This window comes from Scardinius erythrophthalmus (assembly GCF_964197995.2).
Source record: "Scardinius erythrophthalmus genome assembly, chromosome: 10".
NCBI lineage: Eukaryota > Metazoa > Chordata > Actinopteri > Cypriniformes > Leuciscidae > Scardinius > Scardinius erythrophthalmus.
Window position 1 is genome coordinate 8,941,268 of NC_138230.1, and position 288,358 is coordinate 9,229,625.

At 38.1% G+C, this 288,358-nt stretch overlaps 12 protein-coding genes across 20 annotated transcripts; 5 read left to right on the forward strand and 7 right to left on the reverse strand.

Annotated features, from left to right (window-relative positions):
* Nucleotides 1-4,149: 4,149 nt before the first annotated feature.
* recql4 (RecQ helicase-like 4) lies at nucleotides 4,150-24,946 on the reverse strand. Of its 5 annotated transcripts, none has more exons than XM_081376744.1 (31): nucleotides 24,835-24,946; nucleotides 24,053-24,149; nucleotides 20,079-20,146; nucleotides 19,931-19,993; nucleotides 19,698-19,828; nucleotides 19,309-19,360; nucleotides 18,798-19,168; nucleotides 18,504-18,617; nucleotides 18,259-18,292; nucleotides 18,063-18,163; nucleotides 17,805-17,951; nucleotides 15,960-16,999; nucleotides 15,784-15,883; nucleotides 15,006-15,162; nucleotides 14,800-14,916; nucleotides 14,362-14,514; nucleotides 14,170-14,262; nucleotides 12,883-13,019; nucleotides 12,193-12,276; nucleotides 11,787-11,975; nucleotides 11,530-11,712; nucleotides 9,350-9,548; nucleotides 8,987-9,264; nucleotides 7,541-7,678; nucleotides 7,201-7,462; nucleotides 6,812-6,941; nucleotides 6,580-6,740; nucleotides 5,632-5,818; nucleotides 5,018-5,183; nucleotides 4,807-4,915; nucleotides 4,150-4,423 (listed from the first exon to the last, which is right to left on the reverse strand). In XM_081376744.1, exons 8-31 carry the CDS (start codon nucleotides 18,585-18,587, stop codon nucleotides 4,302-4,304), a joined length of 4,371 nt encoding a protein of 1,456 aa, XP_081232870.1. In that variant the 5' UTR covers nucleotides 18,588-18,617; nucleotides 18,798-19,168; nucleotides 19,309-19,360; nucleotides 19,698-19,828; nucleotides 19,931-19,993; nucleotides 20,079-20,146; nucleotides 24,053-24,149; nucleotides 24,835-24,946; the 3' UTR covers nucleotides 4,150-4,301. The 5 variants fall into 5 exon arrangements, with proteins under 5 accessions (XP_081232870.1, XP_081232871.1, XP_081232873.1 ...); XM_081376745.1 differs by having other exon boundaries at nucleotides 19,666-19,828; XM_081376747.1 differs by lacking the exon at nucleotides 20,079-20,146.
* Nucleotides 24,947-26,377: 1,431 nt separating this feature from the next.
* Nucleotides 26,378-35,574, forward strand: cdcp1b (CUB domain containing protein 1b). The gene is made up of 10 exons (XM_081376151.1): nucleotides 26,378-26,625; nucleotides 26,780-26,862; nucleotides 29,938-30,150; nucleotides 30,240-30,596; nucleotides 30,681-31,052; nucleotides 31,183-31,380; nucleotides 32,156-32,530; nucleotides 32,681-33,037; nucleotides 34,402-34,489; nucleotides 34,574-35,574. Exons 2-10 carry the CDS (start codon nucleotides 26,796-26,798, stop codon nucleotides 35,127-35,129), a joined length of 2,583 nt encoding a protein of 860 aa, XP_081232277.1. The 5' UTR covers nucleotides 26,378-26,625; nucleotides 26,780-26,795; the 3' UTR covers nucleotides 35,130-35,574.
* Nucleotides 35,575-36,116: 542 nt separating this feature from the next.
* clec3bb (C-type lectin domain family 3, member Bb) lies at nucleotides 36,117-39,533 on the reverse strand. The gene is made up of 3 exons (XM_081376154.1): nucleotides 38,600-39,533; nucleotides 37,801-37,905; nucleotides 36,117-37,060 (listed from the first exon to the last, which is right to left on the reverse strand). The coding sequence occupies exons 1-3, from the start codon at nucleotides 38,688-38,690 to the stop codon at nucleotides 36,678-36,680; spliced, it is 579 nt and encodes a 192-aa protein (XP_081232280.1). The 5' UTR covers nucleotides 38,691-39,533; the 3' UTR covers nucleotides 36,117-36,677.
* A 141-nt stretch (nucleotides 39,534-39,674) lies between these two features.
* exosc7 (exosome component 7) lies at nucleotides 39,675-46,683 on the reverse strand. 2 transcript variants are annotated; one of them, XM_081376153.1, is made up of 9 exons: nucleotides 46,577-46,683; nucleotides 45,962-46,063; nucleotides 45,778-45,872; nucleotides 43,856-44,021; nucleotides 43,692-43,762; nucleotides 42,468-42,591; nucleotides 42,205-42,360; nucleotides 40,537-40,674; nucleotides 39,675-39,840 (listed from the first exon to the last, which is right to left on the reverse strand). In XM_081376153.1, the coding sequence occupies exons 1-8, from the start codon at nucleotides 46,631-46,633 to the stop codon at nucleotides 40,570-40,572; spliced, it is 876 nt and encodes a 291-aa protein (XP_081232279.1). In that variant the 5' UTR covers nucleotides 46,634-46,683; the 3' UTR covers nucleotides 39,675-39,840; nucleotides 40,537-40,569. The 2 variants fall into 2 exon arrangements, with proteins under 2 accessions (XP_081232279.1, XP_081232278.1); XM_081376152.1 differs by lacking the exon at nucleotides 39,675-39,840 and having other exon boundaries at nucleotides 40,521-40,674.
* A 65-nt stretch (nucleotides 46,684-46,748) lies between these two features.
* On the forward strand, nucleotides 46,749-53,867 carry hgh1 (HGH1 homolog). The gene is made up of 7 exons (XM_081376156.1): nucleotides 46,749-46,843; nucleotides 47,509-48,107; nucleotides 49,571-49,671; nucleotides 49,778-49,876; nucleotides 50,472-50,563; nucleotides 51,239-51,361; nucleotides 53,626-53,867. Exons 2-7 carry the CDS (start codon nucleotides 47,566-47,568, stop codon nucleotides 53,800-53,802), a joined length of 1,134 nt encoding a protein of 377 aa, XP_081232282.1. The 5' UTR covers nucleotides 46,749-46,843; nucleotides 47,509-47,565; the 3' UTR covers nucleotides 53,803-53,867.
* A 51,594-nt stretch (nucleotides 53,868-105,461) lies between these two features.
* bop1 (BOP1 ribosomal biogenesis factor) lies at nucleotides 105,462-181,572 on the reverse strand. The gene is made up of 16 exons (XM_081375666.1): nucleotides 181,085-181,572; nucleotides 180,299-180,562; nucleotides 168,947-169,099; nucleotides 127,964-128,118; nucleotides 127,766-127,883; nucleotides 125,279-125,380; nucleotides 124,607-124,819; nucleotides 122,908-123,069; nucleotides 121,686-121,766; nucleotides 121,159-121,228; nucleotides 113,873-114,005; nucleotides 112,954-113,134; nucleotides 112,170-112,461; nucleotides 110,088-110,172; nucleotides 109,811-109,918; nucleotides 105,462-106,251 (listed from the first exon to the last, which is right to left on the reverse strand). Exons 1-16 carry the CDS (start codon nucleotides 181,160-181,162, stop codon nucleotides 106,098-106,100), a joined length of 2,349 nt encoding a protein of 782 aa, XP_081231792.1. The 5' UTR covers nucleotides 181,163-181,572; the 3' UTR covers nucleotides 105,462-106,097.
* scxa (scleraxis bHLH transcription factor a) lies at nucleotides 145,560-151,599 on the forward strand. Its single transcript, XM_081375649.1, has 2 exons — nucleotides 145,560-146,480; nucleotides 150,914-151,599. Exons 1-2 carry the CDS (start codon nucleotides 145,911-145,913, stop codon nucleotides 150,950-150,952), a joined length of 609 nt encoding a protein of 202 aa, XP_081231775.1. The 5' UTR covers nucleotides 145,560-145,910; the 3' UTR covers nucleotides 150,953-151,599.
* On the forward strand, nucleotides 181,537-207,030 carry hsf1 (heat shock transcription factor 1). 2 transcript variants are annotated; one of them, XM_081375667.1, is made up of 14 exons: nucleotides 181,537-181,967; nucleotides 188,015-188,123; nucleotides 189,670-189,806; nucleotides 191,397-191,521; nucleotides 196,303-196,378; nucleotides 197,610-197,671; nucleotides 198,444-198,531; nucleotides 198,625-198,758; nucleotides 199,149-199,382; nucleotides 200,939-201,016; nucleotides 201,644-201,749; nucleotides 201,883-201,936; nucleotides 203,815-203,881; nucleotides 204,943-207,030. In XM_081375667.1, the coding sequence occupies exons 1-14, from the start codon at nucleotides 181,842-181,844 to the stop codon at nucleotides 205,137-205,139; spliced, it is 1,593 nt and encodes a 530-aa protein (XP_081231793.1). In that variant the 5' UTR covers nucleotides 181,537-181,841; the 3' UTR covers nucleotides 205,140-207,030. The 2 variants fall into 2 exon arrangements, with proteins under 2 accessions (XP_081231793.1, XP_081231794.1); XM_081375668.1 differs by lacking the exon at nucleotides 200,939-201,016.
* A 307-nt stretch (nucleotides 207,031-207,337) lies between these two features.
* Nucleotides 207,338-226,253, reverse strand: LOC308697310 (uncharacterized protein; the record flags this gene model as incomplete). Its single annotated transcript, XM_081376491.1, has 32 exons — nucleotides 207,338-207,829; nucleotides 210,248-210,292; nucleotides 210,504-210,539; nucleotides 211,690-211,743; nucleotides 212,040-212,084; nucleotides 212,745-212,777; nucleotides 212,863-212,907; nucleotides 212,979-213,029; nucleotides 213,131-213,175; nucleotides 214,049-214,102; nucleotides 214,185-214,220; nucleotides 215,798-215,839; nucleotides 216,017-216,058; nucleotides 216,422-216,481; nucleotides 216,829-216,876; nucleotides 217,034-217,081; nucleotides 217,558-217,617; nucleotides 217,957-218,115; nucleotides 218,378-218,419; nucleotides 218,542-218,586; nucleotides 218,677-218,724; nucleotides 218,820-218,843; nucleotides 218,942-218,980; nucleotides 219,087-219,119; nucleotides 220,772-220,918; nucleotides 222,118-222,168; nucleotides 222,256-222,306; nucleotides 223,583-223,657; nucleotides 224,879-224,896; nucleotides 225,317-225,385; nucleotides 225,480-225,547; nucleotides 226,243-226,253. The coding sequence occupies 32 exons, from the start codon at nucleotides 226,251-226,253 to the stop codon at nucleotides 207,795-207,797; spliced, it is 1,659 nt and encodes a 552-aa protein (XP_081232617.1). The 3' UTR covers nucleotides 207,338-207,794.
* Nucleotides 226,254-236,050: 9,797 nt separating this feature from the next.
* On the reverse strand, nucleotides 236,051-250,561 carry stm (starmaker; the record flags this gene model as incomplete). Its single annotated transcript, XM_081376495.1, has 22 exons — nucleotides 236,051-236,867; nucleotides 238,321-238,392; nucleotides 238,472-238,525; nucleotides 238,744-238,797; nucleotides 239,024-239,074; nucleotides 239,175-239,219; nucleotides 239,635-239,685; nucleotides 240,768-240,806; nucleotides 240,889-241,611; nucleotides 243,423-243,485; nucleotides 243,945-244,016; nucleotides 244,226-244,264; nucleotides 244,729-244,773; nucleotides 244,853-244,891; nucleotides 244,978-245,064; nucleotides 245,313-245,357; nucleotides 246,791-246,826; nucleotides 247,471-247,506; nucleotides 247,584-247,622; nucleotides 248,509-248,559; nucleotides 248,656-248,688; nucleotides 250,504-250,561. 21 exons carry the CDS (start codon nucleotides 250,559-250,561, stop codon nucleotides 238,352-238,354), a joined length of 1,701 nt encoding a protein of 566 aa, XP_081232621.1. The 3' UTR covers nucleotides 236,051-236,867; nucleotides 238,321-238,351.
* A 10,116-nt stretch (nucleotides 250,562-260,677) lies between these two features.
* Nucleotides 260,678-264,273, reverse strand: LOC308697313 (uncharacterized protein; the record flags this gene model as incomplete). The annotated part of the gene is made up of 10 exons (XM_081376496.1): nucleotides 260,678-261,473; nucleotides 261,597-261,629; nucleotides 262,314-262,343; nucleotides 262,443-262,478; nucleotides 262,563-262,595; nucleotides 263,523-263,558; nucleotides 263,639-263,671; nucleotides 263,775-263,807; nucleotides 264,118-264,176; nucleotides 264,257-264,273. The coding sequence occupies 10 exons, from the start codon at nucleotides 264,271-264,273 to the stop codon at nucleotides 261,313-261,315; spliced, it is 471 nt and encodes a 156-aa protein (XP_081232622.1). The 3' UTR covers nucleotides 260,678-261,312.
* Nucleotides 264,274-271,963: 7,690 nt separating this feature from the next.
* LOC308697467 (casein kinase II subunit alpha) lies at nucleotides 271,964-284,839 on the forward strand. Of its 3 annotated transcripts, XM_081376732.1 has the most exons (15): nucleotides 271,964-272,106; nucleotides 273,630-273,700; nucleotides 275,947-276,026; nucleotides 276,642-276,772; nucleotides 277,938-278,049; nucleotides 279,609-279,710; nucleotides 279,841-279,891; nucleotides 279,995-280,054; nucleotides 281,140-281,223; nucleotides 281,529-281,639; nucleotides 281,814-281,915; nucleotides 283,420-283,520; nucleotides 283,621-283,769; nucleotides 284,125-284,214; nucleotides 284,429-284,839. In XM_081376732.1, the coding sequence occupies exons 4-15, from the start codon at nucleotides 276,672-276,674 to the stop codon at nucleotides 284,545-284,547; spliced, it is 1,182 nt and encodes a 393-aa protein (XP_081232858.1). In that variant the 5' UTR covers nucleotides 271,964-272,106; nucleotides 273,630-273,700; nucleotides 275,947-276,026; nucleotides 276,642-276,671; the 3' UTR covers nucleotides 284,548-284,839. The 3 variants fall into 3 exon arrangements, with proteins under 3 accessions (XP_081232858.1, XP_081232857.1, XP_081232859.1); XM_081376731.1 differs by lacking the exon at nucleotides 275,947-276,026 and having other exon boundaries at nucleotides 271,967-272,106; XM_081376733.1 differs by lacking the exons at nucleotides 275,947-276,026; nucleotides 279,995-280,054 and having other exon boundaries at nucleotides 271,981-272,106.
* Nucleotides 284,840-288,358: the final 3,519 nt, after the last annotated feature.

A 288,358-nucleotide genomic window follows, 5' to 3' on the forward strand; every position in this document is an offset into this window, starting at 1 on the left:
TTGCCGTCGAGCCATGTAGGCCTAAGCACTAAGAGAACCATATGGCTTGAGCATCGAGCAGACTGTGGAATACCTATAACGTTAGGTTTACACCAGTGCATTTTCATTTTAAAACGCATAACCTGAACGCATAACACACACACACAAACTCACACACACACTAATCCGGAGTTTTCGACCCTCGAAGAGACTGACTCTTCAGTCAAGTCCGAAGCAAGGCCCATAGCAACGCGTTATGGCAACGAAACCTCAGACTGACAGAAACGTAAAAATAAACGTAAATTTAGGCAACTTTAATGTTGTACACATTGTCATGTTAATTGTAAATCAAATGGATTATAATTAATACCCCCCCTTCCCCCCCCCCCCCCACCTCGCGTAAATGTTTCAGTAAGACGCCAGAAAAGACGCACAAGTACAATACACTTGTAATGACTTGTAATACAATACAGAAATGAGCCTGTCACTTAATCAAACTGTATAAAGTGTGTTTGATGGTTGTGTAAATATGAGAAATACCGTGAACTTCTCCTCACCTCAGAAGACTCGACTCCGCTCTGACTCGACTGAAACTCAATGAAGAGGCGCGAACGAGCGGTGACGTCATCGGCCGCCAACTGTAGAGGATCGAAGACGCGCCAAAAAATCTATTCATAATGACAAAACATCTATAGACATCAACAATAACACAAAAATAAAAAATAACTGGTCTTTATTCCAACTGCTCTCTTTCTGCTGGTTGTGTAAAGTTGTGTTGAGATGTAGATAATTTCAGTTTATTTAGTAGTGTGTTGTTTAAAGTTCATAGTAATTGTTCTGACTTCATGAAGCCTTGATTTCAGTCACGTGTGAGTCATTCTAGAATTAGGGGTACATTTTATGTCTCTAGATAAACTGTTTAATAAAAACTTTATTTAATTAATTTTGAATAATAATAGACTTTACATGGCTTGGTTGAATTCTAATGTAGAATGTGTTATTACTTGATAACAGACCGCTGTGAAGGTATTAAAAGGTATTTAAATAAATGTGACCAAAACAGTTATAAAAATGCTGTCATTATAAAAGGTTCCTAGTGTCAATGTATTGCTTGTTTGTTTTGTTTTTTCTGTTTACATTTCATCGTGTGACACAGAATTCAGAGTGGCCAAAGGGTCAACAATTAAGCTTCCCCGTACTTTTTGTCAATCGTCCTTGACAGGGCGGCCAAAGCTTCTTTGCAGCTCAAGTCGGTGGCGGTGTGAACAGAGCCATCTCTCCCTATAAGCGAACTAAGCGGCTGCTTAGGGCCCCGCCGTCACTAGGGGGCCCCCTAACTACAGTACTGGTATGGTACTCGCCGGTGTTGTTGTCTTCCCCAGGGGGTCAATCCAGCGCTCGAATTCCGTACCACCCAGGGGGCAGGGTTTCATAAAATAATGAAGCTTCCCCGGGCGCCGCCATTGATTAGCGGACCCCCATCTGCTGTTAGCATTCCATTGATTCCCATTCATTTTGGCATCACTTTGACAGTGAATAACTTTACATCTGAGGTGTTTAAAGACTCCATTTGTCCATTATTTATTTCTAAAGAAACACGAAAATGTATAAAAGGCTCCATTACCTTGTATCTTACGTTATGGCCCCATAGAAGCAGTTTTTGTAAAAATAGGCTAACGATTGCGTCATAACCACGCGACTCTCTGTCGCACAGTAGAGAAATTACCGTATGGACAGGAGGAGAAGTTCGTAGGCAATCGGGGGGATGTGGAGGCAAAATGACAAAGTAATTAATCAGAATACTTAACAAAAGTTTCGCCTGCTCCTAGCTCATGGACAGCTCCTACTCACGCTCTCCGGCTCTGCAAGTTTCGGAAGGGAATGATTCAGATTTCTCTTGGCACAGCTACTAGAAGACAGACGGGTTGCTCAAGCTCAACTTGAGTCTGCGCAGTATGTTCGACCCCCGGGAAGTGAGTGCTTCTAATTGACTTCACTTGTCTCCGTTGAATCCAATGGGGTCGCTATGTGCAGTTTATATACTGTCTATGGTACCCCCCGGGAGCCGCCATGGGCTAACAAGCCATGACCTGCTGTTAGCATTCCATTGACTCCCATTCATTTTGGCGTCACTTTGACAGCAAATAACTTTACACCTGAGGCGTTTAAAGACTCCATTTGTCCGATAAAGTCAAGGGAGAAGCCCATAGAGAGTCATAAAGTTGCTCCTGCTCCTAGCTCATGGACAGCTCCTACTCACGCTCTCCGTCTCTGCAAGATTCGAAAGGGAATGATTCAGATTTTTCTTGGCACAGCTACTAGAAGACTTACAACTGTCAGACGGGCTGCCCACGTCACATCTACATCATCAAGCTCAGTTTGAGTCTGCGCAGTTCGCTCAGCCATCAGGAAGTGAGAGCTTCTAATTTGCTTCACTTTTCTCCGTTGAAACCTATGGGGTCGCTGTGTCCCGTTTATATACTGCCTTTGGTCTTCCCTGGACTTGGAAATTTGACCCCAAAAATGAAACGAGTCTATCAATCAGGTGCAGAAAAAAGTAACGAGAAAAAAAAGGGGGGAAAAAATCCCATTATAGTAGAGCTACTACTCTAACGAAATCCAAATTTTAAGCAGTTTTTACTGTAGAATTATTTTTGCATGAATTTTTGAACTTGGCACATTACACAAGGCACAAAGAGCCGCCTATTGCATTTTCTGCACAATTCGCGGTGTTATTTCATGGTAGCCTCGAAGGGTGCGTTAAAGTGGACATTATCCCATCATAGTAGAGGCACTACTCCAACGAAATCCACATTTTAAGCAGTTTTTACTGTAGAATTATTTTTGTATGAACTACATGTAACGTGTAACAATTTTTTTTACTGTAAAATGTAAAAAGTGTTACCTAGAGTTTTTATTAGATTTATGTATATATTTTATAACTAAACATTTTATATACACATTTGGCTAATGATTGTTCGCTGAAGTAGTGTTTTTGTAGTTGGAATATATAAAATATAAATAACTCAAACTAGAATCTTTTGTATAATTTTTAATCTCCTTGATACATCAATATAGAAGAATATGTTTAAATCACTTTAGAAGGAAGAAAATAAATTACTGGTCCAACATCTCCCTCTTTTTAAAGTGTGGAAAAGAGAAAAGAAGTTCAAAGATCGAGACTCCAGCAACACCTGTAGTATATATGCAACAACTTCATTGAAGATTTTTTAATACTAAAGGTTTTAAGCCGCCTACTGGACAAAAACAGTTAGTCCTGTTTTAAAATTTACAAAGCATTCAGACAGTAATAAAGTAGATGTAGAAATTTGTCAAATCTGTAATCTTTACTTTTACCGTTTCAGTGAGTGTACTTTAATAAGCAGTAAAATAATTGTGGGCAATCATGTTAAAAGAGGTACAGATGAAATGTGTAAGGGTTAGATTGTATACAGTTGCTGGTTTGCAGGGCCCCAAAATTATCCTGCTTAGGGCCCCCAGATTTACAGAGCCCTGGGTGTGAACGTACAGTTACACACACACACACTAATCCGTAGTTTTCGACCCTCGAAAATAGAAACTCTAGGCTCTCTATGGTTAGAATCCTGCGTCCATAGCAACGCTCTGTTTTTCATGGCAACGGTGTGTTATATAAATTGTCTCTGGTTATACTCAGCGGTCTGTTATCAAGAAATAACACACCGCATTCTACATTAGAATTCAACCAAGCCATGTACCGGTAATAAGCATTTTTTTTAAACCTGCTAATGCTATATAAAGTCAAGAACCTTTTGTGGAATAGAAAGGTTCTTCATGTAACCATCGATGCCAGTATATATACATTTTTCATTAAGTGTTGATTTGTTTTCTAAATGATTTACTGCTGCGAAAAAAAGCAGCAATTTAAAAATAATAATAGATTGCAGCGCACTTTTTATTATAACTCCGGAGTCTGTTTATATTCATATGTAATGAGTGTAATTAAAGGCTAACTGTAGGAGAGACCACAAAAAAACATGTAGATGTGTCTGTGATGAATGTAGATTATACAAGTGATTACAAATATTAATACCTGAGACCTGTTGGGGAATGTTTAGTATAAATGTGTCATGTGACTAGAATGAATCTGGACAGAAAACAGCACAATAACGCTGAGCAACTACAACAGATCTCACTCTGACTCACCAGAAAGTCTTTATTTTGTATAAAGTCATCAAACACAACATGTGAACATTTAAAAAATAATGACAAACAGCACAAATAAATAAATTCAGATTGTGGTTTGAGTTTGACACAGATGATCATGTGATCAGGGCGTCTTGTCACCTCGTTCTAATGATCTCCAGAGTGGCTAAACGAATGATCTCATTGAAATCAAACTGAATGTATTTCCTCCAGTATCTGCGGTCGAGTCCGTACACCTGCGCTGGATAACACGGACTTCCTGCAGGAGGAGACAATGAGACATGCTCAATTACTCTCAAATAAAACCATGATGACAGGTGTGCGATATTGACAACATATATCTGGATATAAAAAGTCTACACACCCGTTTGTTTTTGTGATGTAAAAAATTCAACAAAAATCATATCAGAACTTTTGCACCTTTAAATGTAAAAATTACAACCTATGTATGCAATGCCACTGAAAAACAAGAAAAAAAGACTTTTTCACATTTCATCGTTTAACGATTAATCATGCAGCTCTAGTTTTCTACATACTCCATTATGTTAGCTTTCACTTCGTTAAAACAACTATTACGATATTATCATTGACGATACACATCACACCCCCCCAGTTGAGAAAAATATCAGAAGAAAAACACACCGATGCCGTGGAAAACTCTGGCCACGGCTCGACCGGAGAACTTCTCGTCGCTGCGACCGGACAGGAAACCTCTGATGTCAGCACAGATCTGCCCTTCCCAGTCCCTCATCTGAGGACACAACACAGCCAACATCAGCATTCACACGTGAGCAATCAGAGATATGACACATCATAAACATCTGCTCGAGATGAAACCGTGAAAGAGTCACACCTTGCATTTGTTGAGCTCTTCCTCCTCATCCTCTTCCTCCTGATAGTGTTTGCTCAAGTCCAGGTTTCTCCTCTTGTCAAAGTAATCGCGCAGCAGCTCTTTGAGATCGTGACTCCTGCTCTCCTCCAGATCATCCATGCACTGACTGCAGTTACGGTACGCAACGCTACACACACACACACACACACACACACACACACACACACACACACACACACACACACACACACACACACACACACACACACACACACACACACACACACACACACACAGGAAGAGATATTAAAGATGATTCCATTCCCTCAAGTCAAATGTCAGTGCATGTAAAAGACCAATCACATTTCAGTATGCAAATCTTGCAATGACTTTTGAATGCTAAATATTCTATCAGTGAAAGTCAACAAGATTTTTAAAATACATTACCATTCAAAAGTTTGGGGTCGGTAAATGTTTTTGGAAGAAGGCTTTTCTGCTTTTCTTAAAAAATGTGGCACGTTAAAACTGCTATAATTCAGCTGGATAAATGATCACTTTTTCATTTGTCAGATGTTTTTATCCAAAGCGACTTGTGATGAGATGAGTGGTGTGGAGTGTGTGTGTGACGGTCTGACCTGCGGAAGGCTTTGAAGCAGGTTTTGAGCTGGTACAGCTGCGTCCTCTCCTGCGCCATCACTCTCCCGTGCAGAAACGCTCCGACCGCGTCCAGCTCGTCCGGCGTCAGGTCACCATACGAGCGGAAGTAGAAGGACAGCGCCGAGAACTCCACGTGGACACCGCTCCTGCCTGTGCCATACGAGCCTGAGGAGATCACAGCACACTGGACATCAGAACATACACAACATGACAGAACGGAACACAACATCAGAAAATAGAACAGAACAAAACATCAGAAAATAGAACAGAACAAAACAGAATAGAATGGAGTCAAATAGAATAAAACAGAACAGAAAGACAGAATCGTGCCTTTAGAGTGATTCAAAAATAGAATCACTCTAATAGAATAGCATAATAATAGAATAGAATAAAACAAAATAGAACAGAATAGAGCAAAATAAAATTGAACAGAAAAGGGTAACATAATAGAACAGAACAGAGTATAACAGAGTAAAATAATATGGAACAGAAAAGCAAGCACACAACAATAGAATAGTAGAATAGAATAAAACAATATAAAAGAATACAACAATAAAATAGAACACAAAGGAATACAACATAATAGAATAGAACAACATAGTAGTGCAGAATAATAGAACAGAACAGAATAATAAAAAAGTCATAACATAATAGAAAGTATATATAAATATATAAAATAGAACAGAAAAGCACACAACACATTAGAATAGAACCAAACCAAACAGAATACAACATAATAAAAGATAACAGAGGTTTGTTTCCAGCCCACATGTTTAAATATTTATTATTTGTTTATTAATCTTCTAATCAACTCTTTATTACTGCCATAAACTCTTTTTCATGACAATTAAGGGAAGGTAAATAGATTTTTATCATAGAGGTCATATAAAGTTATCTGTTTGTTCATGAGTGTGTTCCTCTCTCACCTGAGCCCCACTGCAGCTGTCTCAGACCTCTCTTCACCAGAGGAAGCTGCCAGCCCATAGTGTCCGCCAGCTCCACCACGTCAAACTCCAGAGCGTCACATGACTCCACACGCTCCCCCGCCATGCGTTTCCTCGCCAGCGTCACAGCGACCGGAGGACACCTGAGCACATGCAGAGTTACCACACACACCCCTGAAGAGCTCTTATACACCATGCTGTGAGTGTGACGTACAGTCTGGTGATCTTGCGCAGTTGTTGAGGACCGCCGTAACACTGCAGCTTGCAGACGGAGAGAGTCGGGTGGAGAAGCTCCACCCACTGCTGAGGATGAAGCTCCAGGTAACACAACAGAGTCTCCAGACCTGAACACACACGTACACACCAATGATGAGCCATACAGATCTTAACTGAAGACGACGCCATATTTCATTTGGAATAGTTAACACAAAAATCACAATTTATTCACTTATTTCAAATAAATGCTGTTCTTTTGAACTTTCCATTCATAAAAGCTACTAGTGTATTTTTATGCAATTTTTGGCAAGATCAGAATAAAATATATTGCATTAACTTGTGAGGTGGATACATATTTTAATCTCATGTTTTTGTAAGTCTTCTCACTCTCTTCCGTGATGTCGAGGGCCTCCACGGTCTCCTGCATGGGAATGGCTCTCTCGTGTGTGTGACACGGCCGCTGTAAACACTCGTCACTCAGTTTCAGCCCGCCGTCGCTCTCCTCGGCTGTCTGCGTTGGTCTGTCGTGCTCATGTGGAGTGTGTGTGTGTTGTTCTGTGGGAGTCACTGTCTCGCTCCTCTGCTGGTGTGATTCAGTGTCCGCACAATACTCCATCTCCAGCAACTCACTGTCAGATACTTCTGCAGCCTACAGGGAGGGACAGTCAGACCTCAACACAACTCACACACACATACACATATATATTTGTAATTACTCAAGCTTCACCTGTTCCAAATCTCGCTGCTTCTGCTGAATCTGTCGGCATTTGCACGGAGGAAAAACCTTCTGTACCAGTTTCTTCACGGTATAATAATCCACTGTGTCAGCGTAGATGTGCCTGCGCAGCTCGTGCAAATCTGCACCCTGAACACAAATAGAATAATAATAAAATAGAATGCAGTTATTGCAGTGTTGTTATTGTACACTAAAATTAAAAATGTAAACTATTATAAATTGATTTTGCTAACTGAAATAAAGCTGAAGTAAAATATAAACATCACATGATAAAATGTAAATTTAAAGGAACACGCCAACTTTTTGGGACTTTATCTTATTCACCGTATCCCCCAGAGTTTGATAAGTTCATACATACCCTTTTCATCTCCGTGTGTGCCGTAACTCTGTCTGATGCACTCACCGCTAGCCTAGCTTAGCACAAAGACTGGAGGTAAACGGCTCCAGCTAGCATACAGCTCCCAATAAGTGACAAAATAACGCCAACATTTAACTATTTACATGTTGTGATTTATACAGTCACAGCGTGTAATCACTCTGCAGAAGTAGCAGTTCTTCGCCTTCTGAGAATATAGTTCCCAGTATGTATAAGGTTAGAAGATGGCTGTGTCTCATGTGACCTTGTTATTTGTACACGTTGTGACTATACAAATCACAACGTAAATAGGAAAATGTTGGCATCATTTTGTCACTTATGTCACTTACAGTGAATAAGCTAAAGTCCCAAAAAGTCGGCGTGTTCCTTTAAAGGCAATTTGTTTTATAAACACTTTTTGTTATGCTGGTTGAAACTCTTCACATACTGATAGCATGTACAGTATCTTTTGTGGAAGTCTCAGGACCAAAAATGTTAGTCCAATCATTGCATTCGGTCCTGAGATGATCACGTCCTCACACTAGGATTTATGCGTTTCTATGTCAAAACTATCAACGCTGAAATGAATCTGCAGCAGTCAGGTGGTACAGGTCAGAGCTCTTTAAGTTGTTTATGTTCCTTAAACCTGAAATAAAATGGGTTTAAGGAACTAAAATGACTAATCCAGCACAGTCTAATTAAACATGCTTCAGGGATCAAGGATTTTGACACAGAGAACATGTTGGTGGATCTTCTCCTGATATCCTGAAATGGCCTGTTTGGCATCGGGTATAAATCATCTGTTCCCATTAATTTGAAAAATGATAGAAACTTCTTTTCCCAACATTAGGACTGATTTTATGGAGTTTGTTCATGGTGTGTAGATCCAACTCTGTTTGCTATTTGTTATTAATACAGAAATGTATTATAGGTTTTAGATCCAAAGCAGCTATTGTGCAATTTCTGAGGTCTGCTGATAATTCCTCTTTTACACCAGTGTCTTACTATATTAGCATGTAAGTAACATTAAAATCTTGCTACTACTCTGAAATCATGACTGAAAGTACCACACATGCACAGACCTCTGGGTCTAGAAACAGGTGGCAGTGCGCCGGGTGTCCGTCACGTCCCGCTCGGCCAATCTCCTGCACGTAGCTCTCGAAGCTCTTGGGCATGTTGTAGTGGACGATCCCACGCACGTCCGATTTGTCCAAGCCCATCCCGAAGGCCACGGTGGCCACCACCACACGCAGCTCCCCGCACATGAAGTTATTCTGCACTCGCCGCCTCTCCGACGCAGACATCCCAGCGTGGTACGCCTCCGCGATCCACTTCAGCGGCTTACGGATCTTCTTCCTGGCTGAGTTGAGAGGGAGAAATGGCATTAACACCTCAAAATAAAGCAAATAAGCTGGAGTGTTATGCAGGACAGTGATGTATCATACCCAGAGCTTTCTTCTTCTTCCCCACAGGGTTGTCGTCCTCATTGTTTGGCGCTGGTTTGGACGACTCTCTCAACATCACCCCCTGCAGGCAGGTGCGCAGCAGTGCAGCGATACGGGACGTCTCCTCTCGCCTGGTGCAGTACACGATCACCGACTCTAGAGCGCCAAAGCGTTCACCCTTCAGCAAACACACTAGAGCCTGTTGGAGAAAACATTGAGACATTTGTAAGAGCTCTGAATTTACTGCATGAAAAAATATTTTTTTTTAACAATGCATCATTCTGAAACATCTCAAACCAAGCTCAAAATATTATATCACGATGATCCATTTTTATAGAGATTTTTTGTTGAATTCAATTTTGTGGAATTCAAAGAATAAATATCAATTCAGGACCAGATCTGTTTTGGTGCAGATATAAAAATAAAATAAAAATCAGTGTTGTCATTGTTAACTAAACACTTGAAAACCATTTAAAATGTTTTTTAATAATTAAAATAAAGCTAAAAAAAAAAAGACTTTAATTAAAATTAATTACAAAATAAATTAAATTACAATTAAAATTGTTGCTTTGGAAACTAACTCAAATACAATATGTTTAAGTCAAAGTACTAAAATTCAAAACTAAAAATCAAACAAAAACAAACTGAACCTTAATTTTTATATATATGTATATGTATATGTATATATATATATATATATATATATATATATATATAATACATAAGCACAAAATAAAATGTACAACTTAATAAAACCAAAATAAAATTCTAAATATTACAGTTTTTCTGAATTGCTAATACACATTTCTTGAAACCTTCACCCATTTTCTCAAAACATTAAACACAAATCCAAATTTTCAAACTAAACTCACAAAACCATTGAATCTTCTGGCAAAGACAAACAATTGCTTCAAAACCATTTCACCTGTACTCAAAATCAAACAAGTATGCATTGCAAGTATAGTATTGTACAGAATATTGAATATTGGGCCTATTGGATGTCTGTCTATTCAGCACTTGCATAGTGTGAAAATACTGCAGACCAACTGCAAAAGCCAAAAAGGTCAAATAAAACTATAAATGAAAAGCATGTTATGGTACACTCACATACTGTATATTGTGCAACTGCAAAATCAAGGTCAATGAGAGATTGATACCATAATGTCTTCCTGCTGGCTCTGGCCTGAGGACTTTGTCCACATCACAGACAATGTTATCTCTTGCCAGACAAAGAAAAAAACCTTCAAGTCTGACACATTCAGCACTTTAACAACACTGTCCACACCTTGCTTGCTTGTCCTCTTCCTCCTCTTACACATACTATTTCTCCTCTCCCTCTCAGATTGTTTCCATATATTGTTCATATCATCAGGGCACCTGTGTCACCTGTACACTCTGAACTGGCTCATATTATACAGTTGGTTTGGTCACATCATTAGAAATAAGTGAGAACAATTTTGAGTCGTTGTGTGTAAACGATAACAACAGTGCTGTAGTTGTGTGTAACTTTTACCTCTTGTGTTTAGCGACACAAATGTATCACAGTGAGAAATGTGTTTTAATAAGTGAAAATGTGTTCAGAGTTTTGCTAAAAGAGTGCCTGAGATCTGCAAACAGTGTCTAACTGCCTGAACTTGTTTAAGGTTTTGTAGAAATAGTGATTTATTCGACAAATTGGTTTAGGCTATTGAGAATTTGGTTCAGAGAATGGAGTTTAGTGTTTTAGCGATTCAGAAAAACTGTAATAAGTACTATAACAGTATATAAATAATACTAAAATAACACTGATATTTTAGTATATATATTTATTAATGATTTATTATAGTTTATATATGTAAATAAAATAAAATTAAAACAATTATATATATATTTAGCATTTCTCTTCCATTTAGAATTTTCTGGACAAACTTTTTTTCCATCTGAACTATTAGTGTGAAAATTGTCATGACACCCTGTTTTTTAGATGTGATCCGTAATGCCTAATTGTCCTGTATCTTGTGAAGACAAAATGCCACTAAACAATACTCAAATATCTACAACTGTATGACCATGATAGGTGAAATATGCCACCAAAAGAACTGTAACCAGTCATCCACATAATCTATGATCCTAATAATGGCTGTTTTCAGCTAGTTGCATCTGACTTGCTCTGCGGTGCGGCTGCTAACATAAAAACGCACCTGATCTTTGTCTCTGTCCATGGACACGGACAGCTGGAGGTTGTGAGGGACAGCGGCAGAGCGCACAGCGATGCCGTCCTGGTCGCTGATGTCCAGGTGTCGGGCGATGTCCAGCGCCGTGGACAGAGTGGCCGTGGCGGTGAGACCCAACAGACAACGCACGCCCAACCGATCCCTGAGCACCTACGCAACACAAACTCACATTGATTTTGCACTGATGGAATGCAGAAAAACTCCAATGCATTTGAGAGACTCGCCTTGCACAGTCTCAGGTAACAGGGTCGGAAGTTGTGCGACCATTCAGACACGCAGTGAGCCTCGTCGATACAGGCGAAGGCCACCGGGGGAAGCTGGTCTGCGGGAGGGAGACACCCTGACCCTGAGTGACCTCCCCCAACCAGCGCTTCAGGAGACAACAGCAGGACATGCACCTCACCGGCCTTCACCTACACACACACAATAACACACATCAACGATGTGTCAAGAAAGATGCATCAAGACGTGAAAATCGAAATGTTTTGATGTGTGACGCTGTTGCTCGTCAGGTTAGGAGTTGTTATCGTTAACTAAACGAAAACTTAAAGTGGTTTATCGCTATATTGTTTATTACTGTATTAAAAGACATGCTACATATCATTTAAAGAGTACTTCATAGTCTTGTACCTTCTCAATGGCAGTCTCTCTCTGTTTCTTAGACATGTTGGAGTGGATGCAGGCGGCTTTCAGCTTCGACGGGAGTCCAGAAAGCTTCACAAACAATGTAAAAATGAAACAAAAACACTTTAAACAGCTGCTCTAACCTTCCACGAGATATTTTAATCTAAATGCTCTTAATGATTTTCATCATAATGCAAGACAGCATAATGTACTGGATGGAACTCTGGATACTTTTGTAAATGACTGGTCTCCACTTAAAGACTATTTTGGACGTGAATGGCAAGCAATAATATGTATTAATATGGATTGAAAACAAGAAGTATACATTTATTGGATTCCCCCCTTTTCACTCCTCGAAAATAAGTATTTAAATATGGTCTGCGCTCTGTATAAAACCTGTGTAGAGAATGTGTATATATGTGTGATACCTACCTGTGTATACATGAAGTATAAAATGGACACTGCTAACTAACTAAAAGTAGATAATGTAAAAGTTTTTTTTTTTTTTTTTTTTTTTTTTAAATGGTAAGAAGAAAAAAATGTGAAAATAAACAGTTTAAAAAAAAATAATAATAATAATTTTCATCAACACAATATATAATAATTAAATAATGATTAAAACAGCAATACTGTGCCTCATTTCATTTGCTTATTAAATTAATAAGAATTCAATTCCCACTGCAGAGTCAGATGTACCTGATCGTCCATCAGAGACACCAGAGGAGACACCACCAGCGTGATGCACTTTGACCTCTGGGCGTACAGGTACGCCGGAAGCTGGTAGCACAGAGACTTTCCCATTCCAGTGGACAGAACTACCAGTGTGGACAGACCTAGACCAAAACAAAACCGCCAATAGATCAAAACACCGGCTTTACACAGCGTTTGTGCACACTTCACTTCAGACTCAAATTCATTTAGTTTTTTTGGTTGTCTGAACAGCAAAAAAAAAAACCTCTTTTAACAGTTTTGAAAGTCTCGTCAACGGCAAAAATTTGCAGAAAATCCTTTCAAATGTGGTTTGAAATGAAAATCAGGTTTTTGGGAATCTTTCTCTGTCACATATACAATGCCAGGGAAGTTAACTCTCTGGAGATGAGGTTCATGTGTTCATGTCCTCATATAAGCCCTGTTCACACCTGGTATTAAGATGAGTTTTGGTCGATCGGATCACAAGTGGACGACACTAAAGACAGGTGTAAACGGGGTCTAAAACATTTTGAGCTTGTCCACTTTCGACCGCTTCCAGAGGAAGTTGAAAACACATTCAACTGGATTGCGTTCGTAGTGTAAACGCTCATGTGGTCGAACAGCCACAAAAGACCGTCTACTCTCCGCCAACTGAACTAATGCATGAACATTATGGGAACAGCTCAAGCCAGACCAGATTTAAACTTTGTCGGCTGGAGACCCCAGTTTGGTATAAAGATGAAAAACATACCAAGCACAATGTTCTCCCACCATTCCTGATTTTAACACACACTCATCACTGCGTTCGGCTGGTCTTGTGGCCGACTAAAGCTGCGTCTCTCCGCACGTTCACATGTAAATTACGTGAGCTTATTTTGTCCATTGGAGAAAAATAAAGCATTATGTTTTTCTGAAAAAACACAAACATTTACCCGCCCGTAGACCCTCCCCTCAAAGAAATCAGGACAGAAGTGGTTGAAAGTGGACAAAAGAAACGGATTAAAACACCAGGAATAAACGGGAATGTGTCTCCCTTGTCTACTTGTGATCCGATCGACCAAAACGGATCTTAATACCAGGTGTAAACAGTGTAACAGCAGACGCTGAAAACAACACGAGCTTCATGTGTGCTTGAAAATGTGTAGTAGACCAAACTGAGCTTCTCATTCACACAGAGACACATGGAAAATGCAGACTTGTGGGTTTTTTTTCCAACATGACACTCAGTCACAAGCCAAAAAAGGAAATAAAGAAATGCAGTAATGCCTCGAGCTTCTAATAACTTCCTCCCACCTGACAGGATTCTCATGATGGCCGTCTCCTGGCCAGGCCTGAAGGACTTGTAACCAAAGTCTCGGAGCGCTTCGTACACCTCTGGAGGGACATCTGTGGAAAACCACAGGAGAAGAAAGAGAATAAATAGGGACATTAGCACAGAATAAAGCTCTTACTGACCATTAAAGCTCTTAAAGTCCATTCAAGTACCTTGAACTTTCCCATCATCCTTTGGTGTGTAGAGCGGCTCCATAGGTGGAGGAGGGGCAGGCCGTTCATAATCGGGTCTCATGATGTTGAGCAGAATCTCCTCCCCTTGCTCCGCCTTCTCAGAAGAGTCCCCGCCCACAACAGGAGGAGCCACTGTGGCAAGAAAGCAAAACACTGGTTGCCATGATGTTGTTCTAAATGTTTTTGCACATTGCCATCCAGTTCCTTTGGTACTAGATATGTACTACTATGTGGAAAAATCATACAGTAAATTTCCCCAGACGAACAGTCAATGAGCACGAACAGTGCTGAGCTTCACTCTGAACTATTGCCTTAAGTCATATTGCAATATATCATGCTAGGGTGTTTTGTGACAGTTGACTGCAGAAAGTATGGCATCTGTCCCAGTATGTTGACATGTGACCCATGCAGACCCACCAATAGGCTCTGAGCGCAGAGTTCCTGTCGCCCGGGCAACTTCCTCCAGCGTGGGCAGCTCAAACTCCTCCTCCTCTACTGGGGTTTCCTGCTGTTCTGCAGAACTCACGACAGGAGCTGCAACACAAACCCAGGCACATGATATCATTAAAATAATCACATATTCACGAGAGCAGGGTCATGTGACCTGGGCAGCCTCGTCTCACCTCTTCCTTGACAGTCTCGTGCCCAGTGACCGGTCCCGCCACACTTGTAACAGCTGTCGCCCTGACGATTGAAGCCGCCGAACCGGCCCCTGCCCCTCCCCCTCCCGAACCCACCGCCGAACCGTTCGCCCTTCAGCTGGAACTTCTGCATGTACATCTGCAATCATAAAGCATACGTGAACTACACAATAAAAAACATTTTATAAACAGAGAGTTTCAGCATTTAATACAATTATAATATAATTTTTTAACCATTTAAATTATTTAAATAGTTTCCTTCGGATTTACTCAATTCATGTAGGTCATACTATTGGACGGAAAATCCGCATAAATACACAAAAATCATATCCCTGTTTGAGAGGTTCCAAACAACATTATATTAGCAAATTAACAAATTAAAAAAAATATGATTTAAAAAAAAGAAAGTAAGATAGAAAGAGTGATTTGCCAAAAAATTGGCTGAAACTTAAGACGCATCAAATCTGACATCAACAATGCCACTCGGCAAAAGTTAAGAGCTATGATGGAGGGAAAAGACTTCCCGCTTAAATCTATTTTATGACATCTTAAGATTATAATGTAATTCTGACCACTTTTATGGTGCTTTTTTGTTCTTTTAAAGAGCTATGGAAGATATATGTTGTGACTGTGCAAAAACGGCAGCTCAAATTTATTTAAAAAATAAATCTGTATTTGTGTTTCACTGTAGAGGGTAAATCATATAGGAATTTTTGGTTAAACTCTTCATTTAAAGAAGATCTTAGATGTTCGATCTGACCTGTTTCCTCATTGCGGCCCCTCTCAAAGCAAACCCTTTGACATGGGACTTTTTCTTCAGATTGATTTTCACAAAGTTCCCATCTGTGTTTTTGGTAGGCCTGGTTCAAGATATGAATAATAATGAATCATAAAACATAAACATGTGACAACTATTGGCAAGTTTATGGTACCCACTTGACCCTAACGGTGTTCCTCATCGTGTACGCCGCGGCTCTGGCCTCCTCCTCATCCACCTCTCCCAGCAGATTCTCCTGAGGAATCGCTCGCTTCTGGGTTTTCTTTTCCTCTGAGCTGGAAGCATCATCCTCCTCCTCATCGACTTTTCCCTTCCTCTTCCCTCCTTTTTTGGGCTGATCCTCCCCAGCTGCCTCTCCTTTCTTAGTTCTCCTTCTCTTTTTCACTCCGCCTTCCTGCTCCTCAGATTCATCCACATCATTGTCCCTCTGTCTTTTTCGACCTTTTGATTTTTTGCCACCTTCGGCCTGTGGTTTTTCCCCTGAGTCTTGATCTTTTTTGGCCCTGGATTTGCGTTTCTTAGTTTTTGCAGGAGATTTGGGTTCCTCTAAACACGTCTCACCATCTCCAGTGAGAGCTGCAGTGTCTTTTTGATATACCCGTTCACCATGAGGCCCCGGGGAGCCCAATTCTGCATCCAGCACCACATTGTCCCTTACTGAAGACACTACCGGACCTTTCTGTGCTTCGTCCTCTGACAAGGCAGATTTACTCTTCTCTAATGAAGTCTTTGGGGATGTTTGACCCTGAGTTGACACGGTTTCGCTTCTAACAGTGGGTGGTAAACAACTATAATCGTTTTTCGTTATCTCTGAATTCCCCGCAACAGGTTTCTGAGGTTCCTCCACCTCATCGAAGACCTGGCAGCGTGCAAGCCAGCCACTGTCCACAGAAGAAATCCTCTTGGTCATGGTTTGCCTCAGGAACTGGAGCCTTTCCACGCTCTTGTGTGCGGATCCCACAGCTGGAGACCAGGATTTGGAGGGGGTCAAGGAGGGGAAGGGATCCGATGGCTCGTCCTCAAACTCAGCGCTGGCCGTCTGTACAGGAGGAGCGCTGGGGTCTGGCTGTGTGTTGGCTGACTTCGGTGTGTGAGTCTCTACGTCTGTCGGTGCTGCGCTGGAGTTTGGAGGGTCCTGCAGTGGTTTGGTTGGCGTTCGGCGAGGGGTTGTAGCTTTTTTCAGAGAAAATGATCGTTCCTAGAATTTAGCATATGCAACAATAAAATAAGAGGACAGATATTCTGCAGTCTGTTTCTCCAAATTACATTTATTACGAATTGTTTCTGTCAGATTCATTATTTGTTCAAAACAGCCATTAATGTCATATAGATTAAGTTGAGAAATGCAAGAAGTACAATACAGTAAAGATGCCATTACAACATCCTAATCAGAGTAAATGTTTCTGAATATGTTTAACTATATAACAAAATGCTTTTTTATAAAATTATACACTTTTTAATTAAATTATAGAGCGGTTTACACTTATTAAGACTGATTATTTGTAATGGCATTTTTACTGTATTTTGTTCAGCATGAGTTAAACATTTTCAAATTAAATGTTTAGAAAAATACTAAAATTTCGCAATATACAAAATATTGTCAAAATCAGTCATAATCAGTGGACATGTTTACCCATATAATAGGCCGTATTAAAAATTAACTACTACTATATACTTTTTTTTTTTTTTTTTTTTTACGAAAACATCTAAAAACATTTAGTAAAAAAAATATTTTAACTTTTTAATTAGCTTTTTAATTATTACATACTTACAACTTTTTTTTAATTATATATTTTTTAAATTAAAGAGATCTGTTTCCACTGATTTATTTAAATTTTATTATTTGACTATTTATGACTTATTTTAATTTTTGAAAGTACATGATAACAACAGCTGTTTGGAACAAATACTGGTACTGCACATTTACAAAAGACTAAAAAAATATATAAAGATATAGTAAGTTTTTAAGTAGTATTACACAGCTCATGGTAAGTCATATGTACCTTTGTTAAAGCTCCAAGATTGTTCTTCAACTTCATGCCAAAGTACTGAGCTGAAGCTTTCAGCGTCTCTTTATCATCGGATGAGAGTTTCGGCACAGCAGCCGGCAGATTCTTCCGGTTGAGGTGAGATCCCCAGCATCCAGATCCCTTAAAACAGTGAACGCAAACATTTACTGGATCTACACATATGATCGGTTCTTATCTTCAGAAACTATAAAGACGGCTGATGATGAATGTTCAAATGAAGTAGATTCTCACAGTTGTGGATGAGTGACTCTCTGAGGGGTTTGCTGGATCTTCCACCTCTGAGCTCTTTCTTTCTTTTGCTTCTTTGAGAGAACGATATTCTTTATAAAGTTCTGCAAACACAAGAACACACAAATCAAAAATTAAAACAAACAAAACAAAGTATGAAAGCTCAACATGAACAAAAAAGACAACAAAATAATCTTACGTCTCGTCTCCTCTGGAGCTTTATCAATGTCATCCTTCAAAAGAAAAGATATGTTTGTACATTATGTCTGTCAGTCAATGACAGAATATACCCACAATAACTATGACATATATCAGTAAACAACACAAGAAAATACAAAACAACATAACATTAAAAAACATAAGACTGAGCACATAGCACAACAAAATAAAACACAAGACAAGGAAACCACTGATAGCATAACATACAATAACACTACCCGATACCTTATTGGGCTTTCTGTTGTTTGTTTGGAAGAAAGATTGTTCCCATTTCTTCAGGAGGATTTTTACATCATTGTATCGATCCATTTGGTCACTTTATCCGTGAAAACCAATAGCCTATAAATACAAACTCTAAAAGTAAGAAGAGTTTATAATTCCTTCATAGAACACATCAACATGTATTTCAGACTCGGCTATAAAAAGACTATGTCAGTTATAGAGACAATATGTATCTTATATAAAAGACAATATTTATCTTATTATATAAAAGAGAGCTTATGCTTGATTCTCACTCACTAAACTGCGACTTTCCACTGAACGCGCCAAACGTCAAATCAGTGTTGAAAAAAACAATAGAGGACTTCCGCCTCTTCCGGCAATGTCATAATAAAAGTCCTCAAAAAAGTGATACCATACCACAATAGGCAGTGCATAAATGTATTTTATTTAAAGACAATTACAAAATCAGATGTCCAGTTTTTCTTATATATATATGAATGTCAAAAAGAGACATATTTAATCTGAAAACACAGAATACTGAATAATTATAACTTTCTTCAGTCTGGATTAAATAGGTTATACAGTTATTAAATGTCACTTTTTCCTTCATAACAGGCCACATGGTAGCTTTTGCCCATGGACATCACTCGCACAATCTCATTTGAACCCTGTGGACATTAACAAACACAAATCAATATTTCAAATCATGATCACTGGTGTATGAGATCAAATATATTATGACCATAAAAATACTTCTACATAAAAATAAAAAGATATTTACAAAATAATAATAATCATAATAAAATACCTCAGGGGGAAGGATTAACTGTTTACATCCAGCACAGGTCTGGGCTAGAGACCTGTTCAAGAAAAATTATAAAATTATGTCAAAGTACACACACACACACACACACACACACACACACACACACACACACACACACACACACACACACACACACACACACACACACACAATACATAATACATAATACATGAATGAGTTAATGAAGAAATGTTCATATCTTATAATTGGGGCTCATTTGGTATGAATGGCTAAAATATTTAATAAATATATGGGAAATTTGATTTTGACATAATGATTTGGAGATCCTTCATTATTTGATAATTAGATTATATATTCATTGTCTGTGAAGTGTCTTACTGTAAGTGTCCATATGCCAGCATGTTCTTCACCTGTGGTAGTCTTTCACACAATATATCTTGTTTTGTGTGTCGACACTGAACGGCTGTCCTTCCAGCGTCTCTTTACAGATGACACAGCGGAAACAGTCGGGATGGAAAGACTTCCCCAAAGCCTGGAGAACCTAAAGGGGTCAGAGGTAATCTTAGTTCATTTTATTTAATGTTTCCACCTGCCACATGATCCATTAGATTCATTAAACACTCAAAATGGCTTTCAGACTGACCATATCTGTGATTAAATATCCACAGGATGTGCAAACCTCTGCAAAGTGCTTGACACTGGAATACTAGAAAGGAAAGAAGCATTAAAAGCACTCTTGCCCTCTAAATTGAGTGCAAGAAATAATTAATAAACAAGACCAGACCACAGACCAAATAATCCTCCTCACAGAACACTTGTCCTGAAAAGTCATAAAACTGCTTTCCTTTTAGTTTCTGGCCTAGAGAAAAGAAAACACACATGATCTTGAGTTTATTGCGTTCTCTCTTAAAAGCTTTGCACAGAGACCACATGGTGGTGGGAAAAAAAAATTAGAGGAAAGATAATGAGTCAATGCTTTTGCGTTATCTCGCAAATGTTTTGTGTTCCCCCGAGAATCTTTGCGTTCGCTCACAAAAATCTTGCGTTCCCCCAAGAAACTTTGCGTTCTCTCATAAAAGTATTGCGTTCCCCCAAGAAACTTTGCATATTCTGGTAAAAAAGTTTGTTTGCACGTAAAAGTATTGCATTCCCCCAAGAAACTTTGTGTTCTGAGAAAATTTACGCTCTATCGTATAAGTATTGCATTCACCTGAGAAACTTTACACTCTCTCATAAAAGTATTGCAGTCCCCAGAGAAATTTTACACTCTCTCGTAAAAGTATTGCGTTCCCCTGAGAAACTTTACACTCTCTCGTAAAAAGTATTGCGTTCCCCTAAGAAACTTTACGCTCTCTTGTAAAAAGTATTGCAGTCCCCCAAGTAACTTTACGCTCTCTCGTAAAAGTATTGCGTTCCCCGAGTAACTTTACGCTCTCTAGTAAAAGTATTGCGTTCCCCTGAGAAACTTTACGCTCTCTCATAAAAGTATTGCATTCACCTGAGAAACTTTACACTCTCTCGTAAAAAGTATTGCATTCACCTGAGAAACTTTACGCTCTATCGTAAAAGTATTGCGTTCACCTGAGAAACTTTACGCTCTATCGTATAAGTATTGCACTCCCTGAGAAACTTTACACTCTCTCATAAAAGTATTGCAGTCCCCAGAGAAATTTTACACTCTCTCGTAAAAGTATTGCGTTCCCCTGAGAAACTTTACACTCTCTCGTAAAAAGTATTGCGTTCCCCTAAGAAACTTTACGCTCTCTTGTAAAAAGTATTGCAGTCCCCCAAGTAACTTTACGCTCTCTCGTAAAAGTATTGCGTTCCCCGAGTAACTTTACGCTCTCTAGTAAAAGTATTGCGTTCCCCTGAGAAACTTTACGCTCTCTCATAAAAGTATTGCATTCACCTGAGAAACTTTACACTCTCTCGTAAAAAGTATTGCATTCACCTGAGAAACTTTACGCTCTATCGTAAAAGTATTGCGTTCACCTGAGAAACTTTACGCTCTATCGTATAAGTACTGCACTCCCTGAGAAACTTTACGCTCTCTCGTAAAAAGTATTGCGTTCACCTGAGAAACTTTACGCTCTCTCATAAAAGTATTGCATTCCCCTGAGAAATTTTACGCTCTCTCGTATAAGTATTGCGTTTACCTGAGAAACTTTACGCTCTCTCATAAAAAGGATTGCGTTCACCTGAGAAACTTTACGCTCGCTCATAAAAGTATTGCGTTTACCTGAGAAACTTTTCGCTCTCTCATAAAAGTATTGCATTTACCTGAGAAACTTTACGCTCTCTCGTATAAGTATTGCGTTCACCTGAGAAACTTTACGCTCTCTCGTATAAGTATTGCGCTCCCTGAGAAACTTTACTCTCTCTCGTATAAGTATTGTGCTCCCTGAGAAACTTTACGCTCTCTCGTAAAATGTATTGCAGTCCCCTGAGAAACTTTACGCTCTCTCGTATAAGTATTGCGCTCCCTGAGAAACTTTATGCTCTCGTAAAATGTATTGCAGTCCCCTGAGAAACTTTACGCTCTCTCGTAAAAAGTATTGCATTCCCCTGAGAAACTTTACGCTCTCTCGTATAAGTATTGCGCTCCCTGAGAAACTTTACTCTCTCTCGTATAAGTATTGTGCTCCCTGAGAAACTTTACGCTCTCTCGTAAAATGTATTGCAGTCCCCTGAGAAACTTTACGCTCTCTCGTATAAGTATTGCGCTCCCTGAGAAACTTTATGCTCTCGTAAAATGTATTGCAGTCCCCTGAGAAACTATACGCTCTCTCGTAAAAAGTATTGCAGTCCCCTGAGAAACTTTACGCTCTCTCGTAAAAAGTATTGCGTTCCCCTGAGAAACGTTACGCTCTCTCATAAAAAGTATTGCGTTCACCTGAGAAACTTTACGCTCTACCGTATAAGTATTGCGTTCACCTGAGAAACTTTACGCTCTCTCGTAAAAAGTATTGCGTTCACCTGAGAAACTTTACACTCTCTCATAAAAGTATTGCGTTTACCTGAGAAACTTTACGCCCTCTCGTAAAAGTATTGCGTTCCCCTAAGAAACTTTACGCTCTCACGTAAAAAGTATTGCAGTCCCCCGAGTAACTTTACGCTCTCTTGTAAAAGTATTGCGTTCCCCGAGTAACTTTACACTCTCTCGTAAAAAGTATTGCGTTCCCCAAGTAACTTTACGCTCTCTCGTAAAAAGTATTGCAGTCCCTCGAGTAACTTTACGCTCTCTCGTAAAAGTATTGCGTTCCCCGAGTAACTTTACGCTCTCTCGTAAAAGTATTGCGTTCCCCGAATAACTTTACGCTCTCTCGTAAAAAGTATTGCATTCACCTGAGAAACTTTACGCTCTCTCGTAAAAGTATTGCGCTCCCTGAGAAACTTTACGCTCTCTCATAAAAGTATTGTTGCGTTTGCCCGAGAAACTTTGCATTCTCACATAAAAGTATTGTGTTCCCCTGAAATACTTTGCCCTCTCTCTCGTAATGTTGTGCTCTCTCTAATTTCTGGCGCTGAAATTCTCATGCACAGCGCACTGATACATAATGCCGCTGCGCTTCAGGTGACCCAAGTTTGAGTCCCCGCTCATGGCCTTTTCCTGATCCCGTCCCCCCTCCTCTCTCTATCTCTCTATCTCTCTCTCTTTCTCTCCCACACTGTAAAAAGTGATCAATTGACTTAACAAAACTGCCTCAGGCTAGCTGGCGCTAATAGCCTAGTGGGTAGCACACTGACATTTAAAGACATTGCGCTTTGGGAGACCAGAGTCCCAGCTCGTGGCCTTTTCCAGATCCTGTTCCCCTTTCTCTCTCTCTCTCTCTCTCTCTCTCTCTCTCTCTCTCTCTCTCTCTTTCTTTCTCTCTCACACTTCGCTTTCAATCTAAGTACTGTCCTATCATGATAAAAGGCAAAAACACCAAATCATAAATCTTTAAACAGATGCTGGTTAAGCTCCAATCACACACGGTATAGAATCAGCATCTTTTAACGTCACCACATCAACATCTCTCATCATATGGGTGGGAGAACGGATTCCGACAGATGGATTGTTTGCCGTTGGATTCTGTTCCCCCTGTGTTTACACAACACTGTTCTAGTATTTACAAAACTGATTGTGGCTAGCAGGTGCTAATAGCCTAGTGGTTAGTACACTGACAAATAAAGGTGTTGCACTTTGGGAGACTTGAGTTCAAGTCCCAGCTTGTGTCCTTTTTTCTGATCCCATCACTCTCTCTTTATTTCTCTCTCCCACTTCGCTTCCAGTCTGTGTTCTGTCCTATCATGATAAAAGATTACAGTGATTACAGTGACTACATCAACATCTCTCATCATATGTGTGCGGGAACGGATTCTGACAGCTGGATTGTTTGCCGTCGGATTCTGTTCCCCCCGTGTTTCTTACACAAGGAGGTTCTAGTATTTACAAAACTGACTTGTAAAAGTATTGTTGTCCCCAGGGAAACTTTGCATTCTCTCGTACTGCATTCACCCATAAATGTTTTGCTCTCTCGTAAAAGTATTGCTTTCTCATGAGAAACATTTGCGTTTTCTCTTAAAAATATTTTCTTTCCTCAATTCTCTTTATTTATCATTACCATGTTCCTTTAGTGACTCTGTTTAGGGGCTCTGTGAACACTATATGACATTAAAAATGTATTTTGAATTTATATGTTTTTGTGTCTGTATACTCATGTCATCTTCCCTGTGTAATATTTCTATGCATCTGAACTGTCACATGAGCTGTGAGTCTCACCGCAGACACAGCAGGAGAAGCAGCTGTCGTGGTACACTTGTCCCATGGCTTGGCAGGCCTGACCAGCACCATAAATGCCTCCTGTGCACTTTGCACACTTACCTGCAGGCGGCAGACAACACACAGAAGATTCGGATTAATTGATGAATTGATGAATACAATTTTTGCATGTAAACATAGTTGAATCAGGGGAAATTCCTTACATGATAAAAAAAACCTCATGGTTCATGAATTTCAGTACCATAGTACCAAACCATACCACACAGTAGGCCTACACAAGTAAACTGATTGAAAAGGTTGAGCATAAAATTTATTTTAATGAGTAATTCTCTGATTCTATAGATTATATTTCTTTTAGTAAAGAAGAAGTGAAAAATATAAATATTTATTCAATACTTTAATGAAAGTCGCTTGATATTCATTTATTAATTGAGTGGTGATTAAGACACTTTTTGCCATTAAGATGACTTGGGGGGGGGGAAGTGTCCCAATCAACCTGAATTCATCCTATTTATTTGTATTCACTTACTTTCACTTAACAAACTTTTAATTGAGTAAGATTGTAGCATAGAATAGTTTTACACCTCTGAACTGAAATCAAACTATTGAACTAATCAAACTGCATCAAATTCTGAAAACATCATGACACATTTTGAAAGCTCAAACATCTCTTAAACTAACAATTCTTCAGCTTGATAAACTGCACTATAAACATTAGTCACCAGTTTACACCCATGCAAACATTTTCGAATCACTCCCCAGATTAGATTCATGACGTGGACCTTACCAAAGCATAAAGAGTTTGAGTCCATTTTCTGTGTGTGTGCCAGACAGAGACGGGGAAGGGAAAGCGTCACTGATGTCCTGCTCCTGCAGACAGACTCTGTCCCCGGCGGTAAGCGGAGAACATACTGTGAATTCTCCAATGTGTGCGGGTGTATTTATATGTGTTATAGTATGTGTGTGTGTGTGTGTGTGTATCAGGGACGAGACACTGTGAAGACCTTTGATGGACATATGATAGCCTATATATATATATATATATATCAATGACAGCTGTGTATCACAGTCATGGACCTGCTAAGATATTATATGGAACTGATGACATCAGTCTAGTTCAGATATGAGTAATTGCGAGAGTATATATATAAATATATATTGTCATTCTATCTATCTATCTATCTATCTATCTATCTATCTATCTATCTATCTATCTATCTATCTATCTATCTATCTATCTATCTATCTATCTATCTATCTATCTATCTATCTATCTATCTATCTGTTACTCTACTACATTATATACTATTATATATTAGTTTACATAAACTTACAGATTTATAGGAGATGAATTTCCCAATCAGACCAGTTTCTGCTGGTTATTGAATGCTAGTTGTTCTGTAGCACATGACATTATGCGAAAAGGTTTAAAATATTGTGAATGAATTTATGCCTTTCAGAAACATGTCTGGTTATTTTGCTTGAATAGATTTTAATGTGTGAGAAACTGTCATTTAAATGCTCCTTGCTGTAGGCTATGGCCTAGAAATCTGTAACCACAGGGTTCATTTATCAGACAATAGACCATTAATGGTCGATTTTCTTTTTGAATGCTTTTGATGAGCAATCTGCGATGACATACATGAAAATGCATTTTTCAAAAATGTATTTCCTGCTTTCACTTAGTTTTTAATGGTAGGCTATGCAGCCTAAATGGAGTGATCAGAAAGGGGAAAACAAACGACATGATGAAAGTGTTGCCTCTTGTGATACCTGTAGGGTGGGTTATGAAATCTACTTAGGCCTATCTATTCGTGTTTTTAGTGACTCTTTCCCTAGTGAAAGTGCTTGCTCCTCCAGGCATTTTACATTGACACGACTGGAATGCTGTCGTCTGCGGGCGTGTTTGGACGGTTAGGACTCATTACACGAAAGCACAATAGAAGTGAAAAGAATTTGCATAAATAAAAAGGCGATTTAATTTTCAAGAGGATATTTAGCCACATAAGTCATTTCAAAAATGAAAAAATAAAAATAATAATATTATAGCAATTTAATTACTGAATTATATTATCCGTATATAACGGTTACCTTGTATTACTTCAAAAAGAGAAACTTTACAAAGTTAACACCTTCGACTTAAGTAACAATCAAACGACTAGGCTAAAATACGCATCCTATCAAAGTGAAGTCCTGGCTCATGCATATTAATTATGTGCGATGACGTTATTTTTCGAAAACCTTCCAATGGAGGAAGACTTGGCTCATGGCTCATGAATATTAATCATTGTCCTCAGAAAATCGAGCTGAAGTGCTCGAGTAATCAGTCTCGACTGAGGAAAAGCAAAGAATGATGTTAGTCAATCTAATAAACTTGAAAAATCACAGACGTTGAAGCGAGTGGATTTTGTCCCCGAAGAAAATGAAAGGATTAATCTTATTTATTTGCCTTTAAAGTCAGATCTCCCGGATTTATCACTTAAAATCTTCGCTTCTTGTGAGTTAAACTGTTTTTTGAATAATGCAATCGCATTTCCCAGCTGTTGTATGATCGTGAACACAAGTTTGGACAGGTAAGGTGCGCGCGCACACGCCCTTCTGCGTGCACAACAGGTCTCAGAATCAGGAAGCGCCGGTGCGGTCAGACTAACTCAATCCACCATGCACGATCCAAGGATTTAAATCAAACGATTTTTAAAACACAAAAACATATTTTGGAAAGTTTAGGAACCTCTGAAGGGGAATGATGGGCTCGTGTGTGGTTCCTGTGCTCATTGGATTGATTTTACTGCAAATTCACAAAATCTCAGGTGAGTCTTCAGAGAAGCACCACCCCAAACACGTTTAAACATCCTCGTCACTGTCATGTTTCAGTTATTTATCCTTTACCAGGTTTTAATGTTTTATCTATTGAAATTCATAAAAATATTTGATATAAAGAGCTTATGTGTCAGATAGCCCTCATGATACGACAGTTAATGAACTTACAGTATTATGTGTGTATTGTTTAAAATAGTTAGCATGAGACAATTAATTTCATTAAATGTATGCTGGGTGTTTATTTATATAAAATCGTTATTGAAATATAAAATGAGAGAGTTTTTTCACAGTAGGACTGAATCTGGCCTCAATCATGGCCTATGAAAATGAACACATTTGCAATTATGAGTTATGACAGCTGCTGTGAAAAATAACTAGTTAATTATTGACCAACAATCTGTTACTGTACAAATGGAGGGCAGTTTGCTGTAACATGCTCTTGGGCAGGGAGGGAAAAACATAAGGCTTTCTCTGTTTTCTCCACGTGAAATGCATATCTGAAAATGTCAACTGTTGTTTGCTTTTCTATTGACATTTCAGCTTTTGAGACAGTAGACTTTCATTTTCACAGTGTTAAAAAGTGACCTTCAGAGTGTTGCTGATGTATTAATGGTTGGAGCTATGATTTTTAAAGATTAAAATGAGTAGAAAGTGTGATTTATTTATTTTTTTGTGACATTTACTTGTGCAGATATAGGTGTCAGTTCATGATTGAGTTGTTTTATAATGCCAAAGATGCATGCCTAAACCAGAAAATGTACAAACAAACTTGCGATTTGCTTTGCATATCTTCCCCTCACACCTTTACCAGTTATGCCACTAAACAAACAACCTGATTTAGTTGCTGATACATGTTAACCTGGTTCAGGTTAGAGAGGCTGGAGGAGTGTGTGTCCGCTGACTGTTGCTGTCACAATTATGAGTAAATATTTGCAGAGGTTGTCATTCTTATGGAGTAATATGAGACGCTGCTGTTGGGTTGCTTGTGTCTTGTTGAAAGTCAGTTAGTGTGCAATCAAAATCATGTCGAAACTTGTGATTGTCTTTCTATCAAGTGTGGTACAAGATATTGATGCATATGTAGGCCTACCAGCGTTTGAGCAAAGACTTCACTTCAAGAACCAACCTGTTTATTTTTAAGACTAATTTCTAATTATGAGGCATATGGATATATGCTGTCTGACATGCACCGAACCTTCTGCAACGTCACAATTTCCCAGTTATCATATGGGCAAGGTGCTCTTGTTTCCTTGATGTAATCAGGGAAGATCCCAGAATGCCTGACATGTGTAGTGTAATGTGCGGCTGTGTTCGCTCATGACCTCTTCCTGTTCAAGTCCTGAATCAGTCCTTTGTGTTTCTGTTTGCTTTTATGTGGGTTACAACTCTCTGCTTCATCCGAGCTGCTCTTTCTCATGGCTCCATATTGATTGTTTTGTAGGGTTAGTAACTTTTGTAGGGTTTTGTATCTCTCTTCCCAAGAGCAGTCTTTGATTTTAATTTGTATTGCATGATGCATCATTTTCCTAATAGACTGGGTCCATATAAAGGCTTGTTCACTCAAAGCAAAAATAATAAATGACACCAAATGTTAATAAAAAGTCATACATACAAAAAACAGCCAGAAGTCGTTTCAAATCAATAGCAAAATAGAAAAGTTTTGAAAAAAACATTCTTAATGTGAATAGGTCTCATTTTATAAATAATTGATGATATATTATTACATGTTATTTTTGTTTAATATGATTATGATATATTTTATTTTTTGAATTTAATTGTATTTTAATTAAATTTAAATAAAATAATCTCAATGTATCCATCCATTCTCCATGTATATTTATTTATATATTAAATATATTTTTTCTAATGGGAAAAATTAGTCCTTATAGACCTGTTCACACAAAGCAAAAATAATATTAAACCAACTGCCAATGAATCTAGCAAATGGACAAAGTTTTTTTTTATATATATATTAGGGGTGTAACGGTACACAGAAGTCACGGTTCGGTACGTACATCAGTTTTGGGTTCACAGTGTGATACGAGTATGATACATTCACATACAATGTCTACATATATGTGTGTAAAGGTTTTAATTACTCACAGTTCGGTCTCTATCAGGGTTTTAGGGTCACGGTTTCGGTATGGTTTGGTATGTGCTATGTTCAGGAAAAAAAGAGCTACTGTCAAATAAAGAAAATAAGAAAAAAATAGTCAAACTGCAACCAACTGCACAAATAAATACAAAAGAGCAAAGATACAAATAAAATAAACAGCGCTTTTCAGGTTATTTAGATATCAAACAGTAGTTTTCAGGTACACTGTAAAAAATTTCTAAGCCTCCCAAATCAAAAATTTCAAGTGACCGATAACATTTAAATTTTTCAATTGGCCCAAGTGAAATTCTGTAAATTATAAAATTAAATTTACCGATTTTCACTTGGGCCAATTGAAATTTACAGAATTTCACTTGGGCCAATTTAAAAATTTAGATGTTATCGGTCACTTGAAATTTTTGATTTGGGAGGGTTAGAAATTTTTTACAGTGTACAGAAATTGTAATCAAATGTAAAACAACATGATTGCATATAATCTTCACTGTATAAATGGAATAAAAATGAATCATTATTAAAGTTACAAAAGTTATTCAGTGAAGAGCAGTGAGTGATTTTCTCTTTGTCTTTTGTTGTTTGATTAACACTGAAAACACAGACAGCAGGAATATTAGGCTGATGTCACTTTAAGACATAATGCACAGATCCAGTTCACTCATACTGTACACATACGTTCTTCTTTCTCAACTGTTTGCATTCACTTAAGACATAACTGACTATTACTAGGGATGCTCTCCAAGACGGGCATGTTGACATAATTTTTCTGTGAATTTGTCCGTTCAAACGCAAAGCTTAAAGCGATATATATTTTTTTTTTTTTTTGAGAACTTGTATACTGAGAACCATTACACCCCATATTTATATATATATATATATATATATATATATATATATATATATATATATATATATATATTATTTATTTATTTATTTATTTATTTATTTTTTTCAGAATGTCATAAAATTGAGGTGACCCCTGACCCTGGCACCACAGTACACTTCATTAAGAAGGCTCAGGATCTGGACTGTGATGTGTGTAAGGATGAAGGTCCGTCTCAGACCTGCAACTCCAAACTGGACCTCACTGAAGCTCGGCCCACCATCGTGACTTTCAACTGCTCTCAGCCGGGTGACGTCTTTACTGTGGAGATCAACCAAAAAATCGGCGAGTAGCAAAATGTAGAATCTGAACTATCCATTTGATAAAAATCACCTTGTAAAACACTAAATCTTTACTTTTTATTCCAATCACAGATTGTTCGCCGACAGCCTGCAGCATCATTGCAGCGCATCCGGATTCGACACGATTCCTGGAGTTCAGCAGAACCTTCAACTGGGATCTGAAGGTTCAATCAAGCCAGATGTTTCAACTGGACTTTCCAGCTCCAGGAATGAGACAGATCAAGCCTTCAGAATCCTGTCCAGACAAACACACCTACACCATCATTACATACCAGCGGTCAGGTCCGATCTCCATCGGCACGTTTTGTCGGAACGGTACCATTAGTCGTATCCAGGCCTTGTTTAAAGGACGTGTGTCTCTGGAGGTTCCCAAAGGTACAGACCTGAACCCATCTGACTTCAAAGTGTCCATAGGATCGGATACAAAAGGTTAGAAGAAGTGATGTGGAACAAGAACGTTTCTTGAGTGTTTTGTTTTTGATTGGAAATGATTTTATTTCTTGTTCTTTGCAGCAACAACATTGGTTGTGATGGTGGACGTCAAGCTGCCCAGAGGACTGTCATCTACTGATTTCTTCACACCAAATTATGGCACAGGCTACAGTGAAGAAAAAATTAAATGGAACTTTGCTGTTGAGCCCATGCAAAATTTTACAATTCGCTTTCAAAATTACACTCCACCAGAGTGCACAAATAAGAAGGTCTTGGTTGATTATACACTGGCGGACAAGACTTCATTCACAAAGGAACCAAAGGACATTCAGCCGATCAATAAACAGGGAGATTTCAGCCTGACTCTTACCAATTGTGAACCAAAAAAAGATTCACTTGTACCTGGACTTTCTTTGAACATAAACGTGGAAGTGTTCAGGGGTGGGACACCATGTAAGGAGAAGCATGTAGATTTGGTTTTGTGTCTGAAATAATATTGCTATTTAGGGTATCTGGTCTTGATTAAGTCATGCTTTAAAGTTGCAGATAAATAGCACGCTGTCTGTCTTACTATTCTGTTCAGATCTTTGCACTGCGGATCTCCGGAAAGAGGAGGGATTGAGCCTGCAAATAGAAAATAAAAACCCAGAGTCGTACTGTGAAATGAGCTTGAACTCTGTGGCGCATGAGAAAATAGTGGTTCCTGCGGGCACCAAAGCTGACCTGTCCTTCCTCGACTGCCCCGTGCAGGACCTGCAGCTGACCGCCACCCAAACCTACGGTAATGGGGGCGCATAAATGCTGCACACATGCGCAGTGGACTGTCACATGAACACAATTTAGACATGGAAAAAATGCTTTGTTTGGTCTGGCTTTGACTCTTCAGGTGTAGTCTCAAATTGATGGATGGATGGATGGATAGACAAACAGATAGATAGATAGATAGAGATAGATATAGATAGATATAGATAGATAGATAGATAGATAGATAGATACAGATGGATGAATGGATGGATAGATACATGGATGGATAGATACATGGATGGATAGATTGATAGATAGATAGATAGATAGAGACAGATAGATAGAGACAGATAGATAGAGACAGATAGATAGAGACAGATAGATAGAGACAGATAGATAGAGACAGATAGATAGAGACAGATAGATAGAGACAGATAGATAGATAGATACAGATAGATAGATACAGATAGATAGATACAGATAGAGATAGATAGATAGATAGATAGATAGATAGATACAGATAGATAGATAGATACAGATAGATAGATAGATACAGATAGATAGATAGACAAACAGACCGATAGACAGACAGATAGACAGACAGATAGATAGATAGATAGATAGATAGATAGATAGATAGATAGATAGATAGATAGATAGATAGATAGATAGATAGATAGATAGATAGATAGATAGACAGACAGACAAACAGACCGATAGATGACAGTCATGAAATCATAATCTTGACAGAATCATTTTCAGATTCATTCACCACATTATCTTGATTGTCTCTTTCCTCCATGCAATTCTAGATTGTCCGAGTGCATCTCCTCTTGACACCAGACACCTGTCCCTCTCTATTCCCACGCTGGACCCCAGTCTGCATGTTCCCCTCCACCAGTTCACCTGGCTGCTCCGTGTGCTCGATCAAAGCACCGTGGATCTCACGGCCCCTAACAAAAACCTGCATCAGTTTGTCCCAGACAAGGAGTGTAAGGAGAGGGTCTCTCTGCTGGTCTCCGAGACTGACGGCTCCAACATCGGCCAGTTCTGCTCTATGGCTGAAGGCGCAATCCAAAAAATCCAAGTCAAAGGGAACGTTTCCATTACCGTAACTCCTAACACGGTAAAAGACCTGAGCCAGGAGAAAGAACTTTTAAGAGTCACTATGAGTCCAGAGATCACTGGTAAGTAAAAAGTTTGGAATAATTACTACCTTTAATGTTTTTCAAAGAATGCTGCATTTATTTGACCAAAAACACTGTAAAACTATAATACTGTTTTTCTATTGTAATAGAGTTGAGTCCCATAGCATTGTCTTCCTGCTTTCTTCACAGAGAATGTAATCTACACTGTATCTCCACTGGTTTCGGGATCCATGTACCTTGCGACGCCCAACTGGCCCAATGGCATGAATCCTTCCTCGTCCGTCACGTGGATCGTCGGCGTTCCTCAAGAGTACAGGGCCGAACTGCAGTTCTCCAACGTCAGCAAGCCCGTATGCGACTCGGGCCACACGGAGATCGCGATCAGACCGCAGGACTCACGAGGCCAACCGCAGTCCTGGAGAGAAGATCAGAGTTTCGCCAACACCATCATCCAACAGCAGAGCTTCTACCTGAACTTGTCCAACTGCGAGCCCAAGAGCGGAAGCTTCGCTGTGCTCTCTAAGGTCACTCTGTACAAGGAAACCAGTGAGCAAAACGCTTTCATTTCAGAGTTTAGGGCGTTGCACACTGAGTCCGAAATTTTCAGTAGCACCTCAATGCAGTCCACAAGATCCAGGGGGCGGGGTTGGATCCACATCTAAGGGGTGGAGATTGGTAGGTTTAGGGGTGGAGATGGGTAGGTTTAGGGGTGGGTTTAGGGATCAGGGGGTGGAGATGGGTAGGTTTAGGTATATGTCAGGTGGGAGGAGTTGGATCTGGATCCAACTCCTCCCCCTGCATTTCATGTTCTGCAGTGAGGACCATCTCGAAATTTTTGCATGCGTTTTTTCGTATTCGTCATTCGATGGCTCTGAATTGACCCTTCGCTAAGCCACGCCCGAAAACCACAACAGGCGTGGGAGGTCTGGCAACCTTTCAAGCGAGGGAAACATGCCGAATCGTTGTGCGTATGGATTGTGCAAATCTGATACCCGGTATCCTAAAAGTTTGGACGTGGGTGGAAATTTTTCCCTTCCCGAAACCTAAAACCCAAGGGGAGAAATGCCGGGCGTGGATCAAGCAGTGTGGGACGCCCCATTCACAACACATACATCCTGTAGTTGACAGGATTAACAAAAACACCTACGTTTGCTCCAAGACGTGTGAGCAGTGGCCTGGCGGGAGAATGTTATCATTGCAAAGTGGTCAGGCTAATGTCTTGTGTTTATTCCACTAGATTTATGGACAAGCTGTTTGATTTATAATTATTAGATTATTTTCAAATGCCACTTACCCTGCTGTGCATGAACAAAGCTGTTCCTCAATTTGTGTGTTTCCCATTTGAATGGTCAGCGTATGAGGCGACTGCTGGGACCTATAGTCTTTATCTTCAGTTTTGATGAAACTATTCTCTAATCGGTTGCATATTATGTCGTGGATATATCCCTTGAATGCATACTGCAGTCCCTTTTTTCTTGCTCTCTCAGATATTTCACCTGTTTGGCAAAAATTATCTCCTTAGGAATGTCTGACACATGTGCATACATAGGCCTACTGTAATAGACGTGCCAGGCGGGAAAGCTTGTCAGGCGTAGCAACAGTAACTAAGGAGGGCGGGGCTTAGCGAAGGGTCAATTGTCAAAACACCTCTCAAAATTAAGAATTTTTTTTTTATGACAGACGAAAGTTTCAGAGGCAGTGTGTAAACGTGATTGAAACGTGAGGTCGTATTTATTTTTTAAAGTGCAAAAATTTTGGACAAGAATTTCAGATTCTTTTGACATTTATTGTCTTCATTTGAATGAATTTGTGCATTGATCACACTATACTTGTTGTTGTTGTTGTTGTTGTTAGAAGTATTGCAATGGAAGATAATCAGATAATCATTCCTTTTTTTCATCCCCAAACAGAGAACTTCCTGAGCATTATCTTGGCTGTAGTCGGCGCTCTGCTTTTGCTGCTAATCATCGCACTTATAGTTGTGTGCGTCATTCGAAAGTGAGTCTGAATTTTCTTCTGTATTCTCTTATGAATTTGAAAATACAATGAAATACATTTTTAAACAATTTTCTTCTCTTTTAGAAGGAAAAACAAACCTAAGACCAATAGGTCCTCCATCTTTTTGCCCAGAGGGAAACCTTTCCTTCCGGGTAACGCCACCTTCCCAAAATCCAGAGCAGACAATGAGTCCCACGTCTACGCCTCTATTGATGACCCAACAATGTACGGAAATTATGCGGACAAGAACCAGCCAGCAGAGATCGACAACGGAGTCTGGAGCAACGGACATCAGGTGGACGCGTACCGTCCGTTCACGGGACCCTCGGACTCAATCCCGTCGGCCAAGGATTCGTCCGTTGAATATTCGATAGAAGGAAGAGGAGGAGATAGAGATGCATATCAGCCTTTCCTAAACCCGCCCAACACCTTTAATCTCCCGAGGCCTCGTTCGCCACTGGTATCACAGGGTAGCATAAGATTCGAAGATCGTAGGATGATAGATAACGAGCTGCACACATTCAAGAGTTTCGGGGATATAAATCCCATTCGCCTGTCTTCCGACGAATCCAGGCTACGACCACAAATGGAGTCGGACACTGATTCCAATGCTGAGCCGGAATACGAGGAGGCAATTTGAGGATAAAGCCGGACGCGGAGTGGATTCATATGATGATTCGACTGCTTGGGTTTTAACAAACCTCTAAAATTTTATTGGGGGAGCAGAAAAGCTATTAGCTACAAGCCTAGAAAAATGCGCACAAAAGACAATGTTGTTGTGTAAAATTGATGCTAAAAGGCTACGCTCTCTTTTGCCACCCTAGTGGCCACAGGTGTATTTTGCATGTATAGTTTATTAAAAGTTTGGTTTTAAAGATTTTTTTTATGGCCTTTTAGCCTGAATGTACAGAATTAAGCCGTCTGAGAGTTGAATCCCTTCATGGAAGTGTGCCATGACTTTCTCTATTGGATAATTGTTTTGTTTTAACTGTGATTGTCTCCAGGCTACAGGTTTCATACATGTTTCTGTTTTTCAATCTGTATATTTTCGTTGTTCATTTCTAAAATAAATTCTCAGATATTTTAATAGATGTTCTTCCCTGTTTAGAATGTATATAAAGAATGAAAATAGCACACAGACCAGATAAAGACAGTTTTCATATTTCCCACAATGGATTTGGGGAAAAATCAGCAAAACTAGATGTTAAAAGGTGTCATGCATTTTACATGGTAAAATTATGGAAACACCATTTTAAAAATTCTGTCTGATATTGATAAACTAATAATTATTGCCATGCCTGGCAACTGATAAATGGCTGATATTAAAGTATACTGTTTTTTTTAATAAATTAAAAAGAATACAAGTAAATGTAGGCATCAGTTAGAAAAAATGTATTTTCATTTAATTAAAGCTTACATTTACCATTGTTTATGCCTTTGAATGAGTGTTAGATGATGCAAGGCAATCTAAATGTAAAAATTGGCATAAATGAGCATGCAAAATAAAATATTTAATATTGACTGATAAAATACAAAAAAAAAAAAAAAATCTGTAATATCAGCCAGTAACCAATATTGTGCATCCTAAGGTTAAATGTGATACATGGATCTGACAATCAACACTAAATTGTAGGTGAATGCATAAAAAAATCAGCCAAAATATTTAATAAATTACGGGCATATACATTTTTCTGCAGAACTTTACATGGGCCTGTTTTACACCAAATGTGTGAAATATTATACACACACATATTGGATAAACATTTTATTGAGATACAAGGATATGTTCAGGTTATATCAGGCTAGACATTAGTTTGTTAGACAATAAACAAGTAACAAAGCTAGCTATCTGAAATAATCATCGTTCTGCTGGATTTCATCAGGTGGCTGGACTTCTTACTAAAAGACCATCTGATTTTGGATTCAATGATGTTTGTTTAGTTAGTGTGTGTTTTTGGCTGGATCTTAACGGAGACTGTCCAAAAATGTGCTTTATTACAGTGTTGTGTTCTTGATCTTTGATTATAGTTCAGCTTTTGTATCTGAACATTTTTATGGAGTAGCTAAAATGACAATCTTTGGTCTCCTCAAGATAAAAAATATACAATTACGGAGCAAACACAATGCAAGCAGGATTGTGCAATGGAAAGGACAGCTAAGGTCAAGGGGATCGCCACGCTGGATGATCTCAGACGATGTTGAACTCGCAGACGGAGGCCCGCTCCTCACGACACCGCTCGTCGAGCCACTTCTCGCCGGAGAGAACGGCGCAGTTCTCCGCGATGCCGCCGTCAGGCTGCGGGAGCTTCCAGTTCTGGTAGCGGATGTCTGAGCCGGTCTGGTCCATCCACACGCCCTCGATTTGCATGTCGTTTACACCTAGCCAGATTTCAGCGTCTGGTCCGAGGCTCTGGCGCACATAATCTCGGAGAAGCGTGTTTTCGTCGGAGGAGAGCGGAGTGCTGAGGATTCCTCCCTTGGCGATGCAGTCTTCGTTGGCCGTGTGGTAGCGCTTCTTCACGGTGTCCACCAGAAAACACTTGCCGGGGATCTTTATGCCTCTCAGACAGACTAGAATAAAGAAACAGTATTTGCAATCTTTAAATGGCTCATAATGTAAAAAAAAAAAAAAGTGTGTTGTCCTTTTTAAAATAAAAAAGTGAAAGTTAAAAGCCAGGACATTCTGAGCTCATTAATTACATACATGATTTAGATTTTAACACCTGCAACTTGCCCCTCCCTTCCTCCCTTCCAGACACGCCCACACGCACAGGGTCAGCCAATCACAACAGAGGTCATTTACATATATCTTCAGGTGCAGAATAAAACAGGCAGTTTAATAGCAAGGGTGAGTGGAAAACGATCATCTAAGATTAAATTATGACTGACTTTGGTGCTGGAAACCTTTATTTACATAAAGTGATACAAAAGTGCGGAATATGGCTTTAAACAAACTTGTTGCTTTGGCTTGGAATGGCAACTAATAAGAGTGATTTTTGGCTTTTGTTTTTAAATTATTAGCCATATAATCTAATAAAATATGACATATTTGTCTGAACATTTCCTCATAGATCAAAGACTGAATTACATCTGTCTCTATGTTCTCCATGGAAAACACAAGCTGTAAGAATCATCAAAAGCCACATGTGGATCTGGAGGCCATGTGTCTTATGCAAGTGGACAAACTAATCCAAACAATATGCCAGTCTATGGTACAATGTGTTCATTTTTAGTTTTTTACAGTTAAACAGAGAGTCGGGCTGTCTGGATGCTTCAGTAACGCAGATAGAGTCGAGGTGTGTAGCTCTCACCCGTCTGCAGAGCCTGCTGCTCCTTCACCAGATTCAGTTCCTCCACGATGTCTTTGATCTGCTGCTGAAGGTCCTCCAGAGCAACGCTGGCTCGAGCATCCGAGTCTGACAGGGACAGAACAATCAACAACCACCCAAAATCACATGAAAAAAATAATAAATGATACTCAGTTAAATTGAAAATTAAGCCCTTTTTAGTGTTAGAGTTAAGAGAATCATTGAAGATAATGGGAATTACAAAAAAAGAATTGTAAATAAAAAACAGCAAAATGCATGGATGAATTACAATAATTAATTTGTTTCCTTAATGCAATATATATCCTTTTTGATTATTGTATTTTATTGTATGTGATAAATTAATTGTACAGAGAGCACATACATGGGAATTACAAAAATAAAAGTTAAATGCATGGATGCATTTTAAATTAATTTGTTTCTTAATCCTATAGCATTTTAATAAAAAAAATTTATTTTTAATTTATTCATATTTTTATATATTTAATATTTTTATTACATTAGTTTATTAATAACATACAATTAGTTTTAAAATTAGTTGTTTTTTTGTAACTAATTTTGAAACTTTACAATTGTATTCGACTTAATTCAAATTAGAAAAATATTTAATTTAAAGATCAGTAATATCCAAATGTATTAAACATATCAGTACTTATTTTCTTCATACAGCAACTTGCGTTTCAAGTGATGCTCTCTGAACCTTCTCAACTGCTTTCAGCTTGAATAACCAAAGAATAAATGATCTAACTGAAGACAAGAATGAGCAGAAATCCTCGTGTCTTACCTTTCTTAGCGCTGGGTTTCTTTCTGGAAGTGTTCTGCTGCTGTGAGGTGTGTGTGAGGAGCAGCAGGACTGCGAACAGAAGAAGTCTCATGGTGAAGTCTGGAGAGCGAGGACAGATCTCTGCTTCTCAGTCCAGCTCACGCAGGAAAACTGCAGTAATGGAAGCAGCAGTCGCTCTTCATCCTGAGAGGAGCGGAGGAGTGACGTCCTCACACACCCACCTCACCACACACACACACACACACACACACACACACACACACACATTCTTGTACATCTATCTTTATGAGGACATTCATTGACACAATGCAATCTCTAGCCACTTACCCTAATCTTACCCTTCACAACTAAGTGCCTAACCCGACCCCTGACCCTAAACAGACCCTTAACCTCATTATAACCTTATCCCTAAAACCAAGTCTTGACCCTCAAACAGGCCTTTAAAGGGGTCTCAGAAAGTGAGGACCGGCCAAAATGTCCTCACTTTACTCTCTCCAATGGTCGAAAACTCAAACTGGTCCTCACAAAGATAGTTGTACAAGCACACACAAACACACACAGATAAATTCACATACATTCACACACACCTCCTGACAAACAAACACACACCCACAGCAAACACCCACCTCACAGCATAATTATTTTTATACTCTACAAAACTGTATATTCTCTCTCCCTACCCATCACACCCATCACAGAAAACATTCAAAAAACATCACTTAGTGATTTATAAGCTGTTTTCCTCTTGCGGACCAAAGAATGTCCCAACAAGGACAAGGATTTCGGATAATGCCATCTTTGTGGGGACATAATGGTGTGTGCTTATATATGTGTGTTTTAAATATATATTTCAAATTAATTAACAATAATAAATAATAGAAACTGCCTTGCCCGGTTTCTCTCCCCAAAATGTTTTCCTCTCATTTAAAACCTCCTGATTTATATAGCAGATTATAAAACTGGATCCCTATTGTAGCTTGCACAGAAGAGCCGGCTCTCAGAGCACACTCAGAGTCCAGGAGCATTCAAGGTCTCATCAGGACACATTTCCCATCATGCATTCTTCTGGTGTATGAGGTTGTTATCTGTGCAGTGATTCCCGCTGTTTGTTTTGCATTCAGGCCAGAGGAAGAAGCAAAGTGATTATGGGATGGACTAGATCCAGGCTCACAGCAGCTGTGCTCAGATCTTCCTCCGACGACACGTGGCAGAAGAGACACCAGCTCCAGCTCCACACAAGTCTGTGAAGTCACCATGAAATCAAAATGGACACTTCTTATTTTTCATGGAATATTGCAGTATTTATTATGATTTATCAGTGCACATCATTATTTTTTAAATTAATGTGCCTCTTGATCTTGAATCAGAATCACTTCCCCTCCCTCTCGCATCTCTTCTCTTCTCTGATGATGTGGGCGGAGCAACCTGTCACTCACATGAGATCCACCAATAGCAAACCACCACCATCCAATCAATTTCTCACGGACAAAATGAAGCCCCGCCCTACATTTGTTCTTGTTCGAGAAGCCATTTCATTTGGATATACATCACAATAGGGAAGAAAAGACTATCACAACTTCCGTTTTCATGCAAATTATTTTTTCCTAACATCTGCAATTAAAACAAAAATATCCTTCCGTTCTGGGACATAAAAATCGCCAGCTCACAACAACTTCAAGGATTCTTTTCTACTCATCTACTAAATTCAGGTATTAAAAAGCCTCAAATGCTGAAATTGCACTCAAACCAATCAGATTTATATAAGGGAAATGAAGAAACATTTAGTCATCTGTTAAAAGCACCATTCAAACCAGCCAGCTGGAAAAATGAACGAATCAAAAACAAAAACAGCAACGTTATATAACCTTGCATTAGAGGATTCTGTGTTAGCTGAAGTTATTAAGCAAGACATGAACAAACGTCATAGGAAACTTAACTCATTTATTTGAAAAACTAACAAACAAAAACAGCTATCCAAGGAATCCCACTTTCTGTCGTTTCTTGCCAAGGCTTTCTTCTTTCTGCAGCAGCTCCATGAGCGGCGCGTGAAGAGTCTTTCCCACTCGCTTCCCGGCCTGCGACACAGCACAGCATTACAGTGAACAGAAATGCTTTCATTAACGAGTTTATGCAAGTCAGAGACATGTGTAATAAAAGCTCTAGCTGTTAAAGCACGAGACAGGCTCAGACTGTCCGTTCACTGAACGTCTGATGATATTGCACATATAAACAACAAGAGCTGGAGGAAATTCTCTAATATACACACTCCAGTGCACAGGTGCCAAAGTGACCCAATAAAGTCTACTGTATCATATATGACCCTGGTCATTTGTTTTAAAATGTAGATTTATTCACAAAGCTGAATACATAAGCTTTCCATTGATGTATGGTTTGTTAGGATAGGACAATATTTGGCTGTGATACAACTATTTTGAAACCTGGAATCGGAAGGTACAAAAAAACCCCGAAACATTGAGAAAATCTCCTTTAAAGTGCATTTATGTTGGCGATTGTGCTGTATTCACTCACAAAAATAAATGTTTTATATATTTGCTGCAGGAAATTTACAAAATATCTTCATGGAACATGATCTTTACTTAATATCCTAATGTTTTTGGCATAAAAGAAAATCTATCATTTTGACCCATACAATGTATTGTTGGCTATTGCCACAAATATACCTGTGCGACTCGTGACTGGTTTTGAGATCCAGGGTCACATATATGATAAGCAAATAAATTCAAGCCCTCTTAATGATCAGCATGATAAAAACTTTGCTTAGAAACCTGTAGTAGATTCATCTGATTAATAGTTTATCATTTTTTATCCTTTTACTAACAGTCTAAAAAGGTTCCCCCTCAGCTCGTGGTTCACGTGTCTTTTCGCTGTGAAATCTTTACTGATGTTTATAAAGTAAACATAAGAATAACTTTATATTGATAGTAAAATGTTGACTTGCTTATCCACACAGCATTTTGTTTGGGGGGGAAATATATCAAATATGATCCATCAGGCTTTTGATTAACACTTATCTCTCTCAATTATCATTGTATTGAATTGCATTATGTGTTGCCACCCAAAATAAAAACTACAGAGCTCTGATTATAAACTAAGCTTTTAAATATCATCTTACTACAATAGATTATTGAAAAATATGAAGGGACAACTGATATTTATTTAGATTTTATGATAGCAGTCCCTATTATAAAGATCTCATTGATTTAATTTATAAGCATCAGAATTAAATCTTACTTTTTGCCCATTTAAACATCAGCAAATGCAATTGCATATTTTTTTACTTTTCCCCCCTCCATATTCTTACTATATCATACTAAATGAGCCATAAAAGTCTGATCAATGATACTTTTATTGATACATATGCAAACTTTTTTGTATGCTTTTGTTGTATATTTTGTCTAAAGGTTCAATAAACTGTTAAAAAAAGTAATATTTCTGACTATTATGCCATATGTCAGGCTTTGCAGGGTTAGGGTTTTGAACAAACTCTTCTTTCTAAATAGGAGTAAAAGTGATTCCTTAGCAAACACCACTGATTAATAAGATCAAGGAAGTTTAAAACTGCTGTGGGAAGAAACTAAGCTGACCTCTGTCATCTCAAAGATGCTCTCCGGGTCCAGACTTCCTCTTCCCAGCTTCCTGACGCATGTGACCATTCCTTTGTGTGTGACTGAGATCAGGAGACTGGCCACCGAACAGGCCTTCTCCTGCAGTGTGGCGTCCACCACGTGTCTGTGACCGATCTGAAGGGCACAAACACATACGATTTAAAAAAGTTATACATAAACATAACTGTATATGACACGAGGAGAGTGGTGCATTGTGGGTAACGGCCCAGGCTCTGCTGTACCTTGCACAGGGTTACGATACACGGCACATTCTCCACATTGATCCTCACGCAATCGTACGGGTCGTCTGACAGCTCGATCTCCTTCCCGCCCTCCTCATCCTCAGATATGTGCACTCTGGGAATTCTGTTTGGGAGAAGGGATGTGCTTACGTTTCACATCACTTCACTGAATCACCATTTTTAATGTTTATGATTAATGGATAACATTTTTTAATAAAATAATTTGGTCACACTTTATTTTAAGGTGTCATTGTTACACTGTAATTGTATATTTAAGTACTAAGTAATATTAATTAACTACATGTACTTAATATAGGGTTAGGGTAGGATTAGGGTTTGATTGAGGGCTATTTGCATGTAATTATGCATAATTTATTACTATAGAAAGTACATGTAACGAATGTAATAAGGACACTAAAATAAAGTGTTACCAATAATTTTATAGTGGATTTACAGTTGAATGCATTAATCCTTGGAATTTATATGATTTAATGGTTCAACTTTTTAGTGCAAATATTTTTATAACAAAAAAAAGTCCTGAAATATACTAAATATGGCTTATGGGAGAACTGCTTAAACTGCTTAAATATTGTAGAATATAATTATAAATATACATATTCACTAAAGAAAGGTTTACTATAAACCATTATTATTTTTGTCAAATTAAATAGAGTTAAAATAAAATAAAATGTAAATATTAGATGAAAAACTTGATTTGGCAAGTACTAAAATTGCTAAAACTGAAATAATAATTATGCTAAATAGAAATTTTAAAAATGACAAAAACAACAAAGTTATTAAAACAAACTAAAATTAAAATAAAATATCATAATAAGTATAACAACAACAACTAAATCTGACTTCAAAAATGACTTTACAGGCCTGGAAACAGTTTTGCTATTGGCAACTAAAACAATTGTTAAATTAAATAAAGCTGAAATAAATATAAAATAAACTATAATTTATTTAAAAAAAAAATTATGTATATAATAAACTATAAATATTAGATGGAAAATGTTAAAATTAGACATTTTGCCTTGGCAAACAACTGAAATAAGTTGAAGTATTAAAATTACTATAACAAATAAAAAATTTAAATGACAGCTGAAAATATAGAAATAAGTAAGAAAATATTCTAATAGTATATAGATAATACTAAACTAGCACACTGCCAGTTGTAACATTTCCTGATGAAACCTTACAGTTCTGATGGGAGCGACTCACCGTGTGTTAAACAGAGCAGCTTTGATTGCGATGGAAATGGCGTCGAACAGGTTTCCGTCACACTGCAGCAGCTGTCGAGGCAATCATGCGTTTATATGAAGAATAAACCAGCAGAATATTGATGTCTCATGATCTCTCCGGATGCTGTGACTCGGTTCACTCACCAGCACGTCCACGTACAGCACCCAGCAGTTCTCCCCCGGGCAGATGCAGAGCGAGCGCAGGTCCACGCTGTGCCTGTTGTTGAACACTTTATAGAGGACGTTACTGAGCTCCACCCCCAGCTCCTCCCCCCCACGCCCCTCAAACTCCGGAGTGGCGTTTGCTGAGCTGCAAAAGAAACGTCCAGCAGTTTATACACGTCAGGAAGGAGAGAAAACGGCTGAGACTGTGTCTAATTAGCATGCAGATCATGGGCGTTTATTCACTGCTAATCTGCATATTTATACACTGAAGTACTGCACTACACATACTGTATGTACTAAACTGTCTAATAAACTGCATAGTGTACTGTCTTATTAATTGTGCTGTATCTGGAATTTATCTGTTTTAATAGTTACATTTTTTAATATAAATAAATATTAGGGGTGTAACGATACCCTAATTTCACGATTCGATACATATCACGATACTGAACTCACGATACGATATTATTGCGATACTCCAAGACATATAATAAAAGGTTAAGAAAAAAATGTACTGTTGATTAAATGCTAAATTTGATATAACATTGTGGGTGTAAATGAATAGGCTTGGACAATGGTGACACCAGAATAAATATATTCATGATTCTGAACCTGAAAATACAGAATTATTTTAGACGAATATGCTTGCACTCTGTCACTGACTAGATATATTTAAAATAATGTAGGCCACTTTTTACTGGTAACATAAGACTTATAACATCAGCATTATCAGGACCTACTAATATTCCCCCATTATTATACATTATATTCAACATAATATATTGTAGTTTAATGTAGTACTGACTCTGAAAACTAAAAAAAAATTCTCACAGGGTAATTTTTATTTTGGGTGAACTATCCACGATACATATTGTTGCATTTTTGTATTGCGATATATTGTGACACGATATATTGTTACACCCCTAATAAATATATTTAAAACAAAAAATTTACTGAATATGGCTTATGGGAGAACTATGGAAGCTTGTTTCCGCCACAGAATAAAAAACTAAATTAAAAAAAAATTATCTTACAGTTTTCTTCTCAGAATTGTGTGACAAACTCGTCATTGTGTAAAAAAAAAAAAAAAAAAAAATCAGAACTGTGAGATAAAAAGTTTATTATCTTTTAAGCAATTATCTTTCAAATTGTTTTATTCCATGGCGGAAAAAAGCTTCCATAGAGAACTGCTTAAACAGACCTAACTTAGTTTTTAAATATTGTAGAGTAGAACTAAAAAATTATATATATTCACTATAGAAATTTACATGACTTTTCCAGACCTGGAACCAGTGTTGTTAATGTTGACTAATAAAAAATATATATATATATATATTTAAAAAAAAGTATTAAATACTGTAAAATTAAATAAAATCCCAAATATTGGATGAAATTTTTATTTTTATTTTATTAATTTTTTTTATAAATGTTGCCTTCGGCTACATAAAATAACTTTACGATGAAGTACTAAAATTACTAAATCTAAAACTGAAATAATAAATCAAACCCAAATAGAAGTATAAAAAACAAAACTAATACAACAAATGACAAAAGCACATAACAAAACTACTAAAACGTAAAACTAAAATTAAAATGAAAACAATAAAAATGTATATTTGTAAATATACATTTTATATTAAGTTTTAAATAATTTATTTTTATAATATTACTTATATGAATAACTCAAATTATTAATAAGTACTACAATAGCATAAAAAAAATAAAAAAATAAAGCTCCCACTATTCATGTAAACCTACACACGTACACATGCATTATGTACTTCATGTTCTGTTGTTCTTAATGATTTGTAATGATTATTATTAAAAGCCACTGCACAGTCTTGGTGGAGCTGGTAGTGATGTACAGTGTTTGCTTGATGTGTTCATCTTTAAACACTCACCAGTCCACAAAGAACTCCAGATAACCTTCATCTGGTACCATGGGTCTGGGTTTCCCAATCTCTGCCTTTACTCCTACGAGAACATCAGTGTGACCCTGTCAAACACACACAACATCACACAACATCACACAAACACAGGTAGTGCACTATATGTTATTACAACAAACTGTTTAATTCAGCTTACGAGACTGATTTTAGCAGAACCATCAGTGTTTGACACCACATCCGTCTCGATCTCCATGTGTCTGTAGTCTTCGCATCTCCGTCCGTCCAGTCTCAGGTCATCCTGTCAACAACAGTCACAGTTTAACCCTCATGTTCTAGCAATCAAGACCAGGCTGATGCTTCATGATGTTCCCAAATCTCATTAGAACTGATTTTAACTTCATTTCAGGTGGATAACATACTTCAAACATTTCCCATGACAAATGTAAGTCTTTAGGGGTTTCAGATGTAGTAGTGGTACACTCCTGTCAGCTCTTCATTCACATTTCCTTTATTGTACTGTATACATTTACATGTAAGAGCTATCAATGGGGGTTGTTTAGGCCAGTGACACATTTAAAGAAGACAAATATAAATTAAACTTAAAGGCTAGAGTCAAAGTTTATATTATTGTCGTGTTTTTATCTGTTATTGACATATATAGGACTACAAATAGTCAATCTCAACACAGCATGAGGTTAAAACCCAAAACAGACCTCATCAGAATACACGTTAAGAGGCTTTTTTCAGATGTCCTATTAATTGAAAGTTAAATAAATGCAAATTATATTTTCATTCGTAAGATTTCACTTACTCTAACTCCATGCATAAGATAAACCTTCTCCGCTTCGCTCAGTTGAACTGCTGCCATGTTTCAAACACACGCAGTGTATTGTGCGTCATCACAAAGCGCGAGGAGCGGGCAGCGAAGGCGGAGCCTGGCGTTAACCAACCAATCATATGCCAGTGCGGGGAAAAAAAAGTGCGTAATGTGTAATCTGATTGGATCAGGAATATGTCAATTCCTTCAGCAGGAACTCAGTCCATTCAACGCACATGTTTTCTGTATTTCGCCAATGTGGTATGTATATTATATTTAAACAAATACAAAAAATGTTAACAAAATTTATTAATTGTATATCACATATTTTCTGCGCTCTATATAGTTGTAGGTGTATGATAGGTCAGATTTTTGGTTGTGCTTGTTCAGTACAGTAAACATGGCGATCGGTTTATTATGATTATTATTTTGCACTTCTTTGATGCTACACTATCATAATAAACTTTGACTACTTATAAAAACCTGTGTACTCTGTGGTACCATGGTACAGTGATGGCAATGCAATGGCTTTTAAATGTACATACTAAGACTGGAATTTTCAGTCTTTTTATGCCAATTGTAATCTAGTTTTCTTTTTATTTTATACTTTTTTAAATTTAATCTATTTTTTAGCTGTCTGATATTATTTATTATTATTATTGTTATTATTAAGGTAGTTCTTAAACTATCAGTGTTTTCTTTTGCAGGTTGAATAAAACTTATTATTGTTGAATAATACTGTGAAACCAATAGAAATAGTTCTTGCTTATTGAAATAAAGGTGAAATAAATATTTGGTGAAATTTTAGAAAAATGTAACTTTTACATTTTATCTTTTAAATTATTGATTTTATTCTTTTTATTCTGTGATTTTAACTGTCCGATATTATTATTATTATTATTAAACTGTCTGTGTTTTCTTTTGAGGTTTGACTAAAAGGAAAAAATCAGGATTAAACTCTTGAGTCTGTCCCAAGAGCCACGATGCTTAGTGATGTCGAAGCTACAGAACTGCTGTCATTTCTCACTCTGGAGACCAGAGCTGATGTCAAAGGTCAGGCCTCGGAATACGTCCTGGGCCTCACAGGGAACCGGGACGGGTGCCGGTACCTGCAGTCCAAACCAGACTTCCTCCAAGCCCTGGTGACTCTAACCAGCGACCCCTCCATCGCCATCGTCAAGGACTGTTTTCACGCCCTGATTAACCTCTCAGCGGACGAGACTCTTCACCAGCCTTTGGTCACAGAGACGGGCTTACTGGCCAAACTGCTGCCGAAACTACTGGACCCGGAGTACGTGTTTGCGGATCGGATCTGCACCATCCTCAGTAACCTGAGCCGACACGAGCGGACGTGCAGAGACGTGTTCAGAGCTCTGCAGGAGCAGGACATCGGACTGGACAGACTGGTGGAAGTCTTCTGCAACCAGGGCTTCAATAAGAAAGCTTCGCTCCACTACCTGGGACCCCTGCTGTCTAACCTCACGCAGCTGCCCGAGGCACGGCTCTTCATTCTGGACAGGGACAGGTACACCATCATTACATGTCAGATTCCCAAAACCATGGTATTATTGTAGTATGTGTCAAACAAAACATGATATTACAATAGTACATGTCAAAAACATGATGTTATCATGGTAGGAGGAAAAATACATGATATTACCATAGTGCATGTTAAAAAACATGGTAGGAGTAAAAAAAACTGATATTACCATGGTACGTTAATAAACTTGGTATTATCATGGTAGGAGTAAAAATATACATTATAATTACCATAGTACATGTCCAAAAACATAGTATTATCATGGTAGGAGTAAAAATGCATGATATTACCATAGTACATGTTTAAAAACATGGTATTACCATAGTAGGAGTAAAAAAAATGATATTACTTTCCATTGTACGTTCATAAACATGGTATTATCATGGTAGGAGTAAAACAATAGCCTATATATGATATTATCATAGTACATGTTAAAAAACATGTTAGAGTAAAAAACTGATATTACCATTTTCAGATTTTAAAATTTTTACCATTTTTAAAATTTCAGAAACATGGTATTACCATGATAGGAGTTAAAAAATATATGATATTACCATAGTACATGTTCCAAAACATGGTCTTATCATGATACGGCTTAAAAATGCATTATATTATCATAGTACATGTGCAAAAATATTGCATTATCATGATATAGGGGAAAAACTATGATATTACAAATAGTTATTACAAATACCATGTCAAAAACATGGTATTATTATAGTACAGGTTAAAAAACATATGACCATGGAACATATCCAAAAACATGGTGTTATCATGCTAGGAGTAAAAATACATGATATTACCATGGTACGTAAAAAAACTTGGTATTATCATGGTAGGAGTAAAAATATATATTCTATTAGCATGGTACACTCAAAAACATGGTGTTATCATGGTAGGAGTAAAAAAAAAACCATAATATTAATATAATACATGTCAAAAAAATAATATTACCATGGTAGGAGTAAAAAATATATGATATTACCATTCCAAAACATGGTCTTATCATGATATGGCTTAAAAATATATTATATTATCATAGTACATGCCCAAAAATATTGCATTATCATGGTACAGGGGAAAAACTATGATATTACAAATATAATAACATGGTATTATTATAGTACAGGTTAAAAAAAAAACATTACCATGGAACATATCCAAAAACATGGTATTAATAGTAAAAATAATATATGAAATAACATAGAATTATCATTGAATGGGTTAAAAAAACATATTACCGTAGTACTTGTTCGAAAATTTTTATTATCGTGGTACAGGGGAAAAACTGATATTACCATAGTTCATGTAAAAAAAGAAATCATGATATTATCAGGGTACATGCAACAAAAACATGATCATGGCAGATCTCCAAAGCATGGTAAAACAGTGGTAGTAGACAGACAGTATGACGGCGGTGATATATTGTCTGTGGTGTGTTTGTACAGGTGTGTGATTCAGAGGCTTCTGCCGTACACACAGTACGAGGGATCGAGCACCAGACGAGGAGGAGTGGTGGGAACGCTCCGAAACTGCTGCTTTGACCACGGTACAGAGCTCCATCATCTGTGCGAACTCTAGAGAGCATGTGATTTTTTTGATATCATTGAAAGTCAATGCAAAAATCTGTGCATTTATTAATTTTTGTCCTACAGCCCATCATGAGTGGCTGCTTAGTGATGCGGTGGATATTTTACCGTATCTTTTATTACCATTGGCTGGACCAGAGGAGCTCTCCGAGGAGGAGAATGAAGGTGATGCTCTTTAAATCAGATCCAAGTGCTTCATATCATATGTGTTAGAAATGTAGAAACTCTCCTTTGATTGCTGTTGCAGCACTCTCACTTGTCCAGTAGATGGCGTTGTTTACTCATATTGATGTTTATTATATTTCCAACAACATGTGCGAGGAAAATGGAATGAACAGAGTGGAAATACTGCCATTACAGCAGGAAGTTGTGAATTTGCTAAGTTAGAATCTTAGTTCAAAGTTTGCGGTTTCATAAAAGCTGTTTGAAATGTTTATATGTACCATATTCTCCTCTTTAATGCACCATGCTTTCTGACCAAAATAGCGAATAAGCAGATTGCAAAAAGGAGAGGATCCTTCCTAGTTAATAGGTGACCTTATATGACCTTTCTGAAGCGCTTTCATGGTCTGTATCACTATTAGCCCAAAATACTAATTTAATTTGCAGTATGTTCGAGTGGCAAGCATCTCTTTTCTTATCGCTTATACTTACTATTTTCATTTCAGACAGTGTCTTTAAGGTGAAGTGTGTCATTATTTTAACAGTAAAACAATTACACACCCGATTTATTCATATAACTCAGTGTCTGTGTTTACAGGTTTGCCGGTGGACTTGCAGTATCTGCCGGAGGATAAAAAGAGAGAAGAGGATCCTGATATCCGCAAAATGCTCTTAGAAACCCTCATTCTCGTATGAACCACATCTCATATCTTTCACCTGTCAAATCTATCATTTACCTGTGTTTCAATTATTGACATACACTACCGTTCAAATGTTCGGGGTCGGTAAGATTTCTTAATGTTTTTGAAAGTCTCTTCTGCTCACCAAAGCTGCATTTTTGATCAAAAACACAGTAATATTCTGAAATATTAGTAAAATTTTAAATACCTGTTTTCTATTTGAATATATAGTCAAATGTAATTTATTCCTGTGATCAAAGCTGAATTTTCAGCATCATTACTCCAGTCTTCAGTGTCACATGATCCTTCAGAAATTATTCTGATAGGATGATTTGATGCTCAAGAAATATTTATGATTATTATCAGTGTTGAAAACAGTTGTGCCGCTTCATATTTTTGTGGAAATCATGATACATTTTTATTCAGGATTATTTGATGAATTGAAAGTTTAAAAGAACAGCATTTATTTTAATTTGTTTAAAAAATTGTAACATTATAAGAGTCATTACTGCCACTTTTAATCAATATAATGCATCATTGCTGAACTAAAGTATAAATTTATTTTTAAAAAACCCATACTGACCACAATCTTTTAAACAGTAGTGTATAATCACTATATTTTTCCTCTTGTACGTTGGTTAGTCTGTTCTGTAGTTCACTTTCTGAATGATCTGTTTGTGTTCAGCTTACAGCGACTAGATTGGGCCGACAGATCATGAAGGACAAGAACGTTTATCCCATCATGAGGGAGTTTGACAAATGGGAGAAAGATCCACATGTTATTTCAGCCTGTGAGAAACTCGTCCAGGTATTGTAAAGATTACTCTGAAAATATTTAGGCAGCATTGCATGTATCCTTTATGGAAAAACATTGCTTTTTTCACTAAGCAATCAGCTCAAGATTGCACCAAGTAGATATGTTTTTGGCTTTTAGTATGAAAATAGCCGCTTTCCGACCAAATGGAATTATAGCAACTCCATTTGTAGGAACTAATTTGGGTCCTACTTCAGAGTAGGGTCTAAACCAGCACTATAGGAACTACCCGTGACGTTAGTGTACGCTGATTAGCCGAACGCACGCGGAACACCAGCACCCGCCATTTTTAAAACAGCTAGAACGTAAACACACAGATTATAGCCTATATATTTACTCCATAAACTAACTATACAAACATGGAAAACAGTGATAGATGGGTCTCTAAACCTTAAATGCTGAAGAGAAAATCCAACGCAACTTTGAGGGGACCAAGCCAAACATGATTATGTATATCTGCCCAGCTAGCAACACTGGACATCAGCCACACGGCATAGGCTAATAACCTTTTTTTCATATACTGTCTACTTTCTATAACAGTTCTATATAATAACATATTAAACAGTACTGTTAGACAGATCGCTAACTAATAAACACAGAGAATGCGAGCATTGTTTGCTCTGGCGTTCTCAGTGCCGCCAAAATAAAGGTCCGTCGCGCCGTCAAAATAAAAGTCACCATGCTTGCGTCACTCCCTTACCCCTCCTACCAGTTCCTATGGCCACTTGGCCAGTGCGAACGCAAACAGCAAAACCGAGTTTGGGGGAGAGTAGTTCTTAGAACTGTTTAGAAGTGGACAGTTCCTAGAACTAAGTTCCTAGAACTACTTGGTCGGAAAGCGGCTTATGTTAGCCTTCAGTTATCGATAATCTAGTGTGCTCCAAAACAATGACAAAATTCACATTTAGAAGACATAAGCATTCAAAACTTAGTCAAAACAGTCTCTCATTTCCGCCAATATGGATCAATGGTTTTGTTGACATCACTCTGGACTTCAGCTCCTCATCAGATTTTCTGTCCAATCAAATGCTCTCTAGAATCTGAAGCTCCGCCCCCTACATTATAATGCTCAATTGCACATAGTGCACTATCTAGGGGATAGGGAACGACTCAGACAGTGTAAATAATCTTTCCATTGAGGCGAATGTGAATTAAGTCTGGTTTCACGTTAGTGTTACGCGAACCGCCGCAGCTCCGGTCAAGAGACACGAAACATAGATCATGTGATCGAGTCGCCGCAGATCCAGAATGCTGTATTTTAAAGTGATATGGAGGAGATTAGAAGAAGAAACGGTTAGAGATCAGGAGGAAACTGCGGCTTTACTGAACTCAACAGCTCTAGCCGAGCTGTGATAGAAACTAAACGCTATTGGCTATTTTATAAAAGGGGAGGAGCTGTTCGATATGCCCCGCCCTATCTTCCTGTTTCAGTGGGAATTATGTGACCACATTGAATAATGCTGCATGTTTCAAGGCCTTTAAAATCCATCCAAAATTTGAAAATGGGCCTTTAAAATACATTTTTACATTCTTCACACGGTGACTGCGGGGGCAGGATAGTCCGGGTTAGGGGGCGACGCCTCCTCACGCCCCCCTGCTGTTGCATCTCTATTGCATCACTTTTGCAAGGTCGTTGCATGCAACATTTTCTGTGGATGTGGATTGTTGTGCTTTGGAAGACCCCAGACAGTATGCAGATCAATTCCAGTCCTCCAAAACCAGGATTTATGAGTTTGGTCGAAAAAAGCAGGAGACACTAATTTGGTGGAAAAAGCCTGTTCCTTGCACCGTGGCAGGCTTATATTTGGGTACGGCCCCATGGAAAAGATGTCACAGGGTCTCCTATTAAAGCATGATATTCTCCATAACGTCTGGGAGATCCCTTTTGAACTCGGGGCCAGAAGCAGTGGTTCGGCCATTTGCCTCAACCCAACCATTTTAATTAGCGTCAATAAAACAGCTAATATGCCAAGCACAGAACGAGGCTAATATTTATCCAGGATTAATGGGTGCTTTTTCATAATGCAGCAGTTTCTAACTAACACGACTTTAACAGCTATCATGTTACTGAAGTTTTTCCATGTTGTCGGGTTCCCGAAATTGGTGCTTGGGAATGACAGTAAAACTCAAGTGCTGTCTGGCATCTCATTAGCTCTTGTCCTGCGTCGTTACCACTTTTCTCTTGATATGCGACTCTGACGGAACGTATTCGGTTCCATTAGGGTTTCATGTGCAATTTTTGTGCGTCTTTGATTAAGGTTTTGATTGGAGACGAGCCGGAGGAGGGAATGGAGAATCTGATGGAGGTGGAGATTCCCAAAGACGTGGAGGAAAAACTGATAGAAATGGACGCCAAAGAGCAGGAACAAATGGAAAAGGACGAGCAGGAACAAATGGAAAAGGACAAACAGGAATCCGAGAAAAACCTAAAATAATCTCCAGAAGGCCTGGAGGGATAAATGGACATCAAACACAATAAACAAATGTTTACTTCTTGAAATGGACTCTATCAAGTTGAATGTTTAACATCAATGAATAAAAGGCTCTGTATAACAATGAACACCTGAGTATCATGACGGACAGAACATGTTGTAATGTCTTTGGTTTGATTATAAATGCACAAACCTGGTTTTGGGATAGCATAGTTGGTTTCTATCTGTTCTAAGCTGGTTTATGTAATTGACTAGCTGGTGGTGAAGATACCAGGTGATACCATCCTAAAGGTCTAGTTCTGGATGTTCAACCACCAGCTAGAAAACATGCAGCCACTACGTTCCAAAACAAAGATCCCAACTGATACCAATCCGGTTTTAGCTAGATTTTCCAGCAGCTTTAAAGACATTGAATGTGCATCAGCTGGATCTTGATGATAATAAAAAAAGACTCATCGCAGTCAGGTGTTCTGACTTGAAAATTTTTCCACATTTTTAGCCGTCTTTGAAATTGCTGTAGGGTGATTTATATTATAAAACTATATTCAAATTAAAACGTATATAGACTTAAAAACTTGCATTGACTATAACTTCAGTAGTTTGTGGAGTTAAACTAGTACAGTATTTTGAAGCTGGTAATCTGTCATCTACACACGTTCATGTAAAAGACTGAAATCTGGGGCTGTTTAGACATGACTATGATGACAGCAAATTGTAGTTTGCTGCTACCGTGTGGATATATAAACATACAGTTTAAAAAAAACTTAAATGTCTTCTTCTAAATTGAGGAAATTCGTTGTATGTGAAATTATCCTAGTGTCAGCTTTTAGTTGCTCACTGGCGGCATCAATTCTGTAGAACTGCTTTGAAACGAGATGTTATGTTTTATACAACTAAAATAGACTTGGCTTGAAGAAAAGTGACAACATGGTAAAACTAGTGAATACAATTAATAGTTGCAATTCTGGTGCGTCAGTAAAGCATTACAGCTGTGCTAAAATGCGGTACGACGCTACATAAAAATGGCGATTGCTTTAGTAAGACTTGAGAAATTATAAAATGCTGGGCAGTCTGGCTGAGAAACGACCACTCCCTGAGAAGATAAAGGACCTTTCTGGAAATTAACATTTGAACTCACTCTTGTGAAGTTAGCACCACCATTCGAGATGCAAGTCTCACCTCAGAATACATCTCTTCCCCTCTTCCCCCACCCCCTTTCTCTCATGCTGAGATCACCTGAAATTCACCCAAAAATCTATATGATTTAAACGTGAATTATTATCATACAGTTTTATACATGTTTGGTATCATTTGAAATGTCTCAGTGCGACTGATACAAAGGTCTCATTCCCAAAGAAGTAAACCAAAACGTAATAAGGTTTTTAAGAGTTTAGAGATAACTCGCACACAGAGGAGGGTGTGTCTTCCAGCAAATGGCCTCCTGCTCCCAAAGGTGTAAACTCAATGCAAATTCCCATTGTTAGCAAATGTTTCCATGTAAATCAACCCCTGTCCCCAGTAACTCTGGGACGGTGATCAATGCAAAAAGAAGTTTCTGAAAAGAAGTTTCTGCCTTGGTCTGTATTTAGGTATTTAGGGAGATGCTGAAGAGGCTCGGGGCGATTCTGTAACTCAGATTAGCCTGTGATGCAGAGAGCGGCCGAGACTTTCAGCATCATGTACTTTATAATGTCAGGTTTGCATATTTTCTCTTTATTCCAGAGCATTTGATGTTTTGTGTTTATTATCTTTGAACTGATTATGACATTTGCATGATACATTTACCTGACATAATAAATTGTTACATTTGATTTTATTCTGACTGACTCTGCAATTGTTTTCCCAAGTAGATTAAACGGATTTGTATGTTCCCGCAAGTTTTGCGTCAGATTAGTGATGACTAATATTTGCCATCAATTCAAGTGTACTTGGTTTGCAAAGACAAGACGTGAATTTCCATTTAGAACAGCAAAATCCTGCTAGACGAATCTAAATTTGGGTGTGTCTTACCTCTGTTTTAATTTAATGTTACTTTAGATAAGTGTACGTGGGAAATCACGGCATGGCCAATCCAAAGCTATTATGAGAGAAGTAATGTTGGTCAACTTATATCTGTAATAGTGGCCATACCTCAACTGAAGTAAACGTTTAAATTAAATTCAAGTGAATGCAATTCCATGGGGGCTATACCAAAGTATCTTTGATTGTGTAAGTGTGAATGCGACCGATCTCAGGTATATAGCCAGTTACCTCTGTTCAGTGACCAAAACTGATGAGCTTGTGTACGTGAGACCCGCGTTAAAAACAGAAAACATGAGGACCTCTGAGCGCCATAGTTTCCTAATCTGAACGGGATAAAATAAACCTAAAGAATAGTCAAGCATTAGCTCACTCTTAATGATGCACAGATATCATTAAAACCTTTTTTCATTCATGGAGTCAGATGAAATAACGAGGTAATGCATATGAGAAAATGTATTTCATTTAATCTTGTTGTGTTGCGTAAAAGGAAAGACAGTAAAGCGCAAAGACCTTCACCTGTATTATTGGAAAACCGCCATTGGACCGATAAACGGGCTTACACTTTGCTTTTGTTTAAAAAAGGTAGGCTACTGCTAGATCTTCTTATGATGACTTCAGCTTCTGAGAACTGCGGAAATGTGTAAATAAGGGTCATTAAGTGCATTTGCTAAACTAAATATCATTTGTAATTAAATGTTTAGATGAAAATCCATTTTAGCTGAAAAAAAACAACAAAACATTATTGAATTTAATTGAAAAGATAAATAGATTAAGAATATGACTGAAAGGAGTCTACATCATTGATGGCATGTTATTGAAAGTCATTTATAAACCCACAGGTGCCCGAGGCAATATTAATCCTTCTGACAGCCTGGTGAGTTTTAAAGTGGAGATTCAGGTTTGATGAGGCCCTCTGCTGAGCAGGTTGGTGGTTGTGAGGCGAGATGTTGAACAGGTGGTAAGAGAATTAACCAGGAAGCCCAGAGAAACCAGATGGATGTACGCCACTGAAAACAGTCTCCTGCGATTCTACAGCAGGCCAGCGCAAACCAGGAAGAATAACACATTACTCCAAATCAGACAAAACATCACTAGTGCTTAAATAAATGTCCACTGGGGTTATCATCCATATTTTGAGGTGTCTCTTTCCATCCTTTACAGAAGAGGTCAAATTTTATATCTTCAATACACAGGAATATGAAAAACAAAGTCTAACCAGGTTTAACTAAACCAACTAAAAGCCTTGAGGTTGTTATCATGGCCCACGAATGGTATAAAAAGGAGACGATGATGTGTATTAGCCTACAGTAAACCATTTACTTTTAAAACAGTTCACTAAGCTTTGATAAGTGCAGCTTAAAGGATTATTATGACCGCCGCTAGCGTAGCTAGCGAAAGCGGTCATATAGGGATTGTCAAAGTTTTTTTTTTTTTTTTTCCCGTCACCTTACTGAATTTTTCGTCAACGATACCAGGGACACCGAAACACCGGGGAACATGAAATTTGGTGGGCATGTAGCCCCACTAGACTTCTAAGGAAAAATTTCGTTTGGTCCCCGGGGGCCACTCCCCCCCCGCGCTGGGCCCCCCCAAACCCAAAAAATGCAGTTTTTCCTAAATAACTACCTGAACCGTGGCACCGAGGATGAAGAAATTTTTATGGTATGTTGGTCTACTAGACTTTTACAGAAAAATTTCGTTTGGTCCCCGGGGGCCACTTCCCCCCCCCGCGCTGGGGCCCCCGTAAATTTTTCGTCAACGATACCAGGGACACCGAAGCACCGGGGAACATGAAATTTGGTGGGCATGTAGCCCCACTAGACTTCTAAGGAAAAATTTCGTTTGGTCCCCGGGGGCCACTCCCCCCCCGCGCTGGGCCCCCCCAAACCCAAAAAATGCAGTTTTTCCTAAATAACTACCTGAACCGTGGCACCGAGGATGAAGAAATTTTTATGGTATGTTGGTCTACTAGACTTTTACAGAAAAATTTCGTTTGGTCCCCGGGGGCCACTCCCCCCCCCCGCTCTGGGCCCCCCCAAACCCCAAAAAATGCAGTTTTTCCTAAATAACTACCTGAACCGTGGCACCGAGGATGAAGAAATTTTTATGGTATGTTGGTCTACTAGACTTTTACGGAAAAATTTCATTTGGTCCCCAGGGGCCACTTCCCCCCCCGCGCTGGGGCCCCCGTAAATTTTTCGTCAACGATACCAGGGACACCGAAGCACCGGGGAACATGAAATTTGGTGGGCATGTAGCCCCACTAGACTTCTAAGGAAAAATTTCGTTTGGTCCCCGGGGGCCACTCCCCCCCCCCCCGCGCTGGGCCCCCCCAAACCCAAAACAATGCAGTTTTTCCTAAATAACTACCTGAACCGTGGCACCGAGGATGAAGAAATTTTTATGGTATGTTGGTCTACTAGACTTTTACAGAAAAATTTCGTTTGGTCCCCGGGGGCCACTTCCCCCCCCGCGCTGGGGCCCCCGTAAATTTTTCGTCAACGATACCAGGGACACCGAAGCACCGGGGAACATGAAATTTGGTGGGCATGTAGCCCCACTAGACTTCTAAGGAAAAATTTCGTTTGGTCCCCGGGGGCCACTCCCCCCCCCCCGCGCTGGGCCCCCCCAAACCCAAAAAAATGCAGTTTTTCCTAAATAACTACCTGAACCGTGGCACCGAGGATGAAGAAATTTTTATGGTATGTTGGTCTACTAGACTTTTACAGAAAAATTTCGTTTGGTCCCCGGGGGCCACTCCCCCCCCCCCCCCCCCCGCGCTGGGGCCCCCGTAAATTTTTCGTCAACGATACCAGGGACACCGAAGCACCGGGGAACATGAAATTTGGTGGGCATGTAGCCCCACTAGACTTCTAAGGAAAAATTTAGTTTGGTCCCCGGGGGCCACTCCCCCCCCCGCGCTGGGCCCCCCCAAACCCCAAAAAATGCAGTTTTTCCTAAATAACTACCTGAACCGTGGCACCGAGGATGAAGAAATTTTTATGGTATGTTGGTCTACTAGACTTTTACGGAAAAATTTCATTTGGTCCCCGGGGGCCACTTCCCCCCCCGCGCTGGGGCCCCCGTAAATTTTTCGTCAACGATACCAGGGACACCGAAGCACCGGGGAACATGAAATTTGGTGGGCATGTAGCCCCACTAGACTTCTAAGGAAAAATTTCGTTTGGTCCCCGGGGGCCACTCCCCCCCCGCGCTGGGCCCCCCCAAACCCAAAAAAATGCAGTTTTTCCTAAATAACTACCTGAACCGTGGCACCGAGGATGAAGACATTTTTATGGTATGTTGCTCTTAAGGGCCCACATCAACCTAGCCCATAATCACTCATTTGTGATTTGCGCCCCTCCCATAAAAAATGAAAATGCAATATTATTCTGCTTTAATCGCCCCTATCTTCAGTGGAGATGTTCAGAACTGCACCATATTTCATGTGTATGATTAACTTGACATCCTCTGGGGGTATCCTCTGCTAAGTTTTGTAGAATTTCATCCATGGGGGGGTATAAAATAAATTCATTTATGTGCACATTTAGTGACTGTACACTCATCGGCCTGTAGATGGTGCTGTTGAGCGAAGGGTTGCTGGTTTAGGATGATACTGTCACACACACACATGCAGGAATACAAAGAAACGCAAGCATGCACACACACTGACATCCACACGCACAGACACACACCCATACACACACATACAAATCCACATGCACAGACACACACACACAAACACACACGTGCACACATGTACGCACACATACATACACGCACAGACACACACACACACACACACACACAGACACACACATACACAAACACACACACACATACACACACACACACACACACACACACACACACACACACACACACACACACACACACACACACACACAGACAGACATGCACATACTATTACTTTTTTTAGGTATATACATAAACACGCAATACAGCCAAATTACTCCACGTCATTTATTTTTGTGGAAAGCCAGTGCAGGCCTGAGCGGCGGTCATATTTTGTACCGCGATGCGGTACATCTAGTTTTTCAACATTTTATACTCTTTAGTCTTTTTCCCGAATGTTTCTGCATTTGAATTGATCTGGAATGGTGTTACGTTTTCTGTTCTGAGACTACAAGCATTGTTACACTGTAAAAAAAGGGGCTTTTTTGATTTTACACAATGTTTTTTACTTAATGTTTACTAAATTAATTCATTCTTATCTTCATTCGAAACATATATATTTTAGTTGCACTTAGCCAATGTTTTTTATTTATTTCAGTTCAAATACATTGAGTAGATTCATAAGTCTGTGATTTTGAGTAAATGGGAAAGACCTGTTTACATTCAGTTATGTTGTACAATTATAAGACTGTCTGCAACCAGCACAGCACACGCAGAAAGAAACTTGTTACTGCACTGATATTGGCAACGCTTTATCTCATTGGATGGAGCATCTTTACATGCAGTTATCCACAACTTAACCATAAGCTCTACTCTTCAGCACAATGGCAGCCATAAAAACTTCAACATAACTGAAACTCATTAAACATTAACAGGTCTTTCCCTTCACTCAAAAACACATAAATGTACTAATTTACACTTAATTCCAACATTTACTCTCCTGATCCTATGGCAAGCCATTTTAGCTTAAATTGTACCCAGCGTTACTCGTCGTAATTGCATTTTTACTAGTAAGAATTCAATTAGAGAGCTCTACAATTCAATTCTTACTAGTAGCAATTACAATTAGAGCTGTCTAATTCAATTATTACTAGTAGCAATTACAATTAGAGAGCTCTCTAATTCAATTATTACTAGTAAAGATTACAATTAGAGAGCTCTACAAATTAATTTTTACTAGTCATATGTCTCCATTGACTTCCATTAATTTTTAATTACGGAGCTCTACAATTGAATTATTACTAGTAAGAAAACTAATTAAAGATATGTATAATTGCAGAGCTCTGTAATTGAATTAAAGAGCTCTGCAATTGCATTCTTACTAGTAATAACTGAATTAGACAGCTCTAATTGTAATTGCTACTAGTAAGAATTGAATTGTAGAGCTCTCTAATTGAATTCTTACTAGTAAAAATGCAATTACGACGAGTAACGCTGGGTACAATTTAAGCTAAAACGGCTTGCCATACATATCTTTAATTTGTTTTTTTACTAGTAAAAATTCAATTAGAGAGCTCTGTAATTGTAATTCTTACTAGAAATAATTGAATTAGAGAGCTCTCTAATTGTAATTTTTACTAGTAATAATTCAATTGTAGAGCTCTCTAATTGTAATTCTTACTAGTAACAATTCAATTGTAGAGCTCTGTAATTAAAAATGAATGGAAGTCAATGGAGATATATGACTAGTAAAAATTCATTTGTAGAGCTCTCTAATTGGAATTGTTACTAGTAAGAATTGAATTAGAGAGCTCTGTAATTGTTATTCTTACTAGTAATAATTGAATTAGAGAGCTCTGTAATTGTAATTCTTACTAGTAACAACTGAATTAGAGAGCTCTCCAATTGTAATTGCTACTAGTAAGACTTGAATTGTAGAGCTCTCTAACTGAATTCTTACTAGTAAAAATGCAATTACGACGAGTAACGCTGGGTACAATTTAAGCTAAAACGGCTTGCCATAAGACTCTGGATTAGCCTGATGTCGTCATACTCAGATTCTAGTCAGAATAATAGTCGATTCTAGTCAGATTCTAGTCGAACTTCCTGACCTAAAAATGTTGTGGGCGGGGCTAAATTCGGCTGGCATCCAGGCTAACTCTGGATGAGTAAAGTCAGTCAATTTTAGTCCAATACAATAACATTAACTAGCATTTTTGGGTGCAGGAGAATCCTCTCCGGGTCAAAAAGACGCAAACACAACATGAGGGTTAAAATGAATTGGACTTTCCAATGCTATACATAGGCTACTCTTTTATTTTAAAAAACATTGATTTATCATGTTATAATCACGTCATTTACAGACAAATCTATAGCTTACAGTAATTTTGAAGCCAGTCTTTGCTATAATAGTCACTGGAAACAATATCCCCGGGTCTTTCAGTAGGCCTGCAGCTGCGTGAAGCCGGTTCACCTGAGAAGCAAACTTTGTTATCGAAAAAAAAAAGGGATTTCCAAATTCGCCGCGTCTTCCATACGTGGTGACGGGTGATATATTTGCGAATTCTCTCTCGCCTTCTCATGAGTTTTAACCTAAAACTGACACGTTTCATATCATAAACCCCGTTGTCTATAAATCAGGGTAACACCAGTGTTTTTGGAGGGGGAAATAAAGCTCCTGTATCCCAGCAGAATAAAGGCCGATGCCAAATGGCTCCACTTCACGACGACCTCTGGCAACTGCACCGGTTCACCGACTCGATCCTCCTCTCGCGTTTATTCCCCTCCACAGTTCAGCTTTACTGCCTAATTGGGTTCCTTATACTGACCACAGTGAGAATATCTTTGTGTTTAAACAGCTGTAAACCACAATCGAGCATCTCAGGAGCGCAGTGAACACTTTCAGGGAAATAAGGGGTGTACTCCGTCCCTGATCATCTCATCAAAACGACCCAGTTTGTAAATCACCAAATTTGATCGTGAAATGTTTAGTGCAGTGGTATAAACCACACTCTTTCCTGAACGGTCAAGTTCTCCTTTTGTTTGGCCTGCATATTTCTGTCAATGACCGAACGATAATATTTTCATTGCAACCTTGAATACCGCAGTTAAAAGTGCAAAATGTCACGTGCTTGCCTGTTAAACGAAGATGTCGGGATCAGTAAAAGCCTGCGTCAACAGCTTTTGTGGCATGATGTTGATCTCTACATACACTATTCAAAGGTTTGGCTTTAGTATTCAGTTAGATAAAAAAAAAAAAAAATAATAATAATTATTCAGCAAGCATGCATTAATTTGATTACACATTACAACAGATTTCTATAATGCTGTTCTTTTGAACTTTCTATTCATAAAATAATCTGTTTTCAACACTGATAATAATCATAAATGTTTCTTGAGCAGCAAATCATAGAATGATTTCTGAAGGATCATGTGACACTGAAGACTGGAGTAATGATGTTGAAAATTCAGCTTCGATCACAGGAATAAATTCTATTTTAACATATATATTTAAATATAAAACAGTTATGCTTATTTTAATAAGTAATTAAAATGTTACTGTATTTTGTATCAAATAAGTGCATATATATGTGTGTGTGTGTGTGTGTGTGTGTGTGTGTGTGTGTGTGTGTGTGTGTGTTTTATTATTATTTTATATAGGCTATTATTACATTTTCACAATATATAATATATTTAGTTATACATACATACATACATACATACATATATATATATATATAAAAACAACATATATTAGCCTATATATTGTGCATATATAATAATAATAGGACAATACATAATAAAACACTCAAAAATATACATTCATACATATAACAGATCATAATTAGAGATACCTACATTAGCCTAGACTGTGACAATAATTCTAAAAAAAATATTTTACTATAAAATATGTAAAATAATTGCATTTTATTGTTCACCAACAAACGCCATAAATTTGACCGTTTTCAATCTGTAACATAGACTAAAGTTATTACTTCAGGTTGACATTTGCCATTAACGTGGGAGAAGGAATCAGAAGCACATGTGCATTAGTGCGCGTCACAGTTTAGCGCTTTGTCAACTGAGCGTTTCTGCCCATTTTTCCCACGAGCTGCCTTTTAAAGACCTGTGATGTTGCGCTACCTGGACTGGGCCGCCCGATTCGGGGGTCACGGAGCTCCACCGGCAGATGAAGACTGATGGAGGCGCGTCAACAGCGCTGGGAGTGTCAGCATGGGGGCAAACACGACAGATATTCAAATGATTGAGCCCAGTGGTGACACGTGACACGCTCTCGCGCTTCCGCTGTTAAACGGAACCTGATCCTTCCGCGGGATCCCGGATCCCGGATCCCTTCCAGTCTCGGAACAAAACACAGGCTAATGCAATCAGTCAAAACCGGGACCGGCCAAGGTCGTCTGAGCCTGTGTCTGAGAAGCAGAAACTAAAGCCGGTCACATTGCGTCTGACCTCGGACAACTTTCAACGTTTTTTGCACAGAGCAGGCCTACATTTAAGGTAGCCTACTGCACTTTAATATTAAAGAATCAATGATATTGACAAAAAAACAAGTGAAAAACATATTTAAATATATAGTAGGCTAACACTTTATTTTAAGGTGACATACATGTGACTAGGCCTAGGCCTACATGTTGGCCTAATTACTATTGTAATAACAGTAAATTATGCATAATTACAACTAACCCTAAACCAAACCGCAACTCTATAGTAGCCTAAGTACATGTAGTTAATTAATATTACTCAGTACTTATTTGAGTATGTAAGTACGTCAACTTAAAATAAAGTGAAACCAAATATAGCCTAAATATCTGAACAGTAGCCTATCCTAAATTTTTAAAAGCTTTTTTGGTTCACTTAAATTACATTTTTATATATTAACTTATTATTAAGTTAGCATTAACATATTATAAAAAAAAAAAATTCATTGTATTTTTTTTTTTTTACAGCACAAACAAATGAGAATATTGGCTATTAAAAGGGAAAAAAAGTTGCATTACAAAACACCAAATAACGAGAAACATATAAATAATGTCACAATGCAAAATATGCTTAATTTTCTTTATTTATTTTGGGTGAAATGTGACCTGGTGAATTGTTTTTGTGACGTTCACTGTTTTTTCCTGTGCCTGAGTTTGAGTCTCATCCCCTTGAACATCGACTCTGTGATGCTGACACAGATTTTAAGATGCTTCAAAACGGGAGCGAATCTGTGAACATCTTCTGCCTGAGCGTGAGCTGATGTACACTGACAGATTTAGATTCACATTTGTATCCAAAAGCACTCAAAGGGAACGATCCGGAGCTCACGCACAAGCATCTGCCTCCCATTTAGCACGCTGCCTTGAACCGGACCACCTTAAGTGTGATACTGGATTTTAAGAGCTCTCCGGAGGCCTCGACTCGTTTCAGCAAAGCCTCATGGCTCTCTTAAGGTGGCCAGATTGATTGCATTCAATATGAATTGTATTTGGTTCAGACATACATCAGGTTTTACATTTCCACAAAGGTTTACGACCGCAGTAAATTGATATAATTGTTAAGATTTTGCTTGCTCATTTTTTTTTTGTGTGTGTGTGTGTGTGTGTGTGTGTGTGTGTGTGTGTGTGTGTGTGTGTGTGTGTGTGTGTGTGTGTGTGTGTGTGTGTGTGTGTGTGTGTGTGTGTGTGTGTGTGTGTGTGTGTGTGAAATTGATTGTTTTCAGCTTTTGAGCTGTGGGAGCCGGAGTGTGAGAGAGTGAGGTTTGGCTGTTCCTTCAGCTGGATGTACTTTGGACTAGAAGACGAGAAACACACTATTAATTGTGACTTGCTTTATTTATTGTGTATTGTAAATTAGGCTAAATGTCTTTTTTGTTTCTTTAAAGGTTAAATACAACATGTGAGCAATGCTGTTGATTACCACAGAAAATAGTTTTGAATAATCCCTCAGGAAACAGAATCTACAGAAATGCTATTACAATGGAAGTCTATGAGGCAGAAATGGTTTTTGTGCATATGGTGCTTTTTAAAAGAAAATCTTTCTACTTTAAAATTTCTTGTTTAATTCAATGCATCTTTGTAATTATTTGTGAAATTTATTAGCAAATCTTTTTCAGTGTTTAAGGTTTAAAAACCCAAATGTGAAGCTTGTTAAATAACTTTCTTGAATTAATCAGCAACACTTTACAATAAGGTTGTATGTGTTAACATTTGCTAACTCAATAGCTAACATGAACTAACAATAATAGTTTTACATTATTTATTGATCTTGGTTACTGTTGGTTTCAGTGTGTACTAATAATAATGGTTACATCATGAACTAACGATGAACAATAGAATATTTAAATGAACATTAACAATGATTTTTTTTAAAGCATCTTGGTTAATCCATGTATTCCTAATGCAACTTAACTGAAGTTCACATATCAAACCTTCTTGTGAAGTGTTATCAAGTATAATATTAAGTAAAAAAGTTTATTATTCTGTAAAATTGTCTAGATAATAATAGATAATAACTATTGATAATAACTTGCACAAATAAAGTAGCTAAAGTTGAATTCTTAAAGTTTATTATTGAGGTAGATAGAATAAGTTGACATGAAACAGAATTAGCGATAGTCTTCCCTATTGTGACGTATATTATCTTGAGTGAAACTGCTTCTCGGACAAGAACAAATTATTGTTTTTGTCCATGTGGAACTGATTGGATGGTTGGGGTTTGCTATTGGTGGATCTCATGTGAGTGACAGGTTGCCCCGCCCTCACTCCAGTAAACACATCATCAGTTATTTTGATTAAAGATTACGTGGAACATGAATAAAAAAAAAAAATTGCACAAATAAATGATTTATAATAAATATTGCAATATTCCATAAATAAATTAGCAATTTTTATTTCATTATGACTTTAAACATGTCAATTTACTTTAAGTTTGCACGACAACAATGTACTAAAAACAGAAAAGTTTTTCCTTTTTTACGTTTTTGAAAAGTTCCGCGTACCGACGACAACGTTGTAGAAACGATTCACGAAAACTACTGAAAATGCTGTATTATTCATGCCAGGCCAGTAGTTGGCAATGTCACTTTTAAAAAGAAACTCTACATGTCTACAGACTGAACGTGTAATATGACGTCACTGGTTTCACATATTTGCATTTTTGTAGTTAACACGGTATCGTTTTAAAAGACGTGCACTTTGAAACTTTTCCCAAATTTTTTTTAGTTGTTTAGAATATGTTTCAGGCCTTAAATTTCCATTGCAAGTGCACTAACCCTTTTTTAAATTTGTTGTTTCATACGGACATTATTCTAAACATTATTGCGAGTGAACTTTTCACCAGTGCCACTGTAATGAAGAGCGCATGTATTTTGTTTGTTTTATAAGAAATGGACGCTGGAATTCTGGAATCACCTTTTCCTCGGAAAACGCTGGATGATGACCTAATGATGGGATAAACTGAAGGAATTGAGAAGCCTGCAGAAGAATTCTTGAGATGGTGGAGTTGGGACTAATTTTGAGTGAGTTTTGGGAAAATTGGCTCATCCGCAGAGAGGGCGGCCTGTCATTATGCAGTTACATCCACTCATCTGAAGGGATAAACCCTAATCTAAAGATCCTGTGAGGTCACAGAAGGACTTCACAGATGTTCAATCCACCAAAGAAACTCTAAGTCATGATCTAATTGGGTCATTATTTCCTCATTGTCCAATAGGAAGTTTGATGATGGCATTAGAACACACACATTGGCAGTGTACACACGTTTGGTTATTTACATGAGTGACAACTGCATACCTAAACCCAATTAACTTCAGTAATAATAGTAAAATAAAAAATAAACCTAACACCAAATAGATTAAACATTTATTGGATTAAATCAAAACAAGGGAACAAATTATTATATCATGCACATGATTTATCAGCCAATCAGAATCCATCCTGCTTTTAAGAGCTGGAACATTTAAAGCAGCAGGCGACAAAACTGCAGCAAATGCTTAAAATAAACAGAATTATATCGTTCGCTGGTGTGGATGCCAATACAGCTATCGTTAATTATCTTTATAGTTATCGTTCTTGGTGTGAACAGGCCTTTAGTAAAACTGTCATGGTTGGTTTTGGGTTTTGTAAATGTTTTGTTTTCAGGTTTTTTTATTTTGAAATGTAGTTTTCTGGTTTGTCATGTGATTCCCTTGCCCTCATGTGATCCTGTCAGGTGCCTCCTTGTTTCATGTGTCCTGTGTTCTTATTGGTTCATTGTTTGATTGTTCACAGGTCTTCCTTGTTTAGTGATTAGTCCTTGTATGTATGTGTATATATCCCTCATGTTTCCATTGTCTCCTGTCTAGTGTTGTTCCCTGTACCGCTGTTTGGCGAGTTTTATGTCAAGTAATGTTCAAGTTTAGTTTTCGCATTCATGTGCTCATGTTTATGTTATACTATTTTGTATCACATTTATAAAACTGCATTTGGGTTCGCCACGCTTGCCTCAGTGGACTACATTACAAAAACGATGGAATTAATTATTATTTTGCGCGCATGATTTACGTAAAATAAGGATACGAATTAGTAAAACGCGGCCACGATACATATATTTTTGTTCACATGTCATGTGCAGGACTCTGTATTATGAACACATTCATAAAATCAAAAGTTGTATCCGTTAATACTTTTTTGTTTTCAATGGGCATGAGCTAACATGAACTAACAATGAAAAGTTGTATTTTTATTAAAAGATGAATAAATGGCCTACTGGAACAAAATAATGTATTGCTCATTGTTAGTTAATGAAATAACTAATGTTAACTTATTGTAAAGTGTCACCATTTAATGCAAGACAAATTTGACTGTTTACCACAACATTTGTATTCTTTACTCGGAATTTAGGTGATTTATTTCTCGCCAAAACTTTTTATTGTTTTTTTTAAGATGTAAATATACAAACACATTCAGGAGAACATAAAAGAGGTAAAACAAAAGACAAAGGATACAGAGAAAATACCCTACATTTTCATAGGGAAACAATACTAACAAGAGATAGATAATCAGAAAAAAATAAAATAATATATGACAGAAAGCTGGTTAAACCTGATCACCAGAGCCATTACAAAAGAATCGTTCATATATAGTTTCAGGAATCTACCACATTTTTTATTGCTAGTTAAACTATAAGATTTAAGCAGTGAGTCTACTTCAACCAAAAAATGTGAGAGAGTAAGAAGTGAGCCCATACATTTCTGTTTATGAATTAAATATTTGCCAAACAAAATAAAAAAGTTAAAAATATATTCTTTAGAAGTGTTTATACCAAATATACCAAAATTTCTGAACCAATTTACAAGAATAAAATAAGTGTATCAATGTTTCTTCGTCCCCACAAAACGAACAAGTACTAGAAATATCAATATATTTGTATATCTTATATCTGAATATATCAATATATGTAGCATTTTAAAGTGGACTTCTTTGTTCTTGTTGGGAATAAAATATTTATGGTGTAACAACCACGCTCTTCTCCAGCCCAATGGGATCTGCCTCTAGGGCAAATTAGGTCTCTTTTTTGAAAAACCTGGCGGATATGTTTATTATTGCATTTCTTATCATAAATGCTGATGCCATCCAATAACAATGCCGACTCCTTCGATCTTTTTAGTTGTATAATATGTGGCTCTTAACCAGTTGCACTAGACCTGTAGGAATAGCCTTAAGCACAGTTTTGTATTCTTTAAAATGAATAGGGAAGTCATGGATAGTAATGAAGCGGTCATAAGACAAGATGTTACCAGAATTGTCAAATAAAGAAAGGATATAAATTAAATCTCTATTAAACCAATTGGGATAAAAGAGAGATTTGTTTCTAACAGTTATATTCGTATTATTCCACAAAAGGGTTTTATGTGGTGAGAAATTGTGGATGTAACACAATTTCCATGCAAGAAGAACCGGGAGTTTATTATACAGGGTGGGCCATTTATATGGATACACCGTAATAACATGGGAATGGTTGGTGATATTAAAGTCCTGTTTGTGGCACATTAGTATATGTGAGGGGGCAAACTCCTCAAGATGGGTGGTGACCATGACATATACTAATGTGCCACAAACAGGACTTTAATATCACCAACCATTCCCATGTTATTACGGTGTATCCATTTAAATGGCCCACCCTGTAGATATAATTACATTTTAAGATAAAAGGGAGGCCTCCAATTTTATTAAAGATGTAATTAGGAATGAAAAACCATACAGAATTTGAATTCATTATAGACATCTTCTAATCCAAATGATTTTAAACACATTAATAATGTTGTGAAAATGTAGCACTTCTAGTCAGGGCCGGTTCTAGACATTTGGAGGCCCTAGGCAAAATTCATGTTGGAGGCCCCCCACCCCCAATAAAAAACACTTGAAACAAATATGATTCCTAACTTTTTTATTTATACAACATTTCATTTTAAATTTAGTATATTTTTACTTACACAGTACATAAGTTTGGACAAATTACTATTTTTAATGTTTTTGAAAGAAGTCTCTTATGCTCATCAAGCCTGGATTTTATTTTATCAAAAATACAGAAAAATAATATAGTGAAATATTATTACAATTTAAAATAATGGTTTTCTATTTTACTATACTTTAAAATATATTTCTGTGATGCAAAGCTGAATTTAGTGTCACGTGATCCTCCAGAAAACTTTATAATATTCTGATTTATTATCAAATGTTAGAAATGGTGCTTAATATTTATTTTATAACATGTGATACTTTTTTTCAGGATTTTTTGATTATTAAAAAGTTGTTTTAAAAAAGTCTTCACTATCACTTTTATATATTTAACACATCCTCGCTGAATATTCCTGTTTTTTTTTTCTGTATTTTTGATCAAATAAATGCAGGCTTGTAGAGCATAATAAGAAACTTCTTTCAAAAACAATAAAAATAGTAATGGGTCCAGACTTTTTACTGGTAGCCTACTACATCAAACTTTATCTAAGGTAATCTCTTTTTTGTTTAATGAAGATGTTATTGTTCTTGTTGTTATTTTGCTGGTGTATTCAGTTTATTCACAGTTCCAGAATACCACTTCAGTAGATGAACATAAACGTGCTTTTATAATTGTTTTCATAGCTGCGTTATGGGCAGATATTGCATTGCTACCTTAAATATGCTATACACAAATCAAGTGGAAGAGAAAGATACGATCGCTACTGAGCAGGGAAAAAAATCTAAACTAATATTCGTATAGGCTATGATGTCAGGGTATTATCTAATCATCAGCAGAATATAGAAGATAGACCCATAGATATGAGATCCTTTATTTGAAACATTTAAAAATGTTGCAGTGTGTTGGTTTTTTAACTTTGAATACAAACGTCTTATCTTTTACTTTTGTAGCTTTTTTACTAGTCAGCTCCCAACGCGATGTTATTCATTGTACGCGCAAATTCAAAGCGTCGCGTCTGGGCACGTTAATGACGCTCGCGCTCTTTTAAACTCGTAGACTAACAAAGCGGTGAATGATTTTTCCAGAAATGACGCTGATCTACAGTAGCCCACACGTTTATATTTAAAATACATTGCAATCACTCCAAAATCGATGACCTGCATTACGAGCTGTGCTTCTTTGCGTGCCTATGTAGACTTTTGTACAGTCATGGGCTGGCGTTAATGTGACGTAATGTAACAGTCTATGGTTAAGATAAACATCGTCACTATTTTTAGTTAATTAATAAATTTTGAAATAAATTGTAGATAGGACATTTGTACATTTTTTTTTTTTTTTGTCCCTCTGTCTGGGCCCCATCCCGCCAATCGGGCCCTAGGCACGTGCCTAGTTTGCCTTTGCGTTAATCCGGCTCTGCTTCTAGTCCCCCATCACTTCTACAATTGGAAATCACCACTTTTTTAAGTTTATGAGACCTGTTTTTCCATATAAAGTCAAGGAAAATTTTACTGACACCTTTAGCAGTACAGTCATTCACGTATAGAGAAAGTGATGGATACACGAAGCAAGAGTTCTCGCCAAAACTGTGCGGTGAGCACTTATGACATCATCAAGCCCCACCCCTTTACTCACTTTTATCATAAACGGACCCTTTTTTCCCCGTCAGCCCTGTAATTACAGGCCATCTGAAAAGAAATCCGGCTAATGTACAGCAGACAGCCAGTCCTGCCAACCGTCCTCTCCTCAGACTAGCTCTGCAGCTCTCAGGGGGTCTGACCGTCCCCTGCTTAGAAGCTCAAAGCACCCATTAACTTATTTTCTTACCGGCCAGAGAACCGCGGTCCAACAAACACCACATTTTCAACGGTCCTCCTCAGGCCCCGCAGACTGTAATCTGTGATTGACACAGCCGTCCCTCGGCCTGGAAGACAGACAGGCGCTTCACAACTGGCTTTGCTTCAGCTGGACATCACAAGGTGAACAAAAATATCCTAAAATCAAATATTGACATGGACTACTATTAGTATAAGTGCTATAATATACAAAATTATTAACATGACCTGGACTGAAGAGGCCATTTGACCAGTTTGGTTTATAAATTTTGAAGTGTTCTTGAATTTCAATAGTTGCATGCTTTCGGCAGCCAATAATTATCTAGACAAAACACAATGTGGTCGATGCAAACCATTTCAACTCTCCTCTCATTGCTGCGCTTAATGTAGTTTGGGTCATATTTTCACAAACTTTGTGTAGTTTCATTTATGCATTTGTCAGACATTTATCCGAAATCAATGGGATTCAACTGTTAACTCTGGCATTGCTTGCACAAATATAGAGGAGAGTTGGATGAATAACCCATGATGTCAACAAGATATGAGAAGTGTTTTCTCCTTCCTTAAAAACTTGTTTAACACAAATTTTCATATTACGAGTTCCTCTTACGTAATTCTACATTACTAGGTTATTTGTATTTTATTATTTGAATTTAGCACCGTTTTCCTGCTGTTCGTGACTCAATTTTAGGCTGCAATCCATCGGTTGAGTGCAGCAGGGAAACAAACAAATAGAGCAGGGATGCTATAAAAATGCTTCCGAACCCCTTCACATGGTACATTAAGAATCACAACCTTGCAGGACAAGGGATTTCCACTTAACCCTGTGGGAAGAGGCCAGTTACCCACAATGCATTGTTATATAAAAATACCTTGCTTCATCATCTTGATCAACAAGCCCGGAAAATAAAAAGCTAACACTTTCCTAATGCTTCCCATCTGAATGTGAGTGATGTACTGTGCAACGGAGAAATGCATGGATTTGCACTGGAGCAAACCACTTAGGCTAGCTTAAGGATCACGTTGCTCCGTCCCCCTCGTCTCGGCAACAAACACCCCCAGCTTCCTGCAGGGAATGCACTTTCTGAACACTGTCCAGGTAAGGATTTAGGGGCTCAGATTTATGACCCAGACGGGACCCCACAGCTGGGGTGGGGATTAGCTCCGGGCCGGAGCAGGAAGGTTTTTGGGGGAATAAATCAGGGGGTCTTGGATCAGCTGAAGAAGAATATTGGAGAAGAACGGAGGGATGGGAGAAAGATGATAATCACGGAGAGAAGAACAAGTGAGGAAGGAGCCAGTAATATTTTCATTAGCTTTTAGTTTGAATGATCTTTTTAAATTGTGTTATAAAATAAACTAAACATTTGATGAAGAAAATTTGTGATATTCATTATATTCAGGATGTTGCATAAAAAAAAATCTGCTGGAAATGGCAAGATATGCATACATTTAAAAAATGTGCATAAGACTAAGATGTGCTAAGACTTGAGTGGTTAAATTGAGGAGTTTAGTCAAAATTTTCTGATGAGAGACTATCGTTTTATTGTGAACAGATTTAATTTAGGCTTTTATTCACAAATAAACATTGATCAGTGAACATAAACAGAAGCTCAACTTAACCTGCGTAACATGAGAATGAACCTCATTGGTTCCTGCTGAAACTCAAACGTGCTGCGTAACACGAGAATGAACCTCACTGGTTCTTGCAGAAGCTCAAACGTGCTGCGTAACACGAGACTGAACCTCATTGGTTCTTGCAGAAGCTCAAACGTGCTGCGTAACACGAGACTGAACCTCATTGGTTCTTGCAGAAGCTCAAACGTGCTAGGTAACACGAGAATGAACCTCATTGGTTCTTGCAGAAGCTCAAACGTGCTGCGTAACACGAGACTGAACCTCATTGGTTCTTGCAGAAGCTCAAACGTGCTGCGTAACACGAGACTGAACCTCATTGGTTCTTGCAGAAGCTCAAACGTGCTGCGTAACACGAGACTGAACCTCATTGGTTCTTGCAGAAGCTCAAACGTGCTGCGTAACACGAGACATAACCTCATTGGTTCTTGCAGAAGCTCAAACGTGCTGCGTTACACGAGAATGAACCTCATTGGTTCTTGCAGAAGCTCAAATGTACTGCGTAACACGAGAATGAACCTCATTGGTTCTTGCAGAAGCTCAAACGTGCTGCGTAACACGAGAATGAACCTCATTGGTTCTTGCTGAAGCTCAAATGTGCTGCGTAATATGAGAATGAACCTCATTGGTTCTTGCTGAAGCTCAAACGTGCTGCGTAACACGAGAATGAACCTCATTGGTTCTTGCTGAAGCTCAAATGTGCTGCGTAACACGAGACTGAACCTCATTGGTTCTTGCAGAAGCTCAAACGTGCTGCGTAACACGAGACTGAACCTCATTGGTTCTTGCTGAAGCTCAAACGTGCTGCGTTACACGAGAATGAACCTCATTGGTTCTTGCAGAAGCTCAAACGTGCTGCGTAACACGAGACTGAACCTCATTGGTTCTTGCTGAAGCTCAAACGTGCTGCGTAACACGAGAATGAACCTCATTGGTTCTTGCAGAAGCTCAAACGTGCTGCGTAACACGAGAATGAACCTCATTGGCTCTTGCTGAAGCTCAAACGTGCTGCGTAACACAAGACTGAACCTCATTGGTTCTTGCTGAAGCTCAAACGTGCTGCGTAACAATAGACTGAACCTCATTGTTTCTTGCAGAAGCTCAAACGTGCTGCGTAACACGAGACTGAACCTCATTGGTTCTTGCAGAAGCTCAAACGTGCTGCGTAACACGAGACTGAACCTCATTGTTTCTTGCTGAAGCTCAAACGTGCTGCGTAACAATAGACTGAACCTCATTGGTTCTTGATGAAGCTCAAACGTGTTGCGTAACAATAGACTGAACCTCATTGGTTCTTGCAGAAGCTCAAACGTGCTGCGTAACACGAGAATGAACCTCATTGGTTCTTGCAGAAGCTCAAACGTGCTGCGTAACACGAGAATGAACCTCATTGGCTCTTGCTGAAGCTCAAACGTGCTGCGTAACACGAGACTGAACCTCATTGGTTCTTGCTGAAGCTCAAACGTGCTGCGTAACAATAGACTGAACCTCATTGGTTCTTGCAGAAGCTCAAACGTGCTGCGTAACACGAGACTGAACCTCATTGGTTCTTGCAGAAGCTCAAACGTGCTGCGTAACACGAGACTGAACCTCATTGGTTCTTGCTGAAGCTCAAACGTGCTGCGTAACAATAGACTGAACCTCATTGGTTCTTGATGAAGCTCAAACCTGCTGCGTAACAATAGACTGAACCTCATTGGTTCTTGATGAAGCTCAAACGTGTTGCGTAACAATAGACTGAACCTCATTGGTTCTTGATGAAGCTCAAACGTGTTGCGTAACAATAGACTGAACCTCATTGGCTCTTGCTGAAGCTCAAACGTGCTGCGTAACACGAGACTGAACCTCATTGGTTCTTGCTGAAGCTCAAACGTGCTGCGTAACAATAGACTGAACCTCATTGGTTCTTGCAGAAGCTCAAACGTGCTGCGTAACAATAGACTGAACCTCATTGGTTCTTGCAGAAGCTCAAACGTGCTGCGTAACACGAGAATGAACCTCATTGGTTCTTGCAGAAGCTCAAATGTGCTGCGTAACACGAGAATGAACCTCATTGGCTCTTGCTGAAGCTCAAATGTGCTGCGTAACACGAGACTGAACCTCATTGGTTCTTGCAGAAGCTCAAACGTGCTGCGTAACACGAGAATGAACCTCATTGGTTCTTGCAGAAGCTCAAATGTGCTGCGTAACACGAAAATGAACCTCATTGGTTCTTGCAGAAGCTCAAACGTGCTGCGTAACACGAGAATGAACCTCATTGGTTCTTGCAGAAGCTCAAACGTGCTGCGTAACACGAGAATGAACCTCATTGGCTCTTGCTGAAGCTCAAACGTGCTGCGTAACACGAGACTGAACCTCATTGGTTCTTGCAGAAGCTCAAACGTGCTGCGTAACACGAGACTGAACCTCATTGGTTCTTGATGAAGCTCAAACGTGTTGCGTAACACGAGACTGAACCTCATTGGCTCTTGCAGAAGCTCAAACGTGCTGAGTAACACGAGAATGAACCTCATTGGCTCTTGCTGAAGCTCGAATGTGCTGCGTAACACGAGAATGAACCTCATTGGCTCTTGCTGAAGCTCAAACGTGCTGCGTAACACGAGACTGAACCTCATTGGTTCTTGCAGAAGCTCAAACGTGCTGCGTAACACGAGACTGAACCTCATTGGTTCTTGATGAAGCTCAAACGTGTTGCGTAACACGAGACTGAACCTCATTGGCTCTTGCAGAAGCTCAAACGTGCTGCGTAACACGAGAATGAACCTCATTGGTTCTTGCAGAAGCTCAAACGTGCTGCGTAAAACGAGACTGAACCTCATTGGTTCTTGCAGAAGCTCAAACGTGCTGCGTAACACGAGAATGAACCTCATTGGCTCTTGCTGAAGCTCAAACGTGCTGCGTAAAACGAGACTGAACCTCATTGGTTCTTGCAGAAGCTCAAACGTGCTGCGTAACACGAGAATGAACCTCATTGGCTCTTGCAGAAGCTCAAACGTGCTGCGTAACACGAGACTGAACCTCATTGGTTCTTGCTGAAGCTCAAACGTGCTGCGTAACACGAGAATGAACCTCATTGGTTCTTGCAGAAGCTCAAACGTGCTGCGTAACACGAGAATGAACCTCATTGGCTCTTGCTGAAGCTCAAACGTGCTGCGTAACACGAGACTGAACCTCATTGGTTCTTGCTGAAGCTCAAACGTGCTGCGTAACAATAGACTGAACCTCATTGGTTCTTGCAGAAGCTCAAACGTGCTGCGTAACACGAGAATGAACCTCATTGGTTCTTGCAGAAGCTCAAATGTGCTGCGTAACACGAGAATGAACCTCATTGGCTCTTGCTGAAGCTCAAACGTGCTGCGTAACACGAGACTGAACCTCATTGGTTCTTGCAGAAGCTCAAACGTGCTGCGTAACACGAGAATGAACCTCATTGGTTCTTGCAGAAGCTCAAACGTGCTGCGTAACACGAGAATGAACCTCATTGGCTCTTGCTGAAGCTCAAATGTGCTGCGTAACACGAGAATGAACCTCATTGGCTCTTGCTGAAGCTCAAACGTGCTGCGTAACACGAGACTGAACCTCATTGGTTCTTGCAGAAGCTCAAACGTGCTGCGTAACACGAGACTGAACCTCATTGGTTCTTGCAGAAGCTCAAACGTGCTGCGTAACACGAGACTGAACCACATTGGTTCTTGATGAAGCTCAAACGTGTTGCGTAACACGAGAATGAACCTCATTGGCTCTTGCAGAAGCTCAAACGTGCTGCGTAACACGAGAATGAACCTCATTGGTTCTTGCAGAAGCTCAAACGTGCTGCGTAAAACGAGACTGAACCTCATTGGTTCTTGCAGAAGCTCAAACGTGCTGCGTAACACGAGAATGAACCTCACTGGTTCTTGCTGAAGCTCAAACGTGCTGCGTAACACGAGACTGAACCTCATTGGTTCTTGCAGAAGCTCAAACGTGCTGCGTAACACGAGACTGAACCTCATTGGTTCTTGATGAAGCTCAAACGTGTTGCGTAACACGAGACTGAACCTCATTGGCTCTTGCAGAAGCTCAAACGTGCTGCGTAACACGAGAATAAACCTCATTGGTTCTTGCAGAAGCTCAAACGTGCTGCGTAACACGAGAATGAACCTCATTGGTTCTTGCAGAAGCTCAAACGTGCTGCGTAACACGAGACTGAACCTCATTGGTTCTTGCAGAAGCTCAAACGTGCTGCGTAACACGAAAATGAACCTCATTGGTTCTTGCAGAAGCTCAAACGTGCTGCGTAACACGAGAATGAACCTCATTGGTTCTTGCAGAAGCTCAAACGTGCTGCGTAACACGAGAATGAACCTCATTGGCTCTTGCTGAAGCTCAAACGTGCTGCGTAACACGAGACTGAACCTCATTGGTTCTTGCAGAAGCTCAAACGTGCTGCGTAACACGAGACTGAACCTCATTGGTTCTTGATGAAGCTCAAACGTGTTGCGTAACACGAGACTGAACCTCATTGGCTCTTGCAGAAGCTCAAACGTGCTGCGTAACACGAGAATGAACCTCATTGGTTCTTGCAGAAGCTCAAACGTGCTGCGTAAAACGAGACTGAACCTCATTGGTTCTTGCAGAAGCTCAAACGTGCTGCGTAACACGAGAATGAACCTCATTGGCTCTTGCTGAAGCTCAAACGTGCTGCGTAAAACGAGACTGAACCTCATTGGTTCTTGCAGAAGCTCAAACGTGCTGCGTAACACGAGAATGAACCTCATTGGTTCTTGCAGAAGCTCAAACGTGCTGCGTAACACGAGAATGAACCTCATTGGCTCTTGCTGAAGCTCAAATGTGCTGCGTAACACGAGAATGAACCTCATTGGCTCTTGCTGAAGCTCAAACGTGCTGCGTAACACGAGACTGAACCTCATTGGTTCTTGCAGAAGCTCAAACGTGCTGCGTAACACGAGACTGAACCTCATTGGTTCTTGCAGAAGCTCAAACGTGCTGCGTAACACGAGACTGAACCACATTGGTTCTTGATGAAGCTCAAACGTGTTGCGTAACACGAGAATGAACCTCATTGGCTCTTGCAGAAGCTCAAACGTGCTGCGTAACACGAGAATGAACCTCATTGGTTCTTGCAGAAGCTCAAACGTGCTGCGTAAAACGAGACTGAACCTCATTGGTTCTTGCAGAAGCTCAAACGTGCTGCGTAACACGAGAATGAACCTCACTGGTTCTTGCTGAAGCTCAAACGTGCTGCGTAACACGAGACTGAACCTCATTGGTTCTTGCAGAAGCTCAAACGTGCTGCGTAACACGAGACTGAACCTCATTGGTTCTTGATGAAGCTCAAACGTGTTGCGTAACACGAGACTGAACCTCATTGGCTCTTGCAGAAGCTCAAACGTGCTGCGTAACACGAGAATAAACCTCATTGGTTCTTGCAGAAGCTCAAACGTGCTGCGTAACACGAGAATGAACCTCATTGGTTCTTGCAGAAGCTCAAACGTGCTGCGTAACACGAGACTGAACCTCATTGGTTCTTGCAGAAGCTCAAACGTGCTGCGTAACACGAAAATGAACCTCATTGGTTCTTGCAGAAGCTCAAACGTGCTGCGTAACACGAGAATGAACCTCATTGGTTCTTGCAGAAGCTCAAACGTGCTGCGTAACACGAGAATGAACCTCATTGGCTCTTGCTGAAGCTCAAACGTGCTGCGTAACACGAGACTGAACCTCATTGGTTCTTGCAGAAGCTCAAACGTGCTGCGTAACACGAGACTGAACCTCATTGGTTCTTGATGAAGCTCAAACGTGTTGCGTAACACGAGACTGAACCTCATTGGCTCTTGCAGAAGCTCAAACGTGCTGCGTAACACGAGAATGAACCTCATTGGTTCTTGCAGAAGCTCAAACGTGCTGCGTAAAACGAGACTGAACCTCATTGGCTCTTGCAGAAGCTCAAACGTGCTGCGTAACACGAGAATGAACCTCATTGGTTCTTGCAGAAGCTCAAACGTGCTGCGTAACACGAGAATGAACCTCATTGGTTCTTGCAGAAGCTCAAACGTGCTGCGTAACACGAGACTGAACCTCATTGGTTCTTGCAGAAGCTCAAACGTGCTGCGTAACACGAAAATGAACCTCATTGGTTCTTGCAGAAGCTCAAACGTGCTGCGTAACACGAGAATGAACCTCATTGGTTCTTGCAGAAGCTCAAACGTGCTGCGTAACACGAGAATGAACCTCATTGGCTCTTGCTGAAGCTCAAACGTGCTGCGTAACACGAGACTGAACCTCATTGGTTCTTGCAGAAGCTCAAACGTGCTGCGTAACACGAGACTGAACCTCATTGGTTCTTGATGAAGCTCAAACGTGTTGCGTAACACGAGACTGAACCTCATTGGCTCTTGCAGAAGCTCAAACGTGCTGCGTAACACGAGAATGAACCTCATTGGTTCTTGCAGAAGCTCAAACGTGCTGCGTAAAACGAGACTGAACCTCATTGGTTCTTGCAGAAGCTCAAACGTGCTGCGTAACACGAGAATGAACCTCATTGGCTCTTGCTGAAGCTCAAACGTGCTGCGTAAAACGAGACTGAACCTCATTGGTTCTTGCAGAAGCTCAAACGTGCTGCGTAACACGAGACTGAACCTCATTGGTTCTTGATGAAGCTCAAACGTGTTGCGTAACACGAGACTGAACCTCATTGGCTCTTGCAGAAGCTCAAACGTGCTGCGTAACACGAGAATGAACCTCATTGGTTCTTGCAGAAGCTCAAACGTGCTGCGTAACACGAGAATGAACCTCATTGGTTCTTGCAGAAGCTCAAACGTGCTGCGTAACACGAGACTGAACCTCATTGGTTCTTGCAGAAGCTCAAACGTGCTGCGTAACACGAAAATGAACCTCATTGGTTCTTGCAGAAGCTCAAACGTGCTGCGTAACACGAGAATGAACCTCATTGGTTCTTGCAGAAGCTCAAACGTGCTGCGTAACACGAGAATGAACCTCATTGGTTCTTGCAGAAGCTCAAACGTGCTGCGTAACACGAGACTGAACCTCATTGGTTCTTGCAGAAGCTCAAACGTGCTGCGTAACACGAGACTGAACCTCATTGGTTCTTGCAGAAGCTCAAACGTGCTGCGTAACACGAGAATGAACCTCATTGGTTCTTGCTGAAGCTCAAACGTGCTGAGTAACACGAGAATGAACCTCATTGGTTCTTGCAGAAGCTCAAACGTGCTGCGTAACACGAGAATGAACCTCATTGGCTCTTGCTGAAGCTCAAACGTGCTGCGTAAAACGAGACTGAACCTCATTGGTTCTTGCAGAAGCTCAAACGTGCTGCGTAACACGAGACTGAACCTCATTGGTTCTTGATGAAGCTCAAACGTGTTGCGTAACACGAGACTGAACCTCATTGGCTCTTGCAGAAGCTCAAACGTGCTGCGTAACACGAGACTGAACCTCATTGGTTCTTGATGAAGCTCAAACGTGTTGCGTAACACGAGACTGAACCTCATTGGCTCTTGCAGAAGCTCAAACGTGCTGCGTAACACGAGAATGAACCTCATTGGTTCTTGCAGAAGCTCAAACGTGCTGCGTAAAACGAGACTGAACCTCATTGGTTCTTGCAGAAGCTCAAACGTGCTGCGTAACACGAGAATGAACCTCATTGGCTCTTGCTGAAGCTCAAACGTGCTGCGTAAAACGAGACTGAACCTCATTGGTTCTTGCAGAAGCTCAAACGTGCTGCGTAACACGAGACTGAACCTCATTGGTTCTTGATGAAGCTCAAACGTGTTGCGTAACACGAGACTGAACCTCATTGGCTCTTGCAGAAGCTCAAACGTGCTGCGTAACACGAGAATGAACCTCATTGGTTCTTGCAGAAGCTCAAACGTGCTGCGTAACACGAGAATGAACCTCATTGGTTCTTGCAGAAGCTCAAACGTGCTGCGTAACACGAGACTGAACCTCATTGGTTCTTGCAGAAGCTCAAACGTGCTGCGTAACACGAAAATGAACCTCATTGGTTCTTGCAGAAGCTCAAACGTGCTGCGTAACACGAGAATGAACCTCATTGGTTCTTGCAGAAGCTCAAACGTGCTGCGTAACACGAGAATGAACCTCATTGGTTCTTGCAGAAGCTCAAACGTGCTGCGTAACACGAGACTGAACCTCATTGGTTCTTGCAGAAGCTCAAACGTGCTGCGTAACACGAGACTGAACCTCATTGGTTCTTGCAGAAGCTCAAACGTGCTGCGTAACACGAGAATGAACCTCATTGGTTCTTGCTGAAGCTCAAACGTGCTGAGTAACACGAGAATGAACCTCATTGGTTCTTGCAGAAGCTCAAACGTGCTGCGTAACACGAGAATGAACCTCATTGGCTCTTGCTGAAGCTCAAACGTGCTGCGTAAAACGAGACTGAACCTCATTGGTTCTTGCAGAAGCTCAAACGTGCTGCGTAACACGAGACTGAACCTCATTGGTTCTTGATGAAGCTCAAACGTGTTGCGTAACACGAGACTGAACCTCATTGGCTCTTGCAGAAGCTCAAACGTGCTGCGTAACACGAGAATGAACCTCATTGGTTCTTGCAGAAGCTCAAACGTGCTGCGTAACACGAAAATGAACCTCATTGGTTCTTGCAGAAGCTCAAACGTGCTGCGTAACACGAGACTGAACCTCATTGGTTCTTGCAGAAGCTCAAACGTGCTGCGTAACACGAGACTGAACCTCATTGGCTCTTGCAGAAGCTCAAACGTGCTGCGTAACACGAGAATGAACCTCATTGGTTCTTGCAGAAGCTCAAACGTGCTGCGTAACACGAGAATGAACCTCATTGGTTCTTGCAGAAGCTCAAACGTGCTGCGTAACACGAGACTGAACCTCATTGGTTCTTGCAGAAGCTCAAACGTGCTGCGTAACACGAAAATGAACCTCATTGGTTCTTGCAGAAGCTCAAACGTGCTGCGTAACACGAGAATGAACCTCATTGGTTCTTGCAGAAGCTCAAACGTGCTGCGTAACACGAGAATGAACCTCATTGGCTCTTGCTGAAGCTCAAACGTGCTGCGTAACACGAGACTGAACCTCATTGGTTCTTGCAGAAGCTCAAACGTGCTGCGTAACACGAGACTGAACCTCATTGGTTCTTGATGAAGCTCAAACGTGTTGCGTAACACGAGACTGAACCTCATTGGCTCTTGCAGAAGCTCAAACGTGCTGCGTAACACGAGAATGAACCTCATTGGTTCTTGCAGAAGCTCAAACGTGCTGCGTAAAACGAGACTGAACCTCATTGGTTCTTGCAGAAGCTCAAACGTGCTGCGTAACACGAGAATGAACCTCATTGGCTCTTGCTGAAGCTCAAACGTGCTGCGTAAAACGAGACTGAACCTCATTGGTTCTTGCAGAAGCTCAAACGTGCTGCGTAACACGAGACTGAACCTCATTGGTTCTTGATGAAGCTCAAACGTGTTGCGTAACACGAGACTGAACCTCATTGGCTCTTGCAGAAGCTCAAACGTGCTGCGTAACACGAGAATGAACCTCATTGGTTCTTGCAGAAGCTCAAACGTGCTGCGTAACACGAGAATGAACCTCATTGGTTCTTGCAGAAGCTCAAACGTGCTGCGTAACACGAGACTGAACCTCATTGGTTCTTGCAGAAGCTCAAACGTGCTGCGTAACACGAGAATGAACCTCATTGGTTCTTGCAGAAGCTCAAACGTGCTGCGTAACACGAGAATGAACCTCATTGGTTCTTGCAGAAGCTCAAACGTGCTGCGTAACACGAGACTGAACCTCATTGGTTCTTGCAGAAGCTCAAACGTGCTGCGTAACACGAGACTGAACCTCATTGGTTCTTGCAGAAGCTCAAACGTGCTGCGTAACACGAGAATGAACCTCATTGGTTCTTGCTGAAGCTCAAACGTGCTGAGTAACACGAGAATGAACCTCATTGGTTCTTGCAGAAGCTCAAACGTGCTGCGTAACACGAGAATGAACCTCATTGGCTCTTGCTGAAGCTCAAACGTGCTGCGTAAAACGAGACTGAACCTCATTGGTTCTTGCAGAAGCTCAAACGTGCTGCGTAACACGAGACTGAACCTCATTGGTTCTTGATGAAGCTCAAACGTGTTGCGTAACACGAGACTGAACCTCATTGGCTCTTGCAGAAGCTCAAACGTGCTGCGTAACACGAGAATGAACCTCATTGGTTCTTGCAGAAGCTCAAACGTGCTGCGTAACACGAAAATGAACCTCATTGGTTCTTGCAGAAGCTCAAACGTGCTGCGTAACACGAGAATGAACCTCATTGGTTCTTGCAGAAGCTCAAACGTGCTGCGTAACACGAGACTGAACCTCATTGGTTCTTGCAGAAGCTCAAACGTGCTGCGTAACACGAGACTGAACCTCATTGGTTCTTGCAGAAGCTCAAACGTGCTGCGTAACACGAGACTGAACCTCATTGGTTCTTGCTGAAGCTCAAACGTGCTGCGTAACACGAGACTGAACCTCATTGGTTCTTGCAGAAGCTCAAACGTGCTGCGTAACACGAGAATGAACCTCATTGGTTCTTGCTGAAGCTCAAACGTGCTGCGTAACACGAGAATGAACCTCATTGGTTCTTGCAGAAGCTCAAACGTGCTGCGTAACACGAGACTGAACCTCATTGGTTCTTGCAGAAGCTCAAACGTGCTGCGTAACACGAGACTGAACCTCATTGGTTCTTGCAGAAGCTCAAACGTGCTGCGTAACACGAGACTGAACCTCATTGGTTCTTGCAGAAGCTCAAACGTGCTGCGTAACACGAGACTGAACCTCATTGGTTCTTGCAGAAGCTCAAACGTGCTGCGTAACACGAGAATGAACCTCATTGGTTCTTGCTGAAGCTCAAACGTGCTGCGTAACACGAGAATGAACCTCATTGGTTCTTGCAGAAGCTCAAACGTGCTGCGTAACACGAGACTGAACCTCATTGGTTCTTGCAGAAGCTCAAACGTGCTGCGTAACACGAAAATGAACCTCATTGGTTCTTGCAGAAGCTCAAACGTGCTGCGTAACACGAGAATGAACCTCATTGGTTCTTGCAGAAGCTCAAACGTGCTGCGTAACACGAGAATGAACCTCATTGGCTCTTGCTGAAGCTCAAACGTGCTGCGTAACACGAGACTGAACCTCATTGGTTCTTGCAGAAGCTCAAACGTGCTGCGTAACACGAGACTGAACCTCATTGGTTCTTGATGAAGCTCAAACGTGTTGCGTAACACGAGACTGAACCTCATTGGCTCTTGCAGAAGCTCAAACGTGCTGCGTAACACGAGAATGAACCTCATTGGTTCTTGCAGAAGCTCAAACGTGCTGCGTAAAACGAGACTGAACCTCATTGGTTCTTGCAGAAGCTCAAACGTGCTGCGTAACACGAGAATGAACCTCATTGGCTCTTGCTGAAGCTCAAACGTGCTGCGTAAAACGAGACTGAACCTCATTGGTTCTTGCAGAAGCTCAAACGTGCTGCGTAACACGAGACTGAACCTCATTGGTTCTTGATGAAGCTCAAACGTGTTGCGTAACACGAGACTGAACCTCATTGGCTCTTGCAGAAGCTCAAACGTGCTGCGTAACACGAGAATGAACCTCATTGGTTCTTGCAGAAGCTCAAACGTGCTGCGTAACACGAGAATGAACCTCATTGGTTCTTGCAGAAGCTCAAACGTGCTGCGTAACACGAGACTGAACCTCATTGGTTCTTGCAGAAGCTCAAACGTGCTGCGTAACACGAGAATGAACCTCATTGGTTCTTGCAGAAGCTCAAACGTGCTGCGTAACACGAGAATGAACCTCATTGGTTCTTGCAGAAGCTCAAACGTGCTGCGTAACACGAGACTGAACCTCATTGGTTCTTGCAGAAGCTCAAACGTGCTGCGTAACACGAGACTGAACCTCATTGGTTCTTGCAGAAGCTCAAACGTGCTGCGTAACACGAGAATGAACCTCATTGGTTCTTGCTGAAGCTCAAACGTGCTGAGTAACACGAGAATGAACCTCATTGGTTCTTGCAGAAGCTCAAACGTGCTGCGTAACACGAGAATGAACCTCATTGGCTCTTGCTGAAGCTCAAACGTGCTGCGTAAAACGAGACTGAACCTCATTGGTTCTTGCAGAAGCTCAAACGTGCTGCGTAACACGAGACTGAACCTCATTGGTTCTTGATGAAGCTCAAACGTGTTGCGTAACACGAGACTGAACCTCATTGGCTCTTGCAGAAGCTCAAACGTGCTGCGTAACACGAGAATGAACCTCATTGGTTCTTGCAGAAGCTCAAACGTGCTGCGTAACACGAAAATGAACCTCATTGGTTCTTGCAGAAGCTCAAACGTGCTGCGTAACACGAGAATGAACCTCATTGGTTCTTGCAGAAGCTCAAACGTGCTGCGTAACACGAGACTGAACCTCATTGGTTCTTGCAGAAGCTCAAACGTGCTGCGTAACACGAGACTGAACCTCATTGGTTCTTGCAGAAGCTCAAACGTGCTGCGTAACACGAGACTGAACCTCATTGGTTCTTGCTGAAGCTCAAACGTGCTGCGTAACACGAGACTGAACCTCATTGGTTCTTGCAGAAGCTCAAACGTGCTGCGTAACACGAGAATGAACCTCATTGGTTCTTGCTGAAGCTCAAACGTGCTGCGTAACACGAGAATGAACCTCATTGGTTCTTGCAGAAGCTCAAACGTGCTGCGTAACACGAGACTGAACCTCATTGGTTCTTGCAGAAGCTCAAACGTGCTGCGTAACACGAGACTGAACCTCATTGGTTCTTGCAGAAGCTCAAACGTGCTGCGTAACACGAGACTGAACCTCATTGGTTCTTGCAGAAGCTCAAACGTGCTGCGTAACACGAGACTGAACCTCATTGGTTCTTGCAGAAGCTCAAACGTGCTGCGTAACACGAGAATGAACCTCATTGGTTCTTGCTGAAGCTCAAACGTGCTGCGTAACACGAGAATGAACCTCATTGGTTCTTGCAGAAGCTCAAACGTGCTGCGTAACACGAGACTGAACCTCATTGGTTCTTGCAGAAGCTCAAACGTGCTGCGTAACACGAGACTGAACCTCATTGGTTCTTGCAGAAGCTCAAACGTGCTGCGTAACACGAGACTGAACCTCATTGGTTCTTGCAGAAGCTCAAACGTGCTGCGTAACACGAGACTGAACCTCATTGGTTCTTGCAGAAGCTCAAACGTGCTGCGTAACACGAGAATGAACCTCATTGGTTCTTGCTGAAGCTCAAACGTGCTGTGTAACACGAGACTGAACCTCATTGGTTCTTGCAGAAGCTCAAACGTGCTGCGTAACACGAGAATGAACCTTATTGGTTCTCGCAGAAGCTCAAATGTGCTGCGTAACACGAGAATGAACCTCATTGGTTCTTGCAGAAGCTCAAACGTGCTGCGTAACACGAGACTGAACCTCATTGGTTCTTGCAGAAGCTCAAACGTGCTGCGTAACATGAGAATGAACCTTATTGGTTCTCGCAGAAGCTCAAACGTGCTGCGTAACACGAGACTGAACCTCATTGGTTCTCGCAGAAGCTCAAATGTGCTGCGTAACACGAGAATGAACCTTATTGGTTCTCGCAGAAGCTCAAACGTGCTGCGTAACACGAGAATGAACCTCATTGGTTCTTGCTGAAGCTCAAACGTGCTGCGTAACACGAGAATGAACCTCATTGGTTCTTGCTGAAGCTCAAACGTGCTGCGTAACACGAGAATGAACCTCATTGGTTCTTGCTGAAGCTCAAACGTGCTGCGTTACACGAGAATGAACCTCATTGGTTCTTGATGAAGCTCAAACGTGCTGCGTAACACGAGAATGAACCTCATTGGTTCTTGCAGAAGCTCAAACGTGCTGCGTAACACGAGAATGAACCTCATTGGTTCTTGCTGAAGCTCAAACGTGCTGCGTAACACGAGAATGAACCTCATTGGTTCTTGCTGAAGCTCAAACGTGCTGCGTTACACGAGAATGAACCTCATTGGTTCTTGATGAAGCTCAAACGTGCTGCGTAACACGAGAATGAACCTCATTGGTTCTTGCAGAAGCTCAAACGTGCTGTGTAACACGAGAATGAACCTCATTGGTTCTTGCTGAAGCTCAAACTTGCTGAACATTTTGAAGTACCAAAGTAGGAGCTGCATATAAAGGGACCATACTGTCAATAGAGTGACAGAAAGCTCTCAGATTTCATTTAAATATCAGGTTTGGAACAACTTGAGAGTGAGTAAATGATGACAGAATTTACATCTTTTTGGGTGAATTAAGCATTTGAAGATTTATAGCAAAATATTCCATTTGATTCCATTTGATTATTGTCTATCACTGGTTGATTGTCTAAGATATCAATCACTCTCCTTATACAGTTGAGCTTAGTCTAGAGCCAAGGCTTACAGACCAAGACACACACACACACACACACACACACACACAGAGCTTGTGACAGACAGACACGCTCGATTTCATAAGAGTCCCTGCAGGCGGGCGGGCCGTCATAAGTGAAGCAGCAGGCTGACTGACGGAGTAGAAAACAGGGTAACAGGAGCCGGGCCAGCGCTGGTCATCCGTCTGCTGCTTAACTCGCTCCCCACATCCTGTTTTCAGAGAGATGCCTATGTCAATTTACAGAAGAATTGGTGCCGAAACAGGCCGCGCGAGCCAGGACGTGGGCACTGAGGCATTTTTATCGCCCACTGGCTTCTACTTCAACATATCCCCTGACAAACCCACACAGAAGAGTGTTTAAGGTACGATCAAAAAAAAAAAAAAAAAAAAAAGAGTTATTAATCTGTACAACATCCTTAAACCTCCACATGAAAACTCCCAGGAGTGCTGTTTGAGAGAGAACTCTGTGCCAGGGAATCATGGGATACGTGTAATCTCAGCCAGAGCCACAAACGCTATTGTAAATTGTGTTAAACTACTGTATGACTGTATTTAAAACAGCACACAAACCCACGGGGCCGAATGTGACTAAACGCTAATGATGTTCAATTACCGTGGATGGCCTCTCCATCATAATCTGTGTGGAGAATTTCACAAACCTCAAATTACAAGGAAAATTACCCAAGTGCACTCAAACACTACAGGTTATAAAAACAACAGACACCGCATAATATTGTACTCGCATAAAGGGTCTGTTCACCCAAAAATGAAAATTCGGCCATAATTTACTTGTGTTGTTCCAAACCTTTCTTTTGTGGAACACAAACTAGAATGTTTATTAGTTATTCAATGAAAGTCAATGCTGTTTTGGAGCTCAAATGTGCCGCACAAAAGGAAAAATGTTTATGAATGTCATGTAAATATATGTTTACATGCACACATTTTCGTCAGTCCGAATGAATCCAATCCGATTTCAGATTCTGACAGTTTTGTTTATATTACTAAACTTTGTATTCCGATTCACATATTCTTTTACATGTGCATTAAATGTATTCCAAAGTCATAAACGTAAAAAATGTTTTAATCAACATACCAAGAAGACTTAAAATGTATGTAAACATGCATGTTGCTCATGTTGGCAAATTATTTTTGAATCTTATTGAGAAGTAGTCAGATTCAAGCGTTTACATGCTTAGTTTTTTTCCTATGGATCAGATTATTGCAGGTCTACACCAACCCTTTCAATCTCATCGGATTTATGAAGGCTTTTCGCTCTAAGAGCCATCAATCTGATTGCTAACGAATTATTTGGTTGTAAAACTAGCTTGTGACTTTTCCCCGATACAATGGCAGTGGCTAGTGACTCACTTTCAAGCTTCCAAAATCATGCAAAATATCATCCATGTGACAGTCATCAGTTATGGTGAGAGACAAACTGAAATTTAAGCAGGAATAGGGAAACTTCCATTGTTTAACTGGAAGTTCGGTGCTTGTACTACATTATTTCCTTGACACGAAGCCTCTCTTATGCGCAAAGGAGATCTTGACAGATGCATAGATCCCCCCCCCCCCCCCCCCACAACAAATAACACCTTCAGAAGACTTGTTGTATGGATGGACTACTTTGTATACTTATTGCATCCTTTTTGACCTTGAAAGTGAGTCAGTATTCTCTGTTATCCACTTCTGGGAGGATCATATTTTTACAAAACATTTACATTCTGTGGAAGAAATAAAGTCATGGTTTGAAACAACATGAGGATGAGTAAAGGATTTTTGGGTGAACTGTCACTTTAAGACCATACTTAGTATTAGAACAAAGTTGGTCAGTAAATGTCACAGGTTTTAAAACCACTAACATTTGTTTAGAAAGCTAAAGTCTTTTTTACAGTGATTATTTGGTTAGAAAATGCTCTTAAAAGCCCAAAACTGTACCATCAGCTGAAAAACATCAGCAAGGTCCCTTCAGAATCACAGAAAAACAAACGGACTCGTGCCAGAGTAGGTGAGAAAGTCTCAAGGCACTTCTATTCAAACACACACACACACACACACACACACTCACGGGTCCGTGCGTGTCCAGATAATAAGAGACTGCCGCCGACGGGCCTCTCTTTTCAAAGCTTCCCCTTCCATATCAAATGTGCTGCTTAAAGTAACCAGAGAACAGCCTTTTACTTTTCTCTAAATTAGCTCAGGCAACTCAATTTCGGTGCGGTTTCTCTTCCACCACTGTCTGCACGGCTCGAGTGCCATGATGTCATCGCGGGGTTGTAAGCACATGTGTGGGGAAAATGAAAAAGGTTCCTCTATTTAGCAGTAATTTGTAACAGATCTGAATGAAGGCGGCTGCCAGCAGTTCACAGGGCTGTTTTCCCTCCAATTAAACGCCCGTAAACTCCCAGCGTTCGGCTTTCCGCAGGTGCGGCAAATTGGGGTCAAGGAGGATCAGATCTGGCTGCCCTCTTGGTACTCTTTAGAGGTCTTTAACGTCAGAGACGTGGCCCGGCGGTTAGTGCTCATTGGGTCTGGGCGCTTATTTGGGAAAGTCCGTCTAGAGATAATTCAGGATCTCTTTCTCCCATCATTTCCTTTGCTCTCCCAATTTTTGGAGGTTTGACCATTACCTTTTTTTAAAGTTTTGACTCAAATGAATCAGTTCTATCAACCTGTCCATCCATCCATCCATCCATCCATCCATCCATCCATCCATCCATCCATCCATCCATCCATCCATCTATCTATCTATCTATCTATCTATCTATCTATCTATCTATCTATCTATCTATCTATCTATCTATCTATCTATCTATCTATCTATCTATCTATCTATCTATCTATCTATCTATCTATCTATCTATTTATCCATCCATCCTTCTATTTGTCAGTAAAATATAAGTAATTTTTTATATTCGTTTGACTTTGAAATTGACAAGTTAATTTTATTATTACAATATTCTCTATTACATGATGCACCAAAGATGTTTACATATAAATGAGATGCTATGAATTAGGTAGGGAATTTATATATATTTTTTACAGTTTTTACACAAATGATTATGTATTATATCAGGATGTAAACATATTTCACAAAACAGTTGATGCTATTCATGTGCTTAATGGCTTTCTCTGCAAAAATAAGTGCTGAAAACTCATTTTGATTAAATGACTAATAAATACAGGCACTTATTCAGACACTTAGAGTACATAAAATAGTCTAAATATGTCTAAATGTCTTTTAAAAAACATGTTTGCATCATTACAAATGGCATGTTACCGAAGAAAGTTTTAACGAAGAAAAGCCAGATTTTTGCATCCTTTTATTTGAGTCCCAGGAGGAAAAATAAAAGTTGCAAATAGTCTCTTAACAGAATGTGGACACTTCCTTTTGGTTGGGGTAAAAAAAAAAAAAAAAAAAAAAAGAACAGGAATGTGTTTTCTTTTTTTGCAGCATCTGCCAAAGTCTTCAAACTGAAGAAGGGCTTCATTGTCAGCATGGACAGACTGAAGATCTGTGAGACAACGGTCTGGCCCTGGATGGGATCTGGAGTTACTGTGCTGTAAATGAGCTCGGAGCATCCCAGAATCCCCTCCTCCTTCCTAAAGACGACACACTGAAGAACAATCAATGGCTGCATCCTTCCACAGGCTCAGTCCAAGGACACATGCATCACAGCGGCACAGCGAACGCTGGCCCAACTTGAAGGCCATCGAACGAGTGGATCCTTCACAGCGTAGCCAATCCCAAGATTTATTGTGTACCGGAGACAATTATTGACAACAGACAATTACACTTTGAAATATATTGGGTTTCAACTTCCTCAAATGTCTAATGATACAAATAAAACCCAACCCTTTAAAGCAGTTCAAATGTTGATTTTATAGTTTATACTCTTTATGATGTACATAAATGGACCAAAGTGAAGATATTTAGACAGTTTGTGAACCCTGTTTTGTTTTCAGACAGTTTAATATAACTTTCAAAAAAGTCCAGTACAAACATTAGGAAATAAATAAAATAATAGAAATAGATAAATGAATAAAATAGCCTAATAATAAAATATAAAGTAAAAAAAAAAAAAAAAAAAAAAAAAAATATATATATATATATATGAATAAAGACATTATTAATAAATTAATTAATAATAAAACAAAATAAAAATAAAATCATTTTCTGCATATTTTTCATATAGATTATCCGGTTTCAATCAGAAAGGTCACGTTACAGAAGTATCTATTTGGGTTGTTAAAACCATTTGAACTTTTAAGGGTCTTTGATTAAAGAAGCGTTTAGTCTATTTCCAGCGTAAATCGAGCCATATATGGAAAGAAGCATCTGTGAAAGCCCGACAACATAAAGAATTCAGTCTGAGTGCTGGTGTGCGGTTAGGAAGAGATTTACACTGGTTTATTTATACATTAACACCGAGCTTTGACTGCGTTGATTTCTCGGATAAACCAGGTTGTATTTCTGCGTCAGGACCAGACTCCTCGGAAAACCACTTGGCTTGGAGTCGCAGGCTTCATCTCCTCGCTGTGGTCATGATGAGGCAGAGGAATTCCAAAAAAAGAATGACAAAGTCTCTCAAATGAGATGCTAGGAAAATATTAATGTGCCCTCACTGTGTCAATAATGTGTTTGGCTGCTACCGTTTGGAATGACTCAACGACTGAGATGCAAAAAGAACCGTCCATCCATCTTTGGCTTTGCATGCTAAATGTTCAGGCTCGGATTTCTCGGTCGGTCACGTAAAAGCTTCATCTCTCCTCCCGAAACTCCTGCAACAAAATAGCCTGTCATATTCACGAGCGAAGCCTTACTGACGGGCCAAATGCACTCGCGTGGGTAAGAGTTTGACCCAGACACGACTGAAGCTCACCTGGTAAAGCATTTTATCACTGTTACTGACAATAAAAGCCAGAAGAAATGATATTTTTCAACTGCTGGTGCGCAGTTTGCAGATAAGTATTACATTCAAGAGCAGAAACTAGAAACTGCGTTCAAAACCCATTTTACTTCATAATGCGCTGCATTTCTGGGTGTAACAGGATATTAGATGGGACTTGATTTCATCCATCAGGATTTCATTGCATGCATGGTAAAAAGTGGCAGAAAGTTGAAAAATATCATTATTACAGTATAAAATGATAAATGGACTTATTGTCTCCTAATGAAAGAATCGATTCTGAACTTCTGAAACGAGTCGTCGGTAATTCCAGTCTCACTTCCTGTTACATGTGTAACAATGTAACACATTTGCATAATGCCAGCCTATGATCTTCATTGGCTGACGGCAATCGACGTCTACTTTGACCCTCAATCACTGCAGTTGTAGCTGAGACTGGAAGAGTTTGGTTCATGTTGTCCACATGTTGAGAAGACACTGTTTTCTGTGCTGTGAATCCACTTTCTGCACATCAGAATGAGACTCGTGCTGGAAATGATACGGAAAAACCGTTACTGTTTGTATCACTGTGTTATCAAGTGCTGAGGAAGATCCGGAGCTGAGATTCAGATATGCCAATGGGTGTTTTGTTTATGGTCGACCAATCACAACAGACTGGGCCGTCTGACCAATCAGAGCAGAGTAGCTCGCAGGAAGGAGGGGTTTAGAGTGACCGAATGTTCGAATTAACCGTTTTCAGACTCTTCGAGAAAAGAGGTGATGTGCAATCTATATTATGAGAAAATTAAACTTTTTTAACCTTTGATGCCTTTAAACCTATTGTAGGAGTCTCCAAAACAAAATATAGAACCTTTAAAATAGCATAATAGGGGCAATTTAACACACTTTTGGAGTAACATTCACTGATGAATCGTTCACAATGAGTGTTCAATTTTGATTTCATGTTGACTTAAAGGCTTTGGGATCCAGCATTGGTATCATTTACATGCAGAACTTCACTAACATTGAATGTGAATAATTAGGTTACGAAGCCAGAGGATCAGATGTTTGACATGAGTCACAATGTTCAGCCAGTTTAATAAAACTGACAGACTAGTCTGCTGGTACACTCAATCCTTCTAGTATCCGTCTCCGTCCAGGCTACAACTCCATGTAACAAACCTCACTCGCTCTGGGAGATATTCCCTTCTCGTATAATTGGAGTGGGTTAGTCTTTAGGTTCGATATCACTGCATTCCCAGCTGACAAAATTCGCTGTTAGAGTTAGTGCAATGTGTCCAAATACATGTTGTGTTGTTCTTTTGGAGTATCATCAGCAACCCACAGAAATTAGACCTTTCTCAAAACTTCTCTTGAGCGATTGAGCCCGCAATATTCTTGTACTCTTATTTTCCAGCCCAATCAAAACCATAATCTTCTAAATGAATCAACTTCTCAATATGAAATGATTTATGAGCATTTAAACACTCTGTTTAGGGGTGTTTTGAACAGGACCCCGCAATAACCTCTTTTCCTCAGACATGGTGTTGGTTCTGCTACTCAATCCGGTCATAAACCAGAAAATGTTTTCTGGTAGCCAAGTAAAGTTTTCAGCAACACCTCCTCTTCCAAGACTAAACAAAATTATATTGTTTGCATTACAATCAATGAAACCGTCTACAATGGAAACACGCCGTGCGGTAATGCAACATGTTTAGTTGATGGACATCCTGTTCCCATGCATTTGACTTTTTCACTGTCCATCCGATGAAAAATTATTTTGTTTACAAATATCATGTGCAAATTGATTGCGGTGAATTCTTTTTTCATCATATATTTGAATAACTTGAACCGTTGCATCAAAAGAGGCTCGTGAATCAAACTACTTTGGATGTTAAAATGTCCTCAAAACTCAAACAAAGACGGTGATGTGAGGTGCATGATTATATGAGCACAGGGTATGTCATCATTTGGCTCTGAAATGCAGGACGTGTAATGAGAACCAGCACCATTTCTGTGAAAAGTAAGAGTAAATACACCTGATTCATTTAAATATCTAATTAGGTTAGATTTGGTAAACATCCTCCTAACCTATTAGTAATAATTTTCTGGCCCAACACTTGATTGTAAGATTTGAAACATGCATTTACAGTAAAGCTGCTATGAAATGATGTGTACGTGACAAATAAACATGAATTGAATTAATAATCTTCAGCATCAGTTTCGATATGGCTGAACTCATGGAAACATGGGCTGTGTTTAACTACACTTTCAGACACACTCGCAAGCCATTTTGAAGTGCGTTCAACTTCAAGTGGACGAGGGAGGTTTATTCGGACAGACCCTCAACCCCTCGATTTTAACAGAGGGAGCGAGTCTTCTCAGCATGGACACTTCAGGCAGATCCATAGACCACAATGCAACACAACTGTGACGTCACAACAGCACCATAGCAGATTTCAAGAGATCAAGAGCTTAGGCCGTTCCATTACAAGGGTTATGTTAGTAGTGGGCACTAACGTGAGCAATGAATGAGTGAATGAGATGGAGGGAGGCATGAAAAAGACACTGGCTGTGTCTGAAATCGCCTCCTCTCTTAAACAGGGCACTATTAAAGGGGACAGCCATTTGTAGTGATGTTCAAAACCGTAATGGATGTTATCAAGTGCACTCCTTCAATCCCATAATGAGTGTACAACCAACGCATTCTCATCCTTGGGCGTCATAATACTGACGCTTTTGACATTTCGTCTACATCGAACGCACATGGCACCCTTTAGCGTCATTTCGTCTACATCGAACGCACATGGCACCCTTTAGCGTCAATATGAGACGCACAGAGCTTTGTTCGGTTATGGGTAGGTTTAGGTCTGGTGTAGGGTTAGGGTTAGACCGCTAGGAGGCGCCTTCTGGCCCATTTCTATCTGCGTCTCATATTGACGCTAAAGGGTGCCATGTGCGTTCGATGTAGACGAAATGTCAAGAGCGTCAATATATGACGCCCTAGGATGAGAACGGGCTGCAACGCATTCTCATCCTTGGGCGTCATAATACTGACGCTTTTGACATTTCGTCTACATCGAACGCACATGGCACCCTTTAGCGTCAATATGAGACGCACAGAGCTTTGTTCGGTTATGGGTAGGTTTAGGTCTGGTGTAGGGTTAGGGTTAGACCGCTAGGAGGCGCCTTCTGGCCCATTTCTATCTGCGTCTCATATTGACGCTAAAGGGTGCCATGTGCGTTCGATGTAGACGAAATGTCAAGAGCGTCAATATATGACGCCCTAGGATGAGAACGGGCTGCAACGCATTCTCATCCTTGGGCGTCATAATACTGACGCTTTTGACATTTCGTCTACATCGAACGCACATGGCACCCTTTAGCGTCAATATGAGACGCACAGAGCTTTGTTCGGTTATGGGTAGGTTTAGGTCTGGTGTAGGGTTAGGGTTAGACCGCTAGGAGGCGCCTTCTGGCCCATTTCTATCTGCGTCTCATATTGACGCTAAAGGGTGCCATGTGCGTTCGATGTAGACGAAATGTCAAGAGCGTCAATATATGACGCCCTAGGATGAGAACGGGCTGCAACGCATTCTCATCCTTGGGCGTCATAATACTGACGCTTTTGACATTTCGTCTACATCGAACGCACATGGCACCCTTTAGCGTCAATATGAGACGCACAGAGCTTTGTTCGGTTATGGGTAGGTTTAGGTCTGGTGTAGGGTTAGGGTTAGACCGCTAGGAGGCGCCTTCTGGCCCATTTCTATCTGCGTCTCATATTGACGCTAAAGGGTGCCATGTGCGTTCGATGTAGACGAAATGTCAAGAGCGTCAATATATGACGCCCTAGGATGAGAACGGGCTGGTACAACAGATCTATGCTCAATGGCTAGAGAATGCCCATAATGCACTGCGAAAGTCGCTCCTCAGATTAATTCCCACGTCTCACCAGAAGATGGCGCTCGCAGCTGAATCATCCATCCATCCATTTTCCAAACCGCTGGTCCAATGTGGCTACAGCGTAATATCATACAGGTATAAATTCCTTTTTAATTGATTATTAAATTGTTTAATTAAGGTTTATACATATTTTCCATGACAGAGTTATACATCTTTTCATCTTGAGCTGCCAGTTTGCTAAGGTCATTGTTGACCCTTGCCAGGAAGCAGCTCTGCCAAATATAAATGTATAGTTCATGTTAAAATTAAAATTCATAATTTATTCACACTCATGTTGTTCGTTCCTTTCTTCTGTGTAACAAAAAGAAATGTTTAGCAGAGAGTTCCAGCTGTTCATAGGGAAAGTGAATGGGAAAAACACCATAGTATATATGCATTTTTTTCTATTATAATCTGAGGGAAGTAATCTCAGGAGTAAATTAGCATTATTTCATTAAGTGAAAATCTTCAGGCAGGGGTTAACTTGTGGGTTCCTCGAGTTAAAACCCATCGGTATATCTGGAAAACTGGCACAGCTGCTGTTCAGGTGGGCTGATGTGGATTCGGGTCAGAGCGCTCTTGACGTGGGGCATTCCGAAGAAAAATCCGCTGACAACATCGTTCCTCGCCAGCTCCAAATCCTACGGCTCTCAGCGGCTATCCCAAATTAACTTAGTGAATCAAAGCCTGCGGGAGCTGCAGAACTCCGGCAGGGACTCTAATTTTTTCCACTTATGCTGGAATGTGGCCTTCCAAGTGCCCAAGTCTCTCAACACCAACTATTTGCTGTTTGTTTTGACTGTTTTCCCTGCGGGGAGGGTGAGCAGAGGAGGAAAACGGTTTAGGGAAAAGCAATGGAAACACTCACCGACTGCCAAGACTGCATCCATTTTCTCCTGAAACTATTCAAAATGATGCAATGGGACTGTTATTGGGTTTCACCGACAGGAAAACCACAGGTACACACACACACACGCACAGGCTTGTGGGCGAGACGCACCATGATAGACATCCAGAGCCTCAAAAAGCTTTTTTTTTTTTTTTTTTTTTTACCAGACAGTTTCAATGCCACCGTCTGAAGTCATACTCCAATTATGGAGCGCTGGGATGCAAAATATACGGAACACTTCATGAAACCTCTGTGCATAACCTGAATTTAACAAAACCCCATTCACTGTCCACTGTCTAGCAGAGCTTGTAAAAGATCAGGGTTTTTTCTCACTGTGGGACAGACGTTCTCTGATGTCTCGTCAATGTTGAGTGTCTGACAAGTCCACTAAGAGGTCCCGACCGGAGGAAGTCATTATGAGGTCACCCCCGGTCCTCCTGAGCACTTATGATGTCATCTCACAGACTGGAGGTTTTTCCCGGGAATGCGTCTCGTGCCATTTTGGGATCTGGAACGAGTATCGCGCGTCTGTCACGTTTCTTTACACCTCAGAATTCTCTTGCCTCATGCAGGTCTGTCAATCAGACGCCTTATGGCCTCACTGGCTGTACTTGTTATGCGAATTTGGAGAAAATCCCTTTGCATTGATTAAAAGTAATTTTATGTTTCCTCCTCGTACATAACGTTATAAAAGACCCAGAGGAAAAAGAGCACGGGGATTGACGGCTGCGATCAATTGCGCAGTTTCCACGACTCCTACTGACGGTTTTAATTGATAAATGTGGTTTGGTCGACAGAGAACATTTCAGCAGTGGAAACATATAATGGAGAAGTGTGTTTTATGAGCCCTGGCGTCCACCGCCGCCTCATCAAACGGCTTCCACCTTATTAAACGGACATTTGACCCAAAATATGGAAATTCTGTCATCATTCACTAACCCTCATGTTGTCCCAAACCTGTATGACTTCTGTGGAATGCAAAAGAAGATATTTTAAAGAATGTTACAACGGTTTTTACCCATACAATGAGTGTCAGTGGGGTCCAAAACAACACATTTACTTTCATTATATGAACAAAAAGACATTTTTTTTTGGTGAACTAACATTTAACATTTTAGTCAGAGACATTAGAAATGATTGATTTGTGGCAGTTTCTTTTTCTGTAGGAAAGCTGCAGTTATCATTTGTCTGTCCAAATATAGGTCTACATGAAGTGATGTGTAAGTGAATATTTGAAGGATTATGTTGCGCCTCTTTGGAGTAACAAGTGTATTAACATGCTGAACAAAGCTAAAATCTCTCTGTAAGTCCATACAAATCTGGTAAAATTCCAGTCAGACTGAAGGCCTATTCACACCAAGAACAATAACTATAACCATAAATCATTCTAGCTAGCTGCAATATCACACCCCAAATATAATGAGGAACAATATTGTTGGAATTATTTTCAGTGTCTTTTTTTTACCTTCCTACTTTTAAGTGCACGCTGCATTTATGTTCAACTTAAAGTCAGCATGAAACAGAAGTTGCAATAATCTTTTCTTCCACATTGTGATGTATATCTGAGTGAAACGCTTCTGGAACAAGAACAAATGTAGGGCGGGGCTTGATTTTGTCTGTGTGGAATTGATTGGATGGTTGTGGTTTGCTATTGGTGGATCTCTTGTGAGAGACAGGTTGCCCCACCCTCACGCCAGTAATCTTTTAATTAAAGATTATGAGGGTACATAAAAAAAAATTAAAAAGATGTGCACGGATAAATCATTTATAATAAATACAGCAATATTCCATTAAAAATAAGAATTGTCAATTTTGATTTGATAGTGTCATGTTAACTTATCCAGTCCGCAGATTGGTGCCAGGGTCCACATTAGGGGTCAATGTCCGGCTGGTTAGCGCTCAGTTAACCCCTTCTGGTAGAGCACTACACCATCTGAGGTCAAAGAGCATCTTTCTCCACTGCTGGTCATGAAGTATCTATGTAGTCTTACGAAAGACATCCTCGCTTCCAAAACTATCAGCCAGTTTTCCACAGTTGCTTTACAAAAACTCATCCATGCTTCCTGTTTAGCAACATTAAAATATATATATGGGCAATTCTTAGACTACGGGCACTTTCATGTCCTTTGATCATATTTTATAAAAAACATTTAATTTTGAAAAATTAACACTTTCATAGTTAAATTTACAATGAAAGTACTTTAGGAACTTTTTACCGGTAGTCTATGATGATTTTTTCACCTTTTTAAACATCATTATACATGCAAATATTGCTGTTTTGTGCTTGTCCCACACCCAGACTTTTGATCTTCAATAATGAAAAAGAAGTGTAAAAAAGTTATTTATCTTTTTTTTATTATTATGACTGAATAAAGTTTCAGTAAAAGAATCAAAACATAATTGAGGTATTTAAGGTCAGACAACTATTAATGTGATTTTATATACAAAATGTAGTTGTCCCACAGTATTGCCGTCATTTCCACCACAACGCTGTAATGTCCCTTTAAAAAGTTTTTTTGAAAGATTGTTTGGGTAGTTTCAATGGAGATGAACAATGACATCACAGCACATGTCTGACATGGAGGAGATTTTAAATTTCTTCAGCAACTTGGATAAGAAAACTCAAGGTAAATGTTGCTTAAAATGAAAATATTTTTATTGTATGTCATTTCCAAACATGGCGTAACAATAAATGAGTTTGTAAATAAATTGATTTTTTAACACAAATAGATGTATTTTGCATGCATGCAATGCTAACTACCAATTCATAGCTAATATGTAATACTAGCTTGGATTTTTTTACAAAATACTGTAGGATTATCATTTCCACCACGGTCATTTCCACCACATTTCCACCACATTATTCTTGGGTGGAAATGACAAAGGTGTGGTGGAAATGACATTTATGCTTACAAGGTGGAATTCTTAGATTGAGTGGCTACATATGAATATTTTATTTATTGAAATGTACAACACTAATGTATTTATTCAAATATATATTTGTTTAAATGCCTTTTCATCTATTTTTAAGATGCTGCGGAGGTCAACTGGATAAAGGTCTCACTATTTGTGGTTAAAGTTGTTTACAGTAAGACTGTAACTGTTCATCTGGTTATGGAACCAAACAGACTAATGACTAATGATTTGTTAAATGGGTTTCAACTAAATGTTTTCTGTTTTTCTACATGGACGTCCATTCATTGTCATTTCCACAACACCCAGTCATTTCCACCACCTCATAACATTTTTAAAAATATGTACAAAATTCTAATCACTCATTAAAAAATTCTGCATATTTTATGGGATTAGGTTCCACTTAATGTAATAACACAAGTAGTTATTTTTCTGAAATGTATCTAACCAATGCAATATTATATTTCAGGTTGTGGTGGATGTAAGCTTTGTGTTTGGGCCTCATGACAATTTATTTATTTAATCCACAAATCTATGGTAATTGCAATATAGGTATAAATTGGTCAAACTATGTGTGGAAGTGGTTTTACACTGTTGAGAAATTATGTATATCATAAGAATTTTAAATAATAATCAAATATTTGCATGTGATGGAAATGACATTTGTTCAGTGCGGATCGGAAAATATGTCAAAAAACACCAATTTGTCTTATAATGTAAGTGCGTTCTCTTATGGATCATTAAACTAGACTAGTTATATTTAACTGTTAGACTGTGACAATTTTGATTTGAACACTTTTTTTTACATCAAGTTCACAAGGCCAAAAGTGCCCGTAGTTGAAGAACCACCCATATATTGCCAAGATAGGCATATTTTTCGTGTATCAGGCTTCAGTCTCTTTCCATGAGCACAAGAGTCACGCTCCGCTGAATTACTGCTACCGCATTCATGTTTTTCTAGAGTTGAGGGAAAACCACTGGAGCGCTGACAATGACTATTTCTACAGTTATTTTTAGATATCTGACTTCCCAAAACAGAATGTGCCTGGCGTAGTGGATGCTAATCACATAAATAATATAAAACTTTCCAGGCAAACGCACACGCTGCCCCCTACGGAAGAGGATTAGGGCCAGGCAATAATAAAAAAAATAAAACCATCTCGAGATTAAAGTCATTATAATGCGAGATTAAACTCGTTAAATTTCGAGAAAAAAAGTCGAAATACAATCTTGAGAATAAACTCATTAAATATTGAGAATAAAGTCGTTGTGTTTCGAGAAAAAACTCGTTAAATTTCGAGAAAAAAGTCGAAATACAATCTTGAGAATAAACTCATTAAATTTCGAGAATAAAGTCGTTGTGTTTCGAGAAAAAACTCGTTAAATTTCGAGAAAAAAGTCGAAGTAATTGTGAGAATAAACTCGTTAAATGTCGAGAATAAAGTCGTTGTGTTTCGAGAAAAAAAGTCGAAATGAAATGTAACGTTAGAGAATAACGCATTTGATCAGTGTTCATTGCATAACCTGATAGAGGACATGGCAGAGTTAGATCACTTAGACAATCTATATTTTTGACTTTCTTTCAGTAACAAAGAATAGAACATTAGGTCTAGGTCGGCTAGGTGTTTTTAGAAGAAAAAATCAGTCCAATTTGCGCGATGTACTCGCTTTTGTCCAACATGAAATTCATGGAGGTTTCATGGTTTCCCAGGATACCATAAGACGCATTATTAAACTTGTTGATCCTCAAGGTGTGGAATTTCGACGAAGGAGACGCTTGAGAAGACGCCACTTTCGCTGGCCCAAATACATTCTGGCATATGGACAGCCATGATAAATTAAAACCGTACGGCATTGCCATTAATGGCTGTATAGATGGTTACAGTCGTTACATTCTGTGGATGGAGGCGTACACAACCAACAACGATTAATAATGTGTCTTATGGTATCCTGGGAAACCACGAAACCTCGATGAGGTTGATATCGAGGCTATGCAATGAACACTGATCGAATGCGTTATTCTGTACATTTCATTTCGACTTTTTTTCTCGAAACACAACGACTTTATTCTCGAAATTTAATGAGTTTATTCTCAAGATTGTATTTCGACTTTTTTTCTCGAAATTTAACGAGTTTTTTCTCGCAACACAACGACTTTATTCTCGATATTTAATGAGTTTATTCTCGAGATTGTTTTTCGACTTTTTTTCTCGAAATTTAACGAGTTTTTTCTCGCAACACAACGACTTTATTCTCGATATTTAATGAGTTTATTCTCAAGATTGTATTTCGACTTTTTTTCTCGAAATTTAACGAGTTTAATCTCGCATTATAATGACTTTAATCTCGAGATGGTTTTATTTTTTTATTATTGCCTGGCCCTAATCCTCTTCCGTAGCCCCCACTGGCCTGACATGGTGAAAACGTCAACTCTGATTGAACTGATCCACGGATAAACTCAGCACTGACTGGTCATCCAGTTGGCAATCTGTCATTCACCGCCAAACTAAAGCAGCGCAGAAGAAAAGAACAAGCGCTTTTCTGAATAGCTGTGGTATGACAAAATACCACGGTGGTTCATGAACGATTCGGTCATTGCATGAAGAATGAAAGGCTCGGGAAGTAAAATAATCATTCATACCATTACCATCTATGGCTGCATTATGATTTCCCAGTTTACAGGAAGAACAAACGTTCTTCCAGTAACGTCGTCAGAACATTCGTTCAATGTTATCTGGTCTTTAATTACGTTCTTAAAACACAAGCACGAAAACATTATTTATACATCTTATATGGAATGTTTTTTTCTGAAATGTTTAAATTGGACATTTTATAAATGTTACTACTGGTTTCCGAATGTTCAGAGAACATTCAAAAGTACCATTCCCATAACGTTTGAAAAATTATAAAATGTAAAGTTTCCTTAAAGCTGCAGTTCGCAGTTTTTCCTCTTTGTCGCCATCTCTGTTCAAAATCTGCAATTGTAGTTATTCGCGGAATTATCAACTTTACGTGGGGTGTGCCTCGGCACGGCACAGCGCGGATGAATCCAATGTTTTGAGGAGAATGTGCGGCTGTCAGTCGCCGCCGGTGTGGATACTGTCATTCGCAATCACAGATTATACTTTTTGGAAGTATGACCAACATAAGAATTTTCACTGGAAAATGTCTTCTGAACAAGTAACATCCACTTTTGTTCTGACCAACTAAGGGGAAAAAATCATTGCAGTAAATCACGCTGATTAAATCTAACAATCGCTTATCATATCACTCAAACCGTGCAAATTATACTTTGTTCTCAAGTTGTTAATGTTAACAACATCAACATTGTGTGACTACATTTAATGCCCTTCCGATATTATCCTTGTTTTCACAGTCACAGTCTCTTTTTTTCTGTAGCCACTCCGAAGTCTTTTGCATTTTACAGCGGGTGAATCTCCACTTGTCACTGGTGATTGTCGTTTGAACCTTTCTGGATCGGCCATCAAACTGATAAGTTTAATAATATCAAGTGCTGTGAGAAAAGGCCATAAATCTCCTCCTCCACCATCCTCACACTCATAGTCTACTAGCCGAGACTCTTCTTCATGTGGACAGATGTGACGTAATGACGCAAAGACATGCTCGAATTTCCCGCGGAAATCCACCAGTACCACTGGAATTAAAAAACATCATTACAAGCTTACGGTTTTGAGTCGAGCTACGGCAAGCAGAGAGTTATTAACACTGGCTGGTTATGTACTCGCTAAAATTTATTTTGGATAATTTGTAACCCAAAAAAGTTACGAACTGCAGCTTTAAAGTTCACATAATCAAGAAACAATTTGAAAACATTTAAAAAACTGAACGTTTCGAATGATCAGAGAACAGAAAATGTCCAGTAAAACGTTCTCAGAACATATTTTCATTAGCTGGGATCCTAATTTGGAATATGATCAAAGATAGTGTATGTGAGCGAGTACAGCGACTATATTAAAATATACCATTTTAAACTAAAGATTTGTTCATTTTGCTGAACGAGATCAAACGGTGTGAGATGTGGTAAAGCAATCCCACACTGTGGTAGATGTAAGTGTATCAGACAGACTATTATTAGCATTAATATAAAAGTCAGCCAAACTGTGAATGTGGCTCATTCAGTCAGTATTTTGAGTCATAAAAATTCATTTCATAATCATTTATTCTGAAAAAGAAAGGATTTTGGATCTGGATATTACCTCACTAGTGAGAAATTCATGTAGCTTTTAAGTTGTGAAAGTATTTTACTGATAGAATTGTCAGAGCAGCGCTGACAACACCTTTCAACACACTTACCGGTAGTGTGTGTGTGTGTGTGCATTTGAGAGGGAAAGAGAGAGTATATGCTGTCCATACATATTAAAATGTAACTTTGGTCAATGTCGTTGTGGGTTTTGGTTCTTTTGCTGTTGTAGTCTGAAATAATTGAAATCATTTGGTGAAGTGACAGAGCTGTAATGCGGTCAAGATCTCTCTGAGACTACTTTAGCCGCACATTTCCCTGAAAATAATTGCACACCTTAGAACGTGTCAACAAATCAGATTCAAGCATTCAACAGCCCCATAGTACAAGATTTATTATTACACGAGAATAATGGAGCCATGCCAACATAAATACTACATAAAACATTAAAAGAAGTATTCATGCTTGCGGAGCAATTTTGTGTTGTAGTCTGAGATCACATTATCTAATCTACACTGGAAAGTCTACAAACACGTCATTCCCTGGAGATCCTGGCAAATTAACAAAGGACTGCGACCTCCACACGGAGAGACTCGCGGCCTTGAGACTGACGAGAAGGACCCGCAGGTGGACGGCCTCCACGAAATATGATCTATAACACACACTGGCGTCTGATCAGCAGCGTCTGGGTCTCTCGGCGGAGGAAACGAAACCTATTCCCAGAGTCTCGCTGCATATAATTCAGGAGTCCTGAAAATCACCCTCGCTGACCTGTGGCGAAACACCAGAGGAAAAGAAGAGAAAACAAACTCCAAACACTCTTCAAGAAACACCATGTTTAATTAAAAGGTAACTGGTCTCTGAAATACAACTGGTAAAGGTTTCAAAAGTCAACAGGTTAAGGTAAAAAAATAATCAAGACGTTAACAGCGGTGGGTGGCGACGGCAGCAAAAAATCTGGATGAAACGCTTCGTAAAGGGGTTTAAAAAAACATCAGGAGGTGTAAGTGAAGGACAGACGTCTGCAGCTTCGTTTCATGTCTTGTTTCCTTTGGCACGGCCTCACGTCGGACATTTGTTTCATTTCAAATTCAGCTTCCTTGTCCAAGGATTAGCGGTCGGGCTTGATTTGCTGTGGGGCACAGACGGGCCGATGCGGAAACGGGCCTTTCCGAGCGATCACGGTTTTGGGTTTGAAACCAAACCTGTCTCTCTTTTTACAGCGTCAGTTACTCTGAACTCCAGTCCGGTGGGAATCTGCGAGCGGCTGGATGTATTTTCTTCTAACGTAAAAAAAGGCAAAACATAGCTCAAACACATATTATAATGACATGTTCAATATCAGATCAGGCACATGATTCCTGCCAGCAACATGTCGGCGTCCTCAGAGAGTTGGAACTGCTGTGTAATTTCTGGGTTTGAAAACTGGAGGGTTGTGGCTGCTTTTGTCTCGTTCTCTAGGTGAAGAGACGGACCGTTCCGTCGGCCCCCGAGGAAAACACCCAGGGTTGGGTCGGGTGGAAGGTCACATCGAGGACCCCGAGGTCATGAGTGATGGTGTGACCCTTCAGAACCTTCACGGGAACAATCAGAGGATTCTGCAGCAAGTCACTGTAGGATAAACACACACACACACACACACACACATTAGAAGGGTTCGAATAATCATTTTCATGATGTTTGGCTCCAATAACGGTTCTTGAATTTCTGAACTCTTTTCTGCCAATGGACATTTCTTCAACTATGAGAACTTTTATTAACCAGGGGTTGATTTTTATTAAAGCTAACAGATTTTTATTATATGAAGGTCATATTAAAACCATCTTTGAAACATTCTTTTTTATATTTGAAACATTTATTTTAGCTACTTTTTAAGTGTCTTATGTAATTAAATTATATTACAACTTTTTAAATGTCCAAAGTACATATTGAATTGTTTTTATTTGTTGAAAATATTTATTAAATTACATTTCAACACCAAAATGTCTAATTATGAAATGCCTTGTCTACAGATTTTATATGAAACAATTAAATTACATTTATTAAAAAACAGAGCAATTCCAAGAGGGTCCTCACACCATCGGTGCTCGGGCCATAATTAATCCCTACATTTTAAACTGTGATACTGAAATGATTTGTTTTTCACTCTTCACTCTGTTTAAATTATTTATCAAAAAGGTTTACATAAATTTATTTCCAACCATTCATCATTTGCATCACAAATTTGACTATTAGAACAAAATTCACCAATTTTAGCCCTTATGCTTGTTTCTCAGAGACATATTTCAAAAGGAAATGCGCAAAAACAAAATGAATAAAACTGCGCTAATCAAGCCATTTAATTTTAACATACACACTTAAAGGGTTAGTTCACCCAAAAATGAAAATTCTGTCAGTAATCACTCTCCCTCATGTTGTTCCAACCCCATAAGACTTTCGTTCATCTTCAGAACACAAATTAAGATATTTTTGATTCTGTCTCACTCCTCCATAGGCTTCTCTGTTATTGAAACTTGCCATCCCAGAAAGTTAGTAAAGACAATGTTTAAAATAGTCCAAGTGACTACAGTGGCTCAACCATGAGTTTATCAAGCGACGAGAAAACTTTAGTGTAACAGCGCAGCGCTTCTGGGTTGTACGTCAGAGCGTAGGCTCACTATTGGCCGACGCTGGTCATGTGTGTGATGCGTGTGATGCTGGCCAATAGTGAGCCTACGTTCTGACGTACAACCTACACGCGCTGCGCTGTTACACTACGTGAACTCGTGAATAAAGTCGTTATTTTTGTTTGTTTTTTTGCGCACAAAAAGTATTCTTGTCGCTTGATAAACTTAAGGTTGAGCCACTGTAGTCACTTGGACTATTTTAAACATTGTCTTTACTAACTTTTCTGGGCCGGCAAGTTTCAATAACATAGAAGCCTATGGAGGAGTGAGACAGCTCTCAGATTTCATCAGAAATATCTTAATTTGTGTTCTGAAGATGAACGGAGGTCTTACGGGGTTGGAACAACATGAGGGTGAGTAATTACTGAGAGAATTTTCATTTTTGGGTGAACTATCCCTTTAACTCTTAAATATTAAAGCTAAAATAAAAAGTAGAATAGAATATGATCTACCTTAATAAAATAGTCATTTTTAGACTAGTCAACTACCTTAATAAAAAAGTCTATTTTTAGACTCGTCAACCATCCTGTCCCATCCCAACAGAAATAGTTTTTTTTCCCTCTACCAAAATGTGGTGAGAACGGTTGGCCGGTCTGAGGGCCATAAAGGCCATAAAACAGTGGATTCTGGAAATATGGTTTGCTGTAGATGCATCAACAGTTTGACTGGGGAAAGTAAGAAGTGGAAAAATAACATGACATCCTGTGTTTGAGTTTAAAGAGATCTATTAAGGCCAGCTGATGAAGGGTTTTCATGCAGATCTGGCTTGCCCTCCACCGTACACGGACCATTAGCTCCTCTCAAAGAGCGTTCCTGACCGTACTTCGGGAATGATAGTCTAGCCCAGCAGAAACACTGGACACAAGCCCGACAGACAGACAGACAGAGAGAGAAGAACAGAAACAAGAGAGAACTACACAGAGTTAAGAGAGATCACCACACTAGTCACAGTGTTTATGCAGCACGTGCTCTATACTAACGTCTCTCTATGCATGAAATAGCTGGGAGACACTTAAGGCGCTTTGACACCTGGCTTGTTTGGAGCATTTGTTTTCGAAACCTGGTGTGTTTTATAGCTTATTTCGGTTCATTTAGGGATATAGGAAAACTGTAATCACACTCGGATCCACATCTAAACAATCCGAGATCACCCGAATGATGAGGTCTCGGCTCGACTGAAAATGAACTCGAACTCTGAACAGAAAGCAACGAACATAATTCATAATGGGAAATGTGTCATGTAAAAAGCAGCAGTATTATAAATAAATACATAATTGATCAGTTGTGTGTGTGTGTGTGTCATCTTGATGGATGACGCAGAGGAAACTGACCAATAAGAGGAGTTTTACGCACATGTGACCTGCATACACACATTCTGGTACGCTTCGAAATGTTGCCTTGTGAAAGCGAACCATGAAGAAAATGCAACATTTTAACGAAATGATCTACAGGTCTGAAAACGCCCTAAATGTGCAGTATAGAAACAGAGCTCAGAATACAGTTTCCCACAATGCATTGCCCTTTCCAATTCCAGTGTGAAGAATTTTACAATTTTCTTTCCTCATTATTTGATTGGACTGTGTAAAAGATAAAACATTTTATACATAAAATTAGATAAAAAGTCAAATAATTTATTTTCATCTGCATAACACTGTGAATTAAACATGAATATAATGAATCTGTTTCACACAGAATTTAAATATTAATATGAACTTATTAGATCATGACTAGATGCCACTCACTGAATTAAGCACGAGATCTAGTTTGAAACAATAAATCGTTTTTAATATTTATAATTACATACTACACAATTTAAATACATTTGGTTATATTATATTTATTAATATTTATATTTTTAACTAACATTATTACATTATTAAAATGTATCATTGAATACTGCATAAAATTGTAATGTATATTTAATTATTAATATTTATATATTTCAAAAGGTGAGCAGTGCACAAACATTACGTTTTTAGTATTTATCACTGCATACCGCATACAATTGTATAATGTATTTAAAGTAGTTAGCAGTACACAATACACAGTATGCACTACACATATAGCTTATGTTATGTTCAGAACAGAATACTAGCTTATTAGCCTATGATTTAATTTTTTTTTTAATTGAAACAGTATGCATTATTACACAATGAACCTTTCAAACAATATTATGCTTCATTGTCATATGACCTAATTTCAAAGTTTTGGCAGTCCACTAAAACAATTAGCCACAAAAGCACATCTGATCTTAATTTCAGTTAATTTGTCACACTGATAAATGGAAACTCGAGTGCATTGCATTGTGGGATACAGCATTCCTGGAAATGCACTCTTTTGAATACTGCACATATTCAAGTACAAGATGCAGCAACAGTACGAATAGTTTGGTAGTATTATTTAAACACCGCCATAGAAGGAAGAGAGATTAGAATATTAAAAAAGAAAGTCAAACATTAGGAAAAAGTCAAACAAAAGCCAGAGAGGAAGAGGATCAGACTCACTTGTAGACCATCCCGTGACAGACGATCACGCTGCCGTCATCAGAGCCCGACGCGAACAGTGGGTAGTGGTTGTGGTAGGCCACGCTCCTCAGAGCCTTCTTGTGATGCCTGTGCGGACAGAGACACAAGACAGACCCGTCAGCGTCCCGACAGCGGAGGAACGTTACACAGAACCCAGGAGACATTCATTCATCTGACAGCGCCAGCATTAGCAACAATTTCCCTCGAGTCTGACCCAGACTGCCCAAATTATAAAAACCTGCTCGTGCTGACTCACCGGAGAACTTTGTACGGTTTCGTGGACAAGTCCAGATCGAACCAGGCCAGACGACAGTCGTAGCTACCGCAGATCACGTTGTCACCTATGGAAAATGGGTGAGAGAGGAGAAACCAATCACATCTGTCTTGCAGAAAGTGGTCACTGATGTCACATCACTTTGGGGACATTTAGATTCAGATTAAGCCAGAACTACTTTCCTCTGGTCAACTCCAAACACTCACTTTTATATAATATACTCGAACTGGCTGAAGAATGTGCCAGTTTTCATTCTGAAAGGTTACCGTAAAACGTTAACGTTCATAATCGTTCACCCAGAAATGAATTTCTTCTCGTTTATTCACAGACATCTCATTCCAGACCCATATATCTTGCTTTCTTCACACAAAGTATTTTTAAAAATCTCCAAGCTGCTATTTTCCTTTCATTCAAAGCCTATGCTGGATCTCTAAAGCTCCCAAAAAGACAAAAGAGCCCCATTAAAAGAATCCATATGACCGGAGTCATCTGAAGTCTTCAGGAACAGAGCGACATCAGCATTCACTCTTCTTTCCCTCTGCTGTAGCTCTCAAATCTTTATGCATTATATTCTTTTATTTCAGTTAGTTGCTAAGGCAAAATTTCTAATTTTATTTTATTTCCACTTTATTTCAATTAACTTAGGGCTTTAGTTTTAACTAACAACCCTTATTGATGCAAAAAAACAAAAAAACAAAAACAAAAGGGAAATACAAGTGGTAGTTTCTGGAGAAGTCAATGTGGCTCTTTTATTAATTGGAAGATCATGTTCTTGACAAACCTCATGTTTGCAAGCGATTAGTAGCTGACTGTTTCTATCTGTAACATTTAACATGACTTTCTGATGTGCATCAAAGAATTTGTAAATGTGCTACCATCTTAGTTTATCTCTCTTACTTCAAGCTTGCATTTTGTGCATTTGATATTAAGTTTCCATCGAACCGTTTTCATGCAAATTTTGAATCTAAAAATGCTGGATGGAAGCAAGATGCAAATAAAATGTCCAAAATGCAATATCTGATCTAACATGTAGGAACTATACAGAACTTGAATAAAGTTATTAAACACTTCACAGTCTTCACTATATAAATTATAAATTTGATATAGATTAATCCTTATTAAAGCTACAAATGTTATTCAGTCAAGAGCAGCGAGTGATTTTCTCGCTGGTCTTTAGTTCTTTGATTTATATTAAATGACAGACATAACGACAGCAGCTTCATTAGGCTGCTATCACTAAGATCTGACGCACATCCTATTTTCTTACAACTCTTGATGGTTAAGATTTTATTCAACTCATTTAAGACAGAGCTTACGAGGATCGACAAAGCTGGCTTTTTGACATAGTTTTGTGTGTTTTTGTCCGTTCAAGCGCGAAAGAAAACTCGATGCACTGAAGCGGCTTTCCGTGCGCATGAGTCCGGTGTGTGTGTGTCACACAGACAGGAGATTCACTGACAGCACGCCAGCACAGATTCAAGTTCTTTTTTTTGCCTCTTATTGTGATTGAATGGCTTGAATGGTTTAATAGCACTTGAACAAATGATAGCGTTATCATATACTGTAGCGCAGCCAAAGGATGACAGAAAAAAACCTTGTTAAATATTTACACGTTAAAATGAAAAAAATAACTGCATGCATTAATGCATTTTGAACCATATATACAAACCAACCCTAAATAGCTGCTTTCCAAACAGCCTGGATCATTTTATAATATCAAAAATGTAATCTTTAATATAAAATGTAAGAATGTGCATAGGTAAATTTCTTTGCAACAGGAAGTGCATCAAATTCTTCATTGCACTGACTCCCATTAAAACGACTGGATTTTACTCACAAAATTTAGCCAAGCCATGATAAATATAAACCGCACCCATACCTTGCCCTTTTCATTTGACAACCCCTGTTTTCTTTAATCACATAGAAAACAGAAGCTCTCAGATCATCCAAAACTACTACTATGTTTTACAGAAGAAAGAAAGTCATAAGGTTTATGAATGAAATGAGGGCGAGTAAATGACGGTGAATGTGAATTAACCCTCTGAGAAAAGTCTAGTTACGCACCTGCCGGGTGGACGGACATGCTTGAGATCCATTTGCAGTTGGCCATCAGCTTCTTGGTGAGCTCCTGCTTGATGAGGTTGTAGACTCGCACGTATCGCTGCGTGGCCACGAAGAAGTAGGGCCTGACGGGGTGGAAGGACACGCACTGCACCAGACCCTTGCTCTTGCGGAAGGGGTTCTGCGTCCGCCGCTTGCTCACCTGGTGGATGACCACCTGCAGGTTGCTGCTGTTGTCGGGCATGACACACGCCAGGTAGTCGCCTTTCCCGTGCCACGTCACCTGCCTCACGGCCTTCACAGAGAGACGAGAGAGAAACCGGCAGAGGTCAAAGTCATTCTGTGGTAAATCCGCAGACGATTAATCCAATTATAACCTCAAAGACACGCTGGGACTAAATTTACTGCCGTTATTAACACCGGCTCGGCCTCTGCCAGTCTGCCAACGCATGTCGCTGCTTTGCTTTTTCCAGTAGTTTTAATTGGACACTAGAGGAGTCTTAAATTTCTTTCCATTTCAGGAAAAAGACGACCACAGGCTTGTGGCTTCTGCCAATAGTTAAAAGCCTCTGGCTGCCGCTCACGTGAGGGACGGACGGACGCTCTCACAGGGGATACACGAAAGAAAGACATTTTCACTTCTATTGTTAACTGGAAAATACTGAACTGAACAGAGGAGAAATTTGCCTGGCTATCGCTATGGTTATCGTGATGATGTCATTCCTATGAATATAAGAATGAATGGTAACGCTTTACCATAAGGTCTCTCTGTGTGCGTTTTGATTACCTTGGGGTGTTTGAGGACGAGGCGGTGACCCTGCTCATGACCTTCGCCCTCTGAGACGGCCCACTGCACAGGCTGGTCCTTGGCTTCCTCTGGCTCCTCATAGGAAGAGATCAGCTGATCCGTGGCGGCGCACAGCAGCCGGTCGCCCAGGCCAGGGTTCAGGAGGAGGATCGTGTCATCACTGCACACAAACATCAAGTTAAATCTGATCTGTCTCTCATCTACCTACCTACCTACCTACCTACCTACCTACCTACCTACCTACCTACCTACCTACCTACCTACCTACCTACCTACCTACCTACCTACCTACCTACCTACCTATCTATCTATCCATCTATCTATCTGTCTTTCTATCCATCTATCTATCCATCTAGCCATCTAGCTATCTACTCTCTCAATCAATCAGTCCATCTATCTTTTATTTCTAATCTATCCATCTATTTGTCTGTTCATCCATCCATCCATCCATCCATCTGACAGACCGAACCATTTATCTAACTTACCTAGCTATTTATCTAACATCTATTAAACTAACTAATCAACCCACCAAAATAATAATGTTTATCTATGCATTGCATCTAACACTATTTATCTAACTTGCCTTCCTATTAACCAACCAACGAATGATTAATATGAATCGCTGGCTAAATAATAACAAATACTAATTTATATATACTAATACTAATAATGATCCTCCCTAGGAACATTCAGTTCCTGTAAATGTGTTACTCAAATTCTGAAATGAACACTACTCATAATTGGCCTTTCCTGATGCTGACCAAATTAACTGCAGCTCTAAACCCATCCAGACTAATGCTGCAAAACTTCTGCTGTAAAATAAGAAACAGCACATAATGAAGGTTACAAATACAGATGAACAACTTTCAGATGCAGAGAAAGAGGAGGCGTGTCTTACTAGCTGACAGCGACCAGACAGACGGCGGGATTGGGATTCCAGGCCACGCCCTTCACGGCTCCGCCCACATCCAGAGTCTTCAGGCAGCGCGCCGTACTGACCTCCCAGAAACGCACCGTACAGTCATCAGAGCCTGAGGTCAAGGGGGCAAACAAACACGCTGATTCATACATACACAAATTTGTTTGCAATCTACTGATCTATTCAGGGTTCTATGTTTCGGAGTGAAATGTATTAAGTGTAAATGTGTGGACACAGACGTTCGGGACGCTGACAGCTCTAAGACCCAGTGGTCTCAAGCAAAACAAAAGCGCTCTGTCAGCTCGATGGCACTTTGCTCTCATCGGCACACATGGAGGATAACTCATCCTCGCTCTAACGCAACCACTAAGACAAATACAGCAGCGCTTTGGCATGTGTGAACAATAATAATACAAGATTACTGAAGGTGACAGAGACAGAGAAGTCGGGTTTTTAAAATATATGTGCGCTACTGCTGTTAAGACGGTCATTATTCAAAAAAAGAGCCATTTATGTCCATTGTATACATAAAGTGCGAGTAAAATGACTAATAATGAAGAGCTGATTGTATGTGTTAACATGTCTTTTCCGGTTGCACTTTATTTTACAGTACGTACACTTGCATGTACTAGCCAAGAAATTATTGGTAATATAAGGTAACTACAAGGGTTAAGGTTTGGTTCAGGGTTAGTACCTAGTTACCCAGTTTTTGTAATTACTATAATAAGTATAAAGTATGTACATGGGGAACAGGGCTGTAAAATAAAGCACTACCCCATTTTCAAAACAAATATAAAAATTCAATTAAATTGAAAAGTTCAATTTAATTTAATCAATGTTAAATTGCTTTCCCAAGAAGCATCATGTCGTTTTATAAACTGAAAAACGTTACCATCCTTAAAGTAATGAAGGCATACAATTATAACACTAAATAAAATATATTTATTTTATAGATGGCATAATGCAATTTATGAACACTTGACACATTATTTATCCTTAAATTCACTTAAAAATCATCTTATCTAACGGCAAACGGCTCGGTTTCATTTTACAGATGGGAAACCCCATCCTCGTATCAGCCACACATCGAAATCTGCCGTAAAATCTCATTTTAACTTTTATACCTGCATGCTTCATAAACGCAGGAAAAACAACACGGGGGAAACGGGCCAGGCCCGGAGGAGGGTGGAGTGTAATAACTCCAAAAGCCATAATCACTTTTTAAGTATTGAGCTGTATGGCGACAGATATAGCAGGAGGGACGGGCTCTGTGGCGGACACCCGCTGGCGGTCAGAGAGGCCTGTCTGAAGCACACACACGCCGATGTGTGTGTGTGTGTGATGCAGGGGACACCCAGACTTTCCTGTAGACGCTCAAGTATGGACTCTGACCATAAATAAGATGGAAATGAGGGTAATATTTGCCTTTATGGAGGGGAAAAGCAGCATGAATGTTAAAAGTCCATTTTATAGGACAGTAATGGCGCTTTGAGACTGTAATGTGTCCCAAAGGATGACAGAAATGAGACGTTAAAGTCAACAAGAAACAGCATTTGCAACCCATTTTACTTCATTAATGTGGCATTTCGGAGAGTAATAAAATATTCAAATAAGGAAAAAATAAGTCTATTATAGGACAGGGCTTGAATTTATCAGTATTTGCTCATCAAAAGTGGGAATGGAGCCCGACCTGAATGAAAGCTTGCCAAAACTGTTCACAACTGATTAAAATCGTAACACGAATTTAGGCAAAACAGCACAATTTAGATTTCATTGTACGGCTATTTTGTGTCTATAAATGGCTGAAAAGATACAAACTTAAATGGTCATGTCGTGAACACTTTTTGATCTTTAACAGAATCCACTTCCCATAGTTTGTATCCGGAAACACCCCGGTATGACTAGGGTTTCTCACACAGCGTTGTGTGTGTTGTGTAGCGTGTTTTTGGGAGCGTATGGATGTTCCTGTGTCCGCCAACCGCTCTGATCTCTTTTAGCCGCTCCGTTAATTTGTAGTTGTGTTTCTGGACAGAGCCCAAGAGATTCATTTTTATTTTAAACTCCAGCTTTATGAAATGCACCCAATGTTCATGCTGACATTCAATCGCCACATTTCTTCATCAATCTGTGTTTTTTCTCACAGTTACATCTCACTTAGATCTGGGTGTTCATTACAGAGAAGTGTAAGATTTGTCTTCTTAATTTTTTTTTTTAACTTATATTCAGCAAGGTGACATTCAAAAGTGACATTAAAGACATTTATAATTTGCGAATAAAGCAGCGTTTCCATCCCATGTGTTCAAGAGAACAAAAATGTAACTTCCTGGGAAATTGGCGCAAAATATCTGTAATAAAAATAGAAATTGCTGCGATCGGGGGAAGAAACAGAGGCTCTTTTTCCCTCCATCATAAGTGACTTGCGTCTCAGAGCATGCAGACGAAACGCAATGAACGCTGTCATGTTCTCTTGCGTTCGGGAACACAATCACGTGAGACGCTTCTGGGAGGTCATTACACAAAATCATTCTGATGACAGGCTTTGGCTCAGGCATTTGAGATGCTGTGATGTGCGATGTGATTGGTCCGCTGGTTAGTCCAGTTATCCAATCACATCTACTTTGAGTACATGAGCTTTTTTGTTGCACATTGAGGGATTTATTCAGTAAATGTGTTTTTCATTGTAGTTCATGCGCATGTCTTTTTATCTGACACAAAAATGTATTCAGCTCAATTAAGTGAATACTTTTTTTTAGGGGTATAGAATTTATGTGCATCATGGCATTTACATCCAGTGTTTTTTTTTAATGCGATATCCCAAAATGTGCATAAAAATAGCTATAGAATTAAATAAACATAGCTATTGATAGTAACACCAAATATTTCTTGAGCAGCAAATCATCATATTAAATGATTTCTGAAGGATCATGTGACACTGAAGACTGGAGTAATGATGCTGAAAATTCAGGTTTGATCACATGAATAAGTTACATTTGAAATTATATTTAAATAGATTTTTTTTTTTTTTTTAATGGTGAGAATTAGAGACTTTCCCCCCAATTTTTCAACAGTATATAATATATAGCATCTAGCCACAAGTAGTTTTGATTTTACAATGGTTTTAAATAAAAAATCTAGTGTATTCATTAAGCACACACTCTCACACTCACAACTTCTAAACATCTGAGACCCCTTAAATATGGTACAATCACTGCCATGTACACCCTCTGATGACCTCTAGTGTTTTTCTTGCTTCATTAATTAAATCAATCAGTTCAAAACACTCCTATCCCAAATAAAAGAGTTTCCAGAAAAGGAGGTCCGCATCAATTAAAGCAGAGCATGCGGATCACAGCGAGTTCATGGTGTCCTGAGTGACAGTCAAGCTTCAGTTTATGTCACCGCTCGTCTTGGTTTTGCCACATCATTAGTGAGGAATGCCCGTTTGAGGCTCTCTCAGGCCAGGATCTGAGCTCCGTAAACGTAAATATGCACACAGTCGTGTAACCTCAGGCCGTCCTCACCGCATTCTCTCATGCCGTACACTGCAGTCTGACTATGGCGCAAAAACTGTAACTGTAGGTTTCACGTGCTGTAATTGCAGCGTTTTCCTTTTGCAAGACTGTAAACAAAATTCTTGTAAGATTCTCATCATTGATGCATTTCTGAAGTCTTTAGAAAAAAATGACAAAAATCTTCACATCTTCTAAATTTGGTCTCTTCAATGTGGGAATTTCCACTTGTTATATCGTCATTCGGGTGAAAATTGTACGTCTGAACACTTACACGCCAAAGTTATAAGCAAGTTTAATACTTCGATTTCCATGCAAAAGTTTGAGGTCAGTAAGATACTTTTATTCCACAAGGAAATATTAAATGCAAGACTTTTATATTGTTACAAATTAATTATATTTCAAATAAATGCTGTTCTTTTGAACTTTCAATTCATCAAAGAATTCTGCATTTTCAACATTGATAATAATCAGAAATGTTTCTTGAGCATCAAATCATCATATTAGAGTGATTTCTGAAGGATCATGTGACACTGAAGACTGGAGTAATGATGATGAAAATTCAGCTTTGATCACAGGAATAAATTACATTTTACAATATATTCACACAGAAAACATTTTTTTTTTTTATTGTAATAATGTGTTAGCCTGGAAATCCAGACCTGAATCTGAAAGATTAATGGTCTGGCATCGACTAATGAAAATCGGCCAGCTCGAGGGGCGGCACCAAGCATGCCTTTGAAAATCTCACTGCACGCAATTGGCTAACACTACGACCAATCACAGCAATACACGGGGTGACGTATTCAGAGCCCCATACGCTTAGCTACCAGTGGAGCTAACTGGTAGATTAGACTCTCACCGTATTCGGTCGGCAAAACAGCAAAAACGCCCTTCTTGCAAAGGAACGATTCGAGTGCTGTCTTCTGTTCCTGTTTTAGATAAAAAGCCAAGTCTAACTCGTTCATTGTAGCCGCCAAAGCCGTTTTAAACAACTGGTGTTCATCCATAGCCATCTTGCAATGTTTACTAATGACTTCGACGTCACAGCGCTGTCGTCATGTTTAGCTCACCTCTGGCCCGCCTATATCAGATAACCCGATGTGATTGGTGCAGGGCCATATTTAATGAGCATCATTACTCGACACCAGAGTAACTCGCTGAGCAAATTCAACTTGTGCTCTCACGAGAACTCTGGATTACCAGAGTAATAATGTGTCACAATATTGATATTTTTATTGTATTTTTGATCAAATAAATGCAACTTTTGAGAGCAGAAGATGACTAAAAAAACCTGAATGTTAGTGTATGGTAATACATTTGATCAAATCACTAACCCTAAAGAATCAACTTCCACTACTAGGATTAGTGATGCTTGACCTAGTAAACACCACTGACAAGAACAAAAACAAATCTGTAGAGAAAATTGCTGGCGTTTCCTGAAATTTGCTGGCATTTGCAACAAATTAGTCCTGTTTTTACAACCACTGGCTGTACAATCTTTTCACAATAAGACTTTCCGACTTGCAAAACCCAAATCAGCAAATGCAAAATTGGAAAACCCCAATGCAGAGAGCGAACAAAGACCAGGGACAAAAGACTCACTAGTGCTTTGTCATCAGCGCCCAACCCATTGATATGGAAGAAATTATCTCTATTAAACACACACACACACACACACACACACACACACACACACACACACACACACACACACACACACCAAACAAACCAAAGGAAAGTTGGGCCGGCCCAGGGCGAGAAGGGTTGCGATGCTTGGGAGGTTGTCAACTGCCATTTTTTACTGTGGGAAAGGGCATTTTATTACTGCTTTAATATATTTTATAGCTAGACAAAAGAGCAACCCCTCACTGTAGTGGTTTTGCATATGCGCTTTATGAAGTTCTTTGTTATGGACGGCTGAGCAGATATTGCCACTAAACTGCAACCAGCCCCCATCTACACTCTTTCCCCTGCTTATCTGCCTTATTTGAACACCAGCTGCAATGCATTCTGGGAACCCATTGCCATTCTGCGTCTGAAAGGTCGGTATTGTTACCTGGATCACCTCATTCAAATCAGATGGGCAAATTCAACCACATTTTCATACTGTACGAATATCATTTGGTTTCTGTGGATTTGGCCACACCGCTGCCATTGGTCACCCTGAGTGAAATTGACTGCTTGTGTTATTAAAATGATGCTTTCTGCTCGCTTCGTTCGAGTAATTTATATCCCCCTCGAGTTAATAGCAGTCAGATGGCGTCCCTACTGAGGGAATACTCGGGATTATAGCGTGCATTTATGTATCTAAAGGACCTCAAACCTAAAATACGGATAATGATCAACAGACTGCACTCGAGAGAGAGGCCTTTCCTCCATTATGAATGAAATATTTTTATAACGACACAAATTATTCTCACAGAACTGGAATCACATTCGCATTTTCTCCTTATACTGGGGGAAAATCGAGATTTAGAAAGTGTTTGTCCAGCATTCAAAATGACAAATAACTCAAAACGGACACAACAACAAATCATGAAGCAGCTAACAATAAAGCAGGGCTGCCAAAAGCCATAAAAGCACAACTGAAATCCATCTAGAGTAGGGAAAAAGAGCGCCGTCACGTGTGGATCGTGATTGATTTATCCGCGTCGCGGAGCGCCAGTGAATGTGGACATTTGAGGCGCGTCTGTGCTCATCCTGGCTCTGCCCGGAACCGCAGGCCCGTCCGAGTCTCTCTCATCTCCGAACGGGTCGCTCGCCTCCCTGCGCCAGAGCTCTGACATCATGGCGGGTGAGTGAGGAATGGTTTCAGCAGCTTGTTAGCTACCGCTGAGGTAAGAGCGCTCAGACAGACTTCACCTCAGACGGTCCAATCACACCTCAGATACTGAGCAGGGGACGCATTTAACATGACAAACATATTCCTGAATCTATGCTAAATGATTTTACAATCACACACACACACACACACACACACACACACACACACACACACACACACACACACACACACACACACACACACACACACACACACACACACACACACACACACACACACACACACACACACACACACACACACACACACACACACACACACACACACACACACACACACACAATCTAGTCTGGCCTTGAGAGCCATATTGCTTAAAAACATAATATACATTTTTTTTATAGAAACATATCTAAAACTATGTAATAAAAACATGAAATATATATATTAATATAATTTTTATTTATATATATATATATATATATATATATATATATATATATATGATAAAAATAAATAAATAATTTGAAAATAAATAAATATATATCATTTTTTAATATATATTTACGATAAATAAACATACATATATAGAATTATAATAATATAAATTTCATACTAAATTGTAATTATAGAATAGAATTATATATAAGTTTAATTTAAAACATTCATAGAAAACGTCAGTGTGTGTGCGTGTGTGTGTGTGTGTGTGCACGTATATTATATATTATATATATATATATATATACACATACATATACATATATATGACAGGGAGATCAATGGGAGAAGAGATGGATATGAGACTGAAGGTTGCAAGCCAAACTGCAACCCTGCATAGACCATTCTAGCACCATGGTGCAATGAGTCAGGGTACATGCAGAAACCACCGAGCCACGGCTGCAACAACGTCCTTCGATAATCACAGTTTCAGCTGCAATATCTGCATAACATCAGGAAGAGACGAGACTCACCGGATACAAGCCACTGTCCGCTGGGAGAAACGCTGATGCTTCGGACCAGACTAGTGTGTCCGCGGTACACCTGTCAGACAAAAACACACACACACACACACACACGTCAGAGAAGAAAAGCAGACAGAGCAAGATCATTCCAGGACACGTTCAGGACTCTATTATTTCACATTAGTCCCATTACCAGCAAACATATTTGGGTGATTTATGACCTTTTTTTTGTTCTTCTCTAATCCAGTCCAAAAGAATGACAAACCCTGTTTCATGTCTGCAGTTTTACAGCCACGGCTGTCTGAAAACGCTAAGGTTTCAACAACAAAAATATTCGTCTTCTGATCTTTTTCACCCACGCGGTCCAGTAAGTAATACGGTTTCCTGTTTAAATAAAATCAAAGCTCACTGTCCTGCCATTATAAAGTCTAGTCCAGAAATATCACAAGTTTCTGATCTACAAGCTGTTCCTCGGGCTGTCATCATCACAATCAGGCTGTAAAAACTGATCCCAGGCCAGCTCAACACTGACGTACCAGAGACTGTGTGGTTGGGAAGGGCTGCAGGTCTTTGGGTTTGGGAAGTTTGGGAATCAGGTCTTCTGGGTTCACATTCACCTGGACAAAGAAAAAATAAAGAAAATACTGGTCAATATTGTCGTTAAAACACAAATTTGAAGACAAGAAAAACAACAATACATTTAATGCTTGAAATTCAAGAAATAATGAAGGGAAGAGCTCAGTTTTATCAGGTCAATGTAATTGGATTGTGAAATGTTAAGCTGTTATATTATAGGTCAACATTTTTAAAACTTCTATATGCAATAAAAAAAACCTAATTTTGGAAAAGAAGAAATGTATTACTTTTTGATGAAAAGTTAACTTTAAAAAAAAGTTTGAAAAAGTCAACTTTAAAGTGTAATTAATTTACATTTATGCATTTAGCAGACGATAATGAGTAAAGAAGTGCATTTCTGACCACACAAAAAACAACTTTGTAACAAATTATGAAATTGGACAAATTTAAAATAAAATATTTTATTATAATTTCTTTAATTTTTAAAAATATATAAATTAATATTGATCATGCCATAAAACTTCTTTATATTATTTATAAAAAATTATTTTATATTATTAAATTATTTAACTTTATATGAAGAGTTCAGATGCAAAAGCCTCTAAGTGCCATCTGAAATTTTCTTCTTGAATGATCATTTTTATCAAGCTTGTATGTTTATGTTCAGTTATTGCACTTTAATGGCAATGAAAATGACCTATTAATTGTCATTAAAGTGAAATTACTGAACCTAAATATATGAGCTCAATAAAAATGTTATAGATATATAACATATATAAAATTTACATCGCTGATTAAATGTTTGGGGTCCATAAGATATTTTTGTTTTTGAAAGTGCATTTATTTGATTGAAACACAGTAAAACTGTAATATTGTGAGATATTATTACTATTAAAATTAACTTTTCTATGTGAATATAAATTTAATTTATTACTGTGATGGCAAGCTGAATAAAAAAAATAAATAAAAAATACTGATACCAAACTTTAACAGTAAGGCATGCAATTAATATATTTTTTGATTTATAAAAAATTCATGTTTGAATAATTTTTTGTTGTTGTTGGTGATTTCATCATTCATAACTCCGTTTGGTGACATCAATGGTACAGAAACGGCACAGTTGAATTTTAAATCTGGACTGCAGAGTGTATTTGTACGGGACAGGGTGTAGAGGCGTCTCACCCTCATCTTACGCTGACGGGGACACAGGTACAGGTCGAGGCAGCGCTCGAAACGCTCGTGGATGAAGCGTGAGTATGCGGGAACGGCCCGCAAGCAAGCGAACTTCTGCGGCAGGAAACTCAACTTCCTGTCCTCTGGGTCCTGCTGCTCCCATGCCAGTCTCTGAACAACACACACACACACACACACACACACACACACACACACACACACACACACACACACACACACACACACACACACACACACACACACACACACACACACAGAACAAACGTTAGGGCAACTCTGAAAAAAGCCGGACTAAAGAACAGGTGCAGTCAAAATTGGGGTCAAAATTTGGTTGTATATAAAGATTAACTAGCAGAGGGGATGCACGTGTTCCCTGGAGTTAAATATAGCATGTAAAACATACGCAAATGACTTATAGGCAAATTGTAGAGGCCTAATGGAGATGGAGTTGGAGCCACAGGTGTGAAATGATCTTGGCATTTATCCAGAGACATTTTAAAGGAAGAGTTCGATCGGTCTATTTACTCACACTCATGTTGTGCCAAGCCTGTGTGCGGTCGGCAAAAGACTGATCCTGCTGCTCTGTTCCAGCTCATAGTGACCAAAGCTCAACTTTAAACTAGTGCATATGACTTATTGCAAATCTCCTGAAGTCATGTGATAAGTTTGTGTGAAGAAAAGATCGACTTTCAAGTCGGTATTCACTGATTATCTTCTTTTATGCGTTTAATAAGAGACGTTTTTCCCCTAGTGCATAATTTACATTTATATTTGTATATGCATTATTAATGAATGTATTTCTATTTTGCATAAAGACTCCGAAAGGCAGTGCGAGTTAATGCACATAAAACATATGGAATGCAAGAGTGAAAGACACTGCAAATGTAATATTTTAATTAATTAATTAATTAATATTAATGATAATTATAAAATTATACAAATAAATTTGATGTAGTTTTTAAACATTTTTTTATCTATAAATATATTGCAATTAAATATTTTTTTCTTGGGCATTAAATTAGAAAGGCAAAGCTGCATAAATGTAATAATATTAACAGGTAATAATGTAATACATTTTAATATTAATTGTAATTATAAAATCATACATTTTTAAATATATGTTTTATCAATAATATATTTTAATTAAATACTTTTAAATTTAAATGTATTAATCAAACTTAAAACTGGGCATTAAACATGAGGAAAAACAGAAAGGAAGCATACATTTAATAATATTTTAATAGATTAAAACATTTTAATTGAAAATATAAATATTTATATTATTATTATTATTATTTATACAATATAAATATTAATAAATGTATTTTTATTTATTTTGTTTAAAAATATATACATTTTCATCTATACATATATTTTAATTAAATATTGTATGGTAAATTTTGGTTCTAAATTGACCATATTTAAATGAAATCCTACATGTAATGCAAGTAAAATAACATTATATAATATTATACAATAACATGACTAAGAAAGGAATATAAAATATTATATTATTAATGCAATTGAAAAGATAATAGATTTATCAATTATAAAAATGCTCAGTTATTTTCTAAAAATGTTGCACCAGTTTGATGTTATCGGACGACTTTTATGGTCCGTTTTTTAAGTAGTTGCTGTATGAAAAAGCACCGTGAACAACAGATGTGCCATATTTAGGTGAGCGCACCTCTTCCTCCGACATAAGGTATTCTGGAGGAGGATTGTATGACTCCTCGTGTCCAGGAAGTTTCATCTTGGGCGCTGGGACGTGCATTTTGTGGCGTCCCAGGATGCTGTTGGGGTCCTCCTTGGCCCACAGGTCGTAGTACTGCGGGGTGGTTTCCTTGGGTCTGCGTGGCTTGATCCAACCCATCTTTATGGCATGGACCAACTTACTGACCTAATAGAGAGAGAGAGAGAGAGTGAGAGATGGATGCAGTGACGGTACAGTAGAGAGAAAAACACACGCACAGTAACACATCATTGTCGTGATTGAGAGCACATGTGTACGATCATTACTCAAAACACTCGTTGCACACGTCGCCAGTTTTTACTGGTTTACTGCAGGAAACGCATTACATATAGTGACCGGAATCAGCCGGAATATCTAAAGAGGGAATCTCATTTTTACCGAAACGTTTGCAGGTTTGATTTCCAATTTCAGATCCCCATTATGCCGTCGTTTCAGACCTCTTTCCACTTTAAAAACTATGTGGGAATCATTATTGGTAACGCAGCACAGCTGGGAGCAGTTAGCAGACGAAACATGACTATTCTCATGCCGTTTCCTTTTCACAGTAAATATACGCTTTCACCATAAACGTAAAACGTAAGGTGTGACAGGGACAGCCAATCTTACCTTCTCTTTCTCGATAAGCGATGGAATAAAGCTTCGTTTGTCCTGAGGCCTGTTGGTGACGGGGTGAATCATCACTTCGTTGGAGAAGAAGTCGACCGCAGGCTAGAAAAACAAACAAAACATTAAGAATCAGAAAGAGGAGAACTCAAAGTAAAGGCAAAGTAAAAAAAAAAACATCAATATTATCCCATGGGTGTTTAAAGGTACGGTAACCAATGTTTTACACTTAAAAAAAGGAAATTAAAAGTCAAAGCTCAGACGGAGAACAAGAATCCGTCCTGTGCAAACTTCACCTTAACACAGTAAAGCACAGCATGCTAAAGACCCCTCGGTTTTAAAAGACCCCAAGAGAATATGAATTTTCTTTGGTCTTTTAGATTTTTTGACATTTATATTAATACGGAGTACAGTGATCACAAACTAGAAAGTGACATTAAAACGCGAGCTCCCTGATGCGTGCAAATTTGGCTACATTCAATAGCCTGTCTCCCGATATCAAACCTATCTTAGGCTGTGCTGTGTAGGGTAACCACCTCTTAGCTCTGGTCTCTGAGACACTGAATATTTGAGAGTACTTTGATTATGGTAGCACTTATTGTTTGCACTTAAAAAACTTATTTATACTTTTTATTTCTATGTTCAATTTGTGGAAACGAGTTCAATTAGGAAGTCAGACACAGTCTCAATCAGAAGTTCTGGAAACTCATTACTCATGTACAGTAAGGTCTGAAGAGACTCATGTGAAATCATTCAGGAGAGAAGACGGTTTGTTTTCTCCTTCAGTTGAGTTTGTGGCCAAACATTTTACAGTGCTTGTATATTGCCGTCTTTCAATGTATATGATCATGCATACTCAGGACACTAGAACTGAAATGACATTCATTACAATATGATTAGTTAAAACATTTCAAAATGCACCTGCAGACTATTTTTTCAGTCATGAATTTTGTCATTGAGTGTTGTGAATTCTTTACATTGTATGTCTTTAAGTATTATCTACTGCTGTATTATATATCTTTTAAGGGTGTATTATGTAGAATACTTAATACATATGGAAAGTATGTAGTACACAATTTTATTGGATGCGGTTTTGGCATGTGACACGTTCTCCGTTACGCATACAGAGCTGTCAGAATATGACGTATTTTTTCCTGAGTGCAGGACAAAAGTTATTGACGAAGTGAGTTTATTTCCTGACTTTATATTTGTAATACTGGATGTTTATCCTGCTGAGATTATCTCTAACATTAAGCCTGTAAGTCGCAGCTGTTTCGTAATCTTTATGTATATTAGTTTGTAGTGAAACGCACGTGAAAGTGCCGCTAGCATCGTGGCTTATCTTGCTAATATTGGCCATACCTCGTTTAACTAATGGTTATGCATCTGTATAAGATATTCTATATTTATTATACTTTAATACCATAATGAGGATGCTGTATAATGTACCGTAAGTTGTTTATATGCTCTTTTATATTCTGTTTACTTGTTTCCTATTCTACTAAACACTCTTTGAGAGAGTTGAAATTGTTTAATTGGTAATGTACTGTTTATCACAACAGTATGTGAGCATGTATGTTTAACATTTAGTTAGTTATTTCTGTTTGTTTGATTATTGCAGAAACTACCTCCAATGCATAATTTTGTGAAACCCTGCACATAAATAAAAGGTGGAAGAGATATTATGATTCCTACTCCCTGATCAAAAGTAATGAAGTGGTTAAGACCATTAAAGAACCAGTGGGACAATCCCCAACATTGAGGATTTCTTAAAAATTCAGTGCAAAAATCTTGTCTCATCTAGTTCTCGTGAACCCAATCTCATGTCTTGTGAGCTAAGTGTCTCGTCATATCCCTAAAATAAATAAATAAATAGTTGTAATATACATAGACGCATACATACACGTAGAGTGTATATATACACACACACACCCCGAACACAACCAAACAATTTGTATTCAGTTTAATTTGGCAATGTGAAACTGAGAACATCTGGCCTATCAACCAGACACAACAAGTCCCAGTCAGATGACAGGTGGCTTTTTCACGCTCACAGTCTTTAAAGCCTGTCTGAGGTCGACTAACTGATCACAGACAGACCCAAATCTGGAGTGACTCACTTCCTGTTTGTGCCAGAAGAGACGGCGATGCACAGTTAGCACTGATGCTTGTAAAGTGAAGCCGCTAAACGACGGCCTTGACACCATCCAGACTCATTCCCTCCTGCGCTGTTTTTCTTATCACGGCTAATTGTGCTTGTGTAAATGTTTCGCTACTTCATTTGTCGGTGGTGAGCGCAGACTGTGGCTTCATAATTGAGTAATTTGACGAGGTTCATTTTTTCCCCCATCGTGCGCTGGGGTTATTATCTAGAAGCCGTTTTAAGAGGTTTACACAGACCAGACTGCAGATGTTAAGGTGACAAATTCTGTTACTGTCGCATCTGCGTTGAATTCAACAACAACAGAGTGGAAAACCAGACCGAAATACCTCGTATTCGTTGAAGTTGACGTCACCGAACTTGCCCTCCTGCAGACGGTGCACGAGGTCCACCTGCTCATCCGACAGACGGATATCAGCGCCGGTCATCTTGTCTTGGACGGTACGCCTAGTAATGACAGGAGAATGAGTGAATAACCAATTATAGAGGTTGAATGACTTCAAATGAATGTTCCAGACGCTCCTCACCAGTAATCAGGATTCTCCATCTTGTCGAGAAACTCATCCAGTTCATCTTTGTTCCTGATTGGCTTAAAGATCTTCTTGCCGTCCAGGTCATATCCGATGTGGGGATAGTCCTTATACCACTCCATAGGGATGTTGCCGACTGTGTTACGGATGTCCTGTGAATAGACAGAGAAAGTGGTAAAAATCAATCGGGAAACTCATTGAGTCTAGAACACCAGGGGACATTTTACGTTGCTCTAACACCTGCAGAAAAAGATTTGTTACTATTAAAGCAAGTAAAAATGGTAAACAGCTTGGTACAGCTATTTCCTGTAAAGCTCCCGTCTACATCAATAGAGAAAGACTAATATCTCCAAAAGTGTTTGACAATCACATATCAATATTACTACATTGAAAATCTTGGATTGTTCAAATCACCATCATAAGATAGAATTATATAAAGATTATATTAATATGATAGGGGAAAAAAACTGTTTATAATCATAATATTAAACATTAAACATATCAAATATAATAATAAAAACATAAAATCATAGAATTATTTTAATATAATAGGAAAAAAAAAACTGAAGAAAAGATTAAAATAACCCAACAACAAATATTTGATTTGTGATCTAGAAATATTACAGAATCAAACGCAAATATAAAATATTATTATATTAAATACTATATAATATTACACACACAAGCAAGTAAATATAATAAGACAATATATAAAATTATATTAAACATAATACAATATAGAATTGTATTTTCTTTCTTTCTTTTTCTCTTTCTTTCTTTCTTTCTCTTTCTTTCTTTCTTCTCTTTCTTTCTTTCTTTCTTTCTTTCTTTCTTTCTTTCTTTCTTTCTTTCTTTCTTTCTTTCTTTCTTTCTTTCTTTCTTTCTTTCTTTCTTTCTTTCTTTCTTTCTTTCTTTCTTTCTTTCTTTCCATTCATCAATCCATCTTAAATATAATGATTGAATTAATAATATTAACCCTCTGGAGTCTGAGCGGTTTTCTGGGCCCTTGAGATGTTCTGACATGCTCTTACATTTGTGCTTTTTTCAGTTGCTTATAAACATATTAATGGCAAAGGTGTAAATTCACTCTATAAAGCACAAACAGGGCTACCATAATATGTGAGCCACGTGTATGTACATGTTTTAATTTTTGAGAGAATAATGTTTATGCGTGGATATTGAAAAAACTAAAAACTAAAATTTCTGAAATAAGGCCACAAAACACATAGTAAATATGTGTCAATAAGACTTTTGACCAATGGATGTCGTCGCCTATAGTTTTTTCTTCAAAATTATGTGAAAATAGTCTTGCTTTATCATTCAAATAAAACCATACATTGATTTAAATTGATGTAAAACAGGTTTTGCTTGGAAAGCCAATATGCGAGGGGGCGTGAACGAGGAGTGGTTTTCACCTGAATTACCACCCACTCTGCATAATGATGAGCCATTCACACAGGTGTGAAACTGGCTGAGCCACAATGCTTGGACAAAAGATATTTAGAAGAAGACTTATATTGACCATTTAAGATTTTCCTTACATCTATCTTGTACATATGTTGTGCTATTTTATTAAAAAGGTTACAATTACAACAATAATTACAATTTCAACAATATTTCAAGTGTACTCTTTCTTTGTAAAAAAAGAGAAAGATTATAGGCCTACATTTTATCTATGTATTCATTACTTTGAATATAGCCAACATTGGAACAGCTAACATCTTAGTTGATGACTTTATTTTTGACAAAAATATTAGGCTATTTTATATATAGAAATTGCTAAACAAAAGCTTATTTGACGAGGCAGTATATTCTACAGTAAAAACTGTACCCAAATCTACTAAACAAAATGTTGTCTTTCATATTTCGCCTGACTGTAAAGTTGTTTTCATGAAATATTAGGGCATATAAATGTTAATTTGCAGTTTACATTGCTTATACAAATAGCCAACATTTTATTTCAACATATTTCAGTCGATTTTTACTCATCTCAGTATAGCAATACAGTTTGCTAAAACATCATCATTCGTTGACGATAGGCTTATTTACTTTAAATCCAGGAAAGTTGTTAATGAAAAAATTATTAAAATTAAGATACAATTGATACAAAACGAAATTCGTTTTAAAGAAAGGATTTGTACTTTCTGTTTTGAGGTCTCTGTGAAAGTTTGAAAGTCTTTTAGTGTTTTTTTTTTTAGAGCTCGTGTCCATAATGGAGAAAAAACAGAGCGCATGCCGTTCATTCGTCAATAAACAGAAACCCGAGAAGGAAAAACTTACTAGTATTCCTCAGCTCGTATTCCTCGTATTCCTCATTATTCCTCACAGCGCTGCAAGACGGTGTAAGCAAGTAATGTTCTGAATAAACTTGTGTTTTGGTTTTCTCGAGCTGATGGGGGCGTTCACAGGATTGCGCGGATTACCTCAGCCATTTGCGTTTGAATAGCGCACGCTCTCCGTGGGCGGAGTCACATTACATTTGAATTAGCTCTAATTAGGTCGACTGGAATCGCTCTCTTTTAATACAGATTTCACAAGATGAGAATATTTGTTTTTTATATAAATTACTTCATTTAAAAGAAGAGATTTCAAGCTTCATAAAGACATATATCACTTGTATGTGTGAGAAGTATTCACTGAGTTATGGTTCATTTTCGGACGCGTTTCAGAATGGACTACACGGACAGAGAGAAGGCAGAACTCGCTTCGTGTTAATTTTTCTTTATTTGTCGAAAAGCACAACACTATGTTTTTATTGTGAGTATACACAAAAATAATACACATTTAACAGAATCGATTGATGTATGGAACTCCTATGGAAAATCAAAGTCAACAGAGTATTCATGAGTTTCTTTTACACTGATAAAAAAAAAGCGAGCTGGTATCGCCGGCGATACCGTCGACCTCAGGGGGTTAAAGAAAAATGGGAAAAAACTGAAAACAACATAACAAAATAACATTTTATAATTAAAATACAATAGCAAATATAATACAACAAAATGTAAAAGTTGATACAACCAAAATCCAAACTCAGAACAAACTCATCATATAATTGAGAAAAGCAGTTAAGTCTAATGCAGATGAATAAAAAACAAGCGGGTAAAAGTAGAATTTTTAATAACTTTACAATAAAGAACTGCAATATTAATATATTGGGATCCAGATATCAATATAACATTGTACCATCAGTTGCTTCCCACCTCTAGTAGACTTGTTTTGCTAGTCTCGTCTCACACTAACCAGTTCTGCTATTCTCTGTACCAGCTTTACTCGCAGTCACAGGGTTAAACCAAGCGTCAGTCCTGCAGGTGCAGAACATTTCAACTCTCTGTACTCAAGCTCACTAACCCGCCCCACTTTACAGTACGCCACAAGAACGTTACACAACTAGGACTGCTAGCTAATAAACCAAACAGAGCTTTGGTCTGAAAATAGAGATTTCTTTGTCTGGGAAGGACGCACACACAAACACACACTGGTAACGGCAGACAGCTGAAAGTTCTCAGAGGTTGCGAGCGCCACTTTAAAGCGAGGCCTACACCTGTGAGTGATTTCAATAAAAACACCCCTACCATATCCAATTAGGTCCGAGTGGGCAGAACTGTCACGCTTTCACACACACAGCCGACAGCAGCTGCGCAGGCCACGCCCACTCATCTTCAAAGGCTCGCGTCTGATTGGCTGACATTCTGATCGTAATTTAATCTAAATGTCTACGAGACACATTCACTGTAATCTCAGTGTCTGGCCGGGTGAAGTGCTTGTGTTGTCTGGCACGATTGGCATCCTTGCCAGTTTGAAGGAATCAGTGCCAAGACGAAAAAAAAAAAAAAGAACGACAGAAGCAAAGACTTGCTAATCTGATACTTCCTCTGCGGAGGCGTTACAGATCGTCATTGGATCTTCACACAGTTTCAAAGATGAAAAAATGAGGGACCCTTAAAGTGCTTCTAGCACTGAGACTAGCATTTTAGTCATTTAAACAGGGTAAAATCAACCAAAACCAGCCAACTTTCAAAACAGTGCTTCACATTTGTTTGAGCTTCCTATCTTGGCAGTTTGTACCCAAATGTTGTAAGTTAAAGGAATGGTTCAGAGTAAAATCAACCAAGGGTCCTTTGCACCATAACCTTGAGCCAAACTAAGCTTTTTTTTCTCCCTTGGTTGAACATAATTAAAATTAGAGCTTATTTAGAGATATCAGCTGGATGGCTTAGTTCAGACGCTAATGGATCCTAGGATGTATCTTGTAAATTACCCCACTACTAATGCCCAGAATGGTGCCAAACTTTTACAGTAGTACAGAACTTTTACAGTAGAACATAGGTTCTGTACTCATAAAACGAGGCTTTGGAAAGTTTGTAAGTACATCAGGAGTTTATTTAAATAACAATTGCCTGATGGCTTATGCTACCGCTAACCCGCACGTCGAGGTCACTTCCAAGATTTGGGAAAAGCACGTAAAAGTCCTGACAGAAAGCGATGCATAAGGATGTAGTGTTTGGCTCGAGGTCATGGTACAAAGGACCCCTAGGTTGATTCTACTCTGAACCATCCCTTTAAGTGCAGGACTACAAGCTTGTCAGCGCAATAAAAGTGGGCAAAAAATATCAGAGAACAATATAGTACAACTACGTAATATGCTTACACAATCTTTAACATTTGAAATAATATTTAAAAAAGGGTGAAGATCGTCACTTTTGGACACTACTGTATTTAATATAACAGAAAAAAAATCCAGCAGTGAATAATGTAGGGTTGAACCTGAATGTATTAACTGCACTTTGATTGCAACAAATTAGACCTGAATATAATTATTAGTTATATTTATATTCGAGACATAGATATGATAAGAAAAAAAATAGATAGAAAAAATATGAAAAGCAGTTTATTTAAACCTCATTCACATGGACACCTGTTCCCAGATAACATCACTGCTCATTTGCATTGAACTTCTCAAGAGCTCGGCTTTATGCAAACGAGCAGTGACGTGATCAGGATTTCCAACAGTCGTTGTCACTCACAATGTCGGAAATCACATTTTCTTTGCAGCAAAATGGTGGGTTGAGTTATGAATCGGGCACAATAAGCTCAATAAAATTCTTTTGGGATTTCATGACTAGGCTACAGATTGCAATAGATTTCAGAATAAAAAGGTCAACGGGGTCAATCTGGGCTCTCTAAGTGGGACGGTCCAAGAGAACTGGACACGAGAAACATCAGACGCACAGCTCACCTGCTTTCAATTGAGCGACTGAACGCTGCCTTTATTAAGTGTCAGTCAGTCCACAGCCTGAAAATCTGCCCCTTTTACCACACGCTCTTATCAACTTCCTGTTCAGACTGCGGTGGGGACGGCGAGGGGAGATCGACTGCTGATTGTGTGTGTGTGTGTGTGTGTTTCGAGGGAAGACGGTCAGAAACCTCACTGCTGGCAGCCTACACCTCTACGCCTGATATTTCCACACCACATCATTAAACTCCCAGAGACAAGTGGAAAAAATTCCCTCTTCGTAAACCACCTGAGAAATCAGACTGTCAATCCTGAAATATATGCGCAGAGCTTTAGAGGACAGTCTTCGTGACATTTATCAGCGTTGAAAAAAAGTCACTGGCTGAATCTCAATTCACATACTTCACCTACGCACTGAAAGTACATACTTCACTGCTGATGGGAAGTACATACTTTAGAGTATGCTGTGCAACAGAAGGGCAGTCCTGGGATTTAATTCAACATCATAAAATTGTGTCTTTATTCCATCAACTCCATATTCATAACTATGTGCTTCTGCATGCAGTGTTACCATCTAATCATTAGCATCTGACTTATTTCATTACCTCAAACTCTAATACTCCGCTTTTAGGGTTCATACACTTCAGGAGCATTTATGTACTGAAGTGGTTGTGAGAAATAATATACACTGCTCAATGATTGGATCATTATTTCAGTGATTATTATGTTTCTAGAATGTTATATGTTTGGCAACAGTTCTTCTAACCCTAATTGATGGAGTGTGTAGCTATCTTTTCTTAAATAACCATGTAGGAAAGGAAGAGACATCATGGCCATATTCAGGATAACAATGTCATGATTCATCAGTCTCAGATTGTGAAAGAATGGTTGTGAGGAGCTTGAAGAATCATTTCCAGATCTTAAATTCATTGCAAGTCTTTGGGATGTGCTGGAGGAGACTTTACAGAGTGCTGGACTCTTGCATTGTCAATACAAGATCTTGACCAAACATTGATGCACCTCTTCTTGATGGAAATAACACCACAACATTTACTTCCATCAAGAGGTGCATACATTTTTGGTCAAGATCTTGTATTAACAATGCAAGAGTCCAGCACTCTGCAAAGTCTCCTCCAGCACACCTTATATATATCCCATATAAAATACTATCAATATACATAAAAGCAGGCCAACAAAAAGGAGAGCCTTAAAGGTGCTCTGAGCGATGTTGGGTGACGTCACTTCTTGTTGATGTTCGAAGCATTGTCAAACTAAACGGAGGCTAGCTCGACCATCCCTCCTCCTCATCCCGTCCCCTTCCCCTCCCTTCAGTGCTTCCTTCTTTTCCCTCTTCTTTGCTATTTGTTCATCGGAACGTCGTCTCTTTGGTCGTGTGTCGGCCTTATCAAAATTCAAGAGAATATAATTCTAACGTTAGTCGTTGTCTAGGACATCTCTCCTCTAGCTAACATCCCTCTTCATGCTTCTCTCTCCTCCACTCCCCACACCCCCCTTCATGTGCACGCGCACTAACCCCCCAAACCATTCTTGTCGGTTATTGGCTGGAACACTGTTTATGTTTCGTGGTCCAGGCTGGGCCAGTTTGTTTTTGTTGTCGTTTGTGGAGCCTGGGCTGTCTACAGAGACCGCATTTGTTTACAGTGTGTTCAGGGGACAGGCAGCTAGCAGATAGTGAGGAGATGTTTGCTGGATGTGACAAAAAATGTTTAAAAAAAAAAAAAAAAAAAAAAAAAAAGGAAGTGCAGATTGGGATGAGGTAATGTTTTCTGCTTTACGATGTCTCTGCTAGGATGCCTCACCCATGAAACGGATTCTTTACAGGGCGACATCAAACAGAGCAGGTCCGCCTCTCACAGAGGTGCCCCTTGATTTCACACGTTTCACAGGCCACAGAGTGAACATGACCCCCCAGATTTTCACGAGGGACACTCGTAAAGGGGCCTGAGAGACCCTGGAGAGCCGGAGAATTAGGCCACACTGAGAGCCACAAACCTCACTGAGAAGCAGAGCTCACTAAACCGCCTGCAATGAGGGACATGCACCAGTGTGTTGTGTAGCGCTGATGCAAACCTGAATGCTGTGTGTTGTGTAGTTCGATTTAATAAAACTGCTCTGCTACTAAAGCATTACTGCCGGCAACAGATCATGGGTTTGATGATTAAAACTTATTTTACATTTCTCTATTATACTAATGTATAAAATACCAACTATAAGAGGCAAAACATTGGTTTAACATGTTGTTTTCCCTCTCAAAGACACACTAACACAATTATGAATACAAAAATGAAAACAGATGAGACTTCAGAGCTTTGGGTTGATAAGATCAGACTAATATATATATATATATATTGAAAAAATTGAAAAGAAATTGCACATGAAACAATCATATGACTTCAGAAGACCAGTGTTATGAACTAACAATGAACAATACTTCTATGGCATTTATTAATCAGTGTAAATCTCAGCATGTACTAATACATTATAAAATCAAGTTGTGTGTGTTAACATTAGTTAATGCACTGTAAACATTAACATTTTTATTACTAATAACTACCATTAACAAAGGTAAAAATTGTTTGTTCATTGTTAGTTAATGTTAACAAATGTGACATCGTAAAGTTACCTTTTTTTATATATTTTGAGTTAGATTTTATTATTTTGTGTTTTAATTTGAATGGTTTAGTAATTTCGTTGCGTTTGTCATTTTTGTATACAAAATGTCTACATAGTTTTTATTCATTTTTATTTCAGTTTTAGTTATTTTAGTACTGGAACATCAAGGAATATTACAGATTTAATTTTAGTTAGCGATTATATCCCTGAGGAAGACTTGAAACATTGCAGAAGAGTCGTTTGTACTACGTTTATGGTGCTTTTCTTGTTCTTTTTGAAGCAGCTGCACATTCATTTCCATGAACATTTCCTTTAAGGCAGCTCAGCAACAGTGAGTTTGGTGTCAGTCAGCGTGCAGACGCAGGTTGCTGAGAGCTCCAGCGGTGAATGATTGAACGCGTCTGATCATTAAACGGACGACTCAAGCAGGTGGCCTGCTTTTGGAGAGGACGCGGCTCTCTGTGGGGTTCCTCGGGTTCACAGGCCAAAGAGGCATCGGCCCGTCAAGACGTGTGGTGGCAGTTGCATGACAGGTTAATCCATCAAAACAGGTCAGGAGTCCTCAAATACCCCAATAATAACAGGGAAAAAGAGGCAGTTCTCTCCGTGATATCCGTAATCCGCTCGGCCAGAGCTGTGGGTAAAAATAAAGTTGGTGGTGCTCTCAGAGGAGCTGAAGGAAAATCCGCAGGTCTGTCTTTCAGGAGTATCACTCACATTTTCCGCTCCTCGACACAGTTGACCTTTGCCTCACGGTGGCGGAATTCCTTGGCTGCGGGAACATCCTTGGAAATGCAGCATGGAATTTGCGAAAGTTGTGACTTCATCTTTCATAATGAGGTCAAATCAAGAGATCGAAATAATATGGCAAAACAAACAGTATTCAAAATAATTCCGCAAGAACGGTTTGTTTGAATAAAGGAGAATGTGTATTTTAACTAGTGTGTAGTTTACCTCATGCAGAGGTAAACCAGAACAGATACGCTGTGTTGGAACCTAATGAAAAGTGATGGTGTATTTTCCAAGACTTACAAAACAGATCCTTGTGGTCTAAGAGGTGTGATAGTGCATAAATGTGCAGTGAAATGAATGGAAATGAGGCTGAGGCTGAACAGTTCCTGATACTTTTGCTGATAGGAATTGAAAAAAGACAGGATATGATGGGGAAAAGAAGGGAAGGAGATCGGGAAGTGGCACAAAAGACACAGCTGAACAACACAGCTAGTCCAAGGCTCCATTGAGACTGATAGAATCTGAATCAACACAGGGTTATCAGGACTGAAGTCCTCCAAACACTAGGGTGATGCTAGGGTGTTATGGTTAGAGATGTGAATAACTAAAATACTTTCAAAATCAACCAGCCATAACATATTGGCCAAAAACATCTGAAAATCAGGCTTTTGGAACATCCTTGAATCTCAATGTCTTCTTAATTTTACCGCTGTATTCCCGAGAGGTTTGGTCTGTCTGACAGGTCATTACGTCATGAGGGAACCCACCACTTCTTCAGCTCGAATGAAAAAAGAAAAAGAAAAAAGATGACTCATAGTCACTTTTCTCGACCTGAAGCCGTCTAGACAGAAGGAAAGAGCAGACGGCTCAATGCTACCAAATGCATCAAAGTGTTCAATGCCCATTTCCAGCAGACGGCTCCAAGCCGCAGAGAATTGCCTCCTGACACAAAACAGAAAAGATCTCTAACGGGAGCAAAACACACTGGAATAATGACACGGGACACGGCGTCTTTCCGCGGAATGGAAATTATACGCTTGCTGAGAATGCTACGTCACCTTTCGCCGCGCTGCCAAAGTGAGCCAGACCTACGCTCGGATTGGTGTTTGAAGTCGGACAGAATGGGCTCATGGGACAAAGTTGCATCCTCCCAGTGTCAGTAAGAGTGATTCAGGTCAGGCTTGCGTGTGTGAGTCAGGATGAGCCGTAATCCATCGTGGCAGAAGACCGAGCTGCTTGATGAAGGTGCAGAATCGCAGCTACAGCAACTCATTCATTTTTCTTCTGCTCTACTCTTCTTTCCGCATTTCTCCTTCGCTCAAAGCCAGAGCGCAAACCATCCCACCAGCGTGCTGTCATTTGGGAGCACTGAATGGAAGTTGTTTTTGGAGCGGGAACCGCATGCCTGGAAGTGAAGCATTCCCGCTCGGCTGCCTGACCGAATCCTGGAAGTGCGAGGGAAAATATATATACGTATTCTCGAAAAGAGTTAAAAAAAAAAAAAAAAAAAAAAAAGAAGGAGTCTGCTTTCATTTGCAATACTATGTCACACTATGTGCCCAAAAACATCTGCAGCTCATCTTTTACGCAACTGTTTGGGGCCAGTCTGGCTGGCAGAAAATCACGAGTTATCGCCCATGTTTTAGTCCCAGGTTATATTTAATAATTGAATAAATAAAAGAATAAGAACATAAATACATAGAAAAGAATACATTAACTTAAATAAAATAATAAATAGGAGAAAATAAAAGTAAATGAATGATTTAAATGATTTCTTTTGACAAAATAGATAATTGAATGAATTTAAAAAAAATGAGTAAATTAATCAAAAACTTCAATAAAAGCATAAAGTTAATGAATGATTAAAAAAGTAAAACAAAAGAATAGGTAAATAAAATAAATCAACAGATAAATGAAAAGTAAATGAATGAATAAAACAATAAATATTAATGATAAATAAAGTATTAAGAAATAATGAATGAATAATTAAATGACTGAATAAAAGAACTATAAAATAATTATATAAATGGACAATAAATAAAATAAATGAATAAAAAAAATACACATAAAAAAAACATTAATATTAAATATAATAAAAACCTCAATAGATAAGAGTAAACAACTGATGAAATGCTTAAATAAAATAAATAAATGGATTAAAAAAAGTAAAATGAATATAATCAATGCAGTATAAAAAAATAAAAATACATATAAATAAAATAAGTAAACAAAAACTGAATGAGTGAGTCAATAAATGAGCAAGCAGATTTCACTCTGCGCACACAAGTGTCCTCCACAGCAGGTTTTGTAATAACGGATACGCCGCGGTCAGACTCCGCTGGATGATCGTCTGTAGCAGCACAGACAGATCGAGACGAGCACATCTGCTTTATTTCTCAAAACACTTCTTCGCTTTCATGGATCTCATCTACGGAGAGTCAAAATGTCACGTCGACATCCAAAGATGTTCCTGTCGACGGATGCCAAACAAACAGCGCAGCGAAGACTCTGAAATGACTGATACGGTGGCAGCCAGGTTTTCTCATGACGGCTAGTGAAAGTAATCATCCAGAGTGAATCAACACGTTAAAAGGGACGGTTATTAAAAACATCTATATATTAGATCCAGACCCTGATAATGCCTTAAACAGCTGAAGGAGGCTTACGGATGTGGCGTATTGACTGCAGGGTTTGCGGTCGGAGTCCCTGGTCCCTGTACAAGCAGAGAGGGTCTATTAGGAAAGTGTGTTTGATACTTCAGACGTTTATGGATGTGTCTGGTTGACCAGGCCGATCTTGGGTGATACAGCACCTGTACGTCTAGCACCAAAACCACGTTTGTCAGATGAATGGCAGTGAAAGTCCAGAGGGACGACGAGACCCTTGTTTTAACTAAGAGACTGACTGACCACCAACACTGACAGACACAATCTTGAAAAACAAGAAGATTCGGAAAAACCTCATACGAAAAAGCATGGCTTTCTATGAGATTATTCTCAAACGTTACGATTTCATTGCTGAAAGCAGAAATCGCAGATTTGTTTTTATTTTAACGTGGCACGAAAACATTGCATGATCAATGCTGATGACAACAGATGAACTTTGTCATTTCTGCACCATTAGTGGTACCAAACTGCAACAATAATGAGCGTTTTAAACCATTTTCTGCTATTGGGAGACAGAAAACAAGTAGTCCTGTTCCAAAGTCATGCAACAACGACAGATAGCAGCATTAACAGGTTGTAATACCTTTAATGCAAAGCTTTCCTGTAGATCAAACAGTAGAGCATGACCATTATAATGGTCATTGGTTTGATTCCCAAGGAAATGCATGATTTAAAAAAAAGCAAAGAAAAAAAAAGCATTGCTTGAATGCAATGTAAGTCGCTTTGGATCAAACATCTGCCAAATGCATACATTTAAATGTAAATGCATACTTAACTGAAGCTGTGATTGGTCCATAATCAAAATTGGTTGGTAGAAAATTGGCTTTTTTGATTTCCTTCACATAATTGCAACACACTTAGAGATATAAAGATGTAAAGGGTTCGGTGAGCATGAGGGAGACTCAGATTTGAATCGTGGCCAAACACTATTCAGCTCAGGGGAATCCAATAAACAGAAATGCTGTAAAAAGAGCATTTTACTTCTTATATGCACAGATCTGACTCTCCTTTGCAAATCAGCAGAGCCTCTGTGGTGAAACACCTGTAAATCTCTGCTGTTTTCTTTGCTCTCGCCTCTAAAAACTGGTGCATTTATAACATCGATCAATCTGTAAAAATTCTCCAGGGAGCTTTTAGAAAATCTAGCTTGAAATTGAAAAAGTGGCCATTTCAAATTCAATGATGCGTTTAGGTGCATTAAGTAACTTGATTTATGAATTCATGCTGGCACTGAATATTTTCCAGTAGCAGCGTTGATTTGATGGAGGGCGTTAAACGCCGGGTGACGCTCACTCTCGATGGGCAGGCACGGCATCGGGAAGGAGAACTGCTTAAGACCGGGATTTATGGAAGCGGTTCCACGGCTTACCCGCTCGGCACGGGCCACTGAGCGACAAGCCATTTGCAGACGGAGCAGCCTGCGTCTCCTCCCCACAAATGCAGGTTTGCATTTCCCTCTAATGGGATCATTTATAATCCCAGTAAACTCAAACTCCGCAGTGGAACGCTGCCACCTCCACACTTTCCATGAGGTCCATCCAAACAGGGCCATGCGTCTGCAGCAGGAATGCGTGCAGACGTGTTAGCGCACCGCATCCCTGTGCACGCGAATGTGGGTGAGTGGCAGCTGCGCGCAGGCCATTAGGATGCCGCTAACATCCACCGCTAACAGCTCGCTGGAAAAATCAAAATTGGAAAATGATCATGGAATAATACCCAAACCCAAGCATCCTGCATAAGGGAATATGAGAAAGTGAGCGAGGCCCAAAAGAGCTCTCCAAAACACAGCACTTTTCACATTTGCTGCTCACTTCATTTTGAGTTGTAAAAAAAGCATATTAAATCGTCAATAAAAGCAAGCACCCTCGAAAATAAAAACAGAAAAAGATGTGGAACTACTGATGAAGTACAAACACTCATACAAACATTTAAAAATTCATTAGTGCACTGTACCGAGTAAGATTTTGGGGCTGCTTTTGGACTGCATTCTGCTACACAACGCCACTTTCAACCATCCAATCAGCTCCTTTGTCACTCAGAAATGGGTCATAACACAGAATTAATATGGGCTACGTAGCCAATTCAGATTGATTTTACTCTTGACACTAGACTTAGACTACTAAAAGGCCCCAATATGTGAGCACAAAGCAGAACTGAACAACAAATCTGGTCAAAAGCAAAGAACAGCAGGTCTTGACAAACATAGCTTAGTCCAGAAACGTGTCGGTGGACGTGTATAAAATGCACGTGTATGGACTGCTCTCAATTAGATCTTCCGGCCTTCATATTACAATGGAAGAAACAAACTCAAGAGTCTCTGTAGTTTCGGCCTGTTTATAAGCTTTACGCACAGTAAATGTACCCGAGAGAAAACACGTCATAAAAAAGAACAGGCGCTTTAACAACGGAAAAGTCACAATAAGAGCAATTTCGACATTAGTACAAAGGCCTCGTCTGTCTAATTGCTTTTATTTTTTTCCCTTCATATAACCCCACCTTCTCTTTTGAATAAATTAACTGAAGTCCTCACCGCGGTGACCTCAGCAGTTTCGTGAGCCAGATCACGTCTGGCTTAGATTAAGCGGTGTGTGCTGCTCTGAAAGCGATACAGCGGCTCTTTTCCAGGACGTGAACCCGTCCAGACAAATCCACACACAAGCTTACGGATCCGAGCAGCCCATCGCAGTTTGGTGCACCTTGGGTGTTTAACCAAACACCAAAAACTCTGCGGCCTGAGAGGAGCAGAGCCCAGAAAGCGTTTTTCTCCAGACGGGGGGGCTGGATTAGATGTCGCAGAGCACCAGAGGAGGTCAGTGGGAGCTAATGGCAGTCAGATGCGATGCCGTTCCTCGCCTTAAAGCAGGCCGGGCCCCGCGTGACGGCGAGATAACGAGCGTTGTCATTCGTTACCCCAGAGGTCGATCTTTATGAGGTAGCGAGACATTCCATCTCTTCTGTGGTCTCGCTCGACCCTAATGAAAGTCGTCACGTTATGACCCGGTTCCTGTAATGACTCGTCCCGGGATATACGGACTGCCGCGGTGAGGTTTTCTTTTAATGACTGAAAGGTCGCAGCTGGAGTCTGGAAAGAAATATCGCCGTGTCATTGCGGTCGTGACTGTGACACTAAAAGATATTAATATTTCATGCAATGAGCATCTTTCTCTATTGCGAATAACGATAAATGCACTTTTTTCCTGCTAAATATAGGCTTAAAAACCTTTGCATCAGGTGCAGAGCAAAAACATGCCAAACAAAAGATTGGCAGGATCGCAATATGGTTATATTGGCACCACTTTAAGCAATGCAAGCACTTGAAGACTACAGCTAATCATTTAGATGGATGATTTCAATGCTAAAACAATTTATAGAGTCAACTCACGATTCATAAACATTCACAAAAGCCTCCATGTACTACATCACTTCATTTTTATATTGCTGTATCACGCTATATTTCTAATACGTCACTCACTTCACACTTTGACTCCTAAACAAATTTCTGCAAATGGGTTTGAACAAAATGGTTAGTTCGCACAAGAAGCAAGCACATGCACAATATTGGAGACTTCAAAGTGGAGACTCTTTCATAGTGAGGGGCTTGCTCGCCTCTTAACGAAGACACAATCTTTGCAGACGTGCAACTGATACTTTTCAGTCTGGGGAGAGAATACGTCTGACTAGTGACTGGTAAAGCCATTCTACTTCAAAATTGGTTTCAAGGAGGGAAAAAACATCTTTAAGGTTTTATTCTAATTACCCTGAAAAAAAGAAGAGGAAAAGTCTATTCGGAACAGGATAATCGTACATGTTTCGACATGCGGAAAACATTATTTCAATACAATTGTGTTAAAAACTAAACTAGTGATTTACTGCTGCTAGTTAAACCAGGTCAAAAATCCCCTTTTACAAGAATAAAATTAAAGAGTGCTCTCCCACTCAAAGGAATATAAATCTCTTCACTCACAGCAGCCATTAACAAAACCGTTTTCATTAATGAAAACATGAAACACAAAGGCTCCATGCCCCAACAGACTGGGAACGTTTTCCATCTTAAATTTAAAGAGAAAGCAAGTTTCAGGTGTTAAGTGTTACGTTCCTGTTCTTCATGACGATGGGTTTCAAATGGCTGTTTCGGGGAATAAATGAATGAATAAATTCTCCTTAAAAAGGAAAAGAGTGTATAGTCTAATTTGAAATGTAGGTATCAACGCTATTAATAATAAATAACCGATTAAAATGTTCCAAAAATGAGACTTAAAAGTACAGAAACGAAGGTTTGTGAGGATCCGCCTCTCTTGCGGGTTTGACCACGAGCAAACGCCGGAAATCAGATATCCTGTCTGGCCTTTAACTCGCATCGCTTATTAATGAGGCTGCGGTTCAAAGAGACTAAACACGAGACGGCATTAATATGGATTTACCACGTCCTCAAAACGTCTTTTTCATCATCTCCATCTCAAGCCATCATTTGCAGAGAAATGGTACGAAAGCCACATCATTACGGGGCCAGACTAGTCTTGAGCTAATGTCAAAAATATGAAATCTAGAGTAAATGAAGGGGGGGAGGGAATGACAAGCCACCATTCATATCTTAATATTTTCCAGAGGGTAAATAGGAGTTGAAATTATAATGACATCAAGGAGTGCCCTTAAAATCCATAAAATGGTTACGTTGTACAGAAATGCATTTCTTTTTTTTTATTCTTTTTTTTTACCTTGTGCCTCTATTCACCTTTACAACAAAAAGAAAACATTTGGATGAGAAAAGACCTGTGAACTTGTCTAACCCATGTGCTTTATTTTCTGTTCTGGGAGAACAAGCACGGTGTTCCTGTGTGATTGTCCTTCAATGAAACCTATAAGGATAGTAAAGTCAATATTTGAACATTTAAACAATGTTTTGGGAACAATATTTTTAATGACTACCAGCTATAAAGTAACAAAACCGTGACAGAACTTATAACAGGTTCAGACAACTTTTCCAAGCTTCCGTAGTAAAACCATGCAAGGTCATATAAATTTCCTCAACATTACCCCCTCAAAAAGATCCAGTATATCCTTCCCTCAAAAAACAACATGACTAAAATCCATTTCTCAGAGGGCTTATCTTCATTTCATCATAAACTGATTGCTGGTAAGGACTGAGAGAGGAACAGGTGCTACAATCTGAGTAATAGCCCCGCTGGATGATGTTATGCTGCTATTTCCCTCCCGTGACTAAACAAGTCCAGCCAGACAAAACCGCAATGTGTTTAAGTACGAGACGACCAACTCATCTTCATGGACAACAGAGTCCATCAAGCTACTGGAGTCACTGACTCAGAGCAGATGAAAAAAACCAAGGGAGTGCACACTCACTGCAAAGGACCGGCCCTGAGAAGGTCCTACTCCTACACACTGGTCCCTGAAAACCAACCACTGATATAAGTTGATGGCTAGAGAGTTCAAGGGGAGGAGGCAGAATGGGTAGAAGAATAACCCACACTTTATAGATCTCCAGCGGAAAGCCCTGGAGTGTTAGAGTCCCTCTAGGACGCAGCATAACTGTAAATGAAGTGGAAGAAAGCAGTGAGGGAAAAATAAAGATAGAAGGTGTCAAAGGAAAGCTAGCAAGCAAATAAGAAGGAAAGAAAGAAAAAAAAGGAATGAAGGAAGAAAAGGAAAGCTTGCAAGCAAATAAGGCGGCAAGAAAGAAAAAAGCAATGAAGGAAGAAAAGAAAAAGTAGTAGTAAAAAAATCAAGTAGGAAATATTTAAAATCAGTAATGGAAACAAATAAAAACAAAAAACAAATTAAACTGGATCTCACAGAAAGAAGCAAGGAATGAAGGAAGGAAGCAAGAAAGGAAATGAATGGAACGCAAGCAAGAATGATTAAAAAATCAATTAAGGAAGGAAAGAATAAGCAAGCAAATCGGATTGATTAAAGAAAGAGAAAGAAAGAAATCAAGCAAACGAGCAATCTTCAAGCAAGTAAGCAAGCAGAAGAAAAATAAAAGACAAAAAGTTAGAAAGGAAGTGAGCAAACGAGAATGAAAGCAAGGAAGAACGATTTCAAACCACTAAAGCAGGCTAGAAAAAAAGAAAGGCTATTATTAACTGGGAGTTAAAAAAAACTGATGTTGATAGCTGTATAGAACCACTTTGCTCCCTGCCTGAGCCGCCAGCTGGGATATTTGCATAAGCAGTAAAAGAGAAGGATGGACAGAGTGAGTGAGGGAGGGAGGGAGAGAGAGAGAGAGAGAGAGAGAGAAAGAGAGTGTGTGAGGGAGGAATCATACCAGACACTCCCACAACCTATAAAGCACAACCATACTGAAACACTCAGTGAAACCACACGTGGGTCTCTGTTCAGGGGGGAGAGCCAGCGCTGCACAGGGACAGAGAGCCGGAGAAGGAGAGAGCATGTGTGTTTGAGGAAGCAAAACGGTGATTTCAGCTCAAGTAGAGAAGCGCTTATGGGATGTGAGTGACTGTAAAGAAAAACTAAATTTAAAGGGTCTGTAGTGGCAGAGCAATGTAATACCAGAGCGCAACTGTGCCAGAGGACTATCCGGAGAGCAAACAAGTGCAGGATTGGTTCCGAAGCTAAAAACCCCATGCATTACGAACTCTAGAGTCTTACAAGAAGCAGTCGAGATTAGTGTGGAGAGGTTTGGAAATTTCAGCACCTGCTGACAATGTCTTTCACGATGGTGCGACAGGCTCCCAGCCGATACCTGTACTCGGAGATCTCAATGATGTCGGAGGACGATGAAAACGGAAGCGAGAGCTCAGGCTCAGACGACCGCTCGTTTCGCTTGGACGCCTCGGGGTACGACGTTAAAGTTGGAAGAAAGAGAAAACCTGGAGTAAGTGGAGGCGGACGGATGATTGGGCCACCGGCCATTTCCGCCAGCTTTATAGGTCCGTTGCCCGAGGGCCGTCAACGCAACGCAGCCAACGCACGGGAGCGGGACCGCACCAATAGCGTCAATACGGCCTTCACCGCATTGAGGACTCTCATCCCCACAGAGCCCGCCGACCGGAAGCTGTCAAAGATCGAGACCTTACGGTTGGCATCCAGTTACATATCTCACCTGGGAAACGTTCTCCTGGTGGGTGAAGCATGCGGAGACGGCCAGCCGTGCCACAGCGGAGGGCCCTCGACCTCAAACTACTACCACCACCACGGCTCACCCAGCCGGGACTCGGAGAACTCCCAGCCCAAACAGATCTGCACGTTTTGCCTCAGCAACCAGAGGAAAATGGTGAGTAAGACGCATGCAGGTGTTCTCCGTTAAGGTTGTGCAATGATCTGGACATGTTCAAGTCCACAAACAAGCTGAAGAAATACTGACAGAGGTGTGAAATACAGCTGAACCTCAGGGAGGGATAAGAACGGGTCTGATTTATTCTTTGCTCTATAAGGTCACTGAGGGCAATGACTTGAGGCAAGGTTAGTCAGGATACAGTTGAGATACAGTAAACACTATCAAAATAAATCCTTAATGTCCAAAGTTAGAGAATAAAGGCTGTTTAACTAACAAGAGTGAAAGTAAATAATCTTTTGAAAGCCCAATAAAAATGTTTTTTACAATAACTTTCAAACAAGTGGATGTAAGCTTGTGTTTCTTTTCTGCAAAGTACTTCTGTAAATCTAGCTAACCAAAACAAAGCAGTTAAAACACACGTAAACCATACTCCTTACTTCTAAAACTGGCACTGCAAAAACTTAAGACTACAGAAAGCTGATAAGGTATAATTTGGTACATGTTTTCCGAAGCATGAGCAACTAGTGGTTTTAAAAAGTCAGTCATGAATGTTCCTACAACAGCCAACTAACTCTTTTAGCGAATCTGCGTCGTAATTCCAGCCTCCCCAAGATAACGTTTGACACTGAAAACCATCCTCAGCACTCTGAAGCTGAGTTATGACTTCATCCACATGTCCTTTTCCATCAAGAGCGATATCTCTGTTACAGAGTGCGCTGCTACCATGACCTCATAGACAGATGCAGTGAAAGATCGGATTAAATGTACCCCAATGGAAAATATCCAATCAACAAAGAGACTGTCAGGTAATATACAAACACATCATCCATCTCTTCCCGCAGAGAGCGTGACTGCACTGACCTTGGCCCGTTGAGCCAACACCGCAGCACATTAAAAATAAAACTGTAAATCACACTCTGGCTGTGAGGAATACAATGACACCAAACCAAAAACAGGGGGAAAACTGTAATTTAAACTTGCATGGCGAAGAACTGTCAGAGGTTGAAATATAACACACGCTCAAGACAATTACACTCCGCCATGACACAAGAGCATTTTTGGTCAGGGTATCTCACCACCGCAACGTGTGTTTAATCCTCAAAAACCTGAAGTGCTTCCAGAAGCCAGTGAGTTAAATTTTCTTTTTCTGGATCTTTTAAAAGTAAAGTCTGTAGCGAAGGAAATAAACAATAAAAGAATAGCAACAATAGCAGGAATCTATTCCGCAGTGGAGACTCGGCACCGCACGGGTGAATTACAACGAAGCTAGTTTGGGCCATTCATGACAAATGAGCAAATGGGAGGCATAAATATGCAAATGTAAATGGTGCGTGATCTATATATCAAGCCATGAGAATCTAGGGAACATCTGCAGCAGGGTATTTTCCCCCAAGTAGCCGTGCACCAACCTCAGAGTTTCACTCAAACATCCTGTGTTGTTCTTAGTCTCTTCCTTGTTGCCCAATTAATATCTCTGTCAAGCACGATACGCAACCTTGCTTTCAACATCGTAAATCTTTCGGAGAAGGATTATCACAGATTTAACACACAGTGGTCTTTGCACATAGGCCTGCAGTTGAGAGAGCCAATTCCAATTTCTCAAATGCAACATCAATTTGAGCTTACGGTCATTAAAATATGAAGATTTAGATGGATTTATCTTGTGACAAGAAAACCACTAAGTACAAAAAAGTGAAGAAGAAAGTGCCTGTAAATCCCTAAAAACTGATTAGCAGTTCTGATAGACCAATTTATATTTCACCAGAATTAATTTAATCGGCTGCTATTTAATCATTTTCTGCAACAAAATATCTCAGTTGCACTAAAGTATCAACTCAAACAAGCTTGCGTGTCCAATTCAAGTAGTCAGTGGCTAAATATTGGCTATATATTGGACATCGGCCACTGTTGCTCTCTAGAAAACAGTTAACCACAAATTAGCATCAAGTATCCAAATCTAATCCTTAAATGTTTGATATTGTACAAACCACACCGTATATAAAGAGACTGACACAAATGCACACAACATAGCCGTTCCTTTTACTTGCTAAACTGTTTATGGTTAAACTGTTGTTGAAAATCATATAGAAACCACACGGTTATGAACAACAACAGACCAAAGGCCAACACTCCCATTTCAGGCAGTAACCTTAATCCGTACAAAACGAAATGATAGATCTTTATAAGTCCAAACGAGAAGTACGCCCATGTCTTCGGGATTCCAGTGGCAGGCAGATATTTGAAACAGACCGGGCCTTGCCTTTGTAGTGCACTTTCAGAAGTGGGTCTGTGTGCTCCAAAACCACACTCGTCTCTTTTACCCCTACTTAGTGCTCATTACGCCGTGAAAGTATAACTCAGCCAAAACGCACAGCTTTATTGTTTCTAAAGAAAGAGAAAGACGAAATAAAGAACACACACACACACCAGGGGAAAGACGTAAAGGTATAACTGAATTCAAATGTTCGGGTTTTCGCCAAAGTTAAGCGTCTGTAAGCTGACACAGAACAGACAGCTGCGTCGAGATTCTCCAGCGAACGGGCGAAACAGACTTTTAAATCAAACACAGACAGTCGCGCGGCAGAAAACTGCTACTTCTGTCTGCTAAGACGCTCAAGACTCAAACAGATTTGTGTCTATATAAAAATGATAGATTTTACTCTAAACATTTTCCAGATTTTGATTCATCTGTCATTTTTATCTGCATTTATTTTCATTTTGGACTGCATCTCAATATTTGCACATGCACACTGCCTCACGCACTAACTAGCATTTTCTACATCTCTACATGCACAGGGCTGTACCACAAATATGACAGATTGAGAAATGGACCATTTTTGCATTGTTTTGACATCTTCTAGCCCATTAGGCTAATCCACACTAGTGTGATTACATAACAAGATTGTACTACTACTCAGAAAATTGGGGCAGATGGGACGTCTTCCTCACAGTCATGGCGTCTGCTGAGATGGTAACCAAATAAGAAGTAACATGGGTAATATTTTCTGGATAATTATCAAGACTTCTCTCATTGCCAGCATATGGAAGAGTTTAGAGTCTCTAACGGGAGCCCGAACATTTGACACAATATGAAATTATTAGAAGTATTAGCAGCACACACTAAAGAGCCAACATTTTTTCCTCCGTAAAATGCCATTTTATTCGAATGAATCCTGAACGATTTGGCCAAAAGCGGGATCTTATAAAACCGCCAAATGTGAATACTTCAATACCTTCTGGAAAGTGAAGCCACATGAATTAAAGTTGGGCTGGAATTGGGTCATCCTTTACCACAGGTGGGGCGGTACGCTTCATAACCATAAACGAAGGGAAACTAGTGTTTTCGTTTGTGGGCAGCAGCAAAAAGGTCTGTGCAAATACTCCGGAACACTATAAAAACAATCAAAAGCGTGTAAATGGCGCATTCAAAGGGTGCAAAACTCATATATTGGGATTAACTCAAACAGAAGACTGGTTTTAATAATCTACCAGGTCCTGTCACCCACGAGAGGCTAGAGTTACACGACTAAACACATGCATGCACACACACCGTCTCATTGTGATCTTTAGCAAGCTGTCAACGTTACCCGTCAACCTAAGGTGAAGCCAAATATTTGTGTTAAGAGCCCCGTAGATGCTTGAAAAAAAAAAAAAAAAAAGAAGAGGTGAACACCAATTTATTGATATAAAGATATTTGAGAATTTGCCGTGATTTGTTTCCTGCCTCAAAGTACTTGGAAATAATGTGTTTATAAAGGACTTCAGACCAAGGGGAGCGAGCGATCAATCTGGGCATTTGGACATAAGCTCCAGCAATAATAATTTCTTTACGGCGTGTTAGACAGGATATGAAAAGCAAATGTAGGCAAAATCCTATTAGTTTGGCCGTAAGTGATCCCTGGAGTCAGAACGCTGGTGACTTTAAAGTGGCACTGAACTTAAAGGAGGGGATGGGAAAAAAAAAATAGGAGCGAAAAAAAAAAAAAGAAAGTAAAGAAAAGAAAGGAAAACGTTGAGGGTCAGGGTTATTTTCAAATGGGATTCTGTCTGACTTCATCAGTTAAGGTTGAGTGTTTTGACTAGAAACTCCGCCTACATCAGATGGGGGCCGCAGGAACGATGGCATTCCATCTGCTCCTGTTCTAAGCAAAGCAAACTGGGAAATGTGAGCCAGGTGTGTGTGCGCGTGCTACCGCAAACGGAAAGGTGATAGGAGAAAAACAGCAGGCCCATTAATGCCAAACCAACGGCCTGCAGGGAGAACGATGACATGAACCCTCAAGAGTCAACAACTCTGAAAAAATGAAAATAAAAATGAAGTATTTGCAAATTTTTAGATAAATGATTGACCTAAATGAAATTAATAAATGACAAAAAAAGTAGTTGCACCTGACATTTCGTAACTAATGGATTGTTTTCTTTCATTGCAGAGCAAAGACAGAGAGAGGAAATCAGCCCTGAGGAGTTAAGCCACGACGTGAATGGATTTACAAAACATTAGCATCACCAGTGTACATAAACTGTTGACTGCAAATGCAATGTTATGGTGTGTATATATGCAAATATCAATTCATATTTAATTATTTGTAAATCGCCTTTGGACTGGAGCATTTTTATTGGAGAAAAAAAAAAAAAAAACATGACTGGAAAAAGACCAGACTGCAGCAACTTGATTACGCAAGAGCTGAACATCCCACTACGGACTTCATCCACTTCCACCTTTTCCATGCTTTTACACACCAAGCTACACCAAATGTTTATCTTTGACCACAGGGAGTTGAGGTAAAGCTACTCGCCAAAGACTATCCAAAGAAAAGGACGGCATTCACAAGGTTGCAAACGATCACAGAGAAGACACCGCGCACAGAGCCCAACTTTGCAAAGCAAAACAATGACAGAACACCCTGCTATATTAAGGATTCTCAGATTGTGCTCATATCGAGGGCATGAATGGATGCAAACTGATATGTGACACGATATTTCTGACAAAAACACGAAAGACACTTAGCCTGGCTATGAAAACACAAAATAAAGTCAATAAATGCAGTATATACTGTATGTCTAATATGGGAAATTACATATATTCTTCATTGTTTAAATTAAAAATTACTGAATGAACAAACGGAGTGAAAACCACCTGCATTTCTTTCTAGCACGATTCAACATGTCACGAAGATGTTTGAATATCTTTGCCATCAAGCGGTTCTGTAATTAATTAAGACCAACACCTCAATGCAGCTATAAAAACAGAGTCCCTCCAGATAAAGATCAACACTTTCATTTTATCATCTCTGTAGATCATCTCTCATCACGCATCCTCAGTCTAAATATTTAATTTCACATTCTCTTTCTGGTTTTAATCTGAACGTCGTAGTTTATTCTTCCTAAGGTTGAGAAATACAAACACATATAGAGTCACTCATATTGTCTTATATTTCATTAACTCAAAGACACGATACTTCAGATTTTTACGGTATTTACAGTTGTTTATGATCTATAGCAGTGGGTCTCAGCCTTTCTGACTCCAGGACTCTCTAATGTCCACAACAATATTCAAAGGCCATGTGATATTTCCAGGTTTTCATGATCTAAGGATAAATATCTGTACAAATATCTTTTACTCAATTTCTCTCAGATAAAATTAGAACTAGAAAAGCACTATATTCATTTTATTATTATTATTATCATCAGTTCTTAATTCTTAAGAAGAATTTACATGACTTTTCCAGGTCTTGAAATCACACTTTAAAATGACATATCTTGATTTTTTGTGTGGTTTTGGCCTATTTTAAATGCTTGTTTTGTCCCAATAGCCCCTTATACATGCATGCATACATACACATGTACATATGCATATCTGTATATATATATTTAACAATCAACATTTAATTGGTTGAGAATTCCTAGTTTATAGTCACTGTTGGTCTTTAAGAACTAAGAAGAAGCACAATATAAACCTTATAGGATCATGAATATTTATCACAGAAGGCAGAAATTGGTAAACAGGAATTAGACAAAGTAGGATCAGTGTTCGTTTAGTTCACTGCGTGGTCCTAAAGTAGGCGTTTTACCTGGATAACTTATTTCTTTGGATTGCCGCCAAATGATGCCCCCAAAAAACAAAATTCTAAATCAATACCTTCCAAAAAATGGCAAGTCATTATAACGGTCGCTACGCCGCTGTTCCTGGTGGTGTTGGTTGGATCTTGTGTGTCAGAGGACAGAAGGAAGTTTGAGGTGAAACAGACGACCGAACCGAGGTGGACGGCACAGAAAGCGAGGCCTGTCAGACGGACAGCTGTTGCGTGTGGTGGCGCAGATGGGATTCGCAGGTAAAGCTTTTGGCAGCGGTCCTGGCAGCGTCCACCCCTGACAGCGCCAAAAAAGGGTGAGAGGAAGTTCGGACAAATTTTGTCTTGGTCTTGAGAGTTTTGACTCGCATATCACCTTCTACACCTTCCAAAACCTGCTCGGCAAACTAATATCATATCATCTCTCATCTCAGGTAACTAAAACGACTTTCTGCTTTGTTAAACTAATCTAAAAAAAAGCTATTTTAATCTTTTGTCATTGCATTAATATAATAATAATAGCATTCCTGTGATTGTTTTTGTAGTTAATGCCTAAAACATTCAGCTTCTTCTTAAGGGGAAAAAAAATAATATGTTAATACACAAAAGAGCAGCTCATGGGTGATATTTCATACTGAGCTTCAATGATATTTCAATTCGACCATTGCAAAAACAGCTAATTATTTAACTTTTGTTAAACGCCCCATCTGGATTTCATTTCTAAATAAATCTGCCGTTAAGAAGTTTCTCCACGATTGGCGCAAGAACCGCAAAACTTTGCGATGAGACGCACAAGCTCTGGAGTGTCATTTATTGAAGAGCTGAGAGGAGACTGTTTTTCAACTACATTATCGATTGTTTTCAGTTTAAAAGTAAATCAAACTAGTTTGTTGTCAATGAAGCGGAATGTGATCTTTTCTGATGAGGCTGTGGAGGTACGCAAGACGAAAAGAAAAGCATTGGGCGGCATCCCGCTGAGTCTTACCCCTCTGTTCACCCCGGTCTGTCATTCTGTCATCCCCTCATATCTCACCAGCCAGCGCACACAGAACAGCTCCATATCCACACACATGAACCCGGTTACCTGTGTGTCTGACGCAGGCCTCGCATCCAGCGACTACAGACATCAGCACTCAGACAGAAGAAGAACGACGACAAAGGAAGTATTCAGCATCGACAACGCATTAAAATACACTTGTCTGATTGTAAAAATGAAAAAAACGTTCTAGTCGCTCATGGAAATTCAATTGCAGTAGAGCTCAAAACGTCACAGACTACAAACAGAGGACCGACTAAAGAATAAAATCAACTATGGCCAGCTATATGGAAAAGATATTAAACTTTAACAATAAAATGAGTAACCTGAAATGTGTAAAAAAGTATTTAGATTATAGATTTCTAGTCGCAGTGGTCAACCGACATGCCCAATGCTGATACACATTAAATAATATCATATATTACATAAATCTTTTATTTAATCCCATGAAAATGCAGATCCTGTTGTAAATAATAATGAAAATCGCTTTTTAAAGCTGTTCCATTAGCCCTTAGCATATTTTGACTCATATCAAATCATATTATATTATGTCATTAAATGTATATCCCAAAATAAATACATTTTATATTTAATATACATGTAATTTGATATATATATACAAAAATACAAAAAAATATATATATATAATGGCAGCAAATGTGAATTACATAGAACTGTGAACAAGAAATAAATGCTTATTTTACATCATTTACTCAATTCACAGAAAACCAAAACTGTTTATTCATTGGCGAGACTGTCTGTATATTTTGGAACGGACACAGTGGGAACTATGAACCGTGTTTTCCAACGGACACCATTATACACCAGTACAAATAATCATAAAATGATCAGTTATCGGCCGATTAATCTGCTTTACTCATCAGTCACTGCTTAGAAGTGTCTGAATTATGTTGTTGCACAGCCAGTATCCAAAAAACATTGTCTGAAGGGATGTTTCCTATAACCAAACAATGAAAGCATCATTTTGCACATTTTCTTTACATCATTTTTATCATTCAATCATGCTGATATTTAGCTATTGCAAGTTCAATACGATGAAATGGACCACTTTTGTTAAGTGAGTATAATATAATATATGTTGAACTCTTCTGTTCGGCATTGAAGTTTTTTTTAGTTTGGTTGCTTAGGGTGTGTTCACACTTGTAGTTTGGTTCTCTTGGTCAAAAAAAAGAATAATACATTTAGTCCTGGTTCACTTAGCATCGACACTGTCATTTTTAACACCGAACCTAAAGAGAAGAAAAAAAGAAGAAAAAAGCCTTTTTCCCCCCCGTAAATTATATAAAAATTGGATTTAGATTTATCGGCCAATATATCGGTTATCAGCTTTCAAATATAAAGAGTTATTGGTTATCGATATATTTTGCAATGGAACTTACTGAACATCCAAAACTGGACTAAATATACTCGTTAAGGTGCTTAGCCTACGTATGATGGTATTTTGACCAGTTGAGAAGTCGTGAAGAGCTTATAAAATGTGTAAAGTAATCAAAACGGCGGCAGGAACTCCTCACATAAGAAGATCTGCTGTGAGGAGACGCGTTTCCAACGCCTGTACCGAACTGTAATGGTAATGTAGCTCTCATGACGAGAAGAACCAGGTGTGCTTGAGCATTAGGTCGCATTTTGTGATATCACATCCTGTTTTTGGCTTGTTTAGATGTCTTTGGTCTGTGTTGCATTCAGATTTCATTCAAACCGCACCCGAGATTGTTTGGAAATCGCTGTTATTGTGTCGCTCCTTTGAACAAGTGTAAACGCTGCCATCCGAACCCTGATGCACACCAAAAAAGTGGACTTTTTTTAATGCACATCAGGGTTCGGATGGCAGCGTTCACACTTGTTCAAATGAGCGACACACTAACAGAGCAATCGCACCAGAGTTTTAGTCAAACCAAAACTGCAAAGTGTGAACACACCCTAGTATTCATTAATATCAATTTGACTGCACTGACACTATTGAATGAGAACAAAACTTGGGCTGGATTGTTTTCAGCAGAGCTGCTTTATAACTGAATCGATTTTGTTTCATAACTGATGAACTTTGCTAGAATGACACTGTTACTGAACTGAATCAACACCGAACAAAATTTAGCTGAATAATGACACTATTGTCTTCTGTAGAGCTGCTTTAGTTTTATAGAATTTAATTTGTTTAATAATTGTCAACATTAACTCTTATAGAAATGAAATGAATCAACACTGAACTAAGGGAGCGTTTACACGACACCATTTTCAACTAAAAACTTTCATTCATGAAAGTTCATTACACAGAAGTGCTGTTTTGGGGGCCTGAAAACGGAAACATTTGAAAACGATACCATTAATCATCTGTGTAAACTACAAAAACCTGAATTTGAGGAAACAGTGACGTCATGCACATGAGTATTACACGTTCAGTCTACAGACATGTAGTGTTTCTTTACAAAGTGACATCGCCATCTACTGGCCTGGCAGCAGAATACAGCGTTTTTAATCGTTTCCGCAGGTCGTCTGTGCAGAGCTTTTCAAAAGCACAAAGGAAAAACTTTTCTGTTTAAACGTACCCTAAATTGAGCTGAATAATAACACTTGTCTTCAGAAGAACTGCTTTATAGCCGAAACTGTGTTTCGTAAATGATGAATTCTGCAACATTAACAGTGTATTTTTTCTGTCTATTACAGTGGAGTTGCTTTGAAACAATCAGTACTATATAAAAAAAAGCACTACATGAATAAATGTGACTTAACTTGACATGAGCATATTTAAACTCTACACTATTAATCTATGCATTTAGCAGATGCTTTTATCCAAAGCGACTTACAAAACAGAAAAAAAAGATAGAGTTTCACTAATGTCAAGGCACAAATTGGAAGCAACAGCAAATGAAACCTGAAAACACATTGTCCCCCTCATTACCGTCCTAAACAGTTTAAAAACAGAGCAGGCCGATGACCAGAGCAGACGCAGTTCTTTCCATGAAAGGCTGGACGTGGGGGTAATAATCCAGCCTCCCCCGGGTCCCGCGAGACCGTCTGGAGGATGGTTAACAGATGACAGCTGCACGGTTCTCGTCTGTTCAGCATCAGAGCGCTTCACCCGGCGAGGACGGTGCCATGCTGTCGGCCGGAAGAACGGATCCCCTTCACCTGACAGTTCTGCAGAGCACACTTTTAATATCCCAACTCCTAATACAGCACCAAAGGCCATAAAAACAAATCCCGTCATTATTTCTAATATAGCGAAACCGCAAAGGAGGTCGTCAAAAGGTCAAGCGCTCATTACTTACGACAAAAAAAAACAAAAAAAAAAAAACATCCTGCACCACACCGCCCCAATAAATAAATAATCTGCAGATCTTCGCACACAGGGCTTTAACCTTGGAGGACGCATGTGGAAAGTTTGCGTTCTGGCAACGTAGGTTTCAAATGGGTTTCCCACCTGGAGCATCCGGTACATCATTCAGAAAGTCATTATTTATTGAAAATTAAATATCTAATGAGGCCCTGAAGCTTTTCCTGCACGACGACTCTGGTCGTATAACAGAAGAGAAAGCCATCGAATCAAAGCCACAAGAGCAAAGGCGCTTGACTTTTCCTTTATATCATTAACCGAAACATCCCACGGAGTGTTTTTTCCTTCCACTGTCCTACAAGTTATGATGAGCAGTTATGGCTGCAAAAGCATATTTTGGTTTTAAAATTTGAGGACAAGCCTGGAGAAAGTCTGACTGAAGACACCTACGTCAGAAACGGAGGAGAGACGCTGAGCGCCGAGGTGGTAACGGGCCATATCTCTTTTTTCCTTTAGTTATTTTTCCACCTTCGTTGTACAAAAACATGCATCAAATACCTTTAACACAATGTGGAAAAAATGCCTCTAAAATAAGAGATACAAGCTCTGTTCCAAAACCTAGTGTGTTGCCTACATAGGGAGCATGTTAAGGCATCATTTACTGTAAAGGAATCGTTCACCCAAATATAAACATCCAGTCATCAGCCACTCATCCTAATATCATTTCGAACATGTAGGACTTTTCTCTTCTTCTGCGTGATTGTGATATATCAATATGACTATAAAATAATGATAAAAAAATCATTATAATTATTATTAAAAATAATGATGATTACTACTACTACTTCTACTACTACTACTACATAACAAAATATTAAAATAGAAAAAAACAAGCATTTTATAATAATATGTATTATTATTATTATCATCAAACTTTTATTTTACAGTACAACTGTAAAATTACTTAATATTTATGGATTCTTAATTTCTTCATTTTCAACCATCAAGCTTTTATTTTGACAGAAAACTCACAAAAAAAGGAAGTATGCTTGAGTAAATGATGAGAGAATCAAAGAAATACATCAAAAAGAAAATGAGAAATGTTGCATTGCAACTTTTGCAACTTGCCTTGTTCTTTTGATATTTTATTTATTTCAAAAAGTGAAAATGTTTTATATTTTATATACCCCGCCATATATGCCAATATTATTTTTTTTCTTTTTAAGAGTGATTAGTGTACCGCACCATACGTTTGTTTCTTGTTTGTTTTTGTGAATCACAAGGTTACTGCCTACGTAGAGCGATCCAAATCAATCTCTTGCGATGTTTCGTTTAGGATGCTGTCAGTACAATGTAGGCAGCCAACTAGGTTTTGAACAGTTATAGTCGTGGGATTTTCAAATGAAGTCTAGCTCGTCTCCTTCCTGTATCTGAGGTAAACATTCAAGTGCATGCGTTCTCCATATCTCCATTCACGTCCTCACAGAGACCGAGGCAGCCCCCGCTGGCAGTTGGTTTCAATCAGGTCTTCTGGCAGGATGCATGCTGGGCCAACTGGGAGTTGTGCTGAAGACCGGATGAAAAGGAAGTCCTAAAAACTGTGGAACGACAGGTGGCTACTTTGGCTGCTCTCGAAGAAGAAGAAGGGAAAAAAAAAAGGCCAGCTTTCCAACGCCTACCCCCCACCTCCACACACCTGCAAGAGACCGCAGCCTGGGGTCCCGTTTGCTCCGTCTGACCGGCACGCGATTTATCCGAGCGCCTCCTCCCCGTCTGACCCTCCACCCCCGGCCCTCTGGATCAACATTCCCCTCTGACTAAGAAAAACACATCCCCGCTTCTCCTTAAATAGACTATTAAAAAGAAATTTCCTGCTGACAGCGGCGTGTCAGGCCAAGATTCCACATAATTTACCGGCGATCTGTCAATTTTATCAGCCTATTGATTTCAGCGGAGCGCGCTGGGCTGAAAGAAGACCTTTGTGTCCTTGGACAAGAACACTTTGGAAATCACTTCATCCTCAGAAGACAACTGAGACGTTTCAATCCATCCCAGAGTTTTTGGACAACAGCCCGGAGGAGTGCTGCGCGTTTGCTGATCGATATCATTTTCATCTATTCTCTGACAACTTACAACACTATGGCCAGAAACATACTCTACACTAATGGTGCATTGAAAAAACAAAACAAAAAAAACCTGACCTGGCATTCTCACATCACTGTGGCAGCAACAATTTCAGTAATAAAGAGGGTGATGGTTGCCTTCAGGTAGCTAGTTACTAACATTAAAACAATATTATGGGTTCAGTGCAAATTAAGCTCATTTGAGAACAGTGCCAGCCCACTTTTTCTTTCAGTCCATGAGTATTTTACACATTCATTTTTTTCTCAATGGGATTTAAAAAAAAAGGTCTGTGTTAAAGCAACACTAAATAACTCGGTCCCCCTACAGGTTATAAGCGGAATTGTCCATTACCGCTGTCGTAAATAATTTTGCCGCCCGCTTTGGAATGAACGATGTCCACAGACAAGGTAGAGTATGTTGCATGATTTTATGAAAGTATGATGTATTGCGACATCAGAAACGAAGAAAATCAAAATAATGACTATCGTAACGCTTGCCGTGAAGCAAGTCAAATTTGTAGTTTTGAAAAAGTCAAAAAGTATTTGAAAATCAAAAAGACAAAGTTCAAGACTGAGCATGTACTTAAAACTCTTTACACATAGGGGTGTAATGGTACATGTATTCATACTGAAAATTTGTATTTGGTATGGAACGCATGTGTACCGTACGAATAGTAGTGTTTTAACCACTACAAGTGTGGAAATTCTCTCTGTGCGGAACATAATTTTAAACTCCGAGTTTCCACCCAAGGACAGCACAATATCCTTTATATCGATATACTTTGGTGTTGCGAACACATCTGGGAAATAACGAAGCACAGAGAGTAAGTGCACGATCCAAGTTGTCTTAAGACGTGCTTTACATTTAGCGCTTCAAATTAAATCAAAAACCTTGCCCTACTGTCAGAGGTGCGCGTTATTTAATGTGTTTGAGACACGTTACAAATTCACGCAAGTATTTCCATTTCTCATAAATGATTATCCTATCCTAACAGCAAGCGAGTCTACTTTTAACTTCTCCGAGTTCAGCGAACACGTGCACGTCATATAGTCAGAGCAGATTCAAATTGGAGTGCAATAATTATAACCTTATTCTAAAATATTTTGATAACACTTCACTCATTTTTCATGCAAACTCACTTTAAAGGAGAACTCGGCAACTCTAGCGAACTCTAGTCACTTCTTCGCTGATTTTTCCTTTTGTTGTCTCATGTTTTCCCCACGAGCTCCCCCTACAGCTGTGGGGGGGCGTATATTTCACAACACGGTCGTAAAAAACTCACTTGCGGCGGCCTCCTCCCCATCTCTACCGCTGCTCATGTGCGTTTGTTTTGATCGGACCAAGCCAACTGTATCGTCTACCGAGGTGGGTAATCTGGTAATACATCATACATGCGCGTGTGTTTATGTCGAATTGCCGTAGCAATTCGTGTTTCGCGCTCGTTCTCGTTTCTCACGAGACTTCCAATTTCTATCTTGCCGGGATGGTAGTCCCCAAGTTGCAAGGTTGGTTTTCCACCTGGGAACGCTGGGAGGAGCGGGGAAAGTCACCAATATCACCAGAACAGGTTGTTTAACCATCCAAATGAATTCTAGACAGTTTTATTAAGTTAAAAAAGTTACCAAGTTCTCCTTTAATCTCCTACTAGACTCGCATCTTTTCCCTATCAATTCCAGTCCTATTTCTACTGTACATAGTGACAAAAAGCCCCAAAATAATTAATAAATATGTACAAATATGAATTAATCAATAATAAAATAGAGAAATATGATAAAACCTAAGTTATTGCGCAATCCTCTGCTCTAGGTAGTGGCTTTGAGCCGCTTCTCCCCTCTCAAACACACACAGGAATACATTCGTTCAGTTTACGGCTCCAAATAGCTTACACGTTTGCTTGACTCCTGCCAGAGGGAGGAATTATTGGCCTGACTCTGATCTGGAAGGTACGGCGTGGGTGTGAGGACTGTGTGGGGACCAATGGCTCCCGATGGGATACAGCCCTTAAATCCCCTCTTTACCTTGCTGTATTGCATGTGCAACAGAACACCACCCACATTCACTCGAGTCTAATTTGATAAATCTAAAGAGCGGCTCGATCCAATGGATCCGGGAGAACAAAACCGCTCTTTGTATTTTAATAGTGCAGACGTTTTTGTAAAAATCCATGCCCGTGTCTGCTGAAGCACAAAACATATTAATCATTCTCTTCCCTGAAACGCTGAACCCAATGGCGTGCTGGGGGGAAAGACAAAGAGAAGCATAGAAACTACATGAACAACAGACGCCGGCGCTGCTTTTAACAAGATTTGAGAGCAGAATAGGAGCAGGGTGCAAGACAACACCTCGGGCCAACAAGGCACGGACACTGGAAAAGTTCAAAGGTCTATGGGACGAGCTAATGCACTGTACTTCCAACACTATAGACGTTGACTTCCATTAAGGACGTTTTGGTGAAAATGGTACTCAGAAATTAGGCATGCACAATTAAAAAAAAAAAAAAGAAGTAAATTAAATTAATTGACAAAAATTTTGACTGATGTAAAATATAATTTAAAAAAAATTCCAGGTTTGCTGTGCTTATTTGTAGGTCCGCACAATCATATATCGATATGGCAATAAAATAATAATAATTACTGCAATAATAATGGATATCAATTTCTATTTAATAATAATAATAATTATTATTATTATTATTATTAAATAAAAATGTATAAATCCAGGCAAAATAATAAATAACTATTGTAATATTTCACTGTAAAAGAGTATTTTAGAAAAAATATTTTTATTTCACATTGCAACTGTAAATTATAATACTATTATTTATCTTATATCTTACTTTTCAAAAGCTAACCTAACCCTAACCATCAGATTTTTATTTTTATTTGGCAGTCTTTAAAGGTTTTCTTTTACATTACAAGTATAGGAAGACGCTTGGCACGTGATGTGGAAACGAGCCGCTCTAGTATTCTGCAAACATTAGCGAAACTCAATGCCGCACTTCACCCTGAAACACGCAGTGCATACATTCATTTAATTAAACTGAAGACTTTACGATTCGATAACACTTAGCAATATCACGATCCGTTTTATTTTGGTTAATCATGCAGCCCTACTGGAAATACTACTTGTTGTATAAGTCTCGGAAATCGTTTTAAGTAACCTTTTTGCTTTGTGGGTTCATTTTGAAAGCTGTTATGGTAGAAAGCAAGCAAGGAAAGTGAATGATGGGAAAGTGCACCAAGCAGGGTTCTCATTTCACTTGGCGTATGGCAAGCAGACCAAGACATAGCAGCAGTAAGAGATGCCGAATGCTCTGCAGAATGCTGAGGGTCAAAGGTTGTGCTGAGTTCAGGCTTCAAATGGTGTTGGTCTGCCAAGGATGAATGGATACAAACCCTGGTTCCTTTTTCATAAATTGATGTGAATTTGCTGCTGGAACGGAGAGCCAGGACGACCCCCCCCCCCTCCCCCTCCACCTCCACCTCCACGTCCGCTTGGAATGGCGAACTTTGTGAAAGAAACATCGTACAAGAGAAGCACGTTGACGGCTTTGATTACTTTTAGGCATTCAGGACAGCAACCTGTGGACAGCGCCAATCTCCAAATGTACATTCAAGCTGAGGATACAGTATTCGGTGATGAGGGGAAAGCGGTAATGATGGCCTCAGATGAAAATCTCTTCCTCCACCGAGTGTCTTGAAACATTTCAGTGTCCATCAAATTGGGATTGGTTGGTTAATTGCCATTTTAACGCCACGCCAGCTTCCTTGGCTATTTTCATCATGGCCAGTTGAAATACTTTAAAAGAGCAACTACATATGGTTTTTGAAGTTTTCTTTGGATACTATAAAATAGATTCAGGGTTAATTTCTTCAAAAGTTTCAATTTCTAAAATAATATAAAAGAGAACTTAAACCCATCAGAGTGGGAACCTCCAATGGAAAGAGAAAAGGGAACGAAAGTAACATCGGGAAAGGTAAACCGTTTCCCCCCAACTGAGCAGCATTGGGTCGTAATCATGCTGTGCTGCAACTTATAGATCCAGCGATACATGGAAAGGCTGTCAATCCTTGTAAGGATGGGGTTGGGAAATGGGGTTTCTTCCCTAAATTACCCTCTAAGAGCCCAGAACTGCTAAAATTCAAGCTTTTTTTCCCTGCCATCAGATTGACCGCAATCATTTGAGATCCCATCTGGAACTCATCAGGCAAGCGTTTGGAAATGGGCCCAATCATGAAATTAAACTTCGGGATTACCAAAATTTAGAGAGCAAAGCAAATAAAATTCACCTCGAGATATGTGCTCCGTGTCTCAGTTTTCCGAGGAGTGGGTGGCACAGATCCCCGGAGGGGGAGGCTGGGTTCCCTCTTAACTCTCGAGCAATCTGGACACCTGACCACTCGGCATTACAGGTTGTGTTTGTTTTACTTTGTACGGGAAAGCAAACAGGGCTCTTTTCTTCAGACAGCGTGGGCCGAAAACTTTCTCAAATCTCCGGGTGGAAATGACAAAGCCAGTCCTTACCTTCCTGAGTGAGATTTGACCACCTGAAGAAACTCTTTACACCGCAAAACCTCCTGAACATGTAATTACTCTGACATCATTTGGGACTGGAGGAAATCGCTAACTAGATCCATCAAATGCTCACCCATGTCCTTCAGCTACAGCAAGAGTCTCGCATTATAAATCCAACCACATATGCAAATATATCCGGCCCTAAATAAAACCTCCCAATTAAAACAAAACAGTTGCCACGCAACCACTGAGGTCAGAAAAAGTTTTTAAACGTGCCTGATTCTACATAGTTGCAGAGGATGTAAAGTTTCCTGCGCTCATGACAGCTCCTCAGTGGGTCACTGGACCGGAATCTGGAATCAGTCAGTCGATGTGATTAGCAGACGTGACCTCGATCCGCTACCTGTCACTAGAGCTTTACGTTAGAGCCCGGAGAGAGGGCCATTCTGAAAAACCTCAAAAGAGAATCACTCATCCATGGCTTACCGCACACTGGAAATAAGATTTCAGCCGTGTGCCTGCCGGGCAGACAGCGGAAACAGCGCCCTCTATGGGACGTGTGCGCACAGTGCAAACTGACTTTCTGAAAGGCAAATTTAGCACTATGATTATTAAAAATATTTAAAGCAAATATTAATATACTAATATTAAAAGCAGGGTTGTATGACATTCAGTTGAATTGAGAATGACTTTTACATTTTACACTTAAAAAATGTACAAAGTGGATGCAGAATTGCATTTTCAATTTGAATGTAACGTACAATTAAAATTCTTTTCACAAACAGGCAGACAGATAGATGGATGTAATTTTATATGGAGATGGATGGATGGATGGAGCCACTGCAAAAATTGATATTTAGATATATAGATATTTAAAACTCAACTTCATGTGGGATGCATCAACACAGACACCTATTGTTGTTCACCACTTTTAGATGTAGTTCAAGTAGTTCATCTCTTTCAAATCACTCCTGCTAAAATATTAAAGCTAGAACAACATCTAGATAAACACATTAGTCAACCTATTAGTCAGACTCACAGGCTCAACAAATTAAAACAGATTTTATTAAACTGTTTGAGTGTTCATTTTAAAGTTTCAAACCTAATGCTGAACCCAAAACAGTCATGTGTCGATTCCAAACTAACGAACCAATCCGGTTCATCCATGATCAGAAAAATTAAAAGAACATCAGGTTGAATGACGTCACTATACACGTCAATCTGGATTTAAATCACAAATCTCGCATCAAATTACTCACTTTACCGCCAGTTGCAAACTTAAAACACACACATCTTTCTAGGCTACTGTGCAGGTCTCAGTCTTTGAGAGCGGTAGCTGTTGGCCGGCAGGAAGCTGAAGCTGCGGCCGGGAGCCAGAGCCCCTTTTCCCCTTAATTCCACAATGTGTCTTCATTCATCTCAAAGAGCACATGGAAAAGCCATTGCGGGGGAAAAGCCCCTTCCTGCCGGATCGGTCTCGGACAGACGCTGCACTCTCGTGTATTCCCTCTCCACTCGGCTAACAGGAAATAGCCCTTTATTACAAAGGGGGGACATGAGGATGAAAAACAGGGGATTTAGAAGTCTGGAGTTTTATTTGTAGACAACTTGTGTTGAGAGCAGCGAAGGGACGGAGAGGCAACCCAATCTGCCGTCCCCAGACAAGGGGGGGCTAATTTAGCGTACGCCAAATGGCCGCGGGACCACCGCCGATATGTGAGGCGCACGCAGAGATGCATGACAACACCGCTGAGATCAGGCCCACAAACTCCTTCAAAGAGGGATGCCTGAGGGGTAAAAGACAAGACTGACAAGCTAATGAGATTCACACCTTCTCATCTCCATGTGAGACTACCGAACTGAGCACAAAATGAGAAAATGAGTACAAATTATAATAGAGAAGCCACCGTGTTTAAGATAACAAGAAACTGTGCTAGCACTGAAATCATATCTGATGCAGAGCAGTGCAGTGGGAAATAATGTCTACTTTATCTAGTGGGATAAGAGAAAGGTCCGGGATTATAGAACATAGTTTTTGGACAACTAGTTGACTATTTCTATTGATCATGGATGTTGACTAGTATGCTCATCTCGATTTAGTTTTGATGTTTTTGGCTGCAGTGATTTAAAGACGATGAAGTTCTAGAACTACATTTAAAAGTTAACTTTACAGAGAGGATTTCTCCATACGGACAGTGTTTTAGTGTGCTAATAGTCCAATGGCATCTGGTACGACGCATCAAAATTAAAAATGATTGGCACATCATGATGTGACAAGGTTTTTTTGTATAGCAATTTTCACACTGATTATAATTTCAAAGCAGCTTTAAGATGACATTCAGCACGACAGGAGCTCTGCTTCCATGCAAATTTGTGAATTTAACTTAAGCAGAAAATTGGAATATCGCATAAAACGTTTGAGAATAAAGCACAGTTTCCATCCCATGTGCTCAAGAGAACAAAATCGTAATATCCTGTGAAACAGGCGCAAAATATCAAGTTTGGTGCAACTAGAGGAGCCACTGTGGCTCTTTTTTCCCACATCCTGATGTTTGAGAATGCAATTTATGCGGTTAGTGCTTCCATCAAGGTATATGAACATAGGCTTATCTTTGGACCTTGTTCCTCAAAATTATTTGGACCAAAAATCCTTGTTACATTGGATTTTATTATAATCCTCAATTGAGGAAACGTTTTTTGTGCATCTTGGCATTTCTATCCAGCTTGTTTTTTTGTTTTTTTTTGCGATATCCCAAAATAAAATAAAGTGGAAACATAGCTAGTGATAAATTTACTGATGAAAATTTGATGAACATGCAAAAAATACAATTTTAATTGTCATTAAAAAACATACTGTTGAAGAAATTATGAGAATTTAATATTTATTAATGCCTTTGAATTTTAAGAACTTTTAAATATCTGGTAATAATTTGGTATGTTACGGTTTGACCGCTTTTGTAAATTTACAGATTATTGCAAAATAAGTTATTTTTGTTGACTAAAACTATAAACCAACCAAAGGGTAGAAATGGACTAAAATAAATATTGCATGACAAAACATTAACTTCATTCAAAAGACACTTTTGTCAAAATATGAAAACATATGAAAGCATAAAGCTTTTTAGTTCTTTACAATAACTGATAAATGCTCCACGATAAGACAAAAAGACATGTACGAAGAAAGTAAATAAGCTCAACTTTGATTTAAGGTTGTCATTAAAAGAAGTAGAGAAAGCCTCCAAAGACAGCGGAAATGTAAAAAATTTAAGTACTTTTACAAACTAGATAATGACAGCACTCATCGTTTCTGATGCGTTCTGAACGACTACGAAGGGGGGCATTAAAAAGTCAAATCGGGTATCTACCCAAGAACAATAACACTTCTGCAAAACATTCCTGGTCGGAAGCAGATTGCCAAGAACAGTTTTGGATGGCTGCTGTGTTTAGGTTGTATGGCCTGGCAAATTATCCAGACCGCATCGTGCCAAGGTTCAACGGTTTTCAATGATGCATGTAAATTAAAGAGCTGAAAAGGAATTCTTTAATGGTCCTAGATGTAAATATGAGACGTTACAGAGCTCCTTACTGCAGAGATGCTTCACAGTCTCCCTTAGAAAAAGCCAACAGAGACATTACAGAAATGCGGTAACGTCTTACAGGCGTAAGGGAACGTATCAAATACTGCGGTTCAGACACTTCCAGCCCAAGGAACAGGACAAAAATCTTTTTCCTTTACATGAAATATTACACAACTAACCATATTCCCCTCCACGGAACAATGAAGTAATCATTCCTGTGCAAACGTTGCACAAAGAGCCGCCGCTAGATTTAAATTGAGAATGAGATTTTTCTTCCTGAAATCATAAAGATATCCTACTTGTCATTCAGTATCATGTCATCAAGCAATAGATTTCCATTATTGCTGCTTTAACTTTAGATTAAAGTTTACACTATAACTTTGCCATCAGCTGGCATTAACCAGACAATAATATCTGAATAAAACTAAATCTAATGTGATAACACAAGAAAGGCAAAACTGGACATTTTCCCGCCATTTCGGTTCCTGCGAAGATGATGGTATTTCACACAGTGTGCTCACAAAGACTCCAAAATCCCCTTAAGTAGTCAAATTATACATTTGTTATGCATCCAAATAAAAGTCAAAAGAGTTGAAAGTCAAATGGCCATCTGGAAACAAATGATAGGAGGACAGCATGCAAAGGACACATCGCAACAGATGCAGGTGCACCAACAACACCTGGACACAATGGTGATATCCAGACTCGCTGAACTGGAAAATGCAATTTATTAATGGAAATAAGAGTTGAGCGCAAACACTCTTCCATGGATTTTCCGTCACCTGAAAGGGATTGTGGTCCAACAGTCTGAGAGCACTAGTGAAAATGCTTCAGTTTTGCATTCTTTTCTATTTGAATACAACATCTTTGTTGATTGCAATTGATGTTATAAGTCGCAAAACAATTTGAGTGAAAAGTTGCATTGAAACATCTAAAAACCCGATTGATCATGTACGATGTGAGAGGATGCGAAAAGCATCTTGTGCTTCAATAGTGCAGAATCTTAAAAATTTCTCCTTTAAAATAGGAATGTACAGTTATGAAAATTTTGCCCGATACCAATAATTCTTTACATTTGATAACCGATATATTGGCCGATAAATCTAAATCCAAATTTGTATATAATTTGAGAACCTGATTCCAAAAATAAAAGTCTCAAAGCCATGTCCCAAACACTCAATTATAATGACGTTCTCATTATAATATTATGTAGTCTATATGACAGACTTGCGCTGCACATATTGCACATGTTGCCTTTAAATGTATTTTCCTTTTAAAAAATGTGATTACAATCATATTTCAAGCAATTCAAAAACAAGTGTCTCGGCTGAAGGATATAATACCTTATTTATCGGCTTTAATATATCAGTCAAATGTTCTTATTGTGAAAATAACGAAAACATTTAAAAATAAACATATATCGGCCGATACCGATATGGTGGCCGATATATTGTGCATCCCTACTTTAAAATATATTAAAATATTTTTTTAAAATAATCGAAAACTGTTTATTTCCATGCCAAGAAGAATAACAAAAAAAGTTTCAATACACCCACTTTTCAACAAATGGATATAAGATCTCTTGCAAACAGTGTAAAAACATTCAGAATATTGGTTTCATTTTAAATTTTAATGGCTGTAATGGCCAATATCACAGTACCAAAGTTTTAACTTTGTTATTTTAGTATAAAATGCATTTACCACGGTACATTTTTATAGGGCAGTGTTTTCTTTAGATCACAAAAAGCTATTGAAAAACAACTATAATCAAACCAAATCAGAAAGAGTTTTTTTTTTGGATGATTGTTCTTGTCCTGGGCTGCAGATGACGGACAGATTCTTACCTCCTCATCGGACGTGTCGTGCTCGTACTCGTCCACCTGTGAGGAAACCTTGAGGCCGCTGTCTCTGTCAGACACAACACGCTCTTCTCCACTCTCCTTCCCAGCGGCTTTCTTCTTCTTCTTCTTCTTTTCCTTTGAATTTTGGCCAGAACTCTGTAGAAAAAATTAAACCACGTTGTTACCGAAACCTTAGCTTATGTACTCAAATACGAACAATTGTTTTCTATAAACAGGACTATAAATAAAATACTTAATTTATACATGTTTCCTATCAAATTGACTTTAAACACTAAGTATATAAAAGAAAATCCCATATTTTGTCCACCCCACTCACGTTTTTTTCTTCCCCATACTAACTAAATTCACATTTGTAATGTGAAAAATGTGAAAACTATTTTACTGACAATTTTAATCTGACAAAATCTAATGATCAAGATGAAAATCATTACTTTAATCAATAACTGTTAACTGTATCGTACTGGTATTAATTTATTTATACACTAAATGGTAGTATTTGTTGTACTCTCTTTACTTTAGGCAGATTTTACATTTAAAAAATGGTATTACACTAATTTACATGTAAAAATTACTGATCCAGAAAAATTTGCATTAAAAACAAGCAAAAATGTAATCATTAAAAACAAAAAACAAACAGAAAAAAAGTATTAGGTCTGTAACTAGTAGCAGTGCAAAGAAACATTATTTTATAGTGTTCCTGTAACACATCTTACATGTACTTTCTATGGTATTTACATTAACATTTATGCATTTAGCAGACACTTTTATCAAAAGCGACTTAAATTGCAAGGTACACATTTACATTGTTATCAGTTCTTGCTTTCCCTGGGAATTGAACCCATGACCTTGGCGTTGCAAGCGCCAACACTCTGCTGTTTGAGCTAACCCTAAACCAAACCCTAGCAACTAACCCTAAACCAAACCCTAACCTAAATTATATAGAAAGTGCATGTTTTTATTATGTGCATAATTACGCTGTACTCGTTTAACTAACTAATGTAACTAACTAATGTAACATACTGTAACAAGCACTAGTTATTGGCAAAGCAATGGTATGCAACTAGTATGTGCAGTGCATTGTGCTTAATCATTAAAAACAAATGCAAACATTGTGCAAAAAAAAAAACGTTTTTAAAACACTCATTTCATGCTGTTGTAGAAAAACACACTTCAGTACAGCATTTCCCAAACAGACCCTGTTTTTTACGGCAGCATGACAGTCTACATGCTTCAGATATGTGGTTTATTTCAGTTCGCGCACAAACTTCCTGTGGGTGATTTACACGTGTGCCGTTGAAAAGCAGTCACCAGAACCTCACATCCTGGCCGAGACGCCGGGACATCGGGATGAAAGCTCCCAGTACCGCATGTTATTTACCACAGCCCATCAGTCACGAGAAGGCCAAACGGACTGCACATCTCCTAACAGGGTCGAGGGGAAGAGCAGCTTTGAGCCGCCGCGTCTCCCTCGAGCCCGAGATGGGGCAGGTGAGCAACCTGTGCTGATTTACGGCTCCTTAACGTCCCGCTATCTCTTGGACTGCAGAGCTAAGTGAAACACTTCCTCCCTGAAGCCCAGTTAAATCCACATCAAGACGCTCGAGCCCTGCGTTCCTGAATGCCTCGTGCAGCCCGGGGGACGGCCCATTTTTCCGCTAGCCCTGAAGATCTAAAAACAAGCTGAAACAGAGTTTAGGAGAGGAAGAGATGGGGGAATGACACCGGTTGTTCTGAGTCATTAAACCACAGGCCAAATCAGGACGTGACCTGTTAGGATAAGCAGCCATATCGAAAATTCTCAGTGAATTTGCTGCCAATTCAAAATTGTGAATATCATGAGGACTTCTGTTTCATTGTGCCAGTTGATTCTTCCTTGCATTGAGTATAAAAGCATTAAAACAGATGTTTTCTCTGATTTTAACAACTTTAGTTTGTTCACGAATCAATTCAAACCACAAACTAATTTATCGATTCACTTGCGCCCCCTGAAAGTGATCATGGAAGTAATTTTGCAATATATTTGAGTGTTTTAGTAAGAATACTGTATATGCACGTAAAAATTAGCCGTTTATGACCATGCTTTGTTATATAGATGTATATAAATGAAAATGATTCAATCTTATTCTTCCCTGTGTTCATGTAATGAAAAACACTCTCAAAACATACACTCAAAAGTTTATGTATTCTTTTTTCATATGCAATTCAAAAGTTTGGGGTCAGTAATATATATATATATAGATAGAACTTTTATTTATCAAAGATGCATTAAATTACACATGCACCGATATACATTTTTTGTCCGATACCGATAACCAATAATTCTTTATATTTGAAAGCCAATAACCGATATATTGGCCATTTGGCTGATAAATCTAAATCTAATTGTGTAGAATTTTTGAGAACCTGATTACAAAAAAAAAGTCTCATCTTTATGTTCTCATTATAGTTGTATGTAGCCTACAGATTTTGGGCTGCACATGTTGCACTGAACCGTATTTTCCTTTTTGAAGTGATTTCAATCATATTTCAAGCAAATTCAAAACCATCATGGCGAACAATGCACATGTGAAGTGTCTCGGCTGAAGGACATAATTCATTATTTATGGGTATGGTGGCTGATATATCATATCTCTACATTAAATTGATGAAATTTTGCAGTAAAGACATATATAATGATTTCCATTTCAAATAAATGCTGTTCTTCTGAACTTTCTATTCATCAAAGAATCCTGAATAAAAATGTATCACGGTTTCCACAAAAATATGAAGCAGCAGCTCAACTGTTTTCATCATTGATTAATAATCAGAAATGTTTCTTGAGCATCAAATCATCATATTAGAATGATTTCTGAAGGATCATGTGACACTGAAGACTGGTTTAATGATGCTGAAAATTCAGCTTTTCATCACAGGAATTAAACGACATTTTACAATATATTCACATAGAAAACAGTTGTTTTAAATTGTAATCCTATTTCACAATTTTACTGTATTTTTGATCAAATAAATGCAACCTTGGTGAGCAGAAGAGACTTCTTTCTTACAACGTTAGTGTTTACGTACATATATATTTTTACTGGGTAATATAACATTTGTGCATATAAATTAAACTATCAAATAGTCTTGCATGTGCACATTTAGTTATTAATTTAGTAAAATACTCTGGAAAACATGCTTTAACAAGATTTTACTTTTCAAAATTCTGAATCTAATTAGCAATAGTTGAAATAAGTAAAATAAATAAGTAAAACACACAATTAAAAAAAGGTCTTCTTTTCAGGCCCTTTCAAAACAATCACAGGAAGAGATAAAGCTGAAAATGATAAAAATATAACATTATTTAGCTATACATCACCAAACATGCACAGGGATCCTTCACACGTGAAATGAACACACTAGTTTCTTACTGCAAGAGTCCGGTAATAAAAGAAGGATGTGGGGGCAGAGAAATCAGCTTTTGACAGATGATTTGACCAGATGATGTTCGAGTAGAGCTCACGGTGTCGATTCAGATTAAAAACAAGCTCTTCAGGACGTCTGGCGGCCCGTGGCCTAACGCCAGAGCAACCGCAAAACCCATGTGGGCTGAAGATGTTGCAGACCAAAAGCATGACGACGAGCGCTCGAGACTCCAAAGTTACAAAAAACCGAACACACTCTCACACAAACTATATTACATTATATATTAAAAGAAATTAATACTTATTCATTATATTTCATCTTATATATACTTTTAGTTGCTTTTATTCAGCTAGGAAGGACACATTAAATTGATCAAAAGTGACAGTAAATTTCTATATAGTTTTGTTCTATTCAGTACAAAAGATTTCTATATAAAAAATCCTGGGGAAAAAAGTATCAGGGTTTCAACAAAAAATATGAACTGTTATTAACATTGAGAATCATAAATATTTCTCAAGTCATCATATTAGACTGATTTCTGAAGGATCATGTGACATTGAAGACGATCAGTAATAATGCTGAAAATTGATCACAGGAATAAATTTCATTTTAATATATATTCAGATAGAAAACTATTATTTAAAATTGTAATGTCACAATATTTCTGGTTTACTGTATTTTTGATAAAAAAATAAAGTCATATTATGATATTTATGCTATACATATATAATAGTTTACAACGGTTGTGTTAAAGCAATATATTAACCAACATAAATATATATATTTTACTGGATTCTCCAATATTTGTGCATTATTACAATTATTAAAATATATTGCTTAAGCAATGTATTGTAATATTATTCCAATGAATGCATGAATCAGACAAAGAAACGAACACTGACAGGCTTTTGGACCGCATCTCGCATCCGTTTCAAACCTGCGCGCACACATTCAGTGTGTGTAACGCCGCACACCAACGTTTGCACAATAACGTGTTTTTAATGTGTGTTGGCGGACAGTCCCGGGTTCCGCTCCGAAGGCCTCGAGTCGCTCATTATTTCGTTTGCTTCCTCTGAACTGTGGTTGAGTTATAGAGTGAGTGAGTTACGGATGGAACAATCCGACGCCACTCATCAACATTCACGCTGATACTTAATTAAGACCGTGGCTACTCAATTAAAGTGTCCCGTCTGGCCCGTCACGTGTGTCAGCGATGGAAGCGGACCAGCCGTGTCTGCAACGCGTGCTGTGTGTGGGCGTGCGTTAGAGAAAGAGCGAGTTTGATGGTAAGATGAGCCCCTCTGGTCTTTCCCTCCCCCGTCCCGATGCGAGCGTGAATCAGACACACGGCTGCAGCAAATCTCGCAGGAATCATAACGTCTCCGGCAGCCGCGTTAACTTCTGCCTGGTGTGCATCAGTCAGAGTCTTGATCCATCTCTCAGAAGACCCTCAACAAAAGAGCGGAGGGAAAAAAACACAAGCCGGGGGAGCGGATTAAAAAGTTGAGACAGGAACAATACATCCCACGGCCTCCGCTGCAACGCCAGACAGAGATTTCAAAGCTGCGAATTTGATCGTGTCCCGCGGTAATGTCAGACACATCCGCTGATGTGCAACACTTTGGCCCTGAAGCTCACACTGCTGATCCTGACGAATGAGAGCAGGAAGAAATGCTGCTCACATGTGAAGAGGACTAATGTACACCAGTGATGGACCATCAGACCAGCAGCATCATCAGCAAGGGCTGTTAAGCATGAACACTTGGCCACCTTTACAGATGCATTAGCTCTTTCTGGGCCTGCACTAACAGTCTTGCCAATGGACACTGAATAATGTTTGTAAATCATTTTAGAAAGTTAGTTTTGGCACAAGACGTATAAGAGCTGTTGGCTCGCGTGGGCTTAGGTTCAGGTCTCACTTTCCCATCAACATTGATTGCTCTATAAAAATATTGATTATTCTATAAAAATAAAGGGGAAAAGCCCAATAAATAAATAATAAATAAAATTTTACATATACTTGATATACACACATGTTCTAATATGCTGATTTGGTTCTCAAGAAACATTTATTTTATTATTAATGTTAAGCACAGTTGTGCTGCTTTAATACTTTTGAGGAAAGTGTTTTTTCCAGGATTCTTTGATTAATAGAAAGTCAAAAGAACAGAATTTATTATAAATATAACTTTTTAAAAAAATATTTAATATCTATATAGAGTGTAAAAACACTGATATTGATATCTGATACAAGTTCTGCATTGGTCAGTATGTGATATAGCAGAGCCGATGGCTGATAAATTGCGGATACACATAATACTATGGTAAACGAGATACTGGAAAAAAAACCCACTGAATTTAAAACAACAACAGTAACATATTAACAACAACGAATACCACTTAACATTTACTCAATATAACCTATTCATAAAAAACTGTAAATGTAACACTATTTTACAGTGTCCTTGTTATATCATACAGCAAATTATGCATAATTACATACAATTAAACCTCAACCAAATCCTACCCTTAACCCTATAGTAAGTACATGTTGTTAATTATTATTACTCAATACTTAAATGTATAATTACATTGTAACAATGACACCTTAAAATAAAGTGTAACCAAAACTATGTGTTCTTCTAATACAATGGCTGAAGGAGTGAAGGCAAATTTAAAACGCTCTCTCTTGTGACTGCTGTAATCAATCTCCCAAACTAAAATGTAAGAATAGACAAGGTTGCTGGTAGATTTGTAACTGACATTTCTTTTTTAACTTTGTAGATTCTGAGCTTTGCAACCGTAACAAAACATGATCTAGAACACATGTCCTTTAACTGACGATGCACACCAGCAATGCTTTAACGTTTTGAGACGCAGATTTCACAAAAACGTGTTATTTATAAAGCATAACATGAAACTCGTGTTCTCTAGGGGAGTGATGTCATCGTGATTGACAGCTGTTGAGTTCGGAGTTCACCAGCGGACTGAGGCAGCATTTTCACTGCTACAGATAAATATTGACTTTGTTCTGTGCCAGACACCTGCCATTTACCAAGATGACATGTTTCTCTGTCCATGACTCCAGATCAATGCACACAGAATGACAGTTTGACAATCTTCTTCCTTCTCTCAGACGTCCACTGATGCAGAAGCACAGGTTTGTGAAGAGCTGGCATTCACACTATCAGTGATGCAGCATTAGGGGGCGCTAGAGAGTGAGGATCAGAGGTAGAACTGAAAGATATACAGCAGCCCAAAAATATTTGGACTATTAAAAATGTTTCAATGTCATTGCATTAGAAAATAAAGCATCAAATCAAGTGTCAGTATCTGAGCTCAAAAGCAGCAAGATATTTTCTCAAAGCTGACTTCGCTTTTCTTATCTCAGGTCCGACATCTACAGAGTTGCACAATACATTTTTCTTAATTTTCACAACACTATGTTTTATCAAATCCCCAAAAAAGTTATTTTATAAAATAATTTACGTTTTTAGAAATGTCTTCTGTGAGCACTTGACTGAATCCTGTTTATTTTGAAATAGATAAATAAAATATCTAATTAACTAAATAAATTAATCTCTATATGTTTAAACCATTTTTTTATTATCCTTCATTGTCTAACTTGTAGTCCAGTAAATGGACAATTTTTTTTTAAAATAACCCAAATAGCTAAAAAAATAATAAATCATTTTGTATTTTAATTTGTTCCCTCAGTCTTGGAAAACCAGGATAGTGGATTTGAAGTGTATGAATTAATTTTAAAGGTGATTTCATGACCTGGAAAAGTCTTGGAAAATGTTATAATGGATATGATATTTTTTATATATATATTTTATAAGACAGAAATGGCTATTTGTGCATAAAAAAGTACCCTTTAAATCACAGAAAACTGGAAATGATATGTAACCCTGAAATACATTCAGTATTTTAATGTAAATGAATTCAACAGCTGCTTTTCAGAAGCAAAAAATAACAGCTAGAAATATCTTGGTTTACATTGAGGGCTTTGAATATTGTATTGGACAAAGAAGGCCTCGACGAAAAAAAAAATCTAGACAATGTTTGAAAAGTTGTATTTTTAGCACTTCTCATATTCTTGCCTCCTTATAATTAATTGCATTTTAAATATTTAGATAAAAGCATCTGCTAAATGAACAAATGCAAATATTAGCGTGTTTTTAAGCAAGCTGCTTTGATATCGCGTTACACAATGCAATGACATGCAGACATTTGTCTGACTGAAGTGTCCAAATATTCTTTGGAGTCGCTGCACTATATTCCAAAACACTGTCTGGAAATGTGACACTCCATATGACAGAAAGTCAGCTGAATGCAATACATTTGGCAATAACAAATACAGTTCTAATGGAAATCCCATCTGTATAAGAGCTGCAAACGCAGTAAAGCACAGAAAACTAGAGGTTCCTAGACTTTCATGCCACACCATGTCTGATCGCAACTTACGCCTACAGTCACCATAATATTCCTCTGATTTCTGCACTGAACTCTTTAATGTTTTTGGGATCCACATGTAAATGTGACAGACTCTGGATCCCTGTCTGCGTTTCGAGAAGTCCACTGATAAACTAACATGATAAATATGAAAGTATTTAAAGCAATAGTTCTCCCAAAAATGAAAATGATCTGGTAGCACTTTATTTTACAGTCATGTTCCCCATGTACATACTGTGTACTTTATAGTGATTACAATAACTGGGTAATATCTAGGTACTAACCCTGAACCTACACCTAAACCTATGTCGTTACTTTATATTACCCAGTACTTTCTTATGCAAGTAAACTGCAAGTACACAAGTGCAAGTACTGTAAAATAAAGTGCAACCAATAATTTTCATTTTGTGGGGAACTATTCCTTTAAAACAGGTAACAAGTATATATATATATATATATATGGACTGAAATCAAATAAAACCAAAGGCCTACATCAGTCATACATCGCTCTTACGACCACACGTCTCGTGACAAGTTTGACAGCATGGAAATGAGAATGCGATGTTGTAACATAACCGTCGCATTGAAAAACTTTTGCTGAGAGCTCAGTTAGAATATTTTAAACTTACATGTGAAAAGGACGCAAAAGGCGAGCCCGAGGATATCACACAGGCAATCTGCAAACTGCAGAAGAAGGTGATGGTGCCGGTGAGTGAGGACCCGTTCACACCGGCTATTAAGATGTGTTTTGGTCGATCGGATCACAAGTGGACGATGCTAAATACAGGTGTAAACGGGGTCTAAAACGCTTTGAGCTTGTCCACTTTCGACCACTTCCAGAGGTCGTCGAAAACACATTCGACCGGATTGCTTTCGTAGTGTAAACGATCATGTGATCGAATGTGTTCAAACAGCCACAAAAGACAGTCTACTCTCCGTCTACTGAACATTATGGGAAGAGCGCTAGCCAGACGGGATTTAAACTTTGTCGGCTGGAGACCCAAGTTTGGTTTGAAGATGAAAAATGTACCAAGCACAATGTTCTCCCACCATTCCTGATTTCTAACACACACTCACTGCATTCGGCTGGTCTTCAGCTGTCAGAGCAGAAACGAAAGCTGATGCTCTCCGTATGTTTTTCCGTCATCTCTGGTTGCGTTCATATGTAAATTGCGCGAGTTTATTTTGTCCATTGTATTGAAAGATCTGAAGAAACCCATATATTTACCCGCCTATAGACCCTCCCCTCAAAGAAATCAGGACAGAAGTGGTTGAAAGTGGACAAAAGAGACGGATTAAACACCAGGAGTAAACGGGAAAGTGTCTCCCTCGTCTACTTGTGATCCGATCGACCAAAACGCATCTCAGTTCCAGGTGTAAACAGGGCTTGAGTCTCAAAACACAAATCTTTACAGACATTGTCTGCTGGCATAAGGTATTTATTCATCGCACTTTAACAAGTAATCTGAACGGCCCAGTTCATGTGCAATATTTAGTGTTAAATGTTATGTTGGTGTTTGAAATTGAGCTGCTTTGTTTATCATTGTTGTCTGATTGTGCGGACCTACTATAGGCTGCTATTAGCTATATATTTTTACTATAAAATAACGAATATTAACAATGTTATTGTGTTGTTGTACGTATTATTATTAGGCCTATCGTCAATATTTTATGTTAATGTAATATGCAAAGAAAATGAAATGTGGAAGAACAACGAACAACTCAATCAACTGTTCAAGAAATGATGCTCTTTTGTGAATATAGGTTTATTACATCGCAATTCAATATTGACGTGGGCTGTAGTTTTGTAGTATGTTTATAAAACGTTTACAATGAGGAGTATCCTAATCCTTATATTATGAGTGTGTTGGTGATGTGCCGAATATATGCTGTGATGTTAAAGGGGTCATATAATGCCATTTTTGTACAAGCTAATATGATTCTTTAGGGTCTAAATTAAAAGTTTGTAATATACTTTAATTAAAAATTCTCATTAGTATTGTAAGAAAACACTAATTTTACCTGGTCAAAAACAGCTCTGTTTTCAGCACGCCGTTTCAGTGCATGTGTCTTTAAATGATAATGAGCTTTGCTGACCCCGCCCCTCTGTTCTGTGCGGACACCGTTTCCAACACAATAACCACGCTTTGATCATTATAAACGTGGGATTATGAATTATATTGAGATCGTCGTACATAGAAAACATGATGTAATGTACCCTGAGTGTAAACCTTAGATGCATTCATTGTGAAGTGTGCAACGAGGTTTGCAAATTTCGCAAAGATTAATGTAAATACTAATATAAAGGTTAATAAAACATTACACTCACATCTTCTGGAGGTTCAGCAGGAACACGTTGGTACCGATCCGTTTTTTCTCGTTTGTAAAGCTGTCTGGTGTGAAATGATTCACGCAAACAGGAAAGTGCAGACGATCGTGGGGAATCCCCGTGAGGGAATCCCTGCGTCAATCCATTGGACATATCGCTTCAAAAACAAAACTCAGCCACTGCATCTTCAACCGCTCGGATTTAGGAACATCCAAATGACTGCTGTGTTCCTTATTACATGAACTGAACACCACAATCGCTTAGACGCCATTCTGCTCCAGCATATCAACAATGGCGGACTACTATGACGACAGCTGTCACAGCTCGCTCAGGGCAGGTCTTGTGTTGAAACACGGCTGTCAATCACAATAACGGGAGGGGCGTACGATCTTATGACGTCACAATATCGAACGGCTTGATTTCAGAGAGGGTCAAACATATAAGGAGATTAAAACAAAACCACTGGATGGATTTTTATCATGATAGGATGGTTGTGTACAGGCACTGCCAACACACACTTCAGTACTATCAACTTGTAAAAGTGCATGTACCATTATATGACCCCTTTAACGTGAAACTTGGGTGGGAAATTTGATAATAATAATAACAATAACTTAATAAATTATGGGAAAACGAAACAAATATTGTCTTGATATCTCTTGACTGTCGTTGATCCACGATATTATTGTCTATCGGCACAATATTGTGCATGAAGACGATCATAGACAAAGGAAAACGCATAATATCTTGCTTTTATGCACCTATAACATTGTGTATAACTCTCCTGATGGCATCAATGTGCAGATTTGGGCTAAAGAATAATTATAAGCAACAAGTTTATGGTCTACATACAAGTCTGATATTGTGTGTGATTATATGCACAAGCCTAAAAATGAATCACAAAACAAGTATTGTGATTTTTATGGACCAGTAAGAAGTCTTTCAATTAACCCTTGATTCAAAACACGGTTTTATAGCATCACACAGAACACATCAAAGTTCTGTACACTATCATTAATGATATATATATATTTTTTTTTTGAGTTTAGGGTGGATTTCAGCTCTTAAAAGGCAACAGAGATGCAACTTTAAATTGCAGGGCACCAGAAAACACACATTTTCTATGTCAACATGCTGCTTCATATTACCTGAGGTTTGGTCACATCTTTGGCAGACAGCCGATCGTCTCCATCACCGCTGGCGGCTTTATCTTCCCCGACATCAGAGCTCTTTTCTTCATCACCGTCCTCCTCTTCCTCATCATCGTCCTCCTCATCTTCATCATCACTGTCACTGCCTGATTCTTCAAGCCCGGAGAAGACGCTCTCTTCACTGTCTGACAGATCAGCCTGATCTTCATCACCATCATCTAGATGAACATCTTTCCCGCCATCCTTATCAAAGATGGGCAGCTGAGAAAAAAAACATATAAAAGTTTCAGTGTAAGTATGAAAGCATCAGCAGACCATCACAAATGCAAACTCATTACTGCATAACCCTATACAAATATACCTAATTTTACTTTTGTAATGAAAATCATACATGGATCAAAAGGTTTTCAATGACATGAGAAGTATATATTCAGTCATGTGCATCCAAACTTATAATAATATACTACTGTTATATCATATAACATAAAAACATTACACCGTAGGTAGAAAGTATAAGCAGTAAACAGAGTAGACAAATAAACAGGGTAGACAAACTACAAGAGAAAGCGTTAAACGTACTCCGTGAAGTGTCTATATGTAGGCCCAGTCATTATTTAATGTAACGTTATTATTATTGCAAATTGTATTATTATTCTCTATCTATTTCAGTCAGAACGCTGCAATTTAACCTCGCGCTACATAAACACGCGTGTTATCCTATAACGCGTTATAAACAACTACTGTCTGACTGCTTTAAAACAACACTATAGCATCAAATCATACCTGGTCGTCTTCATTCTCCTCTATATTTCTTTTTTTATTCTTTAATTTAGTCATGGTGCCGCTGTGAGTTGGACGCATGCTGAAACTGCGACCATGTGGGTTTGAATCAGTGACGTCAAAGGTCAAACCATGACGCGTTTGTTTTATTTCTCATTCGTTTTATATAAAACGTTTTAAAATATCATTAGTTTTGTATTTCCTTCCAACTGGTCGTTTTTTAAAAATAGAATCCTTTCGATTTGATTGCGTTTAATTAAAACCGTGTCTGAGGCAAAAGGTTAAAGTTCACCATTGAACACGTGCACATTTAAAACCTTTAATTTGCCAAATTAATTATTTTTAGCGCATTAAAACAAATAGAAAGAGAAGTATATTTGTTTTTCTTTATGCGTTCAGTATTTATTTATTTTCTAAATTAGTGCGATATTTTAAACAGGCGTCGCAATTGCGTCATTACAGCGCGACGCTTATCAGCGCCCCTTGTTTTCTACGCAGTTTCGTCGCGATGTGTATTTAATGGAAATTTCCACTCCTTCTGAACCATCAAAAACACCTATTCAGATTAAATTATGTTAAATATCGCTCTTTAAACGGGATCCGGACACTCTGAGGGGGAAAGATAATCAAATTCGTGTGTTTAAAGAGCGCAGTCTGTGTTCGTTCAGTAACACTTTTAGTTTGTAACTCTGCTCTTCTTCATCAGTGACTCAGTACAGAGATTTAATCGTCGTCCGAAATCATCACTAAACTGTCTCTGATGGAGTATCACAGTGTGGGCCCTGGAGGGGTGATAGTCTCGGGCAACAACGTACCTGCGTTTCTGACCAAACTGTGGACGCTGGTGGAGGATCCGGACACAGACCCGTTAATCTGCTGGAGTCCTGTGAGTTCTGGTTTTGGGTTTTAGGTGGTTTAGGGAACGTTTACAGCTCTGGATTATAGTTAGATTCTTATGAAATGAACAAATTTAGGCCTAAACCAATACGTCTTTAAATAACCTCTGATATGGAGGCGCTGGATCCTGAATTTACTGTTGTTTTGACTTCTGTTTACAAGTGGCCCTGATAATATTTGGGCTAAATGGGCTTGAGACAGTTTACAGATCCGTCTTTTAGTTTAGATTCAATCGTCATGAGCCAGTTTAGACTCTTAAAAGGTATAAAGCATTGATTTAATTGTATTTGTACCTTGTCTAAATCTGGAGTATTATAAGTGGATTTGCCTGGTGCTTTTGTTTTTTTTAGGCTGACTGTCAGGACAGACTACAGATCTTTAGGTCACCGTTTTAATCTCCGAATCTTTTGACATTTTGTAGCTCTGTCATTGATTTGTTTGTTTACTAAACTCTTAGGTCCCGTTTCACAGACATGGCTTACAGTAAGCCAGGATTAGGCCTCAGTTTGTTTAGTAGCTTTTATAAACGTAAATAATATTACTGGTGTGAATCTTGAGACAAAACAATGGCACTGACATATTTTAAAGATATGTAAGTGCAAGTTGCTTTTCAGTTAAAACATGTGTTTTAGTCTGGGAGTAAGCTTAAAGGGATAGTTCACCCAAAAATGAAAATTCTGCCATTAATTACTCACCCTCATATCATTCTTAACCCATAAGACTTTTGTTCATCTTCGGAACATAAATGAAGATCTTTTTGATGAAATCTGAGAGATTCTATTCCTCCATTGACAGCCGCGCAACTACCACTTTGACGTTTCAAAAAGTTCATAAAGGGATCTTAAAACTAATCCATATGATTTGAGCGGTTTAGTCCAAATTTTCTCGCAGAAGCTCAAACGTGCTGCGTAACACGAGAATGAACCTCATTGGTTCTTGCTGAGGCTCAAACGTGCTGCGTAACACGAGACTGAACCTCATTGGTTCTTGATGAAGCTCAAATGTGCTGCGTAACACGAGACTGAACCTCATTGGTTCTTGCAGAAGCTCAAACGTGCTGCGTAACACGAGAATGAACCTCATTGGTTCTTGCAGAAGCTCAAACGTGCTGCGTAACACGAGAATGAACCTCATTGGTTCTTGCTGAAGCTCAAACGTGCTGCGTAACACGAGAATGAACCTCATTGGCTCTTACAGAAGCTCAAACGTGCTGCGTAACACGAGACTGAACCTCATTGGTTCTTGCAGAAGCTCAAACGTGCTGCGTAACACGAGAATGAACCTCATTGGCTCTTACAGAAGCTCAAACGTGCTGCGTAACACGAGAATGAACCTCATTGGTTCTTGCTGAGGCTCAAACGTGCTGCGTAACACGAGACTGAACCTCATTGGTTCTTGATGAAGCTCAAATGTGCTGCGTAACACGAGACTGAACCTCATTGGTTCTTGCAGAAGCTCAAACGTGCTGCGTAACACGAGAATGAACCTCATTGGTTCTTGCAGAAGCTCAAACGTGCTGCGTAACACGAGAATGAACCTCATTGGTTCTTGCTGAAGCTCAAACGTGCTGCGTAACACGAGAATGAACCTCATTGGTTCTTGCTGAAGCTCAAACGTGCTGCGTAACACGAGAATGAACCTCATTGGCTCTTACAGAAGCTCAAACGTGCTGCGTAACACGAGACTGAACCTCATTGGTTCTTGCAGAAGCTCAAACGTGCTGCGTAACACGAGAATGAACCTCATTGGTTCTTGCTGAAGCTCAAACGTGCTGCGTAACACGAGAATGAACCTCATTGGTTCTTGCTGAAGCTCAAACGTGCTGCGTAACACGAGAATGAACCTCATTGGTTCTTGCAGAAGCTCAAACGTGCTGCGTAACACGAGAATGAACCTCATTGGTTCTTGCTGAAGCTCAAACGTGCTGCGTAACACGAGAATGAACCTCATTGGTTCTTGCAGAAGCTCAAACGTGCTGCGTAACACGAGAATGAACCTCATTGGCTCTTACAGAAGCTCAAACGTGCTGCGTAACACGAGAATGAACCTCATTGGCTCTTACAGAAGCTCAAACGTGCTGCGTAACACGAGACTGAACCTCATTGGTTCTTGCTGAAGCTCAAACGTGCTGCGTAACACGAGAATGAACCTCATTGGCTCTTACAGAAGCTCAAACGTGCTGCGTAACACGAGAATGAACCTCATTGGCTCTTACAGAAGCTCAAACTTGCTGCGTAACACGAGAATGAACCTCATTGGCTCTTACAGAAGCTCAAACGTGCTGCGTAACACGAGAATGAACCTCATTGGCTCTTACGGAAGCTCAAACGTGCTGCGTAACACGAGAATGAACCTCATTGGCTCTTACAGAAGCTCAAACGTGCTGCGTAACACGAGAATGAACCTCATTGGTTCTTGCTGAAGCTCAAACGTGCTGCGTAACACGAGAATGAACCTCATTGGCTCTTACAGAAGCTCAAACTTGCTGCGTAACACGAGAATGAACCTCATTGGTTCTTGCTGAAGCTCAAACGTGCTGCGTAACACGAGAATGAACCTCATTGGCTCTTACAGAAGCTCAAACGTGCTGCGTAACACGAGAATGAACCTCATTGGTTCTTGCTGAAGCTCAAACGTGCTGCGTAACACGAGAATGAACCTCATTGGCTCTTACAGAAGCTCAAACGTGCTGCGTAACACGAGAATGAACCTCATTGGCTCTTACAGAAGCTCAAACGTGCTGCGTAACACGAGAATGAACCTCATTGGTTCTTGCTGAAGCTCAAACGTGCTGCGTAACACGAGAATGAACCTCATTGGCTCTTACAGAAGCTCAAACTTGCTGCGTAACACGAGAATGAACCTCATTGGTTCTTGCTGAAGCTCAAACGTGATGCGTAACACTAGAATGAACCTCATTGGTTCTTGCTGAATCTCAAACGTGCTGCGTAACACGAGAATGAACCTCATTGGCTCTTACAGAAGCTCAAACGTGCTGCGTAACACGAGAATGAACCTCATTGGCTCTTACAGAAGCTCAAACGTGCTGCGTAACACGAGAATGAACCTCATTGGTTCTTGCTGAATCTCAAACGTGCTGCGTAACTCGAGAATGAACCTCATTGGCTCTTACAGAAGCTCAAACGTGCTGTGTAACACGAGACTGAACCTCATTGGTTCTTGCTGAATCTCAAACTTGCTGCGTAACTCGAGAATGAACCTCATTGGCTCTTACAGAAGCTCAAACGTGCTGCGTAACACGAGACTGAACCTCATTGGTTCTTGCAGAAGCTCAAACGTGCTGCGTAACACGAGAATGAACCTCATTGGTTCTTACAGAAGCTCAAACTTGCTGCGTAACACGAGAATGAACCTCATTGGTTCTTACAGAAGCTCAAACTTGCTGCGTAACTCGAGAATGAACCTCATTGGTTCTTACAGAAGCTCAAACTTGCTGCGTAACACGAGAATGAACCTCATTGGTTCTTGCTGAATCTCAAACGTGCTGCGTAACACGAGACTGAACCTCATTGGTTCTTACAGAAGCTCAAACGTGCTGTGTAACACGAGACTGAACCTCATTGGTTCTTACAGAAGCTCAAACGTGCTGCGTAACACGAGAATGAACCTCATTGGTTCTTGCTGAATCTCAAACGTGCTGCGTAACACGAGAATGAACCTCATTGGTTCTTACAGAAGCTCAAACGTGCTGTGTAACACGAGAATGAACCTCATTGGTTCTTGCTGAATCTCAAACGTGCTGCGTAACACGAGAATGAACCTCATTGGTTCTTACAGAAGCTCAAACGTGCTGTGTAACACGAGACTGAACCTCATTGGTTCTTACAGAAGCTCAAACGTGCTGTGTAACACGAGAATGAACCTCATTGGTTCTTGCTGAATCTCAAACGTGCTGCGTAACACGAGAATGAACCTCATTGGTTCTTGCTGAATCTCAAACGTGCTGCGTAACACGAGAATGAACCTCATTGGTTCTTACAGAAGCTCAAACGTGCTGCGTAACACGAGAATGAACCTCATTGGTTCTTACAGAAGCTCAAACTTGCTGCGTAACACGAGAATGAACCTCATTGGTTCTTGCTGAATCTCAAACGTGCTGCGTAACACGAGAATGAACCTCATTGGCTCTTACAGAAGCTCAAACGTGCTGCGTAACACGAGAATGAACCTCATTGGTTCTTGCTGAAGCTCAAACGTGCTGTGTAACACGAGAATGAACCTCATTGGTTCTTACAGAAGCTCAAACGTGCTGCGTAACACGAGAATGAACCTCATTGGTTCTTGCTGAAGCTCAAACGTGCTGCGTAACACGAGAATGAACCTCATTGGTTCTCCCATGTCAAGCGAACAAGCTTTTGTTTACCACAACTGATGTGTGAGTTGATGAATGTTTATAAGTGAATTGAAGCCTAAATTAAACCTGTTGATCATATAAAGTGATCGAGTCTCTACAGAAAATTCAGACTAAACAGCTCAATTCATATGGATTAGTTTTAAAGTGCCCCAATTATGTTATTTTAAAGTTTCCTTATGTTGTTTTGGAGTCTCCTACAACAGGTTTACATGCATCAAAGGTCAATTTCTCATAATATACATTTGCACATCACCACATTTACTACTCTGCTCTGATTGGCCAGATAGCTCAGTCTGTTGTGATTGGTTTACTGCGTACAGTGCGCGTGTCTTAAACAAAAATGTCCATTGCCATAACAACGTCAGCTGTCCTGAGGCTTCCTACACGTAAACTAAAGACAGTAACGAACAATGACGTCGGTTTTACCAAATCAATCTGAGTGCGAGTCCGATGATGAAACATTGGAAGAATTCATTCAACCCGATCCTCCATCGCAAGGACGACTCGAGCAGGACTCAGTGTTTCTCAGTGATGCACTTCTCAGTTTGAGGTACATTATGAGATGTTGTAACTGTAATTCCTCACCATCAGCATTAACAAATGCATGTCCATCAACAAACCGATTATTTCACTAATAGGCCTAATTATTTATTTACTGAGTAGTTTTCTAATTTATTGCGGTGAACACGTGGAAACTGTATCAATAACAGTGGATACATTAGCCGAGCTCTAGCGTGAATGACTGATGTAACATAAACGTTGGTAAAACAAATCTTGCTCCATGCTTAATCTTTCCTCAAAGTAGTGAGAATGACAGACAATCTGCGTTAATAGACACAGTTATAGGTAATAGTGGCCCACAACTGATTAGCAGAAGTATTTCAGTAATATAGTGATAACGTGAGTTAGCCAGTTAGCAGGAGACCTACACAATATAAGCTCAAAACTAAGTATTTTGAACACCATCTTTCAAGAACAAGTGGTTTGCGAATCCTTCATTGAACTCTGAGATTTGAGAAGCAGTCGTCAGTGAAATAAAGGGAACAGCAAAAGTTTAGGATTATATACTGCTGTGATATCATGGTAAAGATGAATTTTATCCGCTAATTCTTCACATGCTCGTCCTTGGTCCAGTGTCCACAGGAATCAGCGGCAGGTTTGAGGGCGTTCAAGTTTTCCCTGGTGTCTGCGTGCGCAATATGCTAATGTTTCATGAACGAAACGGCTTATGACTAATTTGAAAAATGATTAATTTTTTTGACTCCGAGTCGACTCCTACTTTTGAAAGACAATAACTTTATATACGGTGGTGAACTTTCAGATGTAAAAGTTTGCAGGATGTTTTCATTTACTTAGAGCTGTTACACACTACATGAAAGGTCATTTTCAAAAATCCATAATAGGGACTCTTTAAGATCTCTTTATGAACTTTTTGAAGCATCAAAGTGGTAGTTGCGTAGCTGTCAATGGAGGGACAGAAATCTCTGATTTCATCAAAACGATCTTCATTTGTGTCCCGAAGATGAACGAAAGTCTTACGGGTTTGGAACAACATGAGGATGCGTAAAAGTCAGAATTTACATTTTTGGGTGAACTATCCCTTTAAACCTTGTCTGTGAAACCGGGAGCCACTGGTTTAATCATTTCTGATGTGTTTTCAGAACGGCACCAGCTTTCATGTGTTCGACCAAGGAAGGTTTTCCAAAGAGGTTTTGCCGAAATACTTTAAGCACAACAACATGGCCAGTTTTGTTCGCCAGCTCAATATGTGTGAGTATACGAGCAGCCCGACAACAGAATCGGTCTGTTTAATCTTTTGTACATTTTGACAACATAATAGACCTAATCGACCGACCCAGATGATGTCATTATGCTCTGCACCTTAGACAATATGTATGATGTTTCATACATAATAATTAGTTTTACATCCTGAATGTTTAGAATAAATGTTTTTGTTGATATTAACACTCTAAACCAGGGTTTCTCAAACTCGGTCCTGGAGGGCCACTGTCCTGCACAGTTTAGCTCCAACCCTGATCAAACACACCTGAGCAAGATAATCAATGTCTTCAGGATCACTAGAAACGTACAGCTAGGTGTGTTTGATCAGGGTTGGAGCTAAACTGTGCAGGACAGTGGCCCTCCAGGACCGATTTTGAGAAACCCTGCTCTAAACCTTTGCGTGAAGTCAACATGAGAGGTTTTGATTTGTTATATGTTCAAAGTCAATATATTCTGTCAAGTCAATTAATTTGTACTGTCATTTTTAGCTGTTTAGAATCATTGTATTATTGGTAATAATAATACATTTTATTCATAGAGCACTTTTCACATTTGAACTGTTTTATGTTTTCTAGATGTCTCATTAATTTGTAAGCAGAAAACATTTAAATAGGACCTATTATGCCCCTTTTTACAAGACATAATATAAGTCTCAGGTGTCCCCAGAATGTGTCTGCGAAGTTTCAGCTCACAATAACCCACAGATCGTTATAAGATGTTGTAAGTCCCCATTTTTTGATTGAAGTGAAAACATACTGTTTTCGTGCATGTAGCTTTAAATGCAAATGAGCTGCTTCTCCCCTCCCCACTTTCCAGAAAAGGGTGGAGCCTGTACATCTCGTGCCTCTGTCCGGATACTCTGCCAAAAACTAACAAAACATTGGTTATCATCTCAGTCGTGTGACATTGCAGTTCTTTGTCATCATGAAAGTATATTATTTGCATTTTAAAGCCATATCAGTTTAAACTTCTGATAAATGGTTTTCTGAGCGCACACATCTGAAGCGCACGCACAGAAAGCTGCCTGTCAGACAGCGTGTTGCGTGAGTATTAAACAAAGTTCTCCTTTAAGTCTTATTGCACTTAAACTGTCAAATAAATACACACAAGTTTGTGCTGTTAATATGAACCAAACGATAAAAAAAAAAATCACTCACTTCTCTTGATTGAATAACTTTAGTAGCTTTAATAAGAATACATTTCTTACTTGAATGCTGCTGTTAAATGCTCTGGCAAGGAGATAAACATGGCGGACTGTGGACAGCTCACTGAGGGGAGGAGCTAAGCTAATAGGGCAGATTCTGTGGGCGGGGCCTAAGCATATGTCACATTGGAGCATATTTCTGAACGGCTCATTTTGAGACACTATTTCAGATTTATGTGGAAAATAACAAACGGAGTGGATGGGTTTTTACCACAATAGGGTTGTTGTGTACACACACTGCAGACACACACACGTTCAGAAATGCCTAATAGGTCCCTTTCAACATGACAGAATTTGTGCTTATAACACACTTGAATGTCTTTCTTGTAGATGGTTTTCGGAAAGTTGTCCACATCGAACAGGGAGGGCTGGTAAAACCAGAGAAAGACGACACTGAATTCCAGCATCCGTATTTCATCCGCGGACAGGAGAATCTGCTGGAGAATATCAAGAGGAAGGTAACAACGGTAAGTAGAAACTTCTCTTCTTTATTTGGGGAAATCTGCTCTTGCTGAAACATCTGAACCTCTTCGACATGAGAATATTTGAGCAGCATGTTTGTGAGGTCTTGGTGACCTTGAGTTTCGAATGGTCTCCAGGTTTTTATAATTAGTTGTTATTTCTGAGTTTTTTTTTTTAAATCCTAAGCAGCTTACACTCAGACTGAAGTTCATTTAGGACACAGTTCTGTTGTCAGACCAGTAATGCGGTATTAATTGGTCTGGGTTCTTGGGGGATTCCCTGCTGCTCGTGTTTCACTTATAAATGAATATTTACCAGAATTATATTCTCCCACAGGGAAAACCTTAATAAAGTTGGATTACAAATGAACTTTTCTTACTGAGCAGAGGCTTTTCCAACGTCACGTGTAGTTTGTAATGTAGATGTGCTGCTGGCAGAGAAGGCTTTCTTCTGCTGTTTTCTTTTTCTTTTTTTCTTTCATGTACACTTGCTTGATTTGACTGATATTTTTGCCCTTTTCTGGTTTTTAATAAAGGTTTTTCAAACTAGGGTCCAGAATTATTTTCAAAATATTTAAAATGTTGTTTTTTTACACATCAAATTTAACGTTAAACATCTTTAAACATATTTTATGGATTTTTTTTTCATATGAACTAAATTTGATCCTATTCTTCTTATTCTTATTTATAAACACTGGTCAGAAATGTTAATTGTATTCGTTGACAACCCGTTTGTAACAGTCAGAAATAAAACACACATCTTCATATAGTTGGCTATATAATATCCCATAATATAACATAATAACTTTGTATCATCACATCGTGTATTAAACTATGTAGCTGCCTTTGCACTCGCATTGTTTTTTTCTGGATCCTTGCCATTTAAAATAGTGAAAAATATGTAAATAATAAGCTATAGTTTAAATAGGCACTGTACTAACAATATGTCCTATTTACTGTAGATACTGTATATATACTATTACTGAAGGAATATATATAGAACAAGTTATTACATCAAGTTTAGATGTGTTAAATGAAACAAGCACATTTCATGAAATCAGATATTTTTTTAGCAAATTTTTGAGAAAATGGAAAGCAGGAATTACCAAACCATTTAAAAAAACACTTCAGTTCTGTCTGGAAATCTGCGGTTTGGGTTTTTCCAGTTCTCGATTTGCCGAGTCTGGTGATGGGTAACCAAATTAAGCGAAAGTGTTTTTGCTCGCGATGGTTTCCATGTGCTCCGGGTTTCCTCGGTGTCCCTGTTTCCTGTTGGCTTGGTGACAGATTGTGATAATCAGCAGGTCTGAGAGGAAGCCAGCTGGAGACGTGTGGATTAGAGGCCTGAGGTTCTGGGGCACTTAATCTGGCGTCACTCTGATGCTCAATCGCCGCCACTTTCCAGCCCTCCCGATTTATAGTCTTTCCTCTCCCGCTCTGTCCAAATGTCCAGCTCAGGGGCGGAAATCAAACCGTTAGCACATGCTTTCCACTACGTGAGGGTTCAGAAACGGGTCATGACAGACTCCTCTCACCCCTCCAATCACAAGCTATGCATATCTCCATCTTTGACGTTTTCATTGTGTCCATCTGCAGGTGTCGAATATTAAACACGAGGACATCAAGTACAACTCTGACGACGTGTCTAAAATGATCACAGATGTCCAGCTCATGAAGGGCAAGCAGGAGTCGATGGACTCCAAAATCAGCACCCTCAAACAGTAAGTCACGCAGCACGTAACGCTACCGGTCAAAAGTTTGGAAAAATTACTTTGTTTTTTTTTATGTGTGTAATGTTACTGTTTGAGCATAAACATCTGCGAAGTTACAACGCTCAAAGTTCAAAGCAAAGGGAGATATGTTCTTTTAAAGAAATCGTTTTTAAGAACTACAACAAACGGCTGGTAGGGACTACACAACAGTCCTCCCGGGTTAGTGACATCACCAACCCTAAAATTTACATAAACCCCGCCTCCGGGAACGCGATTTATAGATTATCAAGACAGAATATGCTAATCAATGACTAGAAGATAACTACACATACGCTACATAAATTCATCAACTAACCATTCAGAAATGTCCTGTTGCTTCTACATGTTGTCACTTCTTGAGTCTCTCCATTTTGTCTGACTTCGGTTTGAACATAAAAGTTCAAAGTTTTGAAATTTTCAGTGCATGTCTGTGTGAGGTAAAAGGACACAAGCTGTAGTAGCTCCGCCCCCTGTGCCGGGAGCACCAGCTCATTTGCATTTAAAGGGACACACAAAAAGTTGTGTTTTTGCTCACCCTCAAAAAGTGACAATTTTAACATGCTATATAAAAATATCTGTGGGGTATTTTGAGCTAAAACTTCACACACACACTCTGGGGACATCAGAGATTTTTTGCATCTTGTGAAAAGGGCATTATACCATCCCTTTAAAAATTATTAATGTATTCAGCAAGGACACATTCAATTGATCAAAAGTGACAGTAAAGACATTCATAATGTTACAAAAGATTCTCTTACAAATAAATGCTGTTCTTTTTTAACTTTCTATTCATCAATGAATCCTGAAAAAATTAATTCTTGAATCAGCATATTAGAATTATTCCTGAAGGATCATGTGACACTGAAGACTGGATTAATGATGATCACAGAAATAAATTACAGTTTACAATATTCAAATAGAAAACAATTCCTGTTTTTATTGTATTTTTCATCAAATAAATGAAGCCTTGATGAGCCAAAGAGACTTTCTTTCAAAAACAAAAAAATCCAAATTATTCCAAACTTTTAACAGGTAGAGTAGGTTTGGCAAAACGTATGATTTCCACTTCCTCTTTCTCTTCTGGTTTAGTTTAGTATCTAAACTGACTTCAAAGGGATAGTTCACCCAAAAATGAACATTGTCGTCATTTTTCTTCTGCTGAACACAAAAGATGATGTCAGAAATGTCATAAACCAGACAGTTGATAGTAGCCATTGGCTTCCATAGTATTTTTTTTTTCCATACTATGGAAGTCAATGGGGTCCATCATCTGTTTGCTTACCCATAGTCTTCAAAATATCATCTTTTGTGTTCAGCAGAAGAAAGAAACTCATACAGGTATATCTACTGAACTATCCCTTTAATGAAGTGCATGTTTGACTGATGTAGCAGTTGGCTTGTTGACAGCCAAGCGGTTAGTGCTCATCCAGTGTTACGCTTGGTTGACATCAATAGCTGTTCAAAGTGTACCGCTTAGGACGTGAATGAGGGTTAATCTCCGCCGGGTTTGTGGCCACTCATTAATGGTTCACCTTTTTCAACCCTGTTAGTCATGGCTCGAAAACGGCCAGTGTGACGTGGCTCGGCAGCTGCTCTGAGCTTTTCCAAAGGCATTTTGTCCCTTTCACTCTCACAGCTGGACGGGTCTCTAGGGTTTCAGTCATGTGTTTGTGCGGTCAGCTGGTACATGCAGGCTAAATATTACTGATGATGTCAGCATGAAAGCGGCACCCCTGCAATAATGAGTCCTCTGAATTGGTTACAAATTTCTGAAATCCGACAATTCATCTTAAAAAAATTAAATAAATTAACATCAGTCTATCTCAAGTTCCAGGACCTTATTGAGTATGTTTAAAAAAAAAAAAATGTTAATTGACTGTACGGCTAATTGATTGCTGTGTTAACATGTAAAATTAAAGGAATTTAATGTTAAAAATATTTAAATTACTTTATTATATTTATTTAAAATAATATTTTTTGTATTGTATTTGTGTAATCTAAAGGCCAGTTTATTCATAAATAGAGCTGCATGATTGAGAATCATGATTTTTTTAATATTTTTTTTTTATTAGTTTGATTAAAAGAGAGATCACAATTCTGAATAAACAAAATAACAATTTATTAGAGGTTCTGGAAAAATGTTGTGCAGTCTATTTTAAAATATTTAATCAATTTGAAGGAATTACTTTTTAAAAAGAAATTGATTGAGTGATTCAGTGACTCACTTATAAAGACTTCACTTGTTTCATTACTTGATGAATCAGCATTTTTAAACAACTAAGTTGAACAAATGATTCAATGACTTGTTGCCAGAAAGAGATTCTGAATAAACAAAATAATATGACATTTATTAGAGGCTCTGGAAAAATGTGAATTGGTGCAGTCTATTTTAAATATTTAATCAGTTTGAAGGAATTACTTTTTTTTTAAAAAAAATGAATGAGTGATTCAGTGACTCACTTATAAAGACTTGATGAATCAGCATTTTTAAACCAAATAAGTTGAACAAATGATTCAATGACTTGTTGCCACCTACTGGTGTAATGATGTAACTGATACAATCTTGATTTGAAGCGTCAAGTTTCAAAAGGTGTTTTACTCTATTTTGATACCGTAGACATCAGTGTTTATATCCAAACTAAACTTTTAGCACAGTACTTGTGTGACAATCTGAATATTTGTAAAACAGAAATAATGAGACTGGTTTGTGAAGCTGTTTCATATCTATATATGATAATGTTCTGCTGTGATTTTGTCAATGTTTTAATAGACACTGTCATTTAGGAATAAGATCACGTGGATGTTTGAATCAAGATTGCGATCTTTTAGTGATTAATCGTGCAGCTCTATTCATAAATCAAGTTATTATTGAAGTTCAGTGTGAAATATCATCAAACAATGAAATATAGCATTCATAATGCGTTTATTGCAAAATTCAATTATTTCAGAATTTTAAGATGTACAATTACTCACGTTTAACTTTAAAAATATATGTTTATATTGTTGTATTCTTTTCTGAAAGTCTGTTTTGGCATGCAGGATGTTTTGAAGGAAATTGCCTCCAGTTTGTGTCTCTTTCTGAGTAAATGGAGAGAGGTCTAAATCCTCCTGCTTACAGGAATCCACACCTGCCCCTGTAAACCCCCGTCCCATCTGCTGAGGGGTGAGCGGGGGGGCAGGCCACATGATCGGAGGAGGGACTCTTAAAGAGCTGTTTTACAGACGCAGCTGAGTCCTCTCGTAATCTCCATATAAGAGACCCGTCCGCAGGGAGTCCTGGCCCTCTGATGTCCCAGAGATGAGTCACATCATCTGTGCCTCATTTTCCTGATATTTTACACTGAAAAAATTGGATTTACTTTGAAACCATTTTCACTCAGAAATTGCTCCCAAATGCTTTCACAAATAATTTGAAAAACTGCAAGCAACACATTGAATTAAATGTGAAATTTTGAAGTAGAAAGACTGAAATAGTATTTTCTAATTAAAAAAATGATTTACAACTTACACTCAAACACTGTTTGTAGCATTTACATAATATATCTACTTTTTATATTTCTTAAATGGATAGTTTACTTCGTGAAATCTAAGCATTGTTCAATTAGTTTATAATGCATTTTATAGTTTCATTATATCATGTGGTGTAAAATCATATGTATAAATATTTCTATTTAGCTTTTATCATGTGTATATTTCTATTATTATTATTATTATTTTTTTTTTGTAGTTTAAATATAGTTTAGTTATTGATTTACATTTTAAATTTTTCACTTTTTTTTTTTTTTTGCTATGATTATAGCTGTGTTATCTGATATTATGCTAAATTATAAACCATCAAACAAACATATATACAGTTAAAGTTTCCTATATGTGACCCTGGGTGACCCACATAGGTCCATTTTTTGAAATTGAGATGTATACATCATCTGAAAGCTGAATAAATAAGCGTTCCATTGATGTATGGTTTGTTATGATAGGACAATAATTTGGCCGAGATACAGCTATTTGTAAATCTGGAATCTGAGGGGGCAAAAAAATCAAAACATTGAGAAAATCTCCTTTAAAGTTGTTCATTTATGTTCACGATTGTGCTGCATTCACTCACAAAAAGAAATTTACTAAATATTTTCATGGAACATAATCTTTACTTAATATCCTAATGATTTTTGGCAGAAAAGAAAAATGGATAATTTTGACCCATACAATGTATTGTTGGCTATTGCCACAAATATACCCGTGCGACTTATGACTGGTTTTGTGATCCAGGGTCACATATTTTGCACTTCCTAAGCAGATGAACGCAGCTGTGCTGATGGAAGGCCTGTACATAGACCATAGGTTTTTATTTTTAGCTTTTGTGTCTTTAAAAAAAAAGTTTGTTCATGATTTCAAATGTCCCCTTTATTCATAGGAGTTCTCTGGCTTTGTTGTGTTATTTTTCTATTTACACCAGTGTGATGTACAGTATTAGCCTGTGCGTTTGTTCCTCTGCTGGTCTGTGTTCAGGCCGTGTGTCTGTGGCCATATTGGGCTCGTGAGCGCACTTAAAATGGCATTTTATCAGTGTCAGGGCCAGGGGAGCCGAGTTTAAGAGAAGCAGGCTTTACTCAATCACCTTAAAAAAAACACCAGTCAGTGACATTTACAAAGATTAGTGATCTCGTTCGTCGTGAATGAAACATCAGAACATGAATGAAAATTTCACGTTAACTGTAAAACTTGATTAAATCTGGTCTGTCTCTGTCCTGCAGTGAGAACGAGGCGCTCTGGAGGGAAGTTGCCACTCTGAGACAGAAACACTCTCAACAGCAGAAAGTCGTCAATAAGGTAAACTCAGATGAACTTTTTCCTGCTTTCAGAGAGGCGCATACTTTTGTTCCTCAAAGTATTTGAACCTTCTGCTTTTGCAGTTCATTCCAGCCTTACAGGCAACCCTTAAACATTAAACATGAAATGACATAAGCGTCCCATTTTACCTCCATAATATGATAAATTTAGATGTGAAATGGTCATTTTGCAAACACTTTTCAAATTGTTTGGTAGTCTATTTGTGTCTTATAGTCTTTTATTTTCAATATGGAAATATTTAAAGGGTAACTCTTGCCAAAATGCAACCTAGGGTATTTTTGTTAATTTACTCGAGGCAAACTTTTGTTTAAAAGCATAATTAGAATGGAAACGCCACTTTTAAGTTTGACCGTATTTTCGTTTTAGGTTAAATGCCTTGTGAATGGGAGTGCTTGGGGCACGACTATGATAGCATCAAAAATCACTATTTTTTAAAACACTAAGAAGGCTCGACACAACATGAAACTGTGCTCTCAGTGTCACCAGGGGCTCTACACATGAACTCCAGCATTGAGAACATTGTTTGTGTACACAGTTTACTAAAAAGAAAGATTTTGAACAACTCACTGTAACTGTGTCCGCCGGCATTTTGTCAGTCAAAAATAGTCGATCTCCGTAACCGGGAGGAGAGTAAAGATAGAAAGCTCCTAAAGCTTAGTTCAATATAAATTCAAGGATAATTTGTTGTTTTGTCGTTAGTGAAAATCAATATTGACCTTGTATTTGAAAAAGGATCCTCATATAAGAAGCAATACTAAAATTCAGAGTCAGTTCATTCACATTCGGAAATCAACTTTTTTTGACTGTCAAAATGCCGGCGGACACAGTTGCAGTGAGTTGTTCAAAATCTTTCTTTTTAGTAAACTCTGTGTACACAAACAATGTTCTCAATGCTGGAGTTCATGTGTAGAGCCCCTGGTGATACTTCCAGCACAGTTTCATGTTGTGTCGAGCCTTCTTAGTGTTTTAAAAATAGCGATTTTGATGCCATCATAAAAGTGCCCCATGCACTCCCATTCACAAGGTATTTTAACCTAAAACGAAAATACGGTCAAACTTAAAAGTGGCGTTTCCATTCTAATTATGCTTTTAAACGAAAGTTTGCCTCGGGTAGATTAACAAAAAGACCCTAGGTTGCATTTTGGCGAGCGTTACCCTTTAATGTCAGTTAAATACATGTCAAGCTGTATTTCTTTCTTTGTGTCTACAGCTCATTCAGTTCCTGATCACACTTGCGCGGTCAAACAGAGTCCTGGGAGTGAAACGAAAGATGCAAGTCCACCTCAATTTAAAACACTCAGACTGATCCACATTTATATCTGTCACTGTCTTCCTATTTAAAGAGGACCTATTATGCTTTTTTTACATTTTCAACCTCTTTTAGTGTGTAATGTTGCTGTTTGAGCTTGAAAAAGGTCTGCAATGTTCCAAAGCAAAAAGTCACTTCAAAGGTAATTATTATGTATATCAGTGTGACAATGTTTCTGAACTCCCTGAAACGCCTCCGTTGGCGTCTTGAGTTTACTTCTGGGAACGAACACGTCACAAAATTCCTCATTTAAATAATTCCCATCCAAGGCATGTGCTGGAAAGCGGACGAGGCCTGGTTGAGTTAGTTCTTAACTTGAAACTTAAGGTTATGATAAGGGGCGTAACATTTCCAAAGTACGCTCGAAGTGGTGGACCAATCACAACGCGCTGGTCCAGCTGACCAATCAGAGCACATTGTGCTTTACAGAAGGAGGGGCTTCATAGAGACAGGAATTAAACAGAGCGTTACTGACAGACTGGGAAGAGAGGAGCTGCAATAATGGAGAATATGGGAAAAATAATGTGTTTTTTAAACATTCAAGCATGAAAACCTATTCTGATAGAGACCAAAATCAAGACTTTCAAAAAGGGCATAATAGGTCCTCTTTACCTGTAGTATTGCAGTATGTGAAATGTTTTAATTTATAAGATATTCACCCCTTGTCTCTTGCCTCTTTATTTTTTTGGGGGTATTTTTCTCTCTCTTTCTTTCCTTCGTTCTGTTTGGTCACAGGCCCCTGATGTTGAACGATGGCAGCTCCACACACTCTATGCCCAAATACTCTCGGCAGTACTCGCTCGAGTCGTCTCCTGCCATCTCTGTGAGTACTGCGTGCTTTGGTCTCAAACCGGGAGCTGAGTTTACCAATGATGACCAGATTTGTTAAGTGTAATGTGTGTTTTCTTGTCTGCAGCCCTCCAGCACAGCTTTCACAGGAACGGGTGTTTACACCTCAGAATCGCCTGTGAAGACAGGGCCAATCATCTCTGACATCACTGAACTGGCGCAGTCCAACCCTGTGGCCACGGAGGAGTGGATTGAAGATAGGCAAGTTTGAGATTCTCTCAATGAGTCAATCTCGCAAAACTGGTCAAGAAATTTATTTTAAACATTTTATTTTGTTTTCAAAAACTATTGTATAACTTTTTTTTTTTTTTTAGAAGTACTAAAAAATGTTCAAAAATAATGTTACAATCCATAAGAATCTTAATGGTCCTGAAATACACCTTTTCTTTATGCAAACTACAATTTCAAATGACCCTTTTTGCCTCTATATCGAACTCTTAAATATGTATGTTATCTGTTATGATTGCCTAACCTCATCAGAGTTTGGTTGCATAGATTAATTGAATAGAAAGAGAATTTATGAAAATGCACAAATGCTTTGAAAGTCTCATTGCTATTATTATAACAAGTCTCCTCTCTTTTTCATCACAGAACAAGCCCATTGGTCCATATCAAGGAGGAGCCGTCTAGCCCCGCCCACAGTCCTGAGGTGGAGGAGGTGTGTCCTGTTGAAGTGGAAGTGGGGGCGGGATTGGGTGTACCTGTGGACACGCCCCTTTCCCCCACAACCTTCATCAATTCCATCCTTCAGGAGAACGAGCCCATCAGCGCCCCGACCCCGCCTCCCAACGAGCAGAAGTGTTTGAGCGTGGCCTGCTTCGACAAGTGAGCTTTCTCAACATGTTTACATCAGCTCACAAGAGACAAACCACTGCTTCTCGGCTCAGTTTGAGTTGATAGACTTCCCTTGCTGAGTACCAGTTTATTCCCCTAGCCTGCTTTCTTAGTGTGATCCTATAATGGCTTCAGCTGGGATTGATCACTCAAAAGTGAAAGTTCTGTCATCATTCGCTCACCTTCATGCTGCTTCTGTGGAGCACAAAGACGATGCTGTCTTCAATAAAGTCGAAGTGGATGGTGGCCTCTTTTTACGGCACTTTCATAATACATGTGAGAGTCAAAAGTTTGTTGGCAGTTTCTTCTTTTCTTTGTTCTTCTGCACAATGACTTCTTTTTTTTCCGACTGTATGCAAACAAAAATTCTCACATTTATCATAAACTTGATAATTTAAATAAAATCGCAAATGAGATTTGAAACCGAAGGCAAGGTTTTATGTGCTCGCACAAAATGAGCGTATTGCTCCAAAAGAATATATTGAATTAACTGAATGGCCTACATTGACACTTTATGGTGTTTTTATGTCCTTAAACTTTGGTCACCATCCACTTTCACTGTATGGAAGAGAGCGTCCCATACGTTCTGCCTTGCGTTACAAAATAGGCAGTTTTTAATGACATGGGTGAGTATTTAATGACAGGATTTTCACTTCTAGATAAACTCTTTCCACATCAAAAATGTATTTAATTTTTTTAATGGGCAAAATCAGAAAAGTTAAACTAATGAGCGGCTGCTTTTTTAAAGAGTCCTGCAGAAGGTTTGCTCTTAACTAACTGTTCAGCCGGACTTATTTGTGGCATTTGGCTGCTCGCTTTAGTCTGGCAGACTGGCATAGTGGCTAATACTAATACTTTTCCAGATATTCATGTGAGCCAGCACATTTCCAAATGACAATTCATCTTATGACACATAATTTGAGGGCCCTCATTTATTTTATAAGTAATTAAAGTGGAGGCGAATGTATACTTTATTGATTTTTGATTTTTTTTGCAGATGAATGAAACCCAATAACATGACCGCACTATCTAGCATGAACGAAAAGCCTTTATGCTATTGGGTTCCCTTGAAGACTAAACCTAAAAGTTCCATACGGCTCCACATGAACTGAGTTTGATTTGCTTTAAGTTGCTGTACAAATCTAATGTAATCAGTCTAATTTAAGTCATTATTTGAAAATTACTGGTTTTGGCAACTATATTGGTTCACCTTCACACAGATTGGCTTGAAGATCTAAGACTAGAGCTTATTAAAAGATCAAATTTTTTTCAAAAGAGTTTGAGCTTTGTCCAAGAACATTCATTGAGGAAATATTTTTAATAATGCAGTTTTACAACCTCAGCCAACCTGTATAAGCATTCGGCAGTGTCTGGTGGCTTCGAAACACCTGGACTCATAAAAACCCAATTCAGAAGATGTGTAATTCATCTCCGCCTGCATTGGCTCCAGCTAAAGCGGCCCCTGTTTTTGACTGTGGCAGAGGCCCGTTGATGTGTGTAGCGCCCCTTGCTGTCTCCAGTACCATGTTGTGCTTCTGTCTTTTCAGTTATCCTCAGATGTCTGAGATCTCTCGCCTTTTCTCCAGCTTCTCCACCTCAGCTCTCCACCTCAGGCCTCCTCCCGGGTCAGCATTACAGACGGCCGAGCCGTCCCCAGAACGTCTGACGCTGTGCTTGATCCGATAGATGCTAACCGCACTTAGCTTGTACTATCAGAGCTCTGGTTGCCATAAACATTAGCTCATTTCTGCCCCATTATACCTGAGAAACGCTGAATGCTGATTGGTCGGTTGGTGGGCTCAGGTGTGTTAGAGGTCGTAGAGAGCGTGAATAGGGTGTTCGGGGTCTCCTGAGCTTAATTTGAGAAGCGTAACGGCATGAAAGTGTGTCATGGCATTTGAGCGAAGACGCATGTTTTGTGCTCCCATTGAAACTACCCAATCACCCTTTGACCCCTGTTCCCTTCCTACCTCTGATTGGAAACTAATGTGATGAGGTCAGCAGCTTTTTCTATGACAACATCATCATCACCATCACCACAGTTTTGATCTTTCTGGGGACCGGCCTGTCTCCTGTTCTCATTGGAGTGTGTTCAAATGCTTCCTGTTATTGCTGAAATGAATTTGCTGATTTTTATCTGCTGCCTTTTTAAAAGTAATCATTAAATGAGATTTGTTTGGGCTTTGGCGAGTGGAATTGTCTGCTTTGTGTGCAGCATTTGAGACATTTTCTTCGTTTCCTCTTTCTTTCAGGACAGAACTGAGTGAACATCTAGAGACCATTGACTATGGATTAGAGAACCTTCAGCAGATCCTCAATGCTCAGTCCATCAACTTCGACACCTCGCCTCTCTTTGACGTAAATATTGTTTTGAATATAGTGTGGGGTCAGTTAGATTTGTGTGTAAATAGCAATTCATTTTATTAGTTATATGTTACTGTATGTCAGCACTGTATTCTTGATGTTCTTATCAGTTTGTTGTGTTTCACAGATTTTCACATCATCATCATCTTCTGCTGATGTGGATCTGGACAGCCTGGCTTGTGTACGTTTGATTTCTTTCTTTTTTTCTTTTTTTTTTTTGCAAGGAGCTCACAGAATGAACAGAATGTAAAGACTTTGAACAAACCCGTCTGATCTGTTTAACAGAAAATATTTGCTGTGGTTTCAAACAACAGATGTATATCTGATAGCTAGAAGTACAGACGTGTAATATATATATATATATATATATATATATATATATATATATATATATATATATATATATATATATACAGGGCTCGACATTAAGGCTTGTCCGCTTGTCCGGGACAAGTGGATTTTTTTGTAGGACAAGTGGAAGAGAAAATTAGTTGTCCCACTGGACAAGTTAAATTTCAAACAAAATAAAATGCCATGTTACTTCACGTTATGTGCCACTCATTACGTCTATAATTTTACAGATTTAATTTTACCGATTTGAGACGTCGCATAACTGCCAGATTCAAACTGTGCTTTCGCGCGTTGGCTGGCGCTGAGCCAGAGTCGGACGCGTTCAGCGCTGTCATATCACGACTAAGCAGTGTTTTCAACCTCATAATGTTTATTTTAGGTTTCAGATATTTAAATACACATAAGCACGAGTAAAACAATACATTTGGAGTTTGTAAAATACACACTGATGTCTGTGGAAGCAGCAATAACAATCTATTCAAATATAATTTGCCGACGTGTGTTATTCATATCAGACAAACATAGTGGAAGTAACTATAAAGTTTACTCTATTCTTCTCAGTTCACCGGCCACTTTCTTGCATTTATTTCGGGAGAAACTGATGAATTCACGTGCTGTAAATCCGACTGACAGGACAACATTGTGGCGCCCATCTCATGTTATAGATCAAGATTATTTATAAAGGTTTTTAAACAACCAAACACACTCACTTACACGTATTTGAGAATCGGAATATCAGATAGGCTGATTGATGACATGGTAAGCAAGTTTGTGAATATTTTGAATAAAGGAAAAGCGAAATAAAAGCGACATCTGTCATACAGTATTATTGTGGCTGCGGTGTATCGCGTGACGCGTCGCCATGGAAACATTAAAGGGAACGTTCGCCTTGAAAAAACTCACTCTGGGGGTGGGGGGGTCAGTTATAATATTTTAAACTTACGCGTGAAAGGGTTAAAGAAATTATCAAAAATAAATATTTGTGTGTGTTGTAAAGTGGTTAGAAAAAAAAATTGGAATCGGCTTAAATCGGTATCAGCAGGTCAAACTCAATGAAACACCGGAATCGGCCTAGAAGATTGCAATTGGTGCATCTCTATGTCTACAAAATTATTTTAGATATAGTATACAGTAAGTCTAGCTAGCTTCAGCTTGTCTAGCTAGCTTGCAAATTCCGAGTATACCTACAAGAGTCACCACTTCCTCTGGTGATACACTGCACACCAGTGTGCAAAGTATTACTTTGTATTATGGAGTCGGTAGATCCTTATTTCTTGTTGAAGGGGAACTCTGTTCTTGGGGCACGTTCCTTTCTACTGTTTCAACTGAATTTTATTAATATTGATAGTGTTTGGATGCTTTCAATGGTTTGTTTGAATTCTGCATTAGCAAAACACAAAAAAAAAACAAATAAATGATAAAATTATATATCTTTACCCGGACAAGTGACTTTTGTGCATGGACAAGTAAAACATAAATTTACTTGTCCAAAGGACGAGAGCGAGAGAGAGAGCGAGAGAGAGAGCGAGAGAGAGAGCGAGAGAGAGAGCGAGAGAGAGAGCGAGAGAGAGAGCGAGAGAGAGAGCGAGAGAGAGAGCGAGCGAGAGAGAGAGCGAGAGAGAGAGAGAGAGACCCCTATGAACATTTAATCTGCAGAAATCTGACAAATTGCTAGTCTTTAAATCTTGTATCTGCGGTCTCTTTACAGATCCAGGATCTTCTGTCACCTGAACCAGTGAAAGAACCCGAATCTAGTGCAGACACTGAAAATTCAGGTATTCTGGATCTATTGCATTTTGAAGGGGTCATGACATGAGATATCAAATTTGTCTTGATCTTTTGACATATAAGAGGTCTTTGTGCCATTAAAACATCATAGCGTAAAGTGTAATAAAATAATTTGTTTAATCAAGCTCCAAAAATGGCTCGTTTTGATATTGGATGACACGTGACATCACACGGGCAAATACATTTGCATATGACTGATGCCTCCAGAGCAAGACATCGATGAATAGTCATCATCGCATCATAGGCCCCGCCCACTGGCTGAACGGTTGACATTTGCCTACACTGGATGTGAGCATCGCATCAAGCAGAAAGAAGCCATTCTAATCACTGACGCTGTCTACACTGATACAGTACACAGATGCGTGTTCAGTTTCTGACATCACACACTGGAGTCAGTCAATAACAGGACAAATGGAAGAGTTAAAGAACATTTGCGTTGACGTGTCTAGCTTAAACTGCTCGTTTGCGTCTCTGTACAGACTTCAGAAGGATCCCTGCATCGGAATCAAGTGGTTGGTTTATATTAATGGCGTCCTGTATCGTGTCGGAGGGTTATATGTTTGTTCGGAGCATTTGACTGTGAATTGGTTTTGTGAACGAGACACAGTGTAATGGAGATTTCGCAAAGCAACTTTTGTTGACCGAGATGAAGCAGTATTGGTTCTGACAGCAGCCTCATCACAAATCATTAGTAAACGATCATAATGCTTTGTCTGTAAATGACAGTTTTATACAGATAATGTTTTCAAAACACTTACTCGTGTGTAATAGCGAGTGGGCGTTGATACTGTTTCCTATGCAATGGCATTAGCTAATCATTACAGTGGCTGACATGAGGGTTGGAAGTGTATATGTATGTATGCATGAGTTTATTTAGTGTTTAAAAAATCTTATTGACATAATAAGTGAAACTCAGGGAACATATTAAAATAATAAAAAAATCCATGTCACGACTCCTTTAAACACAAAGACAGATATTTTGTGGTGTGAAGGGTTTTGGTGCCACTAGCATGATCAACTGAAATTGCAAAAATAAATGTCCTTTCAGGCAAGCAACTGGTCCAGTACACAGCTCAGCCCGTGATTCTTCCCGACCCGGTCACGACTGAGACCTGCGACACCGACCTGCCCATCCTTCTGGAGCTGGAGGACGACTCGTATTTCGGCTCCGAACCATCCGAAGACCCCACCATCTCCCTCCTCGACTTCCAGTCCTCCGTACCTGAAGACCCCAAACTATCATAGAGAGAGATGCTTTTATAAAGGGATTTATGTCTGTGTGGGTTTTTTAAATTTGATTCTCTACATTTTATTTTATTTTTGGTCTTTTATTTAACATGTCAGGGCTAGCCATCTGAATATTACTCTGGTATTTCCCTTCACTTTTAGCCTGGGGGAAAAAAAAGTCTCTAAAAGCAATAGAGAACATTCAGTATTCCTTCTGTCATGGAGTCAATATCTAAATAAGCTTTTATTTGTCGGCTCAGTAGTTTCCTTGTTATTCCAGCAGCGAGAGAACCTCAAACTAAATGTGTAGTGCTAAATATAATGTATTGAACACACTTCCTCCTTCTATTTGTCCAGATTGGATTGGATTGGATTTGCAACAATACGCAGAGATCTATACTAAGCGGCTCTCTTGCAGTTCGTCACCACTGCGAAACTTCCAAAAACGTGTTGTAAATGCAGTTTCCTGCTTGTCATTATTTGATCTAATTATGTTGCAGTGACCCCAGATTGTTGTATTCGATGTCTGGTTCTCATCCCGCTAAGTACGCCAAATTTTAAATTTCCAGATTTTATTTGCGTTTTTCATCTCATGGGTATTGAGCTTAAAAAAAATTAAATGTTAAGTAATGTCTCACTAGTCACCCACCTTCTGTAGCCAGAAAATGAGGTCCATCTAATCAGACAAACATGCAACAAGCATCAATGGTTACATAAATTTATCCATCATCCCACCAACTTCTTTCAAAGCCATAGCTGTTACTCATCATACAGTGTCTGATCCTGGTTAGTGATGATGGGTATGTATTCTGACGATACCGGTTAAAGGTGCATATTTAGTGTCGGAAGAGATTTTAATGAGATCGTTAAACTTTTGCTGTTGAAAGTTCTAATTAGACAGCCAGTGATGCCGTTTATAGGACTTATGTTTGAATATATAGTTTGGATTCTGTATTGATGTGTTTGTTCTGACGAAACAAACACATTCAAACACAGTCGACAGGACTGGATTACACGATAGGTGTATTATATAATGACAGTTCATTTTTTGCATTGATAACATGTCTATGCGCCCAGTGTACAATACACATTACCTGGGTCTGTATCTGATGATCTGATTTAAAGAATTTGTGCAATAATTCAACTCTTAACCAGCTTCAACACACTGCTTTCTTTTAATCTCCTTTTTGTTTGTTTGTTTGTTTGTTTGTTTGTTTGCTTTGCTAAAGGAAGTAGAGAATATTATAGGAGAATCTTGAGAAGATCTTGGCTGGGCTTATTCCACCTAAAAAAAAAAAAATAGGAAAAAGTTTTTGCATTCTGATGTTATTTTTTATGACACGCTCGTTTTCTCATTAATTCCATAAAGTAACAAATCACTTACAATTCCATTTCATGCAAATATTTTTAAATGAAGTTTAAAATGACAAAAACTGGCATATGAATTACACTTTTAAGTGTACTTTTCCATTTAAACTGTTAATGGTCTCAAGAAAAAAAAACAGGCTTCATTTGGTTTATGCAAAATATATACTAAACTTTAAAATATATATTTTTTTCTTGTGATTTTGGTTAAAAAGTTACCCAGACCATTTCGTGAGGTTCACCTATGTAAATTGGAAACCAAAATACAGACTTAAAATGGTATTTTTTGGTGTGATTTGTACTCATGCTATGACCTATAGACTTCTATCGTTCATCACTTGTTTATTTTTGGATGGCTGGCGCAGTAGAGGAACTGGGAGAGGAATGTCAATTGTTGGTGATGCTCATCATTTTCAGTCACATTTTAGTCACTGGATGACTGTCATAGCCAGAGAGACATTGATACTAGGCATAAATTATTTTATTACGCATGTGAACAACACTTTGTGTATTGGTATGTTTCAAATAAAATGTTTTTGAAAGTATTTGGAAGTAGATTGGGTTTTATTTGCCTTGCTAGATCCTGCTAAAACCAGCTATTGATTGGAACTGGTTTTTCATGGTTTCTAGTTGGTAGTTTATGTTCATTAGCTGATCTAGATCAGCTTTCATCTGCTGGACCTGGTAGACCACCTTGGATAACCTGGTTTGGTTGGTAGACCACCTTGGATAACCTGGTTTGGATTGGTTTGGTTGGTAGACCACCTTGGACCACCATTCAAACTGGCATGTTTGTGGAGTTCTTCATAAAATTGTGCGTTTCTCAGGTAAAATGACAAATATTTGAATTTGATGTTCAAAATAGATGTTCAATTTAATGTAAAGATTATCTTCAAATGACATACATTCAGCAATATACAATTTGTGACATTCGTAAAGAATAGTGCTCAAACATCTAGGCAAGAAAATACAGTAGCGACATTATGGGGGGAAAACTTTCATTAAATTTACACTGCGCATTTAATCTGAAAATACGTTTTAAATCGTGACTTCTCGTTCAAAGTTTGATTTTTGTTTCTGCACACCAATGAATAAAATACTTACAGGGCACTTTTATAAACAGGCACAATAAAAAGTTAAGTTACAGTATCCTCTGAATGTTTAAATAGTCAAAAATAAAACAAATGGACACACACACAAAGGAGAGCTAAAGTCTAGCGGGCGGGTTCACGGTTCCTCTGCCAGGCGTACTGGTCCGTACACTGAAATCTGTAGCGCAGAAACCTCACTCGCGGCTTCATGTGGAAGTCAGCAGGTATCTTCCAGTTCCACATTTTCTGCACCTTTCAGAAAGTGCAGAGATCAGGTCAGAGGTCAAGCTAGCAGGACAGTCATTTACTAGCTGAAATTTGTGCAGCTTTTGATTTAAAGGGACAGTTCATCCAAAAATGAATTACTCACTCTTATGTCTTTACAAACCCATAAGACTTTCATTCATCTTCAGAACACAAATGTAGATCGTTTTGATGAAATCTGAGAGCTTTCTGTCCCTCCATTGACAGCTAAGCAACTACCAGTTTGACGCTTCAAAAAGTTCATAAAGAGATTGTAAAACTAATCCATATTAATTAAGCGGTTTAGTCCAAATTTTCTGTAGAGACTCGGATCGCTTTATATGATCAACAGATTTAATTTAGGCTTCTATTCACTAATAAACATTCATCAACTCACACATGTTAGCTTGACGTGTGAGAATCAATGAGGTTCATTCTGTTACGCAGCACGTTTGAGCTTCAGCAAGAACCAATGAGGTTCATTCTCGTGTTACTCAGCACGTTTGAGCTTCAGCAAGAACCAATGAGGTTCATTCTCGTGTTACGCAACACGTTTGAGCTTCTGCAAGAACCAATGAGGTTCATTCTCGTTACACAGCACGTTTGAGCTTCAGCAAGAACCAATGAGGTTCATTCTCGTGTTACGCAGCACGTTTGAGCTTCAGCAAGAACCAATGAGGTTCATTCTCGTGCAAGAACCAATGAGGTTCATTCTCGTGTTACGCAGCACGTTTGAGCTTCAGCAAGAACCAATGAGGTTCATTCTCGTGCAAGAACCAATGAGGTTCATTCTCGTGTTACTCAGCACGTTTGAGCTTCAGCAAGAACCAATGAGGTTCATTCTCGTGTTACGCAACACGTTTGAGCTTCTGCAAGAACCAATGAGGTTCATTCTCGTTACACAGCACGTTTGAGCTTCAGCAAGAACCAATGAGGTTCATTCTCGTGTTACGCAGCACGTTTGAGCTTCAGCAAGAACCAATGAGGTTCATTCTCGTGCAAGAACCAATGAGGTTCATTCTCGTGTTACGCAGCACGTTTGAGCTTCAGCAAGAACCAATGAGGTTCATTCTCGTGTTACGCAGCACGTTTGAGCTTCTGCAAGAACCAATGAGGTTCATTCTCGTGTTACGCAGCACGTTTGAGCTTCAGCAAGAACCAATGAGGTTCATTCTCGTGTTACGCAGCACGTTTGACCTTTTGCAAGAACCAATGAGGTTCATTCTCGTGTTACGCAGCACGTTTGAGCTTCAGCAAGAACCAATGAGGTTCATTCTCGTGTTACTCAGCACGTTTGAGCTTCAGCAAGAACCAATGAGGTTCATTCTCGTTACACAGCACGTTTGAGCTTCAGCAAGAACCAATGAGGTTCATTCTCGTGTTACGCAGCACGTTTGAGCTTCTGCAAGAACCAATGAGGTTCATTCTCGTGTTACTCAGCACGTTTGAGCTTCAGCAAGAACCAATGAGGTTCATTCTCGTTACACAGCACGTTTGAGCTTCAGCAAGAACCAATGAGGTTCATTCTCGTGTTACGCAGCACGTTTGAGCTTCTGCAAGAACCAATGAGGTTCATTCTCGTGTTACGCAGCACGTTTGAGCTTCAGCAAGAACCAATGAGGTTCATTCTCACTTCTCAAGCAGGTTCAGTTGAGCTCCTGTTTTTGTTCGCTGATCAATGTTTAAATGTAAATAAAAGCCTAATTTCAATCTGTTCATCATATAAAGCGATCGTGTCTCTTAATGTGGACTAAACCACATTTGAGTGGATTAACCACATATGGATTAGCTTTACGTTCTCTTTATGAACTTTTTGAAGCGTCAAACTGGTAGTTGCGTAGCTGTCAATGGAGGGACAGAAAACTCTCAGATTTCATTTAAATATATTCAAAGATGAAAGTCTTACAGGTTTGGAACGACATGAGGGGGAGTATTTAATGACAGAATTTTCATTTTTCGGTGAACTATCCCTTTAAGCTTTTGGTGTGGTGTCCAAACTCATTGAGCATCTTTCAAGAAACACGAGGACAACGGATATCTGTGCAAATCCTCTGTAAACCTACTCTTGCGTATATTATTTGCACCAAAATTGCACAGAGAGCGGTTTGCATCCTGTTAGTGTGTAATAGTATATTATATATACAAAATGGAAACTGGCATTTCTTTTAGAAAATACATTTACTGTTACTTTTGATCATTTTTATGCATCCTTGCTAAATAAACATTTTACTGAGCCCAAACTTTTGAACAGTAGTGTACCTTAAAATAATTCCCTATTAACAAACATCTGTATCGTTTATGATGAAGGTTCAAACATAATATTTCTGAGATGATTTGGACCGTTTGTTTTATTATGCTTCTGCTGAATATGCAAAGTGCGTAGATATTTCAGCATGAAACGGTGTGTGTGGAGAGTTTCAGACCCACCTTCAGGACCCTGACCAGATGTGTGGTACTGTTCACCTGCTGATACTGGACAGAACAAGCAAAACAGAGAAAAGAGAAGAGCTGTTGAGCATCTGTTCACCATCACAGCATCTCCATCAGACATGAATTTATTCTCAAGGTTATGGATGATAAGTTTCCATGACAGTTTTGGCATGGCGGTGGAGGTGAAAGCAAGATACGGATCATCGTCAGAATCATAATTCATGTGACTGAACTGAACTCCATTGAAGCTTACCAGCTGGCTGTGTCTGTTCCGTAGCACCAGGTTGGCCTGTTAGAGGAGAACAAACCATGTGACATTTGGAGATGCTCAGATCAAAACAACTGATTTGATGTATTCAACCTGTTAACATGCAGTTTAGCAGGTAAAGCAGTTTTAGAGATGTAGTGTGATTTAAAATCCATTTGACATGAAGAATCAATTTTGTGGGGCTAGATATTTTATTGCAGTTGAGTTATTGATCCAAGCAAACAAAAAATATTAAAATAAATGTAATTTATACAAAATATATATATATATAATTTAATCATTTATAATTGATTGTATAAATATGTTTATGGTATATACTATGTTTACCATGGTATATTTTGGTATATTTCCATAAGGGCAGCTTACCTGGATAGTCAGTATATATACATATATATATATATATATATATGAAGAGTTCAGATGCAAAAGCCTCTAAGTGCCATCTGAAATCTTCTTTTAGAATGATCATTTTTATCAAGCTCGTATATTTAAGTTCAGTAATTTCACTTAAATGGCAATGGAAATTACCTATTAATTGCCATTTAAGTGAAATTACTGAACTTAAATATACAAGCTTTATAAAAATGATCATTCTAGAAGAAGATTTCAGATGGCACTTAGAGGCTTTTGCATCTGAACTCTTCATATATATATACAACAATACAGTAAAAACAGAAATATTGTGAAATATTACATTTTAAAATAATTTTCTACTTCACTATATTTCAAAATGTAATTTATTCTTGTGATCAAAGCTGAATTTTCAGCATCATTACTCCAGTCTTCAGTGTCACATGATCCTTCAGAAATCATTCTAATATGCTGATTTGCCGCTTGATTATTATTGGTTCTCAGTTATTAATAATGGTTCTTATTGTTATCATTCTTGAAAAAAAATTTGTTGCTTAATCATTTTGTGGGAACATTTTTTCAGGTTTCTTTTATGAATAGAAAGTTAAAAAGAACAGCATTAATTTGAAATACAAATCCTTTGTAACATTATAAAATTTAATGCACTGTTTTAATGCAACCCTTGTTGATTAAAAATATTAATGTTATGAATGTGTATAATATGCAATTTGCAGATATGTTATAACTTCCTTGGACTCCCAAGAGTCCCTTGAGGTTCAGCTGAATTTTTTTTTTTGTGTTGTAGTTGTGTGTCACTCACCTGTGCCCATGGCGTCTGTCTGTGAGGAAACCCCTGTGAATGGATCCCCTGTGACTGGAGTTGAGTTTAAGAAAAGTTTGGTTCATTTTGATTTTTTAATAATGTTTTAAAACAATTTCTGCTTTGTAAGCGAACCCTTGCAAAAAACTGACCATGGTAATCATAGTTTCCACCAAAATCCCATTGTTATTGTACTGCAAAATCACACAGAATTCCCTTCAAACTGGCCTTCGGTGTCTTTCTGTCATTCTCTGCAGAAACTATGTTTACCATGGTATATTTTTTATAAGGGCAGCTTACCTGGATAGTCAGTCCACCTGACGAGACAGATGTTTTCAAACGTAATTTACCTGGTAAGTCTGTCTGAACCATGCTACTATGTGTCTCTGAGGCATCTGAAAGTTTGACAAGAACATTGATATGCCAAAGAAATCATACAGAGATTGTTAATGAAGCTTATTATTACATTTACACTATTTAACATACCCTTGTATATACTGTATGTAAGTGCATTAAGCGATTTTAATGTACGACGTGAAGACACAGAAACACTTGATGCGTAGTGCATTCAAATCGTTTAATTCACAGTTAGCCGTGGATTATCCCGCTTATACCATGGTCATTTACCAGCATTGGCAAGTTAAAACTGTTGTTGATTGTTTGAAGTGCAATATTTGACCGGAAGTGCGGTTATTTTGATCAGTTACGGCTCGTCTGATCTAACAATCTGCCCGCTTTGAATCAGACGCATCGATAAAAGTAGCTAGTGCAGAAAGATTAAATGTATTTGAAGGAATTACAGCACTATCTGAATTAAAAATCTAGAGAGAAAGAGGGAGAGAGAGATGTGTGTGTGTGTGTGTGTGTGTGTGTGTGTGTGTGTGTGTGTGTGTGTGTGTGTGTGTGTGTGTGTGAATTACCTGCGTCTGTGCAGTGTCTCTCTCAACTTAAAATGAAACTGAAAGTTTAATACTTCAAAAACAGCGAAGTTACCCCCTTGTTGTGTGTGTGTGTGTGTGTGTGTGTGTGTGTGTGTTAATCTAAAGGTAACTCACCTGTGAATCCAGTCCCAGTTGCATGAACAGAATCTGCTTTTCAGAAACACACACTACACATGAAACCCTGCCCTGATAGACTGACATGTGTCTGGTTGAGCTGACGAAACGTGGTTACCTGTGTAATTCGGCATGCCGTCAGTCACAGCTAGGTGTCCCTGCCCTGAATAACAGGAAATAGCATGTTGTAAATATTTACTACTTAAAGTACTCATTTGCATGTTGTTTACTCACCTGTCACGTCTGTTTGAGCCTGTCCTTCAGTCACCGGATCACCCGCCACACCTGATCACAGCGACAGCTCCGTTATTACACACCAATGCTGCTTTTACAATCACTCATGGTGGATTTATTCAATATGTTTAGTAAAATTTCAAAGATAATACCTGCCATATCTGTCTGCGCACTTCCACCGGTGACACCGTCAAGTCCTTTGAGAGGGCGAAACAAAGTTTATTTATATAGCATATTTCATACACAATGAAAATTTCAAGTGCTTTACATAAAAAGACTTTAAAAAGAATCACACAACAATCTGTGGAAGCCCATTTCTGCCACATAAGTATGTCATATAAGATTAAAGTCGATATTTTGAATTAAAAAGCTGAAATTCTGACATAATAAATTGGATTTCTGACTTAAAAAGTCGTCATTATTATTAGTCATAATCTTTAATCTCATATGATAGTCATAATTGACTTAGTCTGTGATAATTTACTTAGTATGTCATAAATTTGACTTCTTATCTCATAATTTTGACCTTTTCTCATATTATTGGCTTTCTCATAATCATAATTTAGTATTTCATCATTTCGTTTTAGTAGGCTATGTCAAAATTATAACTTAGTATGCCATCATTTTGACTTTTTAATCTCATAAGTATGATTTAGTATGTCATTATTTCGATTAGTCATAATTTTGACTTTTTAATATCATAATTATAACTGTCATCATTTCTTTCATAAAAAGTATTTTACTCTATAATTACTCAAAATTATAACTTAGGTCTATGTCCAACATTATGTGTTTACTATTTATGTCAATTTAGATTTTTTTTATGTCATAATATAATTTTTTAATTCCATAAATGTATGTCATAATTTTGATTATGATCTAAAAAAGCATGATTTTTTTTTTCTTCTGATGTGGAAATGGGCTTCCATAACAATCACTACAGATACATAAGAAATGCAATTGAAAATTAAAATTAATAAAAAGCAAAGAAGTAAAGAGAGATGCATTAAAATGAAGAGATCAAGTTTATTATTTAACCTATAAACATATTAATATTGATGTTTTCTTACCAGTCGTGTCAGCGTAAGGGCTGAGGGTGTGATCAACTAGATCAAGTGCGCCAACTGAAAATAAGAAAAATAGCATTTCTAAAGGTGCTAACTAGATTAATATTTGCGCAAAGGTGATTCATGTGGTGCCACTGACCTGCATCTGGATGTGAGCTGACGGCATGCTGGTCTCCTGTACAGACAAGTAAGTTATTATTACTTATTAGCTCTGCTCCAAAACCTAGAGAGCTGCATTGCTGTCTAGATTAGATCAACCGCTGCCGACTAGAAACACTGAACTCACAATTCATGTTATGAGTTTGGTGTTAGCATGATGCTAAGCTAATGACACAAGCCTAATTAGTATAAAACGCTTAAATATTTGTCTGTTTTGATTAGATAAACTATTTTATAAATAACTTTCAGTATTCATTGTAATAAAGTTTGTATGGTAGTATAATTTATGGTAAACATATCTTTCAGTTTCACCATTTTGGATGGGTTTTATTCATTTCTTCTCTACAAATACCTTAGATAATAATTTTAGTAAAACCATAAAATAATACTGCCTACTTTTTGGAACAACCCACTAGGTTTTGGAACAATTAATTTAAGGGAAGACGCCACAGGTTAGTATGGAGAACATTTTAACTGATAGGCTACCACCACACTTCCCCAGTTAAGACAGCTGTTTTGTTTTCTGAAATATTGTTTAAAATATGCAAATGAGACTTTATCTAAATAAGTATGCAGTAATTTCCATCCATTTCTAGAACAGAAATATGAACATTGGATAAAGCCAGTTTTAAAATTCTTGTTTCATTTTTGTTGACATCAGAGTTAAAGATTTTTACAGAGAATCTCTCTTTTTATCCCTTAATAAGAAAATATTGTCAACAGCCATAAAAAAATCACCATATTTTAGGAATAAAATATTAATAAATAAATAAAAAGGACATGTCATATAAGCAAAATCTCAATATTTACCAGTGCATAAAAAAACAATGGTTTTGCCTGTAGGGTCTTTACTTAATTTGTTCATTAACAGTTGTGTATGGATGAAATAGTTTGTTACAAAATTAGTTGTATTAAATATTGGCTACATTAAAGACACCATAAAGTGTTGTAGCATAGTTTTGCAATCAACATATCAAAAAGCATGTCCTTTTTTAAATAGCTATAATATGCTTTAGTTACATCAAATGATCCATGATTCTTACATTTTAAATGTGTATATTAACTAATTTCGGCAACTTTAATATATAGATATTGATATTGTTAGGGTTACAGACGTGCACCAAAAGCCACAAATCTTTGATTGGGATTTCCAGGCGGCTTTAAACCTGCCGTGAGAAATATTTTCCGTGTTGAGCACAGGCGTTTGGTAAACCCACGCAACCCCACTGGTTATAGACCGACTAGCCAAGAGAAGACGCATAAAAATTGAATTATGGCTAACAAATCAATAGAGTTTCAGTGATGTCATGGAGCCGGCTGATATAGTACCAGCTGTGTGATGCATCTCCGTCGCAGCGTCATGATGGCCTGTTCCGCCTGTCGGGAAAGATTCACATTGATTCCAGGATATTACTCTGTCAATAACATGATATTGTGATTGTGTGTTGATTGATTAGTTGTGTGTTTTATTGCTAGACACATACTGACGTCGAGATGAACGGCTGGAGGGTCACCTGTGAACGAATCCAGACACACACTGCAGTTCTCTCTCTTTTAGATGTTTTATATGCTTTTATAGAGATATGAACGTACCTTTCTGTATGTCTATAGGTTTGTGCCGACCGTTTCCGTTTCCTGTAATGCAGAGATAAACGATGTGTCAAAATAATGCCGTATGATCATATCCCTGCTGGACAAACCAGGTTGTCAATGTCAACCATCTCAACCAGCTTGGACCAGCTAGAAGCCATGCAAAAGTAGCATTCATTTTCCAGAAAGGAAAGGTGAGTTGACACGTTGACACGAGCTTACCGTTCGTGTCGGGTGAATCTGCACCATTATTATCGGCCCCACCTTCTGAGGAGAACAAGATGACAGATGAACATCATGTCTCATATCTATATTGAAAATATACTTTACAATAAAGTTCCTTTTATTAACATTAGTTACCTACTTTAGTTAATATTAATGAGATTATTAAAGTATTTTTCATTGCTAGTTTAAGTTCATTTCAACATTTGCTAATACATTTTTAAAATCAAAGTTGTATCTGTTAACATTAATTCTTGCACTACTCACATGAACTATTGTATTTTTGTTAACTAACATTGACAAAGATTAATAAATGCTGTAATATATTGCTTATAGTTTGTTTAAGTTATGTTAGTTAATGCATAAAGACCTTAGTGTAAAGTGTTAGCAAAATAGGTGTCGTACCTGAATAGTCTGTGAAGGAATGACCCAGATGTGACATTGTGTCAAAGACTACTGATGAATCTGTAAAAATCAGTCTGGTTTTAGATTCAACACACTTTGGCCCGGTTCCACAGACAGGGCTTAGATTCAGCCAGGATTAGGCCTGAGTTTAATCAGGAAATTTAAGTCGTTTTTTTTAAATGTGCCTTAGAAAGAAACATTACTGGTGTGCATCTCGAGACAAAACAATAGCACTGACATATTTTAAGATATATCAGTGCAAGTTGCTTTCATTTAAAACAGCTCAAACTTGCATTTAAGTCTGGGACTATCTTAAACCTCATCTGTGAAACCGGGGGTTTCTGTTTTAGTGTTTCAAGTCGCTCTTCACCAGAACATGCAGGAATTGTTGTTCAACATCAGTTTACCTGTTGTGTCGGCCGGTGATTTTGATTGGGCTCCATTATCAGACGTGCCTGAAGACACAAGTGATTATTTAACCACATATTGACCTGCACTGGGGCCCGGATATACCCCAGATACCCCGGATATACCCCAGATACCCCAGCTACGGCCCTGTCTGTTAACACACTATTAATCTAATGCTAGTAAACAGACAAATACTTCACTTACTGATTGAGTGGGGATAATCACCATTCCCACTGTCAGGAGAGACATAATCTGATATACACAACAAGAGACGGTTAACAAGGTAAATTATTGCTTTAGACATGTTGACGTGGCTGTTTACATATGATTTTTCTTTTATTCACACTATTTGGTTTAATGATTTTATAGCATTTTTTATAAAGTCAGAGTACACAGCTGTCTGTCTGTCTGTCTGTCTGTTTGTCTGTCTGTCTGTCTGTCTGTCTGTCTATCTATCTACTCTCCTACACTCATTCAGTAAGTTGAGTTATGATTTCAGTGATCAGTCTGTGTAATCCATACAGATGCATGAAACCCCAGTGACCTCTCTTGACACTAAAAACGTCTCTGAAAGTTGTCATTACACCCCCTTTGGAGCCCGTGTCAAGACTGTGAGTCTGACAGAGTTTATTAGACGTGTGCTGGGATAATCCCATGGCTACTGGGGTAAAAGCACTCTGAATTTACAGGACCTAAAGGAGGCCAGAGCGGCAGCCAGCAGCCATTACCTGGAGGAGCGTCTAGAACCGGGCCGCCACTGGACGGGTGCCCTGGACTCAGGCCAGCGGCTGGAACGGAGAGCGAGTGAGAGAGAAAAGACAGCTTTGATTCACACCAGTCATCTTTCAGTAAATTATTAGGTAGAACACAGAAACTGGCTGGTTTATTCTGTCAGTGCAGCCCATAATTAGTACAGCGTGACGGCTGGACGGATTGGAGGAAGGCTCTCAGCGCCGTATGTGAGCCGTTTCACAGCATGGGCATAAATGTAAATCATGTAAATTTAACTAGTGCGGGACGTCCTGTTTATTACAAGGCCAATGAGATCAGCAGAAAGCAATTCTGGTGTCCGCAGCCCAAAAGCCATAAACATCAAGCCTCTCTGGTTATGAAAAATGGACGCTTACCTGCCGAATCCACCTGAAATGCGAGTCCCATGTGATCTGTTGAGACAGCGTCAGTTACTAGGCATGTGGGCGGAACGTCTGGAGGAGTGTCTAAGAGGTCTAAAAGCGTACCTAGACCGTCTGTTTGGGTGTCTGGACCAAAGCTCTCTCCTATCCCACCTGTAGAGGGAGACATTCTGAGTCCAAACTGAGAAACAGCATTCAATATTCCCTCCACTAATTAATGAGAATGAAGGAATGCTCACCCATTAAGCCAACAAGGAAGTCATGGCTTGATTGGTCTATTATGCCTGAAATGAAAAGTTTCTGCTATATTCAGTTTGTTTTGATGCTCACATTATTGACTGACTGATATATTCAACTTGGTAACTGGCAAAAAAAAATTGTTTTTGTAGGCCTGAAGAGTTGAACTGATGTTTACCTGTAATTTCCAGATGGGGGCTTGTGCCAAATGAATCAAAACCTGAGATGTACACAAAACAAAAGATGCACATGTGAGGACTAAAATCACAACTGAAAACAGTGCAAGTATCTTGGGAATTAATGGTCCTTCCATGTTCAGGTTTTAAATCATGTTTTTTATACCTGTTCCTTGAATCTGAGTTGTGCCTGGCATGAAATGATCCAAACCTGCATCAAAAACAGCAAAGATATTGTTATTTTAATTATCTGTTTCATGTTGTGTGAAATGTCAGTCCATAAAGAGCATTGTTTCCTCACCTGTGAATCCTGTTTCTCCTCCATTCAGGAGCTGTTTGTGCCCATTACCTGTGAGAGGAACCCGATTAACGTGACTAAATCGCTCATTCTGATTAATATGGTGCACAATATTGTGTATTATTATAACACACAATAATACTCACCGTTAGATTCTATCTCTGGGATTTCTGAATTTACAAGACAAAAAGGATACAGTATGACATCAGTTATCATTTACCAGGTTTTCCTTAGGTAAACGGTGTGTGTAAACTGTGACGTTTTTCACCTGGAGACTCGATTTGAGATCCGTCATGAGCCGTTTCCCCTGATGCAAGAAGACAAGATCTGTTCTCGTATAAGTGTGTACAGCATTTAAGAAGTAAGAAATGACCTCTATGATATACAGTAGAGAGATCCTGTTGTACACATACCATTTTCATATTGTGGAGAGAATCCCTCTGACCCTGAACACAATGCACAGAGAATTATTATAAGTTTTGCTTATAAATCATTTTAAAGAGGCCATATTATGCCCTTTACAAAGTTTTTGGGGTCACCTAGAATAGGTTTTCATGCTTGAATGTTCAAAAACACCTTATTTTTTATACATTGTACATTATTGCAGCTCCTCTCTTCCCAGTCTGTCTGTAAGGCTCTGTTTAGTTCCTGTCTCTATGAAGCCCCTCCTTCTGAAAAGCACAATGTGCTCTGATTGGCCGGCTAGAGCAGTGTGTTGTGATTGGTCAAACGCTTTGAGCGTGTTTGGTAAATGCCCCGCCCCTTACCATAACTGTGAGTTTTAAAGGGGTCATATAATGGTACATGCACTTTTACAAGTTGATTGTACTGAAATGTGTGTTGGCAGTGCCTGTACACAACCATCATAAAATGATAAATTTCAGTCCAGTGTTTTTTTAAAAATCTCCTTATATGTTTTACCCTCTCTACAATCAAGCTGTTCGATTTTGTGACATCACAAAATCGACGCCCCTCCCATGATTGTTGATTGACAGCAGCGTTTCAATACAGACCCGCCCTCGCTCGTGAGCGAGCTGTCAATCAGTCATTGCTGATACGCTGGAGCACTGTCTATGAGCAGAATGGCGTGTAAGTGATTGTGGTGTTCTGTTCTTGGGTGTAATAAGTAACACAGTCATTTTGATGTTCCTAAATCCGAACCGCTGAAGACGCAGTGGCTGAATTTTATTTTCGAAGGGAATATACCCCACGATCAACGTCAATGCTTTCACGTTTGCGCGAATCATTTCACACACCAGACTGCTTTACAAAGGAGGTCAGTAAAGCTGGTTTTGCTAAGAAGCTGCTCCTAAAAAAAGGATCGGTACCAACTATTCGTGTTCCTGCTGCACCTCCAGAAGAACTGAAGTGAGTGTAACGTTTTATTAACCTTCAAATATTAATCTTTATATTAATCTTTGCAAATCGCTAGCAGGCTTCACGATGAATGCAGCTAAGGTTTACACTCGGGGTACATTATGGCATGTTTTCTATGTACGACGTTCTCAATATAATTAATAATCCCACGTTTATAATGAACAACGCGTTATTGTGTTAGAAACGGTGTACGCACAGAACAGAGGGGCGGGGTGAGCAAAGCTCATTATCATTTAAAGACACACGCACTTAAACGGCGTGCTGAAAACAGAGCTGTTTTTGACCAGGTAAAATTAGTGTTTTCTTACAATACTAATGAGAATTTTCAATTAAAGTATATTACAAACTTTTCATTTAGACCCTAAGAATCGTATTAGCTTGTACAAAAATGGCATTATATGACCCCTTTAACACACTACTAACGATCTCAATCAGGCCCACACCTTTATTTTGCATATGTCATGGGCAGGAATTATTTAAATGAGGAATATTGTGACGTGTTCGTTCCCGGAAGAAAAACTCAAGACTACAATGGAGGCGTTTCAGGGAGTTTAGAAACACTGACACTGATATAGAGAAGAACTCCCGCTGGAGGGACTTTGTGCTTTGTAAACAGCAACATTACACACTAAAGGTTGAAAATGTAAAAAAGCATAACATGTGCTCTTTCATGAGCAGGTCACCATTTAAGTCTTACATTTGATCGTTTTGATTTAAATACCTTCAGGCTGTGATTGGACCTCGGAGGAAACGACCCCCACACCACCTGACGTCTGCCCTGCTGATGGTCGGTCAAACGTGTGGCTGGATGACATTGTTGACCCATGACCTGCTGCTATGTGGCCTGATGACCCTTGACCTGATGGCACTGTGAGATTGACAAAGATATCACATTATGTGTTGCGTAAAAAGATGAACCCCCACTTTTTCATGCACTAGAATATTCATTAACACATTTCTTGCGGACTCTATGTATAATACATTATAATGCATTATATAAATGTAACCAAAGTGAAAATGCATTATAATATCTGCAGATTCCTTGTTACATCTGAAATTGGTTGATTCTCATGTGTGTTTTAATGAATTTCACTTTGTGGTTACAATTCATGAGATCACACAATGCATTATAATGTGCATTACAAGGCATAATTAATACATTAAAATACTTACATAATGCATTATATATAAAGGCTTCAAGTAAAGTTTTAGAGAATAATCCAATATTATTTTGGATATATTGTGATTTGGTGTGCATAATATAAACAAATTATAAAATATAATATAAACCCTGATTGCCAGTATAAACAGATCGTTCTCTTACCAACAGAAATGGACACTGAATGGACTCCCCCGTCTGTGCCTGAAACGCATTCAATTTATAAGTAAGTTTCTAAATTCTTTGAAATATCCTATTTTGAACAATAATTTCAAGGTTTCTGAATGTAATTACCAGGGACTTTTGATCCTGAACCTCCATTAGCACCCGTTCCTCCAGCTCCTACACCTGAGAACAGTTTTCCTGGTTACTCGTCATGTTATACACTACTATTCAAAAGCTCGAGGTCAGTACGATTTAAATTTTTTGAAAGAAATTAATACTTTTTATTTAGAAAGGATGACAAAAATGATAGTAAAGACTAATAATGTTATAAAAGATTTCAAATAAATGGTGTTCTTTTGAACTTTCTACTCATTGATTAGTTTCCACAAAAATATGAAGCAGCACGACTGTTTTCAACATTGATAATCATAAATGTTTCTTGAGCATCAAATCATCATATTAGAATAATTTCTGAAGGATCATGTGACACTGAAGACTGGAGTAATGATGCTGAAAATTCAGCTTTGATCACAGGAATAAATTACATTTCACTATATATTGTTTTAAATTGTAATTATATTATATACACTTTTATTATATACAATGTAATTTTGTATTGAATATAGTGCATAATATGGCATTTAGTATTAAAGTATTGTTATTTTTTTATGCAATACCATATGAATGTGTAATTTTTACTTGCTATATGTTTGTTTTTCAGGTCAAAATCAGTGATCGGGTACCTGAAGGAACTATCTCTGATTTGGACCCCTCTTGTCCATCGTTACTTGCACCTGTAAGTGAAATAAATACGGTGATTAGGAAAACTTGTCAGGGTAAAAACAAAAGGAAAGCATGTTAACCGCAGGCGAATACCGTACCATGAGAACTTGATCCTGGCGGGCGAGAGTAACCATCTCTACCGTTACTTCCTGTAACCCACACAGACGCATTACTGAGAGGCCATTCTTTCTACAGTAATAAAACACTGTCGTCCGTTTGAAAAAGGCTTCAGTAATCCAATGGCAAGCAGTTAAATGAACAACAAAACATTATTATTCTGAATGATGCTGGTTACCGTTTGCTCCATCTGAAGCTGCTGATGTGCTGCTTGATGCTGGAATGACAAAAAACACTTTTACTTTCTTATTGGACATGAAAGAGAAGATATCAAAGTCAACCTTACTGTCATTTTTAGCATATTCAATGGATAAAAACAAAACACTGTCTTCAGACAACAACACGAGGTCATGAGGACTAAAAAGACCATGATAAATATGCTCACAATAGTACCACAAGGTATACAGAACTTTGACTAACGTTCTGGCAAGGTTCTCTCAAAGTTACGAACGAACATTCTTCCTTTAACATTAATACTGATACATAATGAACTTTTATCTTCTTCTGATTTTTAATTGTTTAGAGAACATTCAAAAGTAACATTCCCATAATGTTTGCAAAATGAAATGTTCCCATTCACATAACCAAGAAAAAAACTATTTTTAAACAAACTGAACGTTCAGAAATAGCCTTTTCGTAATGTAAAGAGCGAAACGTGTTTTTTTAAAGCTGGGGTGTTTTCTACAGAGGGTCAGTCTGTGTTGCTCTTCTAAAGTAGGGCTTGTGTGAAAGTTTTGCCCCTGATAGATCAGGTTCACACTTACAGACTTGGCCAGTTTGAGTGCCACCATTAAGTTTCTGACCTGGGAAACAAGAGCAAAGGTTTTTGTCAAAAGATGTATTGGACTTCAGGAACAGAAAAGCGAGGCCTGAAAAGTAGCCATTTAACTTCCAACAAATTCACCTTTCACCAGAGGCCATGAGAGGCTAATGCACTCCGAACAGGTTTTAAAGAACTTGTTTTTGCGTTATCGAGTAGACTTTCCTTACCATTTGGGGATTCGCCCGCGACGCCGCTGCCAGGAGTCATACCTTGGAGAAAAACAGCCTTTCAGTCTAAACAAGGCCCCGAAACATCAGTCCCACAAACATGCCCTCTCACTGCGCTAGGCCCGTGCACCTGAGGCGGCTGATGATGTTTCATCTTTCCACGTTTATTAATAAATCGAGCAATGCCGTTCAGCCACTGTGGCAAAATCTCCACATACCTGATCCCTAAACCAGATTAAGTACCGATTGGCTTTGCTTTCTGAGTAGGGTGCACCCAGTGAACTATTTTCCAGTGCTGAGAGGTTCAGTGTTCTCTACCTCCAGCTCTAAAGAGGATTAGCTTCACCTTACCCAAGCCTTTGGGTGCTGCAGTGGCCTGCTGCGATCCGGCTCCTTTGGGAAAGAGGGAGAGGAACAAGAAACATATTCTTAAGACTCCCAGAGATCATTTCTCACAAGGTCAATCAATCAGTTTCGGCCAGGTGGCCCTCTGGAAGAACAAATACTCTCTTTTTACATGCGCTTAAGGGGGTTTGCATCTCGTGTAAACCAGTTATATACATTTTAAGTTGCTTTTATAGGCTTTTATGAGCATTTTAGATATGATTTTAGTTTCTTTTTGTTGCGTCTTTGTCAAAATCTTTGTCAGTTTTTAGTCTATATTCACATTTGTAATTTATACTACTGGAATATTTGGGGTCTGTAAGATTTCTATTTCAAATAAATGCTGTTCTTTTGAACTTTGAATTCATCAAAGAAAACGTTTCGCAACTGTTTTCAACATTGATGATAATCAGAAATGTTTCTTGAGCAGCAAATCATCATATTAGAATGATGATGGATGAAGGATCATGTGACACTGAAGACTGGAGTAATGATGCTGAAAATTCAGCTTTGCGTAACAGGAATAAATTACATCTTAAAATATATTCAAATAAAAAACAGTTATTTCAAATTGTAATAATATTTCATAATATTACTGTTTTTAGTGTAATTTTTTGATCAAATAAATGCAGCATTGGTGAGCGTAAGAGAATCTTACAGACTCCAAACTTTTAAACGGTAGTGTATCTTAATTACCTTACAAAAAGTACTATGGTACCTTGGTTTGTTTCAGATGGTTATACTATGGTATTCCAATGAAATCCAATGGAGAAACTTTTGTAAATATTACATATTTTGGTAATATTACCATCACTGTACTATGGTATTAACATAATACCACAAGGTTGTTCAAAGAATAGCATACTTTCCAAAAAACTACAACATGGTTGTACCATGCTATCATGTCCAGAATATATATGGCAGCATGCTACTTTAATGATACTGTATGATTACCATATTTATACAACATGGTACTTTAAAATCATAATGAACGAGGTATGACAACTAGTCCAAAAGCACATTATACAAGAAATAATACCATTGTACTTTTTTGTAAGTGTAATTTTTGATGTGATTATGGCAGAACCCCAAATGTATATAGCTCAGCTTCATTAAGCAAGACTGACTTTTAAAGCAAATTATGACTCATTATGTGATTATTAGAGATGACTGAGGTTTTGCACAATGGTGGTAAGTTGTGAACTTGTCACCCACCCTTCATATGCTGACCTTTGGAGTCATCATCATCTGTAAAGAAAAGGGAAAATCGATACAGTTTATAACAACCGCTCCTTTGTTTTGCCCTTCTCCTCTTTCTGTCCTGAATCCCTCACAGATCTGCTGACTGTTATCAGAATATTACACGAGTCCACTGAGTTTAGGATTCACATTCATTGTCAGTTAAAGGCTCTTTTATTTTCTCCTAGAAACTGTTGCTTTACTCACTTTAATGGTGTTAAAAACTGGGTTTATGAAGCTTAACGTATTTAAAAAAACGATTCAAGAAACTATTTATCATGAACGTTATAGTATTAACTTCTCATTTTGTCCTTTTGCAGGATCATGTCGTATCAAATTGCCCACAATATGAGGTTTCTCATGTGGTACGATCTGCTCTCCTCGGGACATTTAAATTATTTTACTATCTAAAAGACCATCATCTCCTACCATCTTCCTCCTCAGACAGTTCTTCTTCACCCTCTTCAGCCTCAAAGTCATTTTCCTCGGGCTCCTTATCTGTCCGGAGAGATCGTGTAAATACGTGCAGCCGCTGTATGCTAAACACAAGAGTGTGTCATTAAATCAAGCCCTCTGGGAGAAGAGCTCGTACCTTCAACAGGAGCCGTTGATATGGTGGACGCCAGAAACACAACAGCCACTGAAGCAATTACAAGATTTCTGTGAAAGCAAAACGATAAGAGTCCAGAATGAGCAAACGTGAAGCAGTGACCCCCCAAAACTAAGTTAGATATCATGCAATTTATCAATGCATATTCTCAATAACAGCTCTGAAAATGGCCAACTATTCTCTTGAGAAATGTATGCTTTTAATATTGTTTTAACATGGAAAGTAAATTCAGTGCTTGGTTTTTTAAAAAATACAAGTACGGCTTAAAAGCAATACTTAGCACTGAGTTTACAACAAGATACATATTTTTATGCTAAAGTATTATAATATTCAGAAAGCACAGCTGTAATTGGACAGTATATCACTTAATGAGACTCCCAACATCAAAATAGCACAGACTCTAAACTATAACCAGATATAAGTCATATGCAAATGTCATTGAAATGCAAAATTATTAAATACAAATCCTACATAAAGCATGCTTTTGTGGTGTTTGCAACACCAAGGTCATGGGTTAGATACCAAGGGAATGGAAGAATTGATTAATATATCTTTGAATGTAAAGTCACTTTAGATAAAAGCATCTGCCAAATGCATGGATGTCCTCATACAAGCACCTTAATAAAAAATCCACAGCTCCTCTCTGCTATATATTGATTAATTAGCTATCAGTTGTTCCACTATAATCAATGAAGTCAATTTAAGAGTCAGACCAGTTCTTATAAATCAAACGCCATTGACTTACCGTGACAGCATCTTTAGCACAGGTTTATGTGGGAAACTGTGCAGCAGACATAAAGCAACCAGCAAACGTGCTTTTGACTTCCTTATGCTTGACTGGGCACCAAAATACATTTTATACCCTTCCAGCCCCCCATCTTGTTAAGGGGCAGGACTTGATGTCTAACCCCAACCCGTGCCATTCAAACTACTCCCTCTGAAGAATGAAACCACAGGTGAGTCTTGCCACGTTTTTAAATTCATAATTCATTTTCAGATCAGATCTGCAGTCTTCAAGCATTACAATGCAGAAATGCTGATGAATATGTACTGGACATTGGCTGTTGACTAATGATGCCAAAGATTAAGATAAAAAGGTCTTTATGTATGGCATGTCCCATCATCCTCTCGGGCCGGCAGTGGGATCAGTAAGGCGGATCAACCAGTGGAGGGCACAGCCAGCCTACGCAACACCACAGCAACCACAGGATCTTACTGGGTTTCTCTCATCTGAGCATGATGACCTGAGTTTAAGATCAGAGGTTTCCAGGTGCTTCTTTGTGCTTTAGCACTTTAAACAAATATGATCCCATTCACTCAATTTATGATTAAGTGTTTGCACTCAGTCAAAAGTTTGGAATATTTTTAAATGTTTTTGAAAGGTCTCTTATTCTCACCATGGCTCCATTTATTTAATTAAAAATACGGTAAAAATTACAGTAATATTGTGAAATATTTTGATAATTCAAAATAACTGCTTTCGATCTGAAAATATATATTTAAATGTAATTTATTCCTGTAATGAAAAGCTTCTTTTTTTTTTTTTTTTGTTAAAAAAGTTAAAAGTTAATTTTTTTTTGCATCATTACTCCAGTCTTCAGTGTCACATCCTTCAGAAATCATTATGCTGATTTAATGCTCAAGAAACATTTCTGATTATTATCAATGTTGACAGTTGTGCTTCTACATATTTTGTGGAAATTGTTTACATATATACCAAGGAATTAATACTTACATTGTTTCAGCATTGATAATAATAAGAAATGTTTGATTGAATTCTAAATTATGTTTCAGTCTGCTCAAAAACATGGTACTACCGTGGTACTTTTTATAAGGATGTACAACCTTTTGGTTTGAATGCAGTTTGATTGAATGCAATCCAAAACCAAGGTGCTTTTTGTAAGGGAAAAGTGCTCACTTTTTTGCCTGCTGAAAATGTGCTTTGCTGGTTTAGCTGGTCAGTTATTTGATCTCCCAGATCGACCAGCTGACAAGTGGCCAAAACCTCTCAAAAAAAAAAACTTCAAACCTGACTGACCAGTTTTATTGCCAGCTGTGACTAGCAAACCACTTTTGTCTGGTTTTATGCATGTATCTATAAATTTGAGGCCAGTGGTTGCCAGATATTTCAGGAAAAAGAGAATGGGAAAGCTAGTAAACTGGAATGGCTCGTGATGTGTTGATGGGGTAGCATGGCCTATTCAAGTGCTGTGGTATCCGTATATGTTGCATAAGCTAATGCTCCTGTCCCATAGCAGTAACTGAATCGCTGGCAGCTCACGGGAAGATTGCATTCCTGTATAGCGAGCCAGTTCACATCAAGCCCGTTTTACAATGTAACGAACACCAGCAGGCCTTGAAATGCATTTCTGTGATAAACTCGTCCCGGTGAGCTAAATGGACGTGTGTCGTAGCAAAGCTAATGAGCTCTCGAGCTAAACAAGCTTTCTTTGTTGTATTGTGAAATGCGATCTCTGGTGTGTATTCTGACCCTGAATCCACATAACGTAATGTTGCATGTGCTTTCTGAAGAGGTTGAAACACATAATCGAGAGGGGAGAAATAATGCTAAATGCAAATAATAAGATACAGCTAAGCTAATCTAACTATAGTTAAAATAAATAGGGTTTTCAACATTTAAAGCAGAAAATTCTTCTTGTTGACATCAAAGGCCTTGTAAACTTCTTAATTGGATAAATGCAATTATGTTGTTGGTTATGCATTTACAAAATTATCTATTCAGCAGAATGATAATGTACGGTAAACACATGTACAATGTATAATACAACAGTAAGGCAACAGTAACTCAAATAACCACTCATTACAACTGAGGTCTGCAGAAGAGCATCTCACAACACGTTCAGCCTTGAAGCACATGGACTACACCAGCAGAAGACACACTGTAACACTCCTGTCAGATAAGATCAGCAAACTGAGGCTACTTTCACACGGACTCACCAAAATCAGACAATAGAAGATTGGAAAAAACGTTCTGCTGCAAAATTGGTGTAAACAACATGAAGGCCTGGATCATCCTGCCTTGTATCAGGGGTTCAGGCTGGGTCTGGTGGTGTAATGGTGTGATTGATCTTTTCTTGACGCACTTTGGGTCTCTTAGTACCAATTGAGCATCATTTTAACGCCACAGTCTGAGTATTGTTGCTGAACATGTCCTTACCTTTATGACCGCAGTGTATCATCTTCTGATGGCTTCTTCCAGCAGGATTACACATCATGTCACAAAGCTCAAATCTTCTCACACTGGTTTCTTGAACATGACTATAAGTTGACTCACATGACTCACCAGATCTCAATCCAGTAGAGCAGCTTTGGGATGGAGGAACAGGAGATTCACATCATGGATGTGCAGACAACAAATCTGCATGATATCGTGACAAGATGGGCCAAAATCTCTGAGGAATGTTTACAGCACCTTGTTGAATCTCTGCCATGAAGAATTAAGGCAGCCCTGAAAGCAAAGGGGGTACAACCTGGTACTAGCAAGGTGTACCTAATAAAGTGGCCGGTGAGTGTGTATTTTCAGTGCTAAACTTGCATATTGTTGGGCCAATGCAGCAGATTCAACATGTATGGTGGGTCTTCACATGAAAAGAGCACCACTGTAAATGTTAACAATTGCTGATAAAAAGTTCACCTGCTGGTACAGTATCTGTCAAAGTAGCAGTGTGGAATGAAAAGACATACTGACAGCAGTATTATTAAACATCTGCTGGTCTTGCTGGCAGATGTGGGCAGATTTCTCTTCACCAGTTTCGTGTCCTGTGGCTTCCTTCATTCCTGCAGGCCTGCCTGCGCTCAGACAAAAGCTCTCTGTTCGGTGCTTGAAACCGTAGCGCTCCCGGAGCCAACCTTGGGTGACGAGATTAGAAGCGCAGTCCTGGATCGGTCCAGCTTGACCGATGGGGTCAGACGGTATAGCGGCTCAAGACATATGGAAAAGGACGGACCACCACAGTTGTATCCTATGTGGCAAAAATATATTTATTTCTTGCTAAAGTATGTAAAAAAAAAACCCTTTTATTTTAGAATCGATTAACCGCGATTAACAGCACAATTTTTTTTTAAATCTTGATTTTAAAATATTTCAAAAGAGATATTTCAGAAAAAATCTGCAAGATATATATATATATTATATAAATATATTTTTAATTCATTCTGATAAAAATTTTTTTAGTGTATTGGTGTGTAACATATATATATACACACACACACACACACACACACACACACACACACAAATAGACTTATAATAAATAGATTTTCTATATTTATGTCAATTTTCATCAATTATATCGTATATTATATTCATTTTGATCAATACCATGTATATATATACACACACGTATACATATATAAATAGATTATATATATATATGTTTTTATTTTTTACTGTATTTAAATATCAATAAAATTTTATATTAACATATAATTAAAATGTATATTTCTAGATTGAGTATATCAAAAATGTTAATTTGCATATTTATATAAATATATATTTTTAATAAGTTTTTAAAAAAAAATATGACATAAATATAAATATAGTCTACTTTCCTGATTGACAATTTTTTTGCATAAAATTTTTAAATATTTTCCTATTTTTGTTTTTTTATGCATTAACTTCAACACAAAGACCCTCAGAGACCGCAGCAGATCACAGGAGAGCATGTAGGAAGCAAGAGGTGAGTTGCACTGTGGTCCAGTACAAACACACAGATTAAACCACACACACACATACAGACCTGTTTTCTCATACAGATTCCTGTTCTGTTCTCAAATTTCAGCTTCATCCAGAGCTCTGTTAGGAGTTTTTGTCTCACTGGTCACGAGCCACCTCTGATCGTCCTGAAGGAGCCAATCTGTTTAGAAACCCGATCGGTCTGAAATGACTGCGGCACTGGAGTTTTGGGTCCCTGAACCGCTCTGTAATTAATCACCGTGGGCCAAATCTAATATGTCGTACAGCAGGACAGAGGAATAGTGTGGACAGGTGGATGTTAAACTTAATCAGAGGGTCAGACTAGTTCTCATTTCCTGCCCAGGTTCTCGAATTAATGTTTGCAACCGATATTAAACGACTACAGAATGATTTTTGCATTGCCAAGTGTTATATTGGGCCTATTTCATTTACTTTCTAGTTGGTTTCAATTTTTGTCTGTACCAGCCCTATATTTCATAGGTGAGTGATATGAAAGCTTTGTGTGTGAAACAGGCCCACATTTACATCTTTATGGAAGATCTTCAAAAAGTTATTTCATTATCCGTCCTGTATTTTTGAACTGGCACACCATGTTGCATCAGTGATACTGAACCTGATGCAGTGTATTGATGGCCTAAAATATATTGCACAAGTCGCACTATGATACTTGTAAGGCAAGACACCACAAGTGAATAACACTTCAGTATGTTTCCATACTTCCCCAGTTGATTTATCACAGTGCATTAAAGGGGCTAAATAATTCAGAAACCTTGTTTTTGGCGACACTGGTGGCCGTTAAGTGAACTGCAGCAGCAACTCGCACATGTAACACACAAGAGACTGATCGTGATTCAAGGCCTGAAATACTCACGGAAGTTATTTTTTGTTATTTGCTTAGAAGTAAAATAATAAAATAAAACAATAAAAATGACAGCGGTGAGAAAGCAGCAGTTAAGAAAGCATCTGATAGTGATGTGGATATGTTTGCACCAGCTCTACTATTCACCGGCATCGTGTCGACAGATGAGGTAGGCCTAATTCAAATTACACTATTATGATAGTTTTATTATAAAGTATATTGGAGACTTGCCTATACTACATATTTCTGTGCGACTATACTTTGAATTAATCTCTTTGCATGATGGCACATTGACATTACAGAATTATCCTGAACATTATCATTTGTTTCATGTGTCAATGAATAGAAGAGAGGCTTTCGGGAGCGCGCTTAACCGTCACACATCCTTTTGATTTTCCCGGCAAAAACGTCTTTCACATTAAAAATCAGTCCACAGGCTTTCATAGACTTAGGAAGTCAGGAAAGGTCTCGTTTTTAAGCGTTGTTACAAGCTGTTCAGACATCTGGCAATACAAAGCGATTAATACATGAACATTCTTACATAGACAATCGTTTAAACAAAAGTTGTTTGTTTAAATAATGTTTTTTAAAATTATTTGTTTAAATTATTTAAAAAAATAATGTTTAAATATGTTGTTTAAATATGCAAATGCACCATTATCTAATTAAAAATGCCTTCATTTGCATAAAATTCCAGAACAGAAATCTGAACATTGGATAAAGGTGCAAAATTCTTGTTTCATTCTATTGCCATATTCACTCTTAAAAACAAAGGTTCTTTAGTGGCATCGCCGAAGAGCCTTTAACATCCATGGACCTTTCCATTCCATCAAAGGTTCTTTATCTTGAAAAAATATTCTTTAGATTGTTAAAATGTTCTTCACACTAAAAAAAAAAAAAATGTTTATTGAAAGGTTAGTTTGGGGAACCAAAGATGGTTCTTCAATGGCATTGATGTGAAACCTGCTTTTATATAGGTTTTTCCTGAGAGGATTTTGGATTTCTTTTTTATCCTTTCATTCTTATCCTGGATTTCTTTCTCTGGGTCTTGCCTTAAGGTGATTTCAAAGTGTTATTGAAAAGAATTGCGTAAAAATGTTTGCGTTTCATAGACAATAACAGGATGTGTGCGTTTGGAATGACAGGATTTTCATTTGTGGCTGAACTTTTCTTCTAAGAATGACTGACAAAGAAATGAATCGAATAAATGAAAATGAAAGAGTGTCTGGACAGAACTTATCAAACATGAGTCTTGACCTCAGGAAAACCAAACACAGTGTTGAAATCCTGAATTGCCACTCAATGGATTGTCAACAGAAGCTGATAAATGAGTTCAGATAACGAACACTCATATGAATATGTCTTTTTGGAGTTTGATAGGGTTTTCATCTAGCTGCTAGTTTTGGATATTAGTCAAATAGCAATGCACTTGATTCTTATATTACATGCAAGAGCCGTCAGCTGAGTGTGTCGCTGTTCAACAGGGCCTGTTTTTCCGTAAAAGGTAGGCCTTTTCTCACAGATATCAAGCCACCAGATCAGAGTAGATGTTTAAACCCTCTTACGCCTTAAATTAAAGTCTAATATTTCTCAAGGCTTCTCGCGTCCTTCCGCCCCCCTTCGAAGCTGTCGGGAAAGTGGGCCGCGGGGGAAACTAATGCACTGCGAGGGTCAAGCTTCACTGGCCGTCTCCATTTTGAAAGCCAGCCTTTGGTTTCATCGGCCTCCCGTAAGTTTGAGAAGGCCCGTACAGGGGTGACGGGAACATTTGCACACAGAGCCCGTGAGTCACGCTCGGACAGGCGGCCCGCGAGCGCTTTGTCCTGAGCTGTTTGGTGGCTTTTGTCTGGGGTACACCTTCCTCTTCCTCCTCATCCTCGCGTTTGTTCACCCTCGGGCCAGGTTTAGACCACCGAGATGTAATGTGAGATTGTGTCGTGCTCCAGAGAGCCTGTTGAGACGCACGTGGAAACTTAACTCTTTCTCTGTGTAAGGGTCAAGGAATCTAGTGTGCTGGTTAAATCTGAAAAAAATTAAGACATCAGAGCTTAGATAAGACTTTCTTTCTTTGACTAAAACCGCTGAAATATGACACATTCATAGGGCCATTCACACGATCTGGCCATTCACACGTGCAAGCTCTACTTGCTTTGCTCAAATGTTGAAGAACGCAACGAAGAAATTTCAGATTATTTTTTCATTTAATTCTCTTTAATTCTAATTTAAACTCTCTTAATTATGAAATTTAATTTATTTGTGTACTGATGTTCAGCTGTTATATGTAATTGTCAACTTATTTTCGGATCATCAAAGCTCGGTAAACACTGGTCACAGACAAGGAGATTTAGACTACCTTTAATTTCATCAAACGTATTGCTCACAAAAAGCAATAAGAATGAATTGATGTACAATGATGTACTATATCATCTAATTTCTTTGCGTAATTTACATACAGACGACAACGTTTGTCACAGATCCGCGAAAACGACTAAAAACGCTGCATTATGCTAACAGGCCAGTAGTTGGCGATATCACTTTGTAAAAAAAAACCATTACGCACCTAAATAGACAGAACACATAATACACATACGTATGACGTTCACAAATTCACGTTTTTGCAGTCCACACGGAGACGTTGACGGTATCGGTTTCAAAAACATGCATTTTGAAACCCGTTTTCAAAAGTGTGCATTTTCAGGCTCCCAAAAACCCATTGTCGTGTAAACGAATAACTAAAACACATAAAAAGCTTTTCGTTTGTGTTATAAAAATAAGTTTAGTTATAATTGCCTTTAATTGTAGTTGAAAACGGTGAGTTGTTTACTTACTTTTTATTTCGTCTTCCATTAACACCATCGTTTATTCATTCATATTCATGAAAACGAGAGGTGGGATTTATCGTGTGAAACAATCATATCCAATCATAGTGCATGGAGGCATTGCCTCCTCTCACGTGACAATATATATATATATATATATATATATATATATATATATATATATATATATATATATATATATATAATATCAGGGCTTGAATTTCGGCGCGGGATTGCGGGTATTGCGCATATTTTTTATCATTCCCGCAGGTCTCCCATTTATAATGCGGGAAATTCCCGCAAACATTGATTCACTTTAGCATGTAGGTTCAGGTTGTATTAGTAAATTAATCCACGCAGATGGAAAATCAAATCAGTCATTTTAAAACTGTCTGCGAGACGCAATTTCACAAACAGCGTGAGTGATTCAGCGGCGCTGCGTCTTCTATCTCGCGTCTCTCAAAATGGGTTGCACAATGCAATCGTTAAGCGCGCAGCAGGCGGCGGAAATACACTCTCGCGTTTCGGGAGTCGATCGGGCCAGCATTGCATCACGAGTAACTAAAGTTTACCATTTGCACGTCTTTTCAAGTCTCACCAGTTTAAACAGTCACGCGATTTTAAACTCTTCGGTACTTGCGCGCTGTCTGAGAGATGCTTTTTTCTCTGCACACATACATAGAGTAAAGCAGCCTCACAAACAGCTCGCGGGTAACAAAAGTTATTTTTCGTGGATTATAAATCGCTTTAACAGTCAAAAACATAAGAAAATGATGTCAATTTCGGTCTTGGAGAGTATCCTCTAATCTAAACACAGTCGGTTATGTCTTAAATAAGCATAAATCGCACGTGACCGTATAATGAAAACAGGATCCGTGCACTAGCTCTTAAAGGGACAGCAGCCATATGTGTCTGTCATTAATTTGTTTGTCAAAACAACAAAACATAGCTTTCATTTTAAGGAATCAGGATTAATAGCCTATGAATTTAATTTAGTCAGGACTAAAATACTACCCAGTGTTATTTTACATTTGATTAGGGTACTTTATTCAGTCTCTGTAGTATTTCTGAATAGCCTACTAGTTTTAGACCTAAGCAAAAACTTTTCTCTTTATTTCTCTTTATTGATATCTTTATTCTATTGTATTTATTTGTGCTACTTTTTTCAATTTAATTCAAAGATTAAAATCAAGCTTCCTTGAGTTGTGTAAATTCTTAAGAACAAAATGACCCCATTGTAAAAATGCAATGAGTAGGCTAAGCATACATTTAGGCGAGATAAATGTAATTAAAAAAAAAGTCTAAACTCCCCCCTCAAATTAAAAATTCCCCCCCATAAGAATCACCTAAGGGGGGATTTCCCCCCCATTTTCCAAAATGAAATTCAGGCCCTGAATATAATTGTATAATATAGCCTATTTAATTTTTTTGGTTGCATTTTATTTTACAGTATGTGTACTTACAGTGTACTGAGTCTGACCTAAGAAGGTACTGGGTAATATAAGGTAACTACATGGTTAGGTTTAGGGGTAGGTTCAGTGTTAGTGTCTAGTTATTACCCAGTTATTTTAATTACTATAATAAGTACATAGTATGTACATGGGGAACAGGACTGTAAAATAAATTACTACCACATGTTATATATTTATATACTAGAAGAGCAAATATATAAACAATTTGGTTTAATTTGAAAGACAAAAACAAGTGACCTAAAACCAAATTATTGATGTGTTTAAGAAAAAAAAAAGCCTTAGTTTTGTTTAAAAAATCCAGTTAATCAGGTGAAACACCACCTTTATTTGATACTAAAGTGTTTTTGGTCCATCAGAATGAATAAGTAAATCATTGTTTGTCTGTAAAATTTTGACATTTTACTAATAAAATAAAATTGTTATACATTTATTCTATAGTATTAATTTGATTGTCTCGGGCACTGAAATAATTTTATAGTTTTCAATTCTTTTTGTTCTCATGACTACATTTTGTTGAAAATTGAGTAATTAAATAAAAAAAAACATAATACGATATGCATGTGCTTGTGGTTTAGTTCACACACACACACACACACACACACACACACACACACACACACACACACACACACACACACACACACACACACACACACACAAAAGTCTCCATGGTCACTTGGTTTTCTGACAACCCAGTCTTTATTAGATTTGCTCCCTGTGTACATATTAAAACGACTTTAAATCTATACAAAATGATTTTTTTAACAGTTTTCAGAACAATCTGTGCTCTTACATTGCTAGTTTATTAGTATTCCTCCACAGAGACATAGACATCAGAGATTCTATCAGAAATTGTCTGTACAGTCTTAAATCTTGTTTTTTTTTTTTTTTTTTTTTTTGGGGGGGGGGGTGGGGGGGTGGGCAGGAAAGATCTCATTCTGTGCGATTTCAGGCCGGCGTTCATCTGAGAGTCAAGAAAAGAAGGTTGTCGTTGTAGCAGCTGCAGTCTTTCAGTCAGTGACACCATGTGGACAAACCAAAGGAGCCAGGACAGGTTTGATGGTTCGAGCAACATTTCTCCAGACCCGAATCGTTTGGTCTCGGGAGCTTTCTCAAAAATTCCTTCGGTTAGTTCTACTCTCTAGGTTTAATGCGTCACTTTCAAATGAAATATATTTAGACTCTACGCAAACAGACAAACGCATGAGGTTCGAAATTCCAGACCCTCATTGTTCTTCATGCATTTCATGCATCTAACATTGGTAAAATGAATATATCAAACGTTCTAGAATTAGGACAAAGTTTTAAAAAAAATGGAATGTACACCAAACAGCCGAATAATTTAATCTGCATCCCAGAACCCTTAGAAAGGAACCTTCACCATATGAGAGAGAAAGAGAGAGAGAGAGGACGAGAGGGACGTGTCAATGTGTTTTAATGGGACGTGAAGCTCTGGTTATCATGACTGTCTCAGTTGATCCTTTTACTTCTCTCCAGGAAAATCTGCAATGAGAAATAAAAGCAATCATATAGTGAATATATCTATATCTATATCTATCTATATACATAGCACTATACATTTTTGGGCCGAATTCTTAATAGTTTATGCAAGTAAATCAAAGAGGTCATGAATGTTCTTGTTCTTATGTTTTTCTGGCAGTAACACTCCAAGACTCAAGGGGGCGATAATGTAACTTCAAATCTGCATTGGACATGTTTCAAGCCTACTTCAGGTAGCGATCATTCCTCTTTTTGATTGAAAAATGATAATGATGCGATTTAAAATATGGTATATCGTGAATTTACTCATCATATATAGAAAATTCTTTATCCACAAATGTATATGGGCAACGCACCTACTTTTACTCATTTGAAAATGAAAGGTCTCTCTACCTTCATACATTAACAGAAAAGAGAAATAATTAAAAAGTTACTGTAAAGCCTTAAATCTATACATTGATAGATATATAATGCACAAATTGCTTATCAAGATCTTATTTACCCTTTATTTTTCTTTTGTTTGTCTTAATATTTGATTTGATATAGGCCTAACTAATATGTTATAATTCCCTTTAATTGTATGTTCATTGTCCAACAGATTGCAATAAAACATTTTTGAAAAAGGTTATTTATCATTCAAGACAGTAGATGAAGAGCCCATCCTTATAGTAGAAAAGAGCCAATCACCCTTTGCTTGATGATTTACTCATTTCACTTATTTGCATGGACAGTATTTTAGTATATTTGAATAATTTATGATACCATGTTGTCAGATTGTATTGCTGATTTGAAGTATGATTTAATATCTTTATAAACAGTTTGATTTCTTGTGCTTATCAGTGTAGAGGCTATTTTTGTAGTTAGCTTAGCAACATGTTAAACTCCATACTGAAAAGTGTCCATTATCTCATTAAAAAGATGATTTAATCCAACATTTTTATGTTTATAAGAGTATTTACAAAGCAGCATGCTTATACCAAACTCTATTAGAATAAAATGTTAGCTGTTTTATGTTCATGAGTGACCATTACAAATGTTTCTGAATGTAGAGCGTTTCAAATCAGCCGCTTTTAGACTTTTACGAGACATTTATAAAGTAAGGCTTATGTAAACACTACACTACATTAATATGAGGTATCATGACTTTATATCTCATATATTGTGACTGTATATATCACAATGTGACTATATTTTCAGTTGCTACTTTATCTCACAGTGTGACTAATGACTATATCTCTCAATTATGACTTTAAATGTCAAAATATTTGCTTTTTATATTGCACAAATTGACTGTATATCCCGCCACTAAGGCTTCATATCTCACAGTGTGCCTTTTTATCTTCTTTCATCAGTCACTTGTGAGGTTTCATGACTTTTAAGAGAAGTATGTGAAGTAAGGCCTATGTAAACACTACATAGGTTTGAACAGAGCTTTTAATACGTGATCACATGATACCTGTTACAATGTCTTTGTAGAGTCCTGGTTGCTAGGAGCTTGGCATTGGGGTTTTGTTGCCATCATCTGATCCTTAGGAAAGGCAGGAGCGGACATTAGCATGTGTAAAGTGTGAGTGTTTTAAGCAGACGCTTCTTCACAGCATCATTACCTTGTGTTGTGTCATCAAGATGATCTGGTTCATCTTGTGTTTTAGAAGCAGCATCTGTAAACACGACCAAATTGTCTACGTTTATTATTACATGTATGCATTGTGCAGACACTTTTATCCAAAGTAACTTGTATTGTAAATGTGTTTTTATAGTTCATGCATGTTAGTTATGTTGTTATAGATCTATACTCCTACTGTATGTCAACATCTGTCTTATTTGTGTCTCCTAAGGAATTTTGGGAGCTAAAAATCTCAAAAGAAAATCGGCTTACCCGTGGCATCTTCGACCCCGACTTCATCATCATGAGTATCAGTGTCATCCTCATCTAAACATGCAAAGGAATTGAGCTTTTTCCCATTCAGAGAGTAGTGACCATCTAACAGGTAACAGCTACTTTTACAGTTTATCATTTAATAAAATATTTGACATAATTTGGGGAAGTTGCAAGCCAAAGTTGAATACTTAGGTTCAAAAGCAATAGTAATAATGTTAACCTTAGTAAACGACATAACTAAACCCACAACGAAGTGCTTTAGACCCATGAGACGTACCGCCTAAAACATCACGGCTGTCTGGATCAGTGATTTCATCAGTGCGGTCCTCTAGAGTTGGCAAAAAAATTCAAGAAACATGCATTTAATACTTTGTAAATGATAACGGCATCATGTGACTCTTACATACTTAGTTAATAAACATATTTACCGTGGGAGGATGTCGTAGCATCTGTTGAGTCATTGTCATGTTCATCTAGAAGAAGAACAAGATTCAGGTTCATCATCATGTCTTACACACGTGGCTTTAAAGAGAAGTCATTTGTTTGTCCGTGCTGAAATCACAAGTGCTGTGCGATGCAACTTTGTTCTCCATTCAGAAGTAGCAGTGTATTCTGACTGGCAACGTACAGTAAAACTCACATATAATGACTTTATATTGCTTAACCAGTGCCTGATTCTTTCTTGAGGCTTTATATTTTTCCCTGTCAGCTGTTTTTCTAGTGAACTCGTGAAGAAAAGAAGAAAACTCCTCAGATTTACATGGTGTAGACGGGATTTATCACTGGTTGTGTTGTGCATCACATCTGGTTCTCAGTTAGCATTGAAATATGATGCTAATGTTCATTCTTCACAAAACATGCGAACAGTGAATGCTGTGGTTGGCTTACCGTTGGAATCAGCAGAATCATTTGTCTCTATTGATGAATCATCAGGAGAATCTGTAGGTTTAGACATTTATAAATTACACTTTCCTAACTTTGTTCTGTAACAGTGACAAGTTTAAATCTATAGACGCCTGTTTTCTTTATTTCTTTTTATTTCACAGTGTGACTTTATATCTCACAATATGACTTGGTATGTCACAGTTGTGACTTCATTTTCAATTGACTTTATATCTCTCACTTAAGACTTTATATCTTCAATTATGACTATTTCTTACAATATGGCTTTATATCTTCAATTATGACTTTATTAATCACAATATGACTTTATATCTTCAATTATGACTTTATATCTCACACTATGGCTTTATATCTTCAATTATGACTTTATTAATCACAATATGACTTTATATCTTCAATTATGACTTTATATCTCACAATTATAACTATCTTACAATATGACTTAATTAATCACAATATGACTTTATCTCACAATATGACTGTCTTCAATTATGACTTTATATATCACAAAATTACTTTTACAATATATCTCACAAAATTACTTTAAATCTTCAATTATGACTTTATATCTCACAATTATGAATGTTAAATTATGACTATTTCACAATTATGACTATGTCTCAAAATTATGTCTTTATATGTTAAATTATGACTATATTTCACAATTATGACTTCATATCTCACAATATGACTATTTTCAATTATGACTATATTTTCAATTATGACTATATCTTCAATTATGACATTATATCTCATAATTATGACTTTATATCTCACAATTATGACTTTATATCTCGCAATTATGACTTTATATCTTCAATTATGACATTATATCTCATAATTATGACTTTATATCTCACAATTATGTCTTTATATCTCGCAATTATGACTTTATATCTTGCAATTGTCTTTATATCTCACTAAGTGACTTTAAAATCATGACTTTATATCACACATAATGACTGTATACCATGCAATTATGGGTTTATATCATAACTTTAAATTTCTCAGTTGTGTCTTCATGCCGCACAATGTGACTTTATTTCTTGTTTTAAACTTTATCTGATATATTTTTCACTGTGAGGTGGAAATGGGCCTGCATATATATCAGTTAATACCTTGCTTTTCCACACTGGAGTCATTGTCTTCATCGGTGTCTGTGGGCATAAACACATCAATCAGTCAGTGGATAGATATAGTGGTTTGATGACTGTGAAACAGAAAGGATGTAATGTTCACCTTCCCCTCCGGTTTCTGAGCTGTCCGTGTCGCTCTTGCTGTCACTGTCAGAGCTCTCTGTGTCTGTGGACTCTGTGCTGCTCTTGGCTTTGTCCTGGTCTTTATCTTTGCTGTCCGAGTCCGAGTCCGAGTCTGAGTCCACGCTGGAGTTGTCAGAATCTGGTTTGTCTTCCTGCTTGTCTTCTGTCTTTTCATCCCGCTCGCTCTCGTCAGACTGACTGGCTGTGGCGTCTTCCTTCGAGGCGGCGTCCTCCTTGTCCTGTTCGTCTGGTTTGGATTCATCTTCTTTATCTTTTCCCTCGTCGCTGTCCTTGTCATCGGCCTCCTGCTTTTCTTGGGCGTCCTTCTCGCTGTCTCCATCATCTTGCGTGTCTTTGGGGTCGCTGGTGTCTTTGTCCTCAGCGCTGTCTTTATCAGGGGAATCTGCCGTGTCCTGGTCCCGAGTGTCGCTGTCAGAGTCCAGGTCTTTCTCCTTCTTCTCTGTGCTGTCTGTGTCTTTCAGATCTGGATCCTGGTCTTTGGAGTCGTCTGAATATTTCACCTCATCCGAGTCGCCGTCTGTGTCGCCTTTCTCTGGCGTCTCAGAGGTTTCTCGACCCTCGTCTTCTGAGTCTTTGCTGGAGTCTTTGCTGGAGTCTTTGCTGGAGTCTTTGCTGGAGTCTTTCTCGTCTTTCTCGTCGCTCTTTTCATCTGTGTCTCCGTCTGTTTTGTCTTTGTCAGAATCTGGGTGTAAAAAGTTCATTTTTGTTAATATAGATCATCTAAGTGACATTAGTTATTATAATTACAGACAAATAACTACATGAACCAGTGAAGCCTAAACTTACAAAAAAGTGCCATGGTTAGTTGATTGTATCAGATCAAGAATACCATGGCACTACCTCACCTGTTACCATGGTAATACCATTGTAAATTGATAAATATCACCAACGTACTATTCATGCACTATTTACATAACAATCCAAGGCACATATTGAATGTCAAAAAACATGGTATTACCATGGTACACATGAAAAATACATGGATTTACCATGGTACCAGGTACAACAAATGTTGTACTTTATTTACTATGATAGGCATAAAAAAAGGATAGCCTCGCCCTCACTTATTTAATCACAATTAAATATCAAATGTGTTCTGACCAGGGTTATTATATTTATTATATTTAACTAAAACTAAAATAAACTTTATGGTTTTAGTTATTCAAATTGTAGTTATAGTTATATTAGTTATAGTGTAGTTAAATTGGCATATATATATATATATATATATATTAGGGCCGTGACATTAACGCGTTAATTTCGATTAATTAATCTGAGAAAAAATAACGCGTTAAAAAAAATAACGCAGATTAATCCATTCCGTATTGACCTTTGAACCTGGAGCGTTCTAGCCACCATTCGACTGTAAAATGAAGGAGGGAGACGAGAACGCGCTGGCGCTGCCTGGATCATTGATTGGAACATTAACTTCTAAAAAAACAGCCGGCATTTCAACGTTGATTCACCGGTGAACGTAGGGACCAAGGTCGAATCAATGTTGGATTATGTTTCGATTGTGCAAAACGAATCAACGTTAAAATCGTGACGTTGTTTCACCGTTGATGTCGTGACGTTGTTTCACCGTCTCTTCTTTCAATATGGGTGAATAAAGATTGTATGTCTACGTTGTTGAACCAATGTTGAATTATGCTTCGGTTTTGCAAATTGAATCAACATTGATATCGTGACGTTGTTTCACCGTCTTACCTTTCATCATGGGATAATGAGTCATGACAATGCTGACTGAATTTGTGATTAACTGTACACTAAAATATTGTTAACTGTCAAATTACTTGCAGCAATGGCTTAATTAAACACATTTAATAAAAATATAACATGCTCAAGACTGTAAAACAAGTTTTATTCTGAAAAAACAAAAGTCTAAAAATACTTTCTAAAACAGATGAAAAACATCTCAAACTTTAAATTGCAGCATTTTCGAAGTAATGTTAAAAACCTGTAAAGCAAGTGTAAATAATGTTTATAATTTAATGTTTAATATTAAATGTATAATTTAATAATGTTCAATAATTTAATAATGTTCAATTGTATTGATTATTTGCTAGGCACAATTATTTCAATGCTCACCCTTTGAACTTTTGAACATTATTTCAATTACATGTTCAACACAATTATTTTTAATTGATTGACAGCCCTAATTTATATGCAATTAAAATGCGATTAATTTCGATTAATTAATTACAAAGCCTCTAATTAATTAGATGAATTTTTTTAATCGAGTCCCGGCCCTAATATATATATATATATATATATAAAACTACAAAATATTAGTAAAAACTATAATAGTACTTCAGTGATACTAAAATAACACTGGTTCTGACTGGTTTTGAGTACTTGATACTGGAAACTTGTTGCACTGGACCATGTTAGTGTTATTCTTTTAAGGACTTTTTAAGCGCAAGAATCATTTCTTTTGTTTGTTTCTGAAGTATAGAAGTGACACAGATGTTCTTTTGTGTATTTTAAGCTCACCATCAGAGTCCTGCTGCTCATCTGTGTCTGAAGAGTCTTTCTCAGATGAATCATTGGTACCTTCTGCATCAGAGCAAATCCAATATAAACATCTCTAACTTCAGGCTGAATCACACTTTCATTCTTTCACTTCAGTAAATCAAAACTATTGCGAAACATGTTTTCAGTTTTTAAACAAAATTGGTAACTGAAAAAAACTGAAATAAAATAAAAATATTAGATGAAAAAACTATACTAAAACGTATACTAAATAAAAATAAATTAAAGCTAAATAGAAATATTTAAATTATATATATTTATATGCATATATACATATATATGTATATATATATGCATTTATATATATATATATATTAAACAAAAGCACATAACAAAATTACTCAAATTTAAACTAAAATTAAAATAAAAACTGAAAAGTAAAAACTAATTAAAAATATGAATGAATACTATAATAGTATATTTCTAAAATGCTAAAATAGCACTGATTTGACACTGTTTGAATTAAAATGGTGATTTCTGCACCTGTAGAGGTTTTGTCTGCATCACCAGGCGAGTCCTCAGACTCGCTCTTCTCCACACTAGCAGAATCTGCGTCTGAAAGCACAGCGCATGCCAAGATTGTTTCAGTAACAATGTATCATTTCGCTGTGAGAAAAGAGTGACTGTGCCAAGCAGGACGTGTTCATGGCAACAAAACATAGTCCTCCTCCTCCTCACTGTATAACCATTAACTACCGCCAGAGGGAACGACGGAACATGAGCATCAACTACAGGAACATGTTCTGCATGAGGAGACTCTATACCTGTGTCCACTGAACCAGGGTCCGCCTTCTCATCTGAGTCTGTTTAATAGTGAGACAGGAAATCAGTATTTTCATTAGACACACACACACGCACACACACACACACACACACACACACACACACACACACACACACACACACACACTGTTTAAATTTATTTTTTTACTTTTTTTATCATTCCAAAACTATGATATTATTTTTCAATGGAACAGAAATTGATCAATTAAAGTTTCTTTAAAATGTTTTCTTTGTGTTCCATGAAAGAAATAACAGGTGAATAAATAATAGTGTTTTTGAATTTTTCACCTAATATTTACATTTTATTTTCAATATTCATATTTATTTCAATTACTTTATTTCAATACCACTTTTTTTTATTTAGTTTTAGTAAAAAAAAAAAAAATGACAAAAATCTTTTTTTAGTCAATTATGGGTGAGTTATGAATGTACCGTTTCATAATCACATGTTAGCATTGATTTGACTCTGTCTCTGTGTGTTTACCTGCTGATTCCTTTTCCTTTGAATCGGTATCAACATGATCTGCATCTGAAATACGACACATTTAGATTGACTCAACACCATCTAATACAATATAGTCAGTCTCATTTCACACAATCTCTCTTACCTGTGCTGTCCTCGGCTGATGCTTTCTCACTGGTCTCATCTGCAGCAATAATAATAATAAAGGAAAGTATATTGCACACATGTAGATTCTGTATATTATGAAAGACTGATTTGTGTTTCACCGACCTGAATCGCTTGTCTTCTGCTGCGATGCGTCGGTTTCTGTAGTAGTTTCTGTGTCTGTGTCTTTCTCCACATCAGTATCTGTTGTGTCTGATAAAGACATTTAGAAATAAATAACTGCACAACAAATATTTGTTTTTGCTATTGTTATGAATTATATATCTGAATGGAATGTCTATGTGTTTAATTGCGTATCCTTTACTTATGGTAATACCATGTTCCTTTTTTAAGGGAAATAATACAATGTTGTGTTTTTTTTAAGGAAGTGAGGGATGCATTTTGATATTTGACCTAAACAACACATTGCATTGTTGTTGTGTGTTCAGGTTAAGTTGTACCTATTGAGTCTGGGCCGCTGGTGGCTTCATCCAGGCTTGTGTCACCTGGAATCAGTCGAGCTGTTAGTTTGAGCAATGCTTCACTAAAGTGCATTTCAAACAGAGTAAAGGATTTGCTAACTCTTTATTTTGACACAAGTAACTTTGCAACTTCTAACCCTAACCTTACAGTCTACTAATACTATAATGAGAGTTAGTTGACATGTAGTTGCCTTTGCTGGGTAGAAACTGATTACAAGTAATCAGGATTATATTATCAGATTACAAAAATGAATACTCGTAATCAGACTACAGTTACTTTATTGATTATATGACTAGATGTTATTCTCCCAATGGCAGTTAATTATTCATAATTCATTGATTCTCCTTAGGCTACTACTACTTTTTTATCTTTTAAATTTTCCTTTCTAAAAACGTCTATGCTTATATACGTTCAGAAGCTCTTCCAGGTTTGTGGAATCGCACACACAGACCAGCCACTATGGTCATGTGACTATCACTGAAAACTGAGACGCACAGCATTTGATCACTGGATTTATAGAAATCATTTAACTTTTAACAACTGTTTACTCAACCTTGCAACACTGCATATCACATCCACACATTCATTATTATTTGAATCACTCGGAGTAATTTAACCATGTAATAATGTCTTTGGAAGGCTTTTGACTTTATTAAGACACATTAAAATATTTCATATTTCACCATTTCATATTTACATGCAATGCAGGGATTCTTCAACTTTTTTTTTAAGCTGAACCTCTTTGACTTAATATATTTACTCAAAGTACCTCCTGAGATTTTAAGTTAACAAGTTAGGTCAATAAAAAATTAAGTCAATAATAATAATAATAATATAATTAAATTAAATTAAGTTCACTGTTCTTTGATGTTGGTTAATGGTCACACATGACATGCAGGCAAACAAATAAAATATTAATTTGTGTGTGATTTAATTAATAGCTTTTCATTAAACTCACAAACCTCAGAAACCATGATGTAATGTAATATTTAATGCACTTCATGTCGTTGATAACAAGAATAGAATATATTTGACAAGATTGTGTTCAAGTTAATGTGATAAACGAGTTAGATCAAAAGTAGTGCTGTCAAATCAATTAATCGCATCTAACAAAAGTTTTGTTTATATAATATATCTATATATATATATACATATATACATACACACAGCCACACATATGCGAACACATATATATATATATATATATATATATACACACACACGTATTATATAAACAAAAGCTTGATTTGACAGCACTAGTCAAAAGTAATCTAAAAGTAATCAAAAAGTAATCTGATTATATTACCTTAAATGTGTAATATTGAATAGTATTGAATTTGTAAGTAATCTTGCCAGCACTGGTAGTTGCAAAGTTACTTCTACAGTATTTAGCTGAATTTCTAAAGTGGACCATCAAAATAAAGTATAACCAAAGATGTGAGAAGTGAAGTCTTACTGTTCGTGTCTGGTGTGTCAGGAGCTCCATCGGCCTCTTTATAAAGAGAGAAAATTAGTAGAAAAGAAAATTATAAAAGCATAGAGTTCTTTTATTCATGTTGTACCTAGTGTCATTAAAAGTGGTTTTCATTCCTTAAAATGATTGCTAATGAGTTAACATACAAGTATAGGCCTTATTTTCTGTATAATTCAACATCATAATGACTCAAAACAAGAATTGAATCTATTAAAAGATTGTATCCTGGTTCACAGCATAAACAGAGATTACACATCTCCACCCTTTTCATTAATCATTGATTTCAATGTGAGTCATAACTAAACACTTCTGTTGTGTTTTCTGTCCTGTTGCCATGGCATTATTCGGGAAAGATTGAGTTGTGACACTTTTGGACAGCAAACATAAATGATTGTTTTAATTCATTTAATCTTTTCCTGTTGACTGACTTTGTCCTGCTTTTCCAACTAATACCAATTCTTCTAGTTCACTGATGTCGAACAGACAGCGGTTAAACATTAATCCGTGTGTGTGTATTGTGCTATCACACTCATTCATGTGTTATCTTGATATCAGTGCTTTCTGTTGGCACTTGTGAAAGCTGTGTGCTTCAGTTCTCAGGTCATGCGTTCTTTCTCTCTTTTATGTGATTTATGTCTAGACGCTCGATACCAGAAACCAACCTAGTTTTTCAGTGGTGTCAGACGAGTCGCTGGGACCTGAAATACACAGAAGTTTTGGTGTCATTTTGAAGTCTGGTGTCATGTTTGTTCCCTGTTTGGAAAGAGTTTCTTACCTCCTTGTTTCTCTGATGAATCTTTCCCATCTGTAGTTCCTGCAAAAGAAAGTTTTCCAAAGTTACATTTGAGCGTCTGTCTAGTTAAAGATGACTTTGCTTTTATATATATTTCTTTATAGCTTCAATATATTTTTACTCAGTTTAAGTACATCAACTTGTTACTGACTTATTTCAGTTTGTTGCTAAAGCAACATTTCTAATATTCATTTAACGTTTTTTAAGATATTAAGTTTTGGTAATTTTGTGTGTGTTTGTCACTTTTATTCGTTTTCTCATATTTCTATTTAGATTTATTTATTTTTTTAATAATATACTTCAACCTATTTTAGTTCAGTTAGTTACCAGTGCAACATTTCTCATTTTTGTTTACATTTATAACGTTTTTCATCTAATATTAATATTTTATTTCAGCTTTATTTTAATTAATGAAAATGTTTATTAATATGTTTTAATTATATTTGAATAGTTTTAGTTAAAGTCCCCCTGTGGTGAAAATCAAGCTCTATATGGTGTTTTAATATGCTTTAAGACAAACCAAGTCGACAGCATTTCTGAGTATTTTCTCCTTAAAACTGCAGTGAACCAAAGTCAGTCTCTAAAACACGCTTTGAAATCGCTGGTGTTTCTGACGTCACACACTACCTTGTAACCAATCAGATCAACGTGTGATCGTCAACGATCTCTGAGCTGATGCGAGTGAGTGGAGGAGGGGTTCATTTGCATATTAATAGAACCACGTATACTAAATGAGGCAAGGGTGTTGAGTTACATTCAAGCTATTTTAAGGCATGAATAAAACATTTTTCCAAGGAAAACCTGTTTAAATATGTAATTTTGGTGACACTACCATCCGTCTAAATATCGATGTTCATGTAAGTGGACTTTTCTGCAGTTTATATAAAATGTTTATAGCCAGACCAACCTGAGTCTCCATTTACTGGGACTGGAGTCGGAAGAGCTTCAGTAAACTGACCTGAGAAGAGAGGAAAAACATGTTTGTCAGATGATCTGGAAAACCTTGTGCTATCCATCGATTTATGATTTATAGATCAAATTCATTGCGACCTACCAATGAAGATGTCTGACAGGGCCGCAGCCAACTCTGAGATTATAACAGAATAAAACACACAATCAGTGACATAAACCAGATCATATTCGTTCAGAACCAGATACTTCCCCTTTTTAACTCTTAAACTGACTTTTAATTGCTGAAATCTCTTCTGAAACTCTAAAGGAGACACATGATGTGAGATTCCTAGGGATTGTGATTTCATCCATTTTGGAGTAACAACTGATGTTACTTTGAGTTTTCCATCTGTAATGTCTTTCTTGAACAATTACAAAGCAGTTCATTGTTCTTACACAGCTCATGCATTCAGGGGCAATACGTAACTTAAAATGTGAAATCCTAATTACGAAGGGAGATGCGCATACGAGAAATACTCTTACCGTCATTATCGGTTCCATCTGTATCAAAGCAGAAGACAAACAGTTAGTTAGTGGTGTGAGTGCATTGAGCTATAAGACTGCCTGTCCTATAGAGGCCCAGGCTAGATGTACCGGGACAGGTGAACAAAACTCTTTTGTGTCCTGTGAAGGGCTCTGATTACACTCTCATTATAGGGAGGCAGAAAATGCTTCATGTTACTTCGAAAGAAGAGCTGATACATGTCACTAACAATAATTTAGGGATCCTGGGTTATCTGGTGCGGTATATATGTGACAGATGCAACGATGTCAGATTCCTTACCGTTTATTGGTGCAGAAATAGAGACACCCACTAATGCAAAGATCAACGGGACAACCAGCGTCCTTAATAACAAGAGGAGAGAAAACTAAATCATGTGAGTGTTCACAAAAACATCTCATCTAAAATAAATAAATAATCTAAAATTAAAAGAATATATATGTATGTGTGTGTGTATTACAATCATTAACAATTTCAAAAAACAAATGAATAAACAAAGTTAATAATATCTTTTTAGGAAACAAAAACACAATACTGATTAAAATCGAGGACCATCTTTGATGCACATCATTTTTATCACACAATTGAACATCTCAGTAAAACATGTACATTTAAAATCATACAAAGAGAGATAACTGTTGATAATAATTGGTCTAAATGTTTGGCGTGATCTCTTTGGTGAGTTAGTAAAGATCCATGCAGATACAGACATTAGACTAGTTAGAAATCAGTGCTGAGATCACTAGTTAACCTTCATCAGTATCAATTATTCCCATTGTTTTTGCGGATTTTGCATCTTTGTAAATACTCTGAAATACTCTGAACAAAAACATTAAGTCAGGCCAGGGCTGCGTTTCTCAAAAACACTGTGAGCGCAGTAAATCATCTCTCGATCTACTCAGGCTTACGATGCTTTTGGGAGACCTAGCCAAGGTTGCTGAGAGTAAAGGAGACGCTTGTACTCACCGGGACAGCATTGCAATAGGACAGGAGTGCAGTGTGAGATTGACGCAGGTGATCAGGTCTAAAGCCTGAATGGAGCAGCTCTCAGATCTTTTATACTCTCTGAGGGGGTTGAGCTAAAGCCTGAGGCGTTACACGAGAACCTCTAAAGCTCCTCTCATTAGAGCAGGGTTATGAAGGCAGGCCGTCCTGCTATTGTTTGTGTTTTCAAACAGCCTTTGTAAATAGTGTAGCTTCTGTGTCCCAGTCCTGGTGTCTCTGTCTCGACGGGTCTCGCCGCTCCTTTGTGATTCGCTCCAGACATTTGATTTAGTTGATTTGAGGAGTTCTTCTCAGGAACGAAACAAAGAGGAGCTGGGCAGGACATGCGGATGGTGTTTGCGTCAGAACTTTCTTTCTTCTGTATGGCACAGAATGATCTGTTCTGCAGTGTTTTTAATACACTTTTTTGCATTTAAGCAACAGTTGCTGATTTTCACATCAGACCTGGAGTATCAAACTCAGCGTTTAAGGCCCCGATATACTCGGCAAAGTTCTTTTTCATTCTTCCGTAAAATTAAGTTCGAAATACGTGACCAGCAAAATACTGTTAGCGAACAACTGACACTGCCCGCACTGGTGAGAGTGGCGTTTAGATGTGATAGATGTGTAAATAGATACATAGATAGATATGTTTAGATATGTAAATAAGTGCTGCGCGCTAAATAAAAAAAAAAACACAATAAAATTGAGAAAGCAGCAAACATTTTAATAAAAGCATCTGATCATAGTGACGTGGATGTGTTTGCACAAGCTCTGCAATTTCAACGCTATCTCACAACCAATTCGTACGAATTCGTACGAGTGATAAAAAGGTGGCTAATTCGTACGAATTTGTACGATTTGTCTAAATCCACGTGATGGGTAGGTTTAGGGGCGGCGTCAGGGGTAGGTCATTCATATGAATTCATACGAATTTGGCAATTCGTAAAATATGTACGATTTCGTAAAAATCGTACTAATTCGTACGAGTGAGGTCGTATGAATTCGTACGAATTAGCCACCTCGTAGAATTCGTACGAATTGCCGTGAGATCAGGCTGGCAATTCAGCACTCCAGTATGTCACATTTATTTATGTAGCACTTTATACAATATATTGCTTAAAATTAAGCAGCTTCACCACATTAAACATGTACAACAGTGTCAGCATCATATTTCATCAGAAGTACAACTTCATTTTCTACTATAAAGCAGCTCCTTCAGTGTGTTTATGTTTTTCCTCACAGACGTCTGACCTCGACGAACTCAACAGAAGAAATGAACCGGAAAAGATTTCAGCGTGAAAGAAGGCGGAGCCTCCGCGCACACCTACGTATTACATAATCGTCCCGGACCAATGGTAGAACAAAGGTGTTTATCAGCCGGAGCGAACTTTTCCGGAAAGTTTGCTTTCTCCCAAAACGAACTCAACAAACTCAGATTTGTTCGAAATGACGTCACATCAATTCATTCTTCAATTTCGCTTGAAGTATATTGGGGCCTTTAAATGACAATGATGTACTAAACATGGATAAAGTTTATCGCGTACAGGCGACAGTGTTGTCAAAATGATCCCTGTTCACGCGGATCCGCGAAAACGATTAAAAACGCTGTATTCTGCTGCCTGGCCAGTAGATGGCGATGTCACTTTGTATAAAGAAACGCTACGCGCTTATAGACTGAACATGTAATACGCATGCGCATGACATCACCGTTTTCTAACAAGTTAGCTTGCACTTTGAAACCCGTTTTCACAAGTTTGCGTTTTCAGGCCCCCAAATCTCTATTGTTGTGTAAATGAACGGCCAAAATGCATTTAAAGTTTTCTGTTTTTAGTTGAAAACGGTGTCGTGTAAACGGCCCCTCAGTTTGGTGGCAACCCTGCTCCTATAAGGCTGATTAGCTTGATTATAACGTGATTAGCTGGATCAGGTGAGTTTAATAAGGGTTTAAGCTAAACTCAGCTGGACTGTGGCGCTCCAGGAACTCAGTTTAACACCCCTAAGGTGTTGTGGGGTTTATAGCGTCTGTCTGGGTTAGGAATGGGCAACTTTGGTCCTAGAGGGCCACAGTCCTGCATATTTGAGCTCCAATACACCCGAGCAAGCTAATCAATGTCTTCTGGATCAGTTTTATCAGGGTTGAAGCCACTGAAGTTCCCCATCCCTGATCTAGGTTGGTTATACCTTTTGGTTACTACTTTAGCTGAAACCTCTAACAAGTTATAAAACACATGAACACATAACTACGGAGCCCCTTGAAGGGACATGGTGAAGAAGGACAATATGATATGGGAGTCAATGCTTTTGCGTTCTCTCTCAAAATGTCTGCATTCCTATGAGAAACTTTGCATTCGCTTTCGAGGAAACGCAAAGTTTCTCGGAAAGAACGCAAAAGCATTGATTTATTATTTTCCCTCCCATATCATAGTGTTCATCTTCACCATGTCCCTTGGGGCTCTGTACATAATCATAGCCATGTGACTTGTGTTTTTCATTGCAATCTCATTGCATTGTTTTTTCCCCCCAATATATAAAAAAATTAAATTAAAAATAAAACAATTTAATTTAACAAATTATTTTTTTAATATTTTTTATTATTTTTAAGATTGGTAATAAAATAAATGTATAAATTATTTTTATTTATTTGTTAAGCTATTTATGTATCTATTTGAAATAGTCTGTAATGTCAGTAGTCTTAATTTAAATTAAATAATTTAAATAACATTTAAATAAATTATTTTATTTTAACTAGTTTATTTTGAATGTATTTATTAAGCTATTTATTTATTTCTTAGCTTGTTTGCATAGCCTGTAAGGTCGTCTTAATATTAAAATAAAAACAATTTTAATAAATTATTTATTATTATAATTTTAATATAATAGCAATTTACTATTATTGGTTTATTTGCTTGCTTGCGCAGTCTTATTATTGTGGCATTTTATATTTTTATTGATTTACCATTGATTTGTCTGTTTGTTTATACTTTTATTTGTCCATTTATTTGTTTTTCCAATAGATTGAGCGGAGTAGTCTTGGATCACATGTAAATGAATGTTCCTAATGTGGTTTAAAGAGCGAGTCCACATGCAGTAAACCTGTGTTTGGCCGGGAAAAGCTTCCGTTTGTCCAGTTGCTCCTCACACAAAGCTTCTTTGTTTCTCCGTTGAGAAATTGATTGAGCTTAAAAAACATCCTTGTTGAGAAATAAAGCACATATTCCCGTTACAGGTTAATCATTCGCTTTTTTCTCTTGCACATCCATTCATATTCAACAAGCCATTGATGCATCAAAGCAGCTTTAGTGGGATTAAATATGCAAACGATGGGAAAATAGAGCAGTTTTAGGATGTAAATGATGTTTTGTTGAGGAAATGAGGTGATTCCTGTGGCCTTTCTAAAGGATGGTGGGAGAGAGTGTGTGTGAGTGTCACGGCCGTTCCTCTGCTCTTCACACCGTTTCATGATGATGCACTTCTGACATTATACTGGCTAAATTGGGAAACTTGTCTTTTTGAAACAAACTGGAATCCACCTAAAGCCGTGGAGTAACATGAGAATCCAGCAGATCTCGAGGGACGTTCTCCCAGTGTTTGAGGGAATCAGGAGATTCAGGACACTCCTGGAGTTATAATAGTTAATGTGTGTCAGTGCTGAACTTCTGAGTCATGACGACCAATCATTCTTTATATCCGACTTCCTTTTCTTCATTTTTCTTCCTTCTGTTTTCCTTAGTTTTTCCTTTCTTCTTTACTTTATTCATCAATTTCAATTTCTTCAATCCTTCAATCTGTTTCGCTTCCTTCATTCATTTTACTTTCCTCTCTTCTTTTTTCTACAATTTTCCTTAATTTCTTCTTTCCTCCCTTCCCTCCTTCTTTCATTTTTCATTGTTTTGCTTTATTCATTTTACCTTCCTTCCTTCTTTCCTTATTTTCTTCTACCATTTTCCTTCCTTCCTTCCTTCCTTCTTTCATTTTTTCATTTTTCTTTTTCTTTCCTTACTTCCTTCCTTAATTTTTCCTGCTTCTGTTTTGCTTCATTCATTTGACCTTCCTTCCTTCTTTCATTTCTTATTTTTTCTACCACTTTCCTTCATTCCTTCCTTCCTTCTTAATTTTTTTTTCATTTGTCTTCCTTCTCTCTCTTTTTCCTTCATCTTTTCTGCTTCTGTTTTGCTTCCTTCATTAATTTGACCTTCTTTCCTTCTTTTTTACCATTTTCCTTCATTCCTTCCTACCTTCCTTCTTTCATTTTTAAAATTTTCTTTCATTCCTTCCTTCCTTCTGTCATTTTTTCTGCTTGTTTTGCTTCATTCATTTAATCTTTCTTCCTTCTTTCCTTTCTTCTTTTTTTCTACCATTTCCTTCATCACCCCCTCGTTCATTATTTTCCCCTTCCTTAATCTTTTCTTCCTTCCGTTTTCCTTCCTTTCTTCATTTTTTCCCCTCTGTTTTCTTGATTCTTTTTTCTTTTCCCTTTTTCTTTCCATCCCTTTCTCCTTTCTTTTTTTCCTTCCATTTTCCTTCTCCAATTAAGTTGTTCCTTCCTTCCTTCCTTCTTTCTTACCTTTATTTAATCCTTCTATCCTTCCTTCATCCTCCCATCCTGCCATATTCCTGTCGTTCCTCCATGTATAGTGGTTCTGTTGCTGTCTCAGAGAAGCGTGTGCTCTATAGTCTCTAGATCTGGGCCAGTAATGGAAAGGTTTTAGGATCAAACCTGAGTTGTTCTGAACCACTCTCCCCTTGATCAAAGCACTTTAACTCGGGTTGCTTCAAGAGGATTTTCCCTGTCCATTTAGTTTTAACTCAATTATTTAGCAATATTCTATCGTTTACATTTTTATAAAACATGATTTTCTTGTCCCGGTCTCCATCTGTTCTCTCGCTCCATCTCGTTCAGATCTCGTGACCAGTGATCCAGGACGAATGTGAGATCAGCACGTCTAAGCGAATGACCCGCTGACCTGTTAAACACTCTCACAGGGTCCTGTAAGACTCAAATCAGCTCACTGTGACCATCTCTGACTTTTGCCATTGCTCTAAATCTACAGAAATCACATTGCTTTCCCATTTAAAGCAGAGGGGTGAGGAAATGTCTTTAGTTTGGTGCTTCTTGATCAACCACAGAAAATAGTCTGAAAAGAGACTTTATTGCTTCACGAGGGCGTTTTGGTGAGACAGCAGTTTTAGCTGTTACGACACTTTTCCAGAACCTTCCTAAGATACAGTTTTCCTTGAAAACACACATCACAGAAGGTCTGTTGAAGATGCAGGGCTCGGTAAAGTCCCGTGGCATTGTGTGAGCTCTAAATTTACTTGACATTTCTGTGGACAACGACTGGCGATCATTGAAATTCTGTGTTAGTCACCTAAAATCCAACCACTAGCTACTGCTGTTTTTACTCAGTAAACAAAGGCAAACACAACTAAACTTGATGCTTATTGCTTAGTTTATTAACTTAAAGGTAAACATTTAGAAATCTTAAAAGATTTCCTTTTTCTGTGATCAACCTTTAAAATGCACAATTATGCATATGGTTCAAAACAACAACACAAACTATGTACAATTGACAAAGATCTGAGCTTCATTTTTATTGATTTTGTTTATTGATTTCCAAACATTTATTGCATATATATTAGTCTGTTGCTTTGAAATAAGTGGAATATCAAATAATCATGCATGGACATCACAGCTCATGTTATATATTAAAAATATTGTATATTTGCATAGATTCTGTTGTATTCTAGGGTGTTTCTAAGGTCTTTTGTATGGTTTCGAGGCGTTTTTGTTTCCTTCTTAGGTGATAAAAGTGATATTCATGTCTCTGTATATGACTCCACTTTCCTTCAGATTGCGTCTGGGGTTTTAAACCTGCTTTATTGTCTAGCTGGTGAAAACGGTGTCTGATATCTCCACGCAAGTTTCAGTTCATTAATGTGATTTAGGGTTTCTGTTATGTTTGGATGTGTACAGTGTCAGATTTTCAGGTCTTCTCGTCCCCGTTTGAGAGGGAGTCAATGGTAACAGCATCTGAAATGTAAGAATGTCTCTCAGTAAAAAGGCTGTTTGTGCTCGAGCCCTTCGACAAATCCATCTCTCCGTGACGTCCATTGAGCCGACAGCACAGTCTCCGTCCCATGATGGGGGACGTTATCCAACACGCTTCTGTAAAATGACCCATGTTTATAGCAGTCCGCCCGACTCAGAAACCCTACAGGAATCTCAGTGGAGTTATTACCAGCGTTTGAAATCATGGGAATTCTCTTATAGAATTCTAACATATTACAAAAATAAACAAATAGAACATATTAACTGACCAAAGCACTTTTATGATTCCCAATATGACGTCAATTTACAGCACACTTTTGTGATTATTCAAATTAATTAATTAATTATTCTTTGGCAGTTGTATAGTTTTTGTGTATTATATGCATTAATATGCATGTATTTTGCTTAGTAAAAATAAAATTGATGTGTACGTTTTAAAATTTTTTTTTTAGGAAATCTTCAGGATTTTAAAACTCTTTCAGCATTTAAGTGTCCCGTAGCAAGACTTTGTTTTAAATTAATTAGAATTCTGATGATGTTTACACAATATTAGTATTTTATCAATATGACAGGACTTTAAGAATCAAGTGATAATACAAATAAATTCTCAGTTTATTTAGTAGGACCTTATTAGGATTCCTATTTTGTCCCATTATAGGATTCCTATATAAATACTGTACATCCCTGTAGTATTTTGGGGTTTTGAATAATATTCATATTTTATCAGAACACCTCATTGAGTGATTAACATTACATTTTTTCATACATTATGATTTTTTTTTTTAGCTTTTCGTGCTGTAATACCTCACATGACCATGAGGAGGCAGTGGTCAGTTTCTTCCCATTTGATTTGAGAAAGGAGCTTTCCCTGACCTGACAGACATTCTGCACTAATGCAGCGTGTACTAAACATGCTTTCCACGCTTAACAAGTGTGACACGTTCCTCACAATTTCAAGCCAGTCATGTACAGAGAGGCTGAGGTATTTCCATAGCTCGTACCAGTCGGGCTGTGGTTCCAGTAAAGCCCAGAAGCCGATACGAGAGGAGACCTGGATTCACGGCGCTGTGGAACAGAAGGCCTTTGTTAATGAAACTCCTGCACGTCTGAGATAATGTCCTCTCCAAAACACTTAACAGCTTGTTTTTCATGTTCATTGAGTTCAAGTGATGTTTTTGTGATAGGAACTAATAGCTGCACTTCAAACAAGCTTTTGAAAGTGCTTCATTTACACTTTTGATTTGATTTGAAAGTGAAAACTATATCTAAAGTATTAACAAAAGCAGTTTATCAGTGATACTGAAGTAACACTGGTGTCGGTCTTATTGCTTTCAGAAGTTTTGCACTGGATGAATTAATTTACTGTCCCGTAAATGGAAATTTAAAGGATGATTGTTTCTTTATTTCCACTGAAATGACCACTAATTGTATTTATTAATTAAACATTATTGGTTTTATTTATTTATTTTATAGTGTTATTTTATATATTTATTCAAGCTATTTTTAATAATTAGAAAATTATTATTTGTATGATTATGATTACTTTTCCTTTGTAAATTGTTCTTTTTACTTTTTTGAAATAAAATTTTTATTTAAGTTATTTAACATTGTTATTATTTATATCTATGTATTTTTGTTATATTTTGGTATTTTTTATTCTTTGTTAATTTATTATTATTTTAATAATTAATAATAATAATAATAAATTACCACTAATTTTAATTAATTAAATTTGTATTTAAAATGTTATTTTATTAATTGTTTATTTGTGTGTTCATTTGAATTATTTAAAAATAATTATTTATATTAATAATAAATAACCAATAGTTATTAATTACAGATTATTGGTTTTATTTATGCATTTTATTGTGTTATTTTCTTTTATTCTTTCATGCTATTTTTATTAGTTGATGATTATTTGCTTGTGCATTGTTGTTATTCATTTAATTTCAATGTTTTTTTTTATTATTTCATTTATGAAACATTTGTTATTATTTATATCTGTGCATTTGAAGTTATATTTTGTTATTTGTTTATTCTTTGTTTAAATTATTTTAAAATAATCACATAATAAAATCCTCATCATCAGAAATTGCCTGTATATTATGCAGTAAAAGTCTCAGATTTAAAGGTGTAGTTTCCCTGATGAAATGAAAATTGTGTCATAATTTACTCATCTGTCATTCCAAATCTGTCTGACGTTCATTGTTGACTTCTAGTCCCTGATCTCTGCCTCTCGATCAGCGACTTGCGCTGTGAATGTGAGTTTTTGTCTTGATATTCTAGAAGGTAAATCCCGTTGATGTGTGTGTGAGATTACAGAAAAGCTCTCAATCTGACCTTGTGACCTTTACCAGGCGAAAGGTTGTGTGTGGCCGTGGACGTCACAGGAGAAGCCCAGAAGCCCAGACGGGTATCAGCTTTAGCGTGAGAGAACGGCCCGACCTTTCGGCTCCGAGCGTCCCGGACACGTACAGCAGAGGTATAGGGTTCTGCGGAGAGAGAGCCTATAGACGCCTACAGTTACAGCCTACAGTTGAGTCCAGGCCAACACACACACACACACACAACACCTTATACATGCAGATCTTACTCTTCTTTTTTTTTTTTTGGAGCAAGTGGAAATCATTTTGATTAAAGGATCTGTTATAGCAATTTTTCCTCTACTTTCCCTCTGAAATCATTCATTTTAATTGCTAAAAAATAAAGGTAAAGATAATAGTTAATATCTTAATAAAAATAATAGTTTTATGAATGTTACTTTTCATAAATTACTTTTTTTATTATTAGGTTATTTACAATATATATATATATATATATATATATATACAGTATATATATATATACATTGCATGTTATTTTTTCCATTTTTATTTATTAAATATTATTATATCATCTATGTATCTGTGCTTTTTAATTTTGTTATAAAGTACAGATGCATAAATGTTATTTGTGTATATGTATATATATATATATATATATTATATATATATATATATATATATATATATATATACAGTTATGGTCAGAATTAATTGCACCCCTGGTAAATATGATCAAAGATGGCTGTAAAAAGTAAATCTGCATTTTTTTATCCTTTTGATCTTTCATTAAAAAAAATAGCAAATATCTAACCTTTCATTGAAGTAAAAGAATTGAAAGTGGGGGGAAAATCACATTGTGAAATACATTTTTCAACCTCCTTTTTCCAAGATAACAGCTCTGAGTCTTCTCCTATAATGCCTGATGAGTTTGGAGAACACCTGACCTGAGATCAGAGACCATTCCTCCATACAGAATCTCTCCAGATCCTGCAGATTCCCAGATCCATGTCGCTTCTTCTCTTCTATGGGTTCAGGTCAGGGACTGGGATGGCCATTGCAGATGTTTGGTTTTGTGCTCAGTGACACATTTTTGTGTTGATTTTGATGTTTGTTCTTGGATCACTGTCCTGTTGGAAGATCCGAACATGGCCCGTTGTAAGATCAGAGGCTGTCAGGTTTTGATTTTTTATCTGTTGGTATTTGATTGAATCCATAATGCCATGTGCATCTGAACAAGATGTCCAGGACCTCCAGCAAAAAATGAGGCCCACAGCATTAAAGATGTAATGCTACATCTGAACAGCATTACATACATTGCATACAGAGTATTTCATTTTACACATGGGGTACTTTTTTATCCCTGTATGAATCAAACCCTTTGCTGCCATAAAAGCTATTTTTTGTTTGTTCCCAATGTGTTTAGGAGAAAACATACCCCCCCCCCCCACTTTCAATTCTTTGACTTATATAAAAGGTTAGATTTTTGCATAAAAAAAAAAAAAAAATATATATATATATATATATATATATATATATATATATATATATATATATATATATATATATATATATATATATATATCAAAAGGATTAACAATGCAGATTTATTTTTTACAGCCATCTGTGATCATATTTACCAGGGGGGCAAATAATTCTGACCACCACTGTATATAATATATATTGGTTGAACTTATGCATTATTGTTTCCATATTGTATATTATTTCTTGCTATTTTTAATTATTAGAAGATTATAGTATTATTATTATTATTTTTATGCAGTGTTGTTTACTTTTTCATCTATTAAACATTATTACTATATCTGTGCATCTGTGCTTAATTTAGTTAAAAAGCACAGATGCATAATTGTGATTAATTTATAATTTATATTGTTTGAACTTATGCATTATTTTTTCATATTTATGTTATTCATTTATTCTTATTTGTTCTCATGCTATTTTTAATCAATACGACATTATTATTTTTATGATTATAATTCTTATTTTCTTTATGCAATATTGTTTTTTTTTTTTTATTAAACATAATTTTTTATTCATTTATTCTTTGTTAATTTCACATACTTATATATTATGTTTATATAAGCAGTTTTGTACTTGATATATTATATAATATTAATTTATTTAAGTTACACATTTTGTATTTACTAAAGTAAAATATAGTATATCATTATTATGCAAAATAATATTTCATATTCCGTGTTAACCAAAGACCAAAGCATAATGAAGACACACTGTATTTCTATTTAGCATATTCATTGCTTTTATTTAGGGGTACAATAAAAAGAAAGAAATGTTTCAGAATCACATGTTATTGATTGTAATATTTGTAAATTCAACAATGTTAAATACTTTGCGTATAAAAAAAAGTAACTGAAAACAAAGAGAGAAACACTTTTGATTGAAACACTGTCATTGTGAGGAGAGCGAAGGCTAGGATCATGGCACATCTGAGGATGCCAGCACCAGTTTCTCATCAACTCTGAGATGTTTAGATTCAGATCTATCCTAGAATTAATCAAGCCAAAAAAAAAAAAAAGAGCCATCTATAAATGTTCATACTGTAACAATAGTCTGATCTAAAACGAAATCAATGCTATAAAGTGTCCAGGTCAGCCTTGCCTCTGGGTAAAGTCTGAAGAATATTTGGCAAGCGCAACTGTAGCTCACATTAACAGAGACCTCACAGAAAAACTCCCATGAGGCCGCACACACACACACACACACAGTCAAACGGATCAGGACATCACAGAGGATAAAGTCTAATTCAAGATTCTCAAAATAAAAAATGCCACTGAAAACATAAACCGTATAGTTATTTTTCTGCTTCTGTCACTGCCTTGTCATTGCAGCTCTGCCCTGTTTCTCTCCACAGTTCACGTCTCAGGGACGGAGGTTTCTTGATCTCTTCTTTGAGGCGGACGCGGGCTTGCTCCGCTTGCGTGCTGATGCATTATGGGATTTGGTGGCGCGCTGCTGGACTGGGACTGGAGCGGGTTTGACAGCCGCCACCGCTGCCTCATCTGAGTCTGGAGCTTCATCTTCTGCACAGAGAGAGAGAGAGAGAGAGAGAGAGAGGTGAGATGGATACTTTACATCTCATTCAAAAGATATGGAGTTATTAAGATTCACTGATTGCATGTGTGTGTTTATGATGTGATATTTACCATCATTTTCTTCCATACTGGATTTAGCTGCATCTAAAAAAAATAAAAAATAAAAAAATGCATAAGACACGTGGGATTTTAGGAGCAAAATTGCCAGGTCATAATTCACCCTTGTCAAACTGTGAAAGTGACATAAATAAATCAAATGAAATAATGCAATCTACAATACAAATACAATTTATACATTAGTTTTATCCATATTTATTATTTTATTCATGATTATTTTTTATGTATGCATTGGGATTTCAGGAGTGAAACATCTGGTAATATTTCAGCCTGAAATGAAAATTAAAAATAATAATAATAAATTATGTTTGGCATAAAAAATGGATCTTAGGATCATTTCTTTTAGAAAATTAAATAATACATGTAATACAACAATTTTTTTAATAGGCATGAATTAAATTTAGCATTACCATGGTATATGAATACTTTACTATTTAAATAAATCATAACAGCAATGAGATTGTTTTTTATTTGTTTTTGCATTACAATAATAAGAATTTTGGTGGAAAATGTGCTTAAATGTCATGGCAATAATGTTATGCAAAAATCTCAGTCTCAAGTCTATATTTTTATGCAAAATTCCTCTTTTATTTTTAGGGTGAAATGTGACCTGGGCATTCTGGATGTTTCTGCACTGGCTACAGTAAAACTGGACTAAATATTCCAGACTGTAGTTTGGTAACATATCACACATAATAAAAACTGACTCACCAGCTTTGGGCACGTCATTTACTTGAGGTGCTAAACAAAAAGGAGACTCCTGTCAATTTTTGGACCATATTCGCTTTCAGTTTATTAGTTGGAACTATATTTTCTATCGTTCACACTTCTGACACTCACCGCTGTTCCCTGCTTCAGCGCTGGTGCTGCTGGCATCTAAACGACACAAAACACATTTATTTTTAATTGTCTAATACTTTTTATTTCTGAACAATTGACATGGTTCTTTCTTTAGGCTACCTGCAGCTGCTCCGTTGTAATACAGAAGCTCATCTGTAGCCATAAGAAAGAGAAATCACAAAATGAGATCTCCTTAATATCTCAGTGGATTATCATTGAGAGATTAAATGGAGAGCAAATTTAACTCTGAACAACAAAATTTCCTCTGGGTAGATCAGAATAGAGAGAATTAAAGTTTGTTTAGTCACCACTAGATGGCAGACTTGTAAAGTTTTACTCAAATTGATTAAAACTACAAACGCGAATAAAAACTGTTGAAAAACTACAAACATGGCGGATGTGCTGGTCCGACGGTTAAGGTTAATAATCAGTCTCTAACCTGACAAAAATATATTTATCCAATGTTATCCACATCATATTTAATCTGCAACAGCATTGTAAACTTTTATAAAGATCTGTGTGGTCATTAACTCTTAAATGCATCATAATGCAAACACAAGAGGAGATTCTCCACAGGAAAAACAAACGACTGGCAGAGCAACATGCTATTACATTTCTTTACGCAAGTATGTCCCAATTTAGCTTACATACTCAAAAGTAGGCTATGTAGTTTTTCTTCAGAAAAATAGTGCATGCTTTTAGGGCATAGTTTAAGCAGGCAGATTGGGATGCAACATTGGTGTTTCATTTTAAGTTCTTTAACGTGCCAGAACCTGCTTTCCTAAAGAACTAGAGGATACAAAGTTCTTTGTGAAAATGAATAGTACAAATCTTCTCTTGTGTTCAAGAGTTCAAACGCTCTTCCAGGCAGTAGGCCTGGGTTAAAACCTTCAGTTCATCCCTAAGGGCAACTTTTCAAACACTTTGTTCAACTAACAATCATTCTCTCTCGTTTATCAGGAACATCAACCGGTCTGGTTCACAAATCAAGGGTACGGTCTAATCCTTCCATGCACAACATTCATAGCTAACCCTCTCTCATCTGCTTCTGTCCTACCCTGTGAAGGAGTGATCACTCACCGTTGGGCAGGTCGGGTGAGACCAGGTTCATGCTTTCTGTGAATGAAAACACAAGACACTGCAGTGAAGACAGAATACAGACTGTGACTCCAAAACAGAGAGAGTGAGAAACTCACCAGTTGGAGCTTCATCTGAGGTTGAATCATGATCTGTGGGTTAATAGAGGGATTCTTAGCTCTTAGTTTTTATTTTATTTTATAGATTTGCATGCAACATGTTTTTAATGTTACTGGTTTTATGATTTATGATTACCTGTGGCAAACATGGCTTGGGACCCCCCTTCAGCTACAAAAGAAAAACAGATAGGAAATGGTCGTTTTTAAACTATCTTAGTCACATTCTTATATACAGAGATTTATACAGATTCATCAAATTAAATTTTAAAACTTTTTTTAACAAAATTACATTTTAAAGATTTGATGGATGCTTTTTAAAATTGTATGGATGCTCCATAATTTTATATACATAAATATATATTATATATACATCATATATATATATATATATATATATATATATATATATATATATATATATTACAGATATGATGTTCTATTAACTCTTCTTCTATTAACTATTGTTCTGTTACTTTCACCTGCTTCAAGGTCCGCTTCAACCAGTACCAGCACCAATGAGCAGAGGATGAGAATGTTCCTGTGACAAAATACACAAATAAATAATTTCATGAGACAATAAATCTGACTTATAAATAAGCAGGTAAGCACCAAGCTTACAGTGAACGTTCTCGCATCTTTAGCTAATGTTCTGTCAAAGTTCTCTCAACATTATGAACAAACATTCTTCCAGTAACATTAATAGAATGTTTGTTCCAAGTTATCTGGTATTTAATATTGTTCTCAAAACGTTAGCACAAAAACGTTAACTTTTTTTTCTGAGATGCTTTAGTTGGATGTTCATTTAATGTTTTTTTTTTTTTAAATGTTACTACTTGTTTCAGAACGTTCAGAGAACGTTCAAAAGCAACATTCCTGAAACGTTTGCAGAAATGATATCATTGAATGTTCCCTTAATGTTAACATAACCAAGAAAAAGAAAACATTTAGTGACGTCAGTGACCATTCAGAAATAACGGTTTCATAACTTAATGAGAACGTTAGCGAAACGTTCTTAGAACATATTTATATTTTTATATATATATATATATATATATATATATATATATATATATATATATATATATATATATATATTTACATATATCATATGCAGTTGAAGTCAATGCTTGCAATAATCACAGATGACAGCATTGAAAACCACTATTGTGGCTCTGGATTTATGCTTGTTTCGTTTCTTCTTCTTTTTTTTTAACTCTCTATATTTGATTGTCAGCTCCAAAATGTGTTTTTATATTAAGAAAGCACACAGTATCCTATATTAAAGTACATGTTCCAAAATGTGTTTAAATATTAAAACATAATATCATCTATAATGTATAATAATTACTCTATAAATTCATTTGGTGGAACCATTTTAGTGAATTCAAGCTTTATGTCTTTACAGAATGGCATACAGTACATATACAATTTACAATTTTCTCAGTGTGTGATAGTGATAATAAATCGGATGTGTTTGCGTCGTGAGAGATGTTGAGTTACCTGGTCAGCATGGCTGGAGGTGAGAGACTGGGTCCGGTGGTGTACAGTACACAGTGTAGTATTGCACATGAACTGGTCCTGTGGCGACAGCAGCCGTCAAGGCTTTTATACCTCCTCAAAGGCCATTGAGAATGTGGGAGGGGAGGGTCTCTTATTGTGAAAGAGAAGACGTGGAAAAAAAACGCTTCATCTTGGATTACATTAATTGCATGGCTTAATGTAAGGATTGATACGTCTCCTTCCCATGTACATTCCCACTGACGGATTCTCTCTCGCCTCCGTTAAAAGGGAAAATCTTTACCTCACAGTGAACCTTTTGTTATGTCGAAACGTTTCTCTCCCGCCAAAACAAAAAAAGAAGTCCTGCGAGTGGAAGGTTCAGGTGAAGCGCCATACCAATGCCAAGGTCATGATAGTTGCCCGCCCGTGACCTGGCGATCGCGCCGTGTTGACATGCGCTCAATGCTGGGGATTCCCTGGGTCACTGAGGCCAGTATTTGGGGAGAAATGCAAACCTAATTGCTCTGTAAAGCAATAGCGAGCTGGCAGGGCATAAATAGAATTTTTCCTCTTTAAAAGGTTGGTGTTGGGGAAATGGCGCTTGTTTTTTTGGCCTCTTGTTGTCCAGATGCCAGCGATAAGGTTGCTACTGATGGAGGTATTAGTGCTCAGTGCTGCGGGAGAGACTCTGGGATCTGTGTTCAGGAAATTCCACTTTTCCCCCCCTAGCTTTCCTTGAGATTAATTTTGAGAGAAAGACAGTGTCGGGTAACATCCTGGGCCAAACACATGACCTGTCGGTTTTTTAGGTACAGTGAGTTCCAGAAATGTTACCAAAAGGTCGGGAATTTACCCACAAAGGTTGGAAATCTACCCCAAGGTCAGGTTTAGACTCGGAAAGAGTTGGGATTCGAGCCGTGTGATGTAACAAAGGGACTCCGTGATGACTTCGAGATACGTTTCCGAAACTATTCTAAATGTCAACGATCGGAACAAAGCACGTACCAAAAAAAAGATAATAAAAACAAGAACAAAAGTAAAAACATGTCCATTAAGTTATGAAAATGGTTTTGTTATAATATTCTCCATAAAAAGTCGAGGTTCTTCCTTTTTTTAATCATCTTGCAAACATTATGTGAATAATACTGTTGAATGTTCTCTGAATATGTAACAAGTAGTAACATTTTTTAAATGTTAGACAAACATCCAACTAAAACGTTTCAGAAAAAAGCTTTCCATGATAGTGTTTTTGTGGTAATGTTTTGAGAACAATATTAAATACCAGATAACTTTGAACAAACGTTCTATTAACGTTATACTGGAAGACTGTTTGTTCAAGATAACCTTGCCAGAACGTTAGCTAAAGTTCTGATTCCCTGTTAGCTGGGGAAGGTTTGGTCACATTAGTGAAACTTTGCGTGTAATATACACTCCCCAGCCAAAACTATCGCTGTTTGGATTTAAATTGGCAAATCCTTGATTGGATGATTATTGCAGTGATTATTATGTTTCTAGCATGATATATGTTTGGCAACAGTTCTTCTAAGCCTAATTGATGGAGTGTGTAGCTTTTCATTTCTTAAACAACCATGTAGAAAGACACATCATGACCATTTTCCAGGACAATGTCAAGATTCATCAGGCTCAGATTGTGAAAGAATGGTTGTGAGGAGCTTGAAGAATCATTTCCAGATCTTAAATTCATTGAAAGTCTTTGGGATGTGCTGGAGGAGACTTTACAGTGAGCTGGACTCTTGCATTGTCAATATAAGATCTTGACCAAACATTGATGCACCTCTTGCGGAAGTACATGTTGTGATGTGATTTCCATTAAGAGGTGCATCAATGTTTGGTCAAGATTTGCTCTTCCTACATGGTTGTTTAAGAAATTAAAAGTTACACACTCCATCAATTAGAGTTAGAAGAACTGTTGCCAAACATATAACATGCTAGAAACATAATTATCTCAGCAATAATCATCCAATTTATTTGGGGGCCGGGCAGTGTCTATTGTCCATAGTGTTAGCGATATATGAAGCACTGCTCACACAGCAGTCACTTTCAAACCAGGCAGCTTTTTGACGGTCAACACGACAACTTTGTGTGGTCAACTTGGATATGAGCGAAATCTAAATGTTCGCCCTCACGCAAACTCACAATCGTGCAGATTCCTTTTGGAATGACTGGAGTTCGCCACATTTAAGCTGGAGTCGGCTATACTTACCAACTTTTAAAATTGGGAACATGTATTTTTAACCACTATAGGCTCCATACACTTGTCGACATGGTAAGTTGTTACAGAGAAAAACTGGGCATCATTCACTAAACGACTGAGGATCATTCACACACTACCGCCATGACTTTTTAAGTTGTTTCAAAAGCAACAAACTTGCTTGGAGAAGTGTGACAAATGAAAACAAGATTCAGCTCAAAATATCAAACATGTTTGATCTCTGACTGATGGAATCATAGTCTGAAGCTTTAAAGGAGAACTCCGGTCAATTTTAACATTGAGCTCATTTTTTTGTACATTTGGAGTGCTGTCAATACAGAGAACAACCACAAAAATCGGTGTTGCCTACACCGAGTTATTCTATTTTTAAAATTTGCACCCTGTTGACTTCAATAGGGCAAGTACTAAACCTGCTTTTAGCCTCTTAACATCCTTGATGTGTCATTACAAGTGCACAGGTCATGTGAGTGATTCCTTCTGAGTGAACACGAGTGGATCTGACTGCAGTAGATGTGAAAGAAATGTATAAAAATGATGTTATTTAAGCCAGCGCAAATACCTTTGTTTACATCCTGTTTTCGGGTGAAGCCCAAAGTAGTCGATTGCCGAGTTCACGCGCGTGATCATAGGTAACTAAACCTATGCGCGTGAACTCGGCAATCGACTACTTTCGAGCTCAATGTTAAAATTGACCGGAGTTCTCCTTTAAAAAAACATCTGGGTTGTCTCGTACAGACTGCAAATCGGGGCAAAAATCTGTGCAAAAGTCATGTAGTGTATTCCAGCCTTAAAGGGATAGTTCACCCAAAAATGGAAATTCGGTCATCATTTGCCTCAAGTGAGTATTATTCAAGATATTTTTAAGAATGTGGGTAACCAGATAGTTGATGGACCCCATTGACTTCCATAGTATGGAGAAAAAATAAATACTATGGAAGTCATTGAGGCTCATCAACTGTTTGGTTTCCATATTCTTCTAAATATCTTCTTTTGTGTTCAGCAGAACAAAAAACTTCATACATGTTTGGAACAACTTGAGGGTGAGAAAATGATGACAGAATTTTCATTTTTGGGTGAACTATCCCTTTAAATTCGGGGAAGTCGGAAATTCCACTAGTGACCGATTTCACAAACTAAGACCAAATAATCCCTTGCACGTCCCAAGCAGAGTCTCATCCGTCCGTGGACATTCGATCTGTTGGCCATTTTTCCCTTTTATCAGACGGAACTACTGCCAATGGAAATGAATGGGCCGTCGCTAGACAAGACAGGAAGTCTACCCATCTGGGTTTTACCTTTCCTGTATTTCTATGGGCGCCTGTGGTAAAGTGGAACAGGCCGCTGTGGAGCAGAACAGGGGTTAGAGTTTTGATAATGGGAGAGAGTGGTCCTGTGTAATAGAGTTACATTTGACATGTCCTCCACTCTGGTATTTAGGAGGGCCTTGCCTACTATCAAAGAAGTCCTCTGTGTGCGCGCTAAAAGGATTTTTCTCTTTAAAAGCGTAAATGGATAATTAACCGTTGAGGATCCCTCACTAGGCCACATTATGGCCGGTTAGCTGTCTTTTCAAGAAACACACTGTTGAGGGAAGTCTTTGAAAGCTGGTAAGGTCAGATTTACATGTGTATGTGAAAAAGGCCCAAGGGCACACGGGACCTCGGGATTTTCCTTTTAAACATGGAGGCTGAAAGGAAATTGCCGGAACCATGAGGTACAGAACGTACTCTCATGCTTGACGGAAAAAAAGAAACGCTCCGCGGCACTTTACATTAGGGAGTACGAGCTCGCTCGGGTTACAGGACCATCAGGACCAGTTTGAACTTAGAAACCTCTGTTTGATGTGGTTTTGGGGTCACGATTTAGAGAGAAAAGTGATTAACAAACTAAATGTTTGTATTCAAGACAAAGTTTCTAATTTTAAATTTAAAAACGGCTTCTGGAACAAGAACAAATGTAGGGAGGGCCTTGATTTCGTCCATTGGGAATTGATTGGATGGTTGTGGTTTGCTATTGGTGGATCTCATGTGAGTGACAGGTTGCCCCGCCCTCGTCATCAGAGAAGAGACGTCACTGCAAGATGGAGAAGTTATTCTGATTTAAGGTTATGAGGACACGCATTAAAAAATAATGATGTGCACGGATAAATAATTTATAATAAATGCTGCAATATTCCATAAAAACAGGAATTCTCAAAATATCATCCACCCAAAAATGTGTATTCTGTCATCTTTCTTTCGCCATCATGTCATTTCAAACCTGTATAACTTTCTTCTGCTGAACTTAGAAGATATATTGGTAACCAAACAGCTTTGGTTCCCATTTACTTCCATTATGAATAAAAGTTCAATGGGAACCGAAGCTGTTTGATTACCAACATTCTTCTAAATATCTTCTATTGTGTTCAGCAGAAGAAAGAAAGTCAGACAGGTCTGGAATGACATGAGGATGAAGAAATTATGACAATATTTATTAGGCCTATAGGCCTATATCTGTTTATCTAGCTATATTCTGGTAAAACTGACCAAAATATTAATAACTCATCTTGCACTCACAGGTGTATAGAATTTGTTGTCCAATGGAATGGACACAATTTCTTCTAGCACTGATTAGCATTAGTATGGTTCTTAATTCTGGCATGAACTAAATCTTATTGGCTATAAAAAATAAATAAAAAATAAACGTTGATATGGCCTGTCCCTACTTCATCTTTCCAAAGGAAATACGTCAAAACAGTTGGCATTTACTGTTCGCAACCCTTGAAAATATGGCATCATAAACTTTATTTCAAATTGTGACCTTGCTAGAATCATGTTTGGCATCCCTCATCACCAACATGAATGTTAATCTGTGTGTAAGTGTTGATCTCTCCTGCTTTTACTCTCTGCCAACTTGGTAAATGAACTGTCATAATTTCGAGGCAGTTTCCATTGCTTTCCATCATCATGAAAAATTGCACTCTTTGGCCAGCACACATACCAGACAGGATTTATTCAGAGGCTGATGGGATTGAATAGCTTTTTAATATAGACAGAGTATCACATGAGACCTGTCTGATGGGAAGAATAATCTGTGCACAATTACTCAGCATTTTAGCAAGTAGTTTGATGGAAGGTTTACTTCTCAGGTATTCAACTACAAAGCTATCCTAATGAATATTTCAGCAATTTCCTTAATTAAATCACATAATGGTGTGATTAAGAGCGTCAATAGATTGAGCAAAAGGGTTATAACAGACTAAACAAGTGTTACACTGTGTGATGATGCACTCAATATCATTTTAAGCACACTGAATATAACTAAATCTGTCTCTAAAATCAAATTTATACGCTGTCATGTATAGAGAGCCAGTGCTTTTTCATCCAGATGAAGTCAAATCCTATTTCAGCATCGATTAAGATTCTTCCATCACTTGCCTGTGCCCATAACCGTGGATTATGAATTGTTAAATATGTACAGATGAGTAGCTGTCATCAGGTAAATTAGCCTATAACACCAGTCCTCTTGACAGTTATCCATTAACTTGTCAGACAGGCATTCATAGCCTGCTAATATTCCCTGTACTCTATGTGTCCCACTTCTGGGCTGTAATTCTGTCATCTTAATTAATGCTGGAGAGGATGATGCCAACAAAAAGAGAGAAAGAGTTTCAAGAGAGAAAAGATCATCTTGGAATCCCACACGTTCTAAAGTCACATGGTGCTCAACGGAACTTATGATTGGCTGAAGCAATGCCATTTTGATTGCATCATATTACTGTAAGCTATCTATCTATCTATCTATCTATCTATCTATCTATCTATCTATCTATCTATCTATCTATCTATCTATCTATCTATCTATCTATCTATCTATCTATCTCAATATAATCTATACAAAATATTAATTTACATAATATATATACAAACATTTTCTTTCTCAACAGAATTTTTTTTCTTGTCCAAAGGGGGGTCATAAAATACAAAGTTGAATTTAATTTAATTTAATTGGTGACATAAAACAATAACATCAAATTGCAATGATCAAACAGCAACATAGAATAATACCAAAAATAACAAAACCATCGGACAGATACATTTAGACAGAAATTTATGAAAATCCATTCATCACATCTGGATCACGAAAAAGCTTATGCATTTATGTTCATTCTTAATTACAGAAAGAATTTTGTTTTCAAATATTGCACAGTCTACAATTATGCAAAAAAAAACAACAATAAAAACAAAAAATAATTACATTCTGTTTTCAAATATTTCTACACTTTACAATCGTGCATACAATAAAGCTACTATATATATATATATGTAGTTGTAGTTTATATATATATATATATATATATATATATGTAGTTGTAGTTTATATATACATACATATACATACATATACATACATAGAAAGCAGAATATGTACATGTAAAAAATACTTTGCACACAAACTTATGCAAATAGTCTCTATACTGTCTGTGTATATCCTTATTTCAGTCAACAAAACCATACATTTGTGGTTTTATTACCAAACTTGGTTTTATGGATGTGAAATTCGGTCAAAAATACAAGTAAATGGATCAAAAGCCTGTGCTCAACAAGAGGACAGAAATCGATCGAGCGTCAGTTCGAACGGAAGCCAATCTCAGTGCCTCGCGCCGCTGCCTCGCGCCCCCTGCAGGACTGGAGGAGCGTCGCGTCTCCTCGCGCTAACTGCCTTTGCCGCCGCCATATTAACACAGAGCTGAGAGGTAATACAAACCGCCCTTTATTTCAATACTTCGTATCAATCTATACATACTTTTAATATATATCTGAACATGAAATCATTTCAGGGACGACGAGGGGGGTTTGTATTGTGTATTATGCTCTCTTGTGTCTTTAGAAATGTGTTATGTGTAGATGATTTAACGTTAGCATGGCTGTGGCTAACGTGATGATATGCTAATGATATATAAGATTAACTCGATGATTTTATGCCTTTTAAATTGTTTAACGTTTAAATGATGTCGTAAATGTGTTTACGTGTAGATGTATTTGAAAATGAAGTAACTGAGTGATTGCGAATGTGTAAAATAAGGACAGGCTGTTAGTTTAGCTCCTAACTGATGCTCCACATCCTGATCTGAATGAGTGTTTGAGCTCCATGTCTGATTTAGGTCATTATTCTGTTATTTAACCTCTTATTACATTTTAAATCTGTAAAAAGCTTCATAAAGACTTAAAATATTTAACACCCTGTATTTGTATCGTCTATGAAGAGGCTTTAAGATTGTGTTTTAGGCTCATTGGTGGATATTTCAGTAAGACAGTCAAAATTGAAAGGGTTGAAAGCTTTATTTTAAACAAATTTTAAAGGTGCATTTGTTTGCATATGTGGTTAGAGGTTTATTGATTAAAAAAAATGTTTTAAAATTATTTTATCAGTATCCACCATCATTCTGGAAGGTGGTGAACTGGTTTGATGGTTTAATCCAGAGAAACACTCCTTTGATCCCAAAGCATAATTATTAAACCTAGTGAGATAACTATCCAGGCAGCATTTTTAGGTATCATAGACACATTTAAAACATATCTTTGATGCCCAAAAATACTGACTATGGGCAATGGGACACTTTTCCCCTGGCCATTAAGTGTGGCAACAGTGATGGAATACTTAAAATATCAAAATTGGTGGGACAACCTGTCACTCACATGAAATCGACCAATACCAAACCACAACCATCCAATCTAGTCCCGCCCTTTTTTCTTCTTCGAGAAGCCTTTTCAATATTGAATATGTATTTTTCTAATTATTTTCAAAATATAAAATTAGAGCATCTAATTATGCTCTAAAATATTTCAAATGCTATAAACTGGTCTTTGTAAGTGCAAGCTGCATAAAATAACAATAAAAATCCTATTCAATTGGTCAAAGTGTGGACTTGTTATTAATTTTAGTATGATTTAAAAAGTCCTAAATTAGATTTTAAAAGCTCTGCAAATACCCTGGTGTTTCATCCTAGTGAGCACTTAGTGCCTGAGATCGACACCGTTCTGACGGACAGATGGAGAATGTTCCCTAATGAAAGTTTATGATTGTTTTTCACTGACTCATCACTTGGTGTTCAACACAAATGTTGCTTTGAGAGGGTTTGTGCCAGTGTCCTTGTTTGGCTGCACACGACAGGTTTACATACAAACAAACACACACACACATCTGTGCAAATCAGATACTGCCGTCAGTGGCGATTCTTAAATTCTTAATGTTGTTTGTTTTTGCATTGCCTCACAGGCGTTTGGACTGTCGTCCTCTTGTAAATTCAGCACAAGATTCCCCAAGGCTGCCCGCAAGTACAATTGAAGGTGAGTGTGAGTTAAATGTCATTCGACACATTGGGGAACATGTCAAATGTGTCTGCATTATTTGTTCTGTAGATTAGATCATGTAATTTTTGCTCTGAGATACTGTAATGACTGCTGGTGAATACAGGCCTTGTGAATCATGTGATATCAGGTTCAGCGCTCTTCTGAGGCGGCAGGAATCTTTGGTGACCAAACCCAAATGCCATCTGGCAAAACAAAATTATCCATTGTTGCCGATGGTACACTCCCATGAATGTCATTTAGCATCATTGTATTTGTGTTCCAGCATTCCTGTTTGACTTCTGAAGCATTAATAAATGGAGACGTGCCAAACAACATACTTTAAACTTTCTAGTTGGCGAGTTTGGAGGACCAGGAGTGCCACTTAAAATGAAAATGAAGAATCAATTTAATAATTCAAACATAAAAAATTATATAAATAAATAACTTTTAAATGGACAAATTAATAGACATTTTTAAAGTTTAATAGGCGTTTCAAATTGAGGCGAAAGCTGATTGGTTGCTCCCACGTGTGTACTGTCCAATGGCATTTTTTAACTCGATTGACAAATGGATAAAGAAAAGCATTTGGCAAAAGGACAAAGAAAAGCATAGGCGAGTTGTCTAAATGATTAGTCGATGAATTGGTCTTAAGGAAACACTGTATAACTTGGCAGGTTTTAGGTTTACTTGACCCCGATGCATTTCTTCAGCAGCGTTTACATTAGATGTGCTCAAGTGTAAAGTTTTGTAAAAAAAGTGTGGCTATTTTTAATATGATATGCCATCTTAAAAACACAATACTACCTTTAAAAAAACAGCATGAGATGTGATGCAGTGCTAGAGATGTTCGTCTGCATGTGTATGGCTTTTGTAGCGATGCAGATACAGATATTTTGGCATGTTGCATGTCTTATATCTTGTGTCCCTAACATTTAAAGAGCAACTTCGCCGATTTTCAATCAACTCTATATTCTTACAATGTCTGTAAGACAGATTTGTTAGCGTTTTTGCGTCTTTGTACGCAAATTTAGTCTTTGCTGCTGACCTTGATGATCCAATTTAACCATAAGCAAAAATGACTTATGAAACATCACATTTGTGTTTCTTTTTTTTGTTACTGAAATAAGAGTGTTGAATTTTCTTTTCCTGCATCCTATTCTTCTACAGTACAGAATGGAAGCAGAGCTAAAAGGTTTGTTTGCGTGGCGCTCTCTACTGTACAGATGTGAATTTGCATTTCCTTCAGCCTGATTTAACAACTTTTTTTTGTTATTAAAAAACTGAAAAAGTAACGTAAAGTAATGTGACGCAATACATTCCATAAAAAGTAACAAAGTAAAAAAGTTAGTTACTTTTAGAAATGCAATATTGTAGCATGTAACTTTCCCCAATGCTGTAAATGAGGACATCTGGGTGCAGGTTAAAGGTATAGTGGAGGATCTTTCCGAATTTTAGATAAGACCCGCCCTCTCCACTTTTTGAATAAGTTTGATTGAATCACCAGAATGATTGACAATTAGGAGGACCAATAGTATAGGTGATCCACCCGGAAGTAAAAAATCCTCCATTATACCTTTAACATAGAGAAAGACTACACATTGTTAATTTATATACTTCTGACATTGTAACTAACAATGCAAAGCTGGTTGAAAACTAGCAAACTTGTCCTTTTAATGATGATATGAGCAGGCCATATGGTTTCCCTTTCAACTAGTTAAATGATATTACAGTAGTACAGACATGAGCGAAATCTAATCACACTATGGTCCTGCGGGCCAGTTAATATAGCATGGCAGACATCTTTTTATTGTAGTTATTAATATATTTTTACATTTTTAAACATTAACCCACCCGTATTGCCTTGAATGGTGTTTTCTGAAGCATAAGCGTTACTTTTGATCTTTTACACATTTGATAATGGGGTTTTCAAAAGTGGAAGTCATCATAGTTGGTTAAACTTCGATAGTGGTGAACGCAAACTACAGCAAATATAATTTCTGCGCAAAAAGAGGAAAAAATCTTGAGAGATTGATTACATTAGTCAGAAGAGAGAAAGATGTCAGTGTTTCAATGGCAACAATATCAACGCCGAAATGAAATGAAGTGGTACAGGTCAGAGCTTTTAAGTTGTTTGTTCATTATTATTGTAATGTTATGTGCTTTGAGACATGAGGTAGTTTAACGCAGCGTCTCTCGTGACGCTTTTGTTTGCTCCCTGCTGTACGTGTTCATGTGTTTTGAAGGAGGCGTGGCTTTGGAGTCGCTCTGAAGGGAGGGTGGGATCTTATCTCTCCGAAAATTGCCTACCCTACCTTTAATAGATGTATGTATGCAATTTCTCACCAAAAAAAAAAAATCCTAAATGTCTAAAATGTAAACACTTATAATAGGCTTACCATGGGGAACGAGGGTAAGAAAAATGTATTTCTAGTATGTATTGAATCATTATTTAAATTAATTTTGAACAAAAAAAAAGTTGAGTACTACAGCTCTAGTTACTTAAAATGAATAGAAAGCCAAAAAGAAAATGGAGCCAACTTGTTTTTTATTTAAATTTTTTATGTGTGTGTGTTTTCAACCCTGAAAGAATGTGCTGACACCTTTTGGACCGCGGTGGTCGAGTCTTCCTCGGTCTGCTTGCATCTAGATTAAAACTTTCCTCCATCTGGGCAGAGTTTCAGAACCTTTATCCAATTTATCAAGACAGTCAGGGGTCCGTGTCGTGGGCGGGGGCCTGTAAAGCCGAACATCCCAGTTGTAGAGTTTTTTTTTTTTTTTTTTTTTTTATCCTTTTGTTTGTCCACGTTCAAACGGGGCCACATATTTCAGGCCCCAGGCATTGCATTGCAGTCAATTTTATCGATGTGCGTTGGCCTGATAGTTCTGTCCTTGTATTGATTGGTTATTTGTGTGTGCTTGTGTTTGTATGTGTGTTCAGCCCTGACAGGCGCAGCCACACACACAGATCATGTCCGGCCCTGTCACGAGTCGATCCCGCGTTTATCCAGACGTCAACACACAGAGGCCGCGGGAATACTGGGACTATGAATCTCACGTCGTAGAGTGGGGGTGAGTGCAGAGACAGATTTATTTTTTTTAGTGTGTGATGGCAATGCCTGATATTGATGTGAGAATGATTGTGGGCTGATAGTAGACTTCTGGAATGTCGAAGATTACAAAAATTAAGTAAATGACAGGGTTGTTATCAGTCATGGAAAAGATTGGATTGTTTTAATAATGTTTTCTAAGCCTGGAAATTTCTATAATGAATATACAGTAGCATTCTAAAGTTTGGAGGCAATATATACATATATATTTGTATACTTTTACTCAGCAAGCATGCATTCAATTCATTAAAAGTGACAGTGAAGACATTTGTTACAAAACATTTCTATTTCAAATAAATGCTGTTCTTTTGAACTTTCTATTAATCAAAGAATCCTGATTATTTTTTTTTTTTTATTTTTTTTCACAAAAATATGAAGCGGCACAACTGTTTTCAACATTGATAATAGTACAAAATGTTTCTTGAGTATCAAATCATCATATTATAATGATTTCTGAAGGATCATGTGACACTGAAGATTGGAGTAATTAATCACAGGACTAAATTACATTTTAAAATCTATTACAATACAAGAGTTATTTAAAATTGTAATAATATTTCACAATTTTGCTGTTTTTACTGTATTTTTGATCAAATAAATGCAGCCTTGGTGAGCAGAAGAGACAATAAAAAAGGTAAAACTTGCTCACAATCCATAGTGATTGTTTGATTTGTTAGTGAATCGTTCTTTTGAGTTGGCTTTTTTTAACAAATCAGTGTAACAGGTTCACAGATCGCTCTCGCAAAATCGGAAAGGGGTAGGATTGTGCCAGCGCACTAATGTATTGAGATATATCACAAGATTTGCTCTTTCTCTCGCAGTGACGCTGATTCTCGATTGTGTGTTTAAGGCAGATTTAATCTCAATTAAATGCAGTTGAATTGAACAGAACACAGGGGTCTTGAGGACTTTATTGTTCATAAACACTGTGGTAATTGCAAGCTAATGGTGTTTGAGTCATTAGTTTGAACACTTTACATTATCTTATTAGTTTTCATTCAGTGGTCAGAGTTTGCAGAAGGTTGTGTGAAGTATTTCTCTGTAGGGATACAGCGCTGATGTCTTTTGTTTGTCTGGATCGGCATTTCATTTGCGCTTGTAATAACAGCTGTCGGTCTTGTCAACAGGAATCAAGATGACTACCAGCTGGTGCGGAAACTCGGCCGAGGAAAGTACAGCGAAGTGTTTGAAGCCATCAACATCACAAACAACGAGAAAGTAGTCGTCAAAATACTCAAGGTGAAGAGCGTTGTTGTTCCAGACAGCTTTAAAGGCGTTCGGTGAAGTCGGCTTGGGTTCAGGTTGGGAAGACCCGTAGACTTCACGTAGACTTCATTTTCCGAGTCGTTGACAAGAACGTATGCTGAGATAAGCCTGTTTACGTTTCGAAACCAGAAGCTGCTGGCCGGCGTTCAGATGAACGGGCGCCTGTCGAATTCCTTCCTCGCCCCCTCCTCCTCTAAACCAGAGAAAGCTCTAGATTCTAGCGATAACACCCGACGAGCTGAGAGCTTCTTTTCAAGCTAAGTGATAAATAGTTTTGAAGATTAGCGGCGTTGTCCCGTAATGTAGCCAGTCGTGTATAATGAACTTCCCCTACCTGGAGACACGGAGGATGAAGCCGCACAGATTGAGTCTAGACGCAGTTATATCAGATGTCTTTGCGTCAAACTCATCTGTACTTCAATACAAGATGAAATTGAAATTGGGCTTATTTACTTCCTTAATAATCTACCTTACTTTGGTTTGGAGCTGTGGCGATACGAGTCCAGCTTGTTCCTTTCCTTCTCAAACCCATTATCAAAGTGAAATAACCTTCTCTTACTCTTAATAAAATTATTTCTTTTTTTCTAAAGTAACCAATTCCATGTTGGTTGTGAAAAAAAAAAACATTAACCAATAACCTCTCCGCTTTTCATGATCCAATCAAGTCAAATCAGCTTTATTTATTTAGGACTTTATACAATAGATTGTTTTAAAGCAGCTTCACTAGAGCCGGGCATTGACACAAATTTCACGATTTGATTCAATTTCGATTCACAAGCTTGCGATTCGATTCAATTTGATTCGATATTGATTAATTTGGGTATATATCAGGTACACTGTCAATTATTCTTAAGGAACAAAACATGTTAAAATTAATAACTGATTTATATACAAATGTTTGAATTGCACATAAGGCAGTTTTTTTTATAATAATAACAACTTTTTAATGACACAATTATGTTTCTTCTCCAATTCGTTAAAATGTATGCTGTCATAACTTGTTTTAAATGACAGATTTATTCAAACATATCTGAAATTGAGGAGCAGGTTAAGTAAAAATATAATGAATAGTTAATATAGCGCATATATTTTTTTCAAAAATCTCCTTCATTTCATTTTTGATTAAAATGAGAATCGGGAAATCAATATTTTTAACCCAGTCCTAAGCTTCACAGTAATAAACAGGTAAAAGCAGAATCAATGATACAATTTTTTTCAAATATGATACAAATTCAAGTTCTGCTGTAAAGTAGCTCTAAAGAAGTTGTAATTTATTCAGCTCAAGTCTGTTCAGTGTTGATTCAGTTCTGCTCAATAACTGTGTAAAGTTCATCATTGAGCTCGTTTCAGTTCTCATCCGATAGTGTCAGTGCAGTCAAACAAACACAGATGGATACAATCAAATCCTGCCCTATGCTTTTCCCACTGAATATTCGGTTTAACACATTATGGAAGTTAAATGTATTGCAAATGTAGTTTTATCTTGTCTTTAATGATTTTGTGTCACGTTTTGTCGTTATTTCCACATGCAGCCAGTAAAGAAGAAGAAAATCAAGCGGGAAATAAAAATTTTGGAGAATTTGAGAGGCGGCCCCAACATCATCACACTTCTAGACATTGTCAAGGATCCAGTGGTCAGTTGGATTTCTTGAAGATGATGTTTGCTATGAAAATGTTCTGTATTATTGAGAATGTGAAAGCAAGCTTACGCAGCTTTGTTCCAAATGTGTCTTTAACTGAAGTCTCTTGTGTTTCTCCCTCAAGTCTCGAACCCCAGCTCTTGTATTTGAACATGTGAACAACACAGACTTCAAGGTAAATCAGTTCTGCTTCCTGCTAAATCAATTCTAGCACCAAAATGTAAGACAAAAAAAATCAGTTCGTTTAAACTCAACCATCCGCTTGTTCTGTCGTGCAGCAATTGTATCAAACGCTATCAGACTACGACATTCGGTTCTACATGTACGAGATCCTAAAGGTGAGTTCCTTCAGATATCATCTTAAAGCTGTTCACAGAAACTCCAGAGTATCTCAAGTCTGTGGCCACTTGTACCTAATTATTAGTTTTGTTTATACCATTTTTACTGTACCTGTATTTTCCCAATCTGTTTCAAACTCTCCCCCGATCTTATTGCTGCAGTTTTAGTATGTTGTTCATATACATTTGCTGTTAGTCAGTTGTGTGGGAATCCTGGAGTTCATGTGTGTTAATCTGGATCAGGTAAAACTGCGTCACTGCAGCAGAAAGAGCATCTGTCCACTGGCTTAACCTCTGTACCTTCACCACTCATCGCCCCGTTGCCCTCCCTCCGTTTCTCACTTTGTCTTTGATTCCCAGACCCTTTTTGTATTAGGATCAACAATCTCCTGATTATGTTATAATATTGTGAACTATTTGAATATATTGTAAAATGTACTTTAATCCTGTGATCAAAGCTGAACTTTCAGCATCATTACTCCAGTCTTCAGTGTCACATGATCCGTCAGAAATCATTCTAATATGATGATTTGATGCTCAAGAAACATTTCTGATTATTATCAGTGTTGAAAACAGTTGTGCTGCTGCTTCGTATTTTTGTGGGAAAAGGATTCTTTGATGAACAAAAAGTTTAAAAGAACAGCATTTATTTGAAATAGAAATCTTGTCAGTTTTCATAAATTTACAGCGTACTTGCCAATAAATATATATGGGGATTTTTAAACGCATAGAAGAAATTGCATTGAGATTAATATATAATATACAGCTTTTCTTTGGGTGATTTTACAAGATAAAATTAGAATGTTCTCTAATGTTTTAATATTTAATATTTTAAAATAATCTTAAATTTTACTTATGTAAATTTAAACTGAGTTAAATTTTATAGTAGATGAATTAAAAAAAATATATATATTAATTAAATACGATATTTTTTGATATACATATATTCAATCAGCTATCATAATTTTTTAGTTAAAAAAAAAAGTAATCCAGTAATGTCAAATGATTAAATAATGATTTATTAGTGAAAAGGCGTGAGAAGCCTGGAGTTTAAGTCTGGTTCTCTCTCCCTGTCTCTCTCTCAGGCGTTGGACTACTGCCACAGTATGGGAATCATGCACAGAGATGTGAAGCCACACAACGTAATGATCGACCATGAACACAGAAAGGTACTTCCCGCTCGCGTCACGGCTTCTCACTCCACACGTCTGATTGGCTGAATGATGACGAGCTCACTTGCGTGCACCAATCACAAACCAGAGATTGCTGTAGTAAAAGAGCAGCTTTGTTTGTTGCTGTGACATCAAGCACATTACTTTAAGCTAGATCAAATTTAAAAGGTCTATAATTTTCCTGCATCATCAGGGACAGTCCTATGAGATGCTGAGTGAATCACTAATTGTAATTATGAATCGTTAGTTATTCCACTGAGTTCACATCTGACCCTTGTCTGATGGTGTGTTTTCTTGTTTAGCTGCGTCTGATAGACTGGGGCTTAGCGGAGTTTTATCACCCCAGTCAGGAGTACAACGTCAGGGTGGCGTCTCGATATTTCAAAGGACCTGAACTGCTGGTGGACTATCAGGTGAGACCAGATGCAAACACGACTTTTAGGAAAGTGCTTGGTTTGTTGTTTAAGACACAAATCTTGCATCAAAAGCTTCTGTTGAATACACATGCACATACAGAAACAGTGTAACATGAAGTCGTCTGTTTTGTTTTTCTGCTTTTTGACGCTCATGTTGGTTTCGTCCCTCAGATGTATGACTACAGTTTAGACATGTGGAGCTTAGGCTGCATGTTGGCGAGTATGATCTTCCGGAAAGAGCCTTTTTTCCACGGACACGACAACTATGATCAGGTGAGACCTGCTGCTTTTAGGTCTTTTCAAATATTCATTGTTGTCTTGGCACTTTATAGTGACCAATGTTTGTGGCGTAATCACAAAAGATTATTAGAATTAATTTGCCTCAAACATTGTTGTGATCCAATTACTTTTCCCTTGAAAAAGTAAAGTAAGGGATTATTTTTAATTCTGTAATTTAATTACAGTTCATTTTGATTTAATTGCATTATATACTGTATAGACTAGAACAATTCTATAAAAAAAATAGTGGATTTAACATCAACATTTTATGTTAAATGTGTTTTTAATGTAACCTTCATCCTTCACACACTTTGGTCAGTTCAAGAATAATTGATGCAATTGTATATTGTTTATTTGAAAGAATTAAAAGAGCAGATTATTGTCTGCCCTTGTATTGTTCAACTGGTCGAGGTTGATATGGGATTTAGAAAGTAATTAGTAATCCAATACTTTCCAGAGAGAGTAATTGGTATAGTAATTTAATTACACTGTTGAAGATGTAATTAGTATCTAGTAATTAATTACTTTTTTAGTAACTTACCCAACACTGGCCTCAGATCATAGCATGGAAGACGATGAGCTTGGATGGTGGAATATGTGCTCTAATATTTCCCACAATCCCTTGTGTTCGCAAATAGAAAGATCTGTGACCGCTTTCCAATGTTATCAAGATGATGTTATATTTTCTCCCAGTGTTCTACTGTCTGTCTTTATAAATTAAAGTGCAGTACATACTTTGCATACTTATAAGTATTTGAATTATATTAATATAAAATATATTAGTGCTGCAACAACTAATTGAACTAATCAGCCATTATCGATAATGAAAATAATAATTATTATTATATATATATAATTATATAGAAATTATATAACTATATATAAAATTATAATTATAATGATTATATTATAAGTATATAATTTTCTTTGTAGGCTGAAACCTGAAAACGAGTGCATTTTAGCACTTCCGGTCTACGTTCTGAAGTCAATGGGGTTTTTAAATGGATTTGTGGTTAAATGCCTAAAATAAGGTTCATGGTGAACACAAGATCAAGATATTTTCACATTTTATTTTATAACATAATATACATCACTAATTCCCCCTTGTGATTTAAAAAAACAATAACTGGCTAAATTGTAAAAGTCTGCTTTCACAGCCTTATGTTTACAATCACGTACTTGCAAACTATTCTGAATTTATGCTTCAAAAGTTATCTCAATTTGTGTTCTCAATCTCAAAAGTTATCTTTAAAAGGTTTTCATGATGAATAAAACAGGCAAGAATCATAAACTTTTGTTGGTCACGGAACTTATTTTCTGCAATAATCCAAAAGCCATTGGAAAAATGTTTAGTGTGTGTGTGTGTGTGTGTGTGTGTGTGTGTGTGTGTGTGGAGGGAACCAGTGTAATGCTGACTTCAGTTGTCAGCTGGTTTGATCTGTTGGATGTGTGTCTGCTGCCCTCTGCTGTTTTTAACCAGTACTGTGTCTTTGTCCAGCTTGTACGGATTGCCAAAGTCCTGGGCACAGAGGACCTCTACGACTACATCGACAAATACAACATTGAGCTCGACCCACGGTTCAACGACATTTTGGGAAGGTACGTTGAGATGTGTCATTGTTTATCCATGTAATACTTTGACCTCACTTTAAGGATTTTACTAACTCTCTTTCATCGGTAATGCTCTCTCTCTCTCCAGACATTCCCGGAAAAGGTGGGAACGGTTTGTCCACAGTGAGAACCAGCACCTGGTCAGTACCGAAGCGCTGGACTTCCTGGATAAACTGTTGCGCTACGACCACCAAGCTCGCCTCACCGCCCGCGAGGCCATGGAGCACCCTTATTTCTGTGAGTGTCTTCATCTACAGACACTATGAAGATCAACTGCTGTGCTCCTCATGCTGGAGTCTAGGATCTCTTAAACCTAGTAAATAGTCAAGCAAGCAGAACCAATGTCCCAATCTGATTCAAAAACACATTGATTGCAAAGTTGACATTTACGTCAGTTATGTGATCAAATGATTGAGAAGTGTGAACAATGTCTCTGTAGGAACTAAAGGGGATTTTCTCTTCATTTGAAATAAAAGGTTTATGTACTCTATTGATTGCATCATCACTGTGCCCATATGTGAAGTGCTTTGAGTACCCAGATAAGCGCTATATAAATGTAACGATATATTATTATTATTATGTCTCGTGTCAGATCCCATTGTGAAGGACCAGGCGAGGATGGGCTCCACTTCAGGACTGTCCGCTGGATCCACTCCTGTCAGCACGTCCAGTATGATCACAGGTAGTCATGTGACTCCCTCCGGGGATCATGCTTATTGAACTGAGAATTACAAACTATAATTAAGATTACAGAAGTATTTTTCTATGTTTGAGAAACACGACGTTACTAAAATGCATTGATCTGCAGGTCTTCAAGGAGTCAGAGTGTCAGCTGATCCTTGACTCACTGCAAGTGTGTTTGCTTCTAAATGCTGAGTGTGTTTGTTTGCCTGTAGGAGGCGTCACATCCATGTCCTCGTCCCAGCCGATGGCCAACATCGCCGGCTCTCCGGTCATCTCGTCTCCCAGTGCTCTCGCCACACAGGTTCCTGCAGCCGCCGGTGCGCAGCCCTGAACAGACACACACACACACACACACACACACACACTCTCGCTCTCTCTGCCCTGGCCCACAGTTTTATGTTGAGTGTAAACAAACTAAAGAGAGACTAAACTAGGTTTCTTTTTTTTCTTTTTTTTTTTTCTTTTTTTTTTTTTCCATACAATAATTATATATTGAAGCTGGGACACAGTTGTTATGTTGCATCGGTGTCCGGCAGTCTTTCCTGATGATGGTGTCTATATAGAAGCCACTACAGTGTAGAAATTCAGAAAATGGATAATAAAATTTATTTTATATGTCCCTATTTTGGCTTCTGTTTGTTATTTGAACAATATGGATATTTGCTGATGAGATTGTTGTTCATCTACAGGTTTTTGGGGATTTAAAATGACAACATATAATTCATAGACAAATATCAAAAAGCAAGAATCATTTTCGCATTCATGCATTGGGCAGATGCTTTTATTCAAAGTGACTTGCATTGTTTTCTAAGTTTACATTATATTTCTTTTGGATAGTAATGACTCTTTCTAAAGGAACTACTAATTATTTGGATCAGTATTCTAAAGTGAAGATCCTGGTAACCCAATAATAATGACTCAAGTGTTACTAAATCCACTGGAAGGAATTACTATCCAAAACCTTACAAAAAAACTCAAAAGTTTACAATGTCTTTAATCGAAGTATCATTTTTAAAAGGAGAGTCATTGCTAGTGCATTTAGAATTATTTATACATTATGTATTATTCTTATTAAATATGAACCTGTATACCGTAGAACCGCAATATTGTGAATTATTATTATTACAATTTAAAATATTTGAATACGTTTTAAGATTTAATTTATTCCTGTGATCAAAAGCTGAATTTTCAGCATCTTCAGAGTCACATGATCCTTCAGAAATCATTCTAATATGATGATCTGCTGCTCAAGAAACATTTATGATTATAATAATTATGACCGCCGCTAGCGAAAGCGGTCATATAGGGATTGTCAAAGGGGTTTTTTTTTTTTTTTTCGTCATCTACTGAATGTTTTCGTCAACGATACCAGGGACACCGAAACACCAGGGAACATGAAATTTGGTGGGCATGTAGCCCCACTAGACTTTTACGGAAAAATTTCGTTTGGTCCCCGGGGGCCACTCCAACCCCCCCCCCCCCAGCCCCCCGCGCTGGGCCCCCCCAAACCCAAAAAATGCAGTTTTTCCTAAATAACTACCTGAACCGTGGCACCGAGGATGAAGAAATTTTTATGGTATGTTGGTCTTAAGGGCCCACATCAATCTAGCCCATAATCACTCATTTGTGATTTGCGCCCCTTCCCATAAAAAATGAAAATGCAATATTATTCTGCTTTAATCGCCCCTATCTTCAGTTGAGATGTTCAGAACTGCACCATATTTCATGTGTATGATTAACTTGACATCCTCTGGGGGTATGCTAAGTTTCGTAGAATTTCATCCATGGGGGGGTATAAAATAAATTAATTTATGTGCACATTTAGTGACTGTACACTCATCGGCCTGTAGATGGTGGTGTTGAGCGAAGGGTTGCTGGTTTAGGATGATACTGTCACTAAGGTTGCCAACTGTCCCGAATTAGGCGGGACGTCCCGTATTTTGGGCCTACTTTATTTGTCCCGTGCGTGACCTCCCGTGTCCCGTTTTTTGACAAGCTGATAAACCACTGACTGATACAACAGCAACAGCAGCAGTGCTGACCACGACACTTGAGAATGATCACTGACACCTGTCATCATCCAATCACAGCTTTTTTTAATCACTGTTTTGAGACAAATCATTGTTTGATTTGCGAACATCCTCTGCCGTCTGGTCGCTTCCGCTTCAAGCCGGACTCGTCTCGCGCTAACGGTAATTTCCTTTCACTGTCCACGTTTTGATTTCGGCTAATCAATTTTGGCGAATGCAAACAACGTGATTATTGTTCACCAGTCTAACATCCAGCCACGCAAGAAAACATGTAATCTACCTGAGGGAATAATATGCTCAAAAAACATTTCTGATTATTATTAATGTTTTAAAGCTTTTAGAAAGTACATAGAAAGCTTTTGTAACATTATCTTAACTGTCACTTTTGATTAATGTAATGCATCCTTGCTGAATAAAAGTAGGCAATTACTTTCTTTATTTTTTTTCCCCAAAAATAATCTTACTAACCCCAAACTTTTGAACTGTAAGCCTAGTGTATAATGTTAAAAAAGCTTTCTATTTTAGATAAATGCTGTTATTTTGAACTATGGTTTGTTTGTAATGTGACTTTTTCATGTATGACATTAAAATTATTTTTAGAATTAAATACATAAATAGGTTAAGCAATACAAATGTGTTTATGTCTGATAACCTTTTAAACACAAACTTAACTGCAGACACTGAAATGACGTACACTGTGTGATACAGTACAAATATTTTGAGTGTCCCTCATTTTCCTATAAATAACCACGAGTGTCCCGCATTTTCCTTTTCTGAAGTTGGCAACCCTAACTGTCACACACACACATGCAGGAATACAAACAAACGCAAGCATGCACAGACACACACCCATACACACACATATAAATCCACATGCACAGACACACACACACAAACACACACGCGCACACACATGTACGCACGCATACATACACGCACAGACACACACAAACACATACACAAACACACACACATACACACACACACAGACAGACATGCACATACTACTACTTTTTTTAGGTATATACATAAACACGCAATACAGCCAAATTGCTCCACGTCATTTATTTTTGTGGAAAGCCAGTGCAGGCCTGAGCGGCGGTCATATTTTGTACCGCCATGCGGTACATCTAGTTTATGATATATTTTAAAACAAGTGTGCTGCTTCAAATTTTTATACATTCATTGGTGAATTGAAAGTTAAAAAGAACAGCATTTATTTGTAATAGAAATCTTTTGTAACATTTTAAACATCTTTACTGTCACTTTTGTTAATTTATTGGGTTTTTGCTGAATAAAAGTATATATATTTTTTTAATTAAAATCTTAGTTAACCCAAACGATTGAAAATATTTAGCATAAACTGTTTTCAGCACTGATAATAATCAGAAATTTGTTTAAAATGTTACAAAAGATTTATTTTCCAAAATAAGCAGTTTTCCACAGGAATAAATAATGTTTTATGATATGCATATGACAATAGAAAAGTAATTTTATTGCAAGTTTTTCGGGACCGTCTGACTTGGGTCAGGTTGCAGACCTCCCTCCCAGCTCTCAGGAAACAATTACTGCTAAACATGCAGAGCATTAGGCTATAATAGCAATGAAGTTAAGAGAAGTCACTTAAGCCCAACAACTTCTTTCCATGCATGCACCAAATAACAGTAGCTCTAATAAAATTCATGGTTTTAAAAGCTCATGTATTTGTGGAATTGGACAAGCTAAAGCCTCACCTGGCTTTTTTTCCCTGCATTACCACTGCACAGTTTATGTGCAGTTTTGACTCCCTTTTTGAATGAATGTAATCAAAGTATCTGAGTGTATTGAGATTTGAACAGACAGCAGAAGGAATTGTTTTCTATGGGGAGCAAAAAAATTCTTTATTTCATTATGCATTTTCCCATGTTCACCACATATATTCTTTTACACTGAAGTATTTTCCTGAAAAAATTAGTAATGACTCTTTAATTCAAGCTTAAATTTAGAGATCATTTAGTACAACACTTTGTTTAGTGTTTAAAGCATCAATCTATTCACATGAGAGATCCTGGTCTTTTACATGGACCGGTTCATTGAGAGATACACAATCCATACAGTTGTTAAACAGCATCA

What these genes read in the sequence shown, in the direction of transcription:
- recql4 (XM_081376747.1), bottom strand. Translation starts at nt 18,587, where the DNA reads ATGGATCGATACAATGATGTAAAAATCCTCCTGAAGAAATGGGAACAA. An exon ending in CCTCGACATCACGGAAGAGA is followed by an intron (nt 6,942 to 7,200) that starts GTGAGAAGACTT and finishes GTGTGTGTTCAG; the next exon opens with GTCTGGAGACTCTGTTGTGT. An exon ending in CTGCGCAAGATCACCAGACT is followed by an intron (nt 6,741 to 6,811) that starts GTACGTCACACT and finishes GCATGTGCTCAG; the next exon opens with GTGTCCTCCGGTCGCTGTGA.
- cdcp1b (XM_081376151.1), top strand. Translation starts at nt 26,796, where the DNA reads ATGATGGGCTCGTGTGTGGTTCCTGTGCTCATTGGATTGATTTTACTG. An exon ending in GCAAATTCACAAAATCTCAG is followed by an intron (nt 26,863 to 29,937) that starts GTGAGTCTTCAG and finishes TATTTTTTTCAG; the next exon opens with AATGTCATAAAATTGAGGTG. An exon ending in GTTCAGGGGTGGGACACCAT is followed by an intron (nt 31,053 to 31,182) that starts GTAAGGAGAAGC and finishes TATTCTGTTCAG; the next exon opens with ATCTTTGCACTGCGGATCTC.
- clec3bb (XM_081376154.1), bottom strand. Translation starts at nt 38,690, where the DNA reads ATGAGACTTCTTCTGTTCGCAGTCCTGCTGCTCCTCACACACACCTCA. An exon ending in GAAACCCAGCGCTAAGAAAG is followed by an intron (nt 37,906 to 38,599) that starts GTAAGACACGAG and finishes TGTCCCTGTCAG; the next exon opens with ACTCGGATGCTCGAGCCAGC. An exon ending in GCAGCAGGCTCTGCAGACGG is followed by an intron (nt 37,061 to 37,800) that starts GTGAGAGCTACA and finishes TCTTTATTCTAG; the next exon opens with TCTGTCTGAGAGGCATAAAG.
- exosc7 (XM_081376153.1), bottom strand. Translation starts at nt 46,633, where the DNA reads ATGGCAGCAGTTCAACTGAGCGAAGCGGAGAAGGTTTATCTTATGCAT. An exon ending in TGCTGTACGTGGACGTGCTG is followed by an intron (nt 43,763 to 43,855) that starts GTGAGTGAACCG and finishes TTGCCTCGACAG; the next exon opens with CTGCTGCAGTGTGACGGAAA. An exon ending in GCATCTTTGAGATGACAGAG is followed by an intron (nt 40,675 to 42,204) that starts GTCAGCTTAGTT and finishes GCTGTGTCGCAG; the next exon opens with GCCGGGAAGCGAGTGGGAAA.
- hgh1 (XM_081376156.1), top strand. Translation starts at nt 47,566, where the DNA reads ATGCTTAGTGATGTCGAAGCTACAGAACTGCTGTCATTTCTCACTCTG. An exon ending in AAACTGCTGCTTTGACCACG is followed by an intron (nt 49,672 to 49,777) that starts GTACAGAGCTCC and finishes TTTGTCCTACAG; the next exon opens with CCCATCATGAGTGGCTGCTT. An exon ending in TCTTAGAAACCCTCATTCTC is followed by an intron (nt 50,564 to 51,238) that starts GTATGAACCACA and finishes GTTTGTGTTCAG; the next exon opens with CTTACAGCGACTAGATTGGG.
- scxa (XM_081375649.1), top strand. Translation starts at nt 145,911, where the DNA reads ATGTCTTTCACGATGGTGCGACAGGCTCCCAGCCGATACCTGTACTCG. An exon ending in TCAGCAACCAGAGGAAAATG is followed by an intron (nt 146,481 to 150,913) that starts GTGAGTAAGACG and finishes CTTTCATTGCAG; the next exon opens with AGCAAAGACAGAGAGAGGAA.
- bop1 (XM_081375666.1), bottom strand. Translation starts at nt 181,162, where the DNA reads ATGCGTCCAACTCACAGCGGCACCATGACTAAATTAAAGAATAAAAAA. An exon ending in ACGACACGTCCGATGAGGAG is followed by an intron (nt 128,119 to 168,946) that starts GTAAGAATCTGT and finishes GTCTATTCACAG; the next exon opens with GACATCCGTAACACAGTCGG. An exon ending in TGTCACGGGATGGTCTACAA is followed by an intron (nt 106,252 to 109,810) that starts GTGAGTCTGATC and finishes TTTATCCTACAG; the next exon opens with TGACTTGCTGCAGAATCCTC.
- hsf1 (XM_081375667.1), top strand. Translation starts at nt 181,842, where the DNA reads ATGGAGTATCACAGTGTGGGCCCTGGAGGGGTGATAGTCTCGGGCAAC. An exon ending in AGTCGTCTCCTGCCATCTCT is followed by an intron (nt 198,532 to 198,624) that starts GTGAGTACTGCG and finishes TCTTGTCTGCAG; the next exon opens with CCCTCCAGCACAGCTTTCAC. An exon ending in ACACCTCGCCTCTCTTTGAC is followed by an intron (nt 201,750 to 201,882) that starts GTAAATATTGTT and finishes TGTGTTTCACAG; the next exon opens with ATTTTCACATCATCATCATC.
- LOC308697467 (XM_081376732.1), top strand. Translation starts at nt 276,672, where the DNA reads ATGTCCGGCCCTGTCACGAGTCGATCCCGCGTTTATCCAGACGTCAAC. An exon ending in ACATTGTCAAGGATCCAGTG is followed by an intron (nt 279,711 to 279,840) that starts GTCAGTTGGATT and finishes TTCTCCCTCAAG; the next exon opens with TCTCGAACCCCAGCTCTTGT. An exon ending in TGAACAACACAGACTTCAAG is followed by an intron (nt 279,892 to 279,994) that starts GTAAATCAGTTC and finishes TCTGTCGTGCAG; the next exon opens with CAATTGTATCAAACGCTATC.